The following is a 245,774-nucleotide window of genomic DNA, read 5'->3' as shown; positions in this document are numbered from 1 at the left end:
ATCCGGCACTCGTCTTGGGTCATCTCTTCATTTCACGGAGGGCTTGGGGCTATCGTTGACGTCTCGTACGCAGTGCGGGACATTCCACGTACCAAGTCGTATCTTGGCTTTCGGACCCAGCAGGCTCCCCTTCACACTCCTGACTTCCAAGAAGCTTTCATCAGGAGTGGTCATACTGCCGGTAGGTTTACTTGAGCCTCCTGTGGCCCGAGCTCAGGTGACTTCCTAATGTCAACCTTCCTGGGGTCTCAAGGCTCAAGGGGCGAGGGAGCGACGGTGCCCATTGACCCACCTCGTTCGGACGCTGCGTTGCGGTGCAGGTGGCACTCTGCGTGGACTTTTGGTTTCTCTTCCTCGTTCACAGCACGGATGCAGTTTGCCCATGGTCATTATTGTGATATATTATTATTCATTTTCCCCATGATATGTCCTGATCTTTTTGTTTTAAATCTCAAAGATTAAAAAACTCTGCCCTAAAAGGGGGCGGTGGTGGTGGGGGGGAGCAAAAATATATACACAGCGGACGACATTTCGTACCACGTGGCGATTACAAATGCACCCGATCGGAAACAGAAGGCATCAAAGCTGCATTGCAAAGTCTCTGTCCCTGGACAAAAAACAACAACAACAACAACAACCCACTTCTCGCTCTTCATCCCTTCTCCCCAAGGGACGGAAAAGTGCTCCACAAAGCCCGTCCCGGGGCCAACGTGACGTGGTTGGGAGCGGGATGTGGTAGGGGGGAGGGGGGCACGAGTACTTTCCACTTTCCAGGGAAGTCTGCCGGTGGATGTAAATCGATGATGCGGCGTTCACGCTCGTGCAGCGGTGGCTCTCGCCACTGTCTCTGCAGGAACACGGGGGGAGAAGGCACAAATCCACGCAGAGCGGCGCCCGAGTGGCTGGTAGTCGAACCCGCGCCCTTACTGCCGTGGCAAGGCACAAGTGTGGCCACGGACACCACCATGCCGTCCATTATATCATCGGCATTAGCCAATTATGTGGGCGGTGGCGGTGGCGCTGTTGACACGTGGCACCTCTCTGTTCGCTCAGCGCATCGAGCGAAGAACGTGGCCACGTGTTCGGTGTCCACGACAATGTGGCACGATTCATCTTCCACTCCGGCGGTCCAAGCGACAATAGGCGCACGGGAAAGGCTGGCGGTGGTGGGTGTCGTCCTTTGAAATGTCCCCGCATTGAAGCAACTCGTGTTTACTAAACGTGTGCCCGTTTCGCCCCTCGCTTTTCAGCACCAATTGAGACTGTCAAAGGCACACCCACGCAGACTGCCAGTGAAATGTCTAAAGCGCACCGCGTAATTCCACTTCCCCCGTTCACTTTGCCACGGGTTGCGTGTGACTCGGCCCCGAACGTGCTGAGAGGCACGATATAGGGCAACAAGATTGCAGTTAGAACTCTGTGAGCATGGCATTAGTACGTTCGTGACAGGGTGGGTGCTTTTATTACAAGGCAAAGGTTGGAGAGCGGTGGCGCAGTGGTTAGCGCGCTGCACGACGAAGCCATCGACCCGATTCGTTGGGGCAAGTGCTGTTAGCGAGCACCTATGAAGGCACACACTGTGGGGTGGGTGGCCAGCACCACGCCCGATCGCCTTTGTCTCCTTCGTGGCGATGTTTAGACACCGTACCAGGTAGTTATTTAATGCCGAGTAGACCTAGGGGAGGCCCAGGACCGATTCAGACAATTCTCACTGGTGGTGGTGGCCGTGAGCGGGAATCGAACTCGAGTCGCCAGGTTCGTAGCGCAACGCGCTAATCGCTCCACTGTCGCTGAGATACACAAAGACACAGATCCCCCGTATAGCCTTAACAGACTGTTGGGGCAAGTTCCGATAGCGACAAAGACACAGATCCCCCGTATAGCCTTTAACCGTCGTTTGGGACAAGTGATGTTAGCGAGCACCTATGAAGGCCGGCACGGCACACGAGGGTGTGTGTGGCTGGCATCACACCCGGTCGCATGTGTGTCACCAGGTACTCACTTTAAGACTGAGTTGACATCGGGGAATGCCCAGGACCGGTTCAGATAATCGTCAGCTCGAACTCGGCTCACCAGGTTCGTAGCGCAACGGTGCTAACCGTTGAACCACCGCTCCGCGCACACGCACGCACACACGCACGCACGCACCTACCGGATCAAAAGATGCACCACGCCCCCCCTCTCTCTAAATCTTGCTTTGAAACGCAGGTGACACAAGCAAGTGCGTCTCATACTCCAGAGGGAGTGGAGCGGGTGGCGCGCTGCACTGGCAATCCAGAGACGCGGCGGTTGAAACGACGTTTCACGTTGATGTTTAATCCCACGATTCTGCCCATTGCGTGCAGCGGTGTCAAATGGTTGCGTGGTGCTGGGGTAAGGTGTGGGTTCGTCCACATCTTCCAAGACGTCTTGGAAGAGTAGACCAAGTTGCTCTCTCTCTCTGATGGCGGTGGCTCTTCCGTAAGCATTTTTTTGAAGGTCGCACCTTTTTCCGTGTTTATTACTATTTTTATTCTTTTTAAAGAGCGCACCTTTTCCATTTTCATTTTCCCAGGTAAGGCCCCACTGAGCTACGCAGCACTTTGTCAGAAGCGAGACCTGGCCACAGATGATAGCACAACGAAGTGGCTCATCGCGTGGACATTTATAGCAGCAGCAGCGATGTTTCTAAATGCGGAGAGAAAAGGCGGAGAGGAACCCGAGAAAAATCCACGCGAACCACGGAGAGAGAGAGAGAGCGAGAGAGACACGCAAACTACAAACAAACAGCAGGCGTCAAGGTCGGGATCGAACCCACGACCTCCTTGTATACCAGGCGAGGTAGTTAACATCTCTCGCCTTTTAACCCAGAGAAGACGCCACCGGGCTGCTTGCCGTGTTATTTACAAGGTTGCCGAGTCTACACTAAGAGGGTAGAAGCACTTTACGCGAATATATTTTTTTATTTAAGAATTTTCCGCATGTGGGGGGGCGGGGGGCGCTCGGTGGGTAGAGGGGGGGGGGGAAATTGGCCCGGGCGAGAGAGATTTTATTGAGCTGCAGTTGGAGGGATTTTCACCCTGGGGGACCCCGGATTAACTCCTCCTTTTGCCCTTTATCTGACAGCGCCGAGGGATCCGATCTCTAACGTCCCAGCGGAGGGAAGGCGGACCACCGGTTAAAGTCTCGGCTCAGGAAGACGACAACCGCTGCTTGTTCCGTGGTAGATGGGGGGGGGGGGCAGTGTGGGGTGGGGGCATGGGGGAAATCGCTGGCCTTGGGAGTCAACTTGGGGATAGTTCCCTGCTGAGAATCTAGCAACACGATGGTAATCCCCCATCAGCTCTGCAGTGTCCCCCCCCTTCCCCCACCAGCGCCCCCTCCCTCCCCGCCCCGCCTCGTTGGGTATGCACAGGGAAAAATCCAACGCGTGCAAGTGGCGGTGGCGCAGTGGTTAGGCGCGCCAGTGCGTGTACGTACCTTCGATTCCCGGCCACGGTTAAACATCAGTTGCGAATGATATCTCGAACCGGTTCTGGTGCTCTTCCCACCTCGCCCTCGATCACCAACCCGAACTGAGCCCTTGTGGTGAAGTATAGTCACAAGAAATACACGACCGCCGCTTGTGATTTGGCGAGGTGTCGTGTCAGATGCTGTATAGCGGGTAGTCCGTGATCCATTGTTGGATTGAGAATGGCGATATTTGATAGGCTTCTAAAGATCTTATATCTACAATTAAAAAAAATATATAAAAGCACCACGAATATACCTGGTCTTGACATTTTTTTCTGGCCTGGACTTTTGCAGGGTGCTGATTCCAAATCTGATCTCAGATTTGTTCTATCACATCTCATTTTTATGCTATCGATATACCCCATTTTCATTGATTTTACCCGAAATTAACTCTGTCACTTATGATTGCAAGTTGTTGCGAGTCAGTGACTGCTTTAGTGTTAAAATATGGTGCTGTATTTTTAGGATAGTGTGTTTATAATATAATTTTATGTAGATATCCACATTTATTAAATATTTTTCTTCCGCAGTTTTTATTGAAAATGCAATATTTGATATCTCAATAACCTGATGTGATAGACAAAAACTGATGCCAGATTTGGAATCAGCACCCCAATATTACCTTACAACCCTTGGAATACCTTATGCCAGAAAAGTGTGTTGACCAGTGAGTGCTATTGGTGTTGGCCAAACATCTTCATGGGGCAGGGACCCTCCTGACCCGCCCATGCTGGAATGTCCGTTACAAAGGAGCTTTGTAGCTCTTCGGATTCCTCCCGCAGTCTAAATAAAGATTGTGATTCTCATCTGAAAAAGGTGGCGAGATTCATTCGGGATTTTCGTGGGTAAATTCAATGGCATTGTTACAATTGTCATCATCGTCGTCGTCGTCGTCGCCATCGCGTGAGGCTCCGAGGTTGTCCAGCAATGATTCCACATTTGAAGCTTTCGTGACTGCAATAATTCATACTCTTTGTTTTTTTCGGTAAAGTCACGTAGGTAAAACATTTTTTCTTAAATTTAAAACAACTAAATTTAATCACTTTTAATTTTATGTTTTACCTACGTGACTTTACCGAAAAAACCAAAGAGAATGATTCCACAGTTTGGTTTAAAAACAAATCATGAGCACGTAGGTTTTCGCGAAACAATAGTATTCATAATAAAGGTTTTTTTGGGGGTTAGATCGCGTAAGTATAAATGTGTCGTAACCCTCCACCACCCGACACGTTGTCACGTAAACAAAACGCGCCAATTAATAAGTGGACTGAAGCAATCACTAATTGGCGCGTTTCGTTTACGTGACAAACCTTGCTGGCTGTGTCGGGTGGTGGACGATTACGACACATTTATACTTACGCGATCTAACTCCAAGCACCTTTATTACGCAACCATGAGCAGGCCAAGTCGTTTTTGTCGCGGACTCGAGTATCTTTGAGTCGCCAGCGTTTCACGGCGTCCCTCTGTCGCGTTAAAACTCGACACTGACGTGGAGAATGCAAACTCCCAGCGGCCAATGATGATGAGACACTGCGTGTCGAAACCGGTACAAAGGTTGCTTGTGCTCAATTAATTCAGCTGAAATGATGCACTTACAAAAAGTTGAATGGGGCCGATCGGTTGCGTACAAAAATATATAAAAACTTAGCCCTAGCACTCTTCCCCTCCCCCTCCATCCACCACGTTGTCAACAGCACAAAACATCACCTTCGCGCCCGCGTGACTCCCAGACGGAAACCTTTATTTTTATTTTCGCGTGAAAAAAAACCTGTAGACTCTAAATTGTCTCTCAGTTTTTAATTGTTGCCTCGATTATTCCGTCACGTTGTTTTTTTTCGTGCGCGCCCGCCGTGCGCATTAATACGCGGAGATTAAAATGAGGCCAAAGTAACGAGAGCATGTTCTGTCTCTGGCTAGACTACAGAATGGTGTTAGGTGGATTCCACACACACACACACACGTGGTTACTGATCCGTCGTGGAGTTGCACATGGGTGTCCCTCTACAGACGCCGTCTCAGCCGAGCCAGACCACTCTGTTGCCAAGCTGTTGCAGTTCTGAGTTAACCATTCCGTTGCTTTGTCTGAGATTTGGTGGATTTGCAGATATGCATATAGACTCAGTTACTCACTCGCACGCTCACTCACTCACTCACTCGCCCACCCAGTCACCCATCCACTCAACAAGTTCACTCACTCACCCACTCACTCGCCCACCCACCCAGTCACCCATCCACTCACTCACCCACTCATTCACCAACCCACCCAGTCACCCCAATCTGACAATCCACTCCGTCATCCACTCATTTATCCGTCCACTCGCTCACTGATCCATTCACCCACCGAGTCACTCAATTACATCACGGTGCCAACTCGGCTCTACGTACACTCGTGACAGCAAACAGGCTCGCTACCTACAAAGACAAAGGTCCCCCGTATAGCCTTCACGGACTGTTGCGGCGAGTGCTGCTAGCGAGTCACATCTATGAATGCCGGCACGGCACGCTACGGGGTGAGTGGCAAGCACCACGACCCCAATGGCGATGTTTATACATCGCACCGGGTACTCGTTCGCGGCTGAGTCGATTCCAGGGGAAGCTCAGGACCAAATCAGATCATCGTCACTGGGGTCGGTAGCCGTGAACGGGAATCGAACTCGCGTTCTTACAAGTACTGTACTAGCACGGAATGCTTCGTCAGCAGGTCAACAAACCACGACTCAAAGTCTTTGCAAAGAGTCCGCTCGATTGGCTACTGGATTTGAAAGGAAATCAGCTGAATGGTGGCTTCATACTCTTAGTTATTTCGGTAAAGTCACGTAGGTGAAAAATGTGACGGTCCCACCTGATGACGGAGACTTGTGTTGCCTCCGAAACGTCGTGATTTTTATTTTATTTTTTATTAATTTTAATTTCATTTTTTACCTACGTGACTTTACCGAAAGAACTAAGAGTATGAATCCTTGCAGTCACGAAAGCTTCAAATCTAGAATGAATGGTGGCTGCCCAAATTAATTTACGAATGGGGCAACCCCCCCCCTGGCTCAAACACCCCCACCACCTCAGAGAGTCTCGGCAGGTTAAGGCGTCGGCTGTCGCGACCGATAGTATTTGTCTCGACAGCCACAACACCGCACGTGGTGTGTGCAAGGCACTTGCAGAGTTCAATCGGTAACCAGCCGAAACGGGCTGCATCCAAGATATTATTAAATGACGCCCCGAACGAAATCAACGGGGAGGGGGGGGGATTCAATCAGACAGACAAAATTTCTCCTTTGCGACGCCTTCGTAGCAATGTTGCATTTTTTTCTTGTCGTTAAGGACGGTCGTGAACATTGTATACAGCGGATAAGCAATAACTCGGGTTCACGTCGGGGGCGCGTTGCTGAAAGGTGCGAAGACGAATCTCTAGAACGACGCGAATGAAAGCGATGTTACGGGGTGGGTGGCGGATGGCGACGGCTGTGAAGAGGCAACGGATAACGAGAGAGGGGGGACAGAGGATGCCGTCAGCGACGCGAGTGCGTGGGGTGGTGGCGACGCAAATCGGGTTAGCGGCGTTAATAAAGCGGCGACGTACTTGCGAAACGACGTAAAAGGGGGAGACGTAAATCGGGGTATTGCTGTAATTATCATGATTTTTTTTTTATAGAAATATTTTTTATTGTGTTTTTATCGTTATTTAAACAATAACAAAAAGCCTTCACTCAGCAAAGGACTTTGTCAGAACGGGTTAACCCACTCGCTTGTTTTGCATGTTTACCCCAGCGATGGCGCTCATGATTGCGGCAACAGCGAGCGTGATACGAGCGCTGCTGCCAGTCTTCACCCGAGCATCATCGGCGCATTTGAATATCTCTCAAGCGACAGTGTCAGAGGTGGTGGCGGTGGTGCAGCGGTTAGCGCTACGCTACGCTACGAACCTGGCGACCCGGGTTCGATCCCCGCTCGCGGCCAACACCGGTGACGATTATTTGCACCGGTCCTAGGTCGACTCAGCCTCAAATGAGTACCTGGTGCGATGTGCAAAAACATCGCCACAAGGGAGACAAAGGCGGCCGGGGGTGGTGCTGGCCATCTACCCTCTCGTGTGTCGCGCCGGCCTTCATAGGTGCTCGCTAACAGCACTTGCCGTAAATATATGTGAAGGCTATACGGGGGATCTTTGTTAGATTTGTATGCAAATTAGTTGGTGGTGATGCTGCTGCTGCTGCGTTGGCAATGGTGCACAAGCACAAATAACAAACGGCACTCAACATATTCGTCAGTAACAACAACACCGTAGCCCTTAAAATAAATAACAACAACAACAACAAATATTGTGTACATGATAGGCATCATCATAGCACATAAATACAGAGATAGAGTGCATAATACGAGTTGACTGCACTGGTTTTGCACCACGGGGTCTTGATGAGAATCACATTAAAAAAAAACATCTGATGACAATTCAAAACATTTGTTGGCAAATTAATTGTTGTTATATAAAAAAAATAGTTTAGCATGCCGAATAATCTGTTAGCCGTGTATAAAGTACACGTTAATTGACACCGCATCTTACTTTCCGTGATGTCAGAATCAGCATCTTTATTCATACTGGCGGAATCCGATGAACTATGAAGCTTAATTTTTGCAGATGCCTTACAATCAGGAGGATACGGTGCATATATTACACCACCCATTGTATATTTTTAAATATCGTCGAAGATTAATTATTCATGTGGGCGCGTGCCGCTTGCTAACAGGCGAGCGGCCTGCTGCTGCTGCTGCTGTTGTTGTTGTTGTTGGGCAGGAGGGGAGCTGCTGTCGCCACGTGGTGACACCATCACCATCAGCTGTTCCTCATCCTCCTCATGCTGGGGGGTGCCCCCCCCCCTCTCTCTCTCTTCAGCTCGGTGCCCCCCACATCTCCCTCCCCCATCTGCGCGGGGCGCGTGGAATCAGATGGGGCCAGATGTGGCACTCTAATTGGGACGAGCCCCGGCGCTCGGCGCACAGATATGTTAATCGCGAGCCCAAGGATGCATCGGTATGCGCACAAATAACAACAACAATACAACCACAATACCACCACCACGGCCGCCGCCGCCACCACAAAAAGAACGCACAACGCGTTCGTCGCTGTGTGTGTGTGTCGTAGTGATGGGGAGCGATAGTGCTCACTGCCAATATCAGTGACAATTATCCGAACCGGTCCCGGGCCTCCCCTAGGTCGACTCAGCCTCAAATGAGTACCTGGTGCGGTGTGTAAACATTGCCACTAGGGAGATAAAGGCGGTCGGGCGTGGTGCTGGCCACCCACCCCCTCGTGTACCATTCCGGCCTTCATAGGTGCTCGCTAACAGCACTTGCCCCTACAGTCTGTTAAGGCTATACAGGGGGTCTTTGTGTCGTAGTGTAGAGCGGTTAGCGCCACGATGCGCTCCGAATCTCGGCGAGCCCGAGTTCGATTCCCCGCTCACGGCAAACGCCAGCGACGATTGTCTGAGAACCGGTTCTGGGGCCTCCCCTAGGTCGACTCAGCCTCAAATGAGTACCTGGTAGACATCGTCACTGGGTATTTTTTTTGTACACAACCCATAGGCCCCACACAACCGTCTGGCAGTGCAGAATCTCAGCTGAATTGCTTCAGCACAAGCAAACGTTGTACCGGTTTCGACATGCAGTGTCTCATCAGCAGAGGCTGCATGGGGTTGCCTGCTCGGATTTTTAATTCTCCATGTCAGGATTTGCCAAACTCCAGTCCTCGCGAACCCAATTAACAGTCTGCGTTAAAAGAGCAGATTCATATGAAGATTCAGATCTCGGTGTCTGTGCACGTGCTCCACGTGTGCATGCATTGCATTGCACGTCACGCATACACGATCCATAAACTTGCACAGAGACCCATAGACTTCAATAGCGATACAAAGACTTGCACAGAGATGCAATCCACAGGTTCATGTTCCACAGACTTCTCCATGTTTGTAGAACTTATTCCGCACCGTACGTAGCCATAGACTCACAAACACGTGCACGATATTCTTGCTTCTTTCGGTAAAGTCACGTAGAAGGGAAATAATAAAATATAAAAAATATAAAACAATAAAAATTATCACGACGTTTCGACTGCAACACAAGCAATCATCATCAGGTGTGAAATCCACAGCAAATTTATTTTATTTGATTTTTTTTTAAATTTCTTGCTGTGCATTTCACACCTGTTGATGATTGCTTGTGTTGCAGTCGAAACGTCGTGAGAATTTTTATCGTTTAATATTTTTATTATTTTATTATTTCCCTTCTACGTGACTTTACCGAAAGAACCAAGAATATGAATCCCTGCAGTCACGAAAGCTTTAAATCAAAACGCACACGATACGTAGACTGACACAGAGAAGCACATGCACTCACATAGGAACCCACGAACGTGCTTGCACAAGGACCAACGTCTGCTCAGCCAGAAGCTCCACAGTCACACGAGGTCGGTTGCTCAGATCACCCCCCCTACCCCCCATGTGCTTCTACTCTGTCTCCTAATTCTCTCGTCACATCTGCTGCCCTTGAATCTAGTTCCACCGCGTTCCTTCCTTCCGCTCCTTAGCACCCTACGCTGGCCGGCAGTATTCTCTCAACGGGCTTCCATCTCGTAGCATAAAGGACAAGGACTGAATAACATGCAGCGTATGAATTGCAACGTGAAGCTTTGATGGCATTGTCAGTTCCGAAAACCGTATTCCATTTCCGAAAAGCTCTTTCGCGTTCGTTGCATCATTAATGCGATCGTGTTGAGTCGCAAGGTAACGGTTTTATCCATTGCCAGGGATGTCCTCTTCTCGATTTGTGGATTAAATCAGGAAAAATTTGAAAAATATCAGGCCTACATAATGCCATTTCGGAGCAAGGCGAATGTTCTGTTTTTGTTCCCGATTGTGACGTCGCCTCGAAAAAGCGATTGTGACGTCACCTTGACAAACGGAGGCAACGTCACAACTATGACGTCACTTCCGCGCGTTTCGTCACGTGGCGTCGGGTGAAGTCACCGTTGTTAGGACGACGACGACGCCCAACACAGAGACGATGGAAAATTCGAAAGAGATCCGAAACGTTCATCGCAATCCGAAATTCCCAAGTCTGACTTTTGAAAATCCGAAACTCATCCCGAATACTTGAATGTGTGTGTGCGTGTGCTCGATGGTTGTGGAGAGCGATTCCGCAGTGGTTAGCATGCTGCACTATGAACCCAGAGACTTGAGTTCGATTCCTGTTCACGACCAAGGCGGTCAAGCATGGTGCTGGCCACTCACCCCCTTGTACTGGCCTTAATAGGTGCTCGCTAACAGCACTTGCCCCAACAGTCTGTTAAAGGCTATACGGGGGAACTTTATATTTGTGCATATCAAATGACTGTCCTAAACCAAGCGAGCGTACATTGAGATCCGTTACAGCTTTTTGGATCAAAGTAGCTGTTTGAAATAGATATTTTTACGCCAAATATTTTTTGAACAAATACTAATGATCAGAGAGACACGTTACTTTTACACATGCTAAACATGATACGAGGTGAGCCAATTATGGCTACCCCATTGATATCCATTGACCCTTCTCCCTTTATTCTCAACAGGCGATGTCTCCCCTCTCTTACAGAGGAGAGAGTTAATCAACATTGAGATTGTGGGAGACGGGCAGAGGCTTTGGAAATAAAAAATTAACCCGTAAAAACAAAGTTTTTCACTCTAAATCCTTTATATGCGTGGCGGCTAGAGTCCTTTCGTCCTCTGGCTTGAGATGGCTGCCACCTATGGGTCAGATGATTGCCTGCCACCATTAAGCAATTGGTAATTAAATATCATTTATTTTTTCCTAAAAAGTGGAACATTTTTGAAAATTTTTTTCACGAAAATAAATTGTCACGCACAACGAGTCTGTGTGCAAAATGTCAGCTCGATTGGATCACGGGAAGTGGGTTAAAAAAACGACCGAAAGATTTGCACGGTCGTAAGCGCGCAAGCAAGTGAACTTAATATAAAGGATTTTAAAAAAGTCTTCTCTGAGCGAATGATTCTTCTTATTTTGGTGGGGTAGCTATAAATGGATCGCCCTGTACAGGTTTCTCTCGCTCTATGCGGTAGATGCGTTCCAAATAAATTGGCGCACAGAGCAAAACCGCACGAGGAGACAGCTTCTGCCTACCGAGTGGCGCGCAAAGTACACACACACACACACAATGTTGTCCCACATCCGACCTTATCGCCGCAGACGAGTGAATTCAAACCGCATATAGCGTAGATTGTTTTACAATATGTTAGCTGCATAGATACGCGAACTCGCACAATCCGAACCCGCATAAAACGAGGGAAATCGGGGTATATTTACGTAAAAATCCGTAAAAATTATGGGTGGCGCAGTGGCTTAGCAGACTGCGCTATGAACCAGGGTGACCAGAGTTTGATTCTCAGCCACGGCTAACATCAATGTCGAGTAGTATATAACATATTCATGCGTGTAAAAGTACAGTAATATGTCTATGTCTCCTGGACCCCACCTCTTCACCAAGCCTCACCGACTAGATTGGTGAAGTATGGTCAAAGCCAACCTCCCCCCCCCTCCCAGCCCCATGATCGACACGACATTGCGAAGGCATTCATCCAGCAGTGGCTTGATACAGGTCTGCTGTGAATGGTATCGTATTATTTCGTAGTTATATAGTATCTATTTGTAAACAACAATCCCTTTTATCCATCGACACAATCTGCACTACTTCTACAATATGTAAATTCTCAGCGAGTCTGGGCACCGTTTACACGTTTACACGCAAACACGGGCACGTCTGCATATCCGTAACAACAAATACACGTATATCACCAGCATCAAAGCCCAAGGATAATAATGATGATGATATATCTGCGCGCGTGCGTGTGTGTGTGTATGCATATTGTGTTGCTAACAGCAGTGTGGGGAGCCGGTTTGCAATACGTTTAGCCGTTTTCATGGCAACAGATATATCCATCGGTGGCGAGGGCAATTTTTGAATCCCATTGAGGCTACCGCCGTCTCATCTTCGCAAATGTTCTGGTATCGAGGGCTAACAAATCTCCCCCCCCACCACCACCACCATCATCTCCCCCCCCCCCCACTAGCCTCGCGACGCACCAGGGCTTCAAACGTTGCACCCCCTGAGCCACGCCAATTTATTGTGGGTGGTGGCGGGGGCTCTTTTTCCAATTGCCTGCCGACGGATTGTTTAAAGCCGGCGTGGTCCAGAATTTGAATCGAGAGGGCCTCGGATAATTTCCTCGCCGAGATCCCTGGCTCCCGGCTCCATCAGAGCAATTTGGCACCGCGCGCGACTCCGTTCCAAAGTGGACGGCAGAAGGCAAATGACAACCGCTCACCTTGTCACCGTGGTAGAGTACAACGTCGCATACGGACAATGGACCTTCATTCCTTTCGTGAAATGTTTTTTTTATTAATCAGATCCGATTTACAGTTATGAAATACATTGTTCATACACCACAAATTCATTACAAAAAGCAAGTGAGGTCATGGATTATTTTGTGCTGTGATAATAAAATGGTCACATAATGAAAATAAACATCAGCATCTTTTATACGAACGACATGTCGGCCTAATATTTTTTTGCGTTCGCTCAAGTGCCGCTGGGGAAGGCAAATGCCCGACGTTGTAAAATAGGACAATTCCTCGCAATTAAACGGTCAAATTATTGCAGTGGAAGATATTTTCCCTGTGGCCATTCAGGTTACTCGGATAATTTTCCTGCACCGGCCCAATGTGCTCCACTTTTGTTTTTGATTCAGAATATGTAAAAAAAAAATATTATACTCTGATGGGAAATGGGACTGGGGCTTACAATGCAATATAATTTTACAAATTAACAATTGTAGATCTGTAAGATGCGTGGAAATGGATTGTAAATGGTTGGGGGAGGTGGGGGGAGGGGACCCCGAAAAAATAAAATTTTCACAAGCAATATATATTGGATTAGAGTTATCGGGTCAAGGTAAGAAGAGAATTACACTTTTTCAATGTTTTAGAATGGGAGGCCTTCCTGGACACCCACGTTTATCTGTGGACCTCACTCGGAAGATCAACGCTGTCAACCCAAACAACCACCATCATCGTCATAATAATAAAACTATATATGATTTTTTTTTGTTATTTTCGCAGGTAAGGCCCACTTAGCTTTGTAGCAATTTTTCAGAAGCGACCAAGCCACAAATGATACCTTAACGAAAGTGGCTTATCGTGTGAAAATTTTATAAAACGAAATACTCTAAACGCATTTTGATTCGAATGTGCAGGGAAAAATCGGAAGACCCGAAGAAAAATCCACGCGACCACGGGGGAGAGATACATGCAAACTCACAAATATACAACAGCCGTCAGGGGTCAGGATCGAACCCGCGACCTCCTGCATACCAGACGAGGTAGTAAACATCTCGCCACTGCGGTGCCCCAATAATTCGCCCAGCACCAGCGCACGGTCCAACTCCAACCGCCGACTCCAACCGCCGACTCCAACCGCCGACTCCAACCGCCGACTCCAACCGCCGCTCGAGCACGCTTACCGAGCGTGGTGGCTTCATTCCACTGTTTGTCTCTCGCCACGTGGTTTAAAAACCACGAGCATTATTTTAATAGGGATGTTATACATCTGTGTTCTTCACTAATTTGTGGAGGGGGAGGGGGACGGTGCACTTTCGCCGATAAGACATCATCAGTGTGAGGGCCGCCACACATTTGAAACCATTGAGGGTTTTACAGCAGCACGATGATGATGGGGGGTGTTTTCACGTGTCGTGTATCGTCGGGGGCCGTACGTCATGGACAACACTAAAGGCCACAAGAGGTCCACCAGTGGCCCGCGGGCCTTGCAATGAAAAACATTTGTGTAAATCAACACCCATCTCCTCTCCTCTCCCCGATTCCTTGGAATTCGACGACCTGTGGCGATGCAGGGCCACGATTCAATTGAAGGCTTCTACGCAAAGCGGCAATGCATTAGCTATTTCCGTATGTCTGCTTTTGACATCTGTCCGAATTGATCGTTGGCATATTGTGAGTGCCACAGTCGCCCTGTATCTGTCGAAGGTTTCTGGAGCTAAGTTTTAGAATTTTTGTTGCTGTGATCAGCCTGGAGGTGATCTACTCAAGCCGATTTGCGCTGCAGGGAATTTGAAAATCAGCTTTGATTTGGCGTTGATTTGCGTTTGACATATGTTCAATGCATCGTGTGATACAGCGTTTGTTTCATTTTGTCCACCATTGACGTTTACGTTTTGTTTATTTTTGTTATTTGCGATTTTGGTGACCCAGGTCAATGTTGCAAATGAGACTGTCCTGGTCTCTTTACTCACCACCTGGTTAAGCAAAAAGAAACTTGGCGCCTGATTGTAACACGGCGTCACGATAACACTCGTGAAGACGATCCAATGTAACACGGATCTTTAGCGTAAAGTCGCGTTGCCATTAAGACAATTTGCCTATACACTTATATATATATAAAAAAGAAACGCGGCCCTAATTGATCCAGGGCTTGTCCGAAAAACACGACGACTCAAAACAAGACGCGAAAAGCAACTCGCCTCGCCGGCTCACCCTGTGACGTCATCGTGTGTGACGCGTGGCGTGACGTCACACGCCAAATGCCACGTGACTCGGCTTGAGTTGCCACGAGGGCTTGAAGCACCTCGGAGCTGCTGCGTCAGCTGTGCACACACCAGCTGAGACCTTGGCATAACTCGCTCGGTGAGTTTAAAAAAAGCTTTAATTTTCGATTTAAAGCTTTCGTGACTGCAGGGACTCATCTTCTTGGTTCTTTCAGTAAAGTCACGTAGAAGGGAAATAATAAAATAATAAAAATAAAACATAATAATTTTGTATAATCATTTTGTATTTTATAATAAAATAATAAAAATAAAACATAATAAAATACTAAATTATTATGTTTTCTTTTTATTATTTTATTACCTGCCTTCTACGTGACTTTACCGAAAGAACCAAGAAGATGAATTCATGCAGTCACGAAAGCTTTAAATCGAAATTATTCAATCTGTTACCACTCTCCTTTGTAAGGTACGGCAGAGCCACCCCTTTCACAATATTCGACCACATCTGTCGCTGGGCTTCATTCCAGCTGGAGCTTGCCAGGGCTTGGCTCCGGAAAATATTTCCCCATATTCTTAGGTTGTTTCGGTAAAGTCACGTAGGTAAAAAATGTAAATTAATAAAAGTAAAATAAAATAAAAATCACGACGTTTCGGAGGAAACACAACGTCGTGATTTTTATTTTATTTTACTTTTATTAATTTTAATTTTTTACCTACGTGACTTTACCGAAAAAAACCCTAAGAATATGAATCCTTGCAGTCACGAAAGCTTCAAATCTAGAATATTTCCCCACCCTCCGCTTTCAGTCTTGGGGACAAAGGCGGGGGGGTGGGCTAGAGGCGGAGTCCGGGGGATTGGTGTGGTGCGTTTGGAAGAGCCCTTGAAAATATTCCGTGACAAATTCATCCCTGACCTGCGCAGAAGAAAGAGGGTCATTACAAATCAATGGGGCATCTACAAATGGATCGCGATGCGTTTGACAATTGCATTTTCAATTCGAGTCCACGTGCGCTGCCGGCGTCATGCCACAACAAATCCATTCATCTCGTGGCGAGCCGAGCAAGCGTGCCAACTTGTGGCGGCCACGCGACGTGCGTGCGTGCGTGCAGGGTGTGACAGGATGGGGGGGGGTTGTCGTGCCATCATCCGCTGATCAGTGCACTTGGCTACGTGCAGGGCGCGCAGGCAGTTGAACGCACGTCACGTACCGTCCAACACGGAGGGGAGAGTGTTAACGTCGAACGTCGTGCCGAACAATACGTGTCACAAACCCCGGGACAATGCGTGCGGGTAGAAGCCAGCCTAACCGACGGGGGGGGTGGGGGGGGTATTCGTTCACAAAGCGCGTGTGTGCATCTTGTGGGCGCTTCCCTTACGCCGTGCGTTCGTATCCACTGTTCATTCCCAGCCACACCGCCCCAGCTCTCAGTCCCTGCCCCACCCCGGGGTTTGTATTTCCGCAAATAGCGCCGTTGATTCATGTTTGTGAAGGGTGCGCGGTGCGTCATTCGACACGAGCACAGAGAGGTAATTGTGGTCAGCGACAGGGTGCGAAGAGGACTTCACGTCCGTATCGCTTGCGCTATTATTTCGTGGCCAGAATTAAATATGAAATTTCCATTAAAAAAAGTGTTAATAACAACAACAGCAACGTTTAGCATCGGTGTGGTCGTTCGTGTAGATTGCATATTTCACAATCGCCGATGAACCACCACAGGCACGAGCTGAAAGGCCGTAGCAGCAGCAGCAGCTAGGCCAAGGGTCGACATCCAAAATAACAAGGGGAGGCGGCTTTTTTTCTCTCTCCGAAATTGGTAAAAAAAAAACACTCCTCAATATTTCAAGAGCCGCAATGCATGTGTGGTGAATACGAGACGGTGGTTGTCCTCACTAATAAAAACAACAACAACAACAACAACAACGATTTAAAGCTTTCGTGACTGCAGGGATTCATCTTCTTGGTTCTTTCGGTAAAGTCACGTAGAATGGAAATAATAAAATAATAAAAATAAAACATAATAAAATAATTCTCACGACGTTTCGGCCACAACGCAAGCAGCCGTCCTCAGGTGAAGAACAGGTCTGTCGATAAGACAGAGTCTGAATCTGAATCTGAAGAGTCTGAATGCATGGGCTGTGCAACTCTTTGCGTTGGAGAACGGCCCACGGAAGTAGACACCACAGATCTACCTCTGAAAAAACCTTCAAGTGACCTTTGGTCCACAAAGTGGCAGCATCTTCCCACTGAGTAATGCTCAGCGTATGCCAGTCAATGATGAGTTTACTCATTTTAACACCAATATCCATAATGCAGGTTTTCTTGGGATTAGATCGCGCTAATAATTAATTTATTTTATTTACGCGATCTAACCCCCCAAAAAAAACATGTATTATTGCGTCTACTCATGTTTGTACAGTCGTTGCTAATCGGGCTGAGACCATCAACTAACTGCACTTGAAATCTGGGTTAAATCGCAAGAGGTGGCTGAAACGTGGATTCGAACCCAGGATCTTAGCAGTGTCGTCTCAGCGCTCTCAGAATCATAAATCAGAATCTTTATTTATACTGGAGGAATCCGATGAGCTATGCAGCTCTTTAACACAGATGCCAAGTAAGGGGTAGGTGATCTCTGAGCAACCTGGCCCCAAATATCTGGTTGCCAAATCCAAAGAGCAGTATGCTAACCACTGCGCCACTACTCCAGCGCGGAATTAGTTTTAATACAATATATCAGAGGTGGGACAAAGTCATTGTTATGCAAGTCCAAGTCGAGTCGCAAGTCATCAAATTCATGACTCGAGTCTGACTCGAGTCCAAGTCACATGACTCGAGTCCACATCTCATAGGTGGGACAAAGTCATTGTTATGCAAGTCCAAGTCGAGTCGCAAGTCATCAAATTCATGACTCGAGTCTGACTCGAGTCCAAGTCACATGACTCGAGTCCACACCTCTGCAATATATTATATAATTCCATTACAGTATTGAAACGGTGCACAAATCTAATTGCAAGCCGTACAAGTTTAAGCTTCCTCGATTAAAAAAAAACGTGGATAAAATCAAGCTTAGAATCTTGAAAGCAGCAATTTGTTAAAAGATAATTCTGTCAGGGACTCTGGTTTGGAGTGAAACTCATTGTAAAAAGTTTACAGAATAGTTTTGATCCTAAGAGCCAAGCTCATTATTCTCATGATCCAGCCGGTAAAATAAACCCTCAACAACATTAACACAAGACAAAAAAAAGCATTAATGTCATAATGTTGACAAATTGGCTCACATTAGAGCGAGACCATGATTATAACATTTGTAACTTTCTCAACATCCTAATTCCCGTTGCATTCTTAATGACTTCATACATTGCTTATGCTGGATATTAAATATTTTTTTATTGCTCAATCTTTTCACAATTACCGTACATCTCGTGATCACAGCCTACCGATGGAATCTCATTAAGCAGGCTAAACCACACACACACACACGTGTCAAAAACGTCGTTTTTGTGTGTGTGTACACACACAAAAACGTCGTTTGTGTGTGTGTACACACAAAAACGTCGTTTGTGTGTGTGTGTGTACACACACACACAAACGTCGTTTTTGACACGTGTGTGTACGATGCAGGTTTCCTCTCGCAGTTGCTCTCCCATCTGTGTTTTATTTTTTCTGCGGATTATACCGCGGGCTGGGAAGCTTAATTTCATTTCCTGAAATCAAGCTGAAGCGAAACGTCGGACATCAATCTGAACAACACGTGGCACGACCCGGAAGCACGTCACAGAGCTCTCCACGGAGGCTTTGTGTATTTTAGTCGCAGAGACGATGCCTACGAATCGTGGGGGACGGTGGTTTTGGGTTAAGGGTCGAGACGAGACACGTTTAGCGTCTTAGCGGTTTGCGGTCAAATAAAATATCAGAGACACGAAGCTTCGGATTAGCAAGGAGAAACGGTCCGATAATGAGATCTGTCCGGATTAACAAAGCAAAACTTTTGCTGCAAGAAATTTCAGGCCGCAATGATATGCACATATTTTCTTCATCATGATCATCATCATGAGCAGCAGCAGCAGCCATGGTCAATCCACTGCTGGGTGAAAGCCTCCCCCCAAGCCATCGGCGTCTCTCACGGTTCTGCGATGCAACAATACACCCAGCACCTGCACACTGACTAGTCCATCCCACTCTGAACACCAGTAATGATTTACAGCTCTTGCCAAATCTACTGCTGCATGAAGGTCCACCCAACGCATTGCCACGGGGGTTGTTTGGCCATACTTCACCACGCCAGTTCATGAAGGTGGGTGGGGGGGCTGGACAATTTCAGAATCATTATTTATCCTGGAGGAATCCGTTGGGTTATAACAAGTCCGTAATTATAATATATGTTGGGGGGGGGGGAGGACAAACACCCCCCAATATTCAAATATGCTCAAAATGTCCCCCCCAATATATTGCTATAAACAATATTTAAAAAAAAAATCATTGCTATGCTATGTAAATAAAAACAATAATTTGCTAAAACCTTGGCCACAATATCTGGACTTGTCTTCATATAACAATGCATAGATTTATCTTTTTTTTTATTGTGGTTATGGTTATACTTGATTAATCCCTAATCTCTTCCATTACATACAATGAAACAAGAAAAGGTAAAAAAAGAAAAAACAGAGCAATGTAATACAATACACTACTAGACATTATTGTAAAAAAAAATCCATCCCGTGTGTTGGTGAATTTTTTTATATTTTAGGCAGGAAATTCGTTTTCAAATTTAAATTTTTTTTTTTGGGGAGGGACCCCTAGACCCCTTGGAAGATTTGGTCCCCCCCAATGTTGACGCCATGGCTACGGCCTTGGGTTACAAAGCTCTTTTTCACAGATGTTCAGTAGTTTTCACAGATGTCCAGTAGATATCACTCATCACTGCTGTGCCGTGCGATAACCACTGCGCCACTGCTCACCCCGAACCAAGTGAGGGTTCAATAATTAGCCTGGGTTCAAATCCAGGTCTCAACCACCTGTGATTAAACAGGGCCTTCAAGTGCGGTGAGTTGACGGCCTCGATCCAGTCACGAAACGATTGCACGAGCAAACCCCATCACGTTACATTTGGTTCTGCACTTAAGGTGGTAAAAGTTCAAAAGCAAAAACAGAATCCAGCTCGAGCGAGACTTAAAGTATCGGTTTGACTGTCATGCGACGAACGTGACAGTCGCCCCTCGCTTAAAACACATTCCTGCGGAGGGAGCTGGTAGGAACGTTGGGATGCTCGGTCAATGACCAGGGTCAACGGCGGCGTGGTGTATTCCGCAAATATGTCCGACTGTGAGGGCGGGCACAAGCCGGCGTGAGTAGGTTAAACGTTGAGTTTTATAAGGGCACCACGGGGTGACCAGCCCCTCCCCACCCAGCCCCACCCCTCCCACCCCCCACGCAGCCCCACCCTCCCCACCCAGCCCTTCCCCACCCAGCCCCTCCCCACCCTCCCCACCCAGCCCCTCCCCACCCAGCCCCTCCCCACCCTCCCCTCCCCACCCAGCCCCTCCCCACCCTCCCCACCCAGCCCCTCCCCACCCAGCCCCACCCTTCCCATTTTTGGATGCGCGACGGATGGACGGACGGACACAATAATCCCCTGTGGGCTGGTGTTACCAGGAGGTTCCTACCAGTATTAACAGTGACATCGGTGAACGGTTTTTTTCGTTGAACGATTCGCCTCCCATAGCGACGCCCCCGTGGCATCGACTGGAGTCGGATTGAGCACGTGACTCACGGTCACGTGCTCAATCCGACTCACGGTCACGTGCTCACGTTATGCACGCGGGGCACAAATTTCGGCCAATCCGAGTTGCTCGTTAAGCGGGGGAGGGGGGGGGGCTGAGGCGCGCCCTCAGCCAATCAGCTTTGACAACAAAATAAACACGTGGTTCCTCTGTTCGATTAACGGTCATTTCGGTTAGGGGCCATCCATTGAGTAGGTACGCAAACATCTGTCAAAACTTGACCCCTTCCCCCTCTCTGTAGGCACGCGTACTTTTTACAACCCCCCCCCCCCCACCTGCGTACGTTCGCTTGACGCACCCCCCCCCCCCCCGAATCCTATAGAACGGCCGATATTTATCCACGCAGAAACGACCAAGGATGAATAATATTAACGTGTTTAAGCAAACAGATAGTCCACCGCCGGCTGCATTAAATAATTAAGTCGCGTACCCTGGCCACTTATTTTGCTGAGCTGCGTGACAGCTGCAGTCAGGGGCACGGTGGCACACGAGTGACACCTCTCCCAAAGTCCCACTTCTCTCAGCAGGACTTGTTGTCTGACAGCTGGAGAAACTGAACTGTGGCTCATTTGAAGGCCAATGTAGACAAATTATAATCGAGGCTTCAGAACTGAATCTTGATTTGAAGCTTCAGAACTGAATCTCGATTTGAAGCTTCAGAACTGAATCTTGATCTGAAGCTTTAGAACTGAATCTTGATTTGCAGCTTCAGAACTGAATCTTGATTTTAAGCTTCAGAACTGCTTTTTGTGTTCAGTTCGGTCGTCCTTCCCGCCCGCCCGCACCTCCGACTAGTGCTGTTGGCCACGCCCGGTGCGAAAGAAGTTCAACGTACACCGTACACACGTGGCGGTGCCGCTCTCTGCGAGAGATGCACATTGAGCATTCGTCTTCGTGACGCGACGCGACGCTTGTTGTTACGCGACATCGTCATTTGGCTGCATTTGGTAAACAACTGACGGGGGGGACGTATGGAGATGGAGCGGTTGGGATGGAGGATACCACTGCTGGGTTCAAAGGTGAAGCGGGATTGACTTTACCATTGTGTCAGGGATGTCAGGGGAAGGATTCACACCAAGAGGAGGGGGAGTGGGGGGGACGGTGACAGGGGAAGGGGGAGGAGCAAGCGAGGAGATATAAGAGAGAGAACGGGCGGGAAGAAGGGGGATTTGGCTGGGAACGAGGTTGAGAAGACTGGGGAACGAGCGTGGACTTGCGTCTGCTCACCTTTACAATTGCAAGCCGACTGCTGTCCAGAGTTGTGACGGCCTGTCTCAGGCTCTCCGCTTAATCTCTTCACATCGAAGGGGGCGAACAATGCTGGCTCCAAGGTGGGGGACTCCAGCAAAGGAAAGCGGTGTTTTTTCTTTCTTTCTTTAAGCCTATCAGACGAGGTCTATAACATTAGCACGGATTTTGACTTTAAGCTTTCGTGACTGCAGGAAGACGACCGCTTGTGTTGCGATCGAAACGTCGTAGTTTTTTTTGTTATTTTCTTTGAACCTATCTACGTGGCTTGACCGAAAGACCCAAAGAAAATTAGCACGGATGGCTACGTACGGCGCGAAAGAAGTTCAACATTCATACAATATATCTAGTGTGTATGTATCAACATTTGTGGATAGGAATATTCTAGAGGTAGTACCTTTATATTTTTTGTACCAATGTCTAATTTGCAACATGGCGTGCGGTCATTGAAATTCTTTGGTGAAAACATCACAATTGCTTGAAAGAGTTTTTTTGGGGGGAAATTAAATATATTAAAAGGATTCGCAAAATATAAATATTCTCATACAAGCCCAATAGGTACGTACGTGTAAAACAATGCACGGCTGCTGAGCGACAGGCCAAACGGCCAGTAACAAACGGCACCAGCGGAGGTGTAAAGAGCAAAGAGCAGTGCTCAATATAAGCCTGGAACAGTCCGGTAACGCTGCTCCGGGAGCTGTTCTGGACACCAAACCACATTCACATCACCAACAGATGTAAGAAAAATAACTATGGAATAGGCATACCCTGTAATCTAGTGGTAGTGCCTTACGCCGATAATTAATCCCAGCTATAGGAGTGGAAAAATGTCGAGTGACGGATTAAGCCCCGGATACGAATAAGGTAATATGCACACTTGTTAAAATATACAACACAGTAGTACACATACCAAGATGGGTCATTATTCCACAAAATATATTTACAGCATATAAATATGCATTATCCTCCTGCGATAAATTTTCCTTTTGGGTAATATGGCATATATATAATGCACTAAATCATTGAAATTTAATTATCTGTTAAATGAATAATGTCTATTATAATTTGGTATTTTGCGGGTGATGTTTGTGAATTCGTGTGGCCCCTCTCTCACAAGACCAAGACAACGATCCCCCGTATAGCCTCAAGAGACTGTTGTAGGTGTGTCTGGCTGGGGGTGTGTGGGTGTGCAACCTATAAAGGCCGGCACAGCACACGAGGGAACGGGCAACCAGCACCCTGGTGGCGATTTTTACAAACCACACCAGCTGGTAATTTGAGGCTGAGTCGACCAAGGGGAGGAGGATGCCCAGGACCGGTTCAGATAATCGTCACCGGCGTTGGTAGTGGCCTTGAGCGGGATTCCAACCATTGCCGGATTATCCTATAGGAGCAAAAGTAGCTACATATGTAGTGGCTACGGGCCCCGCACTTTCAAGGGCCCCGCGCTAAATGCTTTCAAGCTATCAATTCCGGTTCAGCGATTCTGCACTTGCTCTATTACTATAGTACTGTACCGCCTTCAACTTTTACGAACGACTGGGTGTTTAAGGTTAGCGATTTGTCGTATTATCTGGCTGTATAGCAAATGAAAAACTACAATTACTTTACGATGCAAGTTAAAAATGTACGTGTTTTAATATTTTTTCACTTAGGGGCCCGTTTATAACATATGCTACAGGCCCCGCACTAGCTTAATCCAGCACTGATTCGAACAACTCGTGTCGCCGGGTTCGCAGCGCAGCGCGCTAACCACTGCGCCACCGCTCCCCACCCCTTCTCTCACACAACGCGCGTGAAAGGGGGGGGGGGTAGAGAGGAGGGGTGGGGGCTGGCTCATTTGCAAGTCAAAGATTGCGTTTGCACCTTTGCCCGGCTCTCTGACCGGGTCTACAAAACTACTCTCACCTTCAATCCCTTAATAACTGGCTGAGATTTAATTATTGCAAAGTAGGTCGCTCTGTCTCAATTGATTATTTATTAAGAGCTCTATTATAATGGCTCGCTTAGGAAAGCCAGCATTAAGGGGGGATTGGGTTGTATTTATATATAGAGAGAAGACACACGTGGTGTGTTAAACTAAAGAACATTCAGCAAAAAGAACATGGCAGGAGTCGTGTTACCGTATTGTCCAGAATATAATACGCACTACATCCTCCCCCCCACCGACGCCCCCATCACTATTTGAAAGCAAAAGTGGTGTGCGTCCATATTCTTGGTTCTTTCTTCTTTCGGTAAAGTCACGTGTTTCCCTTCTACGTGACCTTACCGAAAGACCCAATACTATGAATCCCTGCAGTCACGAAAGCTCTAAATCGAAAAATGTGTGCGTCCAACTTGTATCCTGAATCGGCACCTTCTGTTTACGTGACAACCCTTACTAATTGTCCGTCGTATCAGGTGGTGGCGGGTTTAACGAAACATTTATATTTACGCGATCTAACCCAACCCCCCCCCACCACCACCACCACCACCCTCTATTATGGACAATATCGGTGCGCTAAATCATCCTGCGTGCGAAACCGATCGTCATCGTCCGTCAATCCGTGCGAGCAACGCTGGCTTCGTGGCGGCTGGAATCCATCTCGAGGCGCCACACAACAAAAACGTTTATCATGTCACCGCCTCCCGAAGTGACATGGCACACGGCAGACAATTCTCTCCCCCCCCCCCGCGTGGCCTTCCCCGGCGTGCCCCCCCCCCCGTTACTAATTCCGTCCGAAGTTTTGTCGTCCTCTGCACCGCGATGCCACCCTTTCGTTTTTGTTCGACGCACAACAGCAACAAACGCGGAGTGCAACATTCGCTCAACTCGTACATAAGTGTCAACTGTATGCATGTGTGTTGAACTTTTTTCGCACCGCACGTAGCCAACACGTGCTCGTCGGAGGCGCGTGGGAAGGACAACTTCAGTTTTCAGTTTAATTTATTAGGTATAGCCCCGTGAGCCATTCGGCTCTTGAATCGGGTGCAACCGCAACAAAAAAAAACATGAACAAGAAAACATCTTAAAGTGACTGTGTGCAAACATAAAATCCAAGAAAAGACGGCAAATTATTGCTTAAAAAGCACCGTACACCAACGCTGTGTGCAAAAATCCCAGTGGGATGCAAGTCAAACAACCAACAACAACCACAAGACAACTTAGATTAAGGCCGCGTGCAAGCGCCGTCGATAGTTGCGGCCGGAGGAGTGTTCAGAACCGGTGGTTCACGGCTGCCGAGCACGGGAGTTTCGAGTTGAGAACCGGTGGTTCTTAACTCGAAACTCGCACCCCCAGAAAAGAAAGAACCAGTGGTTCTTAACCTTTACTGCAGCCTTGCGCCACTGTGGTTCTCAATCGTAAAAGAAAATGTACAATGTGCCCGTGTTCAATTGTTTTCGGTGATTTTTAGATTCTCAAACAAATCTGGCCATGTCTTGTACCCCCATAAAGGGCATTTGGCATCCCCAGGGGGTGAAGCGTGCACCCCAGGTTGCGAAGAACCACTGGTGTAAACGCCTTTTGGAGTGTAAACGTACTTGCATTTGATTCTGTCGAGCGTTTCAATGTGTGTTGGGTGTTTTAGATATGTTTTATATTGTCCAGAAGGAAGTTAGGCACAGGTGCAGGCACGTTCAGTATTTTCGGAATGCAAACACACCACGCGAATCGAAAGATACAGTGCACACGCGTGGAAGAGGCGTCACGGACGTTGCATGTTGCAAGCATGTTGCATGTTCTTACCGGGTGTCCCTAGGCCTGTCGACAGGGACGCATCACTGCGCCACGGTTCCTGATTTTTGTTGTTGTTTAAATGCCTCCAAAATACGCGTGGCCGCCGAGTGGAAGGGCTGACGCGTCGCCAGTTGCGATGACTCAAAAAATTCCAACAATTCCAACGTCTTCCCTCTTTGAAGTGGAGCGAATATTTGGCCGGAATGCGCGGTCGCGTTTGCGCTTTTTTGTTTGTCGATACGATGAGAAATTGTCAACAGCAAAAAAAATTGTGATGACTTTTTAAGTCTCTCCATAGTTATATTCACACATGCGTGGCTCCAATCCACCCCCCCGCCACCCACCCACCCTAAAAAAAACAAAAGATTTCTAGACACATCCTCCGAATAACTTTGAGATCACATCTCTCCCCCACCCCCAATCGCGTGAAAACTTTTCCTGTGTTTTTAACTTCACGCAACTTAATTATAAAGTAATTATAGGTAGGCGGTGATTGGCAGAAACGTTGTAATAAAATACTTTGAAACACCGCGTGTTGATGGCCAATTTGCAAATGAGTCAAACGTTGCAAATTAATGCAAGGAATACCCATGCGCCACCAACGCAGTTGACGGGCATTTTTCGATGATGATGAGAGCCACCGACGTTCGTTTCACCCCCCCCCCTCCTCCGAACCCTGCCAATCATGGTACATTCCACTCTGGATGACCCCCGTGAGCCCCTGGCTCAGCAGAGGCAGCTTGCAGCCAGGGATAGTTGATTACGCAGTGGCGGGGGGGGTCCACACGTGCGCTGTGGCGATAAGCACGCACGGGTGTCCCGCTGTCCGCGAATGAGCGAGGTGTGTGTGTGTGTCTACAGGTGTGTGTGTGTGTGAGTGTCGTAGTTTAGTGGTAGTTAATTGAAAGTGGAAACATTTACGCTGGCCTGCCTACGATCCATCCTGGGTTTAACCAGGCTGGATTGTGTAAGGAGCTCACAAATCCTTCAAAGATCTGGGCAAAGTCCCATCGGTGAGCTCCTCCGGCAGGCAAGGCTGCGTTGGCTGGGTCATGTAGCCCGCATGCCCAGCCACCGCATGCCTAAACAGCTTTTGTTCGGCCGGATCGAGGGGGCTAAACGGGCGCGGCACGGGCTAGAGAAGAGATGGAGTGATGTGGTACAGGAGGACTTGGAGCTGAGTGGACTTGCCGATGACTGGTACCAGCGGTGTCAAGATCGGCCTCAGTGGAGGAGGCTCGTGAAGGACGCTACTGGGCAGTTGGAGGCAGTCGCCCTCCAACAACAACGGAGGGCGGAGGAGCGACGCTCACAATAACGAACGGAGCGCCGGGTGGCTAAAGCACAGCAAGTTGGTACAGTAGGGGGCAAAGGTGGTGCATCAGCCAGTCATCTCGGTCATCTCGGTCAGTCGACCCGTGGCACCTGCTGGGTCTGCCCCGTGACCTCCTGCCAGCGGGCGTTCGACACTTCACGTGGCCACAAGGTGCACTTGGCCTGGCACAAGCGTCGTGGTGACGTCACCGCCACTTAGTGGCGAATGGCGGTTGTTGTTGTGTGCGAGTGTCTACAGGTGTGTGTCTGTGTGTCTACAGGTGTGTGAGTGTCTACAGGTGTGTGTGTGAGTGCGAGGTGTGTATGTATGTCTACATGTGTGTGTGTGTGTCTACAGGTGTGTGTGTGTGAGTGTCTACAGGTGTGTGTGTCTACAGGTGTGTGTGTGTGTGTGAGGTGTGTGTGTGTGAGTGTGTGAATGAGTGCGAGCTGTGTGTGTGCGAGGTGTGTGTGTGTGTGTGAGTGTCTACAGGTGTGTGTGTCTACAGGTGTGTGTGTGTGTGTGTGTGCGAGGTGTGTGTGTGTGAGTGTCTACAGGTGTGTGTGTCTACAGGTGTGTGTGTGTGAGGTGTGTGTGTGTGAGTGTGTGAATGAGTGCGAGCTGTGTGTGTGCGAGGTGTGTGTGTGTGAGTGTGTGAGTGCGTGGTGCGTGTGTGTGTGAGAGCCCCTGATGAGCGCCTTTTGTGTCGGCTCTGTTTGTAGTCGCCCCGTGCATCCGCAGACAGCGCCTTGTGTGCACTTGTTTATGTCGCGTATTTACATTTATAAAACAAAACAAAGATACCCCCCGCCGCCCCCCGTATAGCCTTCTAATAGACTTTTGTGGCAAGTGCTGTTTGCGAGTGGCCTCTATGAAGGCCGGCACGGCCCACGAGAGATGGCGGTGTTGCCAGCAGCACGCCCGGCCGCCTTTGTCTCCCCAGTGACATTGTTTACACACACACACACCGCACCAGGTACTCATTTGAGGCTGAGTCCACCTAGGCGTGGTCTATAATCGTGCTCTATGGCTCTCCCGATTTGTTTTCTAGTTGCGCCGCGCTTGTTGTTTGGCACGATATCCGACGTTTCGCGACACGTGCTATATGAGCTTCTCACAGGAACTGAGGCTAACAGCATGGCGGAGCGAAACGTCGGACAGCATTCCCAAATCCTCCCCAAGCCACTGCCATCACTTACGGCAATCTTGCGGTGCAACAACCCTGCACCTATAGCAGCCGAAGATCAGACGATTCATTCTCTGGCTGCCAATCCGTGAATATTCATTGACGACTTCTGCCACGTGTCCTATCCAAGCAAACTCAGAACCAGAATATTTATTCATATACTGGAGAAATCCGATGAGCCAGGAAGCTCTTTTTCACAGATGTCCAGTAAAACTGCCGTTGCGATGCCATTATGTATTTCAAGGTTTCGTCATTAGCGGAATCAGAATTCATGTCATCTGCCTGAAGGGATGAAAAAGTGTTCTCAAATACAGTACTGTGAATTGTTGTCCAAAAATCTTGTGGCGCCATATCTGAACATGTTGGGGGGTTGTCCGGACACACACAAGACACCTGCAGCCCTACAACGTGGAGCCAAGTGCCTCCAAATATAACCCAAAATAACCATTCGCGTCATCGTGGAGACTATAAGTGGCAAACTAAATAAGCAGACAAATTCTAGATTTGAAGCTTTCGTGACTGCAATGATTCATATTCTTAGGTTTTTTCGGTAAAGTCACGTAGGTAAAACATTAAAATTAATGAAAGTAAAATAAAACAAAACAAAAAAATAAAATTCACGACGTTTTGGAGGCAACACAAGTCTCCGTCATCAGGTGGGACCGTCACAGCCGAATTAGCTGCATCAAGTGAAGCAATGATTCAAGATGTAATCCCTTATAAGCACCTCCCTTCAACTTGCTTATAAGGGATTACATCTTGAATCATTGCTTCACTTGATGCAGCTAATTCGGCTGTGACGGTCCCACCTGATGACGGAGACTTCTGTTGCCTCCGAAACGTCGTGAATTTTATTTGTTTGTTTTGTTTTATTTTACTTTCATTAATTTTAATGTTTTACCTACGTGACTTTACCGAAAAAACCTAGGAATATAAACAGACAAACCCTGCGGTTGCTTGTGCGTAACCAATTCTGCGAAAAATGATGCACTCCTCAGAAGGCCGCGTTGGCTGATGGGATGTGGAGAGGATGATTTTAAGTATAAGAATAGGGTTTCCCCCTTTTTTCTGTCAACAAAACTGAAACCTTTTTACGAGGAATCACGTCTGCATTAACCACAATACTTGTGGTCAGAGATCGCAAACAAAAACACACTCTGATAATATATGCATTGTCCTTGAAACGTATTGGTCCACACCAGAGAAGAAAGCTGTCTTTGGTGTGGACCAATAAGTTTCAAGGACAATGCATATATTATCAGTGTGTTTTTTGTTTGCATTCTGACCACAAGTATTGTGGTTAATGCAGACATGATTCCTCGTAAAAAGGTTTCAGCTTTGTTGCCAGAAAAAATGGGAACAACCAAATTATTATATTTTGGTCCTGGCAAAAGAGGTCTCATGATGTAAAATAATTTTAAGTGTTTTTTTTGTTCATTGTGGAGGGACAGATATGGCAAGGAAGCATATCGCCTGCTTATTTATTATGTTACAAACATAGCCGCGATGTGAACAGCAGAGAAAATTCACAGCCCCTCAGACTGCGGCAAAGACGCAGAGAGGCCAGTGAGGGAGTGGTCACGTGACAGCCGCTCAAACTGCGACCTGGGAGAAGGGGAAGAGTGGGGTGGCCCGGTTGGGGTCAAAGGTCAGACCGCAAGGTCTAAAATCCTGGCAGGTACCGTGATTAAACGGGCTTCCCAATTTGATGGTTCCAACCCGATAACCAATGCACTGAACACACACACAAACCCTTAAAATTTTTATTTGGATTTTCACTTAATTTGCCTTATTCTTGGGTCTTTCGGTAAAGTCACGTAGATAGGTTCAAAGAAAATAATTTTAAAAAATAACAACAGAAAACTACGACGTTTCGATCGCAACACAAGCGGTCGTCTTCAGGATCATGACAGCTTGTGTTGCGATCGAAACGTCGTAGTTTTCGGTTATTTTAGATTATTTTCTTTAAACCTATCTACGTGACTTTACCGAATGACCCAGGAATATGAATTCCTGCAGTCACGAGAGCTTTAAGTCAAGTTTCATTTGGCTTGTTCCAGGGAATTCCACATTTTGGCCTTTTTATGCAAACAATAACATTAAACGTGTCTTATTGCCCCAAGTGCAAATATATATATATTGAGGTATACTGAAGTCCCTTTCGAAGTAAGTCTATGACATTATCATCCGGGACTGTTCTGACACAGTGTGGTGCACTGCTTAGCTGTAAGAGTTTCAAATGGCAGAGGATAAAAAAACACACACAAGTGGAATATAATTGAAAGAGAAGGAGCCATGGGATGTCAGCTCAAGCCACGAAGTAAATAACCGCAGTCAGCTGAAGGCAACTCGAGCTGTCATGGAATAAAACAAAGTGATGGCAAAAGCTGGGTGGGCGAGTGGTGACGCACGCCTGTAGCCCAGCGCCGCGGAGGCGAGCCCTGGTGGATCACGCAAATGCTGTCTGACAACCCTGGCTCGCTGTGAGAAGGCGGTGCAGCGAAGTGGTGGCCTCAGGTAATCCGTCCCGTCTGTATGTCGTAGAGTGGTGCCCCCTCGCACGCGTGGATTTTTCTCCAGCTTCCTCCCACACGCACGAACGCTCATTAATTGGCTGAACGGATGTTGCTATGTAGAGGACTGTGGAACTTGGGCCACTGTTGGTAGTGGCGGCTCACCGTGGTTGTGGTTCTTCGGTGATCGTGAGCGATGCAATCGGCATGAACGAGAACGACGCTGGCTATAAAACGTAACATTATTATTATCATCAAAGGCAAACTGTGACACACGGCAGTGGGTCACGTGGTTACTCAGCAAGTCATATTTAGCATGGGGAGCCACTCCATTTAGCAAACAAGGAATAAGAATCATACATGTGCAGGGATTCTGCAATACTCTCCAATACGCGTGCGTCCTCGGAAGGGAGTGAATTAGCAATAATAACGATAGTGCTAGTGATAGGTTTTTACCCTTTCAACTGGTACAAAAACTGACACCTTTATACAAGGCATCATGTTTGCAATAACCACAACACAAGCAGTCAAAATGCAAACAAAAAGAAACAACTCTGATGATGATAATGATATGCACTGTCCTTGAAGTTGATTGGTCCACACCCGAGACAGCTTTTCTTAGAGCCTAGTCTCCAGATGACGCCAATGGGGACTAGGCTCCAAGAAAAGCTGTCTCGGGTGTGGACCAATCAACTTCAAGGTCAGTGCATATCATTATCATCATCAGAGTTGTTTCTTTTTGTTTGCATTTTGACTGCTTGTGTTGTGGTTATTGCAAACATGATGCCTTGTATAAAGGTGTCAGTTTTTGTACCAGTTGAAATGGTAAAAACCTATTACTATATTTTGTCACTGGTAAAGGAGATGTCTCATTGTGTAAACGATAGTGCTGTCGCCAGGTGCGCAGGCCAGGTGGGATGGGCGGGGGGGGGAGGTGGGATGGGCGAGGGGGGGGATGGGCGAGGGGGGGGAGGTGGGATGGGCGGGGGGGGGATGGGCGGGGGGGGGGGATGGGCGGGGGGGAGGGGTGGGATGGGCGGGGGGGAGCGGTGGGATGGGCGGGGGGGAGGGGTTGGATGGGCGGGGGGGGGAGGGGTGGGATGGGCGGGGGGGGTGGGATGGGCGGGGGGGGGAGGGGTGGGATGGGCGGGAGGGGAGGGGTGGGCGGGGGGATGGGCGGGGGGCGATGGGCAGGGGGGGGATGGGCGGGGGGCGATGGGCGGGGGGGCGATGGGCGGGGGGGGGCGATGGGTGTGGGGGATTGCAAAATCTGCCGGGGAGGCTGCTACACAACCGGCAGGGCAGGGAACACCAACACGGGTGGATCCCTAACAGCAACACAACCTTGTACGAAATTACCATTCATAGTCGCGGTGGCTCAGAGATGTTAACTACCTCGCCTGGTATACAGGAGGTCGTGGGTTCGATCTTGACCCTGACGCCTGTTGTGTATTTTGAGATTCTGCGTCTCTCTTTCCCTGTGGTCGCGTGGATTTTTCTCCGGGTCCTCCGGTTTTCCCCTCCACATCTAGAATCAACACACGTTTAGAGTATTTGGCTGCTATATATTTGCACGTGATACGCCACTTCGATGGGCTATCATTTGTGGCCAGATCGCTTCTGAAAAAGAGCTACATAGCTCCGTGAGCTTTACTTGGTAAAATACAAAGATTAGTTTCTTTAGTTAGTGTATTGGATTATGTTTACGAGATTCATCATCACTCTCACACCTACCCCAGTTGCGCACGAAGAATGAATCTCTTATAGTTGCTCTTCATAGGCCATAGGACAGAAGACAGGCGAGCAAGACAGAGCGTGTGCGTTTAACGCGCATCAAAAATAACCGAAGCACGTGATCTTACGAATAATTATACACCGATACTCTTCAGGTGTGAGAGCTTGTCGACTTTTAAAAATACCTTTGCCGACCCATCGACATTTTAAAAGTCCTATTCGCCCTCCAGTAAGGAATGAATTCCCCTCCCCCCATGCCTGAGAATAATGGAATGAACTCGACCGAACATACAAGAAAAACAATTACAAACGACACTGTAGAAAATAGGGTAGATGCATTCTTAAAATATCTGGAAATTAATCTTCTTGGTTCTTTCGGTAAAGTCACGTAGAAGGGAAATAATAAAATAATACAAATAAAACATAATAAAATAATTATCACGACGTTTCGGCCACAACGCAAGCAGCCGTCTTCAGGTGAAGACGGCTGCTTGCGTTATTTTATAATGTTTAATTTTTATTATTTTATTACTTCCCTTCTACGTGACATTACCGAAAGAACCAAGAAGATGAATCCCTGCAGTCACGAAAGCTTTAAATCGAAATTTATCTGGAAATTGCCCATCGGTTTTTGTTGTTGTTGTTGGGCAAACACGAGCAGCCCTGTACGTCCGTTCGACGTCGCCGTCCGTCCGTACCTGCAGCAAGAAAGCAAAACTTTCGTCTCAAATCAGTGGCGTCGTAACTGCATTACTCAGTCGGCGCGGCCATCGGTCAGTTGGGGACCCCAATATTTAATTTGTCTCGCACGGTCGCACCCAGACTATTTATACATCGCGTCTCCTCTCGCCTAATCGCATCGCCATTACCGCTCACGGTCTCGAACGTTTACCGCTGGAGGGACGCTCAGTATTCGCAAAATACGTTTTTTGTCCTTGTACACCGTTGTTGAAAACAGATCTTCACGGTGGTTGTCAAGGCAACGAGGGGGGAGGGTGGGAGGGAGGGAGGGGCAAGGCACCCCCTGCCTGCTCCAGGCAAGCTACGACGTCTCATATCGTACGAGATCGCGTCTGCCGCTGCATTGGCGATGGGTTCACGGCAGAGGTGTGGACTCGAGTCATGTGACTTGGACTCGAGTCAGACTCGAGTCATGAATTTGATGACTTGCGACTCGACTTGGACTTGCATAACAATGACTTTGTCCCACCTATGAGATGTGGACTCGAGTCATGTGACTTGGACTCGAGTCAGACTCGAGTCATGAATTTGATGACTTGCGACTCGACTTGGACTTGCATAACAATGACTTTGTCCCACCTCTGGTTCACGGCCAGAGTGGAGGGTGGGTGCGGCTGGGACGTCACCACCGCGCACTTGCGCGCCAGGCAGCCAGCCAGGCAGGCGTGAATCCAAGCAGTAAGCCAGCCAGAAAAAAAAGAAATATGTTTTTCTCTCTCACTAATATATAGTAATAATATAATTACAAGGAGGTGTCTTCTTCTTGGTTCTTTCGGTAAAGTCACGTAGAAGGGAAGTAATAAAATAATAAAAATAAAACATAAAAAAATAATTCTCACGACGTTTCGGCCACGCCACGTACGATCGGCTCTGTGGTTTGGCCTTCTGCCCCTTGTAGAGAGTGAAAATAACGACCCGTAGGGGGGTCTGCATGTCAGAAGACCATCACATTACACGCGCACAAAGTTCTTGGCATTTTCTAGACCACCAACTCCAACAGAACTACTGGGGTGGCTGTATTATAGTTGTTCTTGTTGTTGTTTAGAACACCGACTCAAAATGGTTGAGAGCAGTGGCGTCACTCGGGTTGGTGTCACCCAGTGCGGCAACTCATTGTCTCACCCCCCCCCCCCCCCCCCATGGACCTCCTCCCGTACCAGACCATACAGACTCCTTAGTAATGTTTTTTTGTAATGTTACTCGCAAATCGTAATTCCCGTATATCACTGAATGTAACGGCAATGGTAGTGACATAAACAACTAGCAAATTTAAAATTACACCTTTAAATTACAATATGATACGTACAGCCTAAATGTAATTACTTTTACTTAGTTTCAGGTGGTTAAAATGAAAATTCGGTGAGAAAAAAATTAGAATTCGAAGTAAAAAACGTAAAAACATTTAATGACTACATTAAAATCAGATCTATATTTGCGAGACAGTGATGTTTTTAAAGAAAATTAATAGACTAAAATAAAAAAATGAATTTTAAGATTTAAGTTATATTTCTCAACATGTATCAATAAACATAGCATCCCCCCCCCACTTCATGTTTAAATTGTCAATTTAATCATAGAATAATGTGATAAATATAGTTGTAAATTGCTTAAATGTAATATTTCATAGATTATATGAATACTAACAACAACATTTTTTAAAAAATATTTATTTACTGAATTACAACATTATTTGTTACGACATTATTAGCAACGGAGCAGACGCCTTTTGAGATTGTTCTCCTTTTCCTTTAATTACTACTCATTCTCAAACAAGTTATTGATATAGGTTCACAAATACTAATTACCACAATATTGTAGCTTAAACACCAGAAAAATTGACAAAATCAGCGACTATAAAAACACGAGCAGCAAAGAAAACAACGGCGAGTGCTCGTAGCGCGTGCAGACGAACCCACGTGACTCGAAGCGTCACTGCAATTGGGTAACTTTGACAGCCCTGATCGGAGCGCATTAGAAGGTTCAAATAGTACATTCGCATAGAGTTGTAGGTATATTGTACATGTAAGCTGGGCTTACGAACAACGTTTTTGTTGTTGTAACTAACGACAGAGATAGTTTTAGAAAAAACTAATTTTCTGCTGAAACACTGCACAAATATTGTATAGGCAGTCATTTGGGCGTCACCCCCTCTGATGGTGTCACCCGGTGCGATGCCCCCCCCCGCACCCCCCGAGTGACGCCACTGTTTGGGGGCCGTCCGTAAATGACGTCACGCGATTTTGGACGATTTTTGACCCCCCCCCCCCCCCTTTTGTCACACGGCGTCACAAAAAGTCAGACCCCCCCTCAAATATGACGTCACAAAGCTCTGCCCCCCCCAACTTTTTTTTTAAACATGCTTCAAATGGCTTTAAACTATTGCCATTGTAGTGCGTACTCTGATGTTGTAGGAGAAAACATGTATTAAAAAGGCTATTTAATTAAGTAGAACGTGTTGTCTATATTTATTTAAGGTTGCGCATTTTGATGTGACGTCACATTTCTCACTCCCCCCCCACCTCGTCACACATCGTCACAAATGTCTGACCCCCCCCCTAGGTGCGTGACATCATTTATGGACGGCACCTTGAGAGTGCCTGACGCAATACGGCACACGTTCAGCTCTTTTGAGTTGGTGGTCTAGACAAGGCCGAGAACGTCGTACGTATATGGAGCGTGGTAACCACGTGACATTTCCCTTCTAATTGTTTCCAGCCTGCGTGTCGGTCTCCTGTTTCTAATCGCTTACAGAAAAGCGTTGGATTTGAATGGAACAATGCCTGTGTAAGGGACGTCAGGGGAAGGATTCCTGCCAAAACAGTTTATTTAGAATTGCCCTGTTAGCTAAGAAGCTCTTGAATCGGGGTTCATCAACAAAACAGAATTGTTAAATTTTAAACGTAACGTTTGCAACAGGTCGCATTAAAATTATAAGTACAATACAGCAATGAAAAAAGTCAACAAAAGTAAAAATAAATTACAATATATTTCTGAATTAATAATTAAATATTCAGCTAAATTCAACATTAAAATTAGAGAGACATTTTAAAAAAGAGTGCATCTAGAGTGAGGAATAAGATTCGTTAAAATATTGCAAAACGAGGACTAGAAACGCCATTTGGTACAAGTTTTCCCGTGCGAACACCTAATTCGAACACTAGTAATCATAACAATCACCATGCCATTGCACACATTACAACAGAACGACTCGTATACAGAATAATAGTAAAAAAAAACTATTTGCATATACAATGGAGTGGGAAGAGTGGAAGGGGGAGGAGCACGCGAGGAGTTATACGAGAAGAGAACTGCCATGCAACTGCCGGAGAAGGCAGGGGACGAGTGTGGACTGTGAGAGAAGCGATCCAGGACGAGAACTCCCCTTGCAACCTCGCCTCGGCTCTCTCTCCTTTACGCCCGCATGACTCCTCGCGCCGAAATACCGTGGCGTGCCTCTCTCGACAAATGCTCACCTGAAAGCGGTGAGAATACCCAACGCTGCACCCCACCGTGGAGGAGGAAGCAAACATCAGCCATTGCCTAAAAACACATTCCTCCTGCGGAGGGAGCTGGTAGGAACGTTGGGTTTGCTCGGTCAATGGCCAGGGTCAACGGCGGCGTGGTGTATTCCGCAAATATGGCCGACTGTGAGGGCGGGCACAAGCCGGCGTGAGTAGGTTAAACGTTGAGTTTTATAAGGGCACCACGGGGTGACCAGCCCCTCCCCACCCAGCCCCACCCCCCACCCAGCGCCACCCTCCCCACCCAGCCCCTCCCCATCCTCCCCTCCCCACCTGGTCCCTCCCCACCCTCCCCTCCCCACCCAGCCCCTCCCCACCCAGCCCCTCCCTGCACGATGGACGGACGGACACAATAATCCCCTGTGGGCTGGTGGAACCAGGAGGTTCCTACCAGTGAAGTATTGGAAAATGACGGCAGGAAACTCCTTGACGGGAACACACTTATTTTATTAAATCTTGACTTGTAACAATACAACGCGTGGCCTCTCTTCTTCACAATGCGCTTCTCTTGACTCTGGATTCTGTGCTGCCGGCTCTCTGTGCCTCGTGTAGACTCCGCGCCTCGGCTACACTCCTCTCTCGCCTCGTGTAGACTCCGCGCCTCTGCTACACTCTCCACTCGCCTCGTGTAGACTTTGCACCTCTCTCGCTGGCTACACCGTATGCATACTCGGCTCGTGCAGACCTTCCTCTCTCGCTGGCTACACCGTATGCATACTCGGCTCGTGCAGACCGTTCTCTCTCGCTGGCTACACACTACACATTACTCAGCTCGTGTAGACCGTTCTATCTCGCTGGCTACACACTATACATTACTCAGCTCGTGTAGACCGTTCTATCTCGCTGGCTACACACTATACATTACTCAGCTCGTGTAGACCGTTCTCTCTCACTGGCTACACACTATACATCACTCAGCTTCTACTCTCCATTACTCTCCTCTCCGGGCTCTATCTCTGCACCTTCCTCTTCATTCTTAGATGGTTCCACTTCTGCCCCCTGCTCCTCTGTGCATCACCTTATATACCCCTTCTTCCCGGGAGACGGAGCGGATGCGGACCTCAACGTCGGCACCGCTCCTCAGTTACCCAATCCCTACGCGCTATCCCCACGATCCGGTTCCGCTCAGCGCGTGTTTCCACTCCCCGACCAATCACACCGCGCTGCTACCCGATCACTCCCTCTGGGCGCGTCACCGGCACACAGCCAATCAGCAGCACTACCCCCACCCGCGCACTGACGCCTGCTCCTCCCCGTCAGCGCGCGTCACCACACACACACCCGTACATACGCGCTGGCACACGACATATACACCCAGCGCGTATCACCACTACATCACCCCCTCCCACATAGCTCGCAGCCGGCCCGGCTGCTAACAACAACCAACCGCGACGATAAAACGACAACCAACAAAAAAAAACCCCGTAACCCCCCGAGTGTGCCCCGTAACATAACACAACAACAACAACAACAAGAGTAACTATGTACAGATTGACAACGAACCCGAAAAGTCAACAATAACACGATACGAGCAAATTCGAAACGAACGCGCCCCACGTCCCTGCGACTACACGCAGTGACGAGGCGCTCCAACTGCCCCGACTCCTCACGAGGCAGGTCATGCAAAGTAGCACGACCTGGCGCGAGTCCGTCTGGCTGGTCCATCGTATGGGGCGGGACACTGACGACCGTCCGGCGGTTCCGGCTGCTCCAGACGGCGCGGAACGGGCCTGAAAGGGCCGGCCCCGCCGCGGAGATCCGGCCGCCGGTGATCGGCAGCTGTCAGTTCCGAGACACCTGGGAGCAGATCAGGCGAAAATACGTGTGGATCAGGCAGAGACATTTCCCCCTCTGGGTCGCCGGTCACGTCACACGCCCGGCCATCACGACACAAGGGGAGGCCATATGGAGGCGAGAACGGTTTCAGTCGGGAGGGGTGAACGTACCACCGGCGCTTTCCCCACTTTATCTGAACGCACTGGGGTCGTGCAACGCGCACGACCTCCACGGGTCCCCTCCACGGTCTCAACAATTTAGGCGACGTAGCCAAGGGTGCCTGAGGGCAATGCAGCCAGGCCCTGTCGCCTGGTTTCCATTCGTGCATGGACACCTTCCGTGCCCGCAACCGTTCATTAGCAATTTGGCGAGCCCGCGAATTAAGCCGCGCGGCCTCCCTCGCCTCTGTCAGCTTGTGAATATTAAACTTAATATGTTCTGCCAAATTAGAATTAGTTCGTGGAGCGGACAGGCCAAGTTGCGTTTCTATTGGCGGGTCAGCTTCCCGACCGTACATCAAATAGAATGGGGAAAACCCCGTAGCTGCATGGGGGGCCATTCTATACGCAGCAAGGACTCCCGGGACCTGCAGGTCCCAATCTACATGTGCCTCGCACACCTGCTGGCACAGCATGGAAGTCAAGGTTTTATGGAGTCTCTCCACCATCCCGTCAGTCTGCGGGTGGTACGGGGAGGTACGCACCTTCTTGGTACCCAACAGATCGCACACCTCTTGCAACAATTTACTCGAAAATTTTTTACCTTGGTCGGTCAGCAGGCGTTCGGGAGCCCCCTTGTCCAGGACATAGCCCTGGACGAAGGCATCCGTCACAGCCGCTGCCGACTGGTTAGCGAGAGGCCACGCCATAGGCCATCGGGTAAAGTATTCGACCCCCACTAACAAATATTTATTCCCTCTCGGCGTGACTGGGAAGGGCCCCAAAATATCGAGTGCAACGAGCTCGTTGGTACGCGAGACCTGAATAGATTGCAGCGGTGGATTAGCTGCCACGGCCGGTGGTTTACGCCTGGCGCACTCAACGCACCCCTTCAGAATATGCACCACATCACTTCCCATTCCCGGCCAGTAATAGTCACGCTGAAGCAGGGCAAGCGTCTTGTTAACTCCCAAGTGCAAGAGGCGTTCGTGTGCCGCCAAGACAACCCTCCCCCTCACAGCGGAAGGCACCACGAGTGCGTTCCGCCGGGACAAACTGTCCCATTTCAATAACACGCCCCGCTCAAGTACATAGGAGCCGGTACGCTCCTGGTCCCCCTCGGGACCCCCAACCTTGCGGCGCAATGCTAGCAGCGAGCTGTCCGCCATCTGGAGGCGGCCCCATTCGCTGAGCGACAGCGAGAGCAGCGAGTCCCGACCCTGAGAGGCAGTGGAATCATCCCCGATCGGTGCGCCCGCTGTCGCAGCCAGTGCCCCCATCTCCCCCGCAAGCGTCGGTTTACAGCGCGCCGATCCCGACAAACACGCGCATTCATCACAAGGCAACAACCGCGACAAGCAATCGGCATTCGTGTGTCGCAACCCCTTACGGTACGTAGTCGTAAACTGATAGTCCTGGAGGACTTCCAACCAACGCGACAACTGGCCCGAGGGCTGGGCGACCCTCAATGAATACTGTAGCGCCGCGTGGTCCGTTCGGACTGTAAAGTGACGACCATAAAGATATGGCCTAAACTGCTGCACAAAAAAAACAATGGCAAGCAGCTCGCGACGGGTGACACAGTAGCGCTGCTCCGCCGGAGACAACACCCTACTACCGTAGGCGACAACTCTTTCGACACCCCCAACGACTTGGGATAGCACCCCCCCAATGCCCGTGTTGCTAGCATCCGTGTCCAGCAAAAAGGGACTGGCAAAATCGGGATAACACAAGGGTGGGGCACCCACCAAGGCGTCCCGGAGGGAGCGAAACGCGGCCTCCTCCTCCGGTCCCCATTTGAACTTCACTCCCTTCGCCGTTAGAGCGTGCAAGGGTTTTGCAATAGTGGCGAAGTGCTCAACGAACCGCCGATAATAAGAAGCAAACCCGATGAAACTACGCACGTCGGAAACGGACGTAGGTGTCGGCCACGAACCGACACAATCCGTCTTCGCGGGATCGGTGGAGATCCCCGAAGAATCGACAATGTGACCCAAGTATCTAACGGACCTACGAAGGAGGTGACATTTGGCCGGTTTAAATTTCAACTTAGCCGATCGCATTCGCAAGAACACCCCTCTCAATCGCCGGAGGTGTTCCTCAAACGTTTTACTGAAAACAATGACATCGTCCATATAAATCAAGCATGTATCCCACTGCAAGCCCGACAAAACCAGCTCCATAAGTCGCTGAAACGTCGCTGGAGAGGAGTGAAGTCCCATGGGTAACCGGTTAAACTGGAACAGCCCCCCTGGAGTCCGAAATGCTGTCTTAGGTTTCGACTCTTCGTCGAGCGGCAACTGCCAAAACCCCGATAACAAATCAAGAGTCGAAAAATATCGCGCACCAGACAATGCATCGAGGGACTCATCCATCCTGGGGAGCGGATACGCGTCAGCCACAGAGATCTTATTCAGGCGACGGAAATCAACGCAGAATCGCAGGGACCCGTCCTGCTTCTTAACCAGCACAATAGGCGCTCCCCACGGGCTAGAGGAGGGCGAAATAATATCGGCTTCTAGCATATCGTTAACAGCCGACTGAACATGTTCCTTCTCCACGGGACTCAGTCGGAAGGGATTTAGCCTGACCGGCGCCGCATCGCCCGTTTCAATGTGATGGTGCAACAAATCCGTGCACCCAATGTCATACTTATGTTTACTGAATACATCAGAGAATTCAATGAGCAACTCGCGCAGCGCACCCAACTGCGCCGCCGACAAATCGTCCGAGGCGGCACATAACGAATGGACCCACTCAAGGTCTTCCTTTGGCTCAACGTTCCGCGCGGGGCTCGAGCCCACCTGCGCAACCAACCCATCATCCCCAGGGACCTGCGCCGCGTGAGCCAGCACGGTGCCCTGCGGAATGACAGCTGGTCGCGACCCCGCGTTCAAAACCATCACAAACGGATCCCTGTCAGCCCGCACCAAAGTGTGAGCCACCGATAAATCAAGACCCCCGACAGCCTTGTTAGAAGGACCCAAAAGCATACTCTGTCCCGAAGCCTCCCTCACCCATGGTTTCCGCAACCGGAGGGGAATCAACATCTGTGAACCCGGGGGCACTTGCACTGTCTGCGTCGCCACCGCTTGTATCGTAGCGCACGCCGTCCGAATGTCAGTAGGGCCCGTCAAAAATGAAATCCGGCGACCCGATGGCAGTTCAATGCATCGTTGATCGATAAGAATTTTAATGGGCATTTTAGCCAAAAAGTCAGTGCCCAAAAGACACGGAACTGCCAAAGAAGACGAAACGAAAACGGGTCCCGACAATTTGATATCTCCAATGCAAATGGACGCCCTAACCTGACCGATAATGCCCAACGATCCCCCATTAGCGGCGTAAAATGGCACATCCACTGGAAGCAGCGGACGACATTGGACCGGAAGAATATTATAAATGAGGTCCGATATAATAGTTGCCGATGCCCCCGTGTCCACTAACACCCTAATCTCAACCCCATCAATAGATCCCGTAACAACGGACGAACCCGCCGAAGCAGCCACAATTCTATGCCCCAATTCCGCCCATTCAATGTCTCCCTGGTCCCGGCCGAACCCCCCTCGCCGAACCGAATCCCCGAACCTTAACCGGCCCTCCTCCGCCGCAACGCGGCGTCCCATGTGTGCCGAATAAACAGGCCGAGCGTGTGAGGTGCCGCGACTTGCCGGGGATTGTAGAGATGACTTGGGCTCTCGGTCGTCGTCCAGCCGAGCTCCCATGGCGTGCTGCCGCGGAGCGCAGCACCCGGACGCCACGTGGCCCCGGAGGCCGCAGTTATAGCACGTGACGAGGGTCGGAGTAGATCTTGGTTGCTCCGACTTTCGGCCCGATCGCAGAGGCGACCGGGCCCCCGGCCTCCAGTCCCCTGGTCGTCCCGTGGCGAACGCCTCCTCTCGTGGGCTGACGACTTGGGGTTCGGCGACCACCAAACCCGGGGCTGCGACGACAGCAGCGTTGCAACCAACGCCTTGCTTCCGTTGTAGGGCCTCGTACGCTTGAATACTCGTGGCGACTCTCAAAGAAGAAATATCAATCTCGTCAGCTGTGTTGATAGGGACCCCCAGGTCCTGCGCCAACTTGAGCAGCTGCTCCAAAACCATCGCGTCTTGGCCCTCCTCGTCCATCCGAGGGAACGCAGCATCCGCAAGAGCCAGCAACGCCGTGCGATAGGCCAGCGCGGTCTCCGTGGCCGCTTTCCGTCTTGCGTAGAACTGATGGCGGCACGTAGAGGGAGGCCCGTAGACCCTGGCCAACAAACCCAGCGCATCCTTCAGCGTGGAGCGGTCCGACTTCCGTGCAGCCCTGAAGGCCGCGAGCGCATCGTCGTCCAGCATGGCGGGCAATGCCCGCAGCGCCGTAGCATCGGACCACGCTGACATCTCTTGATGCGCCAAAAACCTTCGCTGAAATTGGCCCCAGTCTCCGCCTTCCGCCTTGAAGGCTGACAACGTGGGCAGGCGCTGTTGAAAAATGAAGTCATCCGCCTCGTGGTTCCTCTCCGCCTGTCCGTCGGTGTCTAAGATGGCGGCTCCAGCAGCAGACGTAAGATGGCGGACCCCCTCGCGCGCTGATGACGTCGATGCGCGCGCTTGGGAACCCACCACCACGTGGCGCTCGCCGTTCCCGCCAAAAGTAGGCCCAGGCGCAATGGCGGGAATCCCCCATTCGTTTTGGCGGGAATCTGCGGGGCGACCTTGTAAAATGTCCCCCACCGTCCCCGCTCCTCCCGACGAGCTGATCTCCGCCAAGATGGACGCGGCGGCGAGCAGCAGCTCCGCCAGTCGGGAGTGCGCCTCACGAAGCCCGGCGTCTGTCCCCGGTCGCTCGGCCGGCGCCGTCGACGGACCCTGCAGCGTGGGCAAGTCCTCTTCCTCACCCCCCGCCACCAGCGGCTCCGAGTCGTCCAGGTCTTCCTCGCGGTCAATCCCGTGGGTCCTACGGGTCTTCCTCGTCTCCATACTTGGAAGCCCGTTTCACTTCTGACGCCAGATGAAGTATTGGAAAATGACGGCAGGAAACTCCTTGACGGGAACACACTTCTTTTATTAAATCTTGACTTGTAACAATACAACGCGTGGCCTCTCTTCTTCACAATGCGCTTCTCTTGACTCTGGATTCTGTGCTGCCGGCTCTCTGTGCCTCGTGTAGACTCCGCGCCTCGGCTACACTCCTCTCTCGCCTCGTGTAGACTCCGCGCCTCTGCTACACTCTCCACTCGCCTCGTGTAGACTTTGCACCTCTCTCGCTGGCTACACCGTATGCATACTCGGCTCGTGCAGACCTTCCTCTCTCGCTGGCTACACCGTATGCATACTCGGCTCGTGCAGACCGTTCTCTCTCGCTGGCTACACACTACACATTACTCAGCTCGTGTAGACCGTTCTATCTCGCTGGCTACACACTATACATTACTCAGCTCGTGTAGACCGTTCTATCTCGCTGGCTACACACTATACATTACTCAGCTCGTGTAGACCGTTCTCTCTCACTGGCTACACACTATACATCACTCAGCTTCTACTCTCCATTACTCTCCTCTCCGGGCTCTATCTCTGCACCTTCCTCTTCATTCTTAGATGGTTCCACTTCTGCCCCCTGCTCCTCTGTGCATCACCTTATATACCCCTTCTTCCCGGGAGACGGAGCGGATGCGGACCTCAACGTCGGCACCGCTCCTCAGTTACCCAATCCCTACGCGCTATCCCCACGATCCGGTTCCGCTCAGCGCGTGTTTCCACTCCCCGACCAATCACACCGCGCTGCTACCCGATCACTCCCTCTGGGCGCGTCACCGGCACACAGCCAATCAGCAGCACTACCCCCACCCGCGCACTGACGCCTGCTCCTCCCCGTCAGCGCGCGTCACCACACACACACCCGTACATACGCGCTGGCACACGACATATACACCCAGCGCGTATCACCACTACACCAGTATAAAAAAAACCCTACACGTGCTAAATTAGGCATGGTGCAGTTCGACCGACTGCTAAGCAATCTCCCTGCAGTTCCCCCCCACCCCCACTATTTAAACTAAACTATTTTACCAGGTAAGAACCGCCGAGCAATATAACTACGTTTCATGAGCGATCTGGCCACAAATGAGAGCTCAACGAAGTGGCTTATCGTGTAGAAAAGTACGGCTGCCAAAAATATTCTCAAGCGGATGTTTTTAAATGTGGAGAGAAAACCCGCAGAACCTGACCGAAAAATCCACGCGACCTCGGGGAGAACATGCAAGAACTCCAATGATGCAGCAGACGTCAGGGTCGGCATCGAACCCACGACCTCCTGTATACCGGGCGAGGAAGTTAACATCTCCTAGCCACTGGTACGAATACCCACATTGTGTCCCAACACGAGCAATACCCAGCCAGGTTGTTCAGCCGATCGTGCCGAGCGATGCATAATTTGCTCCTGGGCGAAGCGAGGCCACCAACCGCATTCCATTCACCACACCCAAACTTGCAACACACAAGCAAACCTGGAACACAGAACACCTGCAAAAACCAAGAGGGGTGGATGCAGTACGATGATGTGGATTCCGGATCGCAGAAAACGCCCTTGCTGCTCGATATTTTATTTTTTGTTCTCGGTTGAGAACTCGAGTGCGTCGAAATGCCACTCGCCCGCAAGACAGCCACGTTGCTGACGATGCAGATGGGGTAGTGCCTTATCAGCCGGAGGGCGCAGACGATGTGTGTGTGTGTCAAATCATGATTTGCCGCTGCTGCTGCCGCTGCACTTTTAGGAAAGGTTTCACAAACTTGTCATCGCGACACACCACGCTACGTCTTTGGGGCCGTCCATAAATTACGTCACGCACCTGGGGGGGGGGGGGGGGGGCGCTCAGACATTTGTGGCGATGTGTGACGATTGGGGGGGGGGGGGGTTGAGAAATGTGACGTCACGTAAAAATGCGCAACTTTAAATAAATATAGACAACACGTTTTACTTAATGAAATCGACTTTTGAATAAATGTTCCTCCTACAACATCAGAGTTGCAGCGCCACATTAAATACGCACTACAATGACAATAGTTTAAAGCGATTTGAAGCATGTTTTATTTGGGGGGGGGGGGGGCAAAGCTTTGTGACGTCATATTTGAGGGGGGGGTCTGACTTTTTGTGACGCCGTGTGACGAAGGGGGGGGGGGGTCAAAAATCGTCCAAGATCGCGTGACGTCATTTATGGACGGCCCCTTTAAGCGTCGACCAAAGTACGCCTCCCCGTTCAAATAACGTGCTGACGCGTTCCACGCTGCACTCGCCCGATGATTGTTCAACGCGTCCCACGTGACGCGGCTTAGCAATCAACGCTGTCTGCGTCGCGTTGAACACGTGGACACGCGCACGTGGATCGCGAAGCACGCACACAGATCTCAATATTATTTTGAATCGGCTCTATTAACGCAGGCAAACGTTAATTTCCGAGCTCGTCACGTGGGACGTGTTTCACAAGCATCGGGTGCGTGCAGCGTGCAACGACTTAGTTTGTATTTCCAACTGTTGATGGATTCGCATTGTGGAGGCTTATAGCAAGTGGGAGGCTCCCAGTATCCGCCGCAACCACTGCAGCCACCCCTGCCACCGCCACCATCTACAGAACAGTATGCATTGTTCATGCTTTTCGCTGTTCTGCCACTCTTATGATAATTCGCGCTGGGTAAGGAAGGCGAGAGCGGTGGCTGAGTTATAAATACCCACCGCTTGATGAACTCGCTGCATATGCGGTAACTCACGAGCGGAGGATTTGTTTAAAAAAAAAGCTCTTTGCAGAAATGTGAATGAGCAAAATGCTGCGTGGGTATGAGGGCCGCTTTGTGTGAGCGCGTGTCTTTTGCGGAGGCCACGTGTTCTCACTCGCTCGTTAAGTGGCAGCAGCGCCGCTGTGCCTTTTGTGAATATGCCTGGCTTTTTTTCTTTCTTTCTGGTACCAACCAGTTAATTGTGCGGGACTGGCTGTACCGGCCACGTTTGCTATGTCATATTTACTGAGCGTCATCATCATCATCATCAAGTGGTGTTTGGTTGTTAATGGCAACATCATCATCATCATCATTTCAACATCACAGGGAGGGTTTAGAAATGAATTCGATATTTGCTGGTAGTCCACATTGGATTGACAGAGATTGAGATTCAGAGAGGTTGGGGTTCATCTGGCACTACCGAGTGACAATTGTTGCAGACATCTGAGGAGTGTGCCATGTGCTGTCCATGATTGTACTCAAAGACAAACTTTGTTTGAATTCAAGTAAACCACGGTGGGAATCGGCTGGCGTTCATGCGCTCGGAGGAGGCCTACACCCAGCAGTGGATTGACCATGGCTGACGATACCGATGATCAGAATATGCATTTATACTGGAGGAATCCGATGAGCTATAAAGCAATTTTTCCACATTCTTAGGTTTTTTCGGTAAAGTCACGTAGGTAAAAAAATTCAAATTAATAAAAGTGTTCCACCTGAAGACGGAAGCTGATGTTGCCTCCGAAACGTCGTGATTTAAATTTAAATTTTACTTTTATTAATTTAAATTTTTTACCTACGTGACTTTACCGAAAAAACCTAAGAATATGAATCCTTGCAGTCACGAAAGCTTCAAATCTAGAAGCAATTTTTCCACACCTGAAGCAAATGGGAAAATGTCATGAAACACTCTTCGTTTGCATGAGGTGTTCCGTCGCTGACACGGTGAGACGGTGACACAGTGACACGTGTACCGACTCAAACCAGCCACACCTTGGGCCCGTCTTTATTAAAGCGTGCACACCTATGCAATACTAAAATAAAATAATAATACAAATTCTGCCAGCAGCCTCAACCCCTAAACAACACCGCAAGGCTAGCAACCCCGTAATTGCGCAGACCAAATTGTTTGAGCTGAAAGCTTTTCGCTTATTACATCCAACCCCTTTTCTTTCTTGCTCGATATTGAATTGGACGATACGTCAGGGGCCTGGCTTCTAGAATACTCTGCTAGTTTTCCAAAAATAAACAAGCACATTGTTTTTTTTTGCACGGACGTATCATCGCGTGCCTACGTCAAACACCATTTCACCAATAAAATGCCCACGTCTGGGGCACTTCATTAGGCACATCCAGCCATTTGAATGCGCTGCATTTATTTACCATAATTTTACATGTTTAATGAGTTAACAGCCTACGATATAAAAAAAAAATAAACTGACCCGTCTCGTGCCGTGTGTGCAAAGGCAATTCTAGTGAGAAGAAGAGAGAAGACATAATGTGCAGAGATGAAACACCCCTACCATTAAAGAAAACGAACTATATTTATTCCGTGTGAGGCAGGGCATTTTTACCCCCGAGGCCAGAAATGAGTGGCTGGCTGTTGACTGAGATGGGCAATGAACCCTGAAAGCCGTGCGCGTGTCACGCACAAACACGCGCGCACACACACACACCTCTTTTCCTCAACCGTCGAAGCATCTACCGGATGGTGATGCTGTCAAACCTGTAGGAAGAACCGGTTTTTGAGGAAGGCATCATTGCCCCATTCCTCAAGGAGTGGTTCGGCTGGGCACAGTCGCCCGTGGGTTAAGACAAAAACGGCATCAGATTCGTTGTAAATGCCCGCCCTTGTTTTTTTTTGTTGCAGCAACAAAAAAAACCGCACATGCCAGAATTACCTCCCAAAGCTACACGCCCACACACGAACACGAGGAGAGGTGGGGCGGTGGTTCACGCGTACCACACATCCTATGCCACCCGACCACGCGTCATCCACCGTTTTGCCCTGCTGTTGAAGTACGGTCAAACGAACCCCCATTACCGGCACCGCGAGGTGGAGGAGGCATTCGAGCGGTGGGCTGACAAAAAAAAGGACCGCGAATTATGTATTATTTACATGCGCACAGCAATCCATCCTGCCACATCCTCTTGAGCTATTTAGGCTGCTGTGACAGCAATTTGTGCCATACATACTAATGATTCTGCTGCTCTTTTATAATTGACACGTGAAGAGAGAATAGCGAAGCCATCAGTGGCTCCCTCCCGACCATTGTGGTGGTTAGGGAATAGCTGATGAGATGATGATGATGATGGTGAAGTGAGAAGAGCGGTGTGGCTATTTGGTAGAGATGTCTGTCCTTCGCTGCAACCACTCATCCCCGATTTGGGAAAACGAACCGTGCTAATTAGTGCGTTGCTAAGAGAGTAAGCTACCGATTAAACAACAATAATTGAAACAGGCCGGGCGATCCAACAGCACGATCTTTATGTATTATAATTTTGGTCAGAGTTGGTGCAAAAAAAAATCTTATTCCGTATCGTATTGCCATGGTGGGCTAATCTGGGATGGATTCCGCGGATAATTAAAATGATACATTACACGTGGAACACACGCAGACGGCATTTGACGTTGCTTTTTCATCTAAACTATAAAGAGCAAACATTGGATTACTTCTGATTGAATTGTGGTGTGTGAAGTATATTTAAGTAAAATTTGATTAATTGGCTAAAGCCTTTAATCGTGGTGTTGGTTGGCGGTGTAACGCACAAGTTCATAGTTCCACTGTCATCATCATCATGAACAGTTATGATGAATCTACTGCTGGATAAAGACTTCTCCAAGACCTCACAATCACCCAACTCCCTCCCCATGATTATCATTTGGGTCACATTTGCTCAAACCAAGATGTGGATACTTGATGCACAAATGGGATGGGGTTTTTTTTTTTAAACGGCTGTGGTCAACAACCCACAACAGACCCGTGGAACACACAACCGGACTCAATCATTATGCCCGATTCACAAACACGAAGTAGGAGGCAACATCCAACAGCGATGATGTAGCAACCACTCGGCGCTACTCCTCACCACAATTCACCTGGGCTCAACTATCTCGATGTAAAATACAGGTAGGAACAACAGGTTCCACACTGACCACCAGGGATTATTTGTCTGTCTGTCATGCATATTTGTCTGTCGTGCACGAATGCGCTGTCCAACCAAGTTCCGACTTGCCCACTCCGAAGGAACGTGTTTAAAATTGTGGTGGTCCAAGATGTACTGTGACCCCCCAATTTAACTTACCCATGACGCATTTGTTTTCTCTTTTCCACATTCGTTTCTGTTTTCACACCCATTGTTATGCCAAAAAGTAGAAGTTTTAGATAATTAAATGGGGGTCACAAGACATCTGGACCCACTCTGTTACGTCAGCCACAAGAATAAGTAGGAGACGAAGCTTGCATTTATTTTGATGGTAATCTAAGACAAAAATAAGACCGCAATGTACTCCTTCGGGAAAATTCACAATGTCTGTGTGTGTGTGTTACTTCACGTGGCCTCAAGGTGCACATGGCCTGGCACAAGCGTCGTGGTGACGTCACCGCCACTTAGTGGCGAATTGCGGTTGTTGTTGTTGTTTATGAAACACGTTTCTGTCTTGATTGGAACCCCACGATTTCTGAAAACCAGATTCCACCTTTAACTCCTGCACACGAGCCGATTATATCGCTCCGTCTCTGCTGTGGGCGGGGTCCTCTCGTACCGGGTTCCCTCCTATGGGGCCGTCCATAAATGACGTCACGCGATTTTGGACGATTTTGACCCCCTCCCCCGTCACACGGCGTCACAAAAAGTCAGACCCCCCCTCAAATATGACGTCACAAAGCTTTGCCCCCCCCCAAAAATAAATAAAACATGCTTCAAATCGCTTTAAACTGTTGTCATTGTAGTGTGTATTTAATGTGGCGCTGCACTCTGATGTTGCAGGAGAAAACATTAAAAAAAAGTATATTTAATTAAGTAGAACGTGTTGTCCATATTTATTTAAAGTTGCACATTTTGATGTGACGTCACATTTCTCACCCCCCCCCCCCCCCTTCGTCACATATCGTCACAAATGTCTGACCCCCCCCCCCCCAGGTGCGTGACGTCATTTATGGACGGCCCCTAATACGAAGAACAAGACTTGTCAGCCACGATGACGTCACGGCGGCCATGTTGCACCGGTTATTTCACGGCGGCCATGTTGCCAAGGTGCTGGCAGCTGATTGGCCGCTGCCAGTGGGCGCGATGACGTACTCCCATAGCAACCGCTGCCACGCCCATAGATTTGCTGTCTCTGTTGGGACGTTAAACATAATAATGGCAACAACGGAATTTGGGAGTCTTACTGCACGCAGGAGTTGAACTCGGTTAACATCACACCGCGGCCAATAACAGCACGTGAGTAGATGCTGTTGTTACACAGTACTTGTTACGTGAAATTAATCGACCAAACATTAGCAGCGTTAAGGCTGCAGCCCTGCAAGTCCTTGCCGGCTGAACGGGCCTCTAGAGAGAGAGAGAGTTCCTGATCCATGGTCATCCAGATGCCTTGTGACCCCCATTTAATTATCTACAACTGAATATATGTGTAAGTCAGATGTATAGCCTTTAACAGATCGCTGGGGTCGTGTGCTGATTTGCGAGCACCTTTGAAGGCCCGACACGGCACGCGAAGGGTGGGGTGGGGTGGTCAACACCACGCCCGGCCACCTTTGCCTTCCCAGCCCTGACCTTTACACACCGCACCGGGGACATTAGGTCATTCAAGGCTGAGTCGACCCAGGGGAGAGACACATGTACACTCGCCCTCCCCGTGAGCATAATGTGCGTTGGCAGCCATCGGTTAATTTCAGAAAGCCGAAACAATCCGGAACGGCTGCTACAGGAATTGTGTTGGCAAACATCCACGCCGCCTCGCCTTGTCGTGCCCTCCATTGTGCCGGGGTGGGGGTAGGGGAGGTGCAGGGAGCGGTGGTGCAACGGTGAGGGTAGGTGCAGGGAGTGGTGGTGCAACGGTGAGGCTAGGAGCGGTGGTGCAACGGTGAGGGTAGGTGCGGGGAGCGGTGGTGCAACGGTGAGGCTAGGAGCGGTGGTGCAACGGTGAGGGTAGGTGCGGGGAGCGGTGGTGCAACGGTGAGGGTAGGAGCGGTGGTGCAACGGTGAGGGTAGGTGCGGGGAGCCGTGGTGCATTGGTGAGGGGAGGTGTGGAGAGCGGTGGTGCAACGGTGAGGGTAGGTGTGGGGAGTGGTGGTGCAACGGTGAGGGTAGGTGCAGGGAGTGGTGGTGCAACTGTGAGGGTAGGTGTGGGGAGCGGTGGTGCAACGGTGAGGGGAGGTGCAGGGAGCGGTGGTGCAACGGTGAGGGTAGGTGTGGGGAGCGGTGGTGCAACGGTGAGGGTAGGTGTGGAGAGTGGTGGTGCAACGGTGAGGGGAGGTGCAGGGAGCGGTGGTGCAACGGTGCGGGGAGGCGCAGGGAGCGGTGGTGCAACAGTGAGGCTAGGTGTGGGGATCGGTGGTGCAACGGTGAGGGTAGGTGCAGGGAGCGGTGGTGCAACGGTGAGGGTAGGTGGGAGTGGTGGTGCAACAGTGAGGGTAGGTGTGGGGAGCGGTGGTGCAACGAGGTAGGGTAGGTGGGAGTGGTGGTGCAACGGTGAGGGTAGGTGGGAGTGGTGGTGCAACGGTGAGGGTAGGTTCGGGGAGTGGTGGTGCAACGGTTAGCACGCTACTCGACGAACCGTACGACTCCCCGAGTTCGATTCCCGCTCACGGTCATCACCGGTGTCGATTTATCTGAACCGGTCCTGTGCCTTCCCTAGGTCGAATCAGCCTCAAATGAGCACCTGATGGCTGTGTAAATATTGTATATCGCCACTGGGGGAGACAAAGGCGGTCGGCGTGGTGCTGGCCACCCACACCCCCCCCCTCGTATGAAGGAGGAAGCATTGGCTGCTTCCATAATAGACACTTTTTTATAGTATGGACCGCGTAAATATAAATGTTGTAAAACCCGCCACCACCCGACATATTGAGTCTTGTGAGTTTACTCTCCAACACACTGGGTGTGATAAACCTTATTAATTGTGGGGTTTAACGACACGATATTTACGCGATCTAACCCCCCCCCCCCCCCAAAAACCCCTTTATTACGTATAAATATTCGTCGCGAAAGCCTACGTGTTAAATTGTTGTAATACGGGGTTATTGTGGATCGGCGTACTTTTGTATCCGAGGAGGCGTTCGTACCTTACTTACGTAAAAAAAAAATCCCTATTGCAATGCCAAGGCTGTTAGCGCTCTGTGTACGCCTTTCTTATACTGATAATAAAAAAGGGGAAGCGTTTCTCTCTCTCTCTCGCACGTGAAGCCAGCACAAGGCACGCGAATGTGCCTACAGTGCCGCCACTTGCCTGCTTACAGAGAGAAAGGGAGAGAGATGAGATCGTTCGAGGTGGGTCTGTTGAACCCCAGGCTATTATTTGAGACTCGTTCCCATCGTTTCAAGGCGTTGGCCACACACACGCACGCAGGCAGACACATACATACAGTACCGAATTGTTTTGATTTCACAGACAACAACTGGATATTCTAGATTTGAAGCTTTCGTGACTGCAAGGATTCATACTCTTAGTTCTTTCGTGACTTTACCGAAATAACTAAGAGTAACAACTGGATAGTTTAGATGGGCTCTCCCCCCCCCCACCCAAAAAAAGTCTGCCAATAAAGTTTTGTAGATCTCACATCTCTATCTCTCTCTCTCTCACGCGCGCATACCAGATTATTCTAAGACGTAACCTCCAGCTAAAAAGCTTTAAATAGAATACGGTACGTGGATACAGACGCGCCACGTGCGTTCTTAGCTCGCCAATCACAGATCCACACACACACGCGGGCAAAGCGGGGAATGTTTTCTAAGCTCAGCCCAGGACAGCTCCAGCTGAAATTAAGTACACGCACATATTTCCCCTCGCATTTAATTGCGGTAGATGCGTTTACAACAAACAAATATAGAAAAAGAGGTCGTTTGAAGCGAAATCGCACGAGGAGACGGCTTCTTGCCTGCCGCGTGGCGCGCACAACACACACAATGTTGCCCCACGTCCGACCCGCATATGAGTGAATTCACACCGCACATAGCGAAGTTTGGGTAGATAAAAAATTGGTTAAGCTCCGTGTTCGTGAAATCGTACAAACCGAAACCCGCATAAAGCGATTGGAAACCGGTGTTGTACGTTTAGGCATGCACAGGTTATACGCCACCGTGGTTATAACGGTGAGAATGACTGGACTTGACATCCAAAAGGTCGCCAGGTAGATCTGACCTCGCGGCGCGGCAGCAGAAACAATTGGGGGCGTTTTTTAAAATCCCCCACACCCCACTCATTATCCCCCACGCAGTGGACAAAATTGGTGGGGCAAAGAGAGGGTCACCTCCACCTCTTCAAAGGTGGCTTGCCAGCGTTGACGCCAATTTTGCAGCCTTTGCCAATCCACCGCTGGATGAAGGCCTCCTCGCGCATACCTCTCTCGTAGCTTACACCGGTACTGTGCACACACACGTACACACAAACGTACACACACACGTACACAAACGTACACACACACACAGGTGTCAAAGCAAACGAACACCAGCTGTAGGAGACTCGGGGACATATTTTTCTCGTGAGCTGAACTCCCAGAGAGGCCCCTGAACACGGTTATAGTTAGGAAGGTAAGGGGCCATCCATTTAGTGCGTACGCATGGAGGGGGTTTACTCAAATGCGTATGCTACTGACAATGTACGTACGCATAGGAAACGGGGGGGGGGGGGGATGAAGCCTCGATAATAACACTGGTCAACACACTTTTTCTGGCATAAGGTATTCCAACGGTTTTAATGTAATTTTGGGGTGCTGATTCCAAATCTTGCATCAGTTTTTGTCTATCACATCAGGTTTTTGAGATATCAAATATTGCATTTTCAATAAAAACTGCAGAAAAAAAACATTAAATAAATGTGTATATCTGCATAACATGATATTATAAAGACACTATCCTAAAAATACAGCACCATATTTTAACACTAAAGCAGTCACTGGCTCGCAACAACTTGCAATCATAAGTGACAGAGTTAATTTCGGGTAAAATCAATGAAAATGGGGTATGCCGATAGCATAAAAATGAGATGTGATAGAGCAAATGTGAGATCAGATTTGGAATCAGCACCCTGAAATTAGTCTTAAACAGCTGCAAAAGTCCAGGCCAGAAAGAAATGTTTTTTTTTGTTGACCAGTGTAATTTGTCTACATTGGCCTTCAAATGAGCCATAGTTCAGTGTCTCCAGCTGTCAGACAACGAGTACCACCGGGAGAGGTGGGACTGTGGGAGAGGTGTCACTCGTGTGCCACCGTGCCTCGGCCCGCCAGCTATCACACAGCTCAGCAAAAATAAGTGGCCAAGGTACACAATTCTAGATTTGAAGCTTTCGTGACTTGAAACAGCAATTTTGCTGTGACGGTTTCACCCGAAGACGGAAGCTTGCGTTGCCTCCGAAACGTCGTGATTTTATTTATTTGTTTTCTTTTTTAACCCACGTGACTTTACCGAAAAAAACAAAGATTGCAAGGTACGCGACGCAATTCTTGAATGCAGCATTGCTCGTTTCTGCGTGGATTGAATATCGGCCGTTCTATAGGATTCGGGGGGGGGGGGGGTGTCAGGCGTACGTACGCAGGTGGGGGGCGGGGGGGTTGTAAATAGTCCGCGTGCGTACAGGGAAGGGGGGGGGCAGGGGTCAAGTTTTGACAGATTTTTGCGTACCTACTCAATGGATGGCCCCTAATGCATTGACACAGACGGGCAATATACACGCGTATGTAGACACACACAAAGGGTTAAACACACAAGTCGGCTGGTAAGGGGCAAGTGCTGCTAGCGAGCACCTATAGTGAAAGCCTGGCCCGGCTACGGTTCAGATAATAATGATAATCGACACTGCTGTTAGCCGTGGCCGGGAATCGAACCGGGGTGGTTCGGGTTTCTGGCGGTAGCTCTACTGTACGCACACACGCACGTGTCACACGCGCGTGTCAGCATCTACAAAGACAAAGATCCCCCGTATAGCCTTAGACTGTAAGGGGGCAAGTGCTACACACACACATCACCTACACACACATCAACGCATACGTATGTACACACATGTAGATAGACACGTCCATGTAGACACACGTGTACACTTACGTACAGACACGCAGACAGGCAGAAAGACAAAGATCCTTAACAGACTTTTATGGGAAGCGCAGGCCGGCAAGACACACGAGGGTGTAATGGTCAACACCGGCCGCCTTTGTCTCCCCTGCGGTAATGTTTACGCACACCGCAGAAGGTGCTCGTTTAAAGGTTAAGTCGACCTAGGGAAGGCCCAGAAAGACCGGTTCCGTCAGTGGTCGCGAGCAGGAATCGAACTCGGGGAGTCGCCGGGTTTGTCGCGCTAACCGCTGAGCCACCGCTCCCCCCCCCCACCACCACCAATGTACACAACACAAAGACAAAGATCCCCCGTATAGCCTCCACAGACTGTGGGGGGTGTGTGAGAGAGGAGGGGGTGGGGCAAGTGCTGTTAGCGAGCTTCTATGAATGCCGGCACGGCACACGAGGTGGGGTCGGTGGGTGGCCACCAAACCACGCCCGGGCCCTCCTCCCCCCTCCCACTTGCTCAGTGGCGATTTTGGCTGCACCACCGGAACCAGACGCTTCATTTGAGGCCGAGTCGACCTAGTTGCGGAAACCCGGGACGGCTGTGTTGACGACAGCCGTAGGCGGGAATCGAACTCGGGTGAGTGGACGCCGGGGTTTGTCGCGCGGCGCGCTAGCAAACAACGCGCACACTCGCTCAGATGTGTACGACACACAGACACGTGGACGCACGCATCACGCACGCGCGCGTTGGTGTGTTTGTGCGTAGCGCCTGCGCCGTTCAGTTCGGCTGCTGCTGCTGCTGCTTGTCCAGTGGTCGCAACGCCCGAGAGAGAGAGAGACTGCCCCCCCACGTCCTTTCACTTCACGCAGGCTGCTGTTGCTGCTGCTGTTGTTGCTGCTGCTGTTGTAGCTGCTGCTGCTGTTGTAGCTGCGACTGCTGGTGGCACGAGAGGTGTGCGTCCTCCGCACAAATAGCTCAGCGCTCTCCTCCTCCTCCCTCCTCAAGTCCCCCCCCCCACCCCATCATCATCATCCGGCAACGTCGTCGGTGGAGGAAGAGGCATCTGAGAAGCTGCCTCGGTTCTTTGGAACACGGTGAGGTTTGTCTGCACGGAAGAGAGAGTGTGGTTCGTGGTTGTGTGTTGTTTTTGCTTTGGGGAGGAGGGGGGGATTCAACATCAGCCCCGGTATGTGTGTGTGTGCACGTGTTAAGGGTGTATGTGTCCGGTGCTGCTGCTGCTGGGGAGACAAAGGCGGCCGGGCGCGGTGTTGGCCACCCTCAATAGGTGCTCGCTAACGACGTTACACTTTTCTCCAACAGCCCGTCAAGAGGGACACACGCTGTGGTTATTTAATTCTGCACCGTGCTCTATCTTTTACCTGTCCCGGGCAGCCCGTGTGCTTTGTACGGGAGCTCTTTGCTAGCGAGCGCGCGTGTGTGTCTGTGCGCGTGTGTGCGTGCGTGTGTGTGTGCGCGCGTGTGTGCGCGCGTGTGTGCGTGTGTGTGTGCGCGTGTGTGCGCATGTGTGCGCGTGTGTGTGTGTGTGCGCGTGTGTTTGCGTGTGTGTGTGCTTGTGTGCGCGTGTGTGTGTGCGCGCGTGTGTGTGTGTGCGCGTGTGTGTGCGTGTGTGTGCGCGTGTGTTCGCGTGTGTGTGTGTGTGCGTGTACGTGTGTGCGTGTGTGTGTGCGTGTGTGTTTATGTCACACATCTGCGCGTGTGCTAGATGAGAGAGGCGACCTTAATAGGTGCTCGCAGACTTGCCCCCAAAAGTCTCCGGGGATAATTCTGTTCAGAGTTTTTTTGTCTCTCTCCTCTCCCCTCTCCGCACGTTAACTTCGTACGTGTGTGTGTGCGTGTGTGCCTCTGAGCCGGTTCTGGGCCTCCCCTAGGTCGACTCAGCCTCAAATGAGCTCTTGTGTGGGGTATGCATGCGTAGGCGTGTGTGTACACGTGTCATTTCATACGTAGCGGGGGGGGGGGTCTATGTGATATGAGCTGTAATCGAATGTACCCATGGCACACTTGAGTGCGTGTGTGTACGTGAACGTCTGCACACAGACACGCTTGCTTAGGTATGTCCGTGGATATTGTATACGGTGTGTCAATACGTATGTTATAACCTACATAGCGTGCATATATTTTTACATGCGTGTGGACATTGCGTATATGCAAGTGCGCTCATGTACATGTCACCGTCATTTGCCCGAGCCCCTGAGCGTGTGTGTGTGTGCTGCATCGGTATGTGTGCGTGTGTATGTCAACGTATTCACCTGGCGTGTGATTTGAAAGCGCTAACAGATGCTGCCTGTGTATGCGTGCGCGTGTTTATATAAATGTGTATGTGGTTGTGTGTGTGTGTGTTTGTGTGTTTTATGCACGTATCATTGACTTTGTATCTAACCGGGCGACCCGAGTTCGATTCCCGCTCACGGCCAACACCTGGAACCGGTCCCGGGCCTCCCCTAGGTCGACTCAGCCTCGATATGAGTACCCGGTGCGGTGTGTAAACATCGCCGCTGGGGAGACAAAGGCGGCCGGGCGTGGTGCTGGCCACCCACCCCCTCGTGTGCCGTGCCGGCCTTCATAGGTGCTACTCGCTAACAGCACTCGCCCCAGCAGTCTGTGAAGGCTACACGGCGGTTCTTTGTCTTTGTGTCGATGCGTACGGACGTACGGGGAAGAGGTGGCGTAGTGGTCGGTTCGATTCCCAAGATCGGTGAGCAAATAGCTAAACATCTAAGCCTAGCCATAGGTCGACGCAGACCACTGGGGAGACAAAGGCGGCCGGCCCGGGGGGGGGGTGTGATTGCCGTCATAGGTGCTCGCTGAAGAGCGCTTGCCTACCAACAGTCTGCCTGGCTGATCTTCGTCCAGGTGTAGCCTTAACAGACCTGTTAAGTCTTATTTCAAAAGCTGTTCGCGAGCACCTATTAAGGCCAGCACGGCACACGAGGGGATGGATCGACCAGCACCACACATCCTGTCTCCACGGTGACGCTGTTTACAATGCCCCAGCAGGTACTCATTTGAGGCCGAGTCGACCTAGAGGGGGGGGGGTAATCGAACTCGGGTCGCCGGGTTCGTTGCGTAGTTCGATGCGAGCCATCCCGCACCTCCGAATTAGCACGGTGCAAAGGAAGTTTGACGTACGGTGCGCGCGCGCACACACACGCACAAACATTCGTCTGTACGTATTCTTCCCCGCAAGAGCCACTCGCGTTCAGGGCAGGGATATGCAGCAGCAGCAGCAGCAACCTGTTGCTTGGGGGAGTGCGGAGGGGGAGCGAGAGAGCGAGAGCGGGAATCTTCCATAATTGACAAATCCCCCACGTGCATGCGAGAATGGCAAGAACCACGGTGGTGGTGATGGTGGTGGTGATGGTGGTGATGGTGGTGATGATGGTGATGGTGGTGGTGGTGATGGTGGTGATGGTGGTGGTGGTGGTGATGGTGGTGATGGTGGTGGTGATGGTGATGGTGGTGATGGTGGTGGTGATGGTGGTGATGGTGGTGATGGTGATGGTGGTGGCGGTGGCTCCATCCATCTGTGCGTGCATGCGCTGGTACATGCTCTGTGACGATCCGCGTCACGGGTTACCCACACGCATGTGTCACGCATGTCGGTCACACATGGGCCACGATACATCCACCTGTGTTTTGCTCGTTTGTTGGGTTCCTCGCAAGCTACGGCCACCCTCTTGCCCCCCCCCCCCCCCCCCCATGATTCTTCCGCGTGAATGGGTGGCGGGGATCCGGGGACGTGTCACGCGTGTTGTTTTCATGTTCTCACCGTAGACAACACGTGGGTCGAGCAATAACCCAACTAGCCATTGCTGTTGCTACGCAGAGAGACATACACACACACAGGGAGCTATAATTCCCTGCACGAGTGTTTGTTGACCGCATGCACCGCGGTGGGCCCGTGCCGACCATGGCTTTCACGCACTGCACAATGCGTGTGCGCGACGCATGTAATATGTGGGTTGAGCAATAACCTATTACTGGGTGTGGTCAGAAGGAACACACAGAGAGCGAGAGAGAGAGTCGCAGTCATATCTCCCTGCGAGAGAGTGTGCGGGTGTGCGCGCGAATGTGTATCGCATGCGCCCGATGCCTTGCGCTGTGGGCCCCTGCGTAGCCGAAGCAATGGCATGACCGTGCGTGTCGGTGCCCATTGGCACGTGCGTGTGTAAACACGCGTCGAGCAACAACGAACAGCGGCACGGGAGGAAACGTGAATGAGTCCGTGCGAATGGGGAGAGCGTGGGTCCAAATGCATGCGGAAGGATCAGGAAGGAACGTGTGTGTGTGTGTGACAGCACTTTGCCCCAACAGTCTGTTAAGGCTATATATATTGGAGGGGGGGGGGGGTATTTTTTAAATCCTTTATATTAAGTTCACTTGCTTGCTTGCACGCTTACGACCGTGCAAATCTTTCGGTCGTTTTTTTAACCCACTTCCCGTGATCCAATCGAGCTGACATTTTGCACACACACTCGTTGTGCGTGACAATTTATTTTCTTGAAAATTTTTTTGCAAAATTTTCAACATTTTAGGAAAAAAATTATTATATTTAATTACCAATTGCTTAATGGTGGCAGGCAATCATCTGACCCATAGGTGGCAGCCATCTCAAGCCAGAGGACGACAGGACTCTAGCCGCCACGCATATAAAGGATTTATAGTGAAAAACTTTGTTTTTACGGGTTAATTTTTTACGTGTTAGGGCGAGGAATGATGTTGTTGGTTAGCCGGGGTACTCGGGGACAAAGAGACACTGCCACCCCCCCCTGTGTGTGTGTGGACGCGTGTCCACGCGCTCGATGCGCCATACGGAGCAGGTATGTCACACGCATGTGGCATGTGTGTGTGTGTCTTTGCACTGTTATGTGCGTAACTGGAGCAACCCACCTGTTGTTGCTGCTGCTGCTTGGTACGCAGGGAAAGACACAGGCGGTCAGTCATCGTTCCATGCGAGCGAGCGTGTGTGTGTGTGGACAAGTGTTTATTCATTCGGTGTTTCCACCCAATTAAAAGTGCACCTAGCCTGGCACAAAGCGCCGTGGTGACGTCGCCGCCACTTAGTGGCAAACGGCGGTTGTTATGCATTACGTGGTTCTGCGCTATGTTGGCCGTACACAGCCTAAGCATGTGCCTGTCATGTGTGTGTGTGGCTAAAGCACAGCAAGTTGGTACAGTAGGGGGCACAGGTGGTGCATCAGCCAGTCATCTCGGTCATCTCGGTCAGTCGACCCGTGGCACCTGGGTCTGCCCCGTGACCTCCTGCCAGCGGGCGTTCAACACGTCACGTGGCCTCAAGGTGCACTTGGCCTGGCACAAGCGTCGTGGTGACGTCACCGCCACTTCGAATGGCGGTTGTTGTCATGTATTATGTCAGAACGTACACGTGTGTGTAGGCTGTAGGTGAGCGGTAGCGCATCGGTTAGCGCGCTGCGCTACGAACCCGGCGACCCGAGTTCGATTCCCGCTCACGGCCAAACACCGGTGGCGGATGTCTCAATCGGTCCTGGGCCTTCCCCCTAGGTCGACTCAGCCTCAAATGAGCTACCTGGTGTGATGTGTAAACATAATCCACTGGGGAGACAAAGGCGGCCGGGTGTAGTGCTGGTGCCGACCACACACACACCCACCCACTCGTGTGCCGTGCCGGCCTTCATAGGTGCTCGCCAACAACACTTTGCCCCCAACGTGCTTCGTCTCTTGTTTTTCTCTCGCCGGCTGAGCAAACCACTTGTTGACGTTCGCTGGGACGCGCAGAGCGAAAGCGATAGCAGCCGTCGTGATTCAATGTGAATAGTCGAACGCGCGTGTGCCCTGCATTTGGTATGCGCCGCGGCGTCACGCTCGTGCCCATGCACGTCACACGCAACGCGTGTGCTGTGTGAGTGTATGGGGGTGCTGCGGTGGTGAGTGTTACTCCGGTAACCTGGGTTCGATTCGCGTGCCGCGGTTAACGTCAGCGTGGATTATCTTGAAGGCGTCTTGTGTGGGCTATTGCCCGGTGCGTTGTTTCATCATCAGCCTCGAGCTACACCACCAAACTCGATCAGTCTCATTAGGTGAACCTCATGGCGTGTACCCCGGGGTACCGTAGTCACCCCGACTCTCGCATCATGTCCGTGATGCAGTCATTTTTAGTCTGTTGATGGGCGGCGATGCGGCAATCGACTCATCTCGACGAGCTGTACACGATGCACTCTTCAAAGTTGATTTTTTCGACAACGGATTTTGTTATGCTGATGTTTGGCGTTTCGACATCGCGGAGTGGCACTGATTTCGGATTGATTGGTACCCCAGACGCGGAGTTAAGTACACCTCTGGGAAAAAATTAGTGTCCCAGAAATACAATATTTAATTGTCTCGGCTATTTTATTTTATTTGGTGCCCCCGGGGTAACCGCCATAAGGATCACTCGCTCCAAGCAACAGTCCGCATGCCGACACGGCGAGTAGCTGCAGGATTATTTGACCATACTAGACGTGGAAGCATAGAAATGTGGTTCGATGGAGTTTGCTGCGCTGCCCTCTGCTGCCCACCACGCAGTCCCGCGGTAGCCTCTACCAGCAAGCTGGTGCATGGCGAGCGTCCATCCAAGCACCGTGCAGACTCAAACCCTGCGTAGCTTGCGATGGCTGACGGTATCGGGTGGATTCCGGGCGATTTGCTCATTTAGGCAATCGTGATAGCGATAATACAACGTTTTCCATTCGTCACACTGACTCCTAAATAGTAAATGTAAATATATTACCCATTATACTGTACTGCATACCACAATTGTTGCACTCCGTAACCTTGTCAAACAGGGCACTCACCCAGTATAGGTGTGTCACTAATTGCCTTTGGCCACGCCAGTTGTCAAGTCAAAATAATGTATTGGTCACTTGAGCTTTGACGCCATTGGTGCTCTTCCCTGCTTGCGGGCCTGAGCCAGTGGTGTAGATTCCTCGTTCACATGGCGGGGGCCGAGTCTATCCATAGGACAGCCACTTTTGACTTCTCCACAAATTGGTTTCTCACTTTATCGACCGCGGAGCGATGATGGGCCGGGTCAACCACCCAACCAGGATTTGAACTCGCGATCATCCGATTGCGAGCCGCTCCATCTCCCTCCAATCGCCGAGCCACCTGGCCTCATTAATAGGGGATAATGTTTTCACTTGGTGGTGGGGGTATTCTTCAAATATGGCCGTGGGTAATTTCTCCAGATTGGTCACAAAAATTGTCCCATCCATTAGAATGCTGCAGTGCATTTTATCCCCAATTCGCGGTTGGGCAATTTCTTGGTATGCTTGGTCTCCTCCTTCTTGTTCTTCACGCTCGTTGACAGCTGCAGAAGTAGTGGTAGTGTCATATTTTTTAAAATTCATAACCAGGACATAATCCCACTAAAAACAGGAGGCGGGTTTTGCAAGGGATGCGCGCGTTTTCACCTCGTAAAGCTAAAGAGGGCAGCTTGAATCGCCCTACATCTGATCAAAACAAATGCCACTTACAGTGCCATGTACAACAACATGAATTAATAGTTGGTGGGACACAAATCGACAGCACAACAGAGCACTTTATACGTGGGTGTAATATACAGGGCAATCATTGAAGGTGGAATGGGGTGAACGTCGGTGTAAAAAGGGGTGAGTGAAAGCAGAATGGAATGTTTTTTTTGTGGGAATTGAATTGGATCATTTCAAAGCAGCATACCAACGTGGCTTAAAAGAGACAGCTAGTGCAATTAGTGCATGCGCGTGTTCCCTGCTGTGACACTTGAACACTGACAGATATCGTGGAACGAAAACTGAAAAGTGCAGACAGAAGGCATGCATGCTGGGAGTTAAAACCGAAAGGCTGAATGAAAAACACACTCTTAATTTTGGAGCTTTCGTGACTGCAGGAATTATTCTTTGGTTCTTTCGGTAAAGTCACGTATATCTGTCTGCTTATATGTCTGTCTATAGTTTTCTGGTTAGATTTTATATCGCTATTTCATTATACCTGATGATGATTGCTTGTGTTGCGATCGAAACGTCGTATGCTATTATTTAATTTATTATTTTATCTTTATACGTGACTTTACCGAAAGAACCAAAGAAGAAAAACACACTGTACATAGATCAGAGAGGAAATGCACATTTAGAGACGTAAATTTTGACCGCTATGAAACGTAAGTGGGTTAGGGGTTAGGGGACTTCGCTAAAGAGGACGATGGCCCGTGAACGGGACTGGTGGCAGAATCGTCATCTTTCTCAGTCACGCTTGAGGAAGAAGACGACCGCCACGGAGGTGGAGCAATGGAATCAGATTCGTAGGTGTTTTCGGTAAAGTCACCAGGTAGGTAAAACATTTAAATTAATAAAAGTAAAATAAAAAATAAAATAAAAATCACGACGTTTCGGAGGCAACACAAGCTTCCGTCTTCAGGTGGAACTGTCACGGCACGATAGCTGTATCAATAAAAATTTTTACCTACGTGACTTTACCAAAAAAACCTAAGAATATGAATCCTTGCAGTCACGAAAGCTTGAAATCTAGAATCATTGGAATCAGCTCAGGTGCAGCAGCAGCGACGGATCGTGGGATCGCGAGGGTCGCGAGGGGAGAGTGCCGACGTGGGGAGGCCTTCATCCAGCAGTGGATGACTCACGGCTGTTGATGGCGAAGATCCCCCACTGTCACCAGGATGCACTTTTGCGAGAGAGCGACATGGGTTTTTATCTCACGAGGATTGGGGCAGCGTGCATTAGTCAACGACGCCTTGGGACATTCGCCCTAACCGCACCACATCGCATCCGATCTAAGAAGCTAAGCGGAGTTGACTGTTATGGCTTGCCAGGTGTTGTAGGTGTGGGGCTGCAAGGTGATCAGGAGATGGCAGTGCTGAGTGTTACCCCCCCCCCCCCCCCCCCTTTGTGCAGCGTGCTGGGTTTTCTCCGGATTCGTTGGGTTTTTTCCTCGAACGCGAAGCCAAACACGGTGAGCTTTTTAAGCATCGGTTGATATTCCATCGATGAATTGTTGTTGTACCTGTGCCGGTAAGGGTTCAACTCATGCGCCGCCCAATAAGAGGCACGGCTCGTACTGGTGGAGCAGCGATGAGGAACTTGCACATCAGGATGACGCATCACAACTGCTATGTAGCCCGCTGTTGGAAATCACTGGGGAAGTCGCAGCGCTGTCTTGCTAAAATCGAGGTGATTATTACCTCCCGTTGACAGCCCCTGAGCCAGTGGTGCAAAATTCTACATTCCAATGGCAGGGGTGAGTCCACCAGTAGGACAACCGCTGTTGACTCCGCAGCAAAGTGGTACTCGGTTTATTGACCCTGCAGGGATGATGGGCTGGAGGGATGATGGAGGGATGATGGAGGGATGATGGAGGGATGATGGACCCTGGAGGGATGATGGAGGGATGATGGAGGGATGATGGAGGGATGATGGAGGGGTGATCGAGGGATGATGGAGGGATGGTGGAGGGGTGATGGAGGGATGATGGAGGGATGATGGGCTGGAGGGATGATGGAGGGATGATGGACCCTGGAGGGATGATAGAGGGATGATGGAGGGATGATGGAGAGATGATGGAAGGGTGATGGAGGGATGATGGGCTGGAGGGATGATGGAGGGATGATGGGCTGGAGGGATGATGGAGGGGTGATGGAGGGGTGATGGAGGGATGATGGACCCTGGAGGGGTGATGGGCTGGAGGGATGATGGAGGGATGATGGAGGGGTGATGGACCCTGGAGGGATGATGGGCTGAATGCACCTCCAACCGCGCTCGCTGCACTGCTGTGAGTGACATGGCCCGATTACTTAGGGCGCACAGGGTCAACAACAAACAAAAACACGCAACAAAAAAATGAAAAGTGCTAAAAAAAAAGTGTGCAGATGTGCCTGCTCGTAAATACGATTGGTGGTGGTGGTGGGGAGGGGGGAATCACTTACCATGAATTTAAATAGAAGCCATCTCCACTCACGGCCTGGACATTACAGCGAGCATATAGAGAGAGACAGAGAAAGAGTGGGAAATGTAGAGCCGTGGTGATGGTGGTGGCAGCAGGGGAGGTAGAGGTGGGGGGGGGGGGAGAACGGATAGAGCGATTTTTCCATTATACGTCTTGAAAAGAGTGACACGGCGCATTTGATTAGATGTGAGCAGGCAATGAGAACCTGTGGCACGTGTGTCCGATTGACAGGGCATTATACGTGGAACCCCCATCACGGTCGCTTGCCTCTCCCCCAGCTCTGTCTGCCACAGACCTGTGTTTAGATGAGTGCAGCCCAAGCGACTCCTTGTAAAAAAAAAAATTGTAACAACGCGAAGCTGTAGCCCTGCAATTTAATCTTCACTCCGCTGCTGGCGGAAGGGCCAAAAATGTTACACCATGCCGTAATCTTGTAATATAGGGCAAGTCGCCCAGCACAGGTGCGTATTATTCACTAATTGTCTTAAAACGTGGAGGGGGATACATTTACCGCGATTGGGTCATTCGTCCAATTTGGCCACGACAATTTCCCCATGGTGGATGTCTGTTGACAGCGATGAGATTTTATTGGTCTAAAAAAAAAATAAAGGTTAAGATAAAGGCGCGGCCCTGCAGTTGCTCGCTCACGCCCCTGTTGGCGGAAGGGCCTTCACTATAGAGGTAGATATAGAGGGTATTTGGCCTACTCTTCAATTGTGGCCAGACGTCTTGAAGGAGAATTGAGTAGCCATAATTTGTCCCACCATACATGGCCTGCCAAGCCGGCTCACTGTGGTGTCCGTGTCTCCATTTATACTGCTGGGGGGTGGCAGGGGGGGGGCAGGGATATGGGGATTTAAGAAACCATTGTTTCAACCGCCGCACCGAGACATTGAACCAGCAACCTCTGGATTTAAAGTCCAGCGTGCTAATCATGGCACCACAGTCGCCGCATTCTTCTTCCTATTGCGATGTGCGGAGAGCATTGCACTGCTCTCATGCATTCTGCCCATTGTGGTGGACCGATATGATTTATGTGACTGCTATGGAATTCAATTACACAATTTTTTCAATACATCTGAGAGGGCTTACCTTTGACTTCTAAAATGGCATTAAACCAAACAAAATGTTGGTGTTGCTTTTAATAATTCATGCACGCGGAGCACACGTGTACACCTACAGCGTATGCATGCCCTCCATACACTGCACATGCACACACACACATACACGTATGCTGCACTTGTAGAGTGTATAGAAGATATATTCGCTGCACGTGTACACACACACACACTTGCAGAACGAACAGCGTACATATGATGTCGGTACATATAAGGTGCCAGTAACAGGTTGCTCGATTTGCTTGCTTTCTATCAGATCTGCCGTCACACTCCGCTTGAGGTGAATTACTTGGCTCACTGATTATGGGGATTGTACATTTTAATTATTGTTTCGTGTTTATCGCGAGACTTAAAGCTATTTTGAACGTTAGCCTGACCCCGGCTGCCCTTATACGATTGAAAGCAATGAACTGTAATTTCCATTTGAATATATTCGATTTCAGCTTTTATTTTTTTACATTTCTGAGAATTCAACTTGATTATGTTACTACTGTTACATTTCAGCTCTATAGCCCTTCTGGAAGATGATCAGAATATAAATAATTCACTCACTCCATCACAGTCGTCCAGGTATGACAGGTACCATCGCCAGCATAGACGATTGCAGCCAATGAATGGTTCGCGCCCGTGAGGACGTTTGTTCAGGAGAAGGAGCAATGAAATCAGCTCGTATGATGGTGGAAGGTGGATCGTAACATCGCAGAGGCGACAGCTTGGAGAGTTCCTAATCCAGCAGTGGATTGATCATGGCCGATGGTGATGATGGCCGCTCCGTAGAAAGCCATCAGTGGCTTCCTTACGAATAAAATTCCCTTGCCGTGGGAAAAGGAATTTCCAGCACTGTCTCTGGGTCACCAACAGAGACGATCAAGGAGAGACGGATATTATTGGTTTGACTGCACACCCGATCCGACCCTAGCCTCATGCGGTTGCGGGTGCGTGGCAAGCGGTCGCGTCGTGGCCAGTGCACTGCGCGACAAAACCCAGTGGCCCGAATTCGATTCCCAGCCACGGCAAGCATCAGTGGTGATCATCTGCATCGGTCCTGGACATCGCCAAGAACAGGGGTGGGGAACGTCCGGCCCGCGGGCCGTATGAGGCCCGCGAAATCATTTGGTGTGGCCCTGCCAAGGCAACCGCAGGCGGGACTCGAAATTCAATAAATCCAGGAGCAAACCTGGAAAAGCAGTTGCGAGTAGCAGCAACATCATCAACACCAGCTAACATCACACGCCTCGCCAAAGAGAAGCAGTTCCAGCCATCGCATTAGGGGTGAGTTAATTAAACGTTTGACCAAATATAACAGGCTAATTTTTAAGTTGATAATTTTGTATGGCCCGCGAATGATGTAAAAAATATCCAAATGGCCCTTGGCAGAAAAAAAGGTTCCCCACCCCTGACCTAGAACCTAGGTCGACTCGGTCCTGGACGCGCACCTGGTTCTGTGCGCAAACAGGACGTCAGCCCAAGAGCCTGAGTAGGCTGCACGGAGTGGGGGGTGTGTGTGGGGGGAGGGGGGGTTCTTTGTGTATTCACATACATATTCAGCGTTTTATTGAGATGCCTGTTTACGCAGCAGTGCCACCACTCCGGGTGCCCACTCTGAGCAGCGGCGAATGAGTCGAGGCTCCGTTAATTTAAGCTCCACGCGCACGCGCTCCGTGTGACTTGTCAGCCGAGAGGCGCGCGCGGGCATGTGACCGCGTGCGAGTGAATGAATGAACGAACGAATTTTAAATCGTCACCGGCTCGCTCGTGGCGCTTCGCACGCGGCCCTGGCCGAGGGAGAGAGGCAGGCGCACACCCTCGTTTACGCAATCGTTCATTCGCGAGTCCTTCCCTCCCGACCAAGCCCGCTGCACCTTGAAAAGGCCAAATGATTTTCATTACATCCCACTTTTGATTTCGATTTTTGCATATTTTTTTCTCCTCTCAACCATATCCCGATTGCCTTATCGCAATTTAGGAGAGAGTTAATACTTCTCGATTGCATGTTCCACCTGAAATACATTTACATGGCATTAGGGAATGAATGAATAAACAAATGAATAGAGTGCGCCCATCACGTGAAGTCCTTCAGGGGTCTGTCATGTCGTTGTAACCCTATTAACATATGGCTGGCTGTACGGTAACCCACCGCTTAAATGCATCACCCCCTCTGTGATGGACCCACTTTGATTTTATATATTTATTTTATTTTAATAATTCATGCACGAGAGGGTTCATTTAGTCTGCCTCTGATTGGAAGACTCTAAATATTAACAGGTGAATGTCCTACGGTCGCCCACAACTGAATCACCCTCAGCTCAGAAGACCGGCAGCGTTTGGCTCGTAGTCGAATGGGAAACCGCCTTTGGAATATCAGGTGTTGTAGGTTGGGCCTTCGTGGTGGCAGCACAGCAGATGATTCATGACTCTATCTGTGTGGAACTTGGAGTGTTACCCCCGCCCCCCCTGTCCACCTCGTATTTGTGGCTTCTCTCTGGATTCCTCCTCCCACATGCCAAACACTCTTCAGTGGAATTGGCCAAACATCCCGATTCAGGACCCACCTGGACAAAACGGTCTTGAGACTCCTCAGTCAAAGCTTCCCGAGTAAAACAATCAACCCCCGTGGCTGAAACAGCGCGGCCGAGGCCTTCAGCCGGCAGTGGATAGACAAAAGGCTCTGAAATGTTTACAGTTTTTTTTAAAATTACATTTAGCAACTGATGAAAAAAACGAAAGGGGCGATTAAATTGTTTCGTGTGCAGGCGCCGGGTGGATTGTCGCACCGCAGTTTCACGGGAGGCGGCGTCGGCTCGGGTTAGTCTTTCATCCAGCAGTGGAGTTACCGTGGTTGCCATCGTCGCTAACCGCGCTCCGTGTCGCTGTCGCCCCCTCGTTCCCCCAGCGTGAGCGTCACGTGACCACAGCCATGGCCTCGGTGAGGAGGAAGTCGCAGAAGGAACGGGTCCTGCTGGCGCGCCAAGCCACCATGCCTGCGGCCCCCGTGCACGAGGGCATCTTGCAGGCCGCCCGCGCGCCCATCTCGTGCTTCTCAGCGCCGCCGTGAGTGATCCCCCTCCGATTTAAAGCTTTCGTGACTGCAGGGATTCGTCTTCTTGGTTCTTTCGGTAAAGTCACGTAGAAGGGAAATAATACAATAATAATACAAATTTTACATAATAAAATAATTCTCACGACGTTTCGGCCACAACGCAAGCAGCCGTCCTCAGCTGAAATTCAGACGCTGTCTTTCCGACAGACCTGTTCTTCATCTGAGGACGGCTGCTTGCGTTGTGGCCGAAACGTCGTGAGAATTATTTTATTATGTTTTATTTTTATTATTTTATTATTTCCCTTCTACGTGACTTTACCGAAAGAACCAAGAAGATGATCCCCCTCCCTTCCACCCCCCCCCTCCCGCTTCCACACAGTGCTGGGAAAACGGAGGCGTTCCGTCGGGAATTGCATCCACCCGTCAATACGACTCGCTTCATTTTGTATTGTCAAGTTTATTATCGGGTTCAGCTTTTCCGAAGGCGCTCCCAATCTGCTCCCGTCCGTCTCTTTGCCAGTATTGCTTGTGCGTACGTTGGTCTTCCTGCGCACCGTACGGAGCCAACCGCGCTAACCGGAGGTGCGGGTAAAGGAGAAACTCAAGACATGTAGCCGTCCTTGCTACACGTTTGCATTGCGCCTGACGGGTGTTTGGTGTGATGACGTACGGTCGAGCAACTGGCACGACGTGGGGAGACATGCATCTAGCAGTGGATTGACAAAGGGCTACAAGTAGTAGTAGGTTTTTACCCTTTAAACTGGTACAAAACTGACACCTTTATACAAGGCATCATGTTTGCAATAACCACAACACAAGCAGTCAAAATGCAAACAAATGCTTACCCCGAGCTCTCAATACTCTGATAGTGCGCTGTTTTTGAGTTGTACGTCTTTTGGCGTCATCTGGTCCAACACCAATGGAGACTAGGCTCTAAGGAAAGCTGTCTCGGGTGTGGACCAATCAACTTCAAGGACAGTGCATATTATTACCATTATCAGAGTTGTTTCTTTTTGTTTGCATTTTGACTGCTTGTGTTGTGGTTATTGCAAACATGATGCCTTGTATGAAGGTGTCAGTTTTGTACCAGTTGAAAGGGTAAAAACCTACTACTATATTTTGCCACTGGTAAAGGAGATGTCTCATAGTGTTAAGGGCTACAAAGTTATTATTGTTTGACGTTACATGATAGCGGCGGCGCATCGCGAGTTGTCTTCAAGTCTCGTTAACACCGTTGTCTGTGCTTGCACAAAATGATAATTATCGTTCAGATAGCGTCTCGTTAAATTTTGCGAGATGTTATTTTTGCTTGACAAAAATGATGGCCTACGCGATGTTGATAATTGCGCAGTTATACAAAACAGTTGCGTAAAAGCACCCCTTATATAAGCGTAAATACACATAATTACGCAATCTAAACCCAAAAAAACCTGTGCTATGGATGATATTGGCCGCAAAAGCCTACGTGTTTCTTTTCGTTTGGTATATAAGCACAGTCCTGGTTTAGGGAAAATATGTTTACATCACACTGGTGGGAGTAAAGACAAATGGAAACTTCTGAGACAAGTACACGAGTTCAGATAACACATTCCTCCTGCGGAGGGAGCTGGTAGGAACGTTTGGTTGCTCGGTCAATGGCCAGGGTCAATGGCGGCGTGGTGTATTCCGCAAATATGCCCGACTGTGAGGGCGGGCACAAGCCGGCGTGAGTTGGTTAAACATTGAGTTTTATAAGGGCACCACGGGGTGACCAGCCCCTCCCCACCCAGCCCCACCCCTCCCACCCTCCCCACCCAGCCCCTCCCCACCCTCCCCACCCAGCCCCTCCCCACCCTTCCCACCCAGCCCCTCTCCACCCTCCCCTCTCCACCCAGCCCCACCCCTCCCATTTTTGGATGCAGGACGGACGGACACAATAATCCCCTGTGGGCTGGTGGAACCAGGTGGTTCCTACCAGTAAATTCAGATTCTACTGTCATTCGTATGAAGTGACTTGATTGCCAGCGTGTACGGGAAATGTGCCTTGCGTTAATCATCCTTCAGAGCAGGGTGTATTTATTCTCAAGAAGTGTGGTGACTCAATGCCTTGCGGGTTAGCGAGTGTCGTGTTGTCGAAATGAGCTAATTCGTCGGTGCGCGGTGTGCATTGCCTGGCAAGCTGACTCAGTTGATGAGACCATGAACGTCAAAGAGGCTCCACAGTAACGCTTGTTTTAATAATAATAATGACGCCAACTTGTGAACGCGCACAGTATTCACTCATTCTTGAAAGAGAGAGAAAGAGGGACTCAGTGGCGTGAGCGACTACAGACGGGCGGGAAGGCAGCAGCCAATCGGTGGGCCGGTGCCAACAATTTCACCAGCTCTGCGGTCCTCGATATATTAAGATGTTTATACGTGTGGATGGAGGGAACCAGAGCATGTCGGGAAAACCCAGCGCTGTGGGCCGTGCGTTAAAAATGCCGTTGTTGTTTTCTCACGTACAGAGACAAATGTGACAAGGAGATATGCCGTCGGTTCATTTGTTTCGTTACTTATATTCTCCAGAACAACACGTGTTACTGATTATTTTGCGGAATGATAAATAGATCCGCATCCATTGATAATGCCAGCCACCCTGAGTTTTTTTCTTTAATTTAAATGCGCCTTTTTACCCGAGAAAGCCTCGCTGAGTCTCATAACTCATTTCTAGAAGGTGCAGAGTAACTTGCAGTCAGGGAGCGGCGACGCTGCTGCTGCTGTATATATGTAACCCCGATCGAGTAATTCGCAGGTCATCTGTCAGCTCTGGAGATGTTTGGCCAATACCAGTTACATTGCACGGGTTGCTTTTGTTAGCTACGGGTGGACACCGGTGGTGGACCCAGAGGAAACCCACGCAGAGCGGGGGAAGAACACAGACACTCCACATGAATCATTGATAATGCCAGCCACCCTGAGTTATTTGTTATTTAATTTAAATACGCCTTTTTACCCGAGAAAGCCTCGCTGAGTCTTACAACTCATTTCTAGAAGGTGCAGAGTAACTTGCAGTCAGGGAGCGGCGACGTTGCTGCTGCTATATGTAACCCCAATTGAGTAATTCGCAGGTCATCTGTCAGCTCTGAAGATGTTTGGCCAATACCAGTCATATTGCATGGGTTGCTTTTGTTAGCTACGGGTGGACACCGGTGGTGGACCCAGAGGAAACCCACGCAGAGCGGGGGAAGAACACAGACACTCCACATGAATGGGTGCCCGAGTCGAGAATCGAACCCAGCCTCCTTCTTGCGATGAGCGTTGCTGTACCGCGGCCACCCTGACACCCAAAAAAGCGTGCGGAAATTCAAACACGAGCAGCCGCAATGCTTTTCCGTCTCGACCAAAAACTCCCACGTCTCCCAAATCTAGCCAACGGCACGACCCCGACAGCCCCGAGATCTTTATCGCGATCTTTATCGCCAGTGGCCCCGGATAATCCTGTTGTTGACGCGCTCTCCGCTATCAGCTGGTTTTCATAGCACGACTGTCCTGGTGGAAATATATTTTACACGGGTGATCATTTGAGGCCGAGTACACTTAGGGGAGGCCCAGGACCAGATCGGATATCACTTACCTACTACTAATAATAACCGTAGCATTGTTTGGTTTCATATCGTGTCGTTCATACATCTCGCAGGCAGTAGCGAGACTATTAGCCAACCAGGATGTGAGCCGTCGCCAGGTATCGAACTCCAGCCACCAGATTCATGGCAGAAAGTTCTGACCAATGTGCTACCACTCAGTAGTATCTCTAGCTAACGCTACGTATGTGTATATCTAAAGTACACACATATCTAAAGCACTACACTACTGCGAAGGTGTTCACAGTTGTGTTGTACAGCTCTCAGAAGTGGTTTCCGGTTGTACCACGGGGTTGTTCGGCTTGATGCCCAACGTTTCGTTCCATATATACATACATAGATGTGCTGGGAGCTTATTTAGGAACTTAATTCAGGAACTCATTTCATTTCCCAAAGAAGCTCCGAGCACGCGGAGCAAAACGTCGGACAGCCATGTCGACTAACGCGTGGTACAACCTCGTTGCTATGGCATCGACGGTCCGCTTCCAGCACCAAGGCCATAGATTCGGCGAGTATTTACAGTGCCATGGTGCGGGCCGTCTGCTGTGAAGTGCACTTTGAAGACCCTCGGACATTGTTCACAAGAGCTCGCCAACTTAGGCCAAATTCTCATAAAAATATAAAATGGAATTACTTTTCTTTTGTCATTTTTACAAAAAATTGTATCCGAAGAATCCATTCTGAACTCTGACAGAGCAGGGTTACCCATTGTGTTCGAGAACAGCTCTCAGAAAAAGCAGATATCAAGGAACTGCTTCAGAGATCCCGGAAAATGATATTCGGTCCATAAAACATTGGGGCGGCATTTCTCCACCTGTCCTACCACGTGGGAGTACTAATGTTTTTTCTTCGCTTGACAAACTGATATTTTTAATCCTCAGAGCTGGAATTTAGGCAAATTAAGTGCAGAACCAAATTTTAATACGATGGCCTTTTTTGTATTTACGTGTGCAGTCAAAGGTGACAGGGCTAACGCTCATTACCCTCGAGAACCCATTTTAATCACGGTGCTGCTCCCTGAATTAAAGTAAATTTCTCAATTTTTAAATTGCCTAATCCCACTGTAATCTAAGAGAGCAAATCGCCCGCCCACTTTCCCCTCCCACCCTCGTCGCCCCAATTCGCGGTGATTTTGATGAACTGTCGCGAATCGGCATCGCAGCCGGTTTGTGAAATGTGTCTTGCCATTTGTGTCGTGAATGGTAGCGCCTCCAGTGTCTGCAACGAGGACGTGACGTTGTTACATGCATTGCACGTCGTTTCTTGCTTGCACGGTCAATGCTTTGTCGCGTGCTTGTGAATCTACATCACTTTCTGTTCCCACAACCGGGAGCAAGAGCAGAGCCTCACCATTCTGGCGAATTGCCCGATGATGCTGGATGCAATTACCAGCGAAACGTCGTACTACTCAAAAATTGTAAATGTTGTTGTTTCACTCTTCAACACATACCGGTGGGCTAAAGTAGTGAACTATTTTGTCTTTTGTCAACGTGACACTTTTTTGCTGATTGGCCGTGTCGGGTGGTGGAGGGTTACGACTCATTTATAAATAACGTGATCTAACCCAAAAACGTTTATTATGAATAATATTGGTCGCGAAAGCCTCCTACGTGTTAAACTAACCTAGTTATTGCCCATTGAATAGTTTTACATGAAACTAGGACCCATATCTCACAGAGAGGCGTCCTCGCCGATAAACACGCTGCAGTTCGCCCGCATTGGTGCAAGCAAGTCTGGTGGCTCTGCTGATGAGGCACTGAATGTTGAATCGATTCTGGTGAGTGTATGCACTCCCAGAAGAAAGGCCGTAAAAAAAAACCACTTTAAAAAAAAAATGTATGTGGAGGGATATATTGTCTGCTTACCATATCACATTCTTGAATGCAAAGCCATATTGCCTCACTGTGCATTATAATTGGCTCTCAATTACAATAGGGCATTTAAATATATATAAAAAGGTTGAATAAATAATCAAATATTTGCTGCGGTTTTTTTTACCCTCTAATGTCGAGTCCCAAATTTTTCCTCGCAAAATATACTATCAACAGACTCATCGCGTTTGGCATTGAACATAGCATACATGGAGTGTGCTCTTGCCAATGACATCTGGTAATCCACCAGCGTTTGAGAAACAAGCCTGACTCCACCGACGAGACCAAGATGCTCTAAACCGGTTCAGAGTTTTCTTGCTTAAATACATTTTGCTTGATATTGGTCTGAAAAGTCGATGTACGAAAGACATGTTTACATATAGAGACGCAGAATGGAGTTGTGCTCTATACGCTCGCTCTGTAAATACTACGATAGAATGCACGGCACATTGCCAACTACACTCGCACAATCACGCTACCTCTGAAAACCTGTTGCTCTCACGTGGTCGCAAAATTGCGAGATGGTTCTCCAGATTCCGCGAGCTTTAATCTCATTACATCCGTGATTTATTGACATCGCGGATGAAAACTGAATTCCGTCGATGCCGCACACCTGGCCTGCTATTTTGTCCTTTCATTAAGCCCCCCCCCCCTCTCCATTGTGGACCAGTGCAGCAGTCACTTCCTGCAAGGGATTACCCGCATGCATTGAAGGAGCCCACTCTTGTCTTATCTTAAATGTCTCACACAGAAGCAGTCGATACGGATCAATCAAAGCTCCGTTTCACCAGGTGGAAGTCGATGCAGCACAACGTGCGTGTGTGTGCGCAGACGTCTGGGGGAGGGCGCGTGCGCGCGTGTGTATTTTTCGGTGGCGCGGTGGTTAGCGGCTCGCTCCGCGCTGTGAACCCGGCGACCCGAGTTCGATTCCTGCTCACGGCCGTCGATACCAGTGACGATTTTTTTTTTAACCGGTCGACTCGGCCTCAAATGAGTGCCTTTTGCGGTGTGTGAACATCGCCGCTCGGGAGACAAAGGTGGCCGGGCGTGGAACCGACCACTCACCCCCCACTTGTGCCGTGCCGGCCTTCATAGGTGCCCTGCTTGCAGCACTTGCCTCAAAAATATGCTAAGGCTACACGGGGGATCTTTGTCTTTTGATTGTTTTAAGCGGGGACATTTGTTTTCGAAAAGTCGTGGGGATGCGGCCACAGTGGTGCAACGGTTGGCACAATGGACTTGCGACCCAGAGGTTACCGGCTCAATACGATCCGTACGTGTGGCAGTTGAAACAGTGGTGCGTGTTTATTAAAATCCCATGCCTCTTGTCCACGCAGCATTATAATTGGGTAGACCACTGTTAGTCGAACTGCAGGTCACGTGTGGTGGAGTAAAGTGTGGGTGCTGCCACCCTTCTTCCAAGACATCTGGCCCAGCGTGAAGAGTAAATCAACACACTCTGTAAGGGGCTCGCTCGAGCTAGTTTCCTCTCGTTGAGGGCCCTTCTCCCAGCAGTGGCATAAGCAAAAAAAAATCGCAGAGCTGCGCCTTTATTTTCTCGTCACATATTGCTCACTTCCAGAAAGCGAGCAATATACGATGGACAGCACTTGTTTTTTTCCCTGGCGAGTTCGCCGCCGCTTGATGAGGAAGGGCTCCTGAAGCTTAGGACTGGATCCAGAATGGCAGGGGTTAACCCCGCGATGATAATCAGCGCAACAGCCACGGCGGTGGCGATGGTAACGTCGATGCCATGTCCTGGCGCTGCTTTAGAATTGGCCACGACTCGTTAGCAGGGCTTCCTGAACTGTCCGTGCGGAGTGTTGTTCTTCTCTTTTCCGCGCGTAAATTCTTCCTCCGTGCATTCCGACGTAAACATTTTAAAAGGTCAAGTTAAAGGTGCAAGTGCAGCCTCGCAATTGCTCACGCCAACGCTCGCGGAAAGGCCTCTATTTGGAGGGGGCTATCGAAAGCCCCCCGATAGAGGGTGTTTGACCTACTCATTCGCACTGATGGGACATCTTGGGAAAAAACTAAACTATTTATGAACAATTTTTATTTTACCAGGAAAGGCCCACTGAGCTGCATAGTTCTTTTTTCAGAAACGACCTGGCCACAGATGATAGCTCAACAAAGCGGCCCATCGCGTGGAAATGTATTGCAGCCAAATACTCTAAACGCACGCTGATTCTAAACGTGGAGGGAAGAACCCGGAGGACCCGGAGAAAAATTCACGCGGTCACGGGGAGAACATGCAAGCTCCAAATATACAAGCGTCAGGTAGAAAGGGATCGAATCCACGACGTCCTGTATACCGGGCGAGGTCGTTAACATCTCGCCACCGCGGCACACCAAAAGGAGGTGGGAATACCCACACTTTACCCCAGCACACGACACTTACCGAGCATCGACTAACTGTGGTGTACGGTGGAGGGTGGATGGTTTAAAAAAATCTCGCCCATTGTTTCAACTGCCGTTGCCGGGAGATTGAACATTGAATAGGCCGACCTCTGCATTTCAATTCCAGTGTGCTAAACCATTGTACTACGGCAGCATCTCTAATGAACAAAACAAAAAAAGAGATGAATAATTTTACGAAATACCCACGAGTAGGATATTCCTGAAAACGAGCATTTTACACTCAACGGTGCCTTTTGTGTGGGCGATCGTATGAATCACAACACTGGCATTGTCGGGAGAGAGTGGTGTTTTTTGGCACCTGCCTGCCCGATATTCTAGCACAGTCGTAATGGGAAGCGTTTGACAGCGAGAATCAACAAGTGCTTCTCCCGCGAGGAAGAAGGCAAGGGGGTGAGGGAGGGAGGGAGGGAGGGGGAAAGCTTGGCTGGCTTGTGGCTTGCAGTTCTCTCGCGTGTGTGTGTGTCTCTCTGTTGCACGAGGCCATTACTCATTTGGCGATCAAAACCAGCGCCGTGCCAGGCTGCGTGGCGGGACATACTCCCTCAAGGCATCGCCACCAAGGATCTCGGCGTAAAATCAACGTGGCAAATGGATGAATTCGCCTGTGTCATTTATCCGGCCACGTGGCGGTTGGAAGGGCGAGCAGCTCGCAATCGAACGCTTGCGAGTTCAAGTCCTGGTTCGGGTTTGACTCATCATCATCGTTAACTTCTTCACCATCTCGATTTAAAGCTTTCGTGACTGCAGGGATTCTGTCGGGGAGAAGACCTGGTCTTCACCTGAGGACGGCTGCCTGCGTTGTGGCCGAAACGTCGTGAGAATTATTTTATTGGTTTATTTTTATTATTTTATTATTTCCCTTCTACGTGACTTTACCGAAAGAACCAAGAAGATTCTTCACCATCATCATCATCGTCGTCATATTCATTGTGACTGCACAGTGGAGCCGTAGGGCTGACTCGCACACATGAAATCACAATCAAGTTGTCAGTTCGAATCCTGAAGAGGGGTCGGCTAAGTCCCATCGTCCCGCTTGGGTCAATAAAATTGGTACCGACTTTCTGTGGAAGTCAACTGTGGTTGTCATGTGGATAGACTCCAACCCCCCCCGCCCCGATAGAGGAATGTGCATTTTCCACCACAGACTCTTTTCTGTCAGCAGGAGATGAGCACTCCCTCGATGCTTATTTGAGCAGGAAATTAAGAAATCATCGTGATTTTGACTTTCATTATCACATGTTAAAAATATATATATTAGTCTTAGCCTATTAGCTTTTCAGACCCATATTTATAAGCAGCATTTGTTTAAGCAAGCAAACTCTCAAATGGTTTCGACCGTCTGGCTCTCATCAGCAGTCAGGCTTTCTTGCTTAAACAAATGCAGCTTGAAAAATATTCGATGGGAAAGCCAACAGGCTGATAGATTAAACTGTTTGGTTATATTTCGATTTAAAGCTTTCGTGACTGCAGGGATTCATCTTCTTGGTTCTTTCGGTAAAGTCACGTAGAAGGGAAGTAATAAAATAATAAAAATAAAACATAATAAAACAATTCTCACGACGTTTCGGCCACAACGCAAGCAGCTATATTTGGAGACACCTAATATTATCTGAGTTCTGCAAATATTTGCTGTTACCCATATTGCTCATGGCAACGATTGACATGGTATTTGCTGCCTTTTCAACATCCTGTTTGTTGCTGATAACCAAATCAATTGGCACAGTGACAACTTGATTGTATTGGTTCTATCAGGTGGTGGAGGGATATACTGCAGTAAAAACACGTTCCTTCGGAGTGGGCAGGTAGGAACTTGGTTGGCCAGCGCATTCGTGCGATCCGTGTCACGTGGCGCAAGCTGCGTGGGGCGGCACGTCACGTGGTGCTGAGCCCGCCCGAAGCGCTCTATGAAATACAAATCGAGGGCGTGGCTATGCACGACAGACAGACAAATAATCCCTGGTGGGCAGTGTGGAACTGTTGTTCCTTACCTGTAAAAAATTAACCCGTAAAAACAAAGTTTTTCACTATAAATCCTTTATATGCGTGGCATCGGTTTTATTTTATTATTCATTTCTGTTTTTATTGAGTAAGAGTTTCATTTTTATCACATTGGTATTTTAAATTAAATATGACATTTTTTTTTCCTAAAAAGTGGAAAATTTTAGAAAAAAATTTTCACGAAAATAAATTGTCACGCACAACGAGTCTGTGTGCAAAATGTCAGCTCGATTGGATCACGGGAAGTGGCTTAAAAAACGACCGAAAGATTTGCACGGTCGTAAGCGCGCAAGCAAGCAAGCAAGTGAACTTAATATAAAGGATTTTAAAATGCCATTATACTTACACAAAGATCTAACCCAGAAGAAACGAAGAATAATGAATCGACGTTTGTTTTTGCTTGAGCGCACTTCACCATGCTCGTCATTGCGGCTTGGGGAAGGGTGGAACGCTTCAGATATTCACTCGGCAAATACTGATTAGCCATGGACGGGAATCCAACTCGAGCGGCCATGTCCACGAGAATCAGCATGCTGTCATCACTGCGCTACCACTCAACCGAACTATTACCGGTGATGTTAAGCTACGGGATCCTTAAACACAATGACCTGCTCTTGGGATTGATGTCGTATGGCTCATAAATGTTTATGTCGCAATGTTCACGGTCGAAGGAAAGCCGTGGTAATCATGCCCTGCGGAGATTATCAGGAATTTCAATCTCATTTTTTGAAAAATATATAACCGGGTCAATTATATAACGGCGAAACGACCGGTGCTGTCACGTGGCTCAGAGACACGGGCACTAAGGCAGAGAGAAGAAAGAAGGCACTTGAAAGGGCAGAGATTAATATCTTGACGGGAAAGGAGGTATAATGACAAAGTTAAAGTCTTAACAGGGTTTACTTAATATTAATGGATTCAGCGCTAATGTGTTTTTCGCGTCTCTCTGTTGTTTTGCAGGGAGGTGAAAGCAGACCAGGGGTTCTTTGAAAGATTCGGCAGCATTTTGGATCAGTACAGGAACCCAGATTTGTTGGCAAGTTTTCACCTTTTTTTCTCCAGTGTGTGTCCGTGCCCTCGTGCGCTTGCGTGCGAGGTAGCAACCCTCTATTACAGCGGCCTAGCGTGAGAGCACTGGCCCTGGTGCAAAGGGCTTCGGATCGGGGGCCCCCCCTAATACAGTTTTGCCCCTCCTCTTCTTAGCATGCTTGATGATGACCAGACAATACCAACTAGTCTGAATGATAGACGCAGACTGAGGGAATTTACACAGTGAGGAAGACCGAACACATTGATTGACTGCATATAAGCGCGTTTGTTAAAATATTTACTGACTTCACCGATTGGCTGACCCGACAAAAAAATGTGTGAGGGGAATTGCGTTCCCCGTTGAGCAGTTGAGAGCGTTTGACAGCTTAAGCCGACGCGACTACGGGAATTGCTGCATGGAATTTGCGGACTAAGACTCGGCTGAAACTCCACAGGTTGTCGTCGGCTAGACTTAAGACCTAAGAGTATGAATACTTGCAGTCACGAAAGCTTCAAATCTAGACTTAAGACTGTGGCAAAAAATAACAAAACGCCGACCACATTGGAACGGACGGGCAGGATCAGAGGTGGCGTGCCTACACAGAGAGAGGGGTGAATTGGCTTCCAGATCCAGGTAGTGCCGGTCCCACCACCACCACCACCTCATTGTGCGATGCCTTAATAGGTGCTCTTAACCTATCGTCTACAAATTTGTCCAAAGCCAAGATGAAGAAAACATTTTTTTTTGGCGAGCACGCTTGCGATCCCACTCTTCGGAGACAAGGGTTGTGGATCACCGGGCTGTGGATTGCCGGGGCTGTGAGGTAGCTAATAGATTGGATAAGAGCAACTTAGGGGTTTGTGAAGCCATCTGTGTGGAATTTTGAGAGTTTTCTAGTATACATGCATTGTATTTAGGTACAGCATTCGGGTTTCCTCCCACATGCAGAAGATTAGTTGAAATTAATTGGCCGAGAATGTCACTGCAGGGGTTTCAGGAAAGTGCCATGCGATTGTCATTATCAATTTTTAGTTAGTGTGGTCATGGCCAGCAGTTTTCTCTAATTTTTGGCAAGCAATTAAATATATGTATTTTTTTCATGAAAGCTTGTTTAACAGGAAAAGTAGAAATAAATAAACACGCCATCATTGCTTAGAAATCTCATCTAGCAAGTACATAACGAATTAAAATACAGCAGAGGTACAACTAAAAACGATACACAAAAACATAGAAAACCCTTTTGATTATGTTTCTAATATGGAACGCCTTCCCAACAATTTAACAAAGTCATTTTCGCGTCAACGGCAGTTTCGAGTAAAAACTTTCTTCGGCTGGCGAACTTTCCGGAAACGATCCAGAGAACTGCGAGCGTGCACTCACGCGTGTGCTCTTTGTAAAACCCAAACGTCCCTTCGTTCCGATTTGCCGGAATGCGTTGCAAGTTCAACTTTAACCCGGAAGAAGTTGGACGTTGGACCTGTAGTTGATGGGTGCCTGTAAAGGTATGAACGGAAAGAATACCTTAATCGAGACCCACGCATCGCACCCTACTGGCTCTGACATTCCTCCTCCTTGAAGACACTCGTGGAACCATGAACAGGCCGATGCGCGCATCACCGTCACAAACTGAAAATGAAAGACACGAGCCACAGTGGCGCGATTGTGGCCACGCAACCCAAACTTTGGACCCATTTAGTAAACCGCCATAGTCGGCGCTCCTTCAGCGGAGGAGGACTAGCAAAACTTCACGAACCCTCTCCTCAATTTCCATCTTCGTGGCCCGCAGACTTCGACACTGGCATTTGGCTCCCGAACATGCTGCTGCTGAACCCATGTATGTGGCGTGTCAACGATTCAGAGACAGAGTTTCTAGGAGGCACTTTCTTTATTAACAACTTTCACGGTCTCGTCCGCACACTCTAACACTAGCGGAGATGTTTAGCGACGACGGCGACGAGACGATAGGAACGACGAGACGAGCTCGCTCCCAGATCCGGCAGCCTCGAGCCCCCGCTCTCCGCTCCTTTTATGCTCCCAGCGTGGCCTGGCTCCGCCCTGACCGCGCCTCCCTTCTCGAACCCGCCAGCAGGTTCCAGGGGCCTCCAGAAGGGGTCCTCCGTGACCCTTGCCCCAGTTCCTCCGCTCTGCCAACACAACCCGTGCTCACGCTCACCAGCGTGTGCATTGTCTGTCCACCGCAGATGCCGCTTCTGTCCACCAGCCAGCGCTATTACACTACATCTGTATGTATGTCGGACTTCGATAGAACCATACGTAGCCGACTGTGCTTCTGGAAGGTGCGGGATAGACATTCACATCACCTCAGAGTGTGTCCGAGTACTCTACCAGCCCCAACCACAGAAGTGTGCGCGCAGCAATTTCTGCAACTCTGAAAATCGTGTTTGTTTTCCTTTTCCTCAGGAATGCACAGTAAGTGCTCCACTGCTGGAAGAAGCTCCCGTTCAGGGCAAATTGATGGAGAACGTTAAGCTTTCCAAGCGTGAGGTGCGAGTGACTCGTACATACGTACGCACATACATACAACACATACAAAGACCAAGACTACCCGTATAGCCTTAACAGCCTGTTGGGGCAAGTGCTGTTAGCGAGCACCTATGAAGGCCGGCACGGCACACGAGGGGCGTGGGTGGGTAGGAACACACCCGGCTGCCTTTGTCTCCCCCGGTGCTGAGGTTTATACTTCACACCAAGCTGAGTGGACCTAGGGGAGGCCCGGGACTGGTTCAGATAATCGTCACTTGGTGTTGGCCGTGACTGGGAATCCAACTAGGGCCACTGAGTTTGTAGCGCAGTGCGCTAAACGCTACGCTACCAGGCCCCAAAGACACACGCAGCTACACAGCGACACACAGTACGGAGCCAACTGTGCAAAATCGGAGATGCAGGGGAAGGACAACAAACTAAACGCAAAAAGCCATTCCAAAGAAATTACTTTTCAATTTAGATTTAAAAGTACATAGCTCCACAAGATAAATACCGAAGATCATAGACACAGACCAGCGCTCACATACGTACGCAACACACAAGCTCACAATCACACACACCGGCACCCACGCAGATACATACAGTCACTTAAATAGACAAACACTCACAGGTACTCACACGGACACACACATAGGCATTCAGATAGACACACAGAGAGGCACTGATATAGACACGCATAGGCATTCACACAGACAAACACAAGTACACATGGACACACACAATCTCAATCAGACCCAAGCTCACACACAGACACACACAAGCTCACACAGACACAAGCTCACACAGACCCAAGCTCACACACGGACACACACAAGCTCACACAAACACAAGCTCACACAGACCCAAGCTCACACATGGACACACACAAGCTCACACAAACACAAGCTCACACAGACCCAAGCTCACACACGGACACACACAATCTCAATCAGACCTAAGCTCACAGACGGACACACACAATCTCACACAGACACAAGCTCACACACGGACACACACAATCTCACACAGACCGAAGCTCACACAGACACACACAAGCTCACAGACACAAGCTCACACACGGACACACAGACCCAAGCTCACACAGACACACGCCCCACGCGTCCCGTCCCGCGTGCAGCTGGACAACCTGTACGAGGAGGCCCTCTACACCATCATGCACCGGAGCGGCGAGACCACGGAGGACTACGTCAACGAGGACTACGAGCTCTACGGATACCTCAAGCGGGTCAGCGATGGGTTGGGCTCACGTGCGGGGGTCGCAGTTAAATCATCGCGCCAGACATCACTCTCACGCATCGCCTACCGCTCACCGGGGGGACACGGGGCGGGGAAAACTTTTCCCGCTTTAGTCCCGCACCGTCGATTAGTGCGGTTGGCTACGTACGGCGCGAAAGAAGTTCAGCGGACATACGCGCTGTGGCCGTCGGCAGTCTCTCTGGCTCAAACTCCCTCGATCCTGTGCGGTTTTGGGGCCTCTTCTTCATGTCACTGTATCAGAATCCATTATTTATACTGGAGGAGGAATCCGATGGCCTATAATAAAGCTCTTTTTCACAGATGTCCAGTAGGGGCAGGTCAGAAAGTTACAACAACAACCGATACAAAAACACGATAGAAGTGCAAAGTGTAGGAAGGTAAGCAAATAATAAAAAAAAATATATTTTACCAAGTAAAGCCCACCGAGCTATTAGCTTATTTTTCAGTAGCGAACTGCCCGCGAATGATAGCTCAACGAAGCGGCTTACCACGTGGAAATTGACAGCAGCCATATCATCTGAACGCGCGTTTCTCAATGTAACCCTCTGCTGAGGTCCCCTTGTCGTGGCCAGCAGACCTCGACATTGACATTTTGGCTCCCGAATGAACCCCTGTCGCCATCGTGCGCAAGAATAGAACAGAACTGTACACGGCCTCACCCCCCGCTCCGTTGAGTTGTCGAGCGGCAGTGTGTGTTTTTTTTCTTTCTTACCGCTGCTTGGCCCCTTTTCCAAATTTTAACTTCCTTCCAGAAACATCCGTCGTCGAGATTTTCTTATTTTGAGACATCGTGACAAATCCATATATTCCACCCGTTTTCGATTGTTCCGACCAGACTTCTCGCCTCCCGAACCTGCTCGAGGACCCACGTCTCCGGACTTTCCTCTCGTTAAACAACAATGATGAATAATAATAATAATGATGACGTGTAGTTTTGTACAGCGTTCATGCAAATTGCATCTCGCAATCGCCGAGGAGCCACAGACAAGCCGGAAAGGCAGCAGCCAGGCGGTGTGAGTCGGTGCCAACAATTGCCCAAGCTCTGCACTCCTCTAGATATTCAGATGTTTTCAGGCAATTCATGAGTGCTTATCTATGTTGGTGGAAACCGGAGCGACCCTTTTGGGCGGCCCACACATGAGCAGTCACCTCAGTCCAGAGGTCGCAATCGGGTACCCGATACCCGTACCCTACCCGATACCCGGCTACCCGTACCCGGCCGGGTACGGGTACCCGTTTGCGACCCTGGTGCGGCAGGGTACGGGTACGGGTAGGCCGTGAGTCACTGGTGAGTAGCCGTTTGTCACTCATTTCGGGTAGGGTGCGGGTACAGGTACCCATTTGCGACCCTGGTGCGGCCGCGTACGGGTACGGGTAAGGAATCGAAACCCGTTTGCGACCTCTGCCTCAGTCGTTTCTGTCACCGCAAGAGGCTCCATGCAGTGACGTCAGTGACTTAAAAGCGGGGTTAAAATTAGAAGCACGGTTTTGCCAGGTCAAAAACCGTTCCCCTCTCGAACCCAATTAGGGTGGCTAAGATGCTTTGCTTCGTATAAGATGAACTCGGGGGGGGGGGCCTTATCAACCCATGGGGCGTGTGTTCCTCACCCTTGCACTAGCATCTCACTATTACTCATTACCAATAGCATTGTACGTGAGCCTAACAACACTGTTTACTGAGCAAGCAACTCTTCGCAATCCCACCGTGATTTGGATCTGGACGCGATTCTGTGTTGTTTGTGCCGTCTCGTCTGCGATGTCTGGCTAGCTCATACCGTCGGTCTCGTTTCTCTCATTCGTACGGTCTGTGCCTGTCTGCTGTGTGTCCTGTCTCATCTGTTCTGCACAACAGCGAACGCTGTCTTGTGTCGCATTTAAATGTTTGCGTCCCTGGTTTCCGTCTGTCTCATTTGTCCTGTCTCATATCTGCCTGATCGCCGACCTAAAAGGACAACCTTCGTCGCATACATTTTGTACACATCAAATTGATTAAGTTTTACAATTCCTACGTAATGAAATGAAAGGAAATCCATTTGAATGGATTAATTTGTGAATAATCATAGGTGTGCTATTTATAACCACAATCATACATTCTATACCCAAACACATTTTTCTCTCTCCAGATTTTCCTACATTATAGTCACACCATTCATAAGGAGGCTCAGAATGGTTCGGGAATAGAGGACAGTAAGTCCTCGCTCAACGCGGTAGATGCGTTTCTGAAAAGTGCTGCATTAAGCGAAAGAGACGTGAAGCAAAAACAGTTTTCCCATAAATAATGCAACGATTAAGTTTGCCGAGATACGATGTACTACTGCTACGCGCACACATATGGCGGGGCAAATCACTGAGAGTACGCCGCCGCGTCGCTGCATCCTTCCGCGTACTGTTATGAAACTGCTCAGCCGCGCAGCTCAAGAAAGTAGTTCGGTGTCGACCGCTCAGAAAGCGCGTTGTAACGGGGCGCGCATTCCGCATTGTGACGGTGAGCGCGTTCCCACGTTGTGCGAAAAGTATTCTCGAATGGAAGAGTCGCGTTACAGCGAGAACGCGTCGTAGTAGTACGAACGCCGACGCACATTAAGCGAGGACGGACTTACCATCGTTTGAACTCTCGCTCGCGTTTAACCGCTCAGGCTCTCCGCGGTCGCGCCGGCTGTGCGGCTCTCGTGATACGCCTTGCCGCGTCGTCGTTCGGCACGGTGTCCGACGTTTCGCTTCCGCGCACCGAGAGCTTGTTCAGGAATCAAGCACAATTCCGATACAAGCTCCGGGGGCGTGTTTACGGAGCGAAACAGCCGGCTCACGGCACGACCCGAAAAACCACGTCGGAGGGGTTTGAACTCAGTCGGTCTTGTTTATAAATAAAGGTTAAATAAAAAATAAAGGTTAAATAAAAAATAAAGGTTAAATAAAAAATAAACCCCGTCAGGCGTTGTGCAGCATTTGTAGGGCACCACCGTCATAGATCAAAGGTTTAGGTGTGTTCTCGAATTTCACCATTTTTGCTTAATTTGGATTTTAAATAGTCAAAAGCTAAATCTTTGAAGTATGAAAACCGTTCAGTAAGAGTGTTAACCCTTAGAGTCACATGTGATGTCCTCACTCATTACTTCATATGGAGCCCTTCCGTTTCGAAATCTGTTTGTATTGTTTATCGTAGATAGTGTGGCAATTTTTTCGGTGTTTTCGCATGGTGGATATATTTATTTGCCTATCTATTAATTTATCGTAACGATCTATTTTAAATGTATGCTCGTGTCACTTGCCTTTTGTAACAGGTGTTCAACCTGAGCCAAATGGATCATGAAGCCCTGATGGAGAAAGTCAAAGAAGCCAAAGTAAGGAAGCATTGCCCTTGCGATAACACGCGTGCACTTCCACCTCTCCCCATAGCCGTGGCTACGATTCACGAGCCACCTACCCCCCCCAGTCTTACCAATTGATCGACCAATCACCACGCGTAGTGAGCGAAGGACCTTTGAGCCAAAACGTGTGACGTCATGCGACGGCATTCACGAAAAAACGCTCTTGCTGCCGTACTACCGGTACCGGTGTCTCGAGCGATTTGGTTGATCGACAGATCGCGGGCGCGACCACACGGGGGTTCTTTAGGGGGTCGCGGTCCACCTTCGAACGTCAACCGCCCCAACTGAGGTGCGCAACTATGCTGCAGTTTGCGCGTCAAGACGGGCAACGTGTCCAACGTTGACAGTCCTTACCGGCGATTTGTAAAACGTTCAGCGAGAAACTTAAGCCCTGGTTTCGATTTAAAGCTTTCGTGACTGCAGGGATTCATATTCTTGGTTCTTTCGGTAAAGTCGCGTAGAAGGGAAATAATAAAATAATAAAAATAAAACAATTAAATTCTCACGACGTTTCGATTGCAACACAAGCAATCATCAGGTGTGAAAACCACAGCAAGAATTTTTTTGAGAAAAGTGACCACTTTTTATAATTTTTATTATTTTATTATTTCCCTTCTACGTGACTTTACCGAAAGAACCAAGAATATGAATCCCTGCTTGTTGATCGATAGACAAACCGCGACGAACTGCGCCTGCCTCCGTCTCGAGAGGTGCAGCGTGGATGACTGTGGACGTTTATGTCGATGGTCACGCCTAGATCTTCTCCTCCTTTCACGTGGCCGGAAATGGATCGGCGACGTCGAATGAGCGGAGGCTGGCGAGCGAGCCCAGCGGGCGGCCGCGGAAGTAGCCTGGCGGATGTCTGAGACGCTGCCAGTGAATTATCAAAGCGTGCAGTGTTGTTGCTGAGTTCTAGATTTGAAGCTTTCGTGACTGCAAGGATTCATATTCTTAGGTTTTTTCGGGAAAGTCAGGTTGGTAAAACATTAAAATGAATAAAAGAAAAACAAAAAAAAGAAAAAAAATCACGACGTTTCGGAGGCAACACAAGCTTCCGTCTTCAGGTGGAACCGTCACAGCCACGACAGCTGTATCAAGTAAATGAATGTTGCTGAGTGGTCAACGGGGTGCGGGGGGGAGGTTGCAGGACCAGTTAAGATTTCACTCTGCGCTGTTGTTAGCTATGGCCGAGAATCTAATCAAGAGTCAGCTCACAGGGGCCATAGTGTCGTGTGCCTAAGCACTACGTTACCACCCCAACCATTGTGTCCCCCTGTTGTAAGTCATGATGATCTGATGATGATGATGATGATCGTGATGGTCTTGCCTAGCGATTCTTGTGAAGTGACTCGTGTTGTTTTGTCAAGCCGCCCGTGCAAGTGCTCAAGGTCACCGTGGTGGAGGCTAAAGGATTGATGTCCAAAGACCCCGATGGTGAGTTGACCGTCAGCCCGTCGCATGCTCACGCTGCGGTTTCGCGGCGGTTACAAATCGGATGCGGGCAGTGCCGGGCCGATCAAAGCATGTCCCCAGAGATGTATTGAGATGTTGTGAGGCGAGAGATGAGAAATGTAGGCGACGTAGAGATGACAGAGAGCTAAATAAATTGGCCCTTTATGCTAATCGGCTCACAACATTATTGGGATCTGAATTTGAACTGATGTTTCATGTGCTCCTATTTGTTCAGGTGGCTTCCCTTTGAAGGTGCTTAGGGGCCGTCCATAAATGACGTCACGCGATTTTGGACGATTTTTGACTCCCCCCCCCCCCCTTCGTCACACGGCGTCAGACCCCCCCCCCTCAAATATGACGTCATAATGCTTTACCCCCCCCCTCCCGAAAAAAATAAAACATGCTTCAAATCGCTTTAAACTATTGTCATTGTAGTGCGTATTTAATGTGCCGCTGCACTCTGATGTTGTAGGAGAAAACATTTATTAAAAGTCTATTTAATTGAGTAGAACGTGTTGTCTATATTTATTTAAAGTTGTGCATTTTGATGTGACGTCACATTTCTCAACCCCCCCCCCCTCGTCACACATCGTCACAGATTTCTGTCATTTATGGACTGCCCCTTAGGAGCCCTGAGCTTGTGCTTTGCTTTACTTATGCCCAACACTGCCGGTCGTGGCGATCCCAGGAGCAAGCCTTGACCCATGACATCTACAAAGACAAAGATCCCCCGTATAGCTGTAACAGACTGTAGGAGCAAGTGCTGTAAGCGAGCACCTATGAAGGCCGGCACGGCACACGAGGGGGGTGGATGGCCAACACCACGCCCGGCCGCCTTTGTCTCCCCAGTGGCGATGTTTACACATCACACCAGGTACTCATTTGAGGCTGAGTCGACCTAGGGGAGGCCCAGGACCGATACAGAAATTCACCACTGGTGTTGGCTGTGAGCGGGAATCGAACTCTGCGACAACCCCCCCTTCCAACTCCCCCCCCCCCCAGGATTCAGCGACCCGTACTGCATGCTTGGCATCATGCCGGGCAGCAAGGATTCGCCGCGCGAGGCAGCCGAGGAGAAGAAGGAGCGGAAGTTCAGCCTGCGCCGGCGCTCCGACAAGCGCACGCCCAGCATCAAGGAGGTGCTGCCCGCCAAGTTCATCCAGGCCACGGAGGTCAAGCCGCACACGCTCGACCCGCAGTGGAAGGAGTCATTCAGCCTGTAAGCGCCACTCGCTTCTGTCCGGGGCGGCATGGGGACGGGGGGGGGCGACGCTAAACTCTCGCGCCGGGGGAGCGAGCGACCTCGCCCAGACGCCCGTTTATCTCTCACGGGGTGACGTCACAGAACCTGGTGGTTGGTTGCGGTGGCAGCTGGATATAAGCACAGGTGTGATGTATGCCGTTGGGCGGGGTGGGGGGGCGGGGGAAGCGAAGGGAAACTTCTGATACAAGGCTACTACGACGGGAGCAAGCACGGCTAGCATTGCTTCGACTGTCGTTGCGTGCCAGCAGGGGTTTAAAGCCCGAGTCGGGTTACGGAGCTGGGCGATTTGATTAGGTGGTCACACGGCGTGGTCACACGGCCGGTTGTGCCGCGGAGTTTTTCATCTTAGACGTATGCGGGGCCGAGTGCTTCCGGCCGCTCCTGCTGCGGCAGATTTTTTTTTTTCCATCTTTCAAATGAAGTCATATTGAATCCCAGTAAACACGCAGCGTTACACGCGGCTCATTACTCTGATAGTGCATTGTCTTTGTGCTGTACGCCCTTTGGCGTCCTCTGGTCTAACACCGTTTTGAGACTAGGCTCGAAAGAAAGCTGTTTCTGGTGTGGACAAATCAGTTTCAAAGGCAATGCATAGATTATCAGAGTACGTTTTTGATTGCAATCTTACCACAAGTATTGTGGTTAATGCAGACATGATTCCTTGTAAAAGGTTTCAGTTTGGTGTTTTAACATCTGTTTTGTTGCCAGACTAAAGGGGAAAACCTCTTCTCAGATTTAAATAATGTTGAGGCTTAATCACTGCTGAACTTCATCATGGTTACCTTTTGCCCATTTTTTTCAATTAACTGGCAGAATCATATTGGGAACTGTTCCCGGCTATGGCGGGTTGTGTGAAGGTGCAGATGCGAATGTGCGTGTGTTTTTGTTGGCTCGGCATTGAAGATGTTTACAACGACGGAGGTTGCTTTTAACGGTCGCGCTGCAGAGCTCTTTGATGTGCAATCAGCAACACCAGCGGCCAGTTTGCTAATGAATCCAGCGAGAGAGAGAGAGGTGGGGGGGGTGGGAGAGCGGCCGCCTCAATTGACTTCCTGAAGAAGCTCTAAGCACTTGAAGCGGAACGTCGGACATCGTGCCGTACAACACGTGGCGCAGCGTGAAAAGAACACGTGGGAGGTTTTCATTTTCCTCCACTTTGTTTCAAGCAACAAACAAAAGCATAGATAATAGCTCTCAGCCCTCGTGCATGATGCACATTAACATCATGCTAATCTCTCACATTAACATAGCCACTTCCGTGCCTAAGTCGAGGAGGCCGCTGTCCTCCTATCTTACAGTTACATGATAATTTCTCACATTAACATCACCATCCCCGGCCACTTCTTTTTAACCTTACAAAACAGTCTGCCTCAGCAGCAGACCATGCTTTCCCACCTGATGACGGACGCTTGTGTTGCGCCCGAAACGTCGTGATTTATTTTATTTTACACCTACGTGACTTTACCGAAAGAACCAAAGAGTATGGATTCCTGCAGTCACGAAAGCTTCAATTCAAGATAAAAAAAAAAACCGTCACCAGTTCCAGAAGAACTGCATTGTGGGTCCTCTTGTTGATGGTCATCATCAGGATGTATTTGAGTAAATTTAACCGACTTGCAGGCAGCAGTGATGCAGTGATGGAAAACTGTCGATCAGTTTCATCCTCAGTAGGACTCGTCAGTACAACGGTCACCAATGCTCATTGCTGCAAAGTGTGCTTCTGCGAACCATGTAAGTGCATAAGCAGACTTTGCAACAGTGAGAATTGGTGATTATACTGTGCTGATGAGTCCTAACAATGATGAAACTGGCCTACAGTTGTTTTTCTTGGCACTATCGCTGCCTTTAAGTCGGTGATATTTACTCAAATTAATTCTGGTGGCGACCGAAGACAACTGGACCACAATGCACTTCTTCTGGAACTGCTGATTGATTATTTTTTTTTGCAATTTGCACAAAGGCTGAGTGCTATTCACTGCGGTTTTGTGAAACTTATGGTTTTCCGGCCTGTGGTTATTATTCTGTTACGATTGGTTTTTCCTCATCATGTACAGATTAGATATATATGTTCGTGTTGTCGATCGTAAATACAAAGAACCCCCATATAGCCTTAACAGACTGTTGGGGAAAGTGCTGTTAGCGAGCACCTATGAAGGCCAGAACGGTACACGAGGGGATGAGTGGCCAAGCACCACGCCTGACCGCCTTTGTCTCTCCAGTGGCAATTATTTTACACACCACACCAGGTACTCGTTCGAGGCTGAGTCGACCTAGGGGAGGCCCAGGGGCCAGTTCAGATAATCGTCAACGGTGTTGGTGGCCGTGAGCGGGAATCCGACTCGGGTCACTTTGGTTCGTAGCGCAGCGTATCGCTAAACGCTGCACTGCCGCTCCCCTGCGCCACACCCACACACGCACACACGTACACGCACACACACACACACGCACACACACATGCACACAAAAAAAAGATCCCCCGTATAGCCTTAACAGACTGTTGGGGCAAGTGCTGTTAGCGAGCACCTATGAAGGCCGGAACGTTACACGAGGGGGTGGGTGGCCAGCACCACGTCCGACCGCCTTTGTCTCCCCAGTGGCGATGTTTACACACCGCACCAGGTACTTATTTAAGGCTGAGTCGACCTAGGGGAGGCCCAGGACCGGTTCAGATAATCGTCACTGGTGTTAGCCGTGAGCGGGAATCGAACCCGGGTCACCAGGTTCATAGCGCAGCGCGCTAACCGCTACACTACCACTCCCCACATGCACACACACACACATGCACACACACGCACACACACATGCACATACACACGCGCGCGCGTCTGCCCACGTGCGACTGTCATCCTGCCGCACCAGAGCCGCGCTCCGGCGCGCGCGAAGTTTTTGCCGAGTCTACGGCGAGGCGTGTGAAACACCGCGGCGTGTGCTAAACGCGCCTTCAGTGGATTCCCAAGCGCCCACGAGGGGATGTGGGCGTGAAGACTTTCACGAAATTATCTCCAGACTTTGGGCGGCGGGGGGGGTGGGAATAAAAATAACGGAGAGAACATTGGAGTCGAACGGGCGAGCGCACATTCCGCGTGACCTGCCGAGAGTGTGCCTGGGTATCACAGCAGCTCGTGCGTGTTCTTTCTCCCCACCGGCAGCTGCGATCAAATTAAATCTCTCCTGGCTAAACAAGTTGGTTCTCATGGCACGCTCGAATGCTACGCTAACCGCACATTTGCACGCCGTTTGGGTGGGTTTATTCAAAATGCAATTCCTTGCATAGCTCTCCGGTGTGTTTTTGTTCGGATTGCAGCGCGGTGTTGGCACGACGTGCGAGGTTTTGCTCCACATCCTGGCAGCTTTTCGCCCTTGAGACATTGGCCCAAACATGGCATGTAGGTACCCCCGAGGGTGGCGACTGCTAACATTAATTACCTCGAAGCGTTTCTTCTCTGGATCGCGAATATGTATGATAGCAAGGTTGCTGTGATAGCTTTTATGAAGAAAAAAAAAGTTGTTATAGGACAGCACGCCTTCTTGTTATATGGGGTAAAGGTGCAGCCCTGCAATTGCTTACTCACGCCACTGCCCGCGGAAGGGCATTCACTCGAGGCAACTCTAGAACGCCCCTGTCGACGGTATTGGCGTACTCTTCTACCTTAGCCAAACATCTTGGAAGAGGTGGGAGTGCCCACACTTTAACTCCACGACACGCGACCTGCCAATGGACTATGGGCGGGGTACCCATTCGTGCTGTTGGGTGAACAGAGGCGGTGATGATACAGGTGTTTTTTGGGTTAGATCGCTTTAAATATATAAACGTGTCGTTAAACCCGCCACGAAAACAGAACGTGGCCAATTCGTCACGAGTACAGCAACACCGGTTGTGTGTTGGAGAGCCAAGCCACAACATTTACAATCTGAGTACGACGTTTCGCCAGTAATTACAACTCGCTACATCAGGCGGCAGCCAGATATGTTTATATATTTATGCACGATCTAGCCCTAAAAACATGTACTATGGATGATATTGGTCGCGAAAGCCTACCGCGTGTTAAACAAACTTCATCTGCTTCGCTGACAGATCGAGCTGGCTACCTCGGCATTGTAAGTCGTGTGACATCCATGACATTCACGTGGGCAGGCCTTTCCTCCGTGGTGTGTCACTCGCACAATGCGTTGTCTTCAGTAACGGGTGCGACTTCAAAAACTGCACATACAAAAAAAAAACAATTGGCCTTTTAATATTCGCACGTGTGGACATTTCCTTTTCAGAGACATTGACGATATTCAAACCGATACGCTTCACCTCGACATCTGGTAAGTCCTCCTTTAAAAAACAATATTTAGAATGTTATCCTCATTGTGCTATCAGTGAGTGTCACGTCACGAGCAGTGCGTCCCTCTGTGTAAGAGAACGGCGCCGGGGTAAGCGGATACCACAGAGCTACCGCTGAGTTTCCTTCAAGTGACCTCTGGTTTCACACAGTAGAGGGCGGCACCTTCTCAACCGCTTTGCATACGAGGGCAAGGTTCGTCGCTTGACAAGTCAAAACTGATGCTTGGAGGCTTATTGTTGTAAATCGCACACAGAGGTGTACGGTTATACCTTCTGCTGACCTGTTCCTGGCTCCCGTCGTTTTACCGCCGATTATTTTCAGCTCTTCATTTTCTCGTCTTCTGTCTCGTCTCTCATCTGCCTCTCCGCTGCGTCTCTTTCCTGCCTTAGTCGACATCTGACTTCTTCTCTGTGTCGGACACGTGGTGGTCCTTTGTGTCCTGGCTGTTTTTCTACGTGTTTACTTTGTTTGAACAAAAGAAATTGCATCGCAGGGAGACTCTGATTGTGAATCGGACTGCTTTTAAGGCGGACTCCGTTAAGAGCGTTTGAAAACGGGGCACGCTTTTCTTTGTTTGAGCCGTGCAATGCTGCATCTTTAGTAACGAATGTAATAAAAACGAAAACCGTTGAAAGAATAATATTAATACGGAAAATAATTGTAATAATAGAAATGTAATGACCACTTTATTTTGGTGATTTTTTAAAAGTTTTTCGGTTTGGCCATGTTTGTTTGTTGTAGTACAGAGTTAGACTGATGGCCTTAATCTAAGTTGTCTTGTGGTTGTTGTTGTTTGACTTGCATCCCACTGGGATTTTTGCACACAGTGTTGGTGTACGGTGCTTTTTCTGCAATATTTTGCCGCCTTTTCTTGGATTTTCTGTTTGCACAAAGTCACTTTAAGATGTTTTCTTGTTCATGTTTTTGTTTTTTTGTTTGTTGCGGTTGCACCCGATTCAAGAGCCGAATGGCTCAATGGGCTATACCTAATAAATGAAACTTGAGTGCACCCCCCACCCCCGGATTGAGTTGGCGGCGTTGGCTCGAGGTTGTTTCACCGCGTGTGCCCAAACCCGGACAGGGACCACGACGATGACGTCTCGGTGGTGGAGGCGTGCAGCAAGCTGAACGAGGTGCACAGCCTCAAGGGGATGGGCAGGTGAGACGCACGCCGGCGCACACGCGCCAGCGACACACGCGCCTGCGCAACCCGTGTACATAAACAGCGCGTACGTTCCCTTTCGCCCAACCATACTCTATAGTTTTATATTCTTAGGTTTTTTCGGTAAAGTCACGAAGGTAAAAAATTAAAATTAATAAAAGTAAAATAAAAATCAAATAAAAATCACGACGTTTCGGAGGCAACACAAGCTTCCCTCTTCAGGTGGAACCGTCACAGCACGATAGCTGTATCAAGTGAGAGAAATTCCAATAAAACAGTCCTTGTATATATACTGGTTGAGGGTGGAGCCAAGGTAGGCCCTGAATATTATTTTTGTGAGGTTCGGTGCGGCTGAAGCACGCTGTTAGGAATACCTACGTGACTTTACCGAAAAAACCTAAGAATATGAATCCTTGCAGTCACGAAAGCTTCAAATCTAGAATTTATAGTTTTACTCGGCCTTTAGGGAGCAGCGGCGCAGCGGTTAGCGCACGCTGTGCCATGAACCGGGCGACCTGAGTTCGAGGGGAAACAATGTGGAGCCAACTACAATCATGACGGGCTTGCTTTGTGACTTCAAATCCGCGCTTACAAAATCGCCAAGGCGCCTTTCCGTTTCAGATGAGTGTATTTTTTGGCATTCTCCGCGGTTGTAATCTCCGGTAGAATATGGGGACTGGGGAACACAGTGGTCAGCTGTTCTGCCTGTTTCTTGACCTGCAAACTCCGGTGATGCCCTCGCTCAGCGAGACATCTTGTACTCTTCAAACGCAGCGAACAGCAGGAGCTGCGGATCACTTGGCACATTGCCGGTTTCTTCTGCCCAAGCTACAGATTAATAATGGGACGTCAATATTTCCAATTCGTCGAAATTAGCGTTTCCATCTTCCTTGACTGGCAAACCACCATGTAGTAGAATCTGATATTTAGTCGAAAGATCCCTTGTTTTTTTTGTATATCGGTATTTTGATATTTTTCTGACGCGTCTGTGCCTTCTGGCTGCTTGATCTTATTAGGCCTCTGAAGGGAGCAAGTGGTGCAGCGGTTAGCACACAAACCTGGTGACGTCAGTTTGATTTCCAGTCACGGCTAACATCGGTGGCTCTCCTGCCCCCCCCCCCCCCCCCCCTGACTTGCACCAACCTCACTGACCAGATGGATTCAATATGGTCAAAAAACGTCCCACTACCGCTGCCGAATGAGTCCCGCATTCAGCATTGGATTGACAAAGGGCGGTAAATTGTTATTTATATATTACATGTACCACCTATTCCAATAAGTCTGACCAGCCGTGGAAGAGTCGGCCAAAACACATGCTTGAGAGGGGCTCCCTGTTATAGCTGCCTCGACTGGCGTCGCTTACAACCAGCTGTGGCACAAGCCAGAAATTGCAGGGGCTGCACCTTTACCTTGGTTTGTTGTTGTTGTTGCACAACAAGCGGCGTCCTTGCCATCTTATAAAACCAAGCTCTCTCTGCTCTATTGACATTTTCGTTTTCGATGATTTCAGCGGCAAATTTACGCCCGGGCAGACTTGTTACGCGGGGTATACCGCGCAGCTCAAAACAGTGGCGCTAATGAAACCCCATTGATTGCAGCACCTCCGCCTAATGAAGGGGGGTTTGGCGTGAAATCGGCTGAGCACACGGCCGCCCCACGCGCCCACCGCCGCTGTTCCGCTTGCGAATCGCGGTGTTTTTTGTTTGGGCATTAAGGTCGTCGCGCGTCGCACCGGGCCATCGGCTCTCCCACCAGCATTGCCCTTTGCTTTGATTGTGAATAACCCAACCAATAAAATAGAGATCGATTGTAATGTATATGAATACATTAACCCCCGCTCCCCCATCTGGTCTTCGCGCGTGATTGGCTCACAAGTCATGACGATCATATCTGTCCCTCTATTTAATATCGAAAACAGGAGGATGATTTCTTCACAACTCTGGCTGTCGCCTGATGAGGCTGGTTGTAATTACTGGCGAAACGTCGGACTCGAATTGTAAATGTTATGGGTTTACACCACAGCACACCGGTGCGTGTTGGACTAGTAACGAATTGGCACGTTCTGTTGACGTGACAAACCTTACTAAATGGCTGTGTCGGGTGGTGGCGGGTTTAACGACACATTTATATATTTACGCGACCAAACCCAAAGGAAACCTCTATCATGGATAACATTTCACTTTTATTTTCCGCTCGGCGACAGCCGTACGAGAGTGCTTGTTTTGATTCCACGGCGCATCATAGGCTTGCGGCCGGGCGGGCGCATTTCTCAGGGTCCTGCCGCTATTGTCGCTGCCAGACCGGACAGGAAGGGGCGAGATCGGGCGTCTCTCTCCCCACGTGCCGCCGTTTTGCTGTTCTTTGGGGAGCGTTCACGCAGCGCAAACACGGCTGCGGCGAGCGGCATCGGAATTACGTGACCCCAAGTGGCATCTCTCCGTTGCTCCTCGCTTCACCGATCCCGGGGAGGGAAAACTTATCTGTTTTCGCTCGATCTGTTATCAACGTTTTTATATTTTTTTTAGAAAGCTGGATTGCGTCCCGTCCGTGCGGTATCCTGGAGCCCAAACTTTACTGCATGTGCCGAGTTAATCTTGGCCGTCACATATTTTTCCATCCCCAATCCCGCGCCAATAAAACGGTGGAAAGGAGCCGAACGTGCCTCCGTACGGGATCGGTTTTTACACCCCACTCCGCCGCTATTGCTCGCCAACGCCCAGATGTGGAGCTTCTGATGAGCAGCCCTCTTCACTTTCGCGCGACGCGACCTTGCTATGTAGCGTGGAGTGGGCGGTTTTATGACTCCGCCATTACGCCCGCGTAAATATTTCAAGTGGCCCCACCTGCCTGTTGTGACCACAGATGACCCAGTGTGCACCTTATGTACGATGAACACTCAAGCGCCGACCACTTGGTGGTACCAGCTAGTTGTGTCGTAAGGGGTTGAAACTCACATTTGTCATATTGGATTTTAAGATATTTATGGAACGTTTCAGATTTTTTTTTAGATATCAGGATATTTTTTTTTATTACGGACTAAGCTGTCGTGTTTTCATGCTCACAAAAGTAACATCACACGATGCTACGGGACACCACTGTTCGGTGAAAAGGCAGAGACGTGACGCAGTATGTGATGTAATTACCCGTGACGTCATACGGTCGGATTAAAAAAAAAATTTCTCGGATGTAAAAATATACAAATGAGTGCTGCCAGTCTCAACCCACCGATAGATGAAGCCCTCGCCACTCCATATTGGTCATGAGGTTTTTCTTTTGTATCCATACTTCACCATGCTGTTCAGTGCAGGATGATGAAGGAGGGAGGGGAGTTTGGTAAGGCCGGCCACTTGTTTGCTGTGGCTAACAAAGGCTCATAGTGTCCCACTGCACCCACTGCTCCACCCCTGCCGTCTAACAATACAGGGATGCTCTTTGCGCACGTTGTCTGGCTGCGAGTGTTTTCCGCTGCAACATATCTCACCCGCCGGCCCCCACCGTCCCTGCGCACTGTCTCTTGCTCCCGTTCAGCTATTTCAAACAGATCGTCAAGTCCGCCCGCACGACCAACGCGTCCGGCTCGGCGGAGGAGCACGTCGACGACTTCCTGGGATGCCTCGACATCCCACTGAATGTGAGCCCCCACCGAGTCGGCTCCCATCGCTCACGACGAGACCGCCACCGTGACCTTCCCCGCCTCCCCAAGTAACAACCCGCGCTTGATTTCAACGCGCGGACGGCTCGGCACGCTGTTCCGGGAACGATCTCGGCACGCCACGTACATCTCGCCTTAACGTGTCCCAAGCCTGCTGTTCTCTCTAAAGCTCCCTCTGGGTGGTGCGGGCACGGGCGAGAAATTGCACGGCTGCACCTTGCACAACTTTAGCGTTTTACCGCACTGTGCGCGCTCGCTCTCTGATCGCTGGCCCTTTTGCTGCCGTGCCAGGATCTGCCGTCCACGGGGGTGGACAAGTGGTGTAAGCTGGAGCCCAGGACCAGCTCGTCCAAGGTGCAGGGCTGGTGCCACCTTCTGCTCAACCTTACCTCGTCGCAGGCAAGACATCCTGCCGAGCCACCCGCATGCCCGTCGGCAGGCGGGCTGCAGAGCAGCGCGTGACGCGGATGTCGCCGCGTGTGCGCGCGGGCTCGCTGCGAGCGATGGGACGCGAGGCGGCTTGGGTTGACGGTGGGCGGAGAGAGCTGGAGCCGGAGGGGATAGGACGTAGCGCGGCTCGGCTTTAACACAAACGACGTGGTTTTCAATTCTCAAATAAGTGGCAATGTTTATACGTTTTTAAGATAAAAAATGGGCTATAAGTATTAATGTTGAAAGAAAAACGTGTAAATACTAATGCAAACTTGTCACTGTGAAAATTAATTCCATGAGCTCCGACACCCCGTGTCAACAGGGATTTTTTAATTGGGGGGTCCTCTCCCAGCCCGACCGTGCTCACACGTCCCTGCGTTGCTGCGTCTGCATGCTGTCAAGTGTGCCGCCTGCGTGTGTGTGTGCGTGTGTGTGTGCGTGCGCGTGAATCTGCGCGCTTGTGCGCGCGTGTGCGTGCGTGTGCCTGCTCACTTGTAGAGGGACACACTGCTCAGCAAAAAGGTCTCTAACGTGACGGTGTACGAGATGCTGATGGAACACTTCATCGCGTACCAGCACAACATGCAGGCACGTGCACAGTCATCCGCACTGCACGCACCACACAAACCACACGCACCGCACGAACCACACAAACTGCAGACACTGCACACACAAACCACACGCACCACACAAACCACACAAACTGCACGCACCGCATGCACCACACGCACAAACCACACACACCGCACAAACCACACGCACCGCACAAACTGCAGACACCGCATGCACCGCACAACAGCCTGTCTGCATGTTGTTTTTCTTTCAGTGATGAATTCCTAAAAAAAAAAAAACACATTGTTCGACACAATTAACTATTCTTATCACCATCGAATATTGAAACATATGTCGTCGCAATGTGAACTGCCATCTCCCCATGTTTCCCTGATTAAAAAACCTGACTGATTATCGCCAGTTAATTACTCCTAACCGCAATAAAAACATCACAGGCTAGATAAAACACTCGTCCGTCGTGCTGTAGCAACTCCACGTGGCTTGTCTTCCAAACGTCCGGTCAGTCTCTGTTCACAATTATGTAAATTATTGATTGACCACCTTTTGTGCAGGTGAGGTGGTCCCAATTTTTTTTTTCTTCCAGGTTTGCCGCTTTCAAAGATCTTTTCTCAACTGCCTCATTAGCGGACGCAGACAAATGGCGGGATGGAGCTTTGCTCTGACCTCAAATAATGGAATGTCAAGCTCGTTAGCCCTTTGGCAAGCGGCCTCAATTCCTGAAATACTGTAAATTGGCCACCGAGGCCTAGTGCAGGACAAAGAAACATATTAAATAATCTCTTTCAAACACATTAATTAGCTTTTTTTTGCATTTGATATTCTGCCTTTTTTCCTCACCGAGGCCTTGAACGACAAATATGATATAATTAATATTGTAAAAAATATGACATTAATATTACCGTGGAATGAAATCATCTTCAATGCAGCCTCTAATTTCCCATTCAGCAAGCTTTTGTGATAATTGCTTATAGCAATAAGATGAGTAATCAATATATTAAAAGCCACGTGTGGCAGGGTAGCATAGTCATCAGGAAAGTTCCTTCTGGAATAAGTAGCTCATTTGCAAGTCTCTGGGAATTCAACCCCAGGTCCTCATATTAAATGCACAGTGCATTGCCAGCGTGTGTGAAGCATCTGCTTGAGAGGGGCGTCAGGGACTGCTCTGGTGTCTTTCTCAACAGTTGGTCATCATGTGAACGTTATAATACAAATGTGGAGCCCTTTGTCAATCCACTGTTGAATGAAGGCCTTCCCGTGCCGGCTCGATCGTGGGGGCCGTTTGGCCATGCTGCCCAACGTTTGTTCGTGCTACCTCCGATTAGCACAGTTGCCTATGTACGGTGCGAAAGAAGTTCAGCATATGCGGGTTGGTGACGGGAAGGTGACGGGTGGGTGGGGGGTGGGTGGTTGCAGGACTGTTTCAGATATCGCTCGTCATTGATGTTAGCCCGTGACCAGGTCGCAGGTTCAGAGTGCAGTGCACCGACCGCTGCGCCACCGCTCACTTCTGTGTACACGTCGATGAGTGTCAGCGGCGTAGCCCGGGCGGCAGGAGCCCTGGTGTGTGGAATTAAATGGGGGGCTCCTGTCCAATGTTCTCCCAATTTTCAGCCCAGTACCTGGGGCCATCCCTCGTTTCTTTTGCAATGCAGACAGTGGGTGGGAGGTGGGCTCTCAACTCATTAAATAAAGGACACCCGATGAAATGAACAAGATAAACGAAATATCACTTTTAAAATATACAATCATGGTGTAAACGCGTACAGAGACGTGTTAATTTAAACTCTAAAACATGTCGGGTTTCATTAATTTGTTTTAATTGTTAATTATTTGTGTCACTGGGAAATGAGGGATTTGAAATTAGCCAAGGTACAGCGTCAGAAAATGGCATTTAAAATAATTTAGCAATTTTGGCGGAGGAGCGGCGGAGGAGCGGTGGAGCAGCGGTTAGCGCCGGTGCGCCATGAGTCTCGGCGACCTGGCTTCGATTCCCAACCATAGCAAACGTCGGCTTTGAGTGATGTTTCAAACGATCCTGGTACTCCCACCTTTGGCTAACCCCGTACTGACCGGCTTGGCGGTGTTAATGGACGTGTCATTTGAAACACACCGCATGTTCCTCCCCCACCCACGAGATAAGTGCACGCAGAAGCAGCACCGCCGTGTACCGTTTGTTCAGCGAAATAAACCGGATTTTTCTCGCACTTATGAATTGCGATAAAAAAAGCTGTGAAAAATCCGTGTTTACTTGCAAATTAATGCTGCACGGTATCAAAATGATAAAGTGTCCCTACTCGGATATGCATGTAAATATTTGCTCAGATGGCCGGGAAACAGATTGGAATATGAAAATGAATTAACGACTAACGTTTGGGATGTATATGCTTGGTTATTTCGGTAAAGTCACGGAAATAGAAAACATAAAACCCTTAAAAGCAGCTACATTTGGAGGCTTGCCCCTCTTTTCACTCCGCCTGATGAAGACCGCTTGTGTTGCGATCGAAAGGTCATGGGTTTTTTAATATTTTTTTTATTTTTTATCATTATTTTTTTTTCTATTTACGTGACTTACCGAAATAACTAAGAATATGAATTCCTGCAGTCACGAAAGTTTTAGGTCAAAGTTTTTGATGTAGTTAAACGAAAATGTGTTTTTTTAAAAATGCTACTGCACGCTGCATTGAGAGTGGTGCGTTAAGCATCATAACCACAAAAAACACTCAATCCCTTCATCAATAATAACACTGTGTGGCCTTTAAAGGGGAAAAAAATACATAATCGGCTTTAAACGTTGCCTGTTATGTAAATGTGTTCCTTTGGGGGCACTCTTATTGTGTTGAGTTTTTTATTGTTGCTATAACATTTCACTGAAACTGGAACGTACTTTGCGATGTATATCAATTGCTGGCATTTAAAAACAAAATTAACATCAAATGAACAATTAAATAATGAAAGTGCAAAAATAAGGGCCCATTTCTTTATTGAGCGGGTTTGTGTTTTGGGTCGAGCCGGGCGGCAGCTTGGTTAGCGCGGCCATGGTCGTCATCGACGATGTGCAGCGTCATCGTCCGTCTTGCACCACCACCACCACCACCACCACAGCGACGATAAATAAATACATTTCGATTTAAAGCTTTCGTGACTGCAGGGATTCATCTTCTTGGTTCTTTCGGTAAAGTCACGTAGAAGGGAAATAATAAAATTATAAAAATAACACGTAATAAAATACAATTCTCACAACGTTTCGGCCACAACGCAAGCAGCCGTCCTCAGGTGAAGAACGGAAGTGCGAGCAATGATGATGATGATGATAAATACAATGATGAGAACGATGATGATAATGATGGTGGTGGTGGTGGTGCTGGTGGCAATGGCACTCACGTGAGGACGGCAGCTTGCGTTGTGGCCGAAACGTCGTGAGAATTGTATTTTATTATGTTTTATTTTTATCATTTTATTATTTCCCTTCTACGTGACTTTACCGAAAGAACCAAGAAGATAAAGAAATAAAGAAATCAAAACTGCTGCCCATACGTAGCTGAAATTGCTGCACACAGGGTGCCCGTGCAAAATAATCCGGCACGTTCCATCGTACGGAAGAGAAGCCGTATATGTTAAACGAAGTTAATGCATTTCAGCCGTTCTCAATCCACCCAATCGATGAAGGCCTCCCATGCCACGTCAGTTATGGGGTTTTTTTTTTCTTTGCCCCACTTCACCGTTGCTGGTCAGTGCGATGCTCGTTGACCGAGGGAGGAGGGAGGCCAGGACCGGTTCTGATATCACTCGCCACTGATGTTGGCCGTGGCCGAGAATCAAACTCTCGGTCGCTGGGTTTACAGTTGCAAAGGCGCTAACCACCGTACCACCGCTCCATGTAATAGCATTTTTTTTTTTTAAGAGGACAGAGAGCTGTCAATCTAAGAGAAGAGGATAGAAGGACTCGATCCTGGATTTGAGCAGCACAGATGGCTTTGGGTGGCTGCGCAGAGGGAATTACTAAATTACAAGGGCAGCCGAGAAGATGGAGTGACCTTCCACTGAGTGTCAATTCATTGGGGGCTTCAACAGAATACTTCTATTGCTGAAGCAGAGAGCGCGTGAACAGAGAGAAGAGTAAAATTAGAGGGCAGTCGGGGGTGGTGGGGGGGGGTAGATGTGGTAGGTGGTTTCACTTGTAAGATGCAATCAATGCAAGTCTTGTTTTGGGTGAACACCTGCTGAGCACGAGCTCCAAGCACGCAGGGAGTGGAGCCAGCTCGATGTGACGTTGAACTCCCGACCCCAGGGCGGGCTGAGCACGTGGGATGGTGAGCTGTCCAAGTGCGCCAAGACGGTCCTGCACCAGCATGCCGTGCAGACGGACATACCTCCTGCCCAGCAGGCAATACTGTGAGTGCCATTGCCACCAGCACCACCACCACCACCATCATCATCATCGACATCGTTCTCATCGTTGTTTTTATCATCATCATCATCATTGCTCGCACTTCCGATTAGCACATTGTTTTATCATAGTTATCACCACCATCGTCATTACCATTATTTTCATCATTGTCTTCATCATTACCGTCATTACCAATATGTCCAACATGTTTTGATCCAAAACACAGGCCTCATATATTGTTAGATATAATCTGTGTGTGGAGCTTTGAGTGGCACCACGCAGTATACAGTAGCAATGGATTCTAGAATCCATCCGTGTGGAGCTCTGAGTCGGGGTGATGGTTTTGACTCGGGTCACATGCACGTGCTTACGGACACATTTGTGCATCCCCTGCGGTCAACCTGTGCCGAAATGGCATCCGATTTGCAATTAATTACGGGAGCAATTGAAGCGTCAATGATTTTAGAAGACGTTTTAATTACTGTGCCCGTGTTGCAAGGCGGGTCTCGCTCAATTAGCGCGGTTGGCTACGTACGGTGCGAAAGAAGTTCAGCATACATACATACGTAACTACTAACTATGGGGGAGCGGTGGCGCAGTGGTTAGCGCGCTGCGCTACGAACCGAGTTACATTCCCGCTCGCAACCAATAAGAGTGACGAATATCTGCACCTGTCCTGGGCCTCCCGTAGGTCGACTCAGACAACCACAGCAGGAGAACTGCTGCTCTGCTACTGTGGTTGTCTCACCTGATGACGGTTGCTTGTGTTGCGATCGAAACGTCGTGATCTATTAATTTTCTACCTCCGTGACTTTATCGAAATAACCAAAGAGTATGAAAGTATCGTTTTCATTATTACCATATTATCTGGATTATAAGATACGCCTTTTTTTTCTCCCTGTATTTTAAAGCAAAAGTTGGTGGGGGGGGGGGGGGGGGCAGGGGTTGGTGTGTCTCGAAATCGGGAGACTGCACTGTTTTGCAGAAGACGTGTTTTAATCTGGAATCTAGTTGTTGAAAATCACCTTCGTGAAGAATGTTCCGGATAGCAACGCGGTAACACGACCACCCAGGTGACGGTAGATACCGCCTCCAGCCGACCGGAATCACCTCCGATTAGCACGGTTGGCTACGTACGGTGCGAAAGAGGTTCAGCGTACGTGCGTACATCTCTTGCCGTCTTAAAAGCGGCGCTTTCATAATCACCTTCTGGTAGTAAGCTCCACCACAGCAGTACCATATTTTTCTCGCGATTATAGACCACGCTTTATTGTTGTTGTAAGCGTTTAATGTTATCTTTCAAGAACCCACAATGCAGTGGGGAGTATCAAAAGGGTTAGGGTGGCAACAACACGCAGCATATAACAGGCCAGGCGTAATGCACCATCACTCAACATTGTGGATTGAACGAGGGCATCTGGGCTCGCCGCCCTACCGATTTAGGGGGTAACGATCGGAGGAGGGAAGAGGAGAGAAGCGATAGAACACGCTTAAAATAAAATAATACACAACTGTACCCCAAAGTCTGGGATGCGTCTTTCTTCCCAGCGTGTTTTTCAATCTGGACAATTCGGTGCGTTTTTAACCGGTTTTGTTGATAATGCAGTATAACAGTTGAAAAAGCAATCGCCTGTTTTCTCTGTGGCACAATCTCGGATAACGTCACGGTGGAGAGAAGCCACTGATGTAATTTACCGAGGATTAATTAAGGCTCTTGCAAAATGCGCGCGCCAGGGTTTTTTTTAAATGCACAACGGTTGTTGTGTTTTGAGAAGCGCACATTTATCATTTCTTGCCAGTAATTGGCAAGAAATGTAATTTACACCCGGGGCACATTCGTCCGCGTTAACATCCACCGAGTAACCACTTTGCGCGACAACATCCGAATGCTGGTTTTCTTTCTTCTTCTTTTTACAATTCGCATTTAAGTTAAGAATGATGCAAAAACGAAAATTTGCGGCATTAGTTATTTGCTAATTGCTTTCATGAGGAAAACACAGAAACCACTGCGAGCTGAAAGCGTCTGATTTTGCCGCGTCTACCCTGGAGCAGTCGTTTGAGAAATCACGCTGCGTTGAGCAGGCCATCGCAAGGCCACGTCTCTTACAGCTTAGTTTACCTACGTCTTCCATTAGCCCACGTATTTTTTTTCTTGTGTCTGGGCCACTTCAAATCAACCCCCCCCCCACCGCCACCACGATTACCCCCGTTAACCGATAGTTGACTGCATTGGATGAGATGCTCCCAACATTTGTACTACGCTGCCTTCCCCAACCTGCGTGTGTAGTATGGCGCCCTTTGCCCGCGTGGGTTTTCTCCGGGTGCTCGGGTTTCCGCCCACAAGTATAGGCACCCGTTGATTGGCTGAAAACATCGTGACACGTAGAGGTCTGTAGAGCTTGGCCCATTGTCGGTAGCGGGTGTAGTGCCCGCTTAAAAGCGCTTCCTGTTGCAGGCACTGGCAGGCCTACAGCAAGTACCACCAGGCGAATGCCATCAGCTACACGTGCCTGCACAACGCCCTGCTGCAGGTGGAGCAGAGCTTCCAGGACGCGTCCGTGGCTCACGAGCAGGTGAGCGCCCCACCGTCCCCTCCGTACGAGGCGCCTCGTGGCCCCAGCAGCGGTGGCGGAGATGGCGGAACGAAATCACCTGGAAGGGGGGTGGGAAGGGGGGGGAATAGGCGTGAGGAGTAAGGGTGGCCACCTGGCCTGGTTTTCCCAGGATCGTCCTTTTGTTGCAGTGGAGGTCCTGGAAAACCGGTAAGTCTTCCTGGGAACATTAATAGTGCCGATTTTTGTCAGTTTCCTAATTGTGTAAAGTAGTGCGGTTGATTGATGATCCAGCCGTCATTGATTCACTACGGTCACTCAGTTACCGGTGGTCAGTTCTCCTTATCGCTCTTCTATTGCTACTACCACGGTTACCGTTTCTCTAAACATCACTCATTGATTCCTGCAGCTGCGTTCAGAACTCGGTCTACCAGATTAACTGTTTCATGTCATCTACATTGTGTTGAGCCACCGAAATGCAGGTCACAACAACACACTCACCCACTCACTCAGTCACCCACTCAGCCACTCACTCAATCACCCACTCACCCACTCACTCACCCACTCACTCAGTCACCCACTCAGCCACTCACTCAATCACCCACTCACCCACCCACTCACTCAGTCACCCACTCAGCCACACACTCAATCACCCACTCACCCATTTACTCACCCACTCACTCAGCCACACACTCAATCACCCACTCACCCACCCACTCACCCACCCACTAACCCATTTACTCACCCACTCACTCAGCCACACACTCAAATCACCCACTCACCCACCCACTCACCCATTTACTCACCACATTACACGTCATGACATTTCCTCCCATCGTCTCTTTTTCCCGAGTTCTTAAAATAACTGTGCTCAATTCAACAAATGTGTTAAATTCTAATCTAATACAACTTTAACAGTGCTATCTTGATTTGAAGCTTTCGTGTCTGCAGGAACCCATCCTCTTTGGTTCTTTCGGTAAAGTCACGTAGGTAGAAAATAAAATAAATCACGACGTTTCGATCGCAACACAATCCAAAAATAACCAGGTGGTCAGCAACAAACAGCACTGTTAAATAAAATAAATCAAGACGTTTCGATCGCAACACAAGCGGTCATCCTCAGACAGAAAAAATGTAATCCAGCAGTGGAACTGCTGGATTGCGATCGAAACTTCGTGATTTATTTTATTTAACAGTGCTGTTTGTTGCTGCCCACCTGGTTATTTTTAGGCATTTTTGCACTGTGCTGAACAATCGTAAACAAAACAAAAAAACACCACTGCAGTTTATACCACCGTCCAGTATTTGCGAGATCTTCATCTTCCTGCGACATCTCCCAAATTTTCCTTCAACCTCGGTGGTGGTGGCAGCCCCAGCGGGCAGACCGCCCGTCCCCAGGGGCTGCGCGTGTACAATGGCCGGTGTACGTCGGCGTGTGTTGCAGCAGCAGAGCTTGGCCGAAAGCTTCAACGGCTTCCTTGAGTTCTGCCTGGGTTTGCTGCGAAAGATCCGCGACGTGTTCCCGCCAACAAACCCCGAGGCCACGTCCCGCCTGGAGGCGCTTCTGGGGTAAGGTTCCGACTGCGTTGAGCGCGCAAGGTGATCCGGGTGCGGACTTCCCCGATGATGCTGGATGCAATTACCAGCGAAACGTCGTACTACTCAAAAATGTGTAAATGTTGTGGTTTCACGCTTCAACACACCGGTGGGCTAAAGCAGTGAACTATTTGTCTTTTGTCAACGTGACACTTTTTTACTGATTGGCCGTGTCGGGTGGTGGAGGGTTACGACACATTTATAAATAACGCGATCTAAACCCAAAAACGTTGATTATGAATAATATTGGTCGCAAAAGCCTACGTGTTAAACTTCCACGGGGGGTTAGGCCGCGTGTGGAGCATTTCTTGGTAGTCAAGCTTTCGGCGATGTGGCCCGGCGCCACGGTGGCGAGACGTGAACTACCTCGCCAGGTCGTAGGTTCAATCCCGATTCTGACGCCCCGCTGTATTTTTTGGAGTTTTCATGTCTCTCTCACTTGGTGGTCGCGTGGATTCTTCTCCGGGTCCTCCATTTTTTTCCCTCTACATTTAGAATTTGCATGGGTTCAGAGTATTTGATAAGCCACTTTATTGAGCTATCATTTGTGGCCAGGTCGCTTCTGCAAAAGAGCAATATCGCTCAGTGGGATTTACCTGGTAACTTTTTTTGGTTTTGTTTTGTCTCTTGGCCAAGTTGGCGGCAGTGGCTACACACATGGCCTGTGGTCACTTAAAATGTAACAAATGTCGACTACATTTGACGGTGATTTAATGCCACGTTAAATATAGCCAATTGAAGATGGTGAATTGCGCTTTAACGATTTTCAAATATGGACCCAAAAAATTAGATGGCGGTAAGAGGCAATGGCGAAAACTTGTGTAAAAGGTAATCAAATGTAAGTAAATTTGGCTGAAGGCAAAGGGAAATGCAGTACATATCTATATCATCATGAGCTCAAGCCTCCCCTAAGTCACGTGACTTCTGTGTGGCCACCCCCCACTCTGAATCCCTCCCCTTTCCCCGCCCAATGTGAAAACACACACTGCTCCCTCCCTATCCTAATCTTTATTCATATTTCCTGACCCTTTGGTCCTATTTTTAAATCCTTTATATTAAGTTCGCTTGCGCGCTTACGACCGTGCAAATCTTTCGGTCGTTTTTTAATCCACTTCCCGTGATCCAATCGAGCTGACATTTTCCACACAGACTCGTTGTGCGTGACAATTAATGTTCGTGAAAATGTTTTTCCAAAATTTTACACTTTTTAGGACAAAAATATAATGTTTAATTACCAATTGCTTAATGGTGCAATGCAATCATCTGACCCATAGGTGGCAGCCATCTCAAGCCAGAGGACGAGAGGACTCTAGCCGCCACGCATATAAAGGATTTATAGTGAAACACTTTGTTTGTACGGGTTATACTTGTTCAGTTTCTATTCCAACCCTTTCCTCGTATTTCCTATTCTTCTCTCCTCTCATCCCTTTCCTATTCCTATTCCTTTTTATATTTCCATTCATCATATCCTTGACTCTACTCCCCTTCCCCTGGTGTGCCCTGGGTAAAAGGCGTATATACAAAATGGCGCATGCATATACACTCACCCCAAATTGTTTACATTGGATATGCACAGTATGTATACTGTAAATATAGGAATGTTTAAGTAAACATCGCTGTTTTACGATGTCGGAGCTGATGGTTCTTCTGCAACGTTTTGTGCCTCCCTACGAAGGTGTTTGTCGGAGTTCTACGGCACGCAGGTGTTCAAGAAGGCATGTCCCTTCCACAACGACCTCTACCTGGAAATCAATAGCGTCATCAAGGTGAGGAGGGCCACTCGTAAGCACAGTGCCGCGTAGCGGGACCGGTGGCGCAGTGGTTAACGCACCTGCCCTGGGCAGCCGCTGGCCTGAATTCGATTAATCAGTGGCGAGTGGTATCTAAACTAGTCCTGGCCCTCCCCCCACCCCCCTCGCCCCTCCCCTCCCCGTCCCATCCACCACCAAATAACACCCCCCCCCCCATGGCGCGCACAGCAGGGGGGTGCCCTCATCCAGCAGTAGATTGACAACAAAGGGCTGTAAATGTCTTACGTTTTTGCCAAAAATTATTTTTAAAAATCAACACTAAAAGTTTTTTTTTTTTTACCAATAAAGAGCACTCAATTTTCAAATTTTTTTACATACATGTGAACGCATTTTTCGCTGACAGATATCCGTCGGCTTCCATATTCACAACTAAACTGTATAAGTAAAGACTTCTGAGGGCCAATGCATGTTAGAAATGTTTACAGAATCCATGGGTAGATGTGATTTTTTTTCATGCCTCGTTTGTTATCGTTTTGTGTTTTAGAAAGGGACGCAGGAGTGGTACGAGCAGATGAACTCGACGTTCAAGGCGGGCGGGAAGGTACCTGGATTTACCTGAATGTTTGACGCTTGAGTATTTGTCCGTGTGACCATACATCTCCGAGAGGAGTTTGAATTTAGCGGCACAACTGAGAAATAAACCGTGGCTTTTGAAAGCAGGCGCATGCGGAGCGCGCTCGGAATTTCATGGAGCGATGGAGAAAGCAACTTGGAAGTTCGTAATGGAATGTGTCAGGAATGTCCTGTGGATGTAATGTGATGCGTGGGGCGAGTGTGCAGAATGGGGGAGGGCAGATATGCCAGACGGACATTGCAGTGGTACCCAGAGGTCGAGAATTTACCAAAACACGTAGATCTTCGCCGCCAATATTGTGATCGTATTTTTTGGTTTGGTTAGGCCACGTAATGATATGGCTAAAATTATGAGAATAATTCTCGTGGGCTGTAACCATAGCAAGCTTGCTTGTCACACGCTTGCGCAAATTAACCATTTGTTAGGATGCTTCGGGTGGTTGAAGGTCTTAACGGCACGAATCTCGCCAGGTTGTTGTGCAACCTGAACCCTAAAGCACTCTTGTGAATCAGCTCATCAGAACGTAATACTGATTTTATTAAAAAATAAGAATAGCTTATACCTTACTCCCCTGAGTATACCTTGTCTGCCAATAAAAATAGATACCTTTTGCAAGAAATCAAGCCTGCATTAACCACACGTGTTTGCGGAAAAAACACGTAAATAAGCATGCTCTGATAATCGTTTATTCCATTGTCTATGAAACTGATTGGCCTACATCAGAGGCAGCCTTCTTTATGGCCTTGTCTCACCAGTGTCAGACCAGAGAACGCCAAAAGGCGAACAGCACAAAGCCAATGCACGTATCAGAGCATTTATAGCTCGGGTTGATTGTGCTGATTTTGTTAGCTCCGTCTCGCAGGCTCAGGGGTGTGTTCATCATGACAGCCGCTCATGCCCGGAGACAGCGGAGGCTTAAGCCATTCACATTGCTTCGTCTATATCCAGACAGGGCAGTTTGTTCAGACACAAAAGTAATTTTGCACTTAGAAGTTTTGAGGGGGAAAGAAGTGAAGCGATAGGCTGCCGGCATTTTTTTTTAAGCATGCCATTGTACGACTACTATTCACAACAACAGGGTTCGCCCACAAACCCTCAGCAGGATACACATCTTCTTGGTTCTTTCGGTAAAGTCACGTAGAAGGGAAATAATAAAATAATGAAAATAAACATCATAAAATACAATTCTCACGACGTTTCGGCCACAACGCAAGCAGCCGTCCTCTTATTATTTCCCTTCTACGTGACTTTACCGAAAGAACCAAGAAGATGAATCCCTGCAGTCACGAAAGCTTTAAATCTTAAGGCTACATATCGCCTGGATAGAATTGAGCTGAACGTTTGCATTTTTTGTAATCTTTACATTTTTTATTAACATTGCCTCATGTCAGAATTTTTGTTTGTTTAATAGGATAGTTCTTGCTGTGGGGGTTATGGTTATCACACCGGATTTGCAATCCAAAGGTCGCGGATTTCGATCTCGTGGTGCGGCGGTTGAAACGATGGTGAAGTTTCCCTGAATCCTCTCCCCGCCGCCTCTGTCCACCCAGCGGTGTACATGGGTAACACCACGATTAGTTGATCGGCAGGTCGCGTGTGGCGGGGGTCACGTGCGGGCACCCCCACCTCTACCAAGTCGTCGAGCTGACGTGGAGGAGTAGGCCAAACGACGGCAGCGGACGGCAAACGCTCGCCCGCGTCGCCGCTCCAGATAGTTTGTGGGCCTCACGTGGATTGGTGCTGTGGGGGCGGCATCAGCGATGAGTGTGAGTGTGCGTGCTTTTTTTGTTTGACTCTTCCAAATGTCTTGAGAGTCACCGTGGCCGCCCCCTTGTCCACCCGGCAGAGTGAAGAAGAGAAACTTCAGGGCCTGGTTAAAATAACGAACGCGGTGCTCTCCGACCTCTACAAAAACAGAGACCACTACAACAAGATGTTCGCCAGGTATTCCATGGGCCGCAACAACATCCATCACCACTCCCGTAATTTGTGAACGTGAAGCAGACCCTTGGCACCGGGGGAGTCAAGGCACTTGGCGTACGAACTGTTCGAGATACAAACGGAACAAAATGCGAGCGCGTGAATCACCATACCCTCACTGGCTCGCTTGCCGCCACTTACAGGCGCTACGCCTGCGGGCTCGCCTGTACGTGCATCAGAGGTCGCAACCGGGTACCCGATACCCGTACCCTACCCGATACCCGTACCCTACCCGTACCCGGCTGGGTACGGGTACCCGTTTGCGACCCTGGTGCGGCCAGGTATGGGTACGGGTAAGCCGTGAGTCACTGGTGAGTCACCGTTTGTCACTCATTTCCCAACGTCTTGTCTCTTCTCACAATTCAAGTTCCTAGAATCAACCCACCGGCGCTTGCAACGTGGCTTCATCCCAGAGGTCGCAATCGGGTACCCGTACCCGTACCCTCCCCGATATCCGGCCGGGTACGGGTAACCGGGTATCGGGTAGGGTACAGGTACGGGTACCCATTTGCGACCCTGGTGCGGCCGGGTACAGGTACGGGTAAGGAATCAAAACCCGTTTGCGACCTCTGACGTGCATGTAACTGAGCATTACAAGCTGTCAGAGGGAGGGAGGGCAAGACAAAATGAGAACAAATTATTGTAGTTCTTTAGCGATGGGCTTCTCAGCCTTTCCGCAAGCACACAGGGGATGAAAGGCAGAGCACGATGCACGACAGACACAGGAAGATCTCATCGTTACCCGTTCCGTTTAACGTTTGTTTGAAGTTTAACATTGGTCATATCTTTGAACCCCCCCCCCGCCCCGCCACACCCCCTGTGTTTTTGTACCCCCCCCTCCCGCTCCCCTCGCAGCGTGACTTTAAACAAGGTCACGCTGCAGGGTTAATCTATCGCGAGGTTTCACCTTAAAGCCAGAAAGGGGGAGGTGATTTTATTTTCTCCGAATGCCTTCCTGACGTCCGCACGACAATTTCTTTTCTTTCAGTGCCGTCAAGGTCGAGTACTTCAGTGTCACCTACCGTCAGTTGGAGAAGCTGGTAATTGTGTGCTTGCGCGCACGTGCGTGCAGTCTGTATGTGTGTATGTATGTTGAACTTCATTCGCACCGTACGTAGCCCGACCGTGCTAATCGGAGGTGCATCCAACATTGTTTCTACGTTGAATGCATTCGCGAGACAAAAAAAAATCTAATTCGGAGCTACGAACCAAGCGAGCTCGATTCCTGCTCACGGCCAATGCCAGCGACAATTATCTGAACTGGTCCTGGTGCCTCCCCTAGGTCGACTCAGCCTCAAATGAGTACCTGGTGCAATATGTCAACATTGCCACTAGGGAGGCAAAGGCGGCCGGGCGTGGTGCTGGTCACCGACCCCCTCGTGTGCTGTGCTGGCCTTCAAAGGAGCTACTCAGGATCATCACTTGCCCCAACAGTCTGTTACAGGCTATACGGGGGAATGTTTATCTTGTGCAGTGTGGGGGGGGGGGGAGGTTGTCCTTGAATTCATTCACGAGACAAAGAAAATCGAATTCATAGAATCCTGACAACAAAGCATTGTTCAGGCATCCTTGGTCTATGAAATAGTTCGAATTAATCACACGAGACACAAATAAATAAGCATTGTGATTCACACACAATACGATAGCATCGTCACCCGTCGCCCTTAAGCGGAGAGACAATGTCCCCCCTCTGATTCCACTAGCAGCTGTCGTGGCGCTCGGCACAAACAAACCGAGCACAAGCTTAGGGACCCGAGTAACTCAAGGGGGCCCCGGATTCAATATAAAAATAACACAACTAGCGGTAAACAAAATATGAACTCGGTCAAATCCTAATGAACGTGAATATCCAATTCAATTACAGTGCTAATAATCTCTGCCATATCTATCTTAGCTTGCACTAAGCTCTATTCTTTTTTCAAACCCCATATGTTTTGTCCACATCTCTCATCGCCCTACATTCACGTCTCGTCTCTCTATTTATTCTCTTACCTCGCAATCTTTTGTCCACATTTCTCCCATCTCGCGACGTCTCTATCTCTAAATTTCGATTTAAAGCTTTCGTGACTGCAGGCATTCATCTTCTTGGTTCTTTCGGTAAAGTCACGTAGAATGGAAATAATAAAATAATAAAAATAATAAAACATAATAAAATTATTCTCACGACGTTTCGGCCACAACGCAAGCAGCCGTCCTCAGGTGTAGAACAGGTCTGTTTGAATGACTCTGTCTTCTCGACAGACCTGAATCTTAAATTTCGATTTAAAGCTTTCGTGACTGCAGGGATTCATCTTCTTGGTTCTTTCGGTAAAGTCACGTAGAATGGAAATAGTAAAATAATAAAAATAAAACATAATAAAATAATTGTCACGACGTCATTCAGTCTCTGTCTTCTCGACAGACCTGTTCTCCACCTGAGGACGGCTGCTTGCGTTGTGGCCGAAACGTCGTGAGAATAATGTTATTATGTTTTATTATTTTTATCATTTTATCATTTCCATTCTACGTGACTTTACCGAAAGAACCAAGAAGATGTCTCTATCTCTAATATGTATACCTTCTGTCGTCTCACTAGAGGGGTTGTCCTTCCCCCGCACCTCCGATTAGCGTAGCACGGTTGGCTATGCACGGTGCAAAAGAAGTTCAACGTGCAGACAAAAGGTCCCTCCCCCCCCCAAACGAGTCTGTTTAGGCCCCCCAATGGGCCAACACCAACACTACCTCTGCATATACACACCTAGGCCCAAGGCTTCAGCACAGGGCATCCCGTTGGAGCAAGACATTTGGTATTCCCTGAAAGTCAAGTTCTTTGTGACCAATACCATTGATGCTGCCGCCTCTTGTGTAACTGTGAAAAGGGGCATTGGGTGGAGGTGTTTAATAACCACCCATACCCGATGCCCCAAAGTCATTTACTTTCGTTGTTGCAGTACTAATGAAAGCAAAGTTTCAACAAACAAAACTATGCTCTTTGGTTTTTTTTCGGTAAAGTCACGTAGGTAAAAAAAAGAAAATACGAATGAATTAAATCACGACGTTTCGGAGGCAACACAAGCTTCCGTCTTCAGGTGGCACCGTCACAGCAATATTACTGTATCAAGTGATACAGGAAGCTTGTGTTGCCTCCGAAACGTCGTGATTTAATTTATTTGTATTTTCTTTTTTTTAACCTACGTGACTTTACCGAAAAAACCAAAGAGAATGGACCCTTGCAGTCACGAAAACTTCAAATCTAAAACAAAACTATTTGGTGCAAATGCACGGCGTCAGCTATGAAGAAGGGCCATTGCTCGGAACGTTGGCGATCATTCATATTTCCAGAATCAACATCTTTACTCGTACTGGAGGAATCCCACGAGCCACAAAGACATTTTTCACAGATTCCCCAGCAGGGCCACGGGGTCAGAACGTCACGACAACAAACGGTACACAACACACGACGGGAGTGCAAAGTATAGGAACGGTAAGCCCGTCAAATCTCAAGCGCGGTTTTATTCACGCGCAGAAGTTCCGATCGCCCCTTTTTGTAGCGGCGACGCGCCGGCGTCGTGAGATCGGTGTTCACTCGCCGCAACCCCCCCCCCCCGCCCCCCCCCCCCGCCCCCCCCCCGCCCCCCCCCCCGCCCCCCCCCTGCCCCCCCCCCCGAACAGATATCGGACGAGGTGAGCAGCTGCCTGGAGGAGCCGGGCGGCATCTCGGAGGGAGACGTGGGGGCTCTGAGCCAGCCCTCCGGGGAGGCCATGCTGCAGCTCTACCTGAACTTGCGCGAGCTGCACGGCCTTAGTGACTCGCTGCCCGCCAGGTGCGTGTGTGCGCGTGCGTGCAGCCGCGGCCCCGTGCGTGCGTGCGTGTGTACGTATGTTGAACTTCTCTCGCACCGAACGTAGCCACCCGCGCTAAGCGGAGGTGCGATGACGTTTGATGGGGGGGGGGTGGGGGGGGCTCTCTTTGTATATTTGTAATTTTTGTTCCTCTACTGTTTCGCCATCACTCAAGCATGATGCCAAACACCCCACCGCTATTCAATTCGGTTATTATTCATATATATGTAATAAACGACTGGACCACGATGTCTGGCTCAGTGTCCTTTATTCGGTTCGTGCTGTACACCCACACGGCTGTCTTTACTCTGTAGCTTCTCCACGGTGCTGACTCCAATGTCGGCCCGATCCACAACAGCAGCCCCGCTGCTGTTTCTCTCACACAGCCCCCCTTGGCTGTACTCGCTGCAACTCCTCTCTCTCTCCGCAGCTCTGACAGCCTCGTGCTGTCTCCCTCTCTCCCTCCGCAGCTCTGACAGCCTCGTGCTGTCTCTCTCTCTCTCTCTCTCCGCAGCTCCTCCTGGCAGCCACACCGCTGCCTCTAACACGCAGCCCTTCTGGCTGTCTCCTCTGCAGCTGCACACCACTCCGCAGCTTCCTCTTCTCTTCGGGGTTGGCTCCCGATGGCCGTCGGCGCCCCCCCCCCCTCTTCTCACTCGCCCGCGTGGCCTCACTCTTTTCCGCTCACACCCCGACTGCCTTCCCCTTCCGGTTTACCCGCTTAAGGACCCGAACCTTCCACCCACGTCACATGACTCCACCCCCCCGTGACGTCACATCCGGAAGGTCGCTTACGCCCGCATTACACCACCCTCCCCCGTAGAAAAATCCCAGCCGACCTCGGCTGACCAATAGCAAATCGTAATGCGGCGAACCGAGCTTCCCCCCCTAAAGGACACTAAGCATACAATGTAACAGCAAGAACAACAACAACAACGCAATTAACATCAACGAACGTACAAAATGCATGCAATAAATACAACTGTAAGAAAAAAAATAACAAGACAGCAACAATCAACGAAACGTAAGCGATTTGGAACGTGTGCGGGTCGCCGGCCCGTCCCGGACGGTCGGCGGCCCACTCGCAGAACGGGAACGCGATGAAAGTCGAGGAATGACAGGGGGTAATCCCCCTGTCGCAGCTGGAAGTCCACCGACGTCCCGTGTCCCTAAAGAGTTAGTCTTGGGCTTGTCCTGTGACCGTGCCCGCAGCTGGGTCGGAAGGGCTGCAGGGCTCGAAGGTCCCGCAGACCTGGCAGGCGTCCTCCGAGCAGGGCCCCTCGTCCCCCGCAATGTCACGGCCGGCCTGTCTGGAACAGGTACGACAGGCGCTCTAGCAAGATCAATGGACGCAGGCAGGGGAGAGTCAGCAGCAACAGACCCCGGCAAGGCAACATTGGGGGATGACGCATCATGTAAGGGAGCAACATATGGTTTCAAGCGCGACGTATGCACAACCCAGCGACGAGACCCAATCTGGACGCGTGCTGACTGTGGGTTGGGAACCGCGATGAGGCGTACGGGACCATGCCAGGGTTTGTGCAATTTCGGCGAGGTCCCCGGACGTACCTGTGGACAATGAAGCCAGGCTAGGTCCCCAACCTTCCAAGGGCACTCCCCCTCAGACCGTCGCGCATATCGCTCGTTCCGGGCCTGGGCTTTGGCCGTAGCCACGCGGGCATTCTCCCGCGCCTCCGTGACTCGGCGAACCGTGTCCTGAATGTATTCAGGAAGTGGTTTACGAGGTCCCTTCACCCCAGTTCCCAATTGCACATCCACCGGCGGCACGTTTTCCCGACCATACATAAGGTAAAACGGCGAATATCCTGTAGCCGCATGAGGCGTCATCCTGTACGCCGAAAGCACCCCGGGGATGTGCAGATCCCAATCTGATTGTTGTTCACTCACGGTATGGCAAAGCATGGCAGACAATGTCCTGTTCAGCCGTTCAACCATACCATCCGTCTGCGGATGGTATGGGGATGTCCGTACTTTCTTAGTCCCAAGGCCCGCGCACACTTCCGCCAATAATTTAGAAGAGAAATTCCTGCCCTGGTCCGTGAGGAGTCTCTCAGGCGCCCCCTTATCCATAATATACCCAAACAAAAAGGCGTCGGTAATGGCCGCGGCCGACTGATCGGGCAACGGCCAGGCCATCGGCCAACGGGAGAGGTACTCAACCCCTACCAGCAAATATTTATTACCCCTCGCCGATGGTGGAAAAGGTCCCAATATGTCCAGTGCCACCAATTCATTGACTCGAGACACCTGAATCGACTGGAGAGGCGGCACGTAAGGATGTTTCGGCGGCTTACGTCGTGCACACGCAGGGCACGCGCGCACGTGCCCTACGACATCTGTCGCCATGCCGTGCCAAAAATAATGACGTTGCAACGTCAACAAGGTCTTCTGCACCCCTAAATGTAAGAGAGTGTCACAATGGAGGGTTCTAATCAACTCGAATCGCAAGGACGTTGGTACCACCAGGCGCCAACGTTCCTGGAACCCCTCCCGCCACATAAGCAGACCATCTCGGAGAGCGGTTTGCGGCCCCATAGCCGTACTCGGACTCCCATTGTCCCTAGCAGACCGCTTCCGCAAGGACACCAATGACTCATCCATCATCTGTTCCCGGATCCAGACAGACCGCGGCAGATTCAAAACCCCGTCAGCCGGTCCCGGTTCCATCGGAGTGTCCGACTTCTCGACGGCCAACGTAAGCGGCTGAGGGGGGTTTGGAATCGGCGAACACCTATGCGTCCCCGACTCACATTTACAAGGGGCGCGCCGCGGTAATCTGGAAAGTGCGTCAGCGTTCGCATGGCGCACTCCCTTCCGATGTTGAATTTGGAAGGAAAATTCCTGTAGCGTATCCAACCAACGTGCCAACTGTCCGGATGGCTGGTCAATTTTAAGGGCATATTGCAAGGCCGCATGATCCGTACGCACAATAAAAGAACGACCGTAGAGGTATGGTCGAAATTGCCGTAGGAAAAAAACAACCGCCAATAGTTCTCTGCGAGTGACACAGTAGCGGGTTTCCGCAGGAGACAAGACTCGGCTACCATACGCCACGACACGCTCTACACCCCCTTTAGACTGTGATAACACCGCCCCAATACCTGTGTCACTCGCGTCCGTATCAAGAATGAATGGGTGATCGAAATCGGGATAATCCAATGTTGGGGCCGTGGCCAATAGATCGCGCAGACTCCGAAAGGCCGCCTCTTCCGGCTCTCCCCAAACAAATTTCCGTCCTTTACCCGTAAGGAGATGCAAGGGCCTCGCAATCGTCGCAAACCCCGGCACAAATCTTCAGTAATACGAGGCAAATCCCAAAAACCGTCGAACATCCCCCACAGAGGCCGGAGTCGGCCAATCCCGGACACACGCCGTCTTTTCCGGATCCGTGGACACCCCCTCGGCACTCACAATGTGCCCCAAATAACGGACGGGCCGTTGCAGTAGGTGGCATTTCTTTGGTTTGAATTTCAAATTGGCAGAGCGCATCCTCGTGAACACTGTCTCCAGCCGCGTTAAATGTTCCTCAAATGTGCGGCTGAACACAATAATATCGTCCAAATATATAAGACACGTCTCCCACTGCAACCCCGTCAAAACGAGCTCCATCAATCTTTGAAACGTAGCAGGGGCCGCATTCAATCCCATCGGGAGGCAGTTGAATTGAAATAACCCCTGCGGCGTACGGAATGCGGTTTTCTCCCGTGAGGACTCGTCAAGGGGAAGCTGCCAAAATCCCGAAGAGAGGTCCAGTGTGGAAAAGAACTTAGCCCCCGACAATGCGTCAAGGGAGTCGTCCATACGCGGCAGGGGGTACGCATCTGCCACCGATATCTTATTCAATTTCCGGAAATCGACACAAAATCTCAAGTTGCCATCCTTTTTCTTAACCAAGACCACAGGAGCGCCCCATGGGCTGTTAGATGGCGATATAATGTCCGCAGCCAACATGTCTTCCACTGCCCCCCGTACGTGTTCTCGCTCCGCAGGACTCATCCGATGCGAATTTAATCGAATAGGGGCAGCATCGCCCGTCTCAATGTGATGGTAAAGCAACGAAGTGCGGCCCAAATCCAAATCATCGGAGCTGAACACATCGGAATATGTCAACAACAATTTACGCAGCGCACCACGTTGCTCCATGGACAGGGAAGAATTTTCGTCACATAAATGAGCAACCCAACGATCATCCGAACTCCTTGGCTCGGAAACCCCAGCAACAACTCCCCGGCTATGTGGACAATCATGGGTCGCAAACGCCGTAGTGGCATGTGCCACAACCGTACCGGCCGGGACACGGACGTTTTCTCCCCCCGCATTAAGCACCTGTAAAAACGGTAATTGATCCGGCCGGACGATGGTCTGTGCCCCCACTAACGCCAACCCGGTTGTTATCGTGGCGGACGGTGACAACAAGACCCCTACTGCTCCTAGCCGATCAGGCAGGGGCTTCCGATACCGCAAGGGTATAAGCATCTGTGTACCAGGTGGGATGTCCACAGATGCGACGGACAGCGCCTGCACTTGTACGGCCGAAGCAGGTCGCCCCCAGGGCGACGGCAGAAACGAGATTTGACGGCCCCCCGGCAGTTCAATACAATTCTCATTGATTTTGATCAAAATGGGCATCTTAGCCAAAAAATCGGTTCCCAACAAACAAGGAACCGCCAAAGATCTCGATATCAACACAACACCCGAGGCCGACACATCCCCAATAGATATCTTAGCATCCACCTGACCCACGATACCCATGCTACCCCCGTTCACAGCGACGCACGACCCATAAACCGGACGCACAGCCCCCGGCGGGATGCCCAACAGATGGAAAATGACATCCGAAATAATAGTCGCAGACGCGCCGGAGTCGACCAAAATGCGTACGTCCACCCCTTGTATAGACCCCGGTACAGTGAACGAGCCCGTAGCGGCCGCGACGACTTTCCGTGCCAACTTGCGCCACTGCGTGACCGAGCGACAAGGCCCCGTCGAAGGGCATGCTTTAACCACAACGTTAGGATGGTGCAACGACGGTGATGGGTGAGGTGTAAAGCCTTGCCGAGTGTCTGGTGCGTGCCGACATGCCTGTTTCGGAGGATCTTTAGCCGACTTGACCGGTGCCGAGGCCTCCTGCTGCGGCGGAGCCGGGAAGCGGGCCCAGCAGTCTCTGGCGTAGTGGCCCCTACGCCCGCAGCGGAAACATTCGGCCTCGTTGCGCCGAAGCGCAGGCCTCGCCTCCTGACGGCCCCGTTCTGGTAGCGCCGCGCGCGGTCTCGGCCCGCCGCGTCCCGTCCATGGAGCGGAGGCGGCCGTCAGTTGTTGAGGGCCCCGGTCATCCGGAACATAGACAGCCTGCGCAGGGTTCCACCCCAGCGCATCCCCTTCTTTGACGGGCCCCCCCGTCCACGCCGTCACTTGTTTCCAGCGACGGAGGTTGAATTGCGCATCGAGACACTTAGCAGCCGTCCGGGAAGTTAGCTTCTCATGCCCACACACAGGCATGGGGATCCCTAGATCCCGAGACAGCTCCAACATTTTCCCTAATATGAGAGGCTCGAGCAGGTCCTGTGGCGTCTCAGGATAAGCTGCCATGGCCAGCTCCAGCACCGCACCCCTGAACGCCACGGGCGACTCCTCTGGTGCTCGTTGTCGTTGAGCGAATCGCCGATGCGCATCATCTGGTGGCTCATAAGCATCGGCCATTTCTTGAAAAACACCACATAAAGTTGCCTTCTTATTGGTCGTTATGGAACGGAAGAATCGGACAGATTCGTCGTCCAGGAGAGTCGGCAACACCTCCAAAGCCTCCGCATCGGTCCATCTTGCTGTGCGTACCGCCGCCAAGAAGCGGCAGGCGAACGCGCTCCAGTCCCCACCGACGGAAAATTCTTTAACCGTTGTAAGGTGGCGACTCCGACTCCTCTTCCCGCCGTCTTCCAATGGTGGTGGTTGTGATGGCAAATTCAAAATGGCGTCGGCCCGCGGCGTGGCCAAGATGGCGGTTTGGCGCCACGGAGCGCGCAAAATGGCGGCCTCTTGCCGCGTGGGCAATGGCGGCGGCAGGACAGGCAACGTGGCGGCCCGCGGAGCACCAATTGCAGCATCCATCGTCCCTGGCGCGACGAGATGGCATAGATGCGCCAGGACGTCCTTAAGTGCCTCCAGTTGTACCGCCATCGCTTGCCATCGTTGATCCGCGTCTGATGATGTCGACGGACCCGCCACCGCGCCAACATCCTCCACTCCCGTTCCCGTGGTCGCCTCAGCCGGGCTCTCCTCCACCACCCCAACAGGATCCGTGGTTGGAGGGAGTTCGTCGTCGTCGGACGAAGAAGCCGATGCAGGCGCCGGATTAACTTTCTTCCTCACTTGTTTCGACATGCCGTTGCACTTCCGACACCAGTGTAATAAACGACTGGACCACGATGTCTGGCTCAGTGTCCTTTATTCGGTTCGTGCTGTACACCCACACGGCTGTCTTTACTCTGTAGCTTCTCCACGGTGCTGACTCCAATGTCGGCCCGATCCACAACAGCAGCCCCGCTGCTGTTTCTCTCACACAGCCCCCCTTGGCTGTACTCGCTGCAACTCCTCTCTCTCTCCGCAGCTCTGACAGCCTCGTGCTGTCTCCCTCTCTCCCTCCGCAGCTCTGACAGCCTCGTGCTGTCTCTCTCTCTCTCTCTCTCCACAGCTCCTCCTGGCAGCCACACCGCTGCCTCTAACACGCAGCCCTTCTGGCTGTCTCCTCTGCAGCTGCACACCACTCCGCAGCTTCCTCTTCTCTTCGGGGTTGGCTCCCGATGGCCGTCGGCGCCCCCCCCCCCTCTTCTCACTCGCCCGCGTGGCCTCACTCTTTTCCGCTCACACCCCGACTGCCTTCCCCTTCCGGTTTACCCGCTTAAGGACCCGAACCTTCCACCCACGTCACATGACTCCACCCCCCCGTGACGTCACATCCGGAAGGTCGCTTACGCCCGCATTACATATATATAACTTAATTGGGAAAACAAATTGCAACATTGCCCAACACTAAAACTAAACTTTTTTTATCTTTCGATTTAAAGCTTTCGTGACTGCAGGGATTCATCTTCTTGGTTCTTTCGGTAAAGTCACGTAGAAGGGAAATAATAAAATAATAAAATAAAATACATTTTTTTATAACATAATAAAATACAATTCTCACGACGTTTCGGCCACAACGCAAGCAGCCATCCTCAGGTGAAGAACAGGTCTGTCGGAAAGACAGTGTCTGAATGAACACCACCAAGCTTGGCAGCGTATATTTAAGCTGGGTTAGGTTACCAGGTAAAGCCCACTGAGCTATGTAGCTCTTTTTTTCAGAAGCGACCTGGCCACAAATTATAGCTGAACGAAGTGGCTTATCACGTGGTGATTTACAGCAGCTAAGTACTGTAAAAGCGTGTACCTAAATGTGTAATTCTGTATTTTTTTTTAAAGAACTTATTCTTGAAAAGAATAAAGTTGGCAGTATGAACTCGTCTGTAAGTAGAAGTGTGTGATTAGAGCAAGCACTTTTTCAGAGGTCTTTAAAATAAAATCGTGAAACCGTACAGGAATAGCAGATGTCAAATATCAGAGATAAAAATTCAGCAAATTAGCCAAGAGCATTTTTAAAAATATATATGTGAGACTTGAATAAGAACTTTAATTTAAAAAGTAACCAAACGTGATTTTGATGGAGGGAGGGAGGGGGAGTAAAGAAAACTTGCAGATAAGGAGAAATGTAATTTTAAGTAAATGGGATTCTTATTTTAAATGTACGAGTGTGGAGGAGGAGGAGGAGGATGAGGTCTTGAGGAGACGTTTGAGATGGCTGAGGATACCGTACGTACGCCCAAGACAGAGACTTCGGGGTGCCAAACTCTCCCGCAATATCTCCAACAATGTCGCCGCACACCCACAAAGAACCAGGCAATTCTAAGATAATCAATAGGCTGCACAATGTTGTTTCTTTTAACGGTATAAATTAACTGATAATTGATAGCCGCGTTGAAGGCTGTATCGTAATAGATCCGTACGTAATACCCGACGGCTGCCGCGCGGGATACGATGTCAAATTAAATAAGAAAATTGTGCAATTAATGATCACACCTGCGTCATTGTGTGCACTCTTTGAAATCGCCAGGAAATAGGGGTAGCAGTTCACAAGAGGATATTGATGTTGTACGGCTGCGTGCAGCTGTGTGGTTTACAGGTAATTCATTACCGGGGGGACGGGGGGGGGGTTCTGCTGTCGGACGGTACGGACGATCAGGTGTTTCAGCGGTCGAGTGAGCGATACCTTAAATCTCATCTCACTGATAGCCACGGCGAGTACTCCGCGAAAATAAAAGCGGGAAATTGCAGAGGAAACGGCAGCTTATTTCAAAGACTCCACACGCCTCCCACCAGTCCTCGCGACGCCCGTTAAGTGTTCCAGCACGCTCGTCGTCCGCCAGATATGTGGCCACGGCATTCACGATGTAATCGCTCGCCCATTGAGAAGAAAGTAAGAGGGCCATCTATAACTGGATCACCCTGTGTAATTGGGGGGAAATCCATGTATGGATTTGCCAGCGATCAGAAAAAGCGGGCCATCGCGTTCCCAGATCAGTTAATCGTCGCAATGATGACTCTGGATCGTGTCCTCCAGTCGGCCTCCTTCCGACCGATGCTCGCGTTGTCGGTCAAATAAAACATTCGTAATTACATTCCTGAAGTCTTCTTGGTTCTTGCGGTAAAGTCACGTAGAAGGGAAGTAATAAAATAATAAAAATTAAGCATAATAAAACAATTCTCACGACGTTTCGGCCACAACGCAAGCAGCCGTTGTGGCGGAAACGTCGTGAGAATTGTATTTTATTATGTTTTATTTTTATTATTTTATTACTTCCCTTCTACGTGACTTTACCGAAAGAACCAAGAAGATGAATCCCTGCAGTCACGAAAGCTTTAAATCGAAATTAAAATTCCTGAAGTCGTCTAAGTTTTGAAATCGACGCTGGGCCCAACGCGCCGTCATGTGACATCGCCGGCCTTTGCCTCCTGTGCCGCTTCCCCCAGGGACGGGAAGCCGCTGGCGCTGGCTACATTCCACGGCTCGTTCAAGGTGCTCATGCTGCGTTGGCTGCAGCTGGTTCACCAGAAAGCCAAGGAGAGGATCAGCGAGTCCGTCAAGGCGGACGGGGTACGTCTGCTTCTGGGCCGATGCTCACGTCACTGTGATCCCGCACTGCATTGATCTGGTTCCGGATTACCCGCCTTGCTTATACGTATATGCATTGCTATGGTATCGGGTTACCTGCATTGCTATTATCTGATATTGGGTTACCCGCGTTGTTACGATCTGTATATGCGTGGCTTTGATCTGGTATCGGGAAGGAACGGATGCACCTGTTGTCTCCAGGACATTTGATGGTTGGGTCCTTGGAAACCAAATGTCTTTCTCCCCAGGTTTCTTTACTGGCCAATATCGTTGCACTTGTGTGCAATGGAAGAAAGTGCATGCAAATCAGGCGTTAGCCAGGTTACAAATTACATGCCCATTTATATGTAAATGAGCGCCTCCATTCATACCCTTTAATGTGTGCACTCCTTCCGATACAATGGTAAGCACAGTTCCCTAATTAGAATGCAATTTAAAATTAATAACCGCAGTGGCCGTGACCCCTCGAGATAAACGGAGATCTTGTTCTCGTGCATCGAGTTCCGTGGGCCCAGACCCAGGACACGATGATTGCGATGGGCCTAACGCTCGATCCCACTTGCTGTACTGCCCTAGTGTGGTATTAACAGCAAGGTAGGACACATCACGAATTTGTGTGATGCAGCCTCGCCTCTAGGCCCCATGTAGCGTAATGACCAGCGCCTCACTAATTCGGCGACCAAATGATAATTCAAGCCAAGGTGCTGGGGGTGGCAGCCAGACGCTCTCAAGCTATGGTGGGCCTTAGAAGGGCGGCACTTGGATGTCGTGATGTATTGTATGACAATTGAACCAAGATAATTGCATCGTCCATTTCGCACAATACCGTCATATCACGCGGTGAGCGCTATTAATTTTGTTTCCTTAAATATTTTATTTTCAGGAGAGAGAAAAAAAAAACCTTTTAAGAAATAACACGATAATTAATGTTGTAATTAAATAATTACAGTATGATCCATTAAATTAGTGTTTGGTGATAATGTATTAAAGCGATGAACGGCACGGCATTAATATGACTTCATCATTTTCGCGGATCACCGAATTTATTCGTTGTGTTTGTGAAGCTGACAGCTTGAGCCTTCTAAGCGTTGCAGATTGTAACAAAAATCACGAAGAATTGTCGCACACTTAAGTTGAGTGAAGTGTAGCCGAAGCCGAAGAACGTTTAAATAATCGTATAGCACAAATCCAAGACAATAAAAATTAACTATAAATCCTTTATATGCGTGGCGGCTAGAGTCCTCTTGTCCTCTGGCTTGAGATGGCTGCCACCTATGGGTCAGATGATTGCCTGCCACCATTAAGCAATTGATAATTAAATATAATTTATTTTTTCCTAAAATGTATAAAATGTTGGAAACATTTTTTCACGAAAATAAATTGTCACGCACAACGAGTCTGTGTGCAAAATGTCAGCTCGATTGGATCACGGGAAGTGGGTTAAAAAACGACCGAAAGATTTGCACGGTCGTAAGCGCGCAAGCAAGCAAGCAAGTGAACTTAATATAAAGGATTTTAAAATGTGAAACGCAATTGTAGAGTTGTGGGTGGGGGGGGGGAAGTAATATCGCGATAATCGTCCTACCGTGAATTTTGATATCATAACGTATCACCAACAGCTATTTCGCAGCACCCCTGACCGCTGTGAATTTTTTTCCCTGCGGAGTTCTTCCGCTAAATGTGCTTGGCTCGTTTCTCCTTCCTTTTCCGCGCCTTTTCTCGCCTGTAACCCGCCGACTTCAGAAGGTGTCGCGCTTCAAGGTAAATCGCGCCGGCAGTGCCACTTTCCTCGACGACGGTTTTCTCCTGAACGGAGCGCTTTATGCACGAGCGTATTCCCTGCCATTTGTTCGCTTGATTTATTTGCCCGAGTGCCGCTTTCTTTGCTTTAAGCATGCTTCTGCCATCACTTCACTTGTGACGCCTGGTCCATACGTCGTCGTCGACGCCGCCGCCGCTGCCGCATACCGATTCCGCTCGTGCCAGATCAGCGCCTCCGAGATGTCACGCAGAAGACGTCTGCCCTCCGGGTTTTTGCGGTTGCGCCGCTATACGGCCCTCTCCCAGGTCGTGCCGCGCTTCTTCGGGGAGGGAACGCGGTGACGCGAGCTCCTCCTTCCGGAACCGAATTCGTTTCCCGAGGAAGCGCCCGGCACACGGAGAGAAACGTTGAAGTGTGCGCCGATCAACACGCATCGGAGAGAGCTACTCTGTGCGGATGTCAGGAGTCCACCTGCATGTGTGCATGTGTCTCTGTGTGTGTCTGTGTCGTGTAGGCCTTCATCGGTGCGCGCTAACAGCACTTGCTCCTACAGTCTGTTAAGGCTATACGGGGAGAGGTCTTTAGCCTTGTTGTGTCGTGTAGTTGGAGTTCTGAAATTCCAAGGTGGATTATTGCTCATTGGTGTGTGTGTGTGCACATGTTATGTGTACTGGATATCTGTGAAAACTCCTTGAATCTGATAAAAAAAAACTTTATAGCTCATCGGATTCCTCGAGTGTAAATTAATATTTAGAGTCTGGTTCTGTTTGTCATATATAGTGGGGAGCGGTAGTGCAACGGTTAGCACAATGCACTACGAGCCTGGCGACTCGAGTTTAATTCCTGCTCACGGCCAGCATCGGTGACGAATATCCGAACCGGTTCCGGGCCTCCCCTAGGTCGACTCGGTCTCAAATTAATACCGATGCGGTGTGTAAACAATCAGCACTGGGGAGACAAAGGCGGCCGGGTGTGGTGTTGGCCACCCCCCCCCCCCTCCTTTGTGCGCCGTGCCTGCCCCTGACGGGTTTCTAGCAAACCGCACTCGCCTCAAGAGTCTTTTAAAGGCTACACGGGGGTGGGGTACCATTGTCTCTGTGCGTGTGTTACACAGCTGGACTTCCTGAACGCCCAGGTGAAGTACAGTTCGTCGGCGCTGAGCACCACGGAATGTCTGTCCCACATCCGGGACCTGTGGAAGGGCCTCCAGTGGCCCCCGGCTTCGGCCACCCCCATCCTCAGCAAGCTCATGCAGGTGAGCGTCCCGGCTCTCGGCGGCACCACCGGCATTCCACACGCACCAGGAGTACGCACGCATGCATGTATGTAAGTTGAACTTCTTTCGCGCCGTAACGTAGCCAACCGTGCTAATCGGAGACGCGGGGGAAATGCAACAAACTAAACACAAAAAGCGGTTCCAAAGAAATGAGTTTTCAATTTAGATTTAAATGTGCGTAGCTGCAGTGGCTTCCTCATGTCGGAAGGAAGAGCGTTCCAGACGGTCGCAGAAGCGCATCTGAAAGCGCGCGATGCGGTGACCGTCTTTGTTTGATGGCTAGCCAGCAGCCGCTGCGAGGATGACCGGAGTTTTCGTGATGTTCTATCCTCCTTGACGAGATCGGCAAGGTATTATTGTAGGATTGAGCACCATCATCAGCCATGAACCATGAGCCGTTAAAATGGGAACCGTCCCTACAAGACACGCCCAGCGTGGCGCGGCTGGCACTGCCGATGACATCCCCGCCCCATCACCTCCCGTCCAGCGGCACAAACTGGGAACACAGGAAAGACTCTTCCGCCCAACTGTTGTCTTGCTATCCGATTAGTTGAGTCATCGAACCGATGACCGGTATAGTCATCGATTCCGGAAATAATCGGAGAGAGTCGTCCGCTTCACGGCCTAATCGGAGAGTCCAGCCCTAGCTCGCAAGGCCCCGGTTTGGATTGACCTCCACCATGTCTGGCTGCACAGAACTTCTGCAACTGCGCCCACTTCTACATGGAGCTCGTCAAGCGCAAGGTGGAGGCGGGCGGCTACTACAGGGCCGACGGGCAGTTCGACGTCAGCAACCAGGTACTCGGATGCGCGGGGTCCATTCGGTCGCATGCTGCTGAGCTCTTGCGCAATAGCTCTGTCTTCAGACTCTGTCTTCTCGACAGACCTGTTCTACACCTGAGGACGGCTGCTTGCGTTGTGGCCGAAACGTCGTGAGAATTATTTTATTATGTTTTATTTGTATTACTTTATTATTTCCATTCTACGTGACTTTACCGAAAGAACCAAGAAGATAGCTCTGTCTATCTGTAACAGGGGGGCACGACAACTGTAAGTATAAAGTTGTGTTTGCTTTGGGGACCTATCCTATAGAAAGCCGGCCAGATTGATAAAAGGGTTGTGTGTATGTATGTTGAACCTCTTTTGCACCGTTTGTAGCCAACCGTGCTATTTGGAGGTACGGTGAATGACGGTGGTGATGGTTGTGATGATGGTGGCCGGTTTTATATAGGATAGGTCACTAGCAACTATCTTCTCAGGCTTTGCGATAAAAAAAAAAACTAGCGCCAAAAGGATGCGAGCGCACCGCTGCTAATCGAACGCTTCCGAGGACGAACGCGCTTTGGGTAGCATTTCAAAAGTCCGCGCACTGACATGACTCGCCCCCCTCGTTGCAGTTTGAATGTCGGTGAGGGTGGCCGCCAGCTCCGTGAGTCACCGCCGCCGTGTGCCCCCCCCCCGCCCCCCCCCCCCCTCCTCGCGCAGCTGTGCGTAGCCCTCAACGGGATGGAGTACGTGCGCCAGTTCGTGTGCGCGCTGCCCAAGGAGCTGGGGCTGACCGACGCCGAGGCGGCGGGGGTGCCCGCGGTCGGTGGGGGGCTCCAGGGGGGGGGGGGCCGCGGGGGGGGGCACGGCGGGGGGCCCGCTGGCGCAGCTGCACGCCCTGGACAGCTCCGTGCAGCACGAGATCACCGCCGTCGTCACCATCTTCGCTGAAAAGGTGAGCGCCGATTTGAACGTTTTCGTGCCGCGTTTTGTTGTCCGTCTGCCTTTCTCCGACTCGGTTGAGTTTGCGGCGACGAAAAGCTTCGGGGAAAAGCGGTCAGGGCGTTGGAGAGCTGCGTGCTTGGCATTATGCCGAGAGACAGAAATAGGAACTCAGCGATAAGTGGACACACGCACATTTTTGATGTGATTCAATCTAGTTAAGTGGTCCTCCTGCAGGATGTATCATGGCTGATGGTCAAGAATAATGACGGAGTATGTGTGTATGTATGTTCAACTTCTTTCATACCATTATGAGGCCTCCTTTTCCAGTAGCAAGATATAGTAATAAGTTTTTACCCTTTTATCAGGAGTCAGTTTTGGTGCCAGATAAAAGGGTAAAAACCTATTACTCTATCTTGCCACTAGAAAAGGAGGTCTCATAATGTAAATGCTTAACCCGAGCTCTCAATACTCTGATAGTGCGCTGTCTTTGAGTTGTACGCCTTTTGGCGTCATCTGGTCCAACACCAGTGGAGACTAGGCTCTATGAAAAGCCGTCTCGGGTGTGGACCAATCAATTTCAAGGACAATGCATATCATCAGAGTTGTCTCTTTTTGTTTGCATTTTGACTGCTTGTGTTGTGGTTATTGTAAACATGATCCCTTCTTTCGTACCGTACGTAGCCCACCGTACTAATCGGAGGAGTGGCAGCAAACGAACGCATCACGTCCGTAAGGACGTATGAAGCGGAGATGGAGTGATGATATTGGTCCTCGAGCAGGCGCGCAGTAGGATCGTCACTTCGCCGGACCGTGAGAAACGGCTCTTTGCATTTGTCCGCAGATGTCCCCGGACATTCGCAAGTATGTTCAGCACATCAGCTTGTCTCCGGACTCCATCCAGTCGGACGAAGTGAGTTTCCCCATGTCGCACCTCGCGCTTCTCGCTGGCCCCAATGCGGCACACGCGTGACACCGTCGCGTCGCGCAGACCGTCGGGTCGGGAATCGGGAGAATTCTGAACCCCGCATCTCCGCCGCATCCCCCACGGGCCATGACAAACCGAACATCTGGTGCGCCGGTAACAACGTTCATCCTCTGGTCGACGGTTTACGTGTTGCGAGAGTGCGGTGGCATCGAACGTGCTCTCCGACGTGTTCTCGGGTCGTACCGTGGGGTGATTGGCGCCGGTGTAAGGGTCGCCATGGTGGTGAGGTGTTTCTTACCGCTCCTCGTATACAGGAGGTCGATCCTGACGCTTGTTGTATATTTGGGGTTTGCATGTTTTTCTTCACCGTGGTCGCGTGGATTTTTCTCCGGGTCCTCTGGTTTTTCCCTCCGCACTTAGAATCGACGTCATGCGTTAAGAGTATTTAGCCGCTATACATTTCCACGCGATGATGAACCGCTTCGTTGAGCTGTCAGTTGTGGCCAGGTCACTTCTGAAACAAGAGATATACAGCTCAGTGGGCCTTACCTGGTAAAATATAAGTAGTTTAGTATTTAAATGTCTGACGTTTCGCTCCTCCTGCTCTTCTTCAGTACTGGACGGGAGCGTTGCTCGAAACAATGTCCGACGTTTCTCTCCAAGCGCCGGTAGCTTCTTCAGTACTGAACAGGATCATCCGGCACGGGCCGCGAAAACTTTGCGCAAATATCAACACCGAATGTTGTCGTTTTAAATGAACCCAGCCTCAACAAATATATTCTGAATTGTGAAAGATTACACCGACCTGACAGTGGGGTGACTTTGAAGCCCCCTCTCCGCGTACAGTAATCGGATGATGGAATAAGTGCTTTCAAGCTATGAGTTGCTACGATTAAAATAAATTGGAAATATAATGGAAGCGTGAGTCTGCGTGTGCTTTTAACAATAACAAAATGTAGTTAATGCTCAATACAATACTCAAGCGCTCGGCGTACCTCGCGACAATTTGTATTGCATTAAAATGTTGTGTTTGGACTTGTGCGGAATCATGTGATTATTTCCCACAATGTTGTCCAAAACTGAAATGTTTTGAACTCCATTAATCAATTACTGTAACTGCATGTATGTATGCCGAACTTCTTTCGCACCGTACGTAGCCAACCGTGCTAATCGGAGGTGCGGGGGAAGGACAACAAATTAAACTGTTACCGATGCCGAATAGATTCAGAGATATCACATCTCTCACTTGCACAGGGAACGCATTTATACTGCAGAATTAGGCCATTGTGAATCATTGAAAACGTTAGGCCACAATGCACAGCGCACAATCATCTCCTCTTGAAAACGATGCCACGTCATCTTTAATAGCATGCGTACGGCGGATGGGCTGATGGGGATGATGCCGTGGTGCAGCTGTGGTTTCAATCCACCGTTTTTTTCGGTCCAATTCAATCTCCCCAACGCGGCAGTCGAAACAATTGCCGCGAGTTTCTTGAATACCCTCCCCCCACCTCGCCTCTATCCACCCAGCGGTACGAATGGGCTCAGTCGATCGGACGGGGTCGAACGTGGCGGGGGGGACAGAGTGTGGGTACTCCCCGCCTCATCCAAGCCGTCCGGCAAGCATGGAAGAGGAGGTCAAAACGCTCTCTCGAAGGGCTCCCCCACAATCCCCTCTTTCTAGCGGAGGATACCCGCCGGCGGGGGGGGGGGGGGGGGCGTGAGTCGGCAATTGCGGGGCCGTGCCTTTATCCGGCCATGCGTCAGAACGGTGGCGGCTGCACTTTTGTGAAATGGGATAATTGCGTTGCTGGGCGACCGTGGGGGGACTCTGGCGGCGCGCGCCGGCGTTGACGGTTGAGTGCGGGAGGTCACGCAGCTCGATCTCGGCGTTGGTGTCAGCTCTTTGGGGCGCGCGTGTTCGGGGCTGTGCCGCGGATTGTGCGGCGTTTCGCTGGAAACCCCGCCGCCTTGGCCGGGAGCTTCCACGTGGCGGTGAATTTGCTTTGAGCTGCTGGCCAGGAGTGTGCCTATCCACCACAGGCCGTGTCGCCTCTCATGAAGTACTTGGATAACAACTTGGCCATGCTCAATAGAACCCTGCTCAAGGAAAACTTCAACTGGTGAGCGCGCTTTTTTTACCGGCTTTCGCAAGAAAAAAAGTCCTTTCGTGTGTTCGTTACGTGAAACTTACGGGAAGGGAAAAAAATTGCAATTACATTGCGACAAATGACACACAGGGTGTGGGTTATGGATTGGCCAGGGCGGATATGTGACGGTCGCATACGCGATGCTGTGGCGTAGTACAGGGTGGTCCAGGTGTCTTGTGACCCCCAATCAAATTGACCCCTCAATTTTTTTTTCCTTTGCTCATTTATTTTGGTTTTCACACACTAAAATACGACGTTTTAGAAAATTAAATGGGGTGGGGGGGGGTGTCACAAGACATCTGGACCACCCTGTACATTGACAATTATTATTATTGGGGAGGAAATGGGTCGGGGAGGGGGTGGTGGGGAGGGAAGAGGGAGGGGTGGGGAGGAAATGTCATAACCCAACAAGGGAAGCTGAAGGATGCGTTGCCTGTGCGGGCGTTGTGCCGCCAAGGATGCTGCAGGCTCTGTGGAAGGTCATACTCGGCATCATCGTCGACGTGGTGGCTGCAGATCAGCCACACACCACCGAGTTCTACAGCCGCTTCGATTACACGCTGCAGGTCAGATTACACGCTGCAGGTCAGATTACACGCTCCAGGTCAGATTACACGCTGCAGGTCAGATTACACGCTCTAGTTCAGAATACACGCTCCAGGTTAAAATACACGCTTCAGATCAAAGTACACGCTTCAGGTCAGAGTACACGCTCCAGGTGAGAGTACACGCTCCAGATCAGATTACACCGTGATGGCGGCTTGGGATGTTCGATCTCCACGGATTTTTCAAGCAAAATATTCAAATTCATTGATCGAATGCTGAACAGTCTCGTGATGTGAAGCCAATACCATGGTTGGGGTAAATCTGTGGTGGGGAACGGCAACATCTACGCCAGCGGGTTTGCGTTCATCCTGATGATTGAGAAAATAAAAAAAAGGTGCTTTGTGTGCTATAGGTTCTCGTGGCTTTCTTCCACGCGGAGGGTCAAGGCCTGCCCATGACCGTCGTCCACAATGAGGAGTACAAGGTGAGCGGCGGGCGTGCAGCCACTGCTTCACAAAGAACGCCGCGATCCCCTTCCCCCGTCGCCCGGCCGCATCACACCTCGTCCCGGCACCACTGAGCGAGAGTTATCAGCCAATCGGCAGGCAACACGAGCAACCGATAAAATAGATGCGATGAGATGTGTGTGTAAACTAATTCTAGATTTGAAGCTTTCGTGACTGCAAGGATTCATATTCTTGGGTTTTTTCGGTAAAGTCACATAGGTAAAAAAAAAAAAAATTAATAAAAGTAAAATAAAAGAAAGATCACGACGTTTCGGAGGCAACACAAGCTTCCGTCTTCAGGTGGAACCGAATGTGTTTGTAAACGCGCGCATGCACACACCGTTTTGTCAATCTTGCTGGATTACTTGGCCGGTACTCCGGTCGCTCTCGAAGAGAGAGGCAGAGTGACTCGGAGGAGCGAGGGACCACAGGCGATCTGGAAGGCACCCAGGCGACGAGCTGTCGTCAAATTACCTCACCTCAAGCTCTGCGGTCCTCTGTATACGAAGGTGTTATCGGCCAATTAATCAGTGTCTACACGCGGGCGGAAACCGGAGCACCCGGAGAAAACCCATGCGTGCGAGGGGGCAACGCTCGATCACATACAGAAAGAACGGGGGGAGTCCACGTTTTGCTGTCGCGCCTTCTCTTGGCAAGCCGGGTACGGGTACCACCTCGACGCGCACGGGAAGGGAGTTGCGCAACATTTGCGTGATCCGCCAAGCCTCACATCTGCAGCGCTTGCAGGCGTGCATAGCCATCACCTCCCCAAACGTATTTTGTCATCCTTGTACGCCAACGCGATGCGAAGTGTGTTCCTCGCCCAGGCCACGTGTGTATTCACCATGGCCCTGTGTTCGTTTGGCGCAGACTCTGCGGGATGACTTCATCACCAACAAGATGCCCACCCAGGACCTCATCGAGCAGTACTTCCGTGAGAAGCTGAGCCAGCAGGTGCGTCGGGGGATACGAGCCAAGTCCACCCCGCCCTCCCCGTTGTGTGTAGTTTCTGCCCTAGGCCAAGCGACCCATCGCTTGGGCGCCGCGGTGGTGAGGTGTCAACTGCCTTGCCTGGTATACAGGAGATCGTGGGTTAGATCCCGACCTCTTGACGCCTGCTGCTGTATATTTGGAGTTTGCGTGTCTCTCTCCCCGTGATGGCGTGGATTTTTCTCCAGATGCTCCGGTTTTTCACTCGACATTTAGAATCAACATGCATTTAGAGTATTTGGCCGCTGTAAATTTCCACGTGATAAGCCACTTCGTTGGGCTATCATTTGTGGCCAGGTCGCTTCTGCAAAAGAGCTATATAATGTGCCTTACCTGTTAAAAAACTAGTTTCGTTTTAGTGATTGTTAAACCCCTCATTAAGGTTGCCACCTCGTGAAGGTACAACAAAGAATCGGGGCATGTCACGGGAGGGAGATTTTCTTCCAATGCCGCAAGAGGGCATGATGTTGTACGAACTTTCTTATTATGCAAATGACAAAAAACAGGACTTGTAATGTCTCTAAAAAGACTTGTAGATTTCCCAGGATAGCAGCTACACCTCAACACAAGTGTAGCGACAGGGTGCCACCTCTCGGCCAGGAGGGGTAATCACGGGTATGGGCGCGTTATATAATAACCAACTAGAAGGGGGGCGTGTCTGGGTTAAAGGTTAAAGGCGGGGTCAGTCGGAAAGCTCCGGGAACCTCCTCGAAGGTTCTAGAAGGGGGGGCGTGGCCGGAGGCGGGGACTGGCCACGCCGTGAAGTATATAGGGGGGACGTGACCGGAGGTGCGGGGCTGTCGCGAGGTCCCGGGTCCTGGCCGCGTCGCTGCTCGCCGTCATCTCTCTTCGTCGTCCGGCCACATGGCCGATCCTCTTCACGGCTCCCATCGTCGTCATCGCTACATTAGTCAGCCAGCTACGTGGTTAGACGCCGACGATGGGGCTGTGTAGAAAGGTCGGCTGTGTGTAGCTTTGTAGATGCGTTTCTATATATCGCCCAGTGTTTGTGCCCCTAGTGTGAGAAATAGAAGCCCTCTACACGTTGTGTCTAGGAAGTCGCTCATTCCACAAGGGTGTGCTGGGAAAAGCAGGAGAGGTGGCATCCCTTCAAAAAAATGTGCTTAAAATGTTTCCCTGCAATTTCACAGCGATCAAAGCAGTCCGCCGCAGCGGACCATGATTCATGGGAGGGTTGCGCCCCTTTCTTTTTCCCTCCCACTAAATGCATTTTTTCCAATTGTTGCCGTGGGCATCGCGTCAAGACCAAGCGTCTCTGCCGTGTTCTAGCAAAGCAGCCCAGCGCCCTGCGTCAGAGAACGCCCTGCGGGAGGCAGTATCCCGGAGCGCTCCTGCGTACGTTTTTCGCTCTCGTGCCGCACAGCCCTCGACGTGCTGTCGGAATGTACAACCGTGCCGCGTTGTTCGGCACGATGTCCGACGTTTCACTCCGCACGCTGGGAGCTTCTCCAGGAACTGAATTGGGCAGCTCACTCCCCTCTCCCTCGACACGTGGTCAGCTGTTGCGTGCTGCTCTTGCCATTTTATTGACACTGCTCGGCCCAGCTCTCTGACTCACGCTGGCCAATGCAGTTTTGCTTCGTGTGGCACGACACCGTTGGGCATCGCGAGGTACAATTTGAGAGCACGTCGGAGAGTCGTATAACAGGAGAGTTTCTGAAATCCCTTCCAGTGACTCCTCATCTACATTATGGGTACAGCACTCTCCCCAAATATCACGTTACAGAGACGTTCATCACACCGCGATGAACCCACATTCTTACCACGGTTTGCCGTTATGGGTGAACCGGTGAGAGACCAGTCAACTCGCGACACTTGAGAGCACGGTCAAATCTCGGAAGGCTGAAACCCGGATTCCAACTAAGGATCTCGGCAGCGCCGGCTCAGCATGCTGACACAGGAGGCTGCCCGGCCACCCTGCCCATTATGATTTCCCCTCCACGGATGATGGCCAGGGTTAAGACCCCCTTTGTGCCAACCTGCCACAAAGCCTTCCAAAGCAAACTGCTCTGAGCCAATGAATAATTCCGAGATGGTTTTATCAGCAGGGGCAGCTGCACAGCTCTGCGATGTCAGCGCGTGTCATTGACCTACTCGGCAAGGACTCGGGTTGTTTTAAAATCCCGCTCCGGCCCATTTATCACCGCACGGCAGAGCCAGCAGCTCGCCGCCTGACGTGAATGCGGTTATCGCCCGTCCCGAGTTCATTTCTCTAGACAAATAGGTGCCACCATCATGGCTCAAAGACCAGTGTTTACAAAATTACCCACAAGAATTAAACGATAATAAAAACGCCGCGAGTGCCTGCGCCCCACCCCCCACCCTCATCCCACGCCCCGTCGGGGGTTCATTAAGTAAATGGCAGGAAGATGGCGTAAATTAAGGAGGGATGTGGAATGGCTCCAATTTTTCTCGGAGACAATAAACTACGCCTTGGGATTTTTCCCTGTTCCTGGGAATTAATTAGAAGGCAACAGGAAAGCGGACGCGATGCCGCTTAATGCACCATCGGGTGTCGCGCGGGTGTCGCCAGGCCTGCTCTCGCGGGAGGCCTGCCATGTGAATTTAAAAAAATTATTTGATATATATATATTTTTTATTATTATTATGATTTTTTTATTATTATTATAAAAATTTTAATTATTATGATTTTTTTTCAAATTATTATGATTTTTGTATTATTATTTTTATTATTATTATAATTTTTCAAATTATTATTATGATTTTTTTATTATTATTATTATGATTTAAAAAAAAAAAATTATCATGATTTTTTTTCTGGGCTGGAAATTTTTACGGCAGAGCCACCTGCCGACTTGAACCAAGGGGCCCCAGGCACGCGCGCGAATGTAACCGGCAGCGCGTGTGCGTCGGTGTGTGGCCCTCCGAACGCAGAAACCAACTGAGCCCAGCAAGTACGGCTCGCTGAACGCCATCTGCTACTACAACAGCGCGGAGCAGAAGGTGGTCGTGGAGATCATGAGCGCGACGAACCTCATTCCACTCGACTCTAACGGTGAGAGCTTATTGCTTAGGGTTGCAACTTAGGAGGCACGTAAAAAAAAAAAAACGGGACGTATCACGGGGCAGGAGAAAATATCTCACGGTACCGGCAGAGGGTAGAACTCGCGTGCAATTGCATCGTCTTGAGTGTCGTGTTATTACTCCGCTGACAAAAAAAAAACGCCGACATTTTGATGTCCCCCGGAAGACTTACCGCCACGCGTGATTCAACGCAAGCGCCGTGGGGCTTCAGGACACCCAATGGACGCTTCGTTAACGCGACGCCTCCCGCAGTTGGGCGTCTTAAAGCGCGACACCGATCCGCATTGGCCGCTACCGCTCCACAAAGTCGGCTGCCTAACCTCTGGCGCTCGGAAGGGAAGGGCGACGAAGGGGACGTGCGTCTCCCGCCTCGAACGCTCCCTCACGCCACCCGGCACCGCGTTGTTTGCCCGCCGCAGGCCTCAGCGACCCGTTTGTCATCGTCGAGCTGGGCCCGCAGCACTACTTCCCGCACCTGCGGAGCTTCAAGACCCAGGTGAAGCCCAAGACGCTGCAGCCTGTCTTCAACGAGCAGTTCACCTTGTGAGTACGCACGCTCGCGCTCGGCCCCACTGCCACCTTCGTTTTCCGACGTCTGCCTCCGAACGCGGCCTGTTCGCAGCTTCTCGTAGAGATTCGCGGTACGAATCCAGCAGCCGCCCCGATTAATACTGTGGTGAGTGTCAACCGGAGTAATAGCACGGGCGCCGTCTGCTTCAAAGTGGACGTTAAAAAGAGCTCGTGACGTCTTTCGCAAGGGCAGCTAATCGTGTGCTGACGTTATGGTTCAAATTTTCCAATTACTCAATTGGGATTTTACACAGCAAGTACCACCCCCCCCCCTCCATCGCCCCCACTCGTGGACCACAGGGCCTGGGCACTCGTTAGTACCAGTTTCTGGCTGCCTTCCAGCTTGTCTCTGGTGTCCTGCCCTAACGAGCGAGACGGACCGAACCGCCCCCTCTTGATAGTGATCTCTCTGACGCTCTGATGTTTTGACACCACCTGACACTTGTGCGACGCTTCACGCGGAAACGTGCTACCGAGCAGCCCCGTGAAGAGAAATTTGGGGCCTCATTTCGTAACATTTACCCGGGGCCCTTCTATCCCTTGCCAGGAGATGCCGCTTTTTTTTTGCTGTCGCAATTATTAAAAACCCCCCCAATTGTTCAGTGCTCGCACACAGCGCTTTCTCCCAACAGTCTGTACGACGACACAGGGGATTGTTGCCTGCCGTGTGTGCCGTGTGTGCCGTGTGTGTGGAGAGCGGTAGTGTGCTGTTGGCGCTACGCTGTGCTATGAACCCGGCAATCCGAGTTCGATTCCCGCTCACGGCCAACGCCGGCGACGATTATCTGAACCGGTCATGGGCCTACCCTAGGTTGACTCAGCCTCAAATGAGTACTTGGTGCGGTGTGTAAACATCGCCACTGGGGGAGACAAAGGCGGTCGGGCACGGTGCTGGCCACCCCACCCCCTTCGTGTGCCGCGCCGGCCTACGCAGGTGCTACTCGCTAATGGCACTTGCCCCAGCAGTCTGTGAAGGCTACACGGGGGGATCTTCGTCCTCGCGTGCCGTCTGTGTGCGCGTACAGCCCGACCGCCGTGGAGCCGTGCAGAAGGAAGGCGGCGTGCCTGTCTCTGGCCGTCATGGACTACGATTGGCTGTCGCGGGACGAGCTGGAGGGGGAGGTGATCCTGCCACTCGCCGAGCTGCACGGTGTCCCGGTTGAGGCGGCCGGGGCAGCCGGGGCAGCCGGGGCAGCCGGGGCAGCCGGGGCAGCCGGGGCAGCCGGGGCAGCCGGGGCGGCTCCCACCGAGAGCCCCGCGCAGACGCAGGGCAGCCAGCCCGTACTCACCCTGCATCTCGGACACCCCAAAGGTAACCTCGGCCACAGGCAGCACGCACCGTGAAGAGTATGGCAACTGTATCTGGGCCATCCGGCGAATCAAGTAACCGATCGCGCTTACCGATTACACTGGTCAACACACTTTTTCTGGCATAAGGTATTCCAACGGTTTTAAGGTAATTTTGGGGTGCTGATTCCAAATCTGGCATCAGTTTTTGTCTATCACATCAGATATTGCATTTTCAAAAAAAACTGCAGAAGAAAAATATTAAATAAATGTGGATATCTACATACAATGATATTATAAACACACTATCCTAAAAATACAGCACCATATTTTAACTCGCAACAACTTGCAATCATAAGTGACAGAGTTAATTTCGGGTAAAATCAATGAAAATGGGGTATGCCGATAGCATAAAAATGAGATGTGATCAGATTTGGAATCAGCACCCTGAAATTAGTCTAAAACAGCTGCAAAAGTCCAGGCCAGAAAAAAATGTTGTTTTTTTGTTGATCAGTGTTATCGGTTTCATTGCTTGATAAATCGCATTAGTTGGGAGCAAACAAATGTCACACCTCTGCGTGGTTGGCGATGCACACGGCATCGCAGCCCGCATCGCGCTGGGCTTGGCTTGTAGGGGGTTTCCCACCTTCAGGAGGTGGACTGTTGTATGGCCGCCAATTTTAAAGGGGTCCCAGTAATCAACCACCAAATAAGTCGTCAATTACAATGTGTAGCTGACCAGTCGAGGAGATGGACTAAATCGTCCCAGCTCTGAAAACAGGAATTGTAACAATAACAATGTCTGTACACATGTGAGGTGGAGGCGGTGGCACAATCGTTAGCGCATTGCGCTATTAACTTCGCGACCAGAGTTCGATTCCCGGCCGCAGCTCACATCAGCGGCTCATGATATCTGAATGGGTCGACCTTGTGCTCTCTTCTTCACCGACCCGTCAATTACCATTGTGGTAATGTGTGGCATTGCAACCACCGTGACCGAATTGGCATGGAGAGGCCTTCATCTAGCAGTGAATTTATAAGGGTCAGCACACGCGTGCCAGTGTGTGCTGACACACGTACACGCCGCATAAGTATACACCACCAGCCTGGCAACACGGTAATTCGTCAAATCAAATTGATCGTGTCGGCTCACGATACTTGCCATTGAATGCTTGCTTGAGCCTCTTGCATGCCCTATGCACCAGACCTCACCGATGCCCTCTCTTCGTATCTCGGTCCACGCAGCCAGCAGAATACTGAAGATCCTCGAAGCCAGGGTGGCAGACAAGGACGCCCAGGAGTTTGTGAAGAAAAGACGAGATATCGAAGAGACCTCCCAGGCGATGGAATGACCGGCCACCGCCATCTGGTGTCACCGACAGGGTTTTTAGCGGAATGCCGTCGTTTTTGTGCACACATCCCAACCCCCCCCCCCCCCCCCCATAGTGCCACCGTCGGTGGCTCCCTTCCACGCGCCAGTCGCAGTGTTCGCATTGCGCAGGGCTTTTGGGCGCAGGTTAAATTCGACCAGATTGCCGACGGTTTCGTTGCTTGCGAATTGTACCGATGAATGCACTTTCACACAGACCGTATTTTTCTACCAGCGCTCCAAAGGATTCTATACAATTTACAAAAAGATTGCGATGCTGCATTGGCAGCGACGCACAAGCACAGGTAATAACGAATTCGACAGGTTCGTCAGTAACATTGCCCCAAAATGAGGAAAATTTATTTAACAGGCAACGTTTTCATCATAATAATAATTTACATTTATAAGGCACAAATAATCCAGGGATCTCGGTATTGAGCCCCCTTCTTAATTGCACGTTGCTAATGAATAACAGGGCTCAACCACGTGGTATTCTGTCACGGGCCTCCAACCTCGGGGTCTCCAGGAAGCTCTGGGTGAACCTACCCATGGAGCGCTGTGTAGAAGGCCCATTGCCTGAAACATCATTTTGAAGGAGGTCCACAATCCAGCGACCCGAACCACTTTTCAGTGCCGGGCAAATGCATCATTACGGAGAAACATCGAGAGCCATGTCCCCCGCACAGGTCAGATCATTCATTCTCCTCCTCTTTTATCGTTCGGCCCGGGCGCCTGGCTGAGACCACACGAGATGCGTGGATTGGATTGATATCCGACGGTGGAATTAATCACCTTTCGTGCGGTTCATTCCCTCCCCCCAACATTTTTTTTCCATTGAAGTTAAAGTTGACATCAACAACTGAGGTTTGACAAATGCTGGTTATGTAAAAACTAAACAAAAAATAGTTTGCTTACTCTTCCTGTTCTGTTGTGTTTTAAAAATTCGCAGGTAATTCGTATAGTTACGACGCTTTATAAAATTCTCGAATTGTTATTTTATTGGGGTTTTTTTTTTCTTCGGCAAGTTCACCGCCGTTTAAAACCTAGCGAGTCTGGCTACTTGTGACAATCCGCACGCTCTTGGCAGGATCTCACGAACGCGTGAGCTCTCCTGTATTTTTATCGAGGTGCCATGCACACCCCATGACAGGGCCGCCCAGAAGGGGGAGGTGGAGGAGGGGGGGTAGGTAAAATGGGAGCCATTTGCCCCAGGGCCGCACATACATCAAAGTGGCCCAACAAACCAGGCCTGGGGCTTTTCAGTGCTCACGATTAACGGGGCTTACCACGTGGCATTCTGTCCCGGGGCCTCTGGGAACTTCTGGGTGAACCTGCGCATGGGGCGCTTTTTCCAGTCGTGTGAGTACCCGCCGCCTCCGGCGTTCATTGTGTCCTCTTGTGCAGTAAACGCAGCATTAAGCAGAAATTTTGAAACAACAAAAAAAACAAGTGTTTGGAAAGAGTTATACGTGCGTATAGGTGGACTCTGGTTAATGTTGGTGTGCTGCTGTGCTATAGACGACAGTGAAATGTGTTAGATTGGTGTAAATGTGTGAAAAGTGACCAAAATTGTTAATAAATTGAGAAAGGAAATGGTCGTGGGGTCATTACTCCAAGCGTGGCTGTTACAATCGCGATTTGAGGCCGAGTCGACGTAGGGGAGGCCCAGGACCGGTTCATATAATCGTCACCGGTGTTGGCCGTGAGTGGGAATCGGACTCGGGTCGCCGGGTTCGTAGCGCAGCGTAGCGCTAACCGCTGCACCACCGCTCCCCAGGGTACAAACACAAGCAGAGGCGCTTCGTTATTCTAATTAGCGCTTAACATTTGTTCAGTTTGCTCAACTTTGACGGTGTCGTGCCACCTTCCTGAGCTATTGTTCGCCCCCCCCCCCTCCCCCCCCCACAGTAATTTTAACAAGTACACGCGAGAGAGTGGCGAAGAACGTGTTCCACACAACTTTGTAAAAGTCAACGTTCAACCCAATTACCCGCACTGGACTGGAAGTCCCTATGCTCATTTTCCTCTACGCGTCCAGTGGATTGGTTGGAGACACGGTATAGGGACTTCTCGCCCACCGCGTAGTGTGTTCAAGCATGAGCGAATCTACAGAGAGGGTGGTTGTGCTGGATGATGCTGTGAAGGACCATTGCCTGAAACGTCGCCTATTTGAATATTTGTCTTGTTACGACCAGTGGCGGCTCGTGACATGTCCACTAGGTGGGGCTGTTGTGAGTGACCTCTGAGAAGATGGTGTTCTAATGAAGGAAAAACCTCGTCATGTTATGATGGCCTTCCCGTGAAAGTGCTAGAACTCCATTATCTACCAACAAAGCACTCAAATGCTGTCCCCATGCAGCCCCCAAGTCCACACCACACAACCCCTTTGACACTGCCGAAGGCTGCGTGACCTGCTGCGTCTGCACAGTGCAACTTCGCGTCGTGGCATCGTCTCACTGCGGCCAAGGGCGCCTTCTTCACCGCGCTGAATGGGTCTCGAACGCCGCGGCTAAAATGCCCGAAGCTGATAATGGGAACGAACGAAGGGAAGACCTCTCACTCGGACGACGCCTTCACAGGCACGCCGAGACCTCCCCGAGGACCACAAATCAGACCGTGGCGTTGCAGCGGTGTCAAACGTGAACAACTTATAATGTCTTCTTGGTTCTTTCGGTAAAGTCACGTAGAAGGGAAATAATAAAATAATAAAAATAAAACATCATAAAATAATTCTCACGACGTTTCGGCCACAACGCAAGCAGCCGTCCTCAAGTCAAGAACAAGTCTATCATTCAGACGCTGTCTTTCCGACAGACCTGTTCTTATTTTATTATTTCCCTTCTACGTGACTTTACCGAAAAAAGAACCAAGAAGATGAATCCCTGCAGTCCCGAAAGCTTTAAATCGAAACTTATAATGTCATCTTCATTAGGCAATTCACGTTGAAATAATATTTTTTTTAAATAAAAATTACATAACGAAACTATTTATAAAATATTTTTTTAATTAGAAAAATTATTGAAACACAAAACTATTCAGCTTCTTGGTGGAGGCGGCGCCTCAGCACCCCCTTGTGGACGAACCGCGCCTGGTCGCGGCCGCAGTGTCAAGGACGAATGTGTTGCGGGTTTTTTAACGTCAACTCTTAAGGGTGGTGTATTTTTTTCCTTTCAGCGTCGCAAATGTTGGATAATCATTAGCCGTGGTCAATCCGCTGCTGGATGAGAGCCTCCCCAAGCCGTTTGCCATCTCCCTCACGAGCCTGCGATTAAATCAGCTCGTGGACATTCATGCATTGCGGAACAATCCCTTTGGCGCTCTATAAAGTAGCAATCGTGGTGGCAAATGCTAACGCCGATTTTATTGAATCGTGTTTTTTATCTCCAAGATGACAACAAATCTGTCGTGGCAACGTCACCTCGGTAGCTCTATTTTTACGGAATTTTTTTTATTTATTTAAGGGTTACCACACTATGTTCATTGGAAAATATTATTTTGGAATTGAGGAATGGCATGAAAAAAGTGACGAGGAACATCCGCGGAACATGAACAGCGTCTACCAAAGCCGTAGCCATGGAGTCAACATTGGGGGGGACCACATCTTCCAGAAAAAAATCTAAATCTAAAAGATGTTCCTGCCTAAAATATAAAAAAAAATCACTAACACACATAGGATGGACTTTTTATTTATTTTTTACAATAATGTCTAATAGTGTATTGTATTACATTGTTCTGTTTTTTATTTTTTTACCTTTTCTTGTTTCATTGTATGTAATGGCAGAGATTAGGGATCAATAAAGTACAACCATAACCACAATCATATTAACAGAAATCTATTGTATAGCAATATATTGGGGGGGGACATTTTGAGCATATTTGATGTGTCCCCCCCCCAATATATATTATAGTTACGGCCTTGATCGGCACAGAGCTTAAGGACAACTCGGGATTGAGGATTAATCATAAAAAAAGAAATCGATCCGAGCATAGAGGAAGTTCCACCAACAGCCTTCGGTCAACGCGTGCTCCTCCCCGTTCCACTGCAGTTGCACACAAAACCCAAGGACCCCCGTACGGACTTTTGGAGCCAAGTGCCGTTGTTTGTTTGCAAGCGCATTCGGAATTTCTTTCGCGCCGTACGTAGCCAACCGTGACATGTCGGAGGTGCGGACCTGTTAGCGGGCACCTGCGAAGTTGGTGGTGTGGCCAACACTGCGCCCGGCCACCTTTGTCTCCCCAATGCACTCGTTTAAGGCTGAGTCGCCCTAGCGGAGGACCAGTTTACATATCGCGCTCGCCAAGTTCCAGACAAACATGCATTTGCTCCATAGGGGTTTAACGACGCATCGATTCATGTCGATTATATAGGCTCACGATACACGTTCTGTATCGATATTTTTCCAAATTAGTATATGTAATGGGCTCACGTGAAACCCTGCAGCCACTAGAGGCCGCTACATTCAACACAATGGATTCTTTTTTTTTATTCTCAATTGTTGAACGGCGAGCGGAGAATCGATGAACCAGCCTTTAATTGCTTCCACTATAGAACAAGAGAACCTCGCAAGAGCAAACCGGTCAACCCCTTATCAGTGCCTCCTACCTTATTACAGACCAATTCAGACCTTACTGGTCAACTCTTACCGCTTATAAATCTCAAAGTCCATCCTATAAAGTAGCATCACAAGGGAGAAACACAAAAAAATAGACGAAAAATATTTTGCTGAAACAAAAATTGCTTCATGTATTAATTTTGATCATTGGTGTCAATGCTGCTCCTTATCATGTCAGTGATCTTGCATGCCGATGCTGCTGCTAGCTTGCTACGTGGATGCACACACTCGTGTTGTAAATGTACAACAATAAAACACGGAAACTTATGAAGGCTTAAACAATACACTCTCGTTTGATTTGACCGTATGATTAATTTATTTTTGCCCGTATTTAAACGCGGCGTTGAACCGCGCGGTTTGACAACGGCGATGCAGGTGGGAAGAAACCCCCCCCCATCGACACCCCCCCCCCCCCAAAAAAAAAAGTCGAGAGCTTCCGCAGATTTCTACACAACTCTTCGTTTGACATCGACGGAGCCGCCGGTCTGAAACGTCGCCGAACGTGGCGCCACCACTCACGGCCCTCCACGTGGCGTTTACCTCCCCGAGTCCTTGACAGGGTTGTCCGTGCAACTCGCAAACAGGTGGCAGGATACCCACGGCCTCCCAGCGAAGCCCCTCGTGTTCCCTCCCCCCCGCACCCCCTCGGTTAAAACTCGAGACCTGTCCCCAACACCCCCTCTCTCTGTCTCTTCTCACCGTCGTGTTCGCCTGCCCGCGGTGAGTTCTCCGGCGGCTAGCTGGTTGGTTCGTGGTGGTGCTGCTGCTGCTGCTGATGATGTCTCCACGTGTCGTCTTGGTGCTGTGGGCCCTCCTGGCCACCGCTGCGTCGGAGTTCCAGGAGGAGGATGGCGTGCTGGTGTTGAACAAGGCCAACTTTGAAGAGGCGCTTGCCACCTACCCCTACCTCATGGTGGAATTCTGTAGGTACCCGCGCAGACGACGCACACATAGGCAACGCAGTGTCGGATTATACCTCGGAGCAAAAGTAGCTATGTAGTAGCTACGGGGCCCCGCATTTTTAAGGGCCCCGCGCTAAATGCTTTCAAGCTATCAATTCCGGTTCAGTGATTCTGCACTTGCTCTATTACTATAGTGCTATACCGCCTTCAACTTTTACCAACGACTGGGTGTTTAAGGTTAGCGATTTGTCCTATTATCTGGCTGTATAGCAAATGAAAAAATGCAATAACTTTACTATGCAAGTAAAGATAATTGTGTTTTAATCAATTTTATTTTATATTTAGGGCCCCTTGATAACATATGCTACAGGTCCCTGCGCTCGCTTAATCCGGCACTGAGACGACACACAACATTCCCGGATTTTGACATGAAATGTGTTTGGTGATGTGTTCCGAGACGCTGCTGCGTTGGCGACCCAACACATTTGTCAAGAACACTTGTGGCGTGAAAAGTATAATATAGGGTGCTTCAAAACAATGTTAACACTTCGGAGAATTTGCAACGATGCCACGGGAAATGTGCCGCCTCCAGGCTCTGGAGACCACCTGGAGAAGATTCCAGGCCACGCGTTGACAACGATGGCGAACAAAGTGGAGACCCTTTGACTTGTTGAAGTTATTAACATACTACATTTGTTATTACGTTACAGTGTATATTATCCGTTCTTTTTCCATTAAAAACGATAGTCCCATATAAGCGTTAAAATAATTTTGAAGCACCATGTATATACAGTTGGTGACGTTTCGGGCAATATCCCTTCATAGTACATAGAGACGAGACAAAGTGGACAATGATAATTTTCGATTTAAAGCTTTCGTGACTGCAGGGATTCATCTTCTTGGTTCTTTCGGTAAAGTCACGTAGAAGGGAAATAATAAATAATAAAAATAAAACATAATAAAATAATTATCACGACGTTTCGGCCACAACGCAAGCAGCCGTCCTCAGGTGAAGAACAGGTATGTCGGGAAGACACCTGAGGACGGCTGCTTGCGTTGTGGCCGAAACGTCGTGAGAATAATTTTATTGTTTAATTTTTATTATTTTATTATTTCCCTTCTACGTGACTTTACCGAAAGAACCAAGAAGATGGACAATGATAGTTGGAAACTGCACGCTAGGCCATGGGACCTGCTAAACACTTCAAGTAGATTCGTGTCACTCTTTTTATCGCCACGTGAATAGTTAACACCGCTATTGCGTACGACACAAACCCTTCAACAATCATCAAGACTGTATCACCACATCGACTGACACGTTCACGTATCCTCACGCATGCCCACGTGCGTGAGAGCTCTCGGGCGATGGTGACCGGGGCTTTAATTCGTTCTCACGACAGGCCCAGTCTAAAACGTGCTTTCTTGCGAAACATACGAACCGCCAACGTGTGCGCATGTATTGCAACATTTCATCACGGTCTATTGATTCGTAGAACGTTTCTATAACGTCACCCCCCCCCCCCACTGGAGTGGCTGTCTGGAACTCCCTGGAGTCGAGCGGATGCCCTTCTGATAACAGTGGTGGTGGTGGGCAAGCGGTTGCAGGGGATGCGCTTTTACCGATGACGTTTCATAGCAGTCGTACTAGTGTCCTCCGTATGTTACTCCGTCATCGATACATCGCATACGCGTGGCATGTGCAGCATGGTGCCTCGTGACCAATAGCGAAGCCAGATGCGATGCAGCATAGCACGTGTGCATGTACTGGATATCATAGGACACGTCTGCTTAAGTAATGGAATAGTAATGTGATATTCGTGTCAACTACCTCGCGTGGTATACACGAGAAGGTCGTCGGTTCGATCCCGACCCTGACGCCTGCTGCTGTATATGTGGAGTTTGCGTGTCTCTCTCTCTCTCTGTCCGTGGTCGCGTGGATTTTTCTCCGGATTCTCCGGTTTTTCCCTCCATATTTGTAACCACGCTATTAAGACTATTTGGCTGCTATAACATTTCCACGTGGTAAGCCACTTCGTTGAGCTATCATTTGTGATGGACAGGTCGTTTCATGTGGGCCTTACCTGGTTAAAACAAAAGTTTTGTTTAAATAGTTTTAGTTTAGTTTCACGCGGTGTCTATGTGTGTATACGTTCACAAATACATTGCATACGTGTAGCATATGGAGCATACGTGTGCATATAAATGTTGAGCTTATCTCGCACCGTAATGTCCAACAGCAAGCTAGCTACGATATAACAAAGCTCTTTATGCATATATGTATCATCATAGGACACTTCTGCTTAAATAATGGAATAGTACTGCTACATTCCTGTTACCAATTCGGAACAGGAGCACCGGACTTTACGTATTATGCTTCGGAAAGTAAGACGCAATCCCCAACGACTCGGGACCGGGCGTCAATCAAGTTACACAAATCTGGTTACGCACGAATACCGGATTATAAGACGCACCTTAAACTTTTTACCGAATACCGGATTATAAGACGCACCTCCAACTTTTTACCGAATACCGGATTATAAGACGCGCCTTAAAAATTTGCACGAATACCGGATTATAAGAGGCGCCTCAAACATTTGCACGAATACCGGATTATAAGACGCACCTCAAACTTTTGCACGAATACCGGATTATAAGACGCACCTTAAACATGTGCACGAATACCGGATTATAAGACGCACCTCAAACTTTTTACCGAATACCGGATTATAAGAGGCACCTCAAACTTTTGCACAAATACCGGACTATAAGACACACATCAAACGTTTGCACGAATACCGGATTATAAGACGCACCTCAAACGTTTGCACGAATACCGGATTATAAGACGCAACTCAAACTTTTGCACGAATACCGGATTATAAGACGCAACTCAAACTTTTGCACGAATGCCGGATTATGAGACGCACCTCAAACGTTTGCACGAATACCGGATTATAAGACGCACCTACAACTTTTGCTTTCAAATAAAATGTGTGTGTGGGGGGGGGGTAGTGGAGGTGCGTATTTAATCCGGAAATTACGGTAGTGGCACGCGATATGTAGTAATAAAAATCTATATATTCACGTTTCTAGTTGAAAGGGTAGCGAGTCGAACTTGCTAAGGATTAACAATCGGCAGCTCTTTGGCAATCCACCGTCGGACGAAGGTCATCCTCCATGCCGCCGCCGTGTCCACAGTGAGGGTTGTTTGACCATACTTCACCACGCTGGTCATTGCTGCGAATCGGTGGAGGACAGCTTTACGATGTCACTCGCCGCTGATGTGAGTTCGTGGCCGGGAAACGAACTCGGATCGCCAGTTTCATTCTGCTGAGCGCGCTAACCGCTGCGCCACAGCTCCCCCCCATGCCCCCCTCTTATGCGGGATAATCTTAGTTATTCCACAAGGTGGCGGCACCGCACTACAACCATCATCACGATCAATCCACTGCCTCCCAAAGCCGGATCATGCGATGCAGCTGCGCGCGAGCTGATTTCATTGCTCCGTTTCCGCGTCGCACGTAACCCCTGGGGTGCGTGTCTCTCTCTCCCTTGACTGCCACTCCGCGCGTTTGTGTGTCTGTGTAGATGTGTTGAACTTCTTTCGCACCGTACGTAGCTGACCGTGTTTATCGGGAGGTGATGGAAGGACAACAAACTAAACGCAAAAAGCAGTTCTAAAGAAATCAGTTTTCAATCTAGACGACTTAAGAGTGCACAGTTCGAGTGGCTTTAAAATATCGGAAAGGAAGAGCGAACCAGACGGCCGCAGGAGGGCATCTGGAAACGCGCGATGCCATCGACCGCCTTTGTTCGACGGTTTAGCACATCGCCCCTTCTCGCGACGTCCCATGCCCAATCCCCGCATACTTTTTTTTTGTCCGAGCAGTCACAAAGCTCGAACTGGGATATCTGAATGATCGAATTTGTCGGGTATCATGCACGGAGATCGCTTCATCCACATTCCCACGTGCTCATCGTGACCCGCCCCCGCCACGCTGGGCGTGGCTTCCAGGGGGTTGCCCGCCTTCGGGTGCCTGGGCATCTCGACTCGCCGTCATTTCCAAAAAGGGGGCCGAGTATTCGACCTCACAAAAAAAGGGGGGGGGGGGGTGGGGAGTTGATTGCAATGTTTTAGTCGATTCGTCGACTTAAAACGGCGCATCAGATGGTCGCCACACACCCCCCCTCTCCCACCTCCCCCACCGCGATGGGGCACCCCCCCCCCCGCCAGCTCTCGCCGCAATGTGGCGCTGACATCCCCCCCCTCCCACGATCCCCTCCCTCCCGGCGCACATTCGAAATGTCCTCCTGCACGGTAACCATGCCGCGCAGCCTTCGCCTGAAAGTTTTGAGAACGCACGGCTTGAGGTGAGAACCGCTGGGCTACTCTTCCCAGCTCGGGTCAAAATAATGAGCGCCTGCATCTCCAGCGCGGTGACGTCGCCCATCTCTACCCACGAGAGTTTGGAGCTGGGAAAGAAACGATTAATTAATGAAAAAAAAAGACTAAGTTGATTCATCGAGTTTTTTTTGGTTGTGGGCCATTTATATCGGGATCCTTGACAACCCCGCCTCCTGAAGGCTGGAAACCCCCGAACGAGCCACGCCCAGCGTGATGCGTGCGGCTCATGATGCCGTTGACGTCACCGAGGCCCGCGCACCATCACCTCCCGTCCAGCGGCACACGTGGTATAGAACGAGAGCAGTGAGACCTACTTTTGTTTATTGCAGCTATTTTCGTGTCATCCGACGACTGCAGTCGAGTTGATCGAACCGATAATCGTAAAGAGTAAATCGATTACTCGAATAATCGAATCGCCTGGATTTTTCGCAGTGTGAAGCTACTGCTGCTGCTGCTGCTGAGATCCAAGATGTGGGATTTGGTGGTAACAGCAGTGGGCGGCTGTGGTGCCGACGATGATGATGGTGATGAAGATGATGATGATGATCATAATAGAGGGGTTTATGTTGGGTTAGATCGCTTAAATATAAATGTGTCGTTAAATCCGCCACCACCCGCGACATAGCCAATTAGTAAGGTGTGTCACGTCAACAAAACATTAATTACTAGTTCAGCACAACGGTTGTGTTGGAGAGTAGACCCACAACGCTCACAATTGTGGCGGGTTTTTAGCGACAACATTTATATTCACACGCTATAACCCCAAGGAAAATAAAAAAACAACAACAACATTGATTTGAAGCTTTCGTGACTGCAGGAATCCATACTCTTTGGTTCTTTTGGTAAAGTCACGTAGGTAGAAAAAGAAAATTTAAATTTTTTTTATTTTAAATAAAATATAAAATAATATAAATACATTTTCAAGAAAATGAAAATTAATTTTATGAAAAAAAATATTTTAAATTAGATGAAAATGAAAATTAATTTTATTAAAAAAAAATATCTTAAATAAAATAAAAAATTATATAAATTAATTTTCATTTTCTTTTTCTACCTACGTGACTTTACCGAAAGAACCAACAGCAACAACAACTTCTATTACAAACGACGACGATGTCTACCCCCGACTTTACTGAACGACCCAAAGAATATGAATTCCTGCAGTGACGAAAGCTTCAAGTCAATATTTTCTCACGTCTGTTTGTTTGTTCATGTTTGCGTTTGTTGCGGTTGCACCCGAGTCAAGAGGCCGCATGGCTCACGGGGCTCTACCTAATACTCTAACTGAAACTGACTCCCGACAGATGCCCCGTGGTGCGGTCATTGCGAGAAGCTGGCCCCCGAGTACGCCAAGGCGGCCACAGAGCTGGCCGATGGCGCCGATCAGGGGGCCCGCGTCTCCAAGGTGGACGCCACCGAGGAGACGGAGCTGGCCCAGGAGTTCTCGGTCAAGGGCTTCCCCACACTCATCTTCTTCAAGAATGGCAACCGCGACGAGGCCAAGAAATACGAGGGTGGGTGGCTCTCCGCTCGCCGTGTCGATGGCGTGTCTCGCACGGACCTCCAGCCACCACCACGGGCGCTTCTGGGAATTGATAGATCTCAGATCTTCCCCTGGGAGATCATTCTAAATGGCTAAGTGGGTGCTGGTGGCGGCAGCTGTGATCCCTCCTGTCCTCTGGGTGGTCGGTCACGCTGTCGCTGGAGGGATTAAAAGGTGCCCTTACGGACGGCACGGACGGATTCTTCAGTTGTGATTTGAAAATGGGCTCGGGCGAAGACGTGTGTTTTCTAATACGGAGGCTATGATCATCACTGAGTGCAAGTGTAACGTGGTTGGGGGGGGGGGAGGGGGGTCCGTTCTTTATTTCTCCACAGTCCACACGCTTGCCCACAGCCCTCTCTCAATCCGTTTCCCAGCCTCCTCCTCCTCCCCCCCTTCCACTGTTCCCACTCAACTGCACCCCTCCTTTTGGCAGGAATCCTCTCCATGTCCCTTAAACCACCGCCCCTCTCCATCCCTACCCCTTACACGAGGCTATCGCGAAGTAGATGCTTCACTGGTGGCTATCGCCTGCCGGCGGGGGGTGATGTTGCTACCGTGGTTTTAACCAAGTGAGTAATTTGCGAGGACATTTCGACCAATGTGGACCTTGCCGTGAGGACGTAATGGTGCCAAGTGGGAACGGGTGGGACGTCTGTAAGTGGATACAACTTGCGTGCGATGTAGTCGATTTTAACCTGGGCTAGCGGCCTCGAGGTGAAGAGGTGCATCACCCCGTGCGGTGCGAGAAGTCGCAGAACTCCTTCCGAGAAGAGCCCTTCAAACAAGTGACTCTATCGCCTTTTTCGCCAGTATCAAAGTATAAAAAATTAACCCGTAAATAAAAGGTTTTCACTATAAATCCTTTATATGCGTGGCGGCTAGAGTCCTCTCGTCCTCTGGCTTGAGATGGCTGCCACCTATGGGTCAGATGATTGCCTGCCACCATTAAGCAATTGGTAATTAAATATAATTTATTTTTTCCTAAAAAGTGTAAAATTTTGGGAAAAAAATTTCACGAAAATAAATTGTCACGCACAACGAGTCTGTGTGCAAAATGTCAGCTCGATTGGATCACGGGAAGTGGGTTAAAAAACGACCGAAAGATTTGCACGGTCGTAAGCGCGCAAGCAAGCAAGCAAGTGAACTTAATATAAAGGATTTAAAAATAAGAATAGGTTTTACCCTTTCCATCAATACAGCAGGAGGTGTTCAGATGTTCGAACATCAAATTTCAAACTTTTTGCGAGGAATCAAGTGTGCATCAACCACACACGCACACGCACATTACTAAGTAGCGAACATTCAAACGAAGGTGCTCTGCTATAGCTGCTTGCCCCGAGCTTGTCAGTACTCTCTGCCCTTCTTTGTTCGCCTTGTGGCGTTGGACACTGGTGAGACAAGGCCATAAAGCATGCTGCCGTCTGTCGCTGGTGTAGGTCAATCAGTTTCAAAGACAATGCGTTTAATTGATGATCGGAGCCGTGTTTGCATGTTTACCGCAAGCGCTGAGTGTGGTTAATGCAATCAATTGATTCCTTGCAAAAGGGTTTCTATTTGGTGTTCGAAAATCTTAGGGGCCGTCCATAAATGACGTCACGCATCTGGGGGGGGGGGAGTTCAGACATTTGTGACGATGTGTGACGAGGGGGGGGGGGTTTGAGAAATGTGGCGTCACATCAAAATGCGCAACTTTAAATATAGACAACATATTCTACTTAATTAAATAGACTTTTTTTTATAAATGTTTTCTCCTACGACATCAGAGTGCAGCGCCACATTAAATACGCACTACAATGACAATAGTTTAAAGCGATTTGAAGCATGTTTTATTTTTTGGGAGGGGGGGGGGGGGGCAGAGATTTGTGACGTCATATTTGAGGGGGGGGTCTGACTTTTTGTGACACCGTGTGACTGGGGGGGTGGGGGTCAAAAATCGTCCAAAATCGCGTGACGTCATTTATGGACGGCCCCTTAACACAACTCCTGTTTTATTGCTCGAAAGGGTAAACGCATCTTCTTATTGTTCACGTGACTTTAGTTGTTGTTGTTGTTGTTGCTGTTAAGCCACACGCTTCGCTCCAGAGACGCGTTCATCCAGCAGCGGTCAACCAGATGGGGCATTTTTTGAAACACTTCACGTGATTTCTTTTTTTGTACATAGAGGCATTGTGGCGAACTTCACCCGGGCTAACGTTCAGGGGGGGGGGGGGTGTAACCCAGGGTTCGTGACGCTGTGATCCCCCCCACCAACGCTCCTGTTTAAGGTTAGCGATTTGTCGTATTATCTGGCTGTATAGCAAATAAATGAAAATATTCGATTTAAAGCTTCGTGACTGCAGAGATTCATCTTCTTGGTTAGACACTCCAAGCCTGGGGCGTGTCATTCAGACGCTGTCTTCTCGACAGACCTGTTTCTTCACCTGAGGACGGCTGCTTGCGTTGTGGCTGAAACGTCGTGAGAATTATTTTATTATGTTTTATTTTTCATTATTTTATTACTTCCCTTCTACGTGACTTCACCGAAAGAACCAAGAAGAAAAAAAAATACAATTACTTTTCTATGCAAGTAAAAAATGTATGTGTTTTAATATGTATGTGTTTTTAAAAAAAATGTAGGGTCCCTTTATAACATATGCGGCAAGCCCCACACTAGCTGAATCACGGAGACGATGGCTGAGGTCCCAGGGACATTGTTCGTCTGTGGCGCGCAGGAAGCCGGAACTCGGACGCCATGGTGCGGTGGATCAGGAAGCAGATGGGGCCTCCGGCCACCGTCGTGGACTCCGCCGAGGGGCTCGACAAGATCAAGGATCTCAACGAGCTCGTCCTCGTCGGCTTCTTCAAGGTGGTGACGTGTGAATGAGGACGATGGTGACATTGGAGGATTGAATTTCGATTTAAAGCTTTCGTGACTGCAGGGATTCATCTTCTTGGTTCTTTCCGTAAAGTCACGTAGAAGGGAAGTAATAAAATAATAAAAATAAAACAATAAAATTTCGATTTAAAGCTTTCGTGACTGCAGGGATTCATCTTCTTGGTTCTTTCGGTAAAGTCACGTAGAAGGGAAGTAATAAAATAATAAAAATAAAACATAATAAAATAATTCTCACGACGTTTCGGCCACAACGCAAGCAGCCGTCCTCAGGTGAAGAGATGGGCAGCGGTGTTTCATTCTTCACCTGAGGACGGCTGCTTGCGTTGTGGCCGAAACGTCGTGAGAATTATTTTATTATGTTTTATTTTTATTATTTTATTACTTCCCTTCTACGTGACTTTACCGAAAGAACCAAGAAGATTGGAGGATTGATCGTGATGATGTTGAACGTGGTGGTGGTGGTAATGATGTCAGCGGTGATGATGATAGTGAAGATGATGGTGTAGAATTATTGAAGATGATGGTGGTTATGATGATGCTAGTGATGATGATCGTGTAGATGATGGTGTAGATAATGGTATTGAAGATGATGGTGGTGAAGGTGATGCTAGTGATGATGATAGTGAAGATGATGTTGTAGATGATGACGGAGAACATAACTACAGCATTTACAAAAATAATGTTTACGCATATATCAAGGGTCTGTACGTATTACACGTGGTGATGGCGTTGACGACTGTGATTGCTGTCGAGACCGTGGTTGGTGATGATGATCATGCTGCCATGGTTCATGATGAGCCTGATCCTGTGGACACCATGCTTGGTGGTGATGGTGGTGGTGGTGGTGGCGGCGCTGAACGGCAGGAGGACGGGCCAGACAAGCAGGCCTTCCTGGCCCTCGCGGGCGCCACGGACGCGGTCCCCTTCGCCGTGACGTCCGAGCCGAGCCTGTTCAGCGACCAGGGTGTGGAGAAGGACGGCCTTGTGCTCTTCAAGAAGGTGACCAACTCCTCCGCTCGCCGCTCTGCTGCCCATCTCGTGGTCGCCGCGTTGCTTCCTCGTCACACAGTCGATCTCCCCGTCGAGGACCTGCCCCACCGGCTAAGAAGACTGTTTGCTGTGTTTGTGAATTTGTGTTCTACGTGTTCGCGCGCGCGTCTTTGCGAATCGCTCCTGCGCTTTATCGTGGATCAACGTCGTGCCGACGATCGTTTCGGACGTCGCTCAAAGCGAGGACTGAAACCGCGGCTTCGCGCGTGTCCGCTCCCGTGGACAGTTTGACGAGGCCAAGGTGTTCTACGATGGCGCGATCGACAAGGAGAGCGTCTTGAAGTTCATCCAGAGGCACGAGCTCCCGATGGTCATCGAGTTCTCCAGCGAGGTGAGCTTGAGCCTCCGCGGAGCCGCGGCGACGGTGGCGATTGCACAAGGACGGCGGAAACGGTGCAGCGGCGTTCGGCCTCGCCGTCGCAACAAAGACGGCGGCCACCGGCGTCGCGCGGCGCTTTTAGATGCGCTTATGCGGCCGTCTGGAACGCTCTTTCCTTTCGATTTTAGGAAACCACTTTGAGCAATAATCGAGATTGAAGACTCAATTCATCTTTTCTGTCTAGTTTGTTGTCCCTCCTCCACACATCCGATTAGCACTTTTGGCTACGTACGGTGCCAAAAAAGTTCAACGTGCATGCGTACAACAATTTACGTGGCGATACTACGTTGGCAGTGGTGCGCAAGCGTGCATCAAAAGACAACTCAACTAATTCGTCAATAACACTGTCACCTTAACAAGAAAAACTATAGAATTGCCGAGGATTCGGGCAATGGCCCGTCTTCTTGCGGCCAATGCAAAGGGGTGTATTGGCCGAAACGCCTATAATCATCACGTACGATTTATATTTAAAGCAGTGCTATTGACGAATGTGTTGATTTCCTTTCATTTTGTTAAAAGGATAACGATCGATGCGCATGGTACGCACGTTGAACCTCCTCTGCACCGCACAAATCCACCGGCTCACCCCATCCCGGACGCCCGCTCGCAAACTCTCCCGCTTATCGCTCGCTCGCTCGCTCTCCCCTCAACTCGCTCGCCCGTCCACCTCCGCCCGTTGCAGATCGCCAACAAACTCTTCAGCAACAGCATCAAGGTCCACAACGTCCTCTTCTTCTCCAACGGCACGGAGAACCTCCAGGAGATCAAGAAAAACTTCCGGGAGGTGGCCCCGGAGTTCAGGGACAAGGTGACGCCTTCGCGTGCCCTTGCTTCGAGTCGACGTCCATTGTGGCCATGTCAGAGGCGTGCGTTTCAATCGCCGTTGCTCGTGTGTCCCAGGTTCGAATGCGGGCAGCCGCTCTTTCGCATTCACCGGGTTCTCGGCTCGGTCGCTCCGATGCCTGCGAACCTGAGCAAAAACCTCCGCCGTTTTACGTTCGGCTTTAATGCGACGGCAAAAATTCCAGCGCGGAGAATTGGAAATGTTGGTTCCGATTGGCGAGCGGCTGAGCAGTCTCTGAGCAAGGTTCGACTCCGGTGCGAGGCCTACTGACGTGACAATTGAAGTACACGGCGATCCATTTATAGATACCCCCCTCGATCTCTAATGAGCCTCTTGCTTCCTGCTGAACCGGGTGCCGATTATTCTTTTCATTGAGCTGGTTTATCCGGGAAAGCCACAAATCTCTCTTTTTTCACGAGGGTCCTGCCACAAGTGTTTGCATTAGCGGGGGCGACGATCGCAATTTTTCTCAAATGAAGTTCTCCCGGTCATACTTCGGACGTGGCGAATGCGGTCCTGTGACGTCGTCTAGCACGTGATGTCACTGGGGGGGGGGGGGGGGGGGTCTTTAAGGGGCGCCACGGTAGTGAGATGTTAACTACCTCGCCTGGTATGCAGAAGGCCGTGGGTTCAATCCCGACCCCTGACGCCTGCTCTATATTTGGAGTCTGCGGTGTCTCTTTCCGTGGTCGCATGGATTTCTCTCAGGGTCCTCTGGTTTTTTCCCTCCACATTTAGAATCAACATCACACGTTTAGAGTTTTACTGCTGTAGATTTCCACGTGATAAGACACTTCGTCGAGCTATCAATTGTGATGGCCAGGTCGCTTTTGATAAAAGAGCTACGCGGCTCAGTGGGGCATTACTTGGTAAGATAAAATAGAAAAAATAGTTTCTACGGCCGCCGCGCGTGCCGACGGCGCGCAGCGCTTCGTTGTGGCCGGAACCTGCAGCGCTGACGGGGGGAGCGGCCTCGCGTCTCCCACCCGCGCAGATCCTCTTCGTCTCCATCGACGCGGACGTGGAGGAGAACAAGCAGGTGCTGGAGTTCTTCGGGGTGGAGACCGAGGACTGCCCCACGTTGCGTCTCATCGAGGTTGAGAAGACCATGGACAAGTTCAAGCCGGACTCGGACGACTTCTCGGCGGAAAACCTGCGCGCGTTCTGCTCGGGATTCGTCGAGGGCACGTTGAAGGTAAGTGACGTTCCACCACCACCACCAACGATGACGACAATGATAACGACGATGATGACGACGACGACGACGACAATGGTGACAATGTTGACGACGACGACGATGATGATGATGACGGTGACGCCAACAATAACGATGAAGATGACGACTGGGCTATATAGCTCAGTGGGCCTTACCTGGTCACATCAAAACTTGAGTTTTCAGAATGGCGATACTAAATGATGCTGTTGTGTTTGCTTTGCCGTGTGACAGCCGTTCCTGAAGAGCGAGGAGGTGCCCCTGGACTGGGATCATGGCACTGTCAAGGTCCTGGTCGGGAAGAACTTTGAGGAGGTGGCCTTTGACAACGACAAGAATGTCTTCGTGAAGTTCTGTTAGTATTTTTGTCTGTTTGCCTCTTCGTGACGAATATTGAGCCAGAATCAGAATCTCTGTTTTTATCCTGGAGAAATCCGATGAGCTGTGAAGCTCTTGTTCACAGATGTCCGGTGTGATGAACCAGATTCAGGAGGCTTTAATCCATCGTCGAGACGCATGAGTGGGCAATGACTGGTTTTAATAAGAGGATCTTTAGAAGAGACATTGGGTGCTGATAGGGTTGGCACCTATCAGGTACAGAAAACAAAGCGCAAGTTTCCCTCACTTTGTGGGTTCAGTTTGTAACATTTCACGTATCTACGTGGCTATTTCTACCCAAAATTCACTCTATGCAGTCGGACGTGGGACAAAATCGTGTGTGTGTGCGCTACTCGGCAGGCAGCGGTGCATTGTGGGTAGGGTGGCCGTACGATCCACGCTACGCGAATTCGCTTTGCGCCGCCATTTTTTTTTCTGGAACAAATCTCACCTCTACCGCCCATACCGCGTAAAGCGAAGACAACTTGTCTTGTAGAGAACTTCTCGCAAATGCGGGAAGAGGGGAGAACTACTGGACGTGGAAAATCGTTGTCCCGAGCGGTGGATTCTAGGCCAAGGCTTTGGTCGATGGGCGACAGTTTCTTGCTCCTCCCCCCTCCTCCACCCTCCTCCTTCCTATTCTCCTTCCGTCTTCTTCTTCGTCGTCTTCTGTACGACTGCTAATATCGATTGCAGAGCAAACGGCTACAATTTCACATTCACGTGGGTCAAGCCAGACAGATAACCCGCGTCTGGAGCAGCGGAGTAGCGTATCGCCGCGATGTCTCCTTCGTATTCGTGGATCGGTGAAATCGCGTCGTTACTCGTTACATTGGACGGACGCAGTCGCACACTTCTACTGGAGAGTTTTTTTCATTTTCCACTTGTACATCGGGTAACCCCGCATCTACCTGCTATGGTTTCCCATGTAGCGCCCGGACTCTGGAATTCTCTCCCACTACGACATGCCAAGCAGGATCTCTTAAGCCTGTGGACATTTTGAATGCTTGTCTTGAATCTTATCGCTTTGCACTTCCGTTCATTCAGCTTGTAGCTAATTCAGCAAAAATGGCTTTTAGTTGCTTTGTTTTTTTGATTATTATTTTGCAGCGTGTCTTAGTGTTTAATTTCGTGAGTCACCTTCGTGCTGATTGTCTGCTGCTGCCTTGTTACTGCGCTTTTAGATCCTTGATTTTTTTAAAAGGGCTTTTTACGTAGAAATATCATTCATATTATTATTGTTATTACCCAACTGACACAAACAAAAAGAAACCACAGACCTACAATTAATGCCCCGGGGGAGAATTACATATTTCCCAGGGCAGCTGCCTCGACAAGGGGGGAACAATCCTCGGAAAACCCGGACAGGTGGAAGTCCTCGCCACGGCGGTGGGGCATCTTCCTGACTCATCTCCGAACCTGTGACCCAGAGTGGCAGTCTCTGCGGGGAATTTCCAAACTCAGATTTGTCATTCAGTGGCTTCCCATTAGGGGGGTTAGGAAGGAAAAAAAACCCAGTTCAAAGAATAACTTACTTGATAAAGAAATATATAATGTTTTGTTTTTGCTCTACTGTGATTTTTCTGCAACCTCCGTTTTTCCAAGACGTGTTTTAATTTTTCTCTTTTACCAACGGCCGGGTTTTTTTTCTTCTGTGATTAAGTAATTGTTTTCACAGTCTCTTCCCGTTTGTCCGGCGAGTGGAAATTTACTCGTACGTAAACGATTTTCTCATAATAAGAACATTAACGTCCACTTGTAACGCTGCTCCGCACCGGCATTCGCTCGCTCGTGAAGAGAGAGAGAGAGAATAACTCGGAGGCACCAGGGGGAACCAAAAACGAGCTGGAAAGGCCGCAGCCAAATTCCTCCCACGAAGCTCTGCGGTCCTCTACATATTAAGATGTTATCGGCCAACCGATGAGTGTTGACGCATGTCGGAGGAAACCGGAGTACCAGGAGAAAAACCCACGTGTGAGGGGGAAACGCTCGATCCCGTACAGATGACGCGGCTAGAGTCCTCGATGTCCACGGGGAAAGGGAGTTTCACGCAACATCTGCGCGCGATCCACCAAACCCTCGCCGCTGCCTCCACAGCGCTGCGTAACCACCCCCCCCCCCCCCTCATGAATCCACTTCTGCGTCGCGTTGTACCGTACTGCGGTGGGTGCGCGTGTCCCCCCCCCCCCCCCCCCGCATCTGCCGCCACCAGACGCGGAGTGGTGCGGCCACTGCCAGAAGCTGGCGCCCGTGTGGGACGAGCTGGGCGACCGCTACCAGGAGCGCGACGACGTCGTCATCGCCAAAATGGACTCCACCAAGAACGACCTGGAGGCGTTCAAGGTGACGAGCTACCCGATGATCAAGTTCTTCCCGGCGGGCGCTGGGCGCAAGGTGAGCAACCGGCGGGCGCTGGGCGGTGGCGAGATGTCGACGACCTCGCTTGGCGCACAGGAGGTCCTTGGGTTCGATCCCGATACTTGGCGCGCGTATATTTGGAGTTTGCACGCTCTCTCCGCTCTGGTTTGCGTAAAGATTTTTCTTTGGGTCCCTCCGGGTTTTATTTTCCCCCTCCGCATTGAGACGCATGCGTTTTAGAGTATTCGGCCGCTATAAATGTCCACGTGATAGACCACTCCGTTGAGCTATTGGGTAGCTCAGTGGGTCTTACCTGGGAAAGTACGAATAGTTTTAGTTTCAACGTTGAGGCCCTGGTGTAGTCCCTGTCTATCCTCATCTCTCCTGACCCCCTTTGCTCCTTTTTCTTTAATTCCCCATCATCTCCTCTCTTCCTTTTGCTGCCCCTTTATCCACACATCATGTCCTTGACTGTACCCCCCCCCGCCCCCACAGCCACCCCTCCAGTGGTGGATGTGTCACGTGGGTAGCAAAAAAAGCTGCTCGTGCTAAACTGCGTGCCGATGACCTGCAGATCATCGACTACAATGGAGACAAGACTCTAGAGGCTTTCAGCAAGTTTCTGGACAGCGGTGGGAATCCAGAATCCGAGACTGCGGAAGAGGCACCCGCAGACGTGAGTCGCTTAGCACGAGCAAGCGGGCGAGTCAGCGGCCAAAGGCGGTCCTCGGGACGACCGTTCGATGCCGCGTGGCCTGTTTCTGAACACAATGAAGGTTTCATGGGTTAGATCTCGTAAATATAAATGTGTTGTTAACCCACCATGAATTAGTAAGGTTTGTCGCGTAAACAAAACGTGCCATTTTTGTTTCTACTTCATCGTTATCACGTGGTAACTAATTATCATGTAGTAACTAATTATCATGTAGTAACTAATTGGCACGATTTGTTTACGTAACAAACCTTACTAATTGGCTGTGTCGGGTGGTGGTGGGTTAACGACACATTGATATTCATCTTCTTGGTTCTTTCGGTAAAGTCACGTAGAATTGAAATAATAAAGTAATAAAAATAAAACATAATAAAAAATTCTGAGAATTATTTTATTATTTTTATTTTATTATGTTTTATTTAATAAAAATAAAACATTTTTATTTTATTAGAACCAAGAAGATGAATCCCTGCAGTCACGAAAGCTTTAAATCGAGACACATTGATATTTACGCGATGTAACCCATAAAACCTTTACTATGAATAATGTTGTTGCCGAAGGCCTACTATTACATGCTCAACTGTTCCTGAACAGCCCACGCGCGTTGTTGGAGTGTGCCTCATGGTGCGTTTTCGTGTTTTTTTTCTTCTTCTCAGGATGAAGCAGAGGTTGAAGATGAAGTCGATCAGTCATCAGACAAGAAGGATGAGCTGTGATCTTGTTTGTTGTTGTTAAGCGCGGGTCATCGTGACTTCACAATTCATTATTTAGACACACCGCACGTGCAAGGATTTTGTTGTTGTTGTTGTTTGTCCGTCCGACGGGAGTCAGGAATCCCAATGTGTTGCTCTCCATTTGGGGAGAGACTTTTCAGACAGACTGGGCTAAAACAATCAATGTCTCTTTTTAGAAAAAAATTATATTTTTACCGCAGCAACTCACGTCGAGATTAAACCAAGGCTATCATCGTGGGTGTCAACATCGGAGCTTTACAACTGCAGCTCTTTGAAAGGCTCACCTTTGCCATGTCTCCTCGCACAGTCTCACAGCAAGTGCGTGATTCATAGTACAGTCAAACCTTGGATTGCGAGCATAATTCGTTCCGGAAAAGTGCTTGTAATCCAAAGCACTCGTATATCAAAGCACTCGTATACAGTTGTGATCACGTGACGCTTGGCAGACAAAGTGTATACACGTACTACTCGTGTTGCAAGACCTCGCTCGTTTATCTAATTAATATTTCTTTAAAAAATTTGCTCGTCTTGCAAAACACTCGCAGACCAAGTTACTCGCAGTCCAAGGTTTTACTGTAGATAGTTAATTCTTACGCTCACGATTTTTCATGCCCGCCACCATCGTTGCCTATCTACTGCTGGATGAAGGCCTCGCCACGCTGTCTGTTCTCGCCACCCATCCCACTCCTCCTGTGCGTGAACTCATCTCACTTCATCAAAATAAATAAAACATTTAAATGATGATGCACGTGTTGGCGGTGGTGCACAAGCACAAACAACAACGCACATAAAACACATGAACCTACAGCACCTAAAGAGAAAACATAATTGGTGACGTTTCGGGTAATGACACCTTTTTCAGCTCATGTTGCAGGTGTTGTCTTGAGCTGCCCGGCCACCACTATACACGACGACGATGATGACGACGATGATGACGATTGCACGATCCCTGACATTGAATTTGTTTGTCGCCGCAGACAGGGTGAATCGTTGCCCGAAAGTCACGTGACTTAGACTCGTGTGTGCTGCGTGTGTGACGTCACGTGTCTGTTCCGTTCAGCACGTGGCCCCGGCAGTCTGTTGAAGGCTACACGGGTGGGAGGAGGGGGGCAGAGCCGGCCCAGCCACTAAGCGACCCTTGCAATTGCAAAGGGCCCCGTGTCCAGCAGAGGGCCCCCTAGAATCACTGCTAGCTAGTGGGTGAAACAAATCATACATCAAAGGGGCCTCCAACCAAATTTTGCTTAGGGCCCCCAAAGGTCTAGGGCCGGTTCTGGGGGGGGGGGGGGTCTCCGTGTGTTGGGTGTTTCTGTACCCGTGGCCGGGCGAGTGAATGCGAGTGGATGATCAAGCGGCGCTGCGGAGATCAGCGGCGTTAGGGCGTTGGCGCGTTGCGTGAGATCCGTGCGTAAGGGTGGTTGTGAATGAGATCATTCATGGGTGTTATAACGTGGGGCAATTGCCTCGGTTAACCTACAAGCAGCTTGGGTGTTCACCCTACAGGCACCTTGGGTGTTCATCCTATAGGCACTAGCCTATAGGGTGACATCGCGCGAGGGATCGACGCTTGGGTTTTTGAAATGGTTCTGAAACCATTTACGGGACCTGCAACGAATGATGGGCGATGGAGTGTTCGGGGCGGCTGCGTGACGAGCGTGGGGCGGGCAGTGGGGGGCAGGGGGGGGCAGGGGGGGGGGGGCAGGGGGGGGGCAGGGGGGGGGCAGGGGGGGGGGCCTGCTCGCCCCCAACTACCCCCAGGTGGCAAAAACCACGAGTTTGGCCCCCCCGGGGCCCCCCCCCGCCCCCCCGAAAACCCCAGCTGGGAGATTCGTCGATTAATTCACTACAAAATTGCATTCGATTGCAGTACTTAGAAATGTTCAAATACTTGGGACCCTTTAAATGTGGCGGCCACCATGATATTCTTCCTCGTGAAGGTGGGAAACCCCACCTTATAAGCCACGCCCATTACGTCACCTAACCCGCCTATAGCCTCCCGTCCAGCGGCACGCGTGACACTTCTTCTCCGACAGCTATTTTCGTGCTATCGCAATGGTCTTGAGTAAGCAAACCAATAATCGATGGAGTCATCTGTGACCGAGGTAATGGGGGAAACCCGGCTTCATCGTTTAAAGGGTTCGACAATTATTTGGCGAGGATTTTGTGCCAGAGGCTCGGGTTTGGAAGGGTGGTGCGTGCGAGCGAGGCAGAGGAGGGCGGCAGTGTATACGCGTGTGTGCATTATGGGGGAGTGGTGGCGCAGTGGTTAGCGCACTGAGCTGCTGTGGACCCGGTAAACCGCGAGTTCGATTCCCGCACACGACCAAAACAAACCAGTAAGTGAATACCTGAACCCGGTCCTGGGCTTCCCCTAGGTCGGACTCGGCGTCAAATGATGAGAATCCTGGTTGCGGTGTGTGGACATCAGCACCGGGGAAACGAAAACGGCCAGCCGTGGTCTTGGACACCCACCTCCTCAAACTTAATTTGGAGCTTTCGTGACTGCAGGAATTACTCTTTGGTTCTTTCGGTAAAGTCCCGTATAAAGATAAAATAATAAATTAAATACTAGCATACGACGTTTCGATTGCAACACACGCAATCATCAACAGGTATAAATGAAATAGAAACACAAATCTAGTATACTTAGAAATGTAATGTAATACAACAGAGAGTCGGATAACATAACAGTCAACACCCTACCTGGTTGATTACGTTCTTCCTGAGAATGCTAAATGTGTTACCTACCTCCACATCGTGTGCTCGCGAACAGCACTTGCCTCAAAGTCTGTTAAAGCCTCTACGGGTGATCTTTGTGTATTGGAGGGTGTGTGTGTGTATGAGATTCTTCAGTATAAGTGTGTACGCTTATTTTCGGTCAGTGTCCAGGAGTGTGATCGACATTTTAAAATGTGAATTTACCAGTTTTCGTTTGAGTGCCAATTCGAGTAAGTGTGGGTGGGCGAGTTGCATAATTCGCAAGGGCATTTGCCCCAAAGATTCTGTTAAGGCAAATCGGGGGATGTTTGTCTTTGTATAAATCCTGACCACTGGTTCAACACATGTAGTAGCTACGGGCCCCGCACTTTCAAGGGCCCCGCGCTAAATGCTTTCAAGCTACTACATGTGTAGTAGCTACTACATATGTAGCTACTTTTGCCCAGATGGATAATCCGGCACTGCCCCCCCCTGCCCCCCCCCCCCCCGTGATCCGTGGATCAAACAAATCGCCGTCTGTGCAAACACCGTCGCCGCAAGAGGTCAAGACGCGCGCTTGTCGCGACGGTGACCTTCGCTGACTGCGCGTGACGAATGAACGAGCAGCTGTCGCCGCGAGATGATGGTCGAGTCTGGTGACGGAGTGGCAGTCGAAGGAGGGGATACCCCCGCACACCCTCCCCCTCCCCCCCTCCAAAGAGTACGCGATCACCACGCGGAGAATGGCCGGTCGATGAGACGAGCTGGATGTGCTGGAAGAACGAGATGGATCGCGGCATCCGCAGGAACGGGAAGGACTGTGGGTGAGGCCTTCATCCAGCAGTGGATCGATCCGTGGCTGCTGCTGCTGCTGACGATGTAGTGTTGGCAAAAAAAAGCAACGTATGCAGTTGCGTTGAAGGCCAGCAGACGGGACGCGCTGCCTTGAGGGCGAACATTACCTTTGAACGGCACCACGTTGCGCGTGGCACGCGGTGCGAAATTGTTGAAGTGAACTCTTCCTCCGGGCAGCCGAGGTGTCTGGGGCAGATCCACGGTGCAATGCCGTGGGAGGAGCTCATTGGCAATAACCAACGAAATTCGATTTAAAGCTTTCGTGACTGCAGGGATTCATCTTATTTGGTTCTTTCGGTAAAGTCACGTAGAATGGAAACAACAAAAAATAATAAAATAAAACATAATAAAATAATTCTCACGACGTTTCGGCCACAACGCAAGCAGCCGTCATCAGGTGAAGACCAGGTCTGTCGGGGAGACCTGTTCTTCACCTGATGACGGCTGCTTGCGTTGTAGCCGAAACGTCGTGAGAATTATTTTATTATGTTTTATTTTATTATTTTTATTGAAATAACCAACGACTCATCCATCAACAGCACTGCCCTGAAACATGAAGCATTTACAGCACGTGTTTTGTGGTTTATAAGACCCTCTGGGAGGTTCACGCGCTATAGGTATCAATACGGGTACAGTTACACATCTCGCCCCCCCACACGCATGACGCACCCCTACCGGATTGTAAGCCGCGCTCATGTTTGCTTTGCTCTACTCACGTTTGCTTTGCTCTAAAAATACAGGGAGCGTGGGGCGTGTCTTATAATTCGGAGAATAAGGTAGATGAAATATAAAGATAATGTGAACTATTTAAAGAAAAAAGAATTTACTTTGTTGAAAACATCAATCACACTCCTACACAGCGACCTATTATACCAACACACATCTACTGTTCTTCATCTCTCATCTCACTTTTCTCCCCTCCACGCACTCTCCTGCCTCTCCCCTCTCATCTCACTTTTCTCCCCTCCACGCACTCTCCTGCCTCTCTCCCCTCCCATCTCACTCTACTCCCCTCCACGAACTCTCCCACCTCTCCCCTCTCATCTCACTCTACTCCCCTCCACGAACTCTCCTGCCTCTCCCCTCTCATCTCACTCTACTCCCCTCCACGAACTCTCCTACCTCTCCCCGCTCATCTCACTCTACTCCCCTCCACGAACTCTCCCACCTTTCCCCTCTCATCTCACTACTCCCCTCCACGAACTCTCCTACATCTCCCCTCTCATCTCACTCTACTCCCCTCCGCGCACTCTCTTGCCTCTCTCATCTCACTCTACTCCCCTCCACGAACTCTACTACCTCTCCCCTCTCATCTCACTCTACTCCATAAACTCTCCTACCTCTCCCCTCTCATCTCACTCTACTCCCCTCCACGAACTCTCCTACATCTCCCCTCTCATCTCACTCTCTGTAGCTACTAGCTACACATGTAGTAGCTACTTATGCTACGAGGATAATCCGTCACTGCTCGCAACCCAAATCTGACGTCACCGTCGGTTCAACGACCGCGTGGCCAAGCAAGCACGAGGAAGTCACGTGGCTTCTCTGTCAGGAGCTGCCCGGGGCACCCACTTCCCCGTGACATTTCCAACCCCTGGGACTCTCTGCGATCGTGATGACTGCCAACCCACAGGGGTGGCGACGATTCACCCCACCCACCTCTTCCAGCGAGCCGTGATTCACACCACGACCGGCCGCCTTTGTCTCCCCCAGTGGCGATGTTTCCACACCCACACACCTGGTACTCATTTGAGGCTGAGTCGACCTAGAGGAGGACCCATCACCGGCATCAGATAATCGTCAGCGGTGTTTGTGGCCGTGAGCGGGAATCGACATCGGCTCGCCGGGTTCGTAGCGCAGCGCGCTAACTGATGCGCCACCGCTCCCCGCACCACACACACACGCACCCCCCAACACTCTCCCGCGCAGGAACAAACTTTGCATGTGAAAGGAGATAGGCATCTGGTTCCCCTTCTCCATTACACCAAGGACGCCTGTTCTGGGAAACGGACCATATAGACATTGTCAGTGTCTCTCAGTTCCGTATACCTTTGTTATCTATCGGCCGTTCGTGTGTGTGTGCGTACACACATAATTGGCATGCAGAGCTATCCCCCCCCCCCATTCACTCTCGCCCCCTACGGCCACTCAAAAAAAAACACAAATATCTCCCATATAAACTGAACAGACTGTTGGGGTAAGTGCTGTTAGCGAGTAGCACCTATGAAGGCCGTCATGGTACACACAGGGGTGGGTGGGTAGCACCACGCTCGGCCGCCTTTGTCTCCCGAGTGGTGATGTTTTTGCACATCGCACCAGGTACTCGTTTTGAGGCTGAGTCGATCTAGGGGAGGCCCAGGACCGGTTTAGATAATTGTCACCGGCGTTGGCCATGAGCGGGAATCGAACCCGGCTCGCCAGGTTCGTAGCGCAGCGTAGCGCTAACCACGAGACACACAGACACAAGAGATCACGCGCGGACCACGCACCTCGTCAACGCGATGATAGCAAACGACTCCCATGTGTTACATGTGTATACCGTGTTCTGTTGCCGTGCGAACATTCAATATTTTTTTTAATTTCACCTGCACGGTATCCATGCGGCAGCCTTACACCCTCCCGACACGTGCAGCAATATTAAATCGCTACTGTGTATCGAGTCGTTGATTAATATCGCGACGTATGGAAATTCTATGCAAATGTTATGGTTTTGCATAACGGCGTGCACAACACAATACAAAGTAAACAGAAAACAGGGCAAGTAAAAAAGAAGTATATAAATAAAGAGGAACGGGGGGGGGACCTCCTGTATTATGGACAATCAACAACAACCGCCATTCGCCACTAAGTGGCGGTGACGTCACCACGACGCCTGTGCCAGGCCATGTGCACCTTGAGGCCACGTGAAGTGTCGAATGCCCGCTGGCAGGAGGTCACGGGGCAGACCCAGCAGGTGCCACGGGTCGACTGACTGAGATGACCCGAGATGGACAATCTCACACACACACAGATTATTTCATAGCGGAGACGAGGAATTCTATAAAGGGCTGTTGCCGTTTCATAAAACACTCTCACACTCGACATCCTACTCTCGGCTACCCCATGGGTTCTCTCACTCGAATGCCCGGAGCGGGGGTTCATCCCGGCTCCCAACGACGACCACGTGCTCGCTCCCCCCCCCCCTTAAGAACCCTTTGAGTGGCTCCTCCCCCCAGCTCGGCTCCGTCCACGTTCTCGAAGGTGCTCTCCAAAGCCCCCTGACGTCACCTGTGGCGTTACGTCTTCCTTGGCTGTCAACCCGCTCGCAAACTCCTTCTGCTGCGCGCCCTCTCATTGGTTACTCACAATACTCCTCTAAACACATGCCGATGTATGTAGTCGCACACAAAGACAAAGATCCCCCGTATAGCCTGTAACAGACGGTTGGGGGGAAAGTGCTGTTAGCAAGCAGCACCTGTGAAGGCCGGCACGGCACACGAAGGGGTGGGTGGGCCAGCATCACCGCCGGGCCGCCTTTGTCTCCCCGAGTGGCGATGTTTCCACACCGTACCAGGTACTCATTTGAGGCTGAGTCGACCTAGGGGAGGCCCAGGACCGGTTTAGATAATCGTCACTGGTGTTGGCCGTGAGTGGGAATCGAACCCGTGTCGCCAGTTTCGTAGCGCAGCGCGCTAAATGCTACGCTACCGCTCCCCGCTACACGCAAACACACAACCACACACACTGACACACAGGTAGACCTATAGCTACGCATACACACCTATGCTGCGTTCTCAATCCAGACTTCAACATCCAACTGGCCATATTTTCCCAGACACCCAACTTACATGCCACACACACTCAACACACACCCAACACACACACACTCAACACACACACACTCAACACACACTCAACACACACACACCCAGCACACACTCCAAACACACACAAAACACACAACTTACATGCCACACACACACAACACACACACTCAACACACACACACACTCAACACACACACACACACTCAACACACACACACACCCAGCACACACACCCAACACACACACAAGACACACAACTTGCATTCCACACACGCACGCACACTCAACACCTCCAAGTCGCGCGGTTGGCTGCGTACGGTGCGAAAGAAGTTCAACATACAATCAGCGCACACACGATGTCAACCACACACCCTCCCAGCACACACGCGATCAACACACACATGAAACGACACACACAGACCCCCTAACATGCACGACACACACACACGCAACCACACGCTCATTTACTCAAAGGCAAAGATCCCCCGAATAGCCTTTAACAGACTTTTGGGGCAAGTGCTCTTAGCGAGTCGCACCGATGCAGACGTGAATGGCACACGAAGGCTTTGGGGTGGTGGCCAACACCACGCCTGCTCGGTCGCCTTGGTTTAGTTTTACACACCGCACCGGGGACTCATTTAATGCTGAGTTGATCTAGGGGAGACCCAGGACCGGTTCAGGTCTGCGCGCCGGCTTCACTGCTCGGAAACACACGTGGAGGGGGTGGGGGGAGGGGGTGGGGTCGGTGGGGGAGGGGGTGGGGTCGGTGGGGGAGGGGGTGGGGGTGGGAGCTGGAGAGGGTGGGGGCTGGAGGGGGTGGGGGCTGGTGGGGGGTGAGGGTGGGGGCCGGTGGGGGAGGGGGTGGGGGCTGGAGGGGGTGGGGGCTGAGGGGGGGGTAGGGGGTGGGGGCCGGTGGGGGAGGGGTGGGGGTTGGTGGGGGTGGGGGCTGGAGAGGGTTGGGGGCTGGAGAGGGTTGGGGGCTGGAGGGGGTGGGGGCCGGTGGGGGACCGGGTGGTGGCTGGTGGGGGAGGTGGCTGGTGGGGGAGGGGTGGGGGCTTTGGGAGGGAAGGAGTGGGGGCTGGTGGGGGAGGGGGTGGGGGCTGGTGGGGGAGGGGGTGGGGGCTGGTGGGGGAGGGGGTGGGGGCTGGTGGGGGAGGGGGTGGGGGCTTACGCTTATTCAATGGCAACGTCTGTAGAGCATTTCGCGCAGAAACTTAATTTCTGCGGAACAGTCCAAACCGCCGCTGTTCCGGGAACTCCGACGCGTATTTGCATTCAATTCACATCCTTGTTTGTTTCTTTCCGCAGTTCATCCCACGCGCTCTCTGTCGCCCTATCGCGGGGCAGTGTCCTTTCTAAAAAAAAAACACACACAATGTCAAACGATCGCGACCTCCCTTCCACGTAGCCCTCGTCCGTGCTATTTGCCGAAGAGCGCGCACGCAAGCAATCTAACTCACTCACTCCCACTTGCATCCTCTTATTCTCACACTCCCTACGTAACTTATGATTCGCCGTCTTGGCGTACACGTGCGTGTGTGTCAGTGTACAACGACAGCACAGAGTGATTACTAATCTACAACTCGCATCGCAACAATTGCCTGATTACTAATCTAGTAAATAATTACAATACCCCCCCCCCATCGCCTCAAATCGTTGCACCTGATTAGTTAATTGATGACGTCACCCTGCTGCTGCTCTATTTAAGATCGGGAGCCAGAGAAGAGCCTCGCCAGACTTGAGCATTTGTTTCCACTTTCCGCCGTCTTGTGCCAACTTGCCCGAGTAGGTGTTTACGTGTTTTTGTGCGTCGGTATGAGGAGGGTGTGACACAGTGGCCAGGATGTGCATCGACAAGCGATTGAGTGAGTCCTTTAGCGAGTGAACGGGCGTGTGAATGAATAAGTGAAGGAGTGTTGCATGAGCGAGTGCATAACTGAATGAATCTTGCTGGATATAAACAAAACATTGTTTTTTTCATTTGACCAGGTAAGGTCCCCTGGGCTATACAGCTCTTCTTCTTCATTAGTGACCTGGCCATCCATGACGGCTCAACGATGTGGAATTCTAAAGCAGCGAGTTAACGAGTGACTGAGTGGCTGAGCAAGCTCGTGGTTACGTGAGCGCTGTGTTCTTCCGCAAGAGGCGAGGCACGGGGCGGTGAGCAGACCCAGGGAGTGGGATAGACGCTCCCTCGACCATGTCGGAGCAGAGGTCCAAGCTCTTAGAAGGTACGTTGCTCGCCGTCACATATCTGAACCGGTCGTGGATCTCCCTCTGGTCCACTCAGCCCTTAATGATTACTAGGTGTGGTGTGTAAACATCACCACTAGGGAGACGCGGACAGCCGGGCGTGGTGCCGGATACCCACCCTCTCGCAGAGGTGTGGACTCGAGTCATGTGACTTGGACTCGAGTCATGAATTTGACTTGCGACTCGACTTGGACTTGCATAACAATGACTTTGTCCCACCTCTGCCCTCTCGTGTGCCATGCCGGTCTTCATCAGTCGTGTGTGTGTGTACTGGATGCAGTGGAACGCGTACAGGCAAGTCAAGAGAAACTTCGACATGGGTGAGCGCGGCACAAGGGGAGACTCTGCGCGGCTCAATCCTCGGCCCAGGTGCGTGTGCAGCGACGACACGAAGCACTCGTCACAAATGAACCACAACACCTCGCTGCTGATATCGTCAATGAGCATAAACCATCACGCGAACTGCGCTCATCGTCGCAGCGGCGACTTTTGGCTAACCACCGAACAAATGCGTCGCTACATCGTGCGCTTTCAGATGCGCTTCTGCAATCGTCTGGGATTTGCCCTTCTGATATTAGGATGCCCCTTTAACTTTTCAGTTTTAAATCTCGATTGAAAACTAATTTCTTCGGTACAGATTTTTTGCATTTTTGTTGTCCTTTCCCCACACCTCCCTGATTAGCACGGTTGGCTACGTACGGTGTGAAAGAAGTTCTGCATGCTTGTGAGCAGTATTTTTTAATTATAAATATTTGTGTTACCAGCACCAGATCTCCGAAGCTAAGGCTTGGATGGGTGAACACCACACACAAAACAAGTGTTATAGGTTACTGAAAGCAATGTTGAAGGTAGCAGAGGGCACTGCAGCAAAATGCATTGTTGTAGTGTGTTTCTATGCTTCTCCCCCCCCCCACCACCTTCAACAACTTGCACTGACCAGCATGGAGACGCACAGTCGACTAACACCCACGCTCATCATCATGCAGAGACACTGACTCGCCACCACTCGGTGTGTGTGTGCGTGATGGTGAGCGGGCCTGGGTAAAACTACGTGACCGGGAGTCGGAGCCTTTCCCTGTACACCTTGGGGTGCGACAGGGATGTCCTCTGGCTCCCACATTATTTAACATCTATTTTGACCGCGTAGTTCGTGAAGCCTTCAATAGCTGTACCGGGGGAATTTCCATTTGGTACAGATATAATGGGAGGCTGATCGATGCCCTGGTGCGATCAAGGGATGGCTCCCTATTGGTCAACCACGTTATGTATGCCGATTTGGTAATGGGAGAAGTTGGAGACGCTGCTGCTGAGACTGAAGCGTGCCACTAAGATGTGTGGGGCCTTACCATCAGCCCCACCAAAACTAAGCACCTGCCTGGGTATTTTGTACCATCGGACACTCCACCCCCACAACTCCCAATCGGTGATGGGGCAGTAGTGGAGAGTGGAAAGTTTCCCATACCTGGGCAGTGTGCTTATGACCGGCTCCAGTTTAACAGCAGAGGTCTCACTCCGAATCAGTCGGGCGGCATTATCTTTCCATCGGTTGCGTAACGCTGTGTGGTCGCTACCTGGTCTGTCGCTCCGCACGAAGCTTCGGGTCTTCTCGGCCACAGTCATTCCCTCCCTTCTCTACAGTTGTTGTCGTCAGGGTGGAATCGGACGTAAAACAAAGGAAAGAAGTCGCTGCCCGCCCTCATGCGCGAAAGAAAAAGACAAAAAACGTCGTTAAGAGCGCCTAAAGGCACTCCTTGCACAGACCAGGTGGGTGTGACGCGACGACACAAAGCCCACAACACCTCGCTGCTGATCGCGTCAAGGAACATAAACCATCACGCGAACTCCGCTCATCCTCGCAGCGGCGGCTGTTGGCTAACCACCGAACAAAGGCGTCACTGCATCGTGTGCTTTCAGATACGCTTCTGATGTTGAAGGTAGCAGAGGACACTGCAGCAAAATGCATTGTTGTAGTGTGTTTCTATGCTCCCCCCGCCCCCACCTTCAACAACTTGCACTGACCAGCATGGAGAAGCACAGTCGACTAACACCAACGCTCATCATCACGCAGAGACAGACTCACCACCACACAGAGGGCCATAGACTCATCATCACGCAGACACACGGACTCGCCACCACAGTGTGTTTCAGAGTGTGCTTGTCAGTGTGTGTGTGTAAGATGGCAAGCGGGCCCGGGTAAAACTACGTGACCGGGATTCGGAGCCTTTCTCTGTACACCTTGGGGTGCGACAGGGATGTCCGCTGGCTCCCACATTATTTAACATCTATTTTGACCGCGTAGTTCGTGAAGCCTTCAATAGCTGTACCGGGGGAATTTCCATTTGGTACAGATATAATGGGAGGCTGATCGATGCCCTGGTGCGATCAAGGGATGGCTCCCTATTGGTCAACCACGTTATGTATGCCGATTTGGTAATGGGAGAAGTTGGAGACGCTGCTGCTGAGACTGGAGCGTGCCACTAAGATGTGGGGCCTTGCCATCAGCCCCACCAAAACTAAGCACCTGCCTGGGTATTTTGTACCATCGGACACTCCACCCCCACAACTCCCAATCGGTGATGGGGCAGTAGTGGAGAGTGGAAAGTTTCCCATACCTGGGCAGTGTGCTTATGACCGGCTCCAGTTTAACAGCAGAGGTCTCACTCCGAATCAGTCGCGCGGCATTATCTTTCCATCGGTTGCGTAACGCTGTGTGGTCGCTACCTGGTCTGTCGCTCCGCACGAAGCTTCGGGTCTTCTCGGCCACAGTCATTCCCTCCCTTCTCTACAGTTGTTGTTGTGTCGGGGTGGAATCGGACGTAAAACAAAGGAAAGAAGTCGCTGCCTGCCCTCATGCGCGAAAGAAAAAGACAAAAAACGTCGTCAAGAGCGCCTAAAGGCACTCCTTGCACAGACCAGGTGGGTGTGACGCGACGACACAAAGCCCACAACACCTCGCTGCTGATCGCGTCAAGGAACATAAACCATCACGCGAACTCCGCTCATCCTCGCAGCGGCGGCTGTTGGCTAACCACCGAACAAAGGCGTCACTGCATCGTGTGCTTTCAGATACGCTTCTGATGTTGAAGGTAGCAGAGGACACTGCAGCAAAATGCATTGTTGACCAGCATGGAGAAGCACAGTCGATTAACACCAACGCTCATCACGCAGAGACACTGACTCACCACCACACAGACCCACAGACTCACCACCACACAGAGGCCCATAGACTCATCATCACGCAGACACACGGACTCGCCACCACAGTGTGTTTCAGAGTGTGCTTGTCAGTGTGTGTGTGCAAGATGGCAAGTGGGCCCGGGTAAAACTACGTGACCGGGATTCGGAGCCTTTTCCTGTACACCTTGGGGTGCGACAGGGATGTCTGCTGGCTCCCACATTATTTAACATCTATTTTGACCGCGTAGTTCGTAAAGCCTTCAATAGCGGTACCGGGGGAGTTTCCATTTGGTACAGATATAATGGGAGGCTGATCGATGCCCGGGTGCGATCAAGGGATGACTCCCTATTGGTCAACCACGTTATGTATGCCCATACATAACGTGTTTGACGTGGTTGTTGTTGTCAGGGTGGCGGAAACCGGCAAGCCGACGCTCCCAAAGAACCAGAAGCGCAAGATGAAGGAGAAATTGCGCATGAAGCTGTTGAATGCGTCGGGTGTGCAGCTGCCTCCGTCGCCCGCCGAGCTGCGGAAGAGAAAGTTGGATAACGAGCGGCCCAAGCAGAGACTCAATGCCGATGGAGAACAGTTCACAAATCGTTCGCCATAAATGTTCGTGTTGTTTCAAACAACACACAGAAACGTTTTTTATGTGTAGTAAAGGACTCTGACGACACACAGCTTGGTCTCCGTCTCTCTCTTTATTCTTGTTATGCCGCTCGCACTCAGCCGGTCCCGACTGTGGACCGGCTGTTCCACTGGCGCGCCCCGCGCACTCTTGCCGTCAGTCACACTCCCGCACACCGCTGGCTGACGGTGTGCTTGGAGCCGTCTCCAGCCACGTGGCCGATGGCGCTGGAGACCTCCCACGGCTCAGACGTAATCCCACTTCGAGTCTATTCCAACTGCTACGAGCCTCTTCCGGATCCCCCCCTTATATTCCCCCCCCCCCTCTCGTCATCCCGTCTACACCTTCCACCACGCCCTTCCCGAACCTTCCAAATCACCCCCTTCACTTAGCGCCCCGCTCCGCCCCTGATCATCCGGGCATCCGATTGGCCCAGAGCTGAGCGGCGAAACCTCGCTTACGCTCGCATTACATATGTGCACACGTTAAACTAATTTCGCATCGTAGGCAACCATGCTCATCGGAGGTGCGGGGGAAGGGCAACAAACTAAACACTAAAAGCAGTTCTCGAAAAATGAGTTGTCAACCTAACAAACACTGTACTACACATGTTGAATACACTGTATACGTGACTATATTTAAACGTTTGTTGCACCCGGTGGCTCGGGTAGAGCAAACGGCGAGCCGTTTACGACGTCTCGCCAGTAACTACAACTAGCTTCATCAGGCGACACACAGATTTGTGGAGAAGTCCTCCTGTTTGGTTCCTTAAATAAAGGTATAGATGTGGTGACGTCACTCGTGTGCTCTTCTTAAGGAACGAAACAAGAGAACTTCTCCACAAATCTGGCTGTCGCCTGATGAAGCTAGTTGCAATTACTGGCGAAACGTCGTACTCGGAGTGTAAATGTTGTGGCTTGGCTCTCCAACACACAACCGGTGTGTTGTGCTAGAAACGAATTGGCCACGTTCTGTTTACGTGACAAACCTTACTAGTTGGCTGTCGGGTGGTGGCGGGTTTAACGACACATTTATATGGACGCGATAGCCTACTTACGTGTGAAACCGATCATCTCGATACCTGCTCCACACACGGTTTAAGAAGCCGGCAAGTCACGTGGTGGCTCTCGCTCGGACCCACCGTCCCCTGGCGTGATGCGAGTTCCCTCCCGGCAAAGGATTGCGAAGACGAAACGCCAAGCCGGGGCCGGTCCTGCCCTCGGATTTAGGACCGATATACAGCCTCTGTTGGGTGGCGTTAAAACCGGACCCCCCCCCCCTCCCCCCCCATCTTCTCCGCATCCCCCCGAAAGTCGCCGGTATCAACACCTTCCCAAACATGTGTGTGTGTACAAGCTCCGTCCCGCATCGTTACATTTCTCCGCAAAGTTCCAGCGCCTTTCCGATTTGGCAGACTTGTACCCGCGTGTTATTTGATATATTCTGCAGGTGCGTGCGTACGTGCCCGTGTGTTTACCGGTGTGTGTGTGTCTGTGTAGGGTGGAGGTGAGCGGTGGCGCAGGCGTGCGTGCTTGTGATCAGCGCGCCGCGACACGAGCCCGGCCAAACCGGGTTCGATCCCCGCTACCACCGCCAACACCGCGGCGGCGATTACCTGAACCGGTCCTGGGCCTCGCCTGAGTTGACTCAGCCTCAAATGAGTACTGCACTCGGCGCGGTGCGTAGACATCGCCGCAAAGGAGAGGAAGCGGTCGGGCGTGGTGCTGACCACCCACGACCTCGTGTGTCCCGTGCCGGCCTTCGTTAGTGCTCGCTAACAGCACTTGCCCCATTACTAGAACTGAGGTCAAGCATGATCAGGCTACACGGGGGATCTTTGCCTTAGTTACCTAATTCCCCGGATTAAAAGACGCACTCCCGGACCAGAAGACGCGCTTTTCCCGAACCCTCGCTGCAATTTAAAGCAACCGTTGCGTGTGCGTGTTGTGTAATCCGGAAGGTGCGTGTGTTTGTGTGTGAAACCAGATCTGTTTAACTTTCATTGTACCGAGCACAAGCTCTTTGTGGGGCGGGGGGGGGTACGTCTCACTCGACAAGAGCGTCGTATAATCTAGACGATGCGGTGTATGGGTGTCAGATTTTCTCAACTCGTAAGTTGGGGCCGTCCATAAATGACGTCACGCACCTAGGGGAGAGGAGGGGGGGTCAGACATTTGTGACGATGTGTGACAAGGGGGGGGGGGGGGTGAGAAATGTGACGTCACATCAAAATGCGCAACTTTAAATAAATATAAACACGTTCAACTTAATAAAATATACTTTTTGATAAATGTTTTCTCCTACAACATCAGAGTGCAGCGCCACATTAAATACGCATTACAATGACAATCGTTTAAAGCGATTTGAAGTTTTAATTTGGGGGGGGGGTGGCAAAGCTTTGTGACGTCATATTTGAGGGGGGGGGGGGGTCTGACTTTGTGACGCCGTGTGACGAGGCGGGGGGCGGTCATCAAAAATCGTCCAAAATCGCGTGACGTCATTTATGGACGGCCCCTTAGGCTCGGGCTAATTTCTTGTCAGCGGAGGGAGGCGGGTTTACATTCGGCAAAGCTCTCACTGCTTAACGATTTGCCGGTGGAGCGGTGGCGCAGTGGTTCGCGGCTCGCCGCCGTGACAGCCCAGCGTTGTCTTCATCTCTGCGCACAGACAGGGGGAGGACATCCAGGGCACGCTCGCTCGTGGCAAGACCGACTCGGATGCCACTCGCCACTGGCGTCATCAATAACCGGGAATAGAAGTCGTTTCTAAATGAGAGAGAGAAAAAACCCCCAGCATCCGATGTAATTGGTATTGCCCAAACATCCCAATTCTGAAGAATGACACAAAATGACTCAATTTGGAGCACGCATATCGGCCACGCCCCCGACTGCGTCAACTTGGCAGTGTCGCTGCTGATGAGAGAGAGAGAGTCTGTGAGGTTATCTCGGGTCAACAAGCACAGTTATCATCTTCGTCTTGCGCGTGGTAACAGTTATCGTAATTAGATTGGCAAGCGAAAGTGCCCTATCAACTACGCTATACCTCCCCACCCCCCATCCCACATTCTATTAGTTAACAAACCTAATGAGTGAATCGAACCTCTAAGGGGGGAATGGGGAAATTGTCATTTTGGCCACAATATTTATTGTCAAGAGGTTCGTTCTTGATTTGAAGTTTTCGTGACTGCAGGGCTCTTTCGGTGAAGTCACGTGGGTAGAAAACAAGAGGTTCGTCTCGTCGCGGTGCACATTGCACTTTCACGTGCGTTCAATGCGAGTGCTCTTGCTCTGGAGACCCGGGGAGGGGAGAGGGGAGATCGGTGATCGATGATCGATGTTCGCTCGACGGGAATCGTCGTGATTGCTCAACTCAACAGAGAGTGGGGGCCGCGTGAAGGCCGCCGTCGTTTGACACAATGACATCGCACGTGACGGCTACTTGCGATGGTCCCAAGGGGTTATTCAATCGTCAGCACGCACAAACCCCATTCCGCTGATGAGACCCAACAGTGACGAAACCCGGTCCAGGGGTGTGTATACTTGCCGTCAGTGCCGAATTATCCTCGCTACTAGGATAATTCGGCACTATATGCTTTCCGGGCCCCGCTAAATGCTTTCAAGCTATTAATTCCGGTTCGGTGATTCTGCACTTGCTCTATTACTACAGTACTATATCGCCTTCGACTTTTATGAAGGACTGGGTGTTTAAGGATAGCGATTTTTCGTATTATCTGGCTGTGTAGCAAATGAAAAAATACAATTACTTTACTATGCAAGTACAAAAATTGTGTTTTAATATTTATGTGTTTAAAAAAAAATGTAGGGCCCCTTTATAACATATGCGACAGGTCTCACACTAGCTTGATCCGACACTGCTTGCCGTAAACAAAAGCTACTCGATCGACTGACGGTACTTAGAATATTAACTTTATATTTAGAAATTAGAGGGGCACAGAACGGAGGCAGTGACGCCGTCATCCGTAGGCGACATTTCGTTGAGTTTCGACTCTCAGCCACTGCGTTATTTTACGCTGTCCGATTTGACTCTTTTGCCTTTTTGTAAAAAAAAAAATAGGGCAAACTAACTTCCCGCTGTGGCAGAAACTAAAACAAAATTAAACGCCGATTTAGTGGAATTTTCGAGCCGAGAAACTTTGTCTCGACCGACTCGATTGGGAGACCCCCCCCCCTGGGTATTCGGGGCCACCGATAAACGTCAGCGTTTCCGATTGTCTCGACACCAAAGAGGAAATAGAGCAAACACAATTGAGCCGCTGCGATGCGTTGTAATAACCAATGAACGATACAAAAAATGTCATTTGCATCATTTCGACTGCCGACGTCCCTTCCACGCGTTGCTGTGACTCCAGTCTGGCAGAGTTCCGCTTACAGTCCGTGCTTTCCCCAGCGGCCACGGTCCCACGCACACGGGGATAAGGAACGAGGTTTACATTTTGGTTTGTTGCTGCAAATGCAAGAGCTGAAATACCCCCCCGCACCCCGCCCCCCACTTACAACGTCACCAAAGCGCCGTATTTCACTTCTCATCGCAATCATCCCAATGCAACAAGTGTAAGGTTGCTGCTGTGGTGAATTTTGTTTTATTTTAGGGGGATCCCCTGCTGGCAGCTGCCCCTGTGTGGCTTAAAAAATTATCTTGCACGGGCCTGAACGTGGACATTAGTTTGTACGTAGGCCATGATGAGGATATTTTTTGCGAGTAATTTTTTCTTCTTAAAATTTGGACCATTTACGCCGGCACATTTCTTCGCCCGAATAAATAAATGTCCATGCGTAAATCTATCGCTGCGGAATTTGACAACGTATTTTTTTTCGTAGTCAAATGCGTACGTGTATGTTTATTTTGTGGTGGAGCAGTGATACTGTAAGTTGGCACACTGCGCTATGAACCCGGTGACCTGAGTTCGAGTCCTGGCCACGGCGACCACGAGTGGCGAGTGATATCAGAACCAGTGCTGTGTTCCTCGCAACCCATTTCACCATCAACTCGTAGTGCCCAGCGTGATGTATGGTGAAATAAATAAAATCCCCGTGACGACACGGTGCTGCGGAGACTCAAACACAGGAGGAGGTTTCCTCCCCAATTCTGGCCGGCGCCTGATGAGGCTGGTTGTAATTAACGGCGAAACGTCGTTCTCGAATTGTAACATATTGTGGGTTTACTCTCCAACACACAAGTTCAAGTTCATTTATTAGGTAGAGCCCTGTGAGCCATTCGGCTCTTGAATCGGGTGCAACCGCAACAAACAAAAAACATGAACAAGAAAACATCTTATAGTGACTATGTGCAAACAGAAAATCCAAGAAAAGACAGCAAAATATTGCAAAAAAGCACCGTACACCAACACTGTGTGCAAAAATCCCAGTGGGATGCAAGTCAAACAACAACAACCACAAGACAACTTAGATTAAGGCCATCAGTCTAACTCTGTACTACAACAAACAAACATGGCTAAACCAATACACTTTTCGAAATCACCAAAATAAAGCCATGAAAGCAATAAAAAAGCAATCATAGGAATTGTGACACAACCGGTGTGCTGAACTGATGACTATTTGTCACGTTTTGTTTACGTGACAACCCCTTGCTAATTGTCTGTGTGTCGGGTGGTGGCGGGTTTACCGACACATTTATATTTACGCGATCTAACTCCCGAAAAAAAACCTCTTATGGATAATATTGCTCGCGAAAGCCTACGACTACTACGTGTTCAACTGACGGTGTGGGGAGGCCTTGATCCAGCAGTGGGATTCACGAGACGCACCCCCCCCCCCCCATTGGGAACTCTCCCCACGAGCGGCGTGATCTCTCCCAGTGTTAGAGAGCGGACTGGCACGCGAGGTAGATGCAGCAGAAGCACTATCGACATTCCGTGTCCACACGAGGAGCGCCGCACCTCCTCACTTGCGATGACTGCGTGTGTACCGTGGCCGTAATCATAATATATATTGGGGGGGGGGGGAGGGACCCCCAGATCCCCTGGAAGATTTGGGTCCCTCCCAATGTTGACTCCATGGCTACGGCCTTGGTGTGTACCGTATGTTGAATTTCGTTCGCACCGTACGTCGCCAACCGCGCTAATAATGAGCTAATTGGTGATGCTCGTTGCGTGGAAATGAACTCGATATTTTGTAAATGCGCCGAATTGCGAAGCGGGAGCTCCGGTCGTGGCTGCAGTGGTGAGCGTGCTGCCGCTAGAACATCAGCGACCTGAGTTCGATTCCTGGCCACGGCTAACATCAGTGGCTCGTGGTCTTTACTGAAGGCGGGGGGGGGGGACGTCATGCGTACCTGAGAACCGCTGCAATAGGGAGATTGCAAATCTAAAGGGAGTCCACAACTTAGTCCAGCCAATGGGTGAAGAGGCACTGCCGCCAAATGCCCCCTTGCAGCCGGGCCGACCACGTGCGCGGGTCAACCACGTGTACGAGCCCACGTGACCCGCGAGCGTGCCAGGCACCACAATGCAAAATCCCAAGAATGTGTAATCGCCCGTACGTAGGTGAATGACAAAACAATGATGAATCATTCCACCGACGCAACAGCCACTGACTCCGGCTCTCTTTTTCCCTGCAAAGAGAGGTCAAGACGAGGGGGGGGATCTCCCCCCACCCCCCCGTCTCTCTCCACTACCTCTCCGCCCCCGCACCCTCCGCTCCCGCCCCCGTGGCCTCGAAAAGATTCGACGTTTCGGGCAACGCGCCCCCTTTTTCACAGCACATGGTGGACACTCGCAGAAGGAGGACGGAGTGGAACGACGACGAAACGCACCGATATCCGTGGGCTGCTCCCCGCGATGACGACACGGTTTCGTGAACACGGTCTTTGACGACAACAACAAAAAACCCAGAGTGGAGCAGAAAACCGAAGAGTGCCCACATTAATAATAGTAAGCATTGGAAGGGGTGCGCGCTCGCAATGACACGGAGCCGACTGATGGAGGAACGCTGCGACGAGAGAACGCACGCGGTAGAGGGCATCACTGCGGCGTTGCGTTCTCTCGTCGGTGCGTCACTCAATACGCGAGCGCGCTCGACCCAGGGGCACGTCGCACGACTCGGCGAGAAGGGACGACGGGTGACGAGGACGATGATGATGACGATGATGGTGGCGATGATGATGACGGATGACGACGATGATGATGGTGACGATGATGACGGGTGACGAGGATGATGATGATGAGGATGACGACGATGATGATGATGGGTGACGACGATGATGATGACGACGATGATGACGGGTGACGACGATGATGATGACGACGATGATGATGGTGACGATGATGAGGATGATGATGATGGTGGCGATGATGATTACGGATGACGACGATGATGATGACGATGATGATGACGACGATGATGATGGTGACGATGATGATAGTGACGACGATGATGATAGGATGACGAAGGTGATTATGATGACGACGACGACGATGATGATGAGGATGACGGAGCGGCGGCCAAGGAATGGAACGCGATTCCGAGAGCGCGTCTGCCGCGGAGACGGAGCGATGAGACGAGCGCCTTGGAGAGGGCCCTTCATCCAGTAGTGGATTGACCATGGCTGGTGATGATGATGATGACGCTCAACCCTTTACACAGCATATATTGGGTATGTGTGGGGGAGCGGTGGCGCAGCGGTTAGCGCACTGCGCCACGAGACGAGTGACATTCCCGCTCACGACCAAGAAGAGTGACGAATGATCTGAACCTGTCCTGGGCCTCTCGTAGGTCTACTCGGCATTAAATACGTAACTTGGTGCGGTGTGTTAACATCGCCCCGCGTGCCGTGGCAGGCCTTAATAGGTGCTCGCGAACAGCACTCGCCACATTTGTCGCTGTTTCGTTCATTGACCTTCGATGAGCGCGGTTGGCTACGTACGGTGCAAAGGAAGTTCTGCACCACGTACCTACAAGGCTATATGAACCTCGCATGATGTCCGTGATGCAGTCATTTTACACGCTTTCATTTAACTCGCTCTGTTGTTGTTGTATCCTCAAATCTTGGAACTCAAATTTAACCCGCTTGCCAATGTAGTATCGACTGCAAACTTGGTATACTTATGTCATACTGATGACAATACTATGTTCTATCATTAAAATAAAAAATATAAATTTTAAACATTCTTTTTTATTTGTTATGTTTCGGCTTGGGTCTAATTGTCCACGGTCAACTGACGTTGGCTGTACGTTATGGCAAGTTTCAGGGCCACTTCCTGGAGTCGTGGAGTTCTTCCATTACTAGTACATTTCATAAAAGCGTTTTTAAAAAAAAGTTGTTTTAAATATTACTTATTTTAGTCTGTTGATGGTCGGCGATGCGGCAATCGACTCATCTCGACGAGCTGCACACGATGCACTATGCAATGTTACATTTTTCGATAACGGATTTTTTATGCTAATGTTTGGCGTTTCGACATTGCGGAGTGGCACTGATTTCGGATTGATTGGGGTTACCCCAGTCGCGGAGTGCAATACACCCCTGGGCAAAACATAGTGTCCCAGAAGTAAAACATTTAATTGCCTCGGCTGTTTTGTTTTATTTGGTGCCCCGGGGTACCGCCATGATGATCATTTGGTAGAAGTTGATCGAGAACCATCGTGTGTGTTTTTTGATGAGGCACGGTGTGTACATTTCTCGTAAGGCCTTGGGGGACGAGAATGCACGGGTGGAGATTGTGTACGTCGGTTTAATCAGGAACGGAAATGCCTTTATTCATAGTCTACACGAGGGCTGGCATGGTCGTTAAATGTACACTTGTGATGTCTGAAGGGAACGCGACTGATACGTACTTGGTTCATTCATACGATGAGACCCCCCCCCCCCCCCTTGTTCTCATTGTTCAGTTATTATGAATAATAATAATATAATAATACATTTAGTGACGTATCCAGGAAAGACAACGTGAGTCGCGTGGTTCGTTCTCGGTAGGGCCCTGCTGCTGCTGCATTGCGTTTTGAATTTAAGATGTTTTCACCCAAATTATTTAAGTGGGAGGATGGTGATGATGATGATAGTGGTGGTGATGGTAGTGGTAGTAGTGATGATGGTAGTGGTATTGATGGTATTGATAATGGTGGTGATGGTAGTGGTGGTCTAGTAGTGGTAGTGATTGATGGTAGTGATGATTATGGTATTGATGATGGTATTGATAATGGTGGTGGTGATGGAGGGGGGAGTCGTGTAGTGGTTAGCGCGCTGCGCTACGAACTCGGCGACCCGACTTCCATTCCCCGCACTCACGGCCAACACCGGTGACGAATTATCTGAACCGGTTCACCGGCCATCCCCTAGGTCGACTCAGCCTCAAGACGAGTACCCGGTGCGATGTCTAAACGTTGCACACTGGAGAGACAAAGGCGGACGGTCGTGGTGCTAGCGACCCACACCCCCTCGTGCGCCATGCTAGCCTTCACAGGGGTTCAATTCGCGAGCATCACAGCCGATTTGGAGGCTATACGGGCGGGGGGGGGGGGTCTTTGTTTTTGGTGCTAGGGGCCGTCCATAAATGACGTCACGCACCTGGGGGGGGGGGTCAGACATTTGTGACGATGTGTGATGAGGAGAGGGGGGGGGTGAGAAATGTGACGTCACATCAAAATGCGCAACTTTAAATAAATATAGAGAACACGTTCTACTTAATTAAATAGACGTTTTAATAAATGTTTTCTCCTGCAACATCAGAGTACAGCGCCACATTAAATACGCACTACAATGACAATAGTGGGAGTGGTTGTTGATGGGCGGGGGGGTAGCGGATAGCGCGCTGTGCTTCGAGCCCGGAGACCCGGCCAACACCAGTAGCGATTATCTGAAGCGGTCCCGGGCCTACCCTAAGGTCGACTCAGCCTGAAAACGAGTAGCTGGTGCGGTGTCTAAACGTTCACCACTTGGGAGACAAAGGCGGACGGCCGTGCCGGCCTTCATAGGGGGGTGCGTTGCTTGCGAACAGCAAACTAGCCCCGGCAGCCTGTTTGGAGGCTATACAGGGGGCTCTTTGGTGGTGTTGGTGGTGTTGGTAGCGGTTAGTGGTGGTCGTGATGGTAGCGGTGGTCGTGATGGTAGTGGTTGGTGGTGGTGATGGTGGTGATGGTAGCGGTTGGTGATGGCAGTGGTGGTGATGGTAGCGGTGGTGATGGTAGCGGTGGTGATGGTAGCAGTTGGTGGTGGTGATAGTAGTGGTGGTGATGGTAGCGGTGGTGGTGATGGCAGTGGTGGTGATGGTAGCGGTGGTGGTGATGGCAGTGGTGGTGATGGTTGCGGTTGGTGGTGGTGATGGTAGTGGTTGTGGTGGTGATGGTAGTGGTGATGGCAGTGGTGGTGATGGCAGTGGTGGTGATGGTAGTGGTGATGGTAGTGGGTGATGGCAGTGATGGTGGTGGTAATAGTGATGGCAGTGATGGTAGCGGTTGGTGGTGGTGATGGTAGTGGTGATGGCAGTGGTGATGGCAGTGGTGGTGATGGCAGTGGTGGTGATGGTAGTGGTGGTGGTGATGGTAGTGGGTGATGCCAGTGATGGCAGTGATGGTGGTGGTGGTGATGGCAGTGATGGTGGTGGTGATGGTGATGGCAGTGATGGTGGCAGTATTGGTAGTGATGGTGGTGATGGTGGCAGTATTGGTAGTGATGATGGTGGTGATGGTGGCAGTATTGGTAGTGATGGTGGTGATGGTGGCAGTATTGGTAGTGATGGTGGTGGTGGCAGTATTGGTAGTGATGGTGGTGACGGCAGTATTGGTAGTAGTGATGGTGGTGGTGGCAGTTCGTAGTCGCGGTGACGACGGCGACGCCCGTTGGGGTGTCGCGGAAGTGAAGGCGCCGCGTGACGCGCTTTCCCAGCAGCCGGCGATGACGTCGCCCATGACTCATTGACAGAAAGCGCTTCTCCGTAGCAGCTGTTTGTTTCACTTCGCGTGCGCCGAACTGGATTCCTCCTCCCCCTCCTCCCCCCTCCCCCCGGGCGCTAAATCCCCTACCTCCCCGACTCCCTCCAGGTGATGTGGCCAGAACCCAAGCCCGCCCGCCTTTGTCTCCCCAACTAGCTGATTTCGTTTTTGTTTTGGTTTCACACACACACCGTACCAAGTACAGTACTCGTTTGAGAGCTGAGTCGACCTAGGGGTGAGCCACATTTTAATCTGGAGAATACGGTAACGTCTCCCCCTCCTCCACCCCAACAAAGTTCGAACAGCACAGCAATGCTCACAACGCACAGGCGTTAAACGCGTGCGTCTCCGTGAGAATGAATAACGGCAGTCGATGGGGGGGGGGGCTTAATCCAGCAGTGGATTGGCCATGGCTGATGCTGATGATGAGCGGCGGTTTAGGGAGGCGTACATCCAGCAGTGGACTGAGCATGGCCATTGCTCCTTCGTTGGTGGCGCGAGACGAGAGGAAACCCGAAGCAGAAGCTCAAGGTGATCTAAGTTGTTCAAGGCCTCCCGGATTCATCAACATCAAATATCAGCTCAAATTTAAAGTCCTAATCAACATAACGAGGCGGGCACCACATAAATCAAGCAATGCATCTCTCGCCCGTCACATTTCGCAACGCACATCATTTTTTTTTATTTTCGGGGGTATTGAAATAATAATAAAATAACACATTCCCGGCAACGGGTGAAGTTAGAAGCGATCTCACGCCGCTGCTTCTGCGGCCGTCTGGAACGCTCCTCCGATGTTAGGGGAAACCACTGGACTTTCAAAATAGATCGAAAAAATAACGTATTTAGAACTGCCCTTTGCGTGTTCAGTTTGTTGTCCATTACCCCATCCGCACCATCCGACGAGCACAACTGACTACGAAACTGTTCGAAATAAGTTCAACGCACGCAAATTACGTACAAGCGTGCGTGCAATATACACACGCGGACACGCGCCACTGCTGATGCTGCAGCTGCTACTGCTGCTGGATGACGATGCTGATGATAAGCTGAAAGCAGAACTAGAAAGCGCTCGTCCGTGGAGGCGGAGTGAGCCCGGAATTGACTGCCTTCCACGCGGAGGGGGGGAGGTGGTGGGAGGAGCGGTGGTGAGAGGTTTACTCAGCATATAAAGCCGGTGGCTCAACCGTCGGCAGCTCGCAGATTTTACACGAGACGAGGGACATTTTTGGCTCGCACAGAAAGAGCCAGAATCAACCTCCAACAACGTCTCATCAACGTCTCCTGAACGGTAAATACTTAATGTTTTATATATAGTTGTGTGTGCGCTGAAGTTTGTGTGTGTGTGTGGAGCGGTAGTGTAGTGGTTAGCGCGCTGCGCTATGAAACCGGCGACCCGGGTTCGTATTCCCGCTCACGGCCATCACCAGTGACGATTATCTGAACCGGTTCTGGGCCTCCCCTAGGTCGACTCAGCCTGAAATGACTACCTGGTGCGGTGTGTAAACATCGCCACTGGGGAGATAAAGGCGGCCGGGCGTGGTGCTGGCCACCCACTCCCTCGTGTAGCGTTCTAGCGTTCATAGGTGCTCGCTAACAGCACTTGCCCCTACAGTCTGTGAAGGCTATACGGGGGATCTTTGTCTTTGGTGGGGAGCGGTGGCGCAGTGGTGAGAGCACTGCGCGACAACCATTGAGTTCTAGATTTGAAGCTTTCGTGACTGCAAAGAATCATATTCTTAGGTTTTTTTCGGTAAAGTCACGTAGGTAAAACATCAAAATTAATGAAAATAAAATAAGATAAAAACAAAAAACAAAAATCACAACGTTTCGGAGGCAACACAATGATGACGGAGACTTGTGTTGCCTCCGAAACGTCGTGATTTTTGTTTTTTGTTTTTATTTTATTTTCATTAATTTTGATGTTTTACCTACGTGACTTTACCGAAAAAACCTAAGAATATAAAACCATTGAGTTGCAGTTGCGAAACTCCCCGCCCCAGAGTAAACCCGAGTTTGATCGGCTACCATCAGGGGCGAGGTGTGTGTCGAAACCGATTCGTGGAACTACAAATGAGTGGCGTGGCGTCGATTCAGTCCAGGGCTGAACGATTTGGGGAAAATATCTAATTGGGATTTTTCTGACAGATATTGCGATTAAAATGTTTAAAGTTAAGCTTCAGTTCAATAGTCACGTGTGTAATAGATTTAAAACATGTGATGGAGCATTATCACACGATACCATCAAAATATGAACTGCTCTATATATTCTAATGCAAGGATGAGAACTTAAAAGATATGCATTGCTTCCAACGTGTATTTATTAAAATGTTTTAATTGAAATAGAACAATCAAAAATAAAACAATTGGTAAGTAAAAAATTAATAAAGTTATAATAATAAAAATTTGATAATTCCAATACGAAAGTAATAGGACGTTTAAAATCGCAAAAAAAAATCGCAGCCTTTGCGATTTGCTAACCGCATTGTTTAAAATTGCGATTTGAAATCGATTAATCGTTGAGCCTTTATTCAGCCCTCTTGAGTGGGGATGGGGAGACAAAGACGGTCGGGGCTTGCTGCTGACCACATCAACCTGCCCGTTCTTAATGGGTGCTCGCTCGCTAAGAGCACTTGCCCCATCGGCTATACGGGGGAACTTTGCCCCGTGTATTGCGTGCGCGCGTGTCAGTCGGGTCACGCGCTCGTTGTCCGCTCGGTAATGATGCACACAGCAGGGCACGGTGTTAACTCGCCGCTGAGCCAGCCTCTGAGCGAGGAAGAGAAGGTTTGATCGGGGCCTCATTCATGCATCTGTGCCAGGGGTAGGGAACCGGCGGCTCTGTTTAAAAGGACTGATTCGAGACGTCGCGCGTTAAAGAATCACCGTCTCGTGGTCACCACGTGGCTTTTGAAATAGATTTGGAGGGTTTTTTTTTGTTACCGTTATTTTACTGAACCTATGCGGAGAAACACGATAAATCGTAACTCATAGACAGAAGAGGTCAGGCTTGACTTAAAGCTTTCGTGACTGCAGGAATTAGTATTCTGATGACCGAACTCTTGTGTTGCGATCGAAACGTCGTGTTTTTTTGTTATTTTCTTTGAACCTATCTACGTGACTTTACCGAAAGACCCAAAGAGGGGGTATCGCTTTGACAAGTCTTCCACCCGCTGTTAAGCAGAAAGGTAATGGTGCCATTAGACGTCACTGGGAGGGGACGTGGGGGTGGTGCTGTCTGTACGGGAATCGCAAACCCTGAATATGAGAAAGGTAATGGTGCCATTAGACGTCACTGGGAGGGGACGTGGGGGTGGTGCTGTCTGTACGGGAATCGCAAACCCTGAATATGGTCCTGGCTTTTATAATGCCGCCACGTTTGCTCGGGGAAACGGCCTCTCTCTCTCTCTCTCCCGAGGCCCTTCTCAAGGAGGCTCTTCTCAAGCAGGCTCTTGGTGCCATTGGGGGCTGTTTGGCTACATTCCATTCACGAGCGATTTGTCTTCACGCTGAAAGGAAATCGGGAGAACGGGAGTATCCGGAGAAAATCCATCGTGGAAAATATAAATTGAAGGGAGGGGTTGGGGGAGAGAGGGTGCGGGGTAACGCTTCAAGCCCCGCACATATGGATTCCATTCTATTTGCTGTCCTGTCATTGCCCTTCGCAGGCCATCGAGATACATCTTTTCGCAGTTTCACAAGTTTACGAGATCCATAACAGCGACAAAAAAAATCGTAAAACCTCCCACGAATTATCGTCAAGGCCCTACTTGCTACCTTTACCAGCGTCGTAAAGCGGATGTCATCGGCGCCCACACATTGCTCGCTGACACAGCCAAACGTTGACAAATGGTGAATGACTCTCTGTCGGTGTCTATGAGTCACGTCTCAAAGACCGTCAGTGAGCGGCGGCCTTCCTTCCGTTCATCTCTGGGCATCTGTTGAAATACCAAAAATAAAGAGCTTCCTAGGCTCGTCTGATATCTTGACATCTCGCCACGTTAAATGCAAATCAACGTCACAATCAAATGTTTGCGTAAGGTGACTTGTACCGCCCGTTTGTACATCCACTACCGAATGAAGGCATTCCCCCCGCCCCCCCCCCCATGCTGGTCAATGCGCGTTGGCGAAGGGGGATGAGAGGGCTGTGGGGGGGGGGCTCAGGGCAGGTTCAGATATCACTCGCCACGGGTATTAGCCGTAGCCGGGAATCGAACTCAAGTCGCCTTGCGCCGCAGGTGCGACCGTTGACCATTTGTGTGCTTAGTTATTTATATTCAGCGGGTGTGCAAACGGTGTCGCAATGGTTTAGCTCACTGCACCTATGAACCCTACAAACCAGGTTCGATTCCCAGCTTACGGTTAAACATCGAGCGGCAAGCGATTTGCGAATTACGGGACGGCCCTAGACTACTCCGTCCCTGTCTTTCGCCTTCAAAGACCCCCCCCCCCTTCCAATCCCCTGTGTAGCCTGTTGGGACAAGTGATGTGAAGCGAGTAGCAACCCATGAAGGCGGGCACGGCACGCGAGGTGAATGGGTGCTCAAGCATCACGCCACAACCTATCAAGTGCCGTCACAGTCAACAACGACGCCGCGTTGTTCAAAGCCCTCTCGGTCACGCCAGTGGATTTGGACGAACGCGTCGGGCGGGGAATTGTTCCGCTCCGGAGCGAACACCAGGGCGGGATTCGTTGTAATCGAGGGGGTCGGCAAGGAGATATTCCCGTAGCCAGAGAGCCCCCCCCCCTTCACCAGCCCCTTCGAGAGATCCCTCCAGCGGGAGGGAGTTGCGTCCGCTGGCAGTGGCGTGAGCTGGCAATTTCGGCGCCCGCGCCTTTAACCGTCCGGGCTGACAACAGCTGGCGGGGAGTTCGTTCTTGGGAGATGAGCAAGGGGCCTGCAAGTCTCCTCCATCTCCATCGCGTCTCCTGTCCAACCCGCACGTTGTGGGTCTTTTCCCAATATTCTGCACAGGCCGCATCTTCCGGCGTTGGCATTGCCTAAATCTCGAGGAAGCGCGCTGTGGTGCCGCAGAGGAATCTCAGGAGCTGGTCCGTGGGTTCGCTCCGCTCCCCGACAATCACATTGTTGGGTTTGTGCAGAAGCCCCATGGGTTCCATGACAGAGTTGGGGCTCTAAGGGTACATTCAGTACCGACGCCGGCGTGCCCTGTGCTCGCGAGGACAAAAAGTGCACTTCCAGAGGGAGGGGTTGCCCCCCCTGTCCCCCCCCCCCTCGTTGCCCCCCACTCCTTTGCTTTGTCCACACAAGCACTATACGCCTTGGCACGCAACATGTGCCAGCAATATTGGCTACATTTCACTTGAAATGTAAAAAAATAACCAGTTCATCTAGTGGGGTATAATTTGTGTGTAGGCATGTTGAACTTCTTTTTGCCACCGTACATAGCCATCCGTGCAAATCGGAGGTGCGGGTGCGAGAACAAACTAAACGCACGCAAAGCAGTTATAAATAAATGAGTTTTAGATTATTTGAAAGTGCATACAGCCTCCAGTGGCTTCCTAACATCGGAAGAGAAGAGCGTTCCAGACGGTATGGCATCACGTCGATTGCCTTAGCCATGCATACGCCCATTAAAGCAAAAACAACGGTCGCCATAAACGTTTTTAAAATGTAATTTTCCCATGCTCTTGTGTGCAGTCTTGCAAACCGTTATTGACTCTAAATCCCTCTGGCCTCTCTGTTTTATATGCTCTGAAGAAGGGCCCATTGCTGCCTAAAACGTCACCGATTATCCGTATAATTTTCTTTCGAGGCCACAGAGTTATTGACGTTCTAAGTGTCAACAATTGTGGCAACAATGGGGGGGGGGGGGGGCACTTATGGCAGGGTTCAGTTTAGTTGAACTGCGTTCGAATAACTATTTTAGGTCACCTTCATCTGTGCTGGCCGAGTACAACAAAGCGCCAACAAAATAAAATCCCCCTTACGATAAAAGTAATTGTGAAATACATACACATCGGCGAGAAACTCAACGTCGCGATTTTTGTTGTGAAATCAATCCTATACCGTTGAAGCAACTGATCGATGCAAGGTACCGTCCCCCCGTAGCTTTCGGATGAACATATAAACAGATGCTTTGGGCAGGGCTCTGTGTAAATAAAGCATGAGTAAGAGTGTAAATGTTTGTTTTGTGTTTGCGAACAAACTTTGCCCTACCGGCAGCCGCTTGCTTTTTACTGTTAGCATCGCCGCCGTGTCACCTGCTTGGCCAAGATTGAGTCCAGGTGGCTACTCTAATCTCCATGGTCCATCCACACACCAAACAGACAACAGCAATCGATAACAACAAACGTCTCGGCGATTTCCTTGCTGGAATGAGACACTGAGTGACACATTGGTGCTTGTCTCCTGGCCATAGGCCTTGCAGAGCCAGTTGGTGGAAATTCTGCATATCCTGAGCCACCCAGGCCCGAAATCATCCATGACGTCGCGTTGAGCGGCGCTTGCTAAAATCTGCCTTGCAAGATACCCGACTCAGAAGGGCGTCCGTCCGCTGTAAATAGAAAATAATTGATACGCCTTTGGCCAAATCACCCGGACTGCACATGGTCTCATCAGACCTCGCAAGCTGTGCAGAACTGAGCCTGGATAGCGCCGAATTACTCCGTACATGGCGAGCTGCAATCACAGGCCGTGAGCATGGGGCGAGGAGTCGAGATCACGGATGACTGCGGGGAAGGGAGTTCCAGACTATGGAGGCAGCAAGGGATGAGGAGTGAACTCCCCCTGAGCGGAGCTTGATTCGGGATTCTGACAGAAAGCTGCTGGCGCAGAGGCGGGAAGCGTGAGATGAGAGGGGAGAGGTAGGAGGGTGCGTGGAGGGGAGTAGAGTGAGATGAGAGGTAGGAGAGTGTGCAGAGGGGAGTAGAGTGAGATGAGAGGGGAGAGGTAGGAGAGTGCGTGGAGGGGAGTAGAGTGAGATGAGAGGGGAGAGGTAGGAGAGTGCGTGGAGGGGAGTAGAGTGAAATGAGGGGAGAGGTAGGAGAGTGCGTGGAGGGGAGTAGAGTGAGATGAGGGGAGAGATAGGAGAGTGCGTGGAGGGGCGCAGATTGACATGAGAGGGGAGAGGTAGTAGAGTGCGTGGGGAGGGCAGAGTAGCTTGGGTTAAGCAGGACAAGTCAATAGGTGTTCGGTGGCCCGGGGTGAAATACCAAATGAGGCCTCGATTACCTTTTCTGAGGCCCCATCAGAACCGAGACCGCCTGGAGCAGAAGGAGACAGGCGTAGACAGACAGAGTGAGGAAAGGGGTGGGGTAAAGAGCCATAGTTTAATTAAGGGCAGCATTCGGATGTTCAGAATGCAAATTGAAAAAGGTCATACAAAATCACGGGGCGGAAAAACTCTGCGATGTTTATACTCTTTGGTTTCTTCGGTAAGGTCACGTAGGTAAAAAATAAAACAAATGAAAACAACTAAATTAAATCACGACGTTTTGGCCGCAACACAAGCGTCCTTCTTCAGGTGGGGACAACGTAGCGAATGCACAACCGCTTAAGTGTGTCTGCGATGTTTGTTTGTCACCATCGCACGGAGGTGTGGGACGGGTTCGGGGGCATCGTGGGTGACGGGTTAAGTCGGCTTTGCTCTGCGTCGCTTCCGCGGGTCATTGCATTGCAGAAGTGAAGAGTTTCACTTTGTGAAATGGTGAAGTCATCGTTCGCACATGGGAGACGTTCCACACATGGAACCCGGTGCTGCCAATACATCGTTCACGATTAGGGTTGCGGGGAGCAGACACTGACGTTCGCGTAGTCACGCGAATGTTTCGCAGCGAACCTAACAAGTGCATTAATTAGCCGAAACTAACGTTGCAGAGTACGGTCAAATACTCCCCCCCTCCCTCGCCACGCGGGTCATGGCAAGGAGGGGGGATTGACAAAAGGATTGTGCATGTGGCAAGTGGACAATCATCAACAGCTATGTAACAGGTCTATAAATATTCTTGGTTCTTTCGGTAAAGTCACGTAGAAGGGAAATAATAAAATAATACAAATATAAAACAATAAACATTCTCACGACGTTTCGACTGCAACACAAGCAACAGGTGTGAAATCTACAGCAAGAACATTTGAAAATTTTTTTTATTGCTGTGGATTTCACACCTGATGATGATTGCTTGTGTTGCAGTTGAAACGTCGTGAGAATTTTTATTGTTTTATATTTTTCTTATTTAAATATTTCCCTTCTACGTGACTTTACCGAAAGAACCAAGAATATGAATCCCTGCAGCCACGAAAGCTTTAAATCAAAGGTCTCCAAATGTTTTTTTTTTTGCGGAAGGCCAATACCGTAATTGCGTTTTCTATTTTATTTTGCGTCAAACCAACCAGCCTTTAACAACAATTGCTTGTCAAGATGTTATCAGGGGACCCCCATGGAAAGTAACCGCGGCATTCACATGCAGGGCCGTCCACTCTCTAACGCCAGCTCCTTCTACTCCTTTGTCTTGCAGACCATCGGCATATCGGTGCATCGGCCGCTCAAACATAGAGAGCAGCCCTCGCACCCCTCGCCGAACAAACGCAAGCGTACCCACCGGACAATCCGCAAAGCCGCTGTCGGCCAAGCGCCCCACGATCGTGCGGCCGCCTCGGAAGAACCGATAAAACAACAGCAGCAGCGTCTCTCTCGCCGCACGCGGACCCGCATCGCCGCTGACCATGCGCACGACCGACTTCTTCAACGTGCCTCTCTCCTCGGCCGCCAACGCGGGGCCCGTCAACACCTCCACCTTGGGGCCCGCCAAGGCCCCGCGGAGGAACGCGCTCGCCCTGGACGCCGCCAGCGACGAGCCACCGCCGGCCTCCCAGCGGACGCACTTCCTGACGTTCGCGTCGGAGGCCGCCTTCCTGACGGTGCGTCGCAGCTGGCTGAGCCTCCTCGAGAGCGGCTTCTACTGGGGCCCGCTGAGCCAGGCCCGCGCCGCCGCCGAGCTCGGGGGCCAGGAGGACGGCACCTTCCTGGTGCGCAACAGCGCCGATTCGCGCCACCTCTACACGCTGAGCGTGCAGACGCCGCTCGGCGCCGCCAACGTGCGCATCAAGTTCGACGGCGGTGCCTTCTACCTGGAGACGGAGCGCGAGCTCGAGGTGAGCGCGCCGAAGTTCGAGTGCATCATCAGCCTGCTCCAGTACTACATGCGGCGCACGGCCGAGGAGGAGGAAGAAGAAGAGGAGCGGCGGACGACGAGGAGCGGGGGTTGCGGCGGGGCAGCGTCGCCGAGGAGATCCAGGGGCGTGCCCCTGAGGCTGCGGCGACCCCTCGGGAGGTCGCGCCGCCCGCCCAGGCTCGACCACTGCTGCAGGAGGACGCTGAGCGCCTGCTGCGCTCAGTCCGGGAGCAACTCGGCACTTGAGGGGCTGCCACTGCCGAGCAAACTCAAGGAGTTCCTCGCCGTGTACCCCTTCCAGCTGTGAAGGCTTTCCCGTCGATCGCCGGAGGCGGCGTTTTGGACCACCGTGGCTTATCATCACGTCGCCATTTATAGCAGCCAAATGCTCTAAACGTCCATCGATTCACATTCTTAACGTGCAGGGAAAAAAACTGAAGGATCCCCGAGAAAAGTACATGTCACCACGGCGAGAGAGAGACGTGAACTCAAAATATTCAACAGGCATCGGGGTGGGGATGGAAACCCACGACCTCGCGTATACCAGGCGAGGTAGTTAACATCTCGCACCTCCGTGAGCGACGACTCCTGAAGCCACCCGATCGCGACGTGAACTCGTAAACAGGATCAGAATCTTTATTGAGACTGGAAAGATGCCCATTGAACTCTCCTGCACTCCCGCGTCCCGCCGTGCGAAAGCAGACGTCGTCGCGATCACACGGGCCTCTATTTATTTGCTGTAATATTTTTTTTACATGTTACACGATGTGTTTCGTTTCTACATATGTATAATATCTATTTTTTGTAATGATAAACTGTTGATATGACAGATCGGTCACGTCAGGGTTGTACAATAAAACTTCCCGTTACCGACGGACATTTTGCGGGGCGTCGGCAAATTTCTCTTGAGATGGCAAGACAAAGCGATGTGTCCAAAAGTGGAGCTTCGACGATTGCGCGGATTGGTCGATAAACATCGGTCCTCTGGTCCTCCAGAAACTGGCGATCCACGCCTCAAATTGCGCGCGCGTGAGAGAGATGGGTGGTGCTCGACATCGTAAAAATACCGGTGCACCCCACGGAACGGTTGTTCACGTCAGGCGAGCCTAGCCGCCGCTAAGAGTCTGCGACGTTTCGCCGCCGCGCCCTACTTAAGGATGGAACGGCGACGGGTGCGATATTCGACGATTCGTCGTCGTATCGCTGTGGGGGGGGGGGGGAGGTTAATGGTTACGCCCTCAAGGCAGCCGTTGGCTACCGAGTGCAAAGTGTGCCGCAGCTGATTGTTAACGGACGCGTTGTTCACAAACTGCTGCCATCATCACCGTCATCCTTGTTCTGAACTTCACTTTTTTGCCAGTGAAATACCTCCACGATGACTATCTCGGTTTGTAATAAAGAGTTGAATAGTTGACCAAACGCCGACTTACTGCTGTCGTTGTGTGAACGAAAGCCGCGTGTATTTACACAACAACACTCTGCTGACAATAAAAGTGGAAATCGGGCCACCGGGTCAGCAGCGCAGCGCGCTAACCGCTGCGCCACCGCTCCCCACATGACGATGACACCGAACCACAAAGATAAAGAGATCGCCCGTTTAGCCTTAACAGACTGTAGGGGCAAGTGCTGTTAGCGAGCACCTATATAGGCCGGCACGGCACACAAGGGGGTGGGTGGCCAACACCACGCCCGGCCGCCTTTGTCTCCCTAGTGACGATGTTTACACATCACACCAGGTACTAATTTGAGGCTGAGTCGACCTAGGGGAGGCCCAGGACCATATAGTCGTCACTGGTGTTGGCCGTGAGCGGGAATCGAACCCGGGTCGCCAAGTTCATTGCGCAGCGTGCTAACCGCTGCACTACCGCTCCCCACACAGATACACTCACACACGCGCGTTCTCCCGTGATCACGTGGATTTTTCTGCGGGTCCTCCGGTTTGTCCCTCCACATTTAGAAACACGCATTTGGCTGCTGCGATACATTTCCACGTGATAAGCCACCTCGTTCAGCTATCGTCTGTGGCCAGGTCCCTCGCCATCGAGCGCAGTGGGCCTTACCTGGTAAAATAAAAAAATGGTTTAGTTTTTATAAACACACAGGCCATTTCTGGCCCTGCAAAGGGACGTGTCCGTTGCTCACCATCACCGAGGTGACGAGTTCACACCATCGACAGTTCTCGTCCGCTATGACCACGAGAAGCCGCGGCGACGAAGAGGTGCGACGAGATCGAGCGTTGTGGCATTGCAGGAACACGAGGGATGGCGGCGTGGGGAGGGCTTCATCCAGCAGCGGAGAGACAGGAGCAAATGATGAGGTACGTGCAAGTCGGTTGAACTTCTTTTGCGCCGAAGGTAGCCAAGCCGTGCGAATCGGAGGTGCGGTGGAAGGGGAACAAACGAAACACTTGATGACGATCCCCGATGATTTTGACGACACTGACATTGTTGATACTGATTTGCACGATGTTCTTCAGAGCTAGCTTCGTTTCTAAATAAAATAAATAGTTCATGGTCTCAGCCCAGTCACCAACGGCTGTCACCATAAATACGGAACAATAAGAGTGACAAATCTGGTCACCAATGACTGCACGACAAAACGCATCACATTATAACTATCATATGATTTGCCTAAATCCCAGCTGTGAGAAATGTTTAACGCTTGGTTAAACATGCATGGCGTCGTTCGTGCAAATTGCATCTCACAACCGCTGCACGATGGGGAAGCCAGCAGCCAGCCAGTGTGCCGGCGCTACCAACATTGGCCCAAGCTCTGCAGTCCTCCACATATACGCAGACGCTCTCGGTCGATCACAGTGTTCATGCGTGTTGGAGGAAACCAGAGTTCCCGGAGAAGCACCCACACGTGTGGGGAGGGGGGCCGGTGAGGGACAACACTCTACCCCACACAGAGGTGGACGGATTGACGTTGCTGAAATGAGTGGGGTATCTGTAAATGGGTCGCCCCTGTATCACTTTTTGTCACCGGGGCACGAGACGGCGGTTATAGTCCAGGCTGTTTCCAGCGAGTCGTCACACGAATGGTGCCGATGGGTGATCGCGCGGAACGCGGTGAGAGCGTGCGCCAGCTCGCCTTCATGGCCCGTGAAATTCCTGCACCATTAAAAGTAGAAATCTCAAACCGTTGGCATCCACAGAGTTGAATGCCACTTTCCCACTTCAATCGCTTGCCGGCAGCATTTCAGATGATTGCCAGAAGGGCTCGTAAAGCCCGCTGTCTGGCTCGCTCGCCAGCCCCGACACGAACATGTTAACGTTGACGACAAATTCCCGGCCAGATGAAAGAAGTGTCCGTTTGTGTCTATGCGTCTCTGTGTAAAGTCTATGGGCGGCTATGTGAGTCTGGAAAAAAGTAAGTCTGTAGGTCTCTATGTAGTCTATGGGTGTCTCCATATTAAGTTTATACGTCTCGATGTAAGCCCATGTATGTGTCTATGTGTTGTGTAAATCTGTAGGTCTCTATGTAAGTCTATGGGTGTCAATGTGAGTCTAGCTACTGAGTCTATATGTCTCTATGTAAGTCCATGGGTGTCTATGCGAGTCTGGGTACTTGTCTATGTATCTCTAAGTAAGTCTATGGGTGTCTATGAGTGGGTACTAAGTCGATGTATCTCTAAGTAAGTCCATGGGTGTCTATGTGTGTGGTTTCTAAGTCTATGTATCTCTAAGCAAGTCTATGGGTGTCTATGTGAGTGGTTTATACGTCTATATGTCTCTATGTAAGTCCATGGGTGTCTATGTGAGTCTGTGTAGTTTCTAAGTAAGTCTGTCTGTGGGTCTCTCTAGCAGATGTTTGTTTTACTCGGCACATTTTTACATGTGTGTGATTGTTTGTTTTAGTGGTGAGATGAGCAATAGCTAAGTCTGTGCCCTCGGGTTGCTTGGGTCGAACAGTGGGGGCCGCGCAGAGGCATTGATTGGGCCGATCCTGGCCAGCCGGCTCAAAACTTGACGAACAGACAGATTCGTCATTTCGCAACGGGCGCCCAAAAGTACCGCAGTGCCATCGCCCGCTTTGATCGGCTGCGGGTTGCTCGTTAAGCCATCGACTGGCTTCACCCACTTGCGTCGACACGGAAAACATTGCCACTGAATTTTGATTTAAAGCTTTCGTGACTGCAGGGATTCATATTCTTGGTTCTTTCGGTAAAGTCACGTAGAAGGGAAATAATAAAATAATATAAAACAAACAAAATTCTCACGACGTTTCGACTGCAACACAAGCAATCATCATCAGGTCTACGGATGTCTATTGCTTGTGTTGCAGTCGAAACGTCGTGAGAATTTTTATTGTTTTATATTTATATTATTTTATTATTTCCCTTCTACGTGACTTTACCGAAAGAACCAAGAATATATTGCCACTGAAATTTAATTTTTGTTATGTTTGCTTATATTTTTTTTACGGGGAGCGGGAGATTGGAATTTCCCTCCGTTTTATCTCGAGAGCGCACACTCGGCATATTGCGACGAGACGACCGATCCGTTCGTATCGCGCGCAGAGCATTGCAGGTCCTCGTGTTCTAAAACGAACGGGCCCACGCAAGCGGACATTGCAGAGCTACGTCTGAGATCCATTCAAGTGTCCTCCTTCTTGCCCACACACGGTTGAAGGCAGCGTATTCCCGCCCGCTCTGCACAGAAGAACAATGTATGAATGCTGAACTTCTTTTGCACCGTACGTAGCCAAACCTGCTAATCGGAGGTGCAGGGGAAGGACAGAAAACTAAACACGAAAAGCAGTTCTAAAGGAATCTAGATTTAAAAGTGCACGCTCCAGTAACTTGCTACCATTGGAAGGAAGTGCGTTCCAGACGGCCGCAGAAGAGCAATCTGAACACGCGTGATGCGGTGACCGCCGGCTTTGTTCGATGGTCAGCCAAAAAGCCGCTGCTGCTGCTGCTGCTGTTACGAGGATGACCACCGGAGTTCACCTGATGGGTTACGCACCTTGTCGAGAGCAGCGAGGTATTGCGGTTCATGTGTGGCAAGCACCGTCGCCGTACGAGAGTTTAAAAAAGAAACGATGGATTAATTTTAAAGCTGCGATTTTAGTCAAATTTTATGCGGAACCAAACGTAAGCTCTGCTTATCGTGTCGCCGTTTGGTGACCAGTCTGTCGTTTCTCTATTGATCCCCTCTTGTTATGGATATCTTTACGGGGGCCTTAGTTCCTTGTTTTGAATGCAAATTCTCTTCGGCCAGAACAAACGTGTCGAAAAGCAGAAACAAGCATTCCTTTAATCGTAGGCTTTAAAAACGAAACAACCTAAAACCATTCGTTTGCTCCTTCTATATAATTTGTTTTCCTTTAAATCGCCCCCAACCCCCCCCCACGCACCCCTCGAGAAAGTAGAATTGAAACCTTGGCGAACAATGATAGTGAAACAAATGTAGCTCTTCCAAGTTCCACTTTTTAAAATGGATAATAAATCAATGCGGTGATTAGATTACCGTGTTTAACTTTACAGGGACATGGTGTTCCATGCAATATTTACACGTGTATGTGTCTTTGTATATACAGGTACAGCCTTTGACCAGCGATGGCATAGTTGTTAATGAGCTGTGCGACAAACACCGGAGTTACGATTCCCACTCTCATCCAATACCAGCGGCGTATATCGGAACCGGTCCTGGGCCTCCCTTAGGTCTACTCAGCCTCAAATGAGTAACCTGGTGCGGTGTGTAACATCGCCACTGAGGAGACAAAGGTGGCCGGGCGTGGTGCCGGCCACCCACCCCTTCGTGTGCCGTGCCGGCCTTCATAGGTACTCGTTAACAGCACTCGCCCCAACATTCTGTTGAGGCTGAACGGGGGGATCTTTGTCTTTTATTCTGTACATACGGTACCGTGTAATGTACCCTGAGGTATAGCGGTGGAGCAACGATTTACACAATGTGCTGTGAAACCTGACATCTAAGTTGGATTCTCAGCCACGGCCGACATGAGTGGGTGAGTGATAACTTCACTGGTCCTGGAACCGTCCCCCATTGCCTACCTGCAATTACCAAGCAGAGAGAAGTAAAACAAAGATCATGGGGGAACCCTTCACCCGGTGGTAGATTGACAAGGATTGTCGATTATTGTTGCTAGATATAATGTAACCTGGGACATCTCTCCATCGAAATCATCTAAAGCCTCTTATAAATCACGTGTCTTGTACGTGGTCACCTTCACATTGGAGGCTATGGTTGTTTCTACTCGTGAATGCTTCCTGGTTATGATTGGTTAGATTAGAAGACTCTTTATTGATCCTGGAGAAATCCGATGAGCTATGAAGCTATTTTCACAGACGTCTGGATTGTGGATAAGATCCGCTAAGTTCGCACCCACTTCATCAGCGATAAGGGGGAATTCGACTGCACTACAATTATATTAATTCAACGAGACTACTGGCTTACTGACCCGGTAACGACCCGACCGTTCGTTGCTTGTTTATTGAAAGGTTCCATCGCGATCGTAATCGGCACTTAACGTAACTTTGTTGAAGGGGAGACACTGCGGACTCAAAACTTCCGCGAGCTTTATCGAAACAGGTTGGAGGGTGCATGCACACACGCTGGCTGCGTGTGTGTCACGCCACGTTGGCTAGGAGATGTTAACTACCTTTCCTGGTATGTAGGAGGTTGTGGGTTGTGGGTTCGATCCCGACCCTGACGCCTGTTGTATACTCGGAGTTTGCATTTTCACCACGTGGTCGTGTGGATTTTTCTCAGGGTCCTTCGGGTTTTTTCCCTCCACATTTAGAATCAACATCATGCGTTTAGACTATTTTGCTGCTATAAATTTCCACGTGATAAGCCACTTCATTGATCATCTGTGGCCAGATCGCTTCTGAAAAAGAGACATAGTTCAATGGGCCTTACATGGTAAAAAAAAAAGTGTAATTCTCACGAATTTGTTTAAGGGGAGGGGATTTGTGACCCACTCAGCCGAAATGTCTTTCCCTCCCTCCGAAGGAAACTTTGACCACTGATTATCAGCTGAACCCCTTTTCCTTCGAAGGATTATATTTTATTTACGGTTGCCGCGAACAAGCCCAAAACCCGAGGTTGCGACGGGGCAACACTAACCCGACACCCGATCGAACAGACGGGTTGCCCACATTGTTGCAGTACGCACTGCAATCAGAGCTGTATCGGAGGCGGCAGAAGGCCACAGTAAGTGGCTCTGGATGAAGAGGAAAGACCGCAGCTGGGCCCCGAAGTGAGAGGGCCAGGAGGTATGCGGTCAACAATGCTTGACTCAGGGAGGAGGACGCCCCTGCCATGCATAATCCCATGGGATGTTGGCTATCAACAACAAGCCAACTCCTACGACTAATTGGGCATGGGACGCAAGCGTAGGATTGATCACCCTGTCGCTGGCCGCCTTTGGGGAGGGTGTATAGTGTGAAAGGCCGAAACACCCTAGGAACCAAAGGTACACTACTGACGATGCGCTCCCCAAATTTCACCAGGCTCACTGTTCATGAATTCTTGGAAGTGCTTTCACAAAGGATAGTAACATCTCATCCTGTGTTCTTGGAATCTGTCCTATGCGAACCAGGCAAGTCGCACGACATTTGTGTTAATTCAACCAAACGATCCTCTGCGCCTCCGCAGCGATGGATCACGGACCACGTGCATGAACGTCGCCACGGCCGCCCACCAGCCCAGGTTAAAAATGGTCTGACTGCAAGTATACTCGTTTCATCTGTTGGCTTGACATTAACATTTTGTTGAAAACCCACACTTAAAAGTTTCGCAGAATAAGATCGTATCTGACCACATCCTCCCAAAAGAGTGGGCAAAGCAGCACTTTGCTGATGTCATCAAACGCGACGCAGTTCACTATAGTTCCAAGAAATGTGTACTCGGTTAAGAAATTCAATTTAAATTACGCAATTACAGCACTGTGATGAATGCCGCATCCTCGCGTTGCTGAATGAAGAGTGCTACAACGCACACACCACGGGTTTAAAACGAGTTCTGTAAACCCACGCCAATGTGATACTCTAATCAGCAATTGCGTTATCAAGTAAGGGGCCAAACGCGTTTACATATTCGCAAACTTTCCGCAATGAGCCGGGTTTTTTTATAGTCTCTTTTAAGTTTCGGGCAACCACTATGATTTAATTTGTCCGTCCCCCCCCCCCCACCCCCCTACGAGTGACACATCTTTATAGTAAAATTTACCTTGGACCATCATTAAAAGAGATGCATCGGGGCCAGGTGGCTGAGCGGTAGTGAGCTACCGGCCAATCATCCCTGCGGGGTCGATAAAAAAAAGTGTACAACTTTGTGGGGGGAAATCATCCTGGCCATAGGAATGTGGAAGCCCCACCACTTCGCCCAGGGGTGCTGTAAACAAGGAGGTGAGTGAGCATGCATCGCCTCAATCACGATTTCTCATCTGAGCAGGAAATCACGTTGACTCTTGTGAGGTGAAGGGCTAATGCCCGAAGCGTCGACGATTATATAAAAAATACATTTTAAGGCCACACAGTGTTAATTGTTGACGAATGTGTCGGGTTTGTTTTACTTACGAGAGCTATTGTGACAGGAGATCGCTGTGACTTATGTGCTGTAAAGAAGAAGGGCTATTGCCAGAAACGTCGCCGTTCATCACAACAAAATGAAGGCCACCCAGTGGTAATTATTGACGAATGTGTCGGGTTTGTTTTACTCACAAGGGAGGTATCAAAACTCGACCACCCGACCCTGCCACCCTCCCCACGTTACGGATAAATTAAGACGGGGGGGCAGGGGGGGTGCTAAAGCTGACCGACTCACGCCTGGGGAAAAACCACGATTTGCGGTCGAGCCTGATTCGCGTGACCATGAATAATGACAAGGTGGCGATTTTTCATCATGACGACGAGGGGAGCGAGCGCGTTACCGCATAGCCCGCAAGTACAGTTGTGTCATGAGCACAATCCTGTGCCCGGGGAGACCGTGACACCGACTCAAATGGGCATTCTGCGTATTGCGCCAACGCAGGGATGACGTGGGGGAGTCATCATCATCATCGTCCCAGCCAAGGCCCGCAATATCGTTTCCGAGAATCGAATGGCTGATTTGTCAGGAAAACTATACTGTCTATATGTAGCCTGTATTGTGGTAACCCGCCACCACCCGACAAAGCCAACTAGTAAGGGTTGTCACGTAAACAGAACATGCCAATTCGTCACTAGTACAGCACTAACCGGTTGTGTGTTGGAGAGTCGAGCCACAACATTTACAATCCGAGTACGACGTTTCGCCAGTAATTACAACTAGCTTCATCGGGCGACAGCCAGATTTGTGGAGAAGTCCACCTGTTTCGTTTCTTATATAGAGGCGTAGATGTGGTGACCACACTTCTGCGCTCTTGCGCAACCTTGGCTGTGGCTGTTGGGTAGTGGCGGGGTTTAAAGACAGATTTATATATTTACGTGATCTAACCCAAAACACCTCTATTATGGATGATATTGGTCGCGAAAGACTACGTGTTAAATTCGCCAACCTGAACAGACACAGTAATGGTGAAGTATAGTCAAACACGATATCCTTCACGGCCTACAAGGTGTGCGGGGGAGTAACCTCATCTCCAGCAGTGGATTGACGAGCGGGCAAATCGTGAAAAAACTCGAGGCGAGTTTTGGCTGCATTACCGAAGAATCACACGCAAAGGTTTCATTTCACCTCTACCTGGAAAGCCCCTTGCGTTGGTCGCAGCATTGTAGCCGTGAGCGCCAACGAGCATCGGAACGTGGCCTGACGCCCACGTTCGCCCACGTTACAATGCGCGTTGGCAGATATATTTTTTTCAGTTCCTAAATGTTTTTTTTCCTCTCATCATTTGTTTTTTTGGGGCGATCCAGTGCAGTATCGATCTGTGACTTCTGTACAATTGAACGCGTGTCCCTGCAGAAGCTCCAAAGCAGCACGTGGATCGAATTCAATTCCTGAAGGAGCTCCCAGTGCGCGGAGTGAAACATCAGACATCGTGCCGAAGGACGTCATCTCCTCGACAGGAGGTAACGAGGATTCCAGTAACCCTGCACTGGACTGTCAATGCAGTATCACCAAATTATTTGACTCAAAACGTTGCCTTTCTGAAAGCCCTTCCAGTGGTAATGTCAAACCATGCGCTCGCCATTGGGCAGAGGTCACAATCGGGTACCCGATACCCATACCCGGCCGGGTATCGGGTAGGGTACGGGTAGGGTACGGCCGGGTACGTGTACCCGTTTGCGACCCTGGTGCGGCCGGGTACGGGTAAGGAATCAAAACCCGTTTGCGACCTCTGCCATTGGGTGGCTCAATTTCCTGCTGAGAGAAGAGGTCACCCCACCTAAAAAACTGTTCTCAGTGGTCCGACAGTTGGCCTTATTAGCAAATCAAATTTTATGACCGAGTGAACTGACATGGCCGTGGATAAACATGTTTGCGCAAGGTTTCAAAAGTGGAAAATCCCTCCACCACAAGCCCAATCTGCTCGCCGCTGCACCACACGGCAATACTGCAGTTGCTTTTTTTTCCCTTCAGTGCTTCGAGAAAAAACCTCTGATAAGACATACCTAGAAAATGCTGCCCCTCGCAGTAATAGTGAACCCTGCGGGCTTTCAAGTGTGACATTACAACGGTGTATTAATAATGTAGTACATTTGGCATTTTAACTCTTCTTGTCGCGCAGGACTATGACGCAAGGGCGCCTTTCTTCACCTTCACGGACGGATTTAGTCTGCCAGTGGAGGAGCGACGTTGCTTTGTGCGATCCCCCAACTCTCGGGCTAATGTTGCCGCCAACTGCCGCCCTCTGCCGCCCTCTCACCGATCTAGTCGGCGGCAGGGTATGGGGCTCCAGACTGGTATGCGGGAGCTCGTGCCCAGAACAACCGCCAAATGCAAGATTGATTTGAAGCTTTCGTGACTGCAGGAATCCATACTCTTTGGTTCTTTCGGTAAAGTCACGTAGGTATAAAATAAAATACATCACGGCGTTTCTGGCGCAACACAAGCTTTCTCACCTGATGACGGACGCTTGTGTTGCGCCCGAAACGTCGTGATGTATTTTATTTTATACCTAAGTGACTTTACCGAAAGAACCAAAGAGTATAGAAAATGCAAGAATAAACAACGCAACGCTCCACGTGAACTTAACACGGCTTGCGAACCTCAGTTTGGTTCGGCGTAGGCACGGACAGTTGTTACATGCTGTGCAGGCATGCTTTGGTAATTCATTCTGGATACATTGTTTGTGATAGCGCCTATGCAAATGTCCATCTGCTCCATATTCTTAGTAAATAGTGACCATGACTCATACTATTTTATCATAATGTGGTCATTAGTAGAACAAACTTTCTCAACTTCAGCTTGCTCGTGTGGGTGGCTAGCCTCTACATTGTTCATTAGTCAGTTCTGGATAAACTTTGTGCACCATGTATGTACATGTAATATAAAAAACTAATTTGTTCATAAAAATAATATGAAACGCAATGTGCATCATAAACGGAACACTGGAACCGCTGCCAATCGCACGGGCTCCCTGTTCTGGCGAGCATCTTGCTGCCAAACATCTGCAGAAGCGTTCAAATTGCAAAGGAGTTTACATTTTCCTGCCAACGATAACCGATACCCATCGCCTAAGACCTCGGCAAATGTGTCTCTCCGCCTACTCAAGTCCAGCTTCCCCTTCTGGGATCGCGCTGTCAACCATTTTTAGAATCTCACCCAGAGCCGGAAGAAATGCTCGCAGCGAGCAGTTGTCCATCAAAGGCGGACATCTGGAATAAAGGCCTCATTCGAGACACAATCATCGCACCTCCTGCCTTTGCATTCCTCCTCCAAGACACTGGCGGTTGTAACCATTAAGTGCATCGTAACATCAACGGGCTGATGCGCACATCTCCTTCGTGAATGGAACGTTAAAGGACGAGCCACAACTGGTGCGACATGTGGCCATGCAACCCAAAACATGGACCCATATGGTAAACCACTGTAGTCTGCGCTCTTCAATTAAGGAATAGCAAGACACCACCACGAACTCATGAAGCCCTCTCGTGGCTATCAGATCTCTACATTGGCATTTAGCTCCTGCGCATATTGCCATACGCCAGAAGAGAAAACAATGTAATGTTTTGTCTAATTGTTAAAATATTTGGACTGCGAGGACCGGCACACAGTGACCTACTCATTTCAAACTTCATGAGGGTATCTTTAATGCCCACTACGTAATGGACAGCTTGGGTTCGTACGGTTAATATGGCCGCGGTAATAACCACGGCGGCCTGCCGGATTCGAACCACGAGCCTCTGCAACAAGAGGCGAATGCGCTACGGCTCTGGTGCCAGCTTTGTCTGGGTCAGAAGGGGAGTAACTTACACAAATTAGATCTGGTCTTTCCGATTGTTACGTGATCATTTGTTCTATAGATAATCGGTTTTGGTCAGCAAAAATGAAAATAGTTGCAGGAAAAAAACGTCTCATCGTGTTCCCATTTGTGTCGCTGGACAAGTTATCGTGCCCCCCCTTTCTTTGTGTTTAGTTTACAGGCCTTCCCCCGCACTTCCAATTAGCACGGTTGGCTTTCGTAATGTGCGAAAGGAGTTTCGCATACATACGTACATTATGAAGCCATTGGAGCTATGCACTTCTAAATCGAGATTAAAAACTCATTTGTTTCGAACTGCTTTTTGCGTTTAGTTTGTTGTCCTTTCCCCGCACCTCCGATTAGCAGTTGGCTATATATGGTGCGAAATAAGTTCAACATACATACAGATGGCCAGGGCGAATGCCATTAATGCCCTCTACCGTAGTTGGGAAAGCATTAAATAGTGGGCAACGTATGATGAGCACTTTGAATAATTAACCTTGAAAATGTAGGCAGCGTTTTAAGAGCCACGTTGGGTGTGTTTATTATTCCGTTGCCAAACAAGGACGGACCTGCGTGGGCATGATTTAGGATTTATTGCAGGTAAAAATAAAGGTGCCAACATAAGCAGCTGAATCCAGTTTGCGGTGTGCCCACAAGTGCGGAATTATCACTGTGCCTTGTCTGTGGACTATGAACAAATTCCTGCGGATGGAGCTGGTAGGAACGTTGGGTTGCACGGTCAATGGCCAGGGTCAACGGCGGCGTGGTGTATTCAGCAAATATGCCCGACTGTGAGGGCGGGCACAAGCCGGCATGAGTAGGTTAAAAGTTGAGTTTTATAAGGGCACCACGGGGTGACCAGCCCCTCCCCACCCAGCCCCACCCTTCCCTCCCAGCCTCTACCCTCCCCGCACAGCCCCTCCCTCCCCACCCAGCCCCTCCCTGCACGACGGACGAACACAATAATCCCTTGTGGGCTGGTGTAACCTGGCGGTTCCTACCAGTAAAAAACCATTGGACCTTGGCTAGAGATTGATGCAGTCCGCATCCTCCAAGCCCCAACTACAAAAAAACAAGGCTTAAAAATAAAATGCTTAAAAATAATACACATCTATTTACTAAAACAGAACAGCCACACTGCAATTACATGAACAAAGTACCAAATTTAGATGGAAAGTGAGGGGAATCACCAAAGTTATTCACAGTGACATTTAGATCTGTTTCTGATAAAATTCGACTGGAATAAACGAATTCATGAATATGCATAAGCTCTAAGCATTTCTAAATGAGCAGGTGGTATATCCATCATAACGTCCGATTGTAATGAACTGCAATAAATGTTAGAAAGACTTCGTAAATTAGGCTGCAAGAGATGTTAGGCTCAGGATGAAAAGGCAAAGCAAACTAATAACGACTATTTTATTTTACCAGGTAAGACCCACTGAGCTATATAGCTCTTTTTCAGAAGCAACCTGCTGATACGTGATAGCTCAACAAAGTGGCTTATCACGTGGAAATGTATAACAGGAGCCAAATACATTAAACGCATGCTGATTCTTAATGGAGGGAAAAACCGAAGGACCAGGAGAAAATACGTAATATTAAAAAAAAACTTTTGAAAAAACACGCTTTAATGAAATGTACCGTACGAGTAATGACAGAACTCCACGACTCCAGGAAGTGGCCCCGAAGCTTGCCATAACGTAAGGAACTGTGGTGATTTACAGCCAACATGAGTTGAGCGTGGACAATTAGACCCAAGCCGAAACATATATAAAAAAGATTGCTTTAAAATATATATTTTATTTTTAATGATAGAATATAGTATTGTCATCAGTATGACATACATATACCAAGTTTGCAGTCGATACGACATTTGGGAGTGGTTTAAAATTTAATTACAAGATTTGAGGTATACGACAACAGACAGAGTTGATGATACAACAGAGTGAGTTAAATAAAAGCGTGTAAAAACACTCGACCATGGGGAGAGATAGCATACAAACTCCAAATATACAACAGGTGTCAGGGTCGGGATCGAACCCACGACCACCTATGTACCAGACGAGGTAGTTAACATCTCGCCACCGTGGCGCCCAAAGGTTGCAGACACATGTTCGCCAAACAATTGGAGATATCTGTCAAGAGGGACAAAATTGGAAGTTGAAAACAACCAATAGAATGTGTACTGCTCCCAAGAGAACCGCAATAAAAGGCAGGCTGAAATGGGGTGAAAAAAAAATAAAATAAAGATGTCGTCGAGAGTAGGTTCGCGCGATTCTGGGAAGCCGACCTTCATTATGAAAAGTAACAAAGTAAGGTGCCTCGCAAATAATGTTTCAATCTGTCCGTACTACCCACCATGACGTCGATCAGAAACACGAACATTCATGAAAAATGCAGAACAAAAAACAAAAAGGTGCACAAAGAAGCATGGAGAGGTGCACGCTTAGAATTACACGGAGATGAAGAAACACGTGGACTAGACAGGAGCAGGTTAAATGACACCGTGAATATAAGAAAGCTGGGCCAGGGAATCGCACGAGATGGAATAATGGCCAATAGTCAAGAATAATAATGGAATGGAAACCAAAGAATAGAACGCACCAATGGACGTACACAAACCGAGATGGAGCAATGAATCCAGCGTGTTAGTGCAGGTGCGAGATATATTTTTACATCTCAGGAGAGTGAGTGTTGGTGCCTTGGAAAAGGGGCCCTCTTCCAGCGGTGGATTGATCATGGCTGGTGAACATGACGACGATGAACGTACGAACGAGAACTTTGCATCTTTAGCCATAAAAATATAAAGAGCAGTGAAACTTGTTCATCTTTGATGCAATTTTAGCATCAATCTGAGGTGTTTATTACTATACTGGCAGCGCAGGATCTGCACAAGCACACTTTATTGCAGATAACATGAGGGTAGTAAAAGAGATTGACATTTTTGGTGTACCTAAAAATATATAAACACCCACTCTGGCGCCATCTATAAATAGAGTACTACTCAGGAGATATATTTCTTTTGATGTTTAAATATACTGGCATATGCTGTCCATCAAATGTCAAGAATCGAGTGGATTATGGAACTGTGCGACAATAAGCTTTGTTACACGACGCTCTGCTGTAGTCGACGGTGCTCACTCACCGATACCCAACTGAACATCGCGGCGCAGACTACGAGGGGATCTTTATAAAACCTGCGCCGCTGCGTTGGCTTTCTGTCGTCAAATATCGCACCACCAGCTATTTGCCGCAGTGCTCCGAACCCTCCGTGAACCAGAAGGCAACACAAAGCCGCCAACCAACGATGATCGGAACAACACCCTGTATCCACAGGCTGAGATCGAGAACTCGGTCGTTTTGGAAACACGCGGCACAAGCTCTGCATGCACGACGTGAATTTCAGCATTGAAACGGCGCGGACCAATTTGTGGGATTCGAGCAAGGTGCCCTGGAAACACCTCATCAGCAAGCCCACCACCACACTGCCGGTTTCGACCTTCCTCTACACACCTGACCAGTGACCCTACCGCCACACTGCCGGACTTCGACCTTCCTCTACACACCTGACCAGTGACCCCCACCACCACTGCCCAGCTTTGACCTTCCTCTACACACCTGACCAGTGATCCCACCGCCACACTGCCCGACTTCCATCTTACATGGAAACGATGGGCATTTAACCATTAGTGGAAAATAAAATCCTATGTTGTGTACGACTGCAGCTACAAACTCCAAACCATGGAGCACATAACCTGGCACCATCCCAAATATAAGCAAAATGCGAAGGTGGTTGGCTGAGTGGGTGACAAGGTGAGTGAAGGAGTGGGTGACTGGGTGGGTGCATCTGCAATTCACCAACTCTTAAATGAATAAGATGAACTAAAATCACCGCGAATTGAATCTCTAATATTCGCTCTTCATTGGCCATACAAAATCATCGACACTGGGGTGAATGACCTCATTATAATTGTTGTAGACTATTCGAATTTTCTACGAGTTGTATATGCCAGCCGTGGCTTAATGGCGAGCACGTTGGACTTTGCAATCCAGCGGTTACCACTCGATCTCCCGACATGGCAGTGGAAACAATAAGCAAAGTTTGTTTTGTGCGCCCGCGTGCGACCTTTTGTACTCCAAGTGGGTAATTTATCTTGGGGGGGGGGGGGGGTCTCTTTGCTCGCAACATAATAATGGATTGTTTGGAGACGAGACCGAGTGCAAGTGGCCAAGTAAATCCAAAACGGATGACCGCCGACCGTTGGCACCAGCGTCCTCGAACGACCCCAACACTATGGCATGTTATTGTACTAGTTCTGTAAATCACTCCCGGTGGTGGTTACAGTTTAAGGAAGCGAAACTATTGTGCAATCGCCAAGTCTGTTCATGCCCAACTTGACATTATCGCCACAATATCATATCCCAGAATGTACTCCCGTGTTCGAGCCTTCTCGCATGCACTCGACATGCAATCCCTCACCCCAACAATATGCATGCAGTCCAGAGGTGTACGGCATGCGTTGGAAGAATTGTTTTGTTCAAGTCGCAAGCCATAATAAAACACGTGTGTTCACTTACTATCGCAGTTCTGGTTTTGATTCAAGCACACTACACCTATGCATTCACAGTGCACAAGTCGACATGGGCTGGTGCACATTCATTGTTTACGTAGTGCAAAAGAAACGTACATACATTGTTAAAAGATTGCTTCATTTTCAGAGAATTCAAAAGACTTATTTTAAAGCCGAAACAAAACGAGTTTCCCAAAAGAATCACACAGATGTGGATTAAGTCTTTTAAGGTTACACTTACTTGACAATATGGCACGACTGTGCAAGTCATAAGTACATTTACAATGTTTGAAAGGCCATTGGCGCGCAAGCGCTCCGTAAGGGCACACACACAAAAACGATGTCTCTTTCTCTAGCTCACAAAACCCTTCATTGTTCCACGCATGCTTCGTGAGTTTTAATAAATCTGGTTTTATCAGTCGTGAGCAACACTCGCAGCCAATGTGCGGGAAGATAATTCACGGAATCAGGTGGACTCTGGTTAATCCCCCACCTCCTTCCCCACCAACTTACAGCATTTTTAAAAAAGTAAATAATAGAAGTGCCCATTTCTAGTCATTTCAAGAGTTCAAACTTTATTCAAATACACGATTACCGCGATAAACGAAGCCCTCACGACATCACAGCCTCAACAATTTTGAGCGGGCACTTAAGAAACTTTATTTAACTTTAAACTATGAGCGAGTTTACAAAAAAAAGAGTTTTTAACGACAAGCACTCCAACCATCCAAGGAGCTCCGCAAATTTGCAAAAAAAATCCACCCAGCGCTTGTTATTATTCGACCACTGGTGGAGCATAGATCAACAATGGCAGGCATTCACTGGAAGGCTAGCCTGACATTTTGAAATATCACTAGCTTTACATATAAGAGTATGTGCACAACATTAAAACATTAGCTATTCAATGAACAACACTGATCAGGTCTGCTTCCGCTTGCAAAGCAGAGATGGGTTCTCGTCTGTGACACACTGGGGAAATATTAGGCCAATTGTCATCGGCAATGGGTTTCCCGTGAGCAACAAATTTGGAGTGGAAATCGCATTAAGAGATAATTATTAAATATGTATTAACAAATTAAATAACAATACAAGTCATAGTTACCTAAACCAATCAAGTGTTCAGATCCGACTTGCGGTTGTTTGGAAGTTACCACAATTTACCACGCTGGGGAGGAGCGATCCATTTATCAATAATTCGGCAGCTCTATATGTATTATATTCAAAACGGAAAATGGTGCCGTAAGAGAATTGCAGGCGACGACTGCCTTAAAATTGCCCCCATCGTATTTACAAGCTTTGGCGCCATCCGTCAGCCGCGATTCGACTCGTGCGATTTAAGTACTTGGTTCTCGGTCTCGCAACAATCTCTACAGATCGTGGAGCTGTTCGAGCTGCCGCCGAACAGCATCCGCCTGGTACAGAAACTCCGTCTTCTTCGTCGATATGACCTTTTTCTGTCAAGCGAGAAATGCAGTCACGTGAGATTCTGTTTGCAAACGAGCAAATATGACACTCAGGCAAAAAACATACTTTAAGCACAATTTATTACCTGTGGTCCTAAGATAAAAATTGTTTCAGATAGCAAATCATATTTTCATTGCAAAAGTGTATGTTATTTCAAGTGTATGCTATTTCATGTGAAATCATTATCAATATTAATTTGTGAATTTAATCTGTTGAATCGATGCAAAAACGGAAATCTTTAATATTTTGGAAAAGTAATTGAAATGCAAACTTAGAAATATACTGAAATACAAGTTTTCCATAAAGTTATCAAACTGCTGTAAATTATAATTGGACAGCAGTTTGAACTGCTTGGTTGAAATGTTGGCAAGTCCTTTATACCGAAGTTTTTTTGGCATCAGGCATCAAATTAAAAGCCAAGTGGTCTTCAAGAACGCAATACAGAAGCATTTAATGCAATAAGCCGATATTTCTGGCAAAGAACTGGGACTCAAATTCCATAGTGATGGTCACTGGCACACACTCATCGGACATCTGCATGTTTAGAGGGATTGCACCAAGGCAATTAAATATTTACACTACTAAGCACGAGTTGTGTGTATATGTGGTGTACCAACCCAAGTGCTGTAAAATTACTTTGTAAAATGACAATGTTATTACAGATATACTGCATAGAGGAATTAAACCTCAAACTGAAAGGGTAGCTTTGTTGACATGCCACTAAAAAAATACAATTACAATGGGCAAAGATCATTTTTCATCACCTGAACCGAGCTGTGTGGACTGACGGGTTGAGATAATTTTTCATGTCATGTGTATTTTGCCAACATCGTGTTGTGTGCTGAACAGTAAAACATTATTTACCAACAGGTTCTTTTGTCGCTCCGTTTCCAGAATTATAAACTCTTGGACTGTAAGATCCTCAAATTCTTTCTTGCGCGTCAGGAATCCACAATCACTTGAATGTTTCTTGTGTTCCATCCTGGAAGGTGAAGGAGACAGTGTCGTGTGTTATTTAAAAAGGCCTGCACAATGCATGTTATTGGATTGTGAACCATTACAATAATCAGTAAATCACATCAAGAACAGAGGTGTCTGGACAGGAATAGTTTATATCTATCAGGCATATCTTGAAGTTGCTGCATTAATATGCAGCACTAAGCAGACAAGGGAGCGCACTGCAACGAGAGTTTGAGTCTTTTCCATGGCTAACGTCATTAAAGCAATACCTGAATCAGTTATGGGACCACACTCCCATCAATTTGCATTGATCAGCGTGCGTATGGTTAAGCAACCACCAACACGGCTTGTGGTGGTCTTCATGCAGTAGTAGATTGACAAAGAAAAGTCGGTGATTTTTTGCTCAAATGAGCATTAAGGTGGTGTTAATCTTCTGTTTACAGCCCTTGGCCAGGAGTGGAAACTCCACATTCTTATGATGGAACGAGTCAAGCCATAGGACAACCACTGATCACTTCTTCACAAATTGGTAATCATTGACCCTAGGAGGGGTGATAGTCCAAATCAAACTCCAAACATTATTTTAACTCGCAACCTTCCAACTGTGAGCCATTTGCTCCAATGTGAAGTAACATGGGCTGGATTGGAACGGCAACACATCACTATCATAACCCCACTCACAAAGGCACGTCATCCTGTTCCCAGCCGTCCAGCTCCTTAAAGCAGAAGAAGCAGATTACTGCATCCACCTCCCCATCGGATGGCTGGTGGAGGAATCCGGCTATTGCCATCTGTACGTGGGCACAAAAAAAATAAGCAGAGCATGCACACACCTGTCAGTATGGCAGTTGGTAAGATGTCTCAATTATCAAGAGCCTGCTCTCACTTGTTTAAAAAATGTCATCAGCATGGGGCGGTGCAACAAAATCCATTGCCTCTCATATGCTCTACACCAGAGGTCGGCAACCAAAATGAGCCATTTGTTTTTTATTCGGCAAAAAAAAATACATGTATTTCAAGAGCCGCAATGCATGCGGATACGAAACGGTGGTCCTTAATAAATAACATTAGGAAGCAGTCCTTAAAGAGCTGCACGAGGACGTTACTGACGCTGGTCTACACCCCCTTCACCAATAACATGCAATGAGCATGGTGGTGCAGTATGGTCAAATAACTACCGGTGATCCCGCAGGGTGTGGGGGTAGGCCCTCATCTGGTGGATTAATAAAAGGGCTGCAAGTATAAATTAATGCCCAGGAAGTGGTGGTCTAGTTTGTCTTGTGCTGGTAGAACAAGGTAGTGGAATATACTGAAATCAATTTAAGGTACAATTTCGTAAGATTAGAAGCAATACAATTGATTGACTTAATCGTAGGCAACTTAAACAAAATAATCTTATAATTGAGAAACTAGATGATTGTCATAATAATAGTTTTGTTTGCTAGTAGAGAAACCCATTGCTCTGCAACAGTACATTCGAGACAACTGTAATTTTTCGTCTCACAATCCTTCACTGAGCATTAAAAATACCATAATCTGCTTTTAATGGAATAAAATTAAATGATAATCTGGATCGCAAGGGTTTTTTTTTTTATATCGTCGGATTTCAAGAATATTCTGGCGAAAGAATGACATTATTCAGAACAAATTTTAAAGTCGGAGTACTTTTAAATGAAAAGTGGAAAGTCTTCTCTGTATTCGTCACTCCCACCTCTACGGTGTAGCTATTATAGATCTACCAATATTCTTTCCTTTCAAACCAATGTTCATTTGTTCCACGGCAAAATCCAATTTGCCATTTACCCCAGCTAGTTTTGGTGGCAAGAGGCCGCAGCCACCAACAACAGTTATTGTAGCAGCCAGCCAAGAAACTCGAGACATAGATATATAGTTTTAAATAGTATCATTATTACCGCGTGTTTACCCAAGAAAGCCTCGCTAAGTCAACTTTTTTTTAAGACGATCGATTTTGCTCACGTGTCATCCAAATAGTCATTTGCAGGTACATGTTCAGCGTTGGATGTTTGTTCAAACACCAGGTCACACAAGTTACGTGTTACCACTGCGCCACCCTGCAGGCACATTGTATATTACACTTCACTTGATAAGCCACTTTGTTGAGCTATCATCATTTGTGACCAGGTCTCTTATGAAAAGGAAGCTAATATCTCAGTGGACTTTACCTGAAAATATTTTTTAAAAGTTTTGTTTGATCTGCGTATATATTTTCTCAAGTGATTTGTTTGCCTTCCCTATAATTTTCACTCCTATCGTGTTTTATATTGTTTGTTGTAACCTTGTGACCTCGTGCCCTTACTGGACATCTGTGAAGAAGAGCTTTATAGCTCATCGGCTTCCTCCAATTATAAACAAAAAAGTTTTGCCTTGACTTAAAGCTTCCGTGACTGCAGGAATTCATAATCTTGGGTCTTTCGGTAAAGCCACGTAGATATATCAAAAAATAAAAACAATATCACGACGTTTCGATCACAACACAATCAATCGTCATCAGGTGAGAACTATCGCGGGAGAGCTGCTGAGAATATATTGTTGCAATCGAAACGTCGTGAAATTTTTATTATTTGATCTATCTATGTGGCTTTACTGAAAGACCCCAGAATATAAAAGAGTGATGATACTGATATTGGCGGTGTATGGCAATCCACGTAGAGTTACTCAAATCTCCGTAAAGATAGATTCAAGAATTAGCGGGTTGAACAGTGCGCCTTTTGGCGTCATCTGGTCCAACCCATGTGAGACTAGGCTCTAAGGAAAGCTGTCTCGGGTGTGGACCAATCAACTTCAAGGACAGTGCACATTATCAGAGTTGTGTTTTTTGTTTGCATTATGACTGCAGGTCGTGGTCTATGCAAACATGACTCCTTGTAAAAAGGTGTCAGTTTTGTTGACAGATAGAAGGGTAAAAAACCAATTATCATTGAACAGTATTGTTCATTCCATTCGCTTAAAATTGTATAAGTTGCAAATAATTGAAACTAATGAACGCACGCACTGTACTCACGTATTACCAGCGTAGGAGAAGCCTTTGCGTTTAGGATACCGTTGTTAATACGGGAGTGCAGCAAGATATGGTAACTCTGTAGCATTCTAATAGTATCCTATACCCAGACTTTCACTACCAATTAGGATTCAAACAGTTTTTTTTAAATCATGGATTAGAGCTCTGTGTAAAGGAATGTCAAGTATAACCCTCCACCACTCGGAGGGTACATATATACACGTACATTAAATGTAACATTCGGAGAATGCGAGATATACTATTGCCGGATGCAGACGGAAGCATAAACATAACAACGTGGAGGATGAGTGGATACATTACCCAACACACATTCATCATCAGGTGTGAAAACCACAACAAGAACATCTTCTTGCTGTGATTTTCACACCTGATGATGATTGCTTGTGTTGCAATCGAAACGTCGTGAGAATTTGTATTGTTTTATATTTTTATTATTTCCCTTCTACGTGACTTTACCGAAAGAACCAAGAATATGAATCCCTGCAGTCACGAAAGCTTTAAATCGAAACATCACCCAGCACGTTTGCAACACGAACCGGCTCTCACCTGCTCCGGGGTACACGCGCAGTTCTTCTTGTAGGGCCAGCGGTCATCATAGGTCTTCTTCCGCCTCTCCAATTCGTAGAACTCCTCGCCGATCTGCGTGTACTTCTCCATTGTGGGTCCCTGGCTCGCTGCTTGTCTCTCCGACGTTTAGCTTATTTACTCCGCCATTAAGCAGCTTCTTGTAATGAAAAAAAGCCCGCGAAAGTGGTGGTTGACGTCACCCCCCCACCGCCATCTGATTGGTCCGTTTTGAAACGATGACGTGCGCTAGTTTGAATGCTGCTTCGTGATTGGCCTTCTTTTGCTTGTGGTCACCTCCGATTGGTCCGTTTGAATTTGTTGTCGTTGGGGTTCGCCCCCGCCGCCGCCCTCCTCCCTCCCCCCTCCCTTCGCGCGCCACCCCCCGGTAGAAGTTTGCGTTTTTTTGAAGATCTTCCGGAAGACGCCCGCCGCACAGGCTCAGTTGTTGGCAACGATTTAGACTTCTTGGTATCTTCTGCTTCTGGAAGACGCAGCAAGTGTTTAAAACAATCTCGGTAGATGTGTTTTTATTGAGAGGAGGAAGCAACTTCTACCTCTTCCGGAAGATCAAAACGTGCGTGTTTTTTTTTACAAAATCATGCAATAATAGGCGCATTGCTTTAAGGTTACCCCTGGGTGTTATGTAATGTAAACATTATAGCTAATTGATTTGCGTTTATTGTTGCTTTGTTCGAGTACAAATTCAACTGAAAACAATCGCATTTGGAATCAAATTCGAACCAAACGTAAACGCATTAAATTCTTAACGGCGAGTTTACGAGATAAAACATGAACATTTCTTATTCATAAAAATCTGCAAAACCTCGCTTTGTCTGATGTGGGTGACTTATCTCGGATTAAATTCCGATTCGAATGGAAAGTAATTGCGTGAGCTTGAAATTGACGATTTGTTCGGTAACTTTATTTTTTAATAAAATGCAAGGCACGGGCGGGGATCGAACCCGCGATCTTCGGTTTACGAGACCGACGCCTTACCACTTGGCCACCGCGCCAGTTGCTCAATTGGCTCGCTCCGATATTCATTTGATCGCAAAAACCAAACTCAACGTTTTTGCATGTTGGTCACCTATACAGTTTACGTATTACATTTTGATTTAAAGGTATCGCGACTGCAGGGATTCATATTCTTGGTTCTTTCGGTAAAGTCACGTAGAAGGGAAATAATAAAATAAACATAAAAGAATATTTTATTTTTTATATGTTTTAAATAATAGAAATAGAAAACAATATTTGATAGTTTTATATTTCTATTATTTTATTATTAATAATACATATAAATAAATATAGACAACACGGTCTACTTAATTAAACAGACTTCTTAATAAATGTTTTCTCCTACAACATCAGAGTGCAGCGCCACATTAAATACGCACTACAAAGACAATAGTTTAAAGTGATTTGAAGCATGTTTTATTTGGGGGGGGGGGCAGAGCTTTGTGACGTCATATTTGAGGGGGGGGGGGGGTCTGACTTTTTGTGACGCCGTGTGACGAAGCCGGGGGTCACAAATCTATATTTTATTGTTTTATATTTATAATATTTTATTATTTCCCTTCTACGTGACTTTACCGAAAGAACCAAGAATATAGTATATGTATTATTACTGTACAACATGTAATAGTTTGATAAAACAATTTTATTTGGTGATACCGCGTTGACAATGGCGCATGAGCACATGTAACAAACAAAAAACACTCGTCAATAACACTAGCAAATAATCGATCACGACGTTTCGATCCCATCACAAGCGACCTTCATCAAGTTAGACAATCACAGCAGGGAAACTGCTGAAGCTACATGTGTTCTTGAAGAAGTTCAAACTTGAACAAGGGAAGTGGTCATTGATCGAATTGCAGCATAAGAAGGGGCGAACTCCCTGCCACTGACGAGGATTGTGCAGCGGGCACGAAGCGAGCGGTGGAAATTCCACATTGCTATGACGGATATCCATTATATAAGTCTAGATCGATTCACTAGAGGATGGAACCTTTCTTGAAGATCGTTGCTATGAATCCGCATGACACACGTGGCAGTCATTAAACGTCATCTTTTGCAGTCGTGTAGGGAGTGAGATTTAACACTTTAATCAACGCGTAACCGGTGAATTGATACTCCATCATTGCTCCGCGGCAACACAATGGACATGAAGGGCAATATCAATGGGCTCGCATAATGCGAATGGGGCCGTCCATAAATGACGTCACTCACTTAGGGTGGGGGGGGGGTCAGACATTTGTGACGATGTGCGACAAGAGGGGGGGTTGAGATATGTGACGTCACATAAAAATGCGCAACTTTAAATATATATAGACAACACGTTCTACTTAATTAAATATACTTTTTAATAAATGTTTTCTCCTACAACATCAAATTGCAGCGGCACATTAAATACGCACGACAATGACAATAGTTTAAAGCGATTTGAAGCATGTTTTATTTGGGGGGGCAGAGCTTTGTGACGTCATATTTGAGGGGGGGTCTGACTTTTTGCGACGCCGTGTGACGAAGGGGGGGGGGGCTCAAAAATCGTCCAAAATCGCGTGACGTCATTTATGGACGGCCCATAAGACCCCCCCAAAAATATCTCTTCCCTTAGTAACATGGCCGTCGAAGCCGTGACGTCATCCGCGTGACGTCACGACCCCGCCCCTCTCTCCCCCTCCCCCCCTCTCTCTCTCTCACTCTCTGAGCGCGTAATGGCGGATGACGGCCTGGAAGACGACTGGCTGCCGTCGGGCAAAATGAACGACGCCCTCGAGCCGCAGGGCGCCGGGAGCGGGGACGAGGACGAGGAGAACTTCAGCGACTCCGAGGACTTCGTGGACGACGTTTCCGACAGCGGTGAGGGACCCACGGTGTGTTGGGCGCGATGCCCAGACGACGCCGCCGTCGCCGCCGCCACGTGTTGTGTGGTGCAATCCGTAGGCCTCTATGCCGGTGCATTAGGCAGGGCCCCCAGTTGAAAGGTCCTTTGGACGCCAGGCCTCAATTAAAACGTATAGTCTCTCGTGAAATACTGTATATGTTCATATATATAGATGTGTGTGTGTAGGCGCGCGGTGCTGCGATGGGCGGTGGTTGCAACAAGCACGCGCGTCAGAAAAGAAAGTGAACGTTCTAACAATAACACGTTCTAGCAACAATAACACGTTCTAACAACAACACACGGTCTAAAACAAAAGATAATGGGCGACGTTTCGGGCGAATGGGCCCTTCATCGCAGAGCGACGGTTCCTGCGCTGTGCTCTGTGAAGAAACGACCCTACCTTGTGAGTAAAGAAAAAAGTTACATTGTGTCTTAATAAGGCTTTTAATTAGGACCGAGACCAACCAGCTGTGTTTAAATGGCAGGAGATGATTTGTCCCTGAATTCCTGGGAATGCTTCACGGTCTCACGACTCCTTTTTATTTCGCGGTGGTCTCCCATGGGGGTGTTTGCGTGCGTTTCTTGATGCCCTTTTTGTCAAGTTCACTGCTCGGATTTACACACAGTTTGACCATACTTCACCCCCATCTAGATTCAAATCTAGATTCAAATCTAGATTCAAATCTAGATTCACCACCATCTATTGGGTCGTTGCTGGCTTTCGTGAATTGCGCAAATTGAGTCGAAAACCGATTCAGAATAACAGTACTGTAACATCACTCGCCAAGGGTGGGAATCGAACTCAGGTGTGGCCCTGGGGGGGGGGGCTTTTTTGTTTGTTTGCCAAAGCCATCAATGCATTTAACTGCATTTGTTACTGTGAATTAGTTATCTATGGGAGGAAACCCCGCGTTGTACAGGGGGGAGGGTAACGCGGCATGTGATTGCTCCCAGGCTCCATTTCCCTCCCTGTGAGTTGTGAAAGTTATTTCACCATAATTCACCACAACGCAGGTCAGTGTGGGGTTGGTGAACGCTGGAATCACAAGAGATGGCTAGCGCATATTACAGAACAGATTGTTTCTGCACTGCCATAATGCAGCCTTACAATGTTTGTGTCACCCCCCCCAGCCCCTATCGCAACCTGTTTTGTACACACTTGGCACCAATTTATTACGGGCACACACCACCATCATTTTGGCTCAACATTTGCTCAATTTTCGGGCCGCGCTTGTTCAGGCTGATTTGGTTGTATGAAAAAATAAACAATAACAGACGAAGGTCTCTTTAACTGCGTGAAAAGGTGTAAAAGACACGGGTTCGTCCATCCGTCAGCCAGCCGGCATTTATGAATGAACCAGTGTTTTGCAGCTGCCTTTTAACCATGGACTGATTTCCACTGAACGGTATGGTGTGGCCTCGTATAAACAAGAGAGGGCCTCTACCCCACATGGGATCAGAGTAATACAGCACAACAAAATTGGACGTAATTTGTTTTTGTGCATTTTACGCCATCACCCTGTGCTGAGAATTATATTTTTCAAAAGGCATTGGTTCAGAAAGCCCATAGGCTTTTGGGGTTACAGTGTGTGTTTATTTAGCTTTTGTAAAAAAAAAATGCACTACCCATAATCTACCGTGAGCCCGTAATTCGTGTTCATTCATGCGCCACTTTTACCAGCAGCCACGCTATATGGGATGCCGATTATTTTTTTTACGTTCTGCTTGCCATTGTGTGCCGGTGTTGTAGTGCGAATTATTCATTTGATTCACTTATCATTTGGTCGATATCTGATCATAGACTGGCTGCTGCTGTAGAAATGTCGAAATTCCACCATTGGCACGAGAACACATAAAAGACAGTGCACAACGTGGTGACTGAGAGACTGCGAAATGAACGGATATCCATCCGTGCCTTGCAACAAGATATTTAGTCTCAATGGGAGTTGTTTGCCTGGTTATAAACGGTAGCATCAGCTCTTCCACTGCAGCGCTACGAGAGCCAGCAATTGTCCAGAAGTTTCCTCGGCTTGGTGGCTCGATGTCCTCTGGTTACTCCCTTGTGGGCGTCACCGCTTTGACTGCCTCTCCATTCATGTGACAATTTTCTCATTTCCTAATTAAGTAATAATGGGCGTAGCGGCAAATTGTGTTTGGTAAATCTGTGCAAATGCTTGCATATGTGATTTTCCATCTCAAACGACTATCCAGATATAATATGTTCTCTGAATAAAATAAATATTTTTAGCTGCGGGTTAGGAAGTAGCTTTTAGAAACGCGTGACAAAACAGGAGTGCATTTCTATTTAAGAATTTGGGAAATATGATGATGATTTTGCAAATGACCAAATCACCTGGGATCCAATTAATCTCATGAGGTCTCAGAAGCTGAGCAGGATTGAGCCTGGATAATGCTTGGATGGATTGACCACCATGCACAAACAGGTTTTCGTTTATACATAATATAGGTTTTTTGGGTTGTCATTTGACTGCTGTGCTTTTGTGTTGTCATTTGGTTGCTGTACTACGTAGTGTACATAATGAAGATTAGAGCCACTGCACAACCTCGTGCTAGGGATGTGTTCCTAATGTTTTTATAAATCTGAAAAATCCCAAAATCGAGCCCCAATAAACCCTGAAGTTCGTCTTCATCTGCTCCTATGATGTTTTTGGGAAATGGTTAACACTGTGAGTCGGACAGCTAATGAGGAGCGCCTGCCCAATTCTCATTACCCCGTAGAATTGCTGGGCGACATCATTCGAGATCGGCCAAAGGAGGCCGACGGCATCGACAATGTCGTCGTGGTCGACAACGTGCCGCAGGTTGGGCCGGAGCGGCTCGACAAGCTCAGGAACGTCATCAAGAAGATCTTTGCGAAATTCGGCGAGATCGTCAGCGACTTCTTCCCCGAGGGCGATGGCAAGACCAAAGGGTGAGCCCCCGCGTCTCTCGCGAATATGTGCATGAACACTGTGAAAAGTAAAGCTAAAAAAAGGACAACGTCGATATGTCTTAACCCCTTGGAGATGAGGATATAGGCAGATATGTGAAGAGTTCAGATATGTGAAAGTGTATAGGACATTTTCGTTATTTACTTTACGCACTAATACTGCACTGGGTCTGGGCGGTCAGGGCAAGTACGTGAAAGTCAGATATGCAATGTGTACTGAAATGCATTGCAGTAAAAATACCGCCTCTTTTGTCATCGGAGTAAACATTTTTTTAACAATTGTGCTGGTCTTTTTTCAGGTATATCTTCCTGGAGTACTCTAAGCCATCATCTGCCCAGGAGGCCGTCAAGGGTGCCGATGGGTACAAGCTGGACAAGCAACACACCTTCCGGGTCAACCTCTTCACCGATTTTGACAAGTGAGCACAGCTTTTGCCTTGCACACTGGCAGAATTTTACCTGGATTTTCTCCTTGACCTCGGGTATAATCACATTGAAACTGTTAGTCAAAGGTTGTCAAGGAATGATTATTATCCTCAATTTTGACAAGTGAGCACAGCTTTTGCCTTGCACACTGGCAGAATTTTACCTGGATTTTCTCCTTGACCTCGGGTATACTCACATTGAAACTGTTAGTCAAAGGTTGTCAAGGAATGATTATTATCCTCAATTTTGACAAGTGAGCACAGCTTTTGCCTTGCAAACTGGCAGAATTTTACCTGGATTTTCTCCTTGACCTCGGGTATAATCACATTGAAACTGTTAGTCAAAGGTTGTCAAGGAATGATTATTATCCTCAAGTCAGTTTCTAAGGCCCTGTATTCTTAGTTATGGCTCGGCTCTGGTTTGGCCTCAACACAGCTCAGTTTAGGCGTGAGCCGCACAGTTGCTGTCAAAGACACATGAGCGGCTCAGCCATGGCTTAGCTCAGGCTTGGCGTGTGGAAATCCTGAGCATGGTTGTGCATGGCTTAGACCAGGGGTTGGTCAACCTGCGGCTCCGTGACGTTATTCACATGCATTGTGGCTCTTCAAATATTGAATTCGGGAAAAAATGGCTCCTGTTATATTTGTTGCTGACCCCCTCACTTAGACCATTAAGTTAAGGTTGGCTGTGAGCCGGCTCAATTAAACCAGAGCTAAGCCTGAACTGAGCCGTGACTAAGCATACAGGCCTAACTCTAGTCCTAACCAGATCTAAAAGCTTAACTGTGCCTCTCTTTCTCTGTTACTCCAAGACTAGCCCTAAGTCTGTCTATTTAACGTATATTATTTCTGATTGTAATAGAGCGTCGTGACGTTACAATTAATACTGTCTGGCTTCAGTCATATGCTTAACTCACGTTATTTTAATACCATTTTAAAAGTAATATCCTTTATTGGTTCTGGTCATGGATGTGGATTAAAGGTATTTTTGTGTGTTTCTCAACAGGTACATGAACATTTGTGATGAATGGGAGCCACCTGAGAAGCAAGAATTCAAAGACCATGTGAGTGCCACGTCTTAACTAAATATGAATACCTTTTATTGTTAGAAACCTCCTGGTTACACCAGCCCACAAGGGATTATTGTGTCCGTCGTGCAGGGAGGGGCTGGGTGGGGAGGGAGGGGCTGGGTGGGGAGGGAGGGGCTGGGTGGGGAGGGAGGGGCTGGGTGGGGAGGGGAGGGTGGGGAGGGGCTGGATGGGGGGTGGAAGGGGTGGGGCTGGGTAGGGAGGGGCTGGTCACCCCGTGGTGCCCTTATAAAACTCAACGTTTAACCTACTCACGCCGGCTTGTGCCCGCCCTTACAGTCGGGCATATTTGCGGAATACACCACGCCGCCGTTGACCCTGGCCATTGACCGAGCAACCCAACGTTCCTACCAGCTCCCTCCGCAGGAATGTGTTAGTAGTATTCTTGCCAAATGGCTATTTAAAGAACATTTGTGGCAAGGTTATTAAAGAGGGTCCAAGAAACTGGATATGATCATTTCCGAGTGTTGTTTATTTGCGATTAATTATAACCCAATAATAAACTGCTTTTATAGAAAGTTGATTTTCAGTGGCCTGTCCATCTTTTGCAGGCAGTCATTTCATATGTAAAATATTTTAGATGTAATTGTTTACAATTGAATGATGTCTTTAGTTAAATTATTACATTTACTGCACAACGGTTATTCAAGTGTAGTATATGGAAATCTGAATAGAATATCTGAAATAATCTCCGAACGTCTCAAATTGTTTTAACCCTAAATTCAAACACCAGTGCGAGGGCTGGTGAGTCGGGACGGTTGAGTGATCACCACGGTGCCGTTCAGTGCTGCAACTTGAGTGACCGCTGTTATGCAACTCGCAGGGCAACATGAGGTACTGGCTGGAGGAGCCGGACTGCCGGGACCAGTTCAGTGTCATCTACGACAGTGGCGAGAAGGTGGCCATCTTCCTGAACGACGTGACGGAGTCGCAGATCGTCGAGGAGAGAGCGGTGAGCCCAGGTCTTGCTCGGGCGTCCGTCACGGCACGCGGTTGAAATTGGGACCTTGGGAACCCTGGTTGTCAAGAACACGCACGAGACATGTTTACGCTGGCTTTCAAGGTGCACCGTATTCATCGTTATCATCGACAACCGTGACGTTATCCACTGCTCGGTTCAAGCCTACGGATGTCTCCCATCTCGTACGATCTGTTAAGGGCGTGGAGGTAAACTTTTACCTGGAACGCTGCCGTCAGAGGCACGTGAGACATTTATATTGGCTCTTAAAGTGCCCTACGCTTCATGATTGTCATCAACCATGATCTATCCACTGCTTGATTCAAGCCACCAATCTCTCAGTATCTTGCTGCAATAACCCTTGATGGTTGTTCTCTGGCAGTTGTACTTCTTTGGCAGCCTCTCCAGTGTCAGGTTTGACCACCGACCATTTATGTTAAGCAATGTGCCCTGTCCTAATCCACTTTTCTTAACAGTTAATGACGTTTTTGAATTCTGTTCCCCGATACATATGTTCTCCTGTCTTGGTAATATTCAAAGCATGCTTTCTCTCCATGCATGCCTGTGCAGCTATGCTTTAGTTACTGAGCACCAAAGCATAATGTAAGGTCGCTGTATATTTTAGGAGAAACTGAAAAAGTGTAAGTTCGCTCCCCATGTGATGCAAACACCTTTGTGCCTGACATAACTAATGGAGGTTACAAACAAAACTGATTTAATGAGGCTGATGGGGAGCAAAACGAGGAAGAGATGGAATAATGTTGACGTGAAAAAGCAAAGGTACAGACCTGATATTGCTTGATCACGCCGCTGGTGGCAGAAGGCCCTCCATGAGAGGTAGCTCTGAAGAGCCTCTAGAGTCTATTTGGCGTTCTCTTCCTGCTGGCCAGTCGTTTTGAATGTGGGCTTACCGATTATCTTTGCAGCGCCTAACACTGCCGATTGCCCAGCTGTGGGTGGACAGGCGGGGGGGGGGGGAGGTTTGGGGAGAATTTTACGATACTTTGTCATTGCCGCCCCGGAAGATCAAACTGGTGAACACTCGATTTGCAAGGCCGTTGTGCGAACGTTACACGGGGATGGAATGAGACAATTTGTACGACGTGTGTTGTGAGCCTCTGTTGTTGCTGTTGCGCTGCACAGCAGCTGACGGGCAGGGTGGCCCGCGCACCCGTGTCTTTTTTCCCAGCGGTGGACGGAAACAATCGTGCGCTGGTCCCCCAAGGGCACCTACCTGGCCACGTTCCACCAGCGCGGCATCGCCCTGTGGGGCGGCGAGCGCTTCACGCAGATCCAGCGTTTCTCGCACCAGGGCGTGCAGCTCATTGACTTCTCTCCGTGCGAGCGGTGAGCACGCGTCCACAAAGGCGAAGAACCCCCCCGCCCCCCCCCCCCTATAGCTTTAACAGACTTTTTGGGGCAAGTACTGTTCACGAGTAGCACCTATGAAGGCCGACACGGCACAACGAGGGGGTGGCCGGCCAGCACCCACCCCCGGCCGCTTTTGTCTCCCTCGTAGCGATGTTGTCCCACCACACCAGCTACTTATTTGAGGGCGAGTCGACCTAGGGGAGGCCCAGGACCAGTTCAGATAATTGTCACAGGTGTTGGCCGTGAGCGAGAATCGAACTCGAGCCATCGGTTTTGTAGCGGAGCGCTCACAGGTAAGACACACACAAGCACAAAGACAATGCCGCCCCCCATACCCCGTTAAGCCCTATGGGCTGTTGTAGTAAGTGCTATTAGCGAGCGCGAATTAAGGGCCAGTGCTCGGCATGCCTTACGATCGTGAAACGTGTTGTGCCGAGCATGCCTTGTTACACGTGTTATGCCAGGTAAGCCCCCTCATGCACGTGGCATGCGTTGCGCCGAGCACGCGTCACACGTGTATTTGTACAGATATTTTGCTGTGACAGTTTCACCTGAAGACGGAAGCTTGTGTTGCCTCTGAAACGTCGTGAGTTTATTGTTTTTTTTATTAATTTTTATTTTATTTTTTACCTACGTGACTTTACCGAAAGAACTAAGAGTATATTTGTGTGTTCGTTGTGCCAGGTACATGGTGTCGTTCAGCCCCGTGATAGACACGCGCGAGGACCCGCAGGCCATCATCGTGTGGGACGTGCTCACGGGCAACAAGCGGCGAGGGTTCCACTGCGAGAGCTCCACCCACTGGCCCATCTTCAAGTGAGTGCGGGTGCACCGCTCCTTCTGCCGGCGTGCACCCAGACCGTGGAAGTGAACCGCAGAAAAATGTTACATCTAATTATCGGAACGTGTGGTGTTCATGATTTATTGGAAACTGAAACTGTGTTTTTTTTTTTATGAAACTGTGTCGTTTCATTGAGCTTGCTCCCCATGTGATGCAAACACCTTTGTGCCTGACATAACTGCTGGAGGTTACAAACAAAACTGATTTAATGAGGCTGATGGGGAGCCGAAAAAGGTACATGGCGTAGAATTAGATAGAGGTGAAAAGGCAAAGGCGCAGCCCTGCGATTTTCTCACGCCACTGCTGGCAAAAGGGCCTATATCCAGGCTAACTCTAAAGTCGAGTTAATAGGACATTAAAATTGTGTCAGTGATTCTTAACGCCGTTGAGAAATGCAAATATATTACGCGACGTGTTGTGTTAATAACGCAACGCTTAAAAATGTTTTATTTTCACATTTCTTAGAGCTGTGTCGCGTGTTATGCGTTTTCATTGGGAGCAACGTTCCACCGTCAATAAAACCCTAATGCCGTCGTGCCGTCTCGGGTGTGCAGGTGGAATCCAGATGGGAAGTTCTTTGCCAGAATGACTCAAGATACACTAAGCGTGTACGAAACCCCGGTGAGATTTGTGGCATTAAGCCACCCCCCCCCCCCCCCCCACAATTCCTGCATATTTTTTGCCAACGTTAATTTGGTGTCATTTACAAGGATTGTTTTTTAATGTTACGGTGTTCTTGTCTCTGCAGTCAATGGGGTTGCTCGACAAGAAGAGCATCAAAATCACTGGCATAAGGTAAACTGTGTACGCAGCACATGGAGATGCTTAACTCCCTTCTCACAGCAACAGCAACCGCCGTGTGCCACTAAGCTTCACCACGTCACTTGTTCCATGCGTGGTGCGCTTTGAGGCCACGCGAAGTGTCAAAGGCCCGCTGGCAGGATGTCACGGAACAGACGCAGGTGCCATGGGTCGACTGGCTGAGATGACTGGCAGATGTACCAACCGTGTTTCCCACTCTGCCAGCTTTCTGTGTATTAGCCGCACGGCGCACACGCACACATCCAAGCGAATGTTGAATGTATCTGAATGAACCGTGCTTGTCATCTGTATTCCTTACTCCCACCTCCTCATTGTCGCTGTCTACGTCTTGAGAACTTGTTCCGCCGTTTCACCAAAAATCACGTACGTCTGTAGAACTTTCACACTGTACGTAGCCACCTGTGCTAATCGGAGGTGCTAGTTTCGGTGGCAACAGCCCGCAGCAGCCACTACCAGTACGTGACTTTACTGGAAAAAAAAAACTAAGAGTATGAATCCTTGCAGTCACGAAAGCTTCAAATCTAGAACTACCAATAGAGTTATTGTAGCCGTGGGAAAGAAGCTCGGCCCGCAGCCAGCCGAGAAACTCGAGACATAGGTTATTTTTAATAGTAGTTTGATAGTGTTAAGAGTCCATCTGAAACACATCAAAAAATTGCTCGTTTTTACAAACTTCACGTTAAAATAACGGTGTGATTGTCGACGTCGCTGCTTGTCGCAGGGAATTTTCGTGGTCGCCGGCGGACGACGTCCTGGCTTTCTGGGTCCCCGAGGACAAGGACATCCCCGCGCGCGTCACGCTCATGGCGATCCCGTCGCGGCTGGAGATGCGCGTGCGCAACCTCTTCAACGTGGTCGACTGCAAGCTGCACTGGCAGCGCGCCGGTGACTTCATGTGCGTCAAGGTGGACCGCACGCCGCGGGGCCTGCAGGTACGAGCTGTCGCCGCCGACAACGTGGCGCGTGCGATGTGCGTGTTGTTGACACCGAGTCGGGAAGCGTCCCCTGTGATGGTTGCTTTTATCCTTTTTGAGAATGTATTTTTTTGTATGTATGTTGAATGTCTTTCGCACCGTGCATAGCTAACCGTGCTCATTGGAGTTGCCATTCAAACTGTTATTGGGTTCATAGCACAATGTGTGCGCTAAACACTGCGCTGCGGCCGTGTCATAGATCCAGGAGAGCCTCATTTGAGGCTCGGGATTCCTTTTTTAGGAGGGTTCTTGGTCGAGATGTTTGGCTGATTGGTTTTATCAAGGCGCTGTTTAGCATGTGCGGAGACATTGTAACGCCCAGAGAAAACCTACATCTATGAGAGGACAACAGTTCACACACGTGGGTTGATAAACCCAGTTTTTGTATTTTCATTCCCTGGCCACGTCACTCCAGTAGGTGTGGAAGTTTCACACATTCGCGTGGTCCACGAACCCTTGCTGGGTTACTCAAGTTTACGTACCGTAATTTAATATTCAACGGCAACATTCTCAAGCACCCAATGTTGCACGGGCACAGGCTAAGCACTTTGATAGCGCAGTATAAATACAAGGGAATTGTTAATAAAAAGGGATATTAATTGACAACGCGCATTGAGACTGAGGTGCTCTGGTATGAATTTTGATTGCAGGGCGCTGTGACGAACTTTGAGATTTTCCGCATGCGGGAAAAACAGGTTCCCGTGGACGTAGTGGAACTCAAAGGTACGGCCCCGATGATGGCATTTGTAGGCGACTGCTCAGAGCAGCGTCCATGGAGTTAGCCGTGTGGCTGAGAGGTCGGAGTGCCGCTTCGACATCGCTGAGGGTCCTGTGTTCCAGTTCAGACAGCCACCTGTGAATAGAATGGTTTGGCGAGTCGATGATATCAGCCATCACTGACTGCACGAAAAACTCATAAACGTTTTAGGGTGAGATCGCATTATTTATAAATGTGTCGTAACCCTCCACCACCCGACACGACCAATCAGCAAAAAAGTGTCACGTTGACAAAAGACAAATAGTTCACTACTTTAGCACGCCAGTGTGTTGAAGAGTGAAACCACAACATTTACAATTTTTATTTTGAGTACGACGTTTCTCTGGTAATTGCATCCAGCATCATCGGGCAATTCGCCAGAATGGTGAGATCGCGTTATGGCCAGAATGGCGAATTGCCCGATGATGCTGGATGCAATTACCAGCGAAACTTCGTACTCAAAAAACTATTTTTTGTAAATGTTGTGGTTTCACTCTTCAACACACCGGTGGGCTAAAGTAGTGAACTATTTGTCTTGTGTCAACGTGACGATTTTTTGCTGATTGGCCGTGTCGGGTGGTGGAGGGTTACGACACGTTTATAAATAACGCGATCTAAACCCAAAAACGTTTATTACGAATAATATTGGTCGCGAAAGCCTACGTGTTAAACTGCACAAAAAACATTGGTTCTGCACTTAATTTGGATAAATTATTACCGGTTTTTACTGTCATTCAATTGGCCTCGCTCTCATACAAGAACGAGTGGAAATTGCTGCTCTTCGCTGTCTGTGGACCATAGGTCACTTGACGGGGTCTCAGACAGAGCGAGCTCTACGGTATCTTGCTTCTGTAGGTCATTCTTCAGTATGAAGGGTGGCATTGCTGTGCGAGAGATTCTAATGGATTTTTTAAATCTCGTAATGCCTAAAGTCATTAATTCAAATAATTTTTCGAGTCAAAATTCGCCCCCACTAAAGAGGGCATCACAATATTTTACAGTGTATATTAAACGAAGGTAGTTCTATTTATAAAATCAAGATATGTATAAAAAAATATATCAAAATGAGGGGACATACTCAAGGATAAAATTTGGGATGAAATTACTGCAACAACTAAACAAAAAGTGTCTGTCAAAGTGATATCATGTAAAACCTAACCAGGCTAATGATGTGTGGTCTGAGTTGATATTGACATCTGTGTGTGTGTGTATCCCTTTTTCCCGTTGCGGCACCGGGTCTGAGCAGAGGTGATCGGAGCGTTTGCGTGGGAGCCGAATGGCAGCAAGTTTGCCGTACTGCACGGAGAGAGCCCTCGCATCTGCGTCTCCTTCTACAACGTGAAAAACAACGGAAAGATCGACCTCGTCAGTGAGTATCGCCCGTTGGCCCACCAGAACTAAACAAAGTGGTTGGCACGTGAACTACCTAGCCAAAATTACGTGACCTAAACATTTTGAATATGGTGAAGGGAACATTAAAAGACATACACTGTGTAAGGCTTCTGCGGTCGTGCTGTACAAATCTCCCCATGTGTTTGGGGTGGTCCCATCTGATCTGGATGATTTTTTACAAAAAACTGTGGTCGGTGTGCACCAAGGGGTAAATTGTGCAGCATGAGCAAAGCCCCCAATTGTGACTTTGCCGTGTGCTGCCCGCAGAGACGCTGGACAAGCAACAGGCCAACAGCATTTACTGGAGCCCCCAGGGCCAGTTTGTGGTTCTTGCTGGGCTGCGCAGGTGAGAGGGTGTTGTTGTGTCTGGCCATGGCTCGTTGGGTTTCACTTGAGTACCGTTTGCCAAGCTCTTTGAGAACAAATTCGGTGGCTACCTGGTAGCACTGCTTTTACGCGGTATTCACTGCTCCTGATTTTTTGATTTATCCCAAAAATGCAATATTCGGACCTAATTAAGAAATGTAAGATGACCTGAAATCATGTTTTTGTTTAGGATCAATTGTTAAAGTGCAATTACGTGATGGCGTTTTGCTTAAAGCAATTTTTATATTGTGGAAACTTAATATAAAAAACTATTCCTAATAAAAATGGAGATGATCAATAAGGTGCATCTACAAATGAAAGTTATTACAATTACAAACAAACCCAAAAATATACGAACATGAAGTCCAAAATTTTCTCAAAAAAAAATGAACGTAAAGTTCACCAAAAAAATTCAATGGGGAAACTCATGCCCCAGTGTAGTGCGTGTGTATGTACGTATGTTGAACGTCTTTCGCGCGCCGTACGTAGCCAACCGTGCCAATCGGAGGTGCCGTTTTGTGACGTGTGTGTGGGGGGGTGCAGCATGAACGGCGCGCTGGCCTTCGTAGACTCGTCGGACTGCACGGTGATGAACGTGGCGGAGCACTTCATGGCTTCCGACGTGGAGTGGGACCCGTCGGGGCGCTACATCATCACCTCCGTGTCGTGGTGGAGCCACAAGGTGTGGGGCCCGCACTCCCCTCCCATATACCAGCATCAGCTGCAATAACGTCGCGCGGCAGGGTACGGGTAGCTGGGTATCGGGTAGGGTACGGGTATCGGGTACCCGGTTGCGACCTCTGCCTTCTGTGCATTGCCACCTTGGAACGTATCCGCAGGTCGACAACGCGTACTGGCTGTGGACGTTTCAAGGCCGCCTGCTGCAGAAGAACGGCCTGGAGCGGTTCTGCCAGCTGCTGTGGCGGCCTCGGCCCGCCACCCTCCTGTCCAAAGAGCAGATTGCGGTACCTGTCCCTCCTCCCTCCCCCCCTACCCTGGCCACGTTTATCCAGAAAGACTAAAGCTTCGTGCAATCCCTCCCGAAATCTTCTCACGACTAAAATCATGTATGTAGCCCGGCTGCTGTGGCGGCCTCTGCCGACAAAACCTCCAGTCCAAAAAAACGATTGCGGTGTACCTGTGTTCTCCCCCTTAACCCTGACCACATCTAGAAAGACTAAAGCTTCGTGCAATCCCTCCCGATATTAAAAAAAACCACGTACGTAGCCTGGCGCAAGTTCACGTGCAGAGCTAGGATCTCCGATTATGGAAGTAATTGATTGCTTTAACGATTATCGGTTTGATTACTCGACTTATTGGGTACCCAAGAAAACACATTCCTGCGGAGGGAGCTGGTAGGAACGTTGGGTTGCTCGGTCAATGGCCAGGGTCAACGGCGGCGTGGTGTATTCCGCAAATATGCCCGACTGTAAGGGCGGGCACAAGCCGGGGTGAGTAGGTTAAACGTTGAGTTTTATAAGGGCACCACGGGGTGACCAGCCCCTCCCCACCCAGCCCCTCCCACCCCCCACCCAGCCCCACCCAGCCAATCCCCACCCAGCCCCACCCAGCCCTTCCCCACCCTCCCCTCCTCACCCAGCCCCACCCTCCCCACCCAGCCCCTCCCCACCCAGCCCTCCCCACCCAGCCCTCCCCACCCTCCCCTCCCCACCCAGCCCCTCCCCACCCAGCCCTCCCCACCCTCCCCTCCCCACCCAGCCCCTCCTTGCACGACGGACGGACACAATAATCCCCTGTGGGCTGGTGTAACCAGGAGGTTTCTACCAGTAATAGTTTGAGTCTCGGCTGTTGCGCGCGTGCCACTGGACGGGAAGTGATTGGGGGGGGTATGCTTGGCGACGTCATCGGCATCGTTCGCGCGTCATGCTGGACGTGGATTGTCGGCGCCTTGTTGCCTTTGAGAGACCAGGATGTGGGGTCATGGGCCCTAATTTGTAAAGGTCTCCGAGTAAATCGGTCGTAACAAAAAAGTAGTCCGTTACATTTTTTTTCTCAATTAATCGACTTCACACATGCGCAATCCTGGAACTGAATTGATCGTTGCTGCCCTCTGCTGCTCATGAGTGGTACTGTGTGAACGTCGTCCTGTTTTACGTGGTTCTCTTTGAGTTGCAGCCACTTGAAGTAAAATTGTGAGATGGTCGTTATCCCGCCTCTAATTTTAACCTTCGATGTTACAGGAAGTCAAGAAGGAATACAAGAAATACCACAAGATGTTTGAGCAGAAGGATCGCATGATGCAGTACAGGGCGTCTAAGGTACGCGCGCACGCACATACGCACGACGCACGCCCATACGCACTCACGCCTGTAACGTTTGCTCCTGACATCTGAGATGAGCGGCTACCGTTGGGAGGAAGCCTAGTTTAGCCACTTGTGAATGCAACCGATGCACTGGACTGGTTACAGCCGTCCGTGTACGCTCTTTGTCCTCGCGTGATGCAAACACCTTCGTACCTGACACGAGTGCTGGAGGTTCTACACAAAACTGATTTAATGAGGCTGATGGAGGAGGAGAGCGTCCCGTCGTTTGCTAAGACATCGTCACAGCTGACGTTCGATTTCCATAACGTACGGTTTCGGTTTTTATTATATTGTTGCCAACTGCTGTTTAATAAAGTTACATTATAAGCCGGGTCCAGTGGCGAGCAAACCAGGATTGCAATTCAGAGGCGGCTGGTTTGGTCTGCAGCCCTGGCAGTTGAAACAATGGTGCCCTATTCTTGGGTCTTTCGGTAAAGTCACGTAGATAGGTTAAAATAAAATAACAAAAAACTACGACAGTTTCGATCGCAACACAGAAGCGGTCGTCTTCGTTGAACCTGCCTACGTGACTTTACCGAAAGACCCAAGAGTATGAATTCCTGCAGTCACGAAAGCTTTAACCACAATGGTGCAGGTTTCTTAAATCACCCCACCCCTGTGCTAATCCAGCAGTATAAATGTTTAAAACGACTGTCGATCGGCAAGTCGCATGCGGTGGGGTGAAGCGTGGGTAATCTTACCGCTATCAAAATGCCTGGCCCCCTCTAGAGGGTCTTTGGCCTACTACTACTGGACATCTGTAAAACAAATCTTCATAGCCCATCGCATTTCTCCAGGATAAATAAAGATTCTTGATTCTGATGGCGAAGACTCTTGCGCCAATGGGCAAGCAATTGCAGGGCTGCACCTCTAACAGTAAAAGCCACGCTATTGTGAATACGTTCTCATGCATCGCCCGTCGCTGGTGATCCCGTCGCTCAGGACCTGATTGAGAAGCGGCGGAAGCTGCTGGAAGACTACCGGACGTACCGCGAGGACGTGGTGAAGGCCTACGAGGACCAGAAGGAACGGCGCATGGAGCTGCGAGATGGTGAGCGTGCGTTGCGGTCGACTGGCCACCCCACGGCTTCCTAAAGATGGACTCGGGCGGGTTTCAGTCGTGGTGAAGCACAGGCGTTCGTGTGTGCGTGTGCGGTTAGCGCGCTGCGCTACGAGCCCGTCGGCCCGAGTTCGACTCCTGCACGCGGCCAACACCAGTGAAGATTATCTGAACCGGTTCTGGACCTCTCCTAGGTCGACTCAGCCTAAAATGAGTACCTGGTGCGGTGTGTAAACATCTCCGCTGGGGAGACAAAGGCGGCCCCAGGCGTGGTGTTGGCCACCCACCCTCTTGTTGCGCCGTGCCGGCCTTCATAGGTGCTCGCTAACCGCACTTGCCCCAAACAGTCTGTTTTACGGGGGGGATCTTTGTCTTTGTGTGCTGTTGTAGGGGTCGACACAGACCAACTGGACAGCAACATGGAGGACTGGGAGGAGGAGACGATTGAATTCCTCGTCAAGGAGGAGACGATCTTGCTGGAAGACTGAGCAGGTTGGGGGGGAGGGGTGGCAGTGGGAGAAACGATACATCCGGTACACTTGCGGAACCATCCCAACAAGTTGTGTTCAGTCCCCGTTTGATTAAAGAATCAAAGTTTATTGTTTTTACGATTTCTCGGGTTGATGTGAAAGCGCTAATGCAGCCGCCCTGTCCCGTCTGTAAGGTGGCGGTCACGATAACTCTCATAAACGTAGTCCAATATGAAAGTATATTTAGTTTTATAGTTGCGTTGCTATTATTACGGACATTCCCTGTATGCAAATCGGGCAAATTCATTTAAGAGTCCATACTCTTAGGCTTTTTCGGTAAAGTCACGTAGGTAAAAAATAATAATAATAAACCACGACGTTTCAGAGGCAACACAAGTCTCCGTCTTCAGGTGGGACCGTCACAGCTAAATTTACTGTATCAAGAATCAAAGTTTATAAAAAAATTTATTTTTAAAAATTATCTGTGACGGTCCCACCTGAAGACAGAGACTTGTGTTGCCTCCTAAACGTGGTGATTTATTTTTATTTTATTATAATTTTTTACCTACGTGACTTTACCGAAAAAACCGAAGAGTATGAATCCTTGCAGTCACGAGAGCTTCAAATCTAGAATCATTTAAGAGTCATCCAGAACTTGTCCGTAAAAGCCAGCGATAATTTGTAAACCAGTTTACCCGGGACATTACACATGCCCTCATTGACATCATCTCGTTCTGCGACTCGTTAAATGGTGTGCATCCGAGGACTCCAACCCATTCCTTTGTATGCACATGTGGGTAAGGTATTGCTGTGCTTATGAAATTCCGTGTCCATCCAAGGACACACTTCACATTCTTTCTATAAAAAATACAAAACCCCAAGATAAATCCGCCGATGTCACTCACCCCGGCAGCTGACAAATACCGTTGCACGCATCTGCATCATTTCTTGTGCAAAGTTGGCAACAAAATCCTTACGCAAAAGAATGTTTATCTCAATAAATATGCGTATATATACGCAACGTTATGCTTGCAGTACGTGCTACGATGCGTGGGGGTTTAAGTAAAGGCGCCTAAAGTGTGCGTGTGTGTATGCATTGGCAATGTGCACATTTGTACAGTCGAATCGATTACCCAATGGAGGCCCCTCTTGATGCACTGGTTTGTCCGCTTGTGTGGTTTTTTTATTGTTGTTTCCGCGCGGTAATTTTTTTTGTGTTAACGTTTAGATTTTAATTTTCTTTCGCAGGTGATCGCAAAAGAGCGGTGTTCTTATTGGAGTGAACACCGAGACTATTTTGTACCATCCGCATAGGACGCATTTACCGGAGGGAGGTTTGGATTTTATGCAACATCATGGCCTCCTTGCTCACCCCTCGCGAGCCTGTGCCTTTGTTGGAGCGTCTCCCGTCGTCAAACTTTTGCGATTGTAAAATAAAGAACGAGGCCAGGAAACCTGCCGACTGGAGCTGCCCCATTTTATTTCTCGGTGCAATCCACTGTTAAGGTATACAGTGCATGTAGTAAAGTGTTACCAGTGAAAGTGGCATTCGTTTATTAACAAGCGATGTGTTCATAACATATACATTAGTTTTGGCCTATATACAACTGACCTTTGTGTATACTTGTACTATTGTTACCACAGAACAAATATATGTTTAATTGTGGAAATTCCACATTCCAATGGCAAGCGCAAGCTGCTGGCTTAACAACCTCTTGTCTGCTGCTTACAAAGTGGGCCACTTGGTTTATCAATCACGGTCGGATGAAGGGCTGAGGGTGACCCTCTGATCATGATTCTAACTGACAATTTGGTTGCGACGACTCCACTTTGTAATCACAATGAACGCGATGATGAACATTTCATCCGAGTGCAAGCTGCGTGTTGGTCAAATTTTAACTCGACGAGTCCTTGACTGGGCAAGCCTTGACCTGTAGTGTCTCTGGGTATGGGCGCGGCGTGTCGTAGATTTCTTCCTCAAAAACGTCGTCGTCGTCGGAATCTTCGATTGTCAGTTTCTCGAGGGTGGGGCTGGCAGGACTAGCGCAGCCCTGGCTCCCGGGCGTTGAATATTTTCGCAATTTAGGCGGCAGCGGAGGAGTTTTGAGCGATGGCTTTCTGGCTGTGGGGGGCGATCACAAATAACAAAAAACTCAAATCACAAACAAGGTCGAGGTGTGAAGGATCAACTTGTCAGGCCCTGCAAGAGCTTGCTGACGCTACTGTTGGGTGGCAGAAGGGGCCCTCCACTCGACGGGAGATCTCTAAGAGTCTCCTTGGAGGGTGTTTTGGCCTACTCCACACTGGCCAGACACCTTAGAACAAGTGGGAGTTACCCACTCTTTACCCCACCACACGAGACACTGCCGATCAACCAACCGGTGTACCCATTTATATATCGCCGGGTGTACAGTGGCCCGGGGGGGGGGGCGTGAGAAACTTTCTCGATTGTTTCAGGTGCCAGGAGATGTAATCCAACCGGCGACCTATGCATTGCAACTGCAGTGCGCTAACCATGACACCGCCTCCTGGGTAGCACGGTTGGCTACGTATGGTGCGCAAGAAATTCGACACACCACTGCGCCGTCCTCCATGATTTTCAGAAACCAATTGAAAGGTATTCTTGGTTCTTTAGGTAAAGTCACGTGGAAGGGAAATAATAAAATAATAAAAATATCAAACAATTCTCACGACGTTTCGACTGCAGCACAAGCAATCATCACTTTTTTTCAAAATTTCTTGCTGTGGATTTCACACTTGATGATTGCTTGTGTTAGTCGAAACGTGAGAATTTTTATTGTTTTATATTTATATTATTTTATTTTATTATTTCCCTTCTACGTGACTTTACCGAAAGAACCAAGAATATGAATCCCTGCAGTCACGAAAGCTTTAAATCAAAATTCTATTGAAAGGTGTCGTGTTATTCCATTGGGCGTTTAATGCTTCAGTCATCTTGGGCCCATTTAACTGTAAATAAACTTTACTTATTTGACCAAGTGTGAGGCCGACTGAGCTACTACAGAGCTCGTTTTCAGAAGCAAGCTGGCCACAAATGATAGCCCAACGAGAAATGGCTTGCCACGTTGAAATTTCTATCAGCCAAATATTCTAAACACGTGGAGGGAAAAACCGGAGAGGACCCGGAGTACACGGCAGGCATCAGGGTCGGGTTCGAACCCACGACCCCCCTGTATACCAGGCGAGGTAATTAACATCTCGGCGCCCTCAATGACATTCGGGTTCAACTTGAACGTCTGCAGACAAGGGAGAGTGTGGCGGGTGGGAGTGCTTCTTACTGGTGGGAGGTCTCTGTGGGATCGGCGGCGGCTCTCGCGTCGGCTGCATTCTCAGCGGCGTCGGCGCCGTCTCCTGCTTCCCCACGTGGTCGCAACAACGCAGCGTGACCGCGGCGATTAGTAACGCCCGAGTATCGAACCGCCGCGTTACACTTCTACGGTGAAAGGGGACCTCGAAGAAAGTGCTGCGACTGGGAAATGGCAGCAGGGATTCATCTTCTCGGTACTTTCGGTAAAGTCACGTATTATTTCCCTTCTACGAGACTTTACCGAAAGAACCAAGAAGATGGCAAATGGCAGTTCCCTTCTACGAGAATATTCGCTCAAAGGCTATTGCACCGTTTGACCTTCATTTCGTAAACGGACGTTGACTCACGGAGTTCCAGTCGCGAGCCTCCGTGCGGGTCGTCCAGTTGCGATTGGGTGTCGCGCCGTTCTCCGTCGACGTGAACGCGCCAGTCGTCAGTCTGTCCACGGGTGGCGCATCTGTGTACCTGGAATTCACCGCCCGGCAACGCCACCGCCGTTCACAATCTGGGGCGCTGCTGCGGTGCGACGGTGCGACGATTAGCGCAAAGGACTTGGCAAGCGAAAGGTCGCTGGCTCTGTATCCCGACACTGCAAGGCCGGATTAAGGTTCTTGAAGGCCCTTCTCTTACACGGGCCTTCAGTGATAACGTTCTGCAGTTGAGAACTGCCGATTTTAAAATAAACTATCTGCGAACAACCAGAGGACAACAATGCTCGTCTGCACCTGCGCCATTCTCTTTTTTTAAGAATGAGATTGTACGAAAAGCACCATTTGAAGATGTTACTTGCTAATTTTTGTCATGGAAAACATCTCAAAGTTCATCTCCGGTGTTAATTTATCTTATTGAAAAGAAAACCGATTGACATTGACATGCCCCTTTACATATATACACTGTGCCTATTCTTGCTATATAAATATATGAACGTAATCAACCAGGTAGGGTGTTTATATTTAAAAGTTTACTAGGTTTGTTTTCTTTTTCATTCGTACCTGATGATGATTGCTTGTGTTGCAATCGAAACGTCGTATGCGATTTTAAAAAAAAATCTATGCGACTTTACCAAAAGAACCAAAGAGTAATTCCTGCAGTCACGAACGCTCCAAATCAAGTTTAAATATATTTATTCAAGAAGATATCTTGGTTATATTTTTTATCATAAAAAACACGGTAATTTTTTTTTTTATCTCGTAGGCCCCTTTAGTTTTTGCAGGCCCTTAGCACAGTGCCTATTGGATAATGTTTTATATTTTTATTATGTTATTATTACCCTTCTACATGACTTTACCGAAAGAACCAAGAATATGAATCCCTGCAGTCACGAAAGCTTTAAATAAAAAAAAATGCGACACGAGTTAAACGCGGAAAGTTTATGGAATCCCAAATCCGGTACACACGCTGATTGCTTCAATGGGACCTTTTTTGCATTTCATCGTTTTGGATGATGGTTAAAAGGTACTCCCGTAGATATAACCGCTCGACCTGAGCTATACGTGTGCTGATACCTGCATTGTCTGTTGGACTGTTCGCCTGTTGGCGTTCTCTGGTCTATCACTGGTGACACAAGTGTATAAAGAAGGCTGTGTAGGCCAATCGGTTTCAAAGGCAATGCATGTGTCGGCACGTTTTGCTCATATAGACGATGCCTTCCAAAAGGTATCTTATTTGTTGTTTGAACATCTTAACGCCTCTTCTTGGTTCTTTCGGTAAAGTCGCGTAGAGGGGAAATAATACAATAATAAAAATAAAACATAATAAAATGCTTCTCACGACGTTTCGGCCACAACACAAGCAGCCGTCCTCTGGTGAAGAACAACAGGTCTGTCGGAAAGACAGACCTGTTTTATTATTTCCCTTCTACGTGACTTTACCGAAAGAACCAAGAAGATGAATCCCTGCAGTCACGAAAGCTTTAAATCGAAATCTTAACGCCTGCTTTCGTGCCGGAGAGGGCTAAACCTCTTCTGTTTTCATTGTCCTCTAAAGTGTGTAGGTTACCAGACGGAGTTCCATTGGGAGGAGGAGCGGCGGGCACTCGGTGATTTGGACAGCAGCGTCTCGATCCACCACTCGCACTCCTCGTTGGAGCCTGCAGCCTGGTTGTGTGCACGCGCACGCAGCCACATCACGTTGACAGCTGGCACGGTGGCTAAGGCGAATGACATTTTGGGGCACGAAGCAACAGATCCATTACGATCATTATGCTCACTCGGCTGCCACCTTCGGTTGGCGCGGTTGGCTCCGTGCGGCGCGAAAGAAGTTCAACGTACATACTCGAAGTTGCAAGTTTGTGTGGCCTGTGTGCGTTTCCGTTCGCTTGAAATATTGCACCGATGCCTACTTTATTGAGGGTGATATAGGCACGTAAAATAACGATCGATTCATTGATCGAAGGTCAGATCTGCTGCTTTTA

General features: G+C 49.4%; 5 protein-coding genes, 1 long non-coding RNA gene and 3 other non-coding genes across 11 annotated transcripts; 6 read left to right on the top strand and 3 right to left on the bottom strand.

The window, feature by feature from the left end:
- Positions 1 to 56,212: 56,212 nt before the first annotated feature.
- On the top strand, positions 56,213 to 144,510 carry LOC144940739 (BAI1-associated protein 3-like). The gene is given in 36 exon segments (XM_078867113.1): positions 56,213 to 56,400; positions 69,751 to 69,908; positions 80,750 to 80,825; positions 83,241 to 83,324; positions 84,442 to 84,549; positions 87,863 to 87,922; positions 89,317 to 89,383; positions 90,404 to 90,620; positions 94,932 to 94,976; positions 96,078 to 96,155; positions 99,687 to 99,789; positions 100,102 to 100,209; positions 100,741 to 100,830; positions 105,104 to 105,207; positions 107,658 to 107,775; positions 109,199 to 109,323; positions 111,026 to 111,116; positions 111,646 to 111,702; positions 113,582 to 113,679; positions 114,704 to 114,755; positions 117,367 to 117,518; positions 126,619 to 126,742; positions 128,504 to 128,521; positions 129,637 to 129,777; positions 130,495 to 130,596; positions 131,284 to 131,403; positions 131,405 to 131,518; positions 132,350 to 132,418; positions 134,477 to 134,556; positions 135,041 to 135,149; positions 135,542 to 135,613; positions 136,506 to 136,589; positions 139,542 to 139,662; positions 140,111 to 140,234; positions 141,287 to 141,573; positions 142,794 to 144,510. Coding segments are annotated over 35 exon segments (3,639 nt in total). The 5' UTR covers positions 56,213 to 56,400; positions 69,751 to 69,774; the 3' UTR covers positions 142,901 to 144,510.
- A 3,786-nt stretch (positions 144,511 to 148,296) lies between these two features.
- Positions 148,297 to 164,962, top strand: LOC144940918 (protein disulfide-isomerase-like). Its single transcript, XM_078867423.1, has 11 exons — positions 148,297 to 148,453; positions 154,142 to 154,351; positions 157,095 to 157,228; positions 158,123 to 158,257; positions 158,535 to 158,639; positions 159,370 to 159,495; positions 160,526 to 160,726; positions 160,979 to 161,099; positions 163,335 to 163,516; positions 164,055 to 164,156; positions 164,849 to 164,962. Exons 1-11 carry the CDS (start codon positions 148,306 to 148,308, stop codon positions 164,906 to 164,908), a joined length of 1,524 nt encoding a protein of 507 aa, XP_078723549.1. The 5' UTR covers positions 148,297 to 148,305; the 3' UTR covers positions 164,909 to 164,962.
- Positions 164,963 to 189,333: 24,371 nt separating this feature from the next.
- LOC144940917 (suppressor of cytokine signaling 3-like) lies at positions 189,334 to 199,266 on the top strand. 2 transcript variants are annotated; one of them, XM_078867421.1, is made up of 2 exons: positions 189,334 to 189,358; positions 197,727 to 199,266. In XM_078867421.1, exon 2 carries the CDS (start codon positions 197,935 to 197,937, stop codon positions 198,688 to 198,690), a length of 756 nt encoding a protein of 251 aa, XP_078723547.1. In that variant the 5' UTR covers positions 189,334 to 189,358; positions 197,727 to 197,934; the 3' UTR covers positions 198,691 to 199,266. The 2 variants fall into 2 exon arrangements, with proteins under 2 accessions (XP_078723547.1, XP_078723548.1); XM_078867422.1 differs by lacking the exon at positions 189,334 to 189,358 and adding an exon at positions 190,434 to 190,538.
- A 16,653-nt stretch (positions 199,267 to 215,919) lies between these two features.
- Positions 215,920 to 221,530, bottom strand: LOC144940915 (baculoviral IAP repeat-containing protein 5-like). Its single transcript, XM_078867420.1, has 4 exons — positions 221,328 to 221,530; positions 218,423 to 218,532; positions 217,646 to 217,763; positions 215,920 to 216,771 (listed from the first exon to the last, which is right to left on the bottom strand). The coding sequence occupies exons 1-4, from the start codon at positions 221,436 to 221,438 to the stop codon at positions 216,685 to 216,687; spliced, it is 426 nt and encodes a 141-aa protein (XP_078723546.1). The 5' UTR covers positions 221,439 to 221,530; the 3' UTR covers positions 215,920 to 216,684.
- Positions 221,531 to 222,289: 759 nt separating this feature from the next.
- TRNAT-CGU (transfer RNA threonine (anticodon CGU)) lies at positions 222,290 to 222,361 on the bottom strand. The gene has a single exon. It is a non-coding gene; the product is annotated as a tRNA-Thr (tRNA).
- A 1,681-nt stretch (positions 222,362 to 224,042) lies between these two features.
- EIF3B (eukaryotic translation initiation factor 3 subunit B) lies at positions 224,043 to 241,490 on the top strand. 2 transcript variants are annotated; one of them, XM_078867111.1, is made up of 19 exons: positions 224,043 to 224,210; positions 226,975 to 227,167; positions 227,485 to 227,604; positions 228,617 to 228,674; positions 229,522 to 229,650; positions 230,846 to 231,003; positions 231,712 to 231,843; positions 232,423 to 232,489; positions 232,617 to 232,663; positions 233,412 to 233,622; positions 234,315 to 234,387; positions 235,668 to 235,790; positions 236,081 to 236,159; positions 236,723 to 236,861; positions 237,019 to 237,144; positions 238,381 to 238,458; positions 239,446 to 239,554; positions 239,954 to 240,055; positions 241,282 to 241,490. In XM_078867111.1, exons 1-18 carry the CDS (start codon positions 224,066 to 224,068, stop codon positions 240,049 to 240,051), a joined length of 2,085 nt encoding a protein of 694 aa, XP_078723237.1. In that variant the 5' UTR covers positions 224,043 to 224,065; the 3' UTR covers positions 240,052 to 240,055; positions 241,282 to 241,490. The 2 variants fall into 2 exon arrangements, with proteins under 2 accessions (XP_078723237.1, XP_078723238.1); XM_078867112.1 differs by having other exon boundaries at positions 239,954 to 240,096.
- On the top strand, positions 230,310 to 230,387 carry LOC144940960 (small nucleolar RNA SNORD57). The gene has a single exon (XR_013639174.1). It is a non-coding gene; the product is annotated as a small nucleolar RNA SNORD57 (small nucleolar RNA).
- LOC144940963 (small nucleolar RNA SNORD57) lies at positions 232,012 to 232,089 on the top strand. Its single transcript, XR_013639176.1, has one exon. It is a non-coding gene; the product is annotated as a small nucleolar RNA SNORD57 (small nucleolar RNA).
- Positions 241,491 to 242,119: 629 nt separating the features above from the next.
- Positions 242,120 to 243,927, bottom strand: LOC144940738 (uncharacterized). The gene is made up of 3 exons (XR_013639164.1): positions 243,709 to 243,927; positions 243,333 to 243,405; positions 242,120 to 242,155 (listed from the first exon to the last, which is right to left on the bottom strand). It is a non-coding gene; the product is annotated as an uncharacterized LOC144940738 (long non-coding RNA).
- Positions 243,928 to 245,774: the final 1,847 nt, after the last annotated feature.

Source organism: Lampetra fluviatilis, chromosome 23 (genome assembly GCF_964198595.1).
Source record: "Lampetra fluviatilis chromosome 23, kcLamFluv1.1, whole genome shotgun sequence".
Lineage (NCBI taxonomy): Eukaryota > Metazoa > Chordata > Hyperoartia > Petromyzontiformes > Petromyzontidae > Lampetra > Lampetra fluviatilis.
This window is presented reverse-complemented; position numbering and strand designations above follow the sequence as displayed.

What these genes read in the sequence shown, in the direction of transcription:
- LOC144940917 (XM_078867421.1), top strand. Translation starts at nt 197,935, where the DNA reads ATGCGCACGACCGACTTCTTCAACGTGCCTCTCTCCTCGGCCGCCAAC.
- LOC144940915 (XM_078867420.1), bottom strand. Translation starts at nt 221,438, where the DNA reads ATGGAGAAGTACACGCAGATCGGCGAGGAGTTCTACGAATTGGAGAGG. An exon ending in GCGCGTGTACCCCGGAGCAG is followed by an intron (nt 218,533 to 221,327) that starts GTGAGAGCCGGT and finishes GCCCACGTACAG; the next exon opens with ATGGCAATAGCCGGATTCCT. An exon ending in GAACAGGATGACGTGCCTTT is followed by an intron (nt 217,764 to 218,422) that starts GTGAGTGGGGTT and finishes TTCACCTTCCAG; the next exon opens with GATGGAACACAAGAAACATT.
- LOC144940918 (XM_078867423.1), top strand. Translation starts at nt 148,306, where the DNA reads ATGATGTCTCCACGTGTCGTCTTGGTGCTGTGGGCCCTCCTGGCCACC. An exon ending in GCCTTGTGCTCTTCAAGAAG is followed by an intron (nt 158,258 to 158,534) that starts GTGACCAACTCC and finishes TCCCGTGGACAG; the next exon opens with TTTGACGAGGCCAAGGTGTT. An exon ending in TCGTCGAGGGCACGTTGAAG is followed by an intron (nt 160,727 to 160,978) that starts GTAAGTGACGTT and finishes GCCGTGTGACAG; the next exon opens with CCGTTCCTGAAGAGCGAGGA.
- EIF3B (XM_078867111.1), top strand. Translation starts at nt 224,066, where the DNA reads ATGGCGGATGACGGCCTGGAAGACGACTGGCTGCCGTCGGGCAAAATG. An exon ending in AGCAAGAATTCAAAGACCAT is followed by an intron (nt 228,675 to 229,521) that starts GTGAGTGCCACG and finishes TGCAACTCGCAG; the next exon opens with GGCAACATGAGGTACTGGCT. An exon ending in GCACGCCGCGGGGCCTGCAG is followed by an intron (nt 233,623 to 234,314) that starts GTACGAGCTGTC and finishes TTTTGATTGCAG; the next exon opens with GGCGCTGTGACGAACTTTGA.